Source organism: Monodon monoceros, unplaced genomic scaffold (assembly GCF_005190385.1).
Source record: "Monodon monoceros isolate NGI ecotype Baffin Bay Population unplaced genomic scaffold, NGI_Narwhal_1 Super_Scaffold_11, whole genome shotgun sequence".
Classification (NCBI taxonomy): Eukaryota; Metazoa; Chordata; class Mammalia; order Artiodactyla; family Monodontidae; genus Monodon; species Monodon monoceros.
The window spans coordinates 125,300,899-125,589,256 of NW_021703767.1; the positions used below are offsets into that span (position 1 = coordinate 125,300,899).

General features: G+C 41.1%; 4 protein-coding genes and 1 non-coding gene across 9 annotated transcripts in view; 2 read left to right on the top strand and 3 right to left on the bottom strand.

Moving 5' to 3' along the window:
* The first annotated feature begins 33,683 nt into the window (after positions 1 to 33,683).
* On the top strand, positions 33,684 to 33,790 carry LOC114891406. Its single transcript, XR_003792512.1, has one exon. It is a non-coding gene; the product is annotated as a U6 spliceosomal RNA (small nuclear RNA).
* A 15,134-nt stretch (positions 33,791 to 48,924) lies between these two features.
* Positions 48,925 to 79,524, bottom strand: IL20RB (interleukin 20 receptor subunit beta). Of its 2 annotated transcripts, none has more exons than XM_029213634.1 (7): positions 79,441 to 79,524; positions 67,176 to 67,302; positions 65,409 to 65,599; positions 61,197 to 61,321; positions 58,990 to 59,140; positions 55,336 to 55,478; positions 48,925 to 49,840 (listed from the first exon to the last, which is right to left on the bottom strand). In XM_029213634.1, the coding sequence occupies exons 1-7, from the start codon at positions 79,511 to 79,513 to the stop codon at positions 49,733 to 49,735; spliced, it is 918 nt and encodes a 305-aa protein (XP_029069467.1). In that variant the 5' UTR covers positions 79,514 to 79,524; the 3' UTR covers positions 48,925 to 49,732. The 2 variants fall into 2 exon arrangements, with proteins under 2 accessions (XP_029069467.1, XP_029069468.1); XM_029213635.1 differs by lacking the exon at positions 79,441 to 79,524 and adding an exon at positions 76,941 to 76,979.
* A 9,862-nt stretch (positions 79,525 to 89,386) lies between these two features.
* Positions 89,387 to 172,661, bottom strand: NCK1 (NCK adaptor protein 1). 4 transcript variants are annotated; one of them, XM_029215516.1, is made up of 4 exons: positions 172,149 to 172,516; positions 110,397 to 110,640; positions 92,288 to 93,000; positions 89,387 to 90,257 (listed from the first exon to the last, which is right to left on the bottom strand). In XM_029215516.1, the coding sequence occupies exons 2-4, from the start codon at positions 110,620 to 110,622 to the stop codon at positions 90,063 to 90,065; spliced, it is 1,134 nt and encodes a 377-aa protein (XP_029071349.1). In that variant the 5' UTR covers positions 110,623 to 110,640; positions 172,149 to 172,516; the 3' UTR covers positions 89,387 to 90,062. The 4 variants fall into 4 exon arrangements, with proteins under 4 accessions (XP_029071349.1, XP_029071350.1, XP_029071347.1 ...); XM_029215517.1 differs by lacking the exon at positions 172,149 to 172,516 and adding an exon at positions 171,907 to 172,116; XM_029215514.1 differs by lacking the exon at positions 172,149 to 172,516 and adding an exon at positions 172,560 to 172,661 and having other exon boundaries at positions 89,562 to 90,257.
* A 5,525-nt stretch (positions 172,662 to 178,186) lies between these two features.
* SLC35G2 (solute carrier family 35 member G2) lies at positions 178,187 to 210,242 on the bottom strand. Its single transcript, XM_029214774.1, has 2 exons — positions 210,059 to 210,242; positions 178,187 to 179,613 (listed from the first exon to the last, which is right to left on the bottom strand). Exon 2 carries the CDS (start codon positions 179,593 to 179,595, stop codon positions 178,357 to 178,359), a length of 1,239 nt encoding a protein of 412 aa, XP_029070607.1. The 5' UTR covers positions 179,596 to 179,613; positions 210,059 to 210,242; the 3' UTR covers positions 178,187 to 178,356.
* Positions 210,243 to 285,894: 75,652 nt separating this feature from the next.
* STAG1 (stromal antigen 1) overlaps positions 285,895 to 288,358 on the top strand; it is a 434,108-nt gene continuing 431,644 nt past the window's right edge. The window contains exon 1 of the mRNA XM_029214246.1: positions 285,895 to 286,061. The gene's annotated coding sequence lies outside the window, so the exon portion shown is untranslated. The remainder of the gene's footprint in view (positions 286,062 to 288,358) is intronic.

Below are 288,358 nucleotides of genomic sequence, written 5' to 3' on the forward strand. Positions count from 1 at the left end.
TTGAGGGCACTATGCTAAGTGAAATAAGTCAGAGAGAGAATGACAAATACCACATGATATCACTTATATGTGAAATCTAAAAATGCCAAACTCACAGAAACAGGATAGAATGGTGGTTGCCAGGGACTGGAGGATGGGGGAAATGGTGAGATTGGTCAATGGCACAAATTTCCAGTTGTAAGATAAATAAGTTCTGGGGATCTAGTGTACAGCATGGTGGCTATAGTTAACAGTACTGTATTACATACTTGAAATTTGCTAAGAGAGTAGATCTGAAATATTCTCACCACAAAAAAGAAATAGTGGGCTTCCCTGGTGGCGCAGTGGTTGAGAGTCTGCCTGCCGATGCAGGGGACACGGGTTCGTGCCCCGGTCCGGGAAGATCCCACATGCCGCGGAGCGGCTGGGCCCATGAGCCACGGCCGCTGAGCCTGCGCGTCCGGAGCCTGTGCTCCGCAACGGGAGAGGCCACAACAGTGAGAGGCCCGCGTACCAGTAAAAAAAAAAAGAAAAAAAAAAAGAAATAGTAATTATGGAGGTAGTGGAGGTATTAACTAACACTACTGTGGTAATCATTTCACAGTACACACGCTTATCAAATCATCATGTCATACACCTTAAACTTACACAATGTTATATGTCAACTATACCTCAGTAAAGCTGGAAAAAATTACCTTATTTCTATAAACTTATTTCTTCTTTCTGCTAGTCTTGTGTATGTGCAGAGATATTCTGGAATGGATTTGTATTTAGAATGACTATGTTAGGATTGAGTGTTTGAAGGTGTATCTTAGCCTAAGTTCCCAGAGACAAGGGTTGGTACCATCAGCCTCTAGTAGCTAAAAGCCAGAGATCTGGGAGTCAGTCCTGAAATGCCTCTTGCTCCCTCCCACATCTAACCTATAACCAAGTCCTCTGCGTCAGTCTACAAAATACATCTCAATCTGTCCGTTTCTCTCTACCTCCATGGCCGTCATCTGGCTCAAGCCACTGTAGCTATTGACAGGAACCATATCAACAGCCTGATGACTAGGCTTGGTTCTGATCAGTCACCTCCAGCACTGAAAATGGACTCTGGTGGAAACTTGTAATCGCCTAAAACTAGCTCAACAGGGTAGGGGTGGGCAAGAGGTGAGGGTCACGACTCCTGAACCGTCTGGTGCCAACAGCTGAGTGGGCCTCCAGCTTCTGCAGGAGGCCTATTCTCATCTATTTAGGCTTATTCTGACACTCAGTATTGACCTCACAGTACAGACTTCAGATCCAGGGCCCTCAAGGCCAGGGAACGCATCAGTTCTTCCTCGCCCATCTCCCCACCTGGCTGTCCGCTACTGTCCTACTCCTGCTCAGACCCTCAGCACCTGAAGGTGTCCAACACCCCTGCTGCCAGCCCTTCAGTTCTCCCTCTACCCCCAGATTTTTCCCAGGGCTTCTGGGCCTGAGCTTCATCCCTCGGGCTGCCCCTCAGGCTCAGCCCCTCCATCCATGAAAGTTATGCCCTTATTCTGACAGTTTCCCAACACCTACAGGACAAGGGCAAGTCCCCTTCTTGGCAACATGGTACACAACTGCCCAGGCCCTGCTTACCTCTCCAGCCCTGTTTTGTATATTCCCCCTCCTCTCTTGAACACTCTAGCAATCTACTTGTCTCCCAGATAGGCCTCTCGGTTTCACACTTCCACATTTTGTTCATGCTGTTCCCTCTGCCTCAAAGGCTTTTCCCTCACTTTTACTACTGACTACTCCTGTTCATTCTTTGAGACTCAGATGAGATGACCAGCTCCCCCCATAGTCCATCCCTCGTCCTTCCACACCTACCAGTTCTAGATGCCCCTTCTTCCTGCTCCTGAATTTCCTTCTCACTCTGCACTTTACCTATTACATGTTAATTATTTGTTTATCTTTCCATCTCTATCACTGAACTATGAGCTCTTTGAAGCCATAGACCACCTCTTATTGACCTCTGTCCCCTAGGCCTTGCATAATCGCTCACACACAGTAGGTGTCAAATAAGTGCTTGTTGAGTTAGGCTGGCCTGACTCCCAGACCCCCTGCGCCCTGTGTCCCATGTGCCAGCCCCCAGCAGGGTGACACGCTTCTCCCTCTCCACAGCAGGGACTCTGACTGCTGCCTTTCCTGAACTGAGTCACATGGCGGCCGCTCTAAATGAAGTGCACAGGTAGTGAGGCCTGGATGGCTTTTTAAAGTTTCTCAAGGAAAAGGAAATTGTGAAATGCCCCACTGGGGCTGCAAAGCAATCTCTCCTAGTCCAGTCTTGCACCCAAAGCCAGCTGCTTGGGCCGGGGAGATAACGGGACCCCACGCTGAGCTGCCACCAGCAGACTCAGAAAAGTAACAAATTGACAACATTCAGGAAGAAGATTCCTCATTTCCAATAGTATCATCTATACCCTGTGGCATAAAGCACCTCCTGCCTTATTAGCGTCTTTTACATTTTTTAGTGCTGAATCCAAGGTGAAAGGGAGGAGGGGGAGAGGGTATGTCTGTACCAGAGTCCTTTAGGAACCAGGAAAATACCGTGGCAGAGATGAATTGTAGACCCAGAAATAGCATTTGGGGGATGAAATGTATAATGTTCACTCTTTTTCAAAAAAAAATGTTTAATACAGCCCAAATGACATCATATCAGGTCAGACAGAGCAGAAGGAAGGAAGGAAAATATTGAGCATTAAAAGAAATTAATCCAGACAGGCGCTTTCTAAAATGGATTCCACACTGCACACACTGAAGACCAGGGAGAAAAATCTTCATCAAAAAACGTGTCTCCCCTCACTTGCCACGGTTAAATAACAGCTGGACTTACTTAGGTTTTAAACTATCCACTGCGCTTCAAAGACCAACACCAAAACTTGAAGGAAAATAATATTTAGGTAGTCTAGTCGGGCTCTCTCCGAGGTATGCCTGTGAAGTAGGGGAGTTCCTTATCATATTCACTAAGCCCAGTAAATTTCACTCACACAGAACCCCTGCCAGCCCCCGCCCTGGCTTCCCCACTGCCCAGGACCCACGTCCCCATGCTCCCCAACCTTGAAAACATAAGCTGTCCTGTGTATCACTGAATTATAGAGTTCTAGAAATTAACATGTCGCCACTAGTATTCTCGTGGTGGCAGGTCACTGAAGCCCACTCAATCTAGTTTCAACAAAGAAAGGGGGAGAATTTTGTTTAAGATCACCAAGCTGTCTTACAGAAACCAAGAGGAAGAATGCAGCCTTTCTCAGGAAAGAGCTAGAACTCGGAATCGTTATGATATCAAGTCCCTCTCTCATTTCTGATTCTCTGCACATGTGCTTCACTACCCTGGCTCTGCAGGCTGGCATTTCCTGATCCTCAGCTCACGGGACGGATTGCATAACCCACAGCCCCTGAGAAACCCATGGCTCCTTCCATTCCACAAAGAAGCAAAATAACTGGCTGTCTGTCCAGTTCAAGTCCAAATCCCTGGAGAAGGGAATCTGATTGGGTAAAGTATCGTCTCTGACCCAATCAGCCCTGACAAAGTGGATACATCCTATAGTGCATATGGTTGCCTTGGGCTCACCCAGAGCATCTGGGAGCAGTTCCCAAGGAAGATGTGTTTGTGTTCTCTCCAGGGTCCAGAACCAGCACTGGACAGTGGGCCGCTGTGTCTCTCCTGACCCTAGCACAGGCTGAGTCCTGTCCAATATCTCTCAGGAAACCTGGACCAAGTCAGGAAAGAAAGCTTTTGGAGAAAGGGATTAGAGAGAGAGATACTAATTATAGGCATCAAGAGAAGCCAAGGGATGAACAAGCAGTACAAGTGTTTTGCCATGGTTTTCAAATAATCATTTATCAAGAAAGAAACCAGGGAGATGCAACACTGTCATGAAAACACAATTCATACACAGAAATGAAGAATACTAGAAGGGCAGAGATGATATAATTGAAGAGTTATCTCATCCACTGAGTTATACCAAAGTGCTCATAATTTGTTTTCCTTTTTCTATCTTGAAAAATTCTTTTTATAATGCTATAGAACTAATAAATCTTGATACGTATAGCACTGTTTTAATGATTCTTTCACACTTATGTTATAATTTAATTTTTACTAAGTATGACCAGGTGAAACTGCCATTTTCATAGGTCAAAAATGACAAACATCATCAATTTCAAAATAATATATATGCATCCTTTTAAATAGAACTACAGACTTAAATGAAAACATCGGCCCTTGGGATGACTCCCACTATGTCCCTGATTCCTGCTGCCCAGAGGCAACCATTTTTAGCTTTTTAGACTATTTTTTCTGATTGTTTATTTCTAAATAATATATTCTTATCTCTTTCTTATCTTTATATTTTATACTTTATATGTCAACTTCCTCCTGTGGAAGATATGCACCATCTCAATGCCATCAAACCTATCGGGTAACTTACAAGCTCCAGGGGATTTCTTGAGAACATTCCTCCTGAGGACTTCCATCCTTCTCCTCAAATCTCAGCTGGTGCTCTCTGGACCTACAGACTAGCTACAATACTGGAACTTTTCCCATCATTCTGGGAATTCCCTTTGCCTTTGCCACTCGCCTGTGTTGCTTTTCCCCACATTAATTTGATGTTCTCCTCTTTCTTGGTTTGCAGTCTCATTCTGTGGAGCACACACCCAGTAGCTTTCTGAACATCTGAACAAAGGAGATACATTTGTAAGAACTTACATGTCTGCAAATATCATTCTGCCTTCAATCTTGATTGATGGTTTGGCAGAATATGGAATTCTAGATTGAAACGTATATCTTTCCTAGAATATAGAAAGCATGACTCATTATCTTCCATCTTCCAGAGTTTCCATGATAAATCCTATGCCATTCTGAATCCTGATATGTAGGCATAGCCTGCTTATTCTCCTTAGAAGATTTTAGACCTGTGTCTATGTCCCAGGTATTCTGAAATTACATGAAGATGTATTTTGTAGTCAAACTCTGTTCATTCATTTTGATGGGCCTTTAAATCCAGAAGTTCTTGTCCTGGAAATCATCTTGTACTATTTCTATAAATTTCTCCCGCATCATTTCTTGGATAGTTTCCTCTCCTCCACTTTCTCTCTTCTCTCTTTGGGGCTCCTTTTCATCAAATATTGACAACTTGACCTGATTCTCCAGCTTTATCTTTTCTTTCCTATTTTCCAGCTCTTTTATTTTGTTATTCTATTTCTGAGGGATTATCTTTCACACTATCTTACTCAATGTTATCTTCCAACTTATTTATTAAATATATCACTTTTATCACATTTTAAATTCCCATGAGCTCTTCCATATTACATCATCTCATTTCTCTAAGGACACCTCATATAATATTACCTCTTATCTCTCTGAGGATATTCAATTATAGGGAGCTTTTTTAAAGATTTTTCTTCCTTTCTTATTTGTGGTTCTTCAGAGTTACTTTTTCCTGTTTGCTTGTTTTAGTCACTATCTTTTCTACACGAGACTTGTCACAAATGTCTGATGATCTTTGGTTGCCCGTCTATAAGTGAAGTCCTGGGACTTCCCTGGCAGTCCAGTGGTTGGGACGCCACCTTCCAGTGCAGGGGTGGTGCCAGCTCGATCCCTGGTCAGGGAGCTGGGATCCCACATGTCTAGCGACCAAAAAACCAAAACATAAAACAGAAGCAATATTGTAACAAATTCAATAAAAACGTTTAAAATGGCCCACATCAAAAAAAAAATCTTTAAAAACAAGAAAAGTGAAAGTGAAGTCCTAAAAAAGCTGACCAGAAGCTCTTTGTGCTTGGGTGCAACAGGAGATCAGGTGGTGACCCAGCCATTTGTGTGGGGATTTCCAAATATTAATGTCTGGAGATTTGTTCTCTCTTGTATTCTTTGTTCTTGTGGGTTTATTCCCTTTTTATTCCTTCTGTCTTTTCAGTGAGATTTGAGCAGGGAAAAGAAGTGATTGTATGGATTCAACCCACCACCTTGAGTTGAGAGTGCTCTATTACATTTCTGACAATTAACGTTTCTTTCTGGGGAACTGGGAGTTCACATGTCTCCGGTGTGTCCCCAACACTGTGTTTCTGTCTGCTGGTGAATCAGCCCTCAGAAGTCAAGAATGTGCCCTTATCTTTTGCTCCTTTGTTTCTGCGGTCCTCTCACAGGATAGAACCCACTCGGGGGTTCTCATTGGTTCCTCTGATCCCTTGAATGCAGAGAACAGTCAGCATACTTGGGGATATACTTACCCCCTCTTCCTTTTTCCTGCTTTAGCTGAAGCAACAGTTTGCTAGAATCTGCCTATTGCTTGTGCACTTAACGTGGTTCTTACCACCCCACCTAACACAGCCCATCTTCCAGTGATGACTCTTATCTCTGTTGTACCTTAAGACCAACAATTCCATCTTTGTAAGGCCTTTCTTTGCACCCACTCAGAAACTGGCAAAGAACATGGGCTTCCTCTGGGAAGTAATATGATTGGCACAGTGCGGGGGAGCATCTGCTTTAAGACAACTCTGGGTTTTGTACCAGCTTGGTCAAATACTGAACCTCTTTGAGACAACTTCCTCATTGTGAAATGGAGATAACATTAGTATAGTGAAATAACTTTTCAAATAATTAGTTATGATACTGTATAGCCACTGTCCCACTCACACTCTGCAATTAAAGGGAAGGAAGGACATCCACTGAGGTAGCAACAGTTACTTTTGGGAACAAATGTGCTGCATTCTTTATCTTTTATGGTCAAAGGACACTTTTTGGGTATGAAACATGAAGGTTTTTAAATGGGGATGCGAATAGAGAAAGCAGATTTGTCCTGTACTCCACAGCAAATGGAAGAGCTCCAAGATGGAGGAGAAGGAAGAGAGTTCTGAGAGAAAGAAGAAGGAGACACCTTGTAGGAACCCAGCTCCATGCCTCTCATGCCCGGGGCAGGCTCAGGCTGGGCAGAGAGCATCTGAGAGTGGAGAGGGCTGTACCCTGCCCACCAGAGAGCTCTGAGAGTCAGCCAGCAAGCAGCCTTGCAGAGCTGACGTTGGGAGGTGATGGGCCGGCTGCAGAAGCCCCAGGAGTGTCCGTGGGCATGAATGGAAAGCAGAAGTTCACTGAGAATGAACACTGTGAGCCGGCCTGGAAGTAAGCACAGCACAAGGCAAGTGGACCCCGTCGCTGAGTCTGGGGAGGACAGCCCAGACAGATCAGAGGAATCTCTCTGCAACTGAGCTCAGGGTGACAGCAGCAACGCAAGGGCAGAAGTGGGGACAAATCAGCAGAGGGAGATACCCCTGCTCCTGGCCTAAGCACAAACTGAGGTGGACAAAGAGACAAAGAGGGGCACCTGCAGCAGATACCTCATCAGTGAGGCAAGCACAGGCCATCAGCCCACCAACCCAATGCCACTGGGTCCTGAAGCCTCCCTTGAACAAGATATGTGAGTATGGGGGTGCGGGGCAGGGGAGAGCCACAGACCTTGAAACGGTTACATTTTAAACAGAAGGGACAAAGAAATTAGTACCTTGTGTCGAAAGGGCTTGAAACATTGCTAGGTTACATATCTTCTAGCAGTAGGAATAGGAATTTGCCTCTGAGTTCAATATTAGAGAAATTTTTGAAGTTTCATTTCTTCTCATCTGAGTCTTTGAGGCTATTGTGACTATAAAAGCCATGGTCATTATACTTACTTCATAGAATTTTTACTGTGATTAAATAAAGCTCTATCCATAAAGTCTCTAACACTCAAAAATGCTAACAACAGCCATCTGCCTGTGGGCCTAGAAAAGTAACACAGGGAGCAAACACTCATTGCCTTGGAGCAGTGCTTAACCCTGCTCGCTGTATCCCCCAGGCAGGGGATGTCTCCCCGACACTGGTTCCCCATCCCTGTATCTCTTTTCTGCAGAGCAGGTTAAGCTGGGCTTCTGGCTCTGAGCCCGATGGACTAATGCTTTCCCTTTGCCAATCACACTCTGAGTTCTCACTTTGCCCAAAATACCACGATTTAGGATCACTGAATCATCCTCTCCTTTTCCCCATGTCAACGTGAAGCTGGAGGTACACTCACAGTCACCCTGCTAAGAATGTTAGACAAATAATGCAGTTTGCCCAGACACTGCATGTTCAATTCAGCTGGCTTCAAAGACAGAGATGTGGAAAGCCCCAACCAGGAGATAGAGATCTTTACATCAACTACAGAAGGACAAATTTAAAACATCCGTGGACTGAATGAGACAGTCCCGTGGGGAAGATCCTTCCACCATCAGGAGGGTCCAAATTTCATACCCAGGTAACAGGTTGCTTTTCTCATTTTATAGACCTCCTGCTGGACCTGCAATTTGATGTATCAATTTCTTTCTTCTAGTAAAAGATGAGCTATGAGGCAGCAGAAGATGAGATGTTCAGGAGAAAGTTAGAGGAATTTTATAGCCTATGTTGTCCATACCATCCAATGGCAGTCGGCCTCTGTAGATACTTATTAAAATTAATATTGTTTGAGCAAGTCCAGAAATAAGAAAGCACTTCTGCAAGCCTCTGCATGACATAACTCTCCCTCACAGAGCCTGGGACCCTAGCGACTGCATGACACGGTAGGTCATAACGCCGTTGTGATGGAAAGAACATTGTGCAGGGAATGAATAAACTCTGCCCGAACGGCATTTTGGAATCACACTCCCAGCTGAGGAATAGCACTGTTGATTCACTCCACCTCTGTCATTTACCAGGAGCATCCACACACCTAATACTACCCTCTGGTTGTGGTGACACTGATTAGGTGAAACCTCAAGACAAAGCAGGCCTTGCCCAAGCAAGTCACAGCTACGAGCCTGCGGTCAACATCTGCTCTTACACATCCGGCCTACATTAAAGGCTACGGCCCTGTCTCCAGAACGACAAAGAAGCCATGTCAAAATTGAGCATTGCCTACAATCAGAGTGGCCTCTTGTGCACTTGAGCAACGATAATGGGAATGTACACGTATATGGTACTTTATAGTTTACAGAGGAGTTTTTACCAACTTTATTCCAATTAACCCTCAGAACATGATAAGAATAGGTATCATTCTCATTTTATAGGGGAGGAAACTGAGGTTCATAGAAAATAAGTGACTCGCCCAAGGCCACAAATCGAGTAAGCAGTAGAGCCAGGGTTTGCATCCAGGTCGCTGACATTGTGTTGCTTTCATTCCTGCAACTCGTGCATATGGTAGCAGGGCACAGGGATGGGATTCCCCACCATTCACTCTTGCCCATCATTTTTCTGCACTTTTGGGGCAGCAGTTAGGGTATTTTGGGTTTATTACATCGAAAAGGAAAGGCATAAAAAGCAAAGAACAAAGAAGTGAGTTTTCAGCTTTTGAGTTTAAAATAGAATGTTGGAACTTCTGACGGCAAACTGCTTGAGATCTCAAAACCCTGGGTTCTGAGTACACAAAGGCGACATTCTGTAAAAGTAGAATTCCGAAGACACACCTGAGTTGGGTCAGCTCCCCCACCCAAGTCTCCACAGGGCAGAAAGAGACAGAGAGGTAGAAGGGGAGTCAGAGATTAATTCAGGAGTAGGGGGTCCTGCACCCCCCAGGTGGGTGTTCTAGACCCAAGAGCTGGACCCTGCAGGGGGCAGACTCTGAGCTGGGCCCCATGATCCATCTATCTCTACCTCTTGGTACTCATGCCCTTGCAAATCCCCTCCCCTTGAGTGTGGGCAGAACCTGTGACTTGCTTCCGACCAACAGATATGGCAAAGGTGACAGGATGTCCGCAATCATGGGTACGTGATTACACTACATACAGTTTTATTGCCTGCCTTGCAAGGAGACACCCTCCCTTGCTGACTGTGAGAAGCCAGCTGCCGTGCTGGGGCCATCCCCGTGGCAAGGACCACATGCCAAGGAGCTGAGAGCATCCCCCAACCAACAGCAGCGAGAAACTGAGGCCCTCAGCCCATGGCTGAGGAATGAATGCTGCCAACCGCCATGCAAGCCTGGAACACATCTTTCTCCACCTGGGCTTCAGGGAAGAACTCAGCCCTGGCAGCACCTTGACTGTGGCCTTGCAAGGAACGCAGCTAAGCCATGGCCAGACTCCCAACCCACAGAAACCATGAGATAATACACGTGTCTTATTTTAAGTCTCTACACGTGTGGTAATACTATTTTGCAGCAACAGAAAACTAGTACAGATAAGTTCAGGGATCTGTGGGAGAAGGGATGCGTGTCACTCCCAGGCAAGGCCCAGCAGGGTAAGTGAGGTCCTTGAGAGTTTCACAGCCCCAGTACGGTAAAGACACAACATGGTAACAGGGAACTCTACCCAATATTCTGTAATAACCTAAATGGGAAAAGAATTTGAAAAAGAATAGATGTATGTGTATGTATAACTGAATCACTGTACTGACACCTGAAACTAATACAACATTGTAAATCAACTATACTCCAATATAAAATTAAAATTAAAAAAAAAAGAAGACACAATGGGGTAAAATGCTGGCAAGGCACATCTGAGCAAATAGGACCTGGCAGAGCCTCTCCTGAGTATTCCTTATATTGTAGAAGCTCAGGAGTTTCATCCAAAGGGCTCAAGGATATGGCTGAGGAGGGACAGCAGACAAGGAGGGACCTTGTGGGCAAGACCAGGAAGACACAGACCAATGACACAGACACCTCAGGAGGTGTCAGTGGCTCAGGATGCCAAAAACCAAACCAGAGAGGTAAGTGACACATCCCAGATGCCAGCTTGGCCTCTTGCCACGACCAGAGACCAGGAGCTGTCCATGATGCTGAGGCGTCTCCAGCTCCCTGGACTGGGTATCACTCCAGGCAGAGGGTGGGAGCTGGGGCAGGAATCCTGGACAATTGTGTTCAAAGTAGAAATGACCGAGTTTACCTGGAAATGATTAAGGATCCATGTTCTGCCATCAGTGTAGGAGGGCGGCAAGTAAACATCCTGATTCTACAGGCTGATGAGTGCTGGGGTAGCAGGAAAGGCAGAGATCTTGGGGCTGTGGGAAAAGTATCACTCAGTAAAGGGTTCCTGGAGGAGGTGAGAGCTGAGCTGAGTTTTAGAGGATGAACTAAAATGAGATTCTATGAATATAAGATTCCAAACTTTCATGGTTCCATGCATTTAAGTTTCCAAGGTTCTAAGATGCTTTTTTTCCCAAGTCTACAGATCAAAGTCTCCCCACTGGCACTGTTATCTGTTGGGGCCCTGCTTGGGAATGGGGAGGACACAAACTATCTGAAATGTATCTGAATCAGACTCCTATTTCTCATCATCTTCCACATCTCTGTCATCTCTGCCTGTAGGGATTTACTCCTTTTTTAATTTACTCTTTTATTTTTAAGAAAAGTTTCACATGCACACAGTTTCAAGAATCAAATCATTGTGCAAGACTTGTATGAAAAAATAGCAATTGCACACACTGCCCCATTCCACCCCCATTTCTCGTCACGCAGAGGAAATACATTCAACTTTTAGAGGATTGTTCTAGATGTTTTCCTCCCTATCTCTAAGTAACTTGCTGATCCTGCTACTTCTTGATTTTTCAGTTGCACTATCCACTGGCTTCCCAGTATGGAAGATGAGACTTTTTTGCCACTGTCTCTAACCCTACCACACACACCTTCTTCTTGTCCCCATTCTCCCAATGGAGTTGATTTATAATTCTAGTTAAATTCAATATTCAGTGTTTATATTATTAGGATCATGTAAATGCTATTCACAGCTAAGTCATGAGGCTTATGAACTATTAATTTCTAATAGATTTTGTTTTCCCTGGATTTTATGATTGTTTTGGTATTCCATTTGCTAAATTTTCTATATTCTTATCATTAATCTAGGTGTGAACTCTTCCTCATATATGTAAATGTCTTCTCAATATGTTGACTCATTAAGCATTTTATCACTTGTATCTTTTTGAACAGCTCTCTCCCAGGCTTCGGATCCACTCCAGCAATCTGAATGGCTTACATGTCTGCCATCCTGGGATTTCCCTTGACCATTATCCTGGAGATTCCTTTGTTTCTCTGCTAAGTTGGAGTCTGTGTTTCTCATGTCCCTGTTTCACCATTTCACCATTTTTCACGTACAAACACACACACACATGCTTCCTGGCTTCAGTGTGTGTGTGTTTCCAACAGCTAGTGCTTGCAGCTCTTCTTAGGAGGACAGTCCTTGGGCAACTGAAGGCTATTTGCCTGAAGCTGAAGATCCAAGGGCCTTGGAATTTTCATCCCCCACCTGCCACCCCCCCAGAGCAACTCTTAACTAATGGACTAGTGTGGGAGCATGCAAGCCAGCTCCTTTGTCTCAGCTTGGGACAACTCTAAAGTATCTTACCCTCCAGCATTTTCCTGGAGGATCAGACTGAACTCTGTCTGGAATCACCCCTTGTTTGGCTTTCTCTATTTCCTTGTCCTGCTTCCTCTACTCCTTAGAGTTCTCCTTAATAAATCACTTGCACAAGAATCCGTGTCTCAGAGTCTTCAAGGGAGCCCGACATAAGACACATGTCTTCCTTTTGCTTGGTTTAATCCCTTGGTTTGTTGGAGCACATCCTTCAGTAGCTTCCTGAGAAAGAATGTATGGAATAACTTTTATAACTTTAAAAAGGCGACTGGAAGTCCCAAGTGTGTGGGAGAGTTCATGAACCATCATCTTCACAACCGAGTGATCTGGCTGAGCTGTTTGGGGACCCTGGTGTCAGTGTCTTCAAGTCTTTCCTCTTAGCCTGCCAAGCTTACGTTCTGAGATTTGTGTGTCCCTAACACACGCTGTTTTGTGGATACCTTATTTGAGACAGCCCTAATTGAATGCAGAGTGTTGGGATTAATGACCTGTGATGCTCTCTCCTTCATATGTCTCTGTAGGGATGTGTTATCCAATCAATGGCAAATCCCGAAGAGGTGACAATGGACGTAGAGGTTCATCCCATCTTTTAAGTCATACCACATGGCAGCATGAGCCTAGAGAAAGGGAAGATAGAACCTCCAAGGCAGCTGTGATGAGGACTCAAGCCTGATCTGAGCTCTCGTTCACGCAAGTTCCCCTCCAGAGGCAGAGTGGTGTAGTGGAGAAAATATGGGCTTTGGCCCCACAGACCAAAGATGATTCCTATTTCTAACGCTTCCCGGGTATGTTAGGAAGCTAGGAGAAATTACTTAGCTTCTACAAGCATTAACTTTTCCTTTGGAAATCCAGATCAGGAGTCAATCCAATTGTCCCCCAGGACCCTAGATTTCCTCCACCATTAACCTAACCCAGACTATGACTGTCTGCTTGCTTGCCTCTCATCTCCTGCCAACCGTCAGCTCCTGGATGAGAGGGGTTGGGTCGTTTATCACTGAGCTACATAGGAAACCTGGGGACCTGGAATTCAGTGAATGTTGGATCAATATTCATTCTCTTTCTCCTCATTTCCCCTATGAACTAGGGACCAGAATCTTTTTGGCAGAATGGCTATTTTCAGTTTGCTTATAGATACAGAAGGTCCACAGAGCACAGGGAGAGAAACAAGAAGAAAGAGGGAGAGTTGGTGGTGGATTGAGAGGAAGAAGCAACCAACTGAAAGAAACTTGAGAAGAGAGGGAAAAAAATTATAGAACATATCCAAAACAGGATTATTTTGTAATGAAGGAGGATTGGGGGAAAGGAAGGCCAGAGGATACAGGTAAATTTGGATTCTGGAGAAGAAAAATAGAACTTAATAGTAGAACCATGTGATTAAAAGGCTATAATATCTTAGCCTGGGTGAGAATGAAGCTCCCTTTTATGCTTACTGTTGTATTGGTTTTGACCAAAACCCTCCCCTTCAAGTAACTGCTGCTACCACCCCACCTTCATCTGTGCATTTTCCTCAGTTGTCACCACTTTCTTCCATGAATCTTCCTTCCAATCCCTGCCACAGCTGACTGAGCTAGTGGTGGGCATCCAATACTGTCTGGACCAATCAGAGACATTCTTCAGAACTTTCTTCATTTGTGTAGACTTAAAGGAAAAAACACAGATGCTCTCAGAAGCTGTTTCTCACCATGTGGAGAAAGTTCATCTGCAGAGAGCAGCAGACAAGGAGCACTGACCATGCTCAAGACCATGGATCAGATTGCTGCTGAAGCCCCGCTGTCACCCCTCCCTTTTCACAGCATGATAGTTCATTCTTCATTGATGTCCATTAACCAGTAATTTCCTTCCTTTGCCCAAGTCTGCTCAAGATAAGTTCCTGTCACTTGCAACCAAAATGGTCCTAGCTAATATGATATATGTGAAGAAAGTCTGTGATAAAAGAATATACTGTTCACATGCTTAGAAACATTTATATATGTGCACATTATCTTTAATCTTGCCAAATCATTAAAGCAGGCCTAGGAAGAGGATCTTACCTGCATTTGTTACCAGTGGCTCTTTAGACATTTAACATAGCAAAATCCTTTCTCTAAAAGTCCATGGCTCCAATTTTAGACCACCCTTCCTTCCCATGAATTCCCTCTTTGGTCTCCTGTACTATTAATGCAAATTTTAGAGAGATATTGTTTCTTGCCTCTTCTTTGACATCATGTCCAAAATATCATCATCACTTCTACACTCTATAAACTTTGAAAGACTCTTCCTTCTCATAAACTGGTAACTTCCAAATATTGGAAATTGAAAAAAGATAAATTTCCAATTGCAGTCAAGATAGAGTAAGCACCCTCCAACTTCTCTCTCCCATTGAACACAATTTAAAATCCTGGACAGAATGCATGGAGCAATCCTCTGAGGACTCTGAAAAGTAAATGTTGACAAGTAGATTGGGAAAGGAAACCAGAATTCAAAGAACCACCAAAAGAAATGGTGAGTTTCCAGGTTTTATTCTTCAGTATCTCTGAGCCTAGATTCGAAGGCAGTCTGAAGCCTGGAATTGTGCACCAAATGAGGACAGAAAGAACTCCAAGAAAAACCATCTATCTCTGATCTGAGGCATTGGAAAGAAAGTCCTTACAGGTCTGAGAGACTGAAAGAATTCCTCTGGGTGGCTTGGTTGGTTGCTTTTCCCATTCTCTCACTGTCCCCAGGCAAGTTCTTGGCAATTCCTGCAGTACCTGGGTAGACTCCTAAAACTCCAAGAGAGGGGAACCCTTCTCTGACCAGAGAAACTGAGGTTTCCATAACGTGGAGATCATCCACGTTGCTATATTTTCTCTACATACTCAATCAACCCATCATGGCTCTGAATGCAGACACAGTTGAAGAAAGTGGATGGCAGAGTGGAGAAACTAAAGACCCAGCTTCCTAGCCAGAAGACCAGGAGGGGAGGACCTTGGAAGCCAGGAAGTGTCAGAGGAAATGAAACCCAATCCCCAGCTAAAGGGACAAGTCCTGCTAGGTCTAACCTTAGCAGATCATTGTGGTTTCATTCCTCTTGACAGCAACTGGTTTAAGCATGACATGGAATGCAATTCTGGCCAACGAGAAATGAAAGAAGTGCTGGAGGTGAGAGGGGTAGGGGCAGGGGGCAGATTTTGGTAAAGGTTTCAGAGAGAAAAAGACAGTGCTGATATTAGGTGTTATATTTGTGGACTAGGGCCACTGCAACTGTGCTGGAACCACAAGCAGAGGTGGCAGAGGACAAAGCTGACATTCTGCAACTGGCAAAATGGAAAGATCCTGGAGCTGGGCAATTAACCAGTATGGAGCTGCCCTACCCCTGGGCTTCTTGTTATAAGGGATATTTTTTTTCATGTTTTTTGAGTGAACTGAGGCAGGATTTTCTAGAATTTGCAGTCAAGTTACCTAAGAGTCATACCTGATAAGGTACATACAATGCAAAGAGATTGCTAGACCATGGACGAAGGGTCAGATCCTCACCCACCCAATGCTGCTCTCACTCTATGCTTTAGGTCCTTTCCTTGAACCCTGGAGCAGAGCATTACTTAAACCTTCCTCAAGGTTCAGAGAATGTATTAGCTTCAGGGAAAAGTAAGAAGACTGTATCTGGAACAGGGAGGGAAGAGGGACTCCCCTTCCTCCAGGCCGTCCACAGAGACTTGCAGCATCCTCGTAATGGCTTCCTGGGCAGGCAGCAGGCCCCAGGTGATCACCCAACCACAGCAATAGTCATTGTACAGAAATAGAGGTCAGCTCTCCAAAGGAAGCTAGAAACACCCTACATGTTAGAAAAGAACTGACTGCATGGATTACCCGTATAATGAAGTTTTAACTACCATCTCATTGTTTTGTCAAATAGTAGATGTTTGACAAATATTTAAATAAATAATTTTATAGGAAAAATACCCCAGGAATTGAAAACTTCCAGCTATTTACATCTACCTACATTTTTTTCGCAGACTCACCAGAACATAGACACCATTTATGTGAAGCTATAAGAGTGGTTATTCTATTTTGCATTCTGCTTTGCTTGCACTTAGCTTTGTGATGTGTGCACATTTCCACAGCTCACATACTTTTCAGTTTCAGTGGTCACAGGGAATTCTGATACACCATGGTTCTCTTAACCATTCCCACTCACTGGGCATTTGGGTCACTTTCTATTTTCCCCTATTACGAACATGCTGTCATAAATACCTTTGTAAAAATGGCTTTTTTCCATTTGGATTATTACCTTAGGGTATTTTCCCAAAAGTGGGATTACCAAGTCAAAGGATATAAATGCTTCATAGTTCTTATTATAAACTGCCAACTTGCACTTGAGAAAAATAGGAACAAATTACAGAGTAGCCAACTGTATGTGGGTTTTCCATGCAGAACCTAACTTAACAGGTTTTCTCGATCTTATTTATTTTTATTACTTTAATGTTGGCATTCTTTAGCTGTTCACATCTGTATTTCTTTAGTTATTACTCAGGCTGAACATTTTTTCATGTCAGTTTGCTATCTGTAAGAAACAAAAACAAGACATTTTTGTTAGAGAAAATCTATTCCTTATGATGATGTGGCAACATTATAAATTGTAAGGGTGATATTAATTAAAGATGTTACCTGTCATTCTTTATATGTAAACAATATCTTCATATCTTTTGATAAATCCTCAAGTAGAGTGCAGGTCTTAGCCATACATTTGCATAATTCTGTATCTATTTTGGCCCTTAAGACTTATTCATGATAATTAAAATAATTTTCTAATTTTTTCATTTCATTTAGTATTTTTTCTCTACGAAAAAGTTGAAATTATTTTATAATTGATTCGATTCACCTTGTTTCTGATGATATCTTCTATTGCTTTAAATATCACAAATATTTTTCTCTTCCATTGTAGAAATAAATATTCTATTTCATCCTCTTTTGATTTTTTTATGGTTTGTTTCATGGTCATTTGCAAGGTGCACACCTGAGGTAAATTTCATTACTGCCTGGACTTCTGACATACGTGGCTAAATTCTTCCCTTATAACACTAACAGAGGATAAGAACACACAGTCTTTTAGTTCTGTGTGTGGTGGGTTGGTACAGGCCAACTCAGAGTTCAGGATGCTACTCTACCATACGCCTCACCCTCCTGCAGGATTCCTTACTAACCAGACAGAGCAAGTAGAAGGGTGTTCATAAGCATCACGAGCGGAAGAAAATGCACACACACACAAACACAATTTTTTTTTTTTTTTTTTTTGCAGTACGCGGGCCTCTCACTGTTGTGGCCCCTCCCATTGCAGAGCACAGGCTCCGGACCCGCAGGCTCAGCGGCCATGGCTCACGGGCCCAGCCACTCCGCGGCATGTGGGATCTTCCTGGACCGGGGCACAAACCCGTATCCCCTGCATCAGCAGGCGGACTCTCAACCACTGAGCCACCAGGGAAGCCCGCACAAACACAAATTTTAATGCATGTCTCTGTATTATTTCTTACACCTTCATGTGCATCTATAATATCTTAAAATAAAAAGTCTAATTATAAAAAAACTTTTAAAATGCATGGAAATTTAATAAGATATTTTCTTTGAAGTATTCACACCCTGACTCTCAGCAGAAGTCCAAAAGCTTAGCACATGGTATCCTTCATCGTCAACTCTGGTACTCAGGGCAGGGGCCGCCGAGAGGTAGAGTCTTCATCCTCAATCTCCCATTATTTGAGGAATCAGCTTTCAAACACTGCCATATTAAGGCCAAAGGCAGGTTTAGAAGTCCTGGTTTTTAACCAGATTGCCAAATATTTATTAAGGGCCATAAGCAATCTTGCTTGAAAGTGGGGCACCAGCTGTCAAGTAAACAACTTGTAGTGGAGAAAATATTTTAAAGCTGCCAACAGCCTCTTCCCATTGCTACAGGTGAGGTTTAATTTTTGAAGCTGGAAGACTGTCATTTTGGTACCTGATTGAATTTTGCATCCTAGAATCTAAGCGGGAATTGGTCCTCAGGCCGGCCTTCCTTTTCCTTTGGAAGGGCCTCTAAGGGGACCCTTTTAGTCATGCAGACAGAGATAAACCAATTTCTTACCCCTTTTTCTTCAGACAGCCCGCAACCAGTCAGGGCTCTGGATGTTAAGTATTCTATTCACTAATGAAAATTTGGTTTGTATTTTAGCAGGACTGCACCTTTGCAAATAAATTATTTTAAAATGTGAATTTAAACTGTTCAGTCCCTGAAAAATATTTCTTGTTTATGAGAGATATTTCTATTTTCTCTACCTCCAGTGTTTATTCCCAGGAGATTGCCAGACCAGCTCACGCCAGGAGCAACATCAGGCCTGGTGATCTCCTTTTATACAAGGGACTTGAGCATTCAGCAGATTTTGGTACCTGTGGGGGGGTCCTGGACACAGAACAATGTACCACAGTTTGGGTAGTTTAAACAACAGAAACCTATCTTAGAGTTCTGGAGGCTGGAAGTCTGAAATCAAGGTGTTGGTAAGGCTGGTTCCTTCTGCGGCTTCTCTCCTTGCTTGTAGATGGTCATCTTCTCCCTGTGTGTTCCCTGTATGTGTATCTGTGCGTCCAAAATTTCCCTTTTCATCAAGACACCAGTCATACTGGATTAGTGCCCACCCTACTGACCTCAATTAACTTGATTATCTCCATAAAGACCCTATCTCCTAATAAGGGCACATTCTGAGGTATTGGGATAGAATTGAAGACACAATCCAACCCCTAACACCTTATAGGGTTGTCATGAGGATTAAAACGAGTTAGGTTTTGTAAAGTGCTTAGATCAGTGCCTCACAGACAAGAAGCCCTATACACAGTTTGCAATGATGATGATGAAGAAGAAGAAGAAAAATCATATCAACTTGAGAACTTTTGTACTGTGTAATAGTAAGATGTAAAAGTGGTTGCAAAATGATTTAACACAAAATATAATATGTTTTATAACACACAAAATGGAAGGAAAAGACAAAACCTGTCCAAAAGTGTTTACTCCCTGGTTGCTGTAAGATCAATTTCTAGCAGCATGTGGAGTGTTTGAGCCTAGCTTGTGTGCCACAAAACTGAGCCCACCAGGTGGGCAAAATGAACCCACTGTTACACAACTCTTAGTTACACTTTCCCACTGCCGCTCACGATAAACAAGCAAAACTCACCTCAGACTGAAAATCAACAGTAAAGGGACAGAAAAAGAGGCCTTGCCTCAAGGAAACTTCTTTTTCTTTTTTTCATTAACTCACCACCCTGAGATCACAGAACCCAGGAAAAAGGTGAGCAAATCTTGGAGTCCATTGTTGAGTTCCAGGCTCAGGGTAGCTTCCAGAATAAATACTATAAATGTACATTTATATTGAGTGGGCCAATCAGGAAGCCCTGCGTCTTTGCTTGCCCTAAGAAATGGAAATTACTTCCTCCAGGACCCCTGGCAAGTGCGCAGAGGCTGAGCTCGTTGAATGAACCACACAATAGTGGCGACTGGTGGGAGACCCTGGAACTGAATCCCAGTGTTCTTCACCCACAGCTCTGCTTCCATCACTGACTGGCACCTCCAATTTGCCCCTGCGGGCCTGGAGAGGAAACTGCACCCACAGGCCAGGCCTGGAGGTCACTGTGGCCTCAACCAGGCAGCTATTGCTTCAAAGGTCTCATTGAATATAAATGCAGTTATTGCATTTAATGTAATGCAATTATTAACATAGATTATTTTGAATTGGATGAATATTACATCAGATGTATTCAGCTATGAGTAACAGAAAATCTAACAGATTCAAACAAATACAGGCATTCATTACTTGCTAACAAGAAAATGAGAAAAGGGTGATCCTAGGGTTGGTTTGACAGCATAATGTGGCCATCGAGGAACCAAGAATGTCTATCTTTCCATGCTCCCATCTTTGGCTTGTTGGCTTTTGCTGCCCTGGTACCACTACCTTCTTGCTTCATCTCTCCCATGCAGGGAGGGAGCAGCCCCCTGCTACTGCTGATTTCTGGGTTGTTTTATCCATCCACTGTTTGTCTTCTCAGCAACTCTACCACCTGCTTAAACAATTTCCTACATTAAAATCCATCTGTCACAATAACTAAAATGACTTTGTTTTCTCAATTAAAACCTGACTGGCCACACAGCTAACACAGTAACAACTCAAATCCTCAGGGAGCAACACTTTAAGAGTGCATACAGGGCTTCCCTGGTGGCGCGGTGGTTGAGAGTCCGCCTGCCGATGCAGGGGTTCGTGCCCCTGTCCGATGTATATGTATTTGCTTGCAGAGCCAAGCAAAAGTGTAGGGCTGAGTCAAAGATGGTTTGACCCTCTAACCCTTGTGCATTCACCTGTTAAGTCAGCCTTGGGGGAAGACATGGCTGGAAAAGATAACCCAATGGGACCCTACTGTATCAGTTCAGGAGACAAAGGAAGGGTTTGAGAACCCTTGCTGATGTCTGCTCAGTGACACAACTGAATTTTTCTAATGAAAAATGAGAAAGCAAAAATTTTTCTAAGAGGGACTCAACTATTTCTTTTTTAAAAATATAATGTTTTGCTTGAATATGTTTTTACAGTCTTTTTAAAAGCCTCATACACATTTTCAGAAGTCCTGTTAGATATAAGACCCCCAAACAGTAAGGAGAACCATAAATACTGTAAATAGGAGTTTAAAAATTCACTCACCAAACTCGATAAACTCAAGTTTTGTATTCAGATAGGAGGAGCTAGACAGATGAAGATTCCTCCTTTCAAGTTGGGAAAGGTTCATCCTAAGGATTTCTGGGCTTGACATACAGGAATTCTTCCCTTTTGTGCCAGGAAAGACAGACTCAGGCCTACAGAGCATAAAGGCGGGGAACCAGTCTCTTAGGGGAAGCTAACTGCTGGCTGAGAGCGTGAAACTTCCCTAGTTGTCTAAATGCATGTCCCAGACAAGACAAGCAAGAGTCAATATCATCTATTCCAATCTGGGAGGAGGAACCAGGGATGGGTAAACAGAAGCTGATTCTTCCTATGTTTTTATATTTCTTTAAGTCTTACCCCAAACATAGTAGTCTATCTAACAAACATATATTGTATTAATAAGAGTTAACTCTGTAGGGTTTTTGGTTTTTATAGAGCTTTAGAAAGGAAGAAAATGGTCTTTCAGTCTCCCAGGGCTATGGGAAGCCCAGATATGGACCCTGATGACCCATAGCAGGTACCTGGACTGAAATCACCCTGCTTAGGAGGATGCCTAGAATCACCCAGCTAAGCCAAGAGGTAACAACAAATAGCACAACTCCTACCTAATCGAGGCATGGGGTGAGGGTCCAGAAAACAGCTATCTAATCACACCAGTAACTTAGACAAAGCAAAGGGGAAATAGATAAGAGCACACGTTTTCCTGTTGATGTCCCACAGCTGCTTCCACCCACACCTTTGGATTAAGAAGGATGGACAGGAAAACTACCTTCTGCCAATTAATTCCAGAGTGTAATTTGTAGCCTGGGCCCATCCTGGAAGATCCTGGGCTGCTAACAAACCATGACACTGCTTTAATTTCTCCTTTGCCCCCGCACTTTATTAAAACCTGGAGTGGGTTCCATCAAATATCCCTTCAAGGGAAAAACAGAGAGAGGGAGAGAAATGGAGCAACATTTGTCTCAATGCAATATGAAAGATTAGAGTTTGCTGGATAAAGAGGGAGAGGGGAGGGGGTAGAAATTCTTGTGAAACACACGCACGAACAGGGACACACACACAGACAAAATTTCTCTTTTGCAATGACCTCCTTATGCCCCATCCATCAGCCTGGGGTTGGCTTATTCTAACTAGCAGATTCCTTTATTCAGTATAACAGGCCCATCAGACACAATCTGCATGCCAATTACTGGCACAGACCCCTTGATACCAAAAAATGTAAATTAGCTGTCAAGGAAAAGCTTCAGCTGGCCAGGTCTCTTTCTTGCTCTCCATTTCCAGCTCATATACACACTCACTCTGCTCAGCACCTAGCTCTCACCAGTGAGTCCCCAGTGGAAAAAGTCATCTAAGAAATACAAACATATTTTATTATTATTAGTATTAGTTGCTGACTTTCTCAGTACAATGTGAAATACACCAGTGGGCAAAAGCTGCTTAGGGCAGAAATGGGTGAGAGAGGTTGATTTCTGATAATTGCATTTCTCTGGGAGCAGATCAAGGCGTCCCATGAAAGGACATTCAAAGAAATGTGAGGATAAGGGCAAAGAAAACAGACAAGGAATGGGATTCTGTAACCAAGATAACAATGAGAACTTTCACACTTAGGAATGGGCCTAGGCAGAGTTGAGGGGACAGAGGTGAGACACGCTCCAGGAAAAAGCCTGCAAGACTGCTTTGCATTCTAATCAGCTATCACAAAGCCAGGCTGCAGCCAACCTAGAGGGCTTCTTATGGACACAGAAACACTCCAGTGTGTTTTCAACCCAACCTAAGCATGCTACCCACAAGGTTTCTGTCCTGCCGCTCCCAGAATCTCCAAAAGAGCACATTTGATTATACAGTTCCTCTTTTCTTTTTCCCAAAATGAGTCACAGAGGTAGGAGTTTATTTTCTACTGCCAAGGGTCCATGTTGAATTCCATTTGATGGGACAAAGGACGCCACGTGGATCACTGTGACTACAGAGTGATACACTGGGAGATTTAGGGCATCCCCTTCACTCAGGGGCATGTCCAGCCCAATGTCGGGGAGGCCCTTATCCTTAAAATTTTCAGTGAGGAGTATCTCTGTATTAACAATTTTAGTTGCATGGATCAATCCATGCAAACAACAAATTTTTTTTCATTAAATATTTTCAATATCACACAATTCAATACTTACTCAAAATCTGGATTCCTTCCATGGCAAGTGGAAAATATCTTTACTTCTAAACAAACTGTGTTTTCTTCCCATGCATTCTGGCAGCTAAAATTGTCAGCTAGGAAAGTCTGGAGTTTTTTAGATGCTCAATTTTCAGAACATGATGTAAAAAGAGCTTAATTTGTCCAACTGAATGCCTACTATGTTCCTGAGCCCTAAATGTGTGATAAAGATTGTAGCAAGAATGAACGAATGCCAGGAGCTAAGCCAGGTACTGCAAATAGGTTGGTGAACAAGACACGTGCCTTGACCTTGAGGAGCTCAAGGTCAGATCTAGTTGAAATCCTCATCACTCACTTCTTGTCCCTGTATATATTTTGCAGCTGGCATTAATAAACAACTTGCCCATTTCACGCTTAGGAACTCTTGTATGCATTGCTGGGAAGAAGGCCACGGCATGCAGTACCCTATGAGCAAGTGAAACTAGACTAAGCACAAAGGAAAAAAGTGCCAGGCATGTGTGCTGTCTATTGATTAATTTTAAAAGATAAAAGTGAATACACACGTCTTGAGTTGAGTGTCCTGTGAGGAGGTTCAGCGCACATCCCGAGCTGAGGTGTCAGCTCAGCCATTTCACGAGGAACTCTGGTCTGAAGGGCCGGGGGCAAGGCCTCTGCACAGGGGCTGGTATGAGCAAGTGAAACAGACTAAGTACAAAAGGAAAAAAGGTGGATGAGCTAGGCCTGAAGTGAAATTGCCAGATTTAGGTCCTTTCCAGATGAAATGTTGATCCTCTAACAACAGGAGTAATGGAAGATTTCCCTAAATCTGCCCTCAAGCATTTCCTTGATTGATCTGTGAGTATGGAACACTTCAAAACTGAATAGTGTGAAGAGAGAGCACCTTCAAGATGGCAGAGGAATAAGACGTGATCACCTTCCTCCCCAAAAATACATCAAAAATACATCTACATGCGGAACAACTCCTACACAACAACTGCTGAACACTGGCAGAAGACCTCAGATTTCCAAAAAGCCATGTGGCTGACAGGGTCTTGGTGCTCCAGCCGGCTGTCAGGCCTGAGCCTCTCAGGTGGGAGAGCCGAGTTCAGGACATTGGTCCACCAGAGACCTCTTGGCCCCATGTACTATCAATCAGCAAGAGCTCTGCCAGAGATCTCCATCTCAACGCTAAGACCCAGCTCCACTCAACGACCAGCAAGCTCCAGGGCTGGACACCCCATACCAAAAAACTAGCAAGACAAGAATACAACCCGACCCATTAACAGAGAGGCTGCCTAAAATCATACTAAGTTCACAGACACCCCAAAACACAGTAACAGATGTGGTACTGTCCACCAGAAAGACAAGATCCAGCCTCATCCACCAGAACACAGGCACCAGTCCCCTGCACTAGGAAGCCTACACAACCCACTGAAAAATCCTTACCCACTGGGGGCAGACACCAAGAAAAACAGGAACTATGAACCTGCAGCCTGCGAAAAGGAGACCCGAAAAACAGTAAGTTAAGCAAAATGGGAAGACAGAGAAATACGCAGCAGATAAAGGAACAAGGTAAAAACCCACCAGACCAAACAAATGAAGAGGAAATAGGCAATCTACCTGACAAAGAATTCAGAGTAATGATAGTAAAGATGATCCAAAATCTTGGAAATAGAATGGAGAAAATACAAGAAAGGATTAATAAGGACCTAGAATAACTAAAGAGCAAACAAACAATGAATAACACAGTAAATGAAATTAAAACTTCTCTAGAAGGAATCAATAGAAGAATGACTGAGGCAGAAGAATGGATAAGTTACCTGGAAGATAAAAGAATGGAAATAACTACTGCATAGCAGAATAAAGAAAAAAGAATGAAGAGAATTGAGATAGTCTCACAGACCTCTGGGGCAACAGTAAATGCACCAAAATTCAAATTATGTGGGTCTCAGAAGAAGAAGAGAAAAAGAAAGGGACTAAGAAAATGTTTGAAGAGACTATAGTTGAGAACTTCCCTAATATGGGAAAGGAAATAGTCAATCAAGTCTAGGAAGGGCAGAGAGTCCCATACAGGATAAAGCCAAAGAGAAACACAGCAAGACACATATTAATCAAACTATCAAAAATTAAATACAAAGAAAAAATATTGAAAGCAACAATGGAAAAGCAAAAAATAACATACAAGGGAATCCCTGTAAGGTTAACAGCTGATCTTTCAGCAGAAACTCTGCAAGCCAGAAGGGTGTGGCAGGACATATTTAAAGTGATGAAAGGGAAACACCTACAACGAAGATTACTCTACCCAGCAAGGATCTCATTCACATTTGATGGAGAAATTAAAACCTTTCCAGACAAGCAAAAGGTAAGAGAATTCAGCACCACCAGACCAGCTTTACAACAAATGTTAAAGGAACTTTTCTAGGCAGGAAACACAAGAGAAGGAAAAGACCTACAATTACAAACCCAAAACAATTAATAAAATGGTAATAGGAACATACATATCAATAATTACCTTAAGTGTAAATGGATTAAATGCTCCAACCAAAAGACACAGACTGGCTGAATGGATACAAAAACAAGACCCGTATATATGCTGTTTATAAGAGACCCACTTCAGACCTAGGGACACATACAGACTGAAAGTGAGAGGATGGAAAAAGATATTCCATGCAAATGGAAATCAAAAGAAAGCCGGAGCAGCAATTCTCATATCAGACAAAATGGACTTTAAAATAAAGACAATTACAAGAGACAAAGAAGGACACTACATAATGATCAAGGGATCAATCCAAGAAGGATATATAACAATTGTAAATATATATGCACCCAGCATAAGAACACCTCAATACATAAGGCAAATGCTAACAGTCATAAAAGGGGAAATTGACAGTAACACAATAATAGTAGGGGATTTTAACACCCCACTTTCACCAATGGACAGATCATCCAAAATGAAAATAAATACGTAAACACAAGCTTTAAATGACACATTAAAAAAGATGGATTTAATTGATATTTATAGGATATTCCATCCAAAAACAACAGAATACTCTTTCTTCTCAAGTGCTCATGGAACATTCTCCAGGATACATCAAATCTTGGGTCACAAACCAAGCCTTGGTAAATTTAAGAAAATTGAAATCATATCAAGTATCTTTTCCAACAGCAACGCTATGAGAATAGATATCAATTACAGGGAAAAAAACTGTAAAACATACAAAGACATAGAGGCTAAACAATATGTTACTACATAACCAAGAGATCACTGAGGAAATCAAAGAGGAAATCAAAAATGACCTACAAACAAATGACAATGAAAACACAAGAACCCAAAACCTATGGGATGCAGCAAAAGCAGATCTAAGAGGGAAGCCTATAGTAATACAATCCTACCTCCAGAAACAAGAAACATCTCAAATAAACAACCTAACCTTATACCTAAAACAATTACAGAAAGAAGAACAAAATAACCCTAAAGTTAGCAGAGGAAAGAAATCATAAAAATCAGATCAAAAATAAATGAAAAAGAAATGAAGGAAATGATAACAAAGATCAATAAAACTAAGATCTGGTTCTTTGAGAAGATAAACAAAATTGATAAACCATTAGACAGACTCATCAAGAAAAAAAGAGAGAAGACTCAAATCAACAGAATTAGAAATGAAAAAGGAGAAGTAACAACTGACACTGCAGAAATATAAAGGATCATGAGAGATTACTACAAGCAACTATATGCCAATAAAATGGACAACCTGGAAGAAATAGACAAATTCTTAGAAAAGGACAACCTTCTGGGACTGAACCAAGAAGAAATAGAAAATATGAACAGACCAATCCAAGCACTGAAACTGAGACTGTGATTAAAAACCTTCCAACAAACAAAAGCCCAGGACCAAATGGCTTCACAGGCAAATTCTATCAAACATTTACAGAAGAGCTAACACTTACCCTTCTCAAATTCTTCCAAAATATAGCAGAGGGAGGAACACTCCCAAACTCATTCTACGAGGCCACCATCACCCTGATACCAAAACCAGACAAAGATGGCACGATAAAAGAAAACTACACACCAATATCACTGATGAACAGAGATGAAAAATCCTCAACCAAATACTAGTAAACATACTCCAACAGCACATTAAAAGGATCATACACCATGATCAAGTGGGGTTTATCTCAGGAATGCAAGGATTCTTCAATATACGCAAATCAATCAATGTGATACACCATATTAACAAACTGAAGAATAAAAACCATATGATCGTCTCAATAGATGCAGAAAAATCTTTTGACAAAATTCAACACCGATTTATGATAAAAACTCTGCAGAAAGTAGGCATAGACTGAAGTGTCCTCAACATAATAAAGGTCATATATGACAAACCGACAGCCAACATCGTCCTCAATAGTCAAAAACTGAAAGCATTTCCACTAAGATCTGGAACAAGACAAGGTTGCCCACTCTCACCATCATTATTCAACATTGTTTTGGAAGTTTTAGCCACAACAATCAGAGACGAAAAAGAAATAAAAGGAATCCAAATCAGAAAAGAAAAAGTAAAACTGTCACTGTTTGCAGATGACATGATACTATACATAGAGAATCCTAAAGGTGCTACCAGAAAACTACTAGAGCTAATCAATGGATTTGGTAAAGTAGCAGGATACAAAATTAATGCACAGAAATTTCTTGCATTCCTATACACTAATGATGAAAAATCTGAAAGTGAAATTAAGGAAACACTCCCATTTACCACTGCAACAAAAAGAATAAAATACCAAGGAATAAACCTACCTCTGGAGACAAAAGACCTGTATGCAGAAAACTATAAGACACTGATGAAAGAAATTAAAGATGATAACAACAGATGGAGAGATAAACCATGTTCTTGGATTGGAAGAGTTAACATTGTGAAAATGACTATACTACCCAAAGCAATCTACAGATTCAGTGCAATCCCTGTCAAACTACCACCAGCGTTTTTCACAGAACTAGAACAAAAAATTTCACAATTTGTATGGAAACACAAAAGACCCCGAATAGCAAAAACAATCTTGAGAAAGAAAAATGAAGCTGGAGGAATCAGGTTCCCTGGCTTCAGACTATACTACAAAGCTATAGTAATCAAGACAGTATGGTACTGGCACAAAAACAGAAATATAGATCAATGGAACAGGATTGAAAGCCCAGAGATAAACCCACGCACATATGGTCACCTTATCTTTGACGAAGGAGGCAAGAATATACAATGCAGAAAAGACAGCTTCTTCAATAACTCATGCTGGGAAAACTGGACAGCTACATGTAAAAGAATGAATTAGAACACTCCCTAACATCATACACAAAAATAAACTCAAAATGGATTAAAGACCTAAATGTAAGGCCAGACACTATAAAACTCTTAAAGGGAGCTTCCCTGGTGGCGCAGTGGTTGAGAGTCCACCTGCTGATGCAGGGGACACAGGTTTGTGCCCCAGTCTGGGAAGATACCACATGTCGCGGAGCAGCCAGGCCTGTGAGCCGTGGCCGCTGAGGCTGCGCATCCGGAGCCGGTGCTCTGCAATGGGAGAGACCACAACAGTGAGAGGCCAGTGTACCGCAAAAAAAAAAAAAAAAAACTCTTAGAGGAAAACAAGTCAGAACACTCTATGACATAAATCACAACAAGATCCTTTTTGACCCACCTCCTAGAGAAATGGAAATAAAACCAAAAATAAACAAATGGGACCAAATGCACAGCAAAGGAAACCAGAAACAAGGGGAAAAGGCAACCCTCAGAATGGGAGAAAATATTTGCAAATGAAGCAACTGACAAAGGATTAATCTCCAAACTTTACAAGCAGGTCATGCAGCTCAATATCAAAAAAACAAACAACCCAATCCAAAAATGGGCAGAAGGCCTAAATAGACATTTCTCCAGAGAAGATATACAGATTGTCAACAAACACATGAAAGAATGCTCAACATCATTAATCATTAGAGAAATGCAAATCAAAACTACAATGAGATATCACCTCACACCAGTCAGAATGGACTTCATCAAAAAATCTACAAACAGGAAAAGCTGGAGAGGGTGTGGAAAAAAGGGAACCCTCTTGCACTGTTGGTGAGAATGTAAATTGATACAGCCACTATGGAGAACAGTATGGAAGTTCCTTAAAAGACTAAAAATAGAACTATCATATGACCCAGCAATCCCACTACGGGGCATATACCCTGAGAAAACCATAACTCAGAAATAGACATGTACCACAATGTTCATTGCAGCTCTATTTACAATAGCCAGGACATGGAAGCAACCTAAGTGTCCATCAGCAGATGAATGGATAAAGAAGATGTGGTACATATATACAATGGAATATTACTCAGCTGTAAAAAGAAATGAAACTGAGTTATTTGTAGTGAGGTGGATGGACCTAGAGTCTGTTATATAGAGTGAAGTAAGTCAGAAAGAGCAAAAACAAACACTGTATGCTAACACATATATATGGAATCTTTAAAAAAAAATGGTTATGAAGAACCTAGGGGCCGGACAGGAATAAAGACGCAGACATAGAGAATGGACTTGAGGACACTGGGAGGGGGAATGGTAAGCTGGGACGAAGTGAGAGAGTGGCATGGACATATATACACTACCAAACGTAAAATAGATATCTAGTGGGAAGCAGCCGCATAGCACAGGAAGATCAGCTCGGTGCTTTGTGACCACCTAGAGGGGTGGGATAGGGAGGGTGGGAGGGTGACTCAAGAGGGAAGGGATATGGGGATATATGTATACATGTAGCTGATTCACTTTGCTATACAGCAGCAACGAACACAACAATGTAAAGCAATTATACTCCAATAAAGATGTTAAAAATGATAACAATAAAAAATAAAATTTAAAAATAAATAAACGACTTGTCTTGGCTTCCACTGGAGGATGGCTTATGTGTTCCCTCACCCAAATGTTCTTCCCCCAAATCCCAGTTTTAAGATACTGTATTTCAAAAAAGTTGTTTACTTTTTATCACCCATCAAAACAAAAACAAGTTGATTTAGGATCTGATGACATTTAGTGCTTGTAACCACTCCCTCCGTTCACTTCTGGATGTTTCAGGAGGCATTCCTAGTTTTCCTTCCATTTCTCTGACTGTTCCTTCTCCTCCTCCATTGAAGATTCTTCTTTCACTCCTTAAATGTTGGTATTTCTCAGGGTCTGTCCCAGGTCCTCCTCCTTTTCATATATTCAGGCTCCAGGACAACAAAGAAGACAAGGAGAGTCCAAGGTGACCCCCAGGTTTCCTGACTTGAGCAACTGGACAATCATAGATCATTCTAATCAGAGAATCTTTTATTGTAAGGAACAGAAATCCAAACTAGCTCAAGTCAAAAAGGAGTCCTAGGACTTCCCTGGTGGTGCAGTGGTTAAGAATCCACCTGCCAATGCAGGGGACACGGGTTTGAGCCCTCATCCGGGAAGATCCCACATTCCACGGAGCAGCTAAGACCACACACCACAACTACTGAGCCTGCGTGCCACAACTACTGAAGCCCGCATGCCACGAAGTCTGCTCGCCTTGAGACCGAGCTCCAAAGAAAAAGAAGCCACCACGATTAGAAGACGGCGCACCATAACGAAGAGTAAACCCCCGCTCGCCACGACTAGAGACAGCCCGCGTGCAGCAACGAAGACCCAATGCAGCCAAAAATAAATAAATAAATAAATTTACTTTAAAAACTGGAAAAAGATGTATTAAAGCTACTTGAATGTACTCTTCCAAAAAAAAAAAAAGAATCCTGTGAGGACACAAAGTGTCTCAGAGAAACACGAAAAACTCCCAGGCCATTGGAAAGGCAAAACCAAAGCCACTTCAAGACAGAGACACTCTCTCCTCCCCATGGAGTGGCTCCTCAGCTTCCCTGACTACCTCCACCCCCTTCCCATCCTCCAATCAGCCACCTCTGAGTCTCCTCCCTTCCTAAACTTCATCTAGCCCTTTATTGCCACCCCAGACGCAAATCAGCCAGTCTTTGCGCTCTAGTCCCTACCGTTAACTGAAACTTGGTATCGCTTAGATTCCCCAGAGAGGGCATCTGATCAGCCCATCTCTCCTTTTCGGCATCAGGTCAGCTGGCCAGTGAGCTCCCCTTAGATGAGGTATGCACTCCTATGCCAATCAGCTATAACTGGGGGGTGGTCGGGGGCCTGCTGTCCACCCAGCAGGGGCTGTGGGTGGAGGAGGATTCTCTAAGAAGGGAGGTATCCCCAGATGCGCCGAATACAGTGGTATTGTTAAACACACTAATTCTACAAATATTCATTGTGAAAATGCTAAATGCACAGCAAGAGAAAAGGACTGAGGCTTAAAACGCTCCCATTTTGGAGAAAACAGGTTGAAAAGCACCAGCAGAAGAAGCAGAAGTTTCCATCACTTTAGATGTGACAATCTAGGGAGAAGAGAATTTTGAGAAGTGTATTCATTTCTTATTGCTGCTGTAACAAATTATCACAAACTGAGTGGCTTAAAGCAATACAAATTTATTCTCTTAAAGTCCTAGAGGGAAGGAAAATGAAATGGGCTTTATGAGGCTAAAATTAAGTATTGGCGGAGCTGTGTTACTTTTGAAGGCTCTAAGGGATAATCCATTCCTTGTCTTTTCTAGCTACTAGAGGCTGCCAGCATTCCTTGGCTCGTGGCCTGGCATCACTCTGCTTCCATCATTACAGCTCCTCCTGGAATTAGACTCTCCTGTCTCCTCCCTCTTTTCCTTATAAAGACCCTTGTGATGACATTGGGTCCACCCAGATAATCCAGAATAATCTCCCCATCTCAAGATCCTTAACTTGGTCACATCTACAAAGTCCTTTTTGCCATGTAAGGTAACATATTCACAGGTTCCAGGAGTTAGAACATGGATAGCCTTGGAGGGTCATTATTCTGTCTCCCACAAGAAGGATATGTTGGTCGCACGAGACAAACCCCGCCACTAGCCTAAGGAGCAGCCACTGAATCTCACGCAGCCTCATCTGAGTCCTTCAAAAATATCATTTTCACAAAATGGAAGAAATAGAAACCAAATGTCAAAAGATTAGAGGCATGCAGGTGGTGAAAATGAGGAGGGAGAAATGCTGATCATTCCTTGGAAAAGTCCAGCAAAGGAAGACGAGAACTATAACCTGAGAGCAAAAGAAGCAACAGAGTCATTGAGGTATGAAAGTTGGCGGGGCGGGGGTGGGAAGACCCCTCGAGACATGGGGAGGCAGAAATAGATCAAGCCTTGAGGGTCCAGGCTTGAAGGCACCTTTGGGGAAATGCCATGGAGGGGCTCCAAGAGGAAGAGAAGTTCAGCACAACTCAGAGTCTCCACCTGAGGTTGGATGTTGACTCCACCTCCGTGACTTTCCCGAGCAGCCCCAAGGCCTGGATAAAGAACAAAAGGCAAACAGAGGAGACAGTTGGATTGGATGGTTTCATGGAGGCTCTGAGAAGTGAGCGATGCTGTGCTGATGGAGAGAGCAACAGTAGAACAGCTGAGAAGGCAGAGAAGCCAGGGAAGGCTGGGGAGTGGAGAACTGAAGTGGGAGGGAGAGCCAGACAGCAGCCTAGGGAAGGGCTCCATCAGTACCTGCAGAGTGACAGCACACACGGAAGAATAAACAGCCAATCCCTAGCCACGGTGCTGCTGGTCAGGGGGTGTGATGTAGGATCTGGGGCCGCAGAGGAGGGGTTGCGACTGGATGGGGGGCGGGGCTGCAGATGAACAGCATCACATCCCTAACCAGGCCACACCCAAGGCTCACAGAGCTACACAGGTGAGGGTGCCCGGCTTTCCTCCAGTATCCATTTGGTCACCACAGTCGAAGGAGCCCCTGGCCGCCCAGAAGGAAGGAATCAAGGTTACCTCACCAGCTTCCACCAAGTGGTCTATCATTATTTAGCCCTATATCTTTTTTGCTGGGGTCGGGCTGGGGGGACAGTTTTATACACTGTCTCCACCTGCCATGAAAATGTTTATCCAGGTTTGTCAGATGGACACTGGCAGAAAGCACATTTCTCCTCCCAGGGAAAAGAAAGATGTCACTGAAATTATCTTGGGTTCCATAGGTGACATTAGTACAGCCAGACTGCAAAACATCAAGTGACAATTTTCATGTTAGTTTCTGTTGCGCTAAATGGAAATCCTACCCTTGTGTCGATTATATTGGTGAGAAAATTCCCCCAGCCGCTGGCCCGGCGCGGGGCTGCACCTGGGCCCAGGGGCCACTTATCTGCCGTGCAGGTGAATTCTACGCAGCTTGGCTCTAGAGGAAAATGCATCTTACATAATGTTCTGCTCCACAGATAAGTCTGTTGTTAATATGCCTCAGACTGCCTTGGCTTTGGCTATTATCACAGATACATGCAACGTACATCATTTTTATCAGTGTGCATTGTACTTGGGGTTGACAAAAAATAAAAAAGGAAGAGAGACCACAGGATATCATTTGTTATTTTATAAAAAAGAAAAAAAAATGTTTGCTACAGATTCCACCCATACCACATATTATTCCCAATGAATAAATTGGAACATCGTGCTCGCTTCGGCAGCACATATACCAAAACTGGAGCGACACAGAGAAGATTAGCATGCCCCCTGTGCAAGAATGACATGCAAATTCATGAAGCATTCCATATCTTTTTAAAAAAAACTGGAGCATCAAACATGCATTAGTCAAATGTGTGGGTTTTTCAGAGTGGACTTTTCCATAGTTCAGTGTGATTGAGTAGTACGTGTAGGGCATCATGCCTGAGCAGCATGCTGCCTGCCACGACTCTGCCCCATCTTTTAAATGTATGGGGTATTTTTTCCCAAAAATGAGAGAAGAGGATTTGGTAATGAATTCTTTTAGCTGAGGGAACGGAGGAAAAGTGGGGGCCTAGTGTGAACCTGGGCCATTTCTGCTTTCATATCCAGGAATTGATCAATCTGGGGAAACTGAGGTAGCTCAATCAGATGTTTGTTCCAACAGAAGCCAGCTTTGCTGCACAGTGAGTCCCAGCTGCACTGTTGGCAGAACTCCTGTCCCTCCTTGGAAGACCCTCCCCTGCGTGGGGCATTCAAACAGTGTGACGCTGTTTGGGGGTGTTTGGGCAGTGACCGGACAGTGATATATTTCCTCGTTTCCTGGACCCAGGAAGGCAGAGACTTGAATGATGACCAGTGATGAAACCACCAGCACAGCCAGGCCAGGCCCAGGAGCCCATAGGCTGAAGAAGCCCCAGTGAGTTGATTGCATCCATGTCTCTAGGTCTCATGTTCCCTTGTGTGAGACGCCCTGGGGGGACTAAATGACCAGTGACGATCTCCGCATCAACCATGTGCACAATGCCTAATGGACGGATTTCACCCTCACTCTAGTCTGGCCTCTCCAAATGTTTCTGGGCTTCCTGCTCGTCAGGGGGCAGCTGAGGTGCTGGCTGAGGATCCCACCTGAGCTCTGGCTGAACCCCATCCCCAAGAAAAGCCCAGATCCCAGACTAGAGTTGGTACTGAGAGGAAGGGATCCCAAAAATGTGGATCTGAGCACATGGATGGAGACTGGAGAGTCCATCTCCCACAAGGAACGAGAATCTTCTGACAAGGCTGACCAAGAGCTTTGCGCATCACCTGCCCCAAGAGGGCGCGATGACAGATCCAATCGCAAACAACGTGCACAAGGGCTGATGGGGGACATGTGGAAGGGACCCTCTCAATGCTCCATCCAGATCCTCTTGGGTCCCTTCCACCGTTCCTGTGCATCTCCCTCCCGGCTTCACTATGCTTTTCCCTAATGACCACCATCCCACTTCTGGGATTCAGACCCTTCAAACAGAGATTAGTTTATGAGTCCTGGACAGGACTGAATGCTAGGCCAGAGTCTTAGATGTTTTCCAGAGTTGATCCAGACCACCAGAATTCTCTCCAGCCCGTCACTCATGTATTCCCAGCACGCTCTAATCTCCCTCACCTCTTTGCTCATCCCATGTCCCGACTGCCTGCCTGCCAACCACTGAACCATATTTATGGTTGTCTTCTACGTGACTCAGAGCATAACATGGTTAAATCAGGAACCCCAGTACTCCTCTGTCTTACCCTCAGCTGCAGGAGCCTGGAGGCATGTTTAACAGTCACACAGAAAGTGCTATGGTGCCTGTGCTTTGTCCCAAATCCAAGAGGAAGGCTCTTCTGTCCAATGTGGTTTAAAACGCCCCTCCCACTGTAGATCGTAGCAGCGAAGAATGCTGAGCAGGGCAGAAAACACAACATCCAGGCCCCAGAAACAGGCTGAATGCCCAGGTTTGGGGAGGAGAGAGCAAGAGAGTGTGAGAGCCGCCCAGCACTCACAGCGCCCCCACATCCCCATCCTGGCAGTCTGGCAACAAGTCACTCCTCACAGGCCTGAAGCCAGAGCCCAGCGCTTACTCATTCGATAATAGACAGTAATTGCATATGTGCCTGTCCATAGAAATCAGCGAATAAAGAGTCAGTATTTACAGATTTACTTTTCACATCTGTTGGTACAAAGATGAAGAGCTTTCTGTCAACAGTAAAAGTAACTCAGTCCAAAGTGAGTCCAGAACTTAACAAATTACAACCTCTGCCTCTTAGTCCATTGGGTAAGGATAGCAAGTCACCGAGGGGCCGTTGGGGGTGCCTTCTTAGCTATGCACATTAAGGCCTTACCTATATTCGGGGAGAGGATGCTAAGGCCCCATGGGGATGTAGGTATATAACTCCCTATTGCTGATGCCCTGGAGGAGTGTAACAGGATTATATGTGCTGTGAAGCCACACCCCTGCCTGACATCCCACGATCTGCAGGGCTCAGGAGAAAGGTGGACAGTCTGTAGTAGGATCTGGGATCTTCTGGGAATAAAGCGTCTAAGATCCAGACTTGCGGCTAAGAAAGCTGTCGGGGTGGACAGGTTATGGGAAATCTGGAACGGGGACCCAGGCCCTAACCAGAGGCCTGAGGCCTGGGTTCAGGGCTTGTGAGGCGAAACTAGAGCTGGCAGGGCACCTGGCTGGGGCCTGTGCTGGGCCCTGAGGGTAACAGCTGAGCAGGTGAGCAAAACCTGAGTAAATAACTTGGAGGCCAAGGTGAGAGTTCACTCTGCAGAAGACAAACATCCATCCATCTAGGACCAGACTTTGGCAGGGATGCCCTGTGGCAGTGACCACAGTTCAGATCCAGGGGTTAAACCATCAGGGGTTCTGGAACAGCATGGAGGTGAGATATGGAGGCCTTGAGAGGTGGTTCTCATCACCCCTAGTTAGAGCCTGTGGGGACTCCCCAGGGTAGGTAGAAACAGTAAAGCAAGAGGATAGAATTTTTGTTTCGAGCTGGTGATGTGGCTCAAACATAAAAATCTTAAAACAGAACAAAACACACACAACACTCCAGTCTAAACAGGTGGGCCGTGGAAGAGGCTTGCACAAGCTGGAGGAAGAGAACAGAGACTCTTTTACTGGCAACCCTGTCTAGGGGTCTACCAGCCCTGCTGCCATTCTCACTGGAGGTCAGCTGGGGAAGGACCTCTACTGAGACCTCATTCCAGAGTGCCAGCTCACTCCTCCTTTTACTCCTGTCACCTTCATAAAGGCCTGGATTGAAGAGCTCCCCTGCATAAATTTAATATTGATTGGGTCAACATTCTAGAGTCCAGAGTGGCAACCACTTGGTAGCCTCTCTGGCCATCTCCCCAAGGCAATGCTCTCTGCCTTCCACCAATGGCCCGGGGAGAGATGCTCACCACATCTGGCCTCCCTCGCACCCCGGGGAAGAGGCCCAGTCTGTTGCAGCTGAGAAAAAACTGAGAGAGTAGTGCCTGGCCCTCCACGGCAGTCCCCATTGCACCCCTCTCCTCCCACCCTGTGAAGCGACCATCTCGGCTGCGCCAGGCCTCACAATTCACAAAGGGGTCCACATGCACAGCCCACCGAACAGCATCACTTGGCCTGCATTACCTCTCCATAATAATCTCATACATCAAAGCGGGGAGAGACCTGGCTCTGCCTGTAAGCGACTCCGTTAGACATTGAATATCATTATCAGAAGCCCCTCGCTCCCTCGGCTTCGTATGCAAACTCCTGAGCTCCCTGGAGTCCTTCCTGAAGAAAGTGCCCTGCACGACGGATATTTGTTATTTTGCAGGAGAGGACGCTGAGGCTCCACGGGGACCTAACCAAATTAACTGCAGCCAAGAATTGGTGCCAATCAAGACCTACATTGACACCTAGTGGCATCTCTCGGAACTGCAGCTGGCTCCGGCGGGTTCCTCTGGAAGCCACTCTCAGAAAAGCAAGAAACAAAGCCACTGATCCAAATATTTACAAATATCCGAGAAGAAGACAGAGTGGGAAACAAATTCACTTTTCAGCACCTCTTTGGTGATAGACAAACCCACACTTCATGTTTAAATATCTTAACTTGGCATGAGAGGGAGAAATTGAAACCATTACTCTTTCATCTCATCTCAGGATAAAATTCATTGAGAAAGAAAGGGAGGAATAGAGTCAAAAGCCTAAGTGGAATCCAACTTTACATTGCACATCCCTCTGATCTACGAATCCGACCTACATACAGTCACACAAGTGTGCAAAGATAGTCACTGCAGCAGTGCTGGGAATTTTTTTTAAGTGGAAATAACCTAAAAAGACCAACTATTATATATAATATTATACATTATTGTATATAATACATTATATATAAATATGTTATATTTATATATAATATATATTAAAATATAGATATCTAATAAAAGTCATATATAGTGATATATAGATAGATCACCTGGTGTACGTGTCATGACTTTTGTTATTGTTACATAATGCGATTTTACCTTTATTTGGAGTCTCCTTTCCTCCTGATCCAGAAAAAGCAACCATGGTGAATCCTGGATAAAGTCAGGCATTTTATTTTATTTTTTTAACATCTTTATTGGAGTATAATTGCTTTACAATGGTGTGTTAGTTTCTGCTTTATAACAAAGTGAATCAGTTGTACATATACATATGTTCCCATATCTCCTCCCTCTTGCGTCTCCCTCCCACCCTCCCTATCCCACCACTCTAGGTGGTCACAAAGCACCGAGCTGACCTCCCTTTGCTATGCGGCTGCTTCCCACTAGCTATCTATTTTATGTTTGGTAGTGTATATATGTCCATGCCACTCTCTCACTTTGTCACAGCTTACCCTTCCCCCTTCCCATATCCTCGAGTCCATTCTCTACTAGGTCTGTGTCTTTATTCCCGTCTTACCCCTAGGTTCTTCATGATGAAGGCATTTTATATTTAAACTTAGTCAATGCAGAAGTTTTCTTTCCTTACCTTGGCCTATAGATTTAGGGGCTTACTTCATATCACATCTTCAGAGGGGGAGTGTCTGCTCCCCAAAGCTCCAAATGGAGGTTTATCACTGACCCCTCAGCTCCTGAGTCCCCAAACTCTATCCTGAGCGTTCTATAACACCCTCATATGTTATGTCTAACCCCCAGGGGAGGGCACAGGAGACGCCCTTTTGACATCCTGACTGTTTTTTCTTACTTCCTCATCTTCCCTCTCCCTCAGCCACAGCTTGATCTAGCCTGAGTTTGGGAAGAGGGGGAAAAACTGCCAAAACATAACCTTTTCTGCTCAACTTTTTCTACTTCATAGTTGGGTTGAACATTTTAGCCTAAAATCCAAGAACTGGCATATTTCATCTCTGATTCCACTGTGACAGCTTCCTTGAAGAGATGAGTATCTCCCACCTACCTTCCCAAATCGGGAGTGGAGGAGGGCTCCAGAGAAGAGGGAGTGTGGGATGGGAGAACCAGATCTGCTGACACTTCACATATTATCCCATCTCTGAGAGAGAAGGATCTGGAAGGAGGCACAGCAAACAGTCACAGAGCTCACACCTAGGATGAAGGAGAAAGGAAGGAAAGGAGGGGCTTTTTGATTTACGTCCTTCTATGTTGCTCGAACTTTTTACAGTAAGCAGGTATTCCTTTTGGAGATAAATTTAGTTGGCCTAAAGATTAAAAATCAAGAGGCTAGCCAGATCTTAAGTTTGTTCCCTTCCTCTTCTTTCCATCCTTTGAAAGCAGCGCCTGTGACAGCTCTACAGTAGGACAGCAATTAGAATATGTCACAGGAGACAGGCGCTGCTGTTTCCTCCCTTGCCCGTGCTGTCCCCATCACTGAACCAGCCAGGCCCCAATCACAGAGCCGAGTGTCAACACTGAGGAAAACCCCTGGAATAAGCTCCTACTGTGTGTGTGGTACTCTGTGTCTGAGCCCTAAACAACGAGTGCCTTGAGCTCCTCATAAACTACATGTGGACCAGAAGTAACAGAAAAGTCTTTTTTTTTTTTTTTTTAATGGAAAAAAAAAGCCTGTTAGTCTATGGAGAGAGAAGGGAGTAGTAGAAAGTTGTGGAGACGACAGTCGCACGCCCCCTGTTCTCCCTCCCTGGGCAAAAGAAGGCAGGACACACTTTTGGCCCAGATGTTTCCTGTGATGGAAATGTGATCGCACTGATGCCGGCTCTCCTTGCTCTGTTCCCAGTGAGGCATGCCGGTGGTGGTGCTCGGGAGGGATTGTTTGGGTTTTTTAATTACTTTGCCCTCACCATAATCAGTGCACTATTCTGAACTGGAATTTTTTTCAATTACGGAAATTTTTCAGCCATTCCCTCTCCTGTGATCTCACCAGTTTTCTCACTCAGAACGCCTCTCGGATTAGAATTTCTCAGTCTATCTTCCATGACTCTCAACTTCATAGTTTTCATTTCTCCATCTTTTGGTTCTGTATTATATGTAATTTCTTTCTCTCTTTTGATTGACTCATCTCTCATCAGCTATTCTAGCCTCTTATTTATCCTACTTATTGGAGTCTTTTTATTTCCAAGAGCAATATTTTTCATAACCGCCTGTTCACATTTAATCATCTCCTGGTCTCCTTGCAAAGATGCCATTCCCTCCTTACCTCTTCAATATGTAACATGATATTAAACTTTAAGGGAATATCCAAATACTGTACCTAACACCCATAGAGAGGACATAAAAAGGATTGAGTTTTTGGACATTTCAAAGGATTTGTGAAGAGGATGTCTTTGGAGAGAGTGTTGGAGTGCTCTGAGTTTCACTGACCCCAGGCTAAGGATGGAATGAGGGGCAGTTTATCTCTTAAGCCCAACCTTAGGGTTCCATGCAGAGAGCCTGATGTGTGTTCCCTGCTGTTAGGGAAAAAGGAGCCTGGGTGCCTGGCTCAGTTGGAGGAGGCCAAAAGGCCTATGAATACAGAGCAGGTGGTAGTGTCTGAGGAAACCAGAGGAAAGCTGCAGCTGTGGACTAGTCTGTGTTCTCCAGGGAAACCCTAAGGGCCTGACTTGTGATTCACTGACAAGGGCTGCCAAAGGCTGCAAGCAGCATCCTTACCTCCCATGAGAGTCTGAGCCCCATTGGATCTGCTGGATCCTGTGGCCCGAATGGCAGAGCAGCTTGCACCGCAGCCTGGACCGATGCAGAGCCTTCTCTTGTTCTGGGCCCCACTCAAAACTAGCGTCTTGGGGCTTCCCTGGTGGTGCAGTGGTTGAGAGTCCGCCTGCCAATGCAGGGGACATGGGTTCGTGCCCCGGTCCGGGAAGATCCCACATGCCGCGGAGTGGCTGGGCCCGTGAGCCACGGCCGCTGAGCCTGCGCATCCGGAGCCGGTGCTCCACAACGGGAGAGGCCACAACAGTGAGAGGCCCGCGTACCGCAAAATAAATAAATAAATAAATAATAAATTTTTAAAAACCCACCACCTGGCTAAGCTTATAATATTCCATGATGCAGTGTCATTCTCCAGGATCCATCCTTCTTCTGCAGAGGTCAAATAGGTGAGATGAATGGGGGTGGGGTAGGAGTCACCACCCCTGCATCTTTCAAGTCCTTGATGGTGGCACTAATCTCTGCAATCCCCCCAGGAATGTAGTATCGCCTTTGAGTTACTAGTTTCCTAGGTGGAGGCAGCTTTAGTGGCTTCCACCTGGCCTTTCCCACCTCACTCCACAGGTCAGAGAAGCAGTGTGGGAATTCTGCCAGCTAATGAGTATATCTATTCCAATTATGCATTCCAGAACCAGGGAAATAGACACAGGGTGTGTTCAGGGACCCACTGGGCCCACTCTGACATGGACCTGAATTAAACCCCGTTGATCACCTGACTTCTGTAAGTCACTGCTCTGACTGGTGGACCACAGTGACATGTGGGGTCTCCCAAAATCACTGTCAGTTCAGAATCAGTGTCCAGTAGTCCCCAAAAGGCCTGATTATTTCCTTTCCCCCAATGCAGTTACCCTGATAAAAGGCTATAAGTCCCTTTGGGGAAACCTGGGAGGAAGAATAACAGTACAAATGTTTGGTAATGTTCCAGGGTCCTTCCTAAAGGGCATTAGCACCCCCTTCATTCAAGGGCCTCTGGGTCTATAAACTGGCTCAGGTCTGGGAATTGATTGAGAGGCCACAGTCCTCTGTTTTTTTAAAAAATTTTATTGGCGTATAGCTGATTTACAATGTTGTGTTAGTTTCAGGTGTATAACATAGTGATTCAGTTATACATATAAATATATTCATTCTTTTTCAGATTATTTTCCCATATAGGTTACTACAGAATATTGAGTAGAGCTTCCTGTGCTACACAGTAGGTCCTTGCTGGTTATCTATTTTATATGATTCAGGTTAGACTTTTGTTCCCTTGACCTAGACCTTTTCTGTTCCTACAGATCAAGTAGGAATGTAGTAGGCTTCCTATCAATTTCACTTCTAGGAACACCATGATGAAGTAGCCAACGCCCTAAGCCTGTATGAGTCGGACTTTCCCAATGGCTGCCTTGACTTTGCTGTCTATTACACTAACCATGTCCACCTTGCTTTTGGCGGTTGATTGCCACCACTTGGCTCCTGCCACCCCGGATCTAATTACTCCCATTGCATTTAGGCCTCGATGACTGCAGCTGCCACTGTGAGATCTGACCTGCAGAGAAAGGTGATCAGAGCTCTCCAAGGATGTCAGGGCTCCCCTCACAAACTTATTTCTCACAGTGATGGTGAAAGGTCTTCTGCAGAGAAAGACAAATACTGCATGTTTTCACTTGTATGTGAAATCTACAAACTAAAACAAACAAATGAATATAACAAAACAGAAGCAGACTCACAGATACAGAGAACAAACTAGTGGTTCCCAGTGGGGAGAGGGGTGGGAGGAGGGGCAAGACAGGACAGAGGAAGGAGGTTAAGAGGCACAAACTAGTAGGTATAAAATAAATAACATACAAGGATGCAATGTGCAGCACAGGGAATATAGCTAATATTTTATAACAACTTTAAATGGAGTATATATAACCTATAAAAATATTGAATTACCATGTTGTACACCTAAAACTAATATATTATAAATCAACTATAATTCAACTTTTAGAATAAAATAAGATAAAAAGAAAGGTATGTCTTCTGGACCCTCCCAGTGGGGGAGAGAGAGAGAGAGAGATTTATTATAAGGAATTGGCTCATGTGATTTGGGGGCTGACAAGTCCCAAGATCTGCAGTTGGCAAACTAGAGACCCAGGGGAGCCAATGGTATAGTTGCTGTCTGAGTCTGAAGGCCTGAGAACAAAGAAAGCCAATGGTGTAAATTCCAGTCCAAGCTTGAGTCTGAAGACAGAAGTCTGATGTCCCAGCTTGAAAACAGTTGGGCAGAGAGAGAGAATTCTCTCTCACTCAGCCTTGTTATTCTACTCAGGCCTTCAAGTGACTTGATGAGACCCAGCCACCACGAGCAGGGCACTCTGCTTTACCCAATCCACCATTTCAAATGTTACTCTTCTCCGGAAACACCCTCACAGACACACCCAGAATCGTGTTCATCCAAATATCTGGGCACCCCATGGCCCAGCCCAGTTGACACATAAAGTTAACCATCACAAGCTGGAAAAACAAAATTCATTACCTACATGGGAGTTACAGTCTGAGAGTTTCAGCAGGAAAGATTACGAAGAACCCACAAAAGTATTCATAGGAGAAAGAAGCAGCTTTAAACCTCAGTGGGTCCCAGGAAGCCCAAACCCAGCTTTCCACTGTTCCAATCAAGTAAGACCTTTCCTGATCCCCCTTTTCCCTCTTCCCTTGAACTCCAATCTCAGAGGGGTCCACAATGGCTGCAGGTGAAGGAGGAGGATGTAAAAAAAGAGAGGTAGAAGCTGACCACACCCTTCCCTGAAGTCAGGAAGCCACCTGCTAAAGACAAAAGAAACTTTATATCTCATGAGAGTTCAAAGTTTTTATTACTATCTGGGAATAGGCAATTTTAATTATAAATGCAAACTCGTAGTGAAAGTGGCTCTAGAGCTTTCTATTACCCAGAAGTATCCAAAATACTCTCAATTGGCAGGGAAAAAAAGCTGCCGCCACTACATTTTAAGGAAGAGTGGGAGACATTCCATGAGTTTTTAGATTTTCAAATTACCTATTATTTCCATCTCTTCTGTTATGAATTCTTCTGTCTGTTGAGTCTGTAAAATGAGCCTCAAGATGAATTTCGTAATGTCCTTTGTCATTTTTGTTCCAAAGCTCATTCTGCCTGGGAGTGTTTTCCATGAACAAGTCCTTGCATGGTAAGAACTTTTGCAGCTGACTTAGCCCATTCTTCCTGGTTTGCACACCCAAGGTGGACTCTTAAATTATGGACTTTCAGGTGCTGGCTCTCAAGCAACAAAATTCCTGGCGCTGCACCCCTGGTGCAGGACCAGCCCAGTTCCCATCTTTAGCAAAGATGCCCCTTTTCCTTCCTGCACCATGGGCAAGCAGCACGTTTCTGGAGTGTTTTCAGCCCCCATTTGCTGGATAGGCAAGACAACCAGCCCCAACCCCAGCTTCATGCAGCAAGCACGGGTCCACTCTCCTGCCAAGCACAGGGTACACTCATCTCCATTCCCACATGAGCTTTGAAGCTCAATCTATGTATACCCATTTCCTTCTACCCTTGGGCTACATTTCACCAGCCTACTCTGTAGGTTTATTCTTCATTATTGGTCCACAAAGATCGATTTATTTTTTGATTCATTCATTGGCTCGTGTGTGTGTGTGTGTGTGTGTGTATGCACATTTCATCAATCACTCCTCTGTGGCTGGAGGAGGTTACAGAGGGGACTTGATGTGTGCTCACTCCACCATCTTGATCAATGTCTTCCAGGCATGTCTCAGACACTACTGAGCTAGACAAGCAAGAAGCATGTCCAGACCTGGTCATCTCAGTCTTCACAGAGTGGACAGGCCCATTTCCAAAGTGGCAACACTCTCCCTTGGTGATGGGAGGAGTTTGCTTATTAGTAGCTAAAGAAGAACTCCTTTCCTCTCCTGTCCTATCCTACCCAGAAGAGTGGTCATGAGAGCTGACACAGGGCAGGCTGGTTGAATATCCTGGAGAGGCACAATTCCAGAGGTTCAGTGATACCAAGTTTCAGTTCACGGTAGGCACTGGAGCGCAAAGACTGGCTGATTTGTGTCTGGGGTGGCAACAAAGGGCTAGATGAAGTTTAGGAAGGGAGGAGACTCAGGGGTGGCTGATTGGAGGTTGGGAAGGGGGTGGAGGTAGTCCACCGCCTTGGCTCAGGCCCAAGCTTCTTATCAGCTCTTCAGCCTGAGGCCTGTCTTTGCCAATGCCAGGTTAAATTTCTCCTTCAGAGTTTAAAACTTTGTTAGAAAAGAAAAGAAAGATAAAAGGAAGGAAGGAAGGGGGAGGGAGGGAGGGAGGGAGGAAGCCCTTCAGAGCAGTTAATGTAGGCGGGATGGCATCAGAGGGCCCTAGTTCTGGGGTGTGATCTCCTAACCCAAAATAACATCTGTAGGCTGACACCAAGGCAGTTTGATAGAAGACTTCCTGGCATCTCCAGGAAATTTGGAGATGTGTGGCCACCTCGTAGATGAGTCATTTTAAAGCACAGGAGCAAACGTAGAAGTTACTGAGGTTTACACAGGCACTTATTTTTCCAACAGCCAGGTTTTTTAAACTCGTTTTTTTAAAATTTCCCCAGTGGGGTGCAGTAGAGGGACCAGGGACATGTACCTCCTCCCACAGGAGAGTTTGCGCTTTTGCACTGGGGGCTTTTTGCAGGTACCTGAGAAGGCTCGTCAGATTTTCCTCCAAGGTCCTTAATGGGGTTTTACAACCTCTCCTGGGCTGGCAGCCCGCTCCAGTCAAGGAGGCAGAAAGGGCTGTGTCTTCCCTTTGTGAACCTCCTGCTCCCACCTGTGTGGGTTTTCCAGGCTTTTTTGTTAGATGCTTGAGGACCTGAGAATCCCTTGAGCCAGAAAGAGAAAACTGTAATTTGGGGTCAACTCTTGTGTGCCACTTCCAAACGTCACAGTCTGGGCGCCAAAATGGTTTAACATGACTCTCCCGTCGTGGGAACAAGAAAGTCAGTCAAATCCAGGGATAGGCTAGAAACAGAACACATGGGGGGAAATACCAAAAACTCCTTTTTTAAGACATAGGGAAGGGCAGCACAGAGGAAAGACCGACAGACAGGGGAGGAGGGAGACCCACGTGGGCACAGAGTGGAGCCCTCAATCATGAGCTGGGGACAGACTGAACACGAGCGAGGAGATGGTGGCCTTTGCTAAACTCTAAATCTACTGACGGCAGTGGAGGTTTGCTAGGGACCAAGCCCGTGGAAGTTTGCTGTTGAGTTCTCATTCTAGGAAACTTGCCTGAGTTTTCCTTTTCTCTATCCCGGAAGCCCAGGGCGCTTCGAGGCGAGTGGGAACAAAAGAAGGAATTTCCCGTACTCAACACTAGGTGGCGCCAGACAGCTGTGGACGTAACGAGGTTTCCCCCTCCAGGTGGGCTCAGAAGCTGCCGGAAGTTCCCTGAAGGGACCGAGTCAGGCCAGATTACAAGGAAACTGAGAATCCTAAACACCCACAGGAAGTTAGCCAAAGCATAAAATGGGCACACAGAAAAATAAGTAGAAAAAACAAATCTAAGGGTTGGGGAAATGTAGCACAGAAGCTAGACAGAGTCTACAGTCTGTAAAAGGAACTTAAAAGAACTTTGCCGCGGAAGCCTTGGCAGGAAAGATGTGCAAGTGCAAAAAGATTGGAAGGGGAGGCTTCGCAGGCGTTCATGATGGGGAGGGTCATGGCCTGGACCAGGTAATGCTGGTGGTGACCACCTTCTGACTGCTGTACCTACATTTACTAGTCTACATTTACTAGTATGATTCTTTGATACAGCAAGTCAATAAGCCCAACAGGATTCAATAACAAGAATCAGTAGAAATACATTCTATTCATCTTCTCTGAGCATTTGATTTTTGTGTGTACAGTTATGGACCCATGACTTTTCAAATTTATTGTGTCCATTGATGTAAGCCAGAACTCTCTTTTTGATGCTCACATTGTCCCAACTTTGGCTTGGGCAAATTTACCCCTTTTAGATTGATTCTTGCATAATTTTGAATGACCCAACTATTGAAAGCTTTGCTTCTGGCCTAACAAAGTGTAGGTATCCTGGGATTGCCTTGCACCCTTCCACCCCAGACCAGGCATGGAATCAGACATTGTTCCAAGATACCATGGCTCCTTTGGGGAGAAAAATAGCATTAGAAACCAAAATCTGGGGTACATTGCAACTGGGCCATTTCAGTGGCAAAAAGCCATAAAGGAAATATATTTTTCATTTAATGTTTTATAAAGACATGACTTCATATTGCTATATTCAGTTCAGTTCCAGCAGTACACTGCTCCTCCTCAAATGTTTGAGTCTACCATTGGTCTTCCCTTCCACTAATCTTGAAATCTAGGTTCCTGTCAAAATAAACACAATTATTGGTCTTCTCTGGTGGTGCAGTGGTTGAGAGTCCGCCTGCCGATGCAGGGGACGCGGGTTCGTGCCCCGGTCTGGGAGGATCCCACGTGCTGCGGAGCGGCTGGGCCGGTGTGCCATGGCCCCTGAGCCTGCACATCCAGAGCCTGTGTTCCGCAACGGGAGAGGCCACAGCAGTGAGAGGCCCGCGTACTGCAAAAAAATAAATAAATAAAAATAAACACAATTATTTACTTGCTCTGACAACTTAAGGGAATAGCTTTAAAAAAATACACTGTCAATACAAACAGTATAAATACTAAATATAGTTTTTGTTTTAGACCGCACACTCCTGAGGCTTTGTTGCCAAACCATTTTGTTCTAGAGTCATGCTTAATCTCCCACACTGTGTGACTTATTTGACAGTTGTGGTTCTGCTGTTTCCATTTATTTTCCTTCAGAGGAGGATGCAACCTGCCCTTACCCCACCCCTCCATTTTCTGCTCCACCTTGTCATTTTCCCATAGGACTTACAAACTCCCAATATACTAGATAATTCACTTAATAATGATCATTGCTAGTATTATTTTATTATTATTTCTCCTTTCCCCCCCACATTCGAATGTAAGCGTCATGGAGCAGGGGTTTTATTCCTTGGACTCTGGCAGCATCTGAAGGCAGGACTAAGAAAGTTGGGCTTGATTCTGGGGTCACGGGTGTCAACTCAGTTGAGCAGCATGAAGGACTGTGAGAGATGGTCAGTCTCCCTGCCATCCTGTTGTAGTTATTAATCATACCCATTTTCATTCATTAAAGTGTCCCAGCTGAAAGGGCCGGGTGATTGGAGAGGAGGAGGGGAGGCTGGGGAGTTAGAACACAAGTACTCCGGGCCAGAGGGAATGGCCAGCTACAGGGGAGGCAGCCCCCCTACTTTCAGGAACTAGCTCAATGTCCGGTGCATGGCTGGGCTTCGATAAGTGATTCTGGGGACATGGGACGACACTAGAATAACTGAGAGAAATTCCTGTATACCTGTAAATGCCTGCAAGGTGGATGGGCAGTGAGACTATCTGTGAGAGGGACGCAAGCAGAGGGAAGTCAGGGGTCATTTCTGGGTTCTGGGCCTAGACAGGTGACAGGCGAGAGGGAGGAGGGGGTTGGCGACTGGTGAACTAGTATCGTCTTTATTTCTGCAAACTAAAAATATGTTTCCAGGTTAGGCCAAAGGTAAAACGAACACATACTCTTCGCACAAGAGTCAGACAACACAGAGGCATACAAAATGGTACAGATGAAATGATCTTCAGTGATCTCATCTTAAAGAGAGCCCATCCTCTGGCTCCTCGAAACCCCACCAGATGGAGAGAGGGCTGTGGGCCTCTATCCTGTAGGGGAAACACCTGGCTGAAGCAGTTAGACTGTCTCCACCTCTGGGCTGGCTGGAAGGGGCCCAGGAAGTGGGGGTGGAGACAAACCAGTTCAGAGGCTCCAGAACTGGGAGGGCTGGGGTCTAAAAGGGAGGCACAGGCCTTGCCCAGCAATCGTTTCAGCCTTCAAGAAACTTCCCCCTCCATCCCTTCTCTGACCCTGACTCCTCCTCACCTGGTGGGGGAGAGGGTCGGGAAGAGGCTTCAGTCGCGTGCCCCAGATGAACATGCTAGGAGAGTTAAGGACACCCGAGGAGCTGTCTTAAGGAAAAGAGGTCCCCAAGGGATTTCCTGTATCACAAGGCCTCCAGGAAGACGCAGGAACATCCTGGCCGGATGAAGCTTTGGCCAGCTGCTTCAGTCACGTTTCCCATGCAGCCAGACGCTGCCCCTCGCTGGTTCCCTGCCCCATCCCCTACCTGGGGCTACTCCCACATCTCCTGACCAAAGGTGGTCTTCAGGTGACCTGCACTCAAGGTTGATGATATAACTGGAACCCTAAAGACAACTTTTTTGGAAGAAACCACAATGATTACCCAAGGTGACACCTTTTTATTTTTCATTCAGTGCTATAACAACAGTACAGGAAAAAGGAACACAGCAAACATCGCACTTATGATCAACATCCTTCTGCGGTCTCATCTTATCATGCACATGCATTTTAGCTGCTGTCCTCAGTGTGCACACACTATCTACCCTGTACAGCATTTCACATGTCTGCGGCATCTGTGCGCAGCCCATTTTCAGGGGGCTGTGGCCTCCCTCCGGGTCATGGTTTGGAGAGCTGGCTGAGCCATTCAGTCACCTCTGAGCAGGCATTTGGCTTGAAGTGAAATCAACCCCATTGCACCCACCCTTCCTTTCCCCTTCAAGGTTCCTCTAGCAAAGCAGGATCTCCAAGCCAGCAGGTGTATAGAGCCTGGGATTATTCCTGTTACACGTGTATCTACTGCTCTTCAGAAAAGCAGAACCAATCCCAATGCACAGTGTTGCCAATTTCCCTACAGCTCTGCAAGTGGTGGAGAGATGATATGGATATATATACATATGGTTTAATGGTTGGGTACTTAATCCCCTCCTTGTATAGTTGAGAAAACTGAGAGACGAAGCACCTTCCACAGGGTCATCCCCCTAGAGGACAGCAGAGAGATCCAGTGCTGGAGGTCGCATCCCCTGACCCCCTCTCAGTGCTCTGTCAGCCACACCACTCTACCTCTGACAGTTGCTTCTCACACAGACACAGCAGGCTCTTCTTCTCTTGTCCTTTGTCCTTGGAGGAAAGCCGAAGCACGGCCCTTCCCCTCACTGTCCCATGTCCGGCAGACCAGGTTTCTAGGCTTCATCTGCTAGATCCAGGCCCTGAGGAGCGCCTCAGAAGACAGCCCGGCCGCCACACAGGCTTCTACCTCTTCCCTTCTGCAGCTGATCAGCTTCTGGGGTGAACTGGTTATTTTCTGAAAAGCAATTTTCATTCATCTTCATTAGGTGACTAGTCATAGTAATAGTAATCGTGGAGAATATCACCAAAAACCTCAACTGTCTGATTCATTAACTTTCCAGCAGCAGAAAAGCCCAAAGACAATTCTAACCCCTGGAACAAGGGCTTCCCACCTTCACTGAGATCGTCTCCCAGGTCACCAACCAGCAGATGTCTTGGGGTCCTGCCTCCTCGGCACTCCTCCCTAGGGGACCCTGCCCCACAGAAGCCCAGAATGTAGTTCTGGTCCAAAAAATCTAACCTTCTTCTGCCAGAGAGCTCTGAAAAGAGTGACCTGGTCTGAGGTGCTCCACGTACAGCACTAGCAGGGTGTCTGGTCCAGGGATGGTGCTCCATAAACAGGAGTCCCTTCCTACTCATACTTCACATTCCTGCTATCTTCTCCCAGCAACCCCAATACATCATCATAACTGGTTGTAAAAATGCAGGTATCAACCTTTCAGGGCGACTTTCCCCAGTGTCACCCCTAGACCACTCGCCTCCAACAAACTCACTTGGGTCTTGCACAGCTTCTCCCACAGCCCTTCCCATCATCACTTTTCTTTTTTCTTTTTTTTTTGGCTACACCATAGGGCATGTGGTATCTTAGTTCCCCGACCAGGGATCAAACCCGTGTCCTCTGCAGTGGAAGCGCAGAGTCTTAACCACTGGACCACCAGGGAAGTCCCTCCCTGTCATCACTTTAAAGAGTGGCATGTGGGCACAGACAGGTGGGCACAATGGTTTCCTCCACCCCCATCCCCAGAGACATTAGCTTCATCTAGTCGGTTGCCCTTGATCTTGTTTGTAAAGAGGTGGCTACAGGGCTCACTCCTGGTGTCCACAGGCAAATAATGGGAAAGCAAGGCTCACTGAATGGGATGTCAGTGTGGAGCCCACCACCAATTCCCTGATGCTGGTCTGGTCAGATTCCCAGGACACTGGCTACCTACATCTGCAGTGCTTATACCTGATTGCTTTTTAAACTCTAGAGGAGCGCCTTGCAATGGAAATGTAATGTGAGCTACATAAGCCATTAAAAATTCTCCAGTAGCACATTTTATAAAGTAAAAAGAAATAGGTAAAGTTAATTTTAAAAATATATTTTATTTTAAAAATAAATATTATTTCAACATCTAATCCGCATAAAAATATTAATAAACTATTTTATACTCTTCTTGTACCGTCTTCAAAATCTGTCATGTATTTCATAGTTACAGCACATCTCAATTTGGACTAGTCACATTTCAAGTGCTTAATCATCACATATGGCTAGCAGCTACCATACTGGATGGCGTCGTTCTAGAACATTAAAGTGAAACAGCGTAATCTCAGAATTTCAGAAGGTACAAAACTGTTGTCCCATAGTTTAGAACAAACTTCCAAGCAAGGTTCAGCTGATATATTTTTTTTTAATTTGAATTTGTTCTTAACATTTGAAAATCAGGAGATTTATTATAAAGTCTGGATTTCTGGATTCTCATTTCAAATTTAGGAAGCACTGGCTCACATCCCCTCTTGGCAGCAAACTGCATGAACTGAGAAGAAGCTGGTTTCTTTAGCTGGGCCATGTTTGCCATGGTCCTCCTAACTATCTCTCCCTATTAAATCACATTTATTGCACTGTACACTCTTTTTTTTTTTTTTTTTTTTTTTTTTAATCTATCTGGGCCCCAGAGGCATCTGGGCTCACAAACTCCACTTTCTATGAAGCACACAAAGTCAGACTTGGGATGGCCCATTGGAGCACATCTCAATTTAGAGATGACTAACTTGAGGCCATCTTGATGTTTGCTACCCACATTACAGTGGAATGTGACAGCAAGAAGAGAAAGAATAAAGTGAGTCACAGAAAGGAAACAAAGAACCTTTAGCACCAAAGCCTCCATCCCCATGAAGCAATTATGGATAAAAGACAAGGAAAATACATTATATTTTAAAATAGGGAACACACACTGAGCAGTCTTAGTATAATTTTCCTTGCATATATATTTTTGCCATAGACTGTTACTTGGTGATAAAAACTTGAATGGAAAGACATTCTTAATGGTATATTTCAGAGTGCAACCATCACCAACTGTAAAATTATAGATGAAGACGTGAAATGTTTAATCCAAGCAGACAAATTAAACATTTACAAACTCAATAGGACTTTTTGAAGCCTTGTCGAGGATTTCCACTTGGTAATTTTCCATGGTTTAATTGGAAAGATGCATGGTCTTTGCAAGGTTGGCTGGAAGTTGCTTTTTAATAGTTTGGAGGATTATCTATGACCAGTACAAATGTTGAAGTGCAGCTAGGCTGTGCTAAAGTAAAGGCTGAGAGGGGGGAGATGATGGTGGTGATGTGCAGCTCCAGAACTTATTTGGGATTTGATGGACACTAGCTATCTATTTCTCACAAAAGACAGTGGGAAATGCATACACTCAGAGAAACTGTCCATGTTAAAATCTGGAGAGAAACAGAATACAAATTAAAAGCCTTATGGAAAAGAATGCATGTAGGAACAGACACTAGAACAAAGTAGGAAGGATGGTAAGGGGAACAGAGAAGCAAAAGGTGGTCAAGGGTCATGGCATTTACCTTCCACGGACAAAAGTGGTCATTCTCTCATAGAATCTCCTTGTCTCGGGACTTCCCTGGTGGTCCAGTGGGTAAGACTCTGTACTCCCAATGCAGGGGGCCCAGGTTTGATCCCTGATCAGGGAACTAGATCCTGCATGCATGCCGCAGCTAAGAGTCCCATGCCACAACTAAGAAGCCCACATGCTGCAACAAAGATCCTGCATGCCACAACTAAGACCTAGTGCAGCCTAAATAAATGAATAAAAAAAAAAAAAAAAAAGAATGTCCTTGTCTCTGGTCTCATCTCAGTTGCGTGGTTTTCTCCAAAAGCTATTTTTAGGATATGGCTCATAATGCATTAGGATTCCTAGGAGCTCTTGCCATTGGAGGGCTTTCCTTGTGCACCTGAAATTCTACAGGGAACGGACCCTTTACATTGTTCTTTCCCTGGCCCTTTACTCTGTGGCTCCCTAACAACACACTGGGTCCTGGGAGGGAACTCTGCTAGGTCATTGAATGTAGGACCAGAAGAGGGAAATTGAAGGAGGGTATTAGGAATGCAAGAGCTCGTGAGTAGAGGGTAAGCATGGAAACAGAGTTGAGAGGAAAGCCGTAAAGGGTAACTACTCAGTGGAGTCCAGCCGAGGAGGCTGAGCTTTTTACGTGTGTGGAAAAGAAGAGCTAGTGACCTGCTGAATCAGGAATGCTCCCCTCCCATCATCATCGTTTTGGGTTCATTCAGGGGTTATTCCTTTACTGCAGGGCTCCGCTTCTACTAACGGCAGAGGAGCACCAATCAGACCGATCTTCCTGCAGATAGCAACTTCAAAAACGGATCAAAATATGAAACCAACTTCCTTAAGTCACAGGAGAGCAACCAAAAGTTGACACTTGGAAGAAGGGAATGTCTCTGGGTGAGTTTCCCATTTTTTACAGTTCCCTGAGGAGCTGAGGGCAGGTCTCTCTTGGTGCCATGAACAGAAGAACCAGAAAACAGATATGGGTGCAAACAGAAAAGTTAGGAAGTGAGAGGACTAGAATTAAGTGTTAATGGATTAAACATTGCAATTAAATGGCAGAGATTGTTGGAACAGATTCACTTAAAAAACAAAACAAAACAAAGCAAAAAACCTCTGTGCTGCTTCAAGAGACACCATTTAAATTTGAGAACACGCATAAGTTTAAGATAAAAATATGGAAGAAGATACACCCTACAAACAGTAAACAAAAAAGGGCTATATTGATATCAGGATAAGAATACTGCCAGAGATAAAGAGGGACATTTCATGATGATAAAAGACTCAATTATTCAGGTAGACCTATCAATCATAAATATGTATGCACCTAAAACAGGTTCAAAACACATGAAGGAAAAATTGACATGAAAGGAGAAACAGACACATCTACACTCATAGTTAGAGATTTTGTTGTCTCTCTCTCAATAACTAATAGAACTATTCCAACAAAATCAGTGAGGACAAAGATGATCTGAACAGTATTAAACATTTTGGTCCAATTGATATTTATAAAACACCACCCAACAACAGCAGAATACACATCCTTTTGTGCTTCAGGGAACTCTGAGCCCCTCAAGTTCTTGCTGAAGGGGATGCAGGCCAGCCCTGTTCCCTATGTTTGATACATCCCACTGCCTTTATGTTTAGCAGTAAACCCTTTAGTCATCCAGAGGGGCTGGAGGGGGAACCGATGTAAAGAACACTGGTTGGTAAACATTATGAAAAGGGGCAAATGAAATGAGCAAATATCCATAAAGCCTTAGAACGGTGCCTGGTGCTTAATTCTGGACCAGTGTCCCCTGGAGTCATGACTCCCTAAACTCCTGGAAAGAAAGAGAGCTGACACTAGGATCATATGGTGGGGCGTGCAGGGTGTCCTGAGGACTGTACTGCAGGGAGGGTTAGTCCTCCTGTGAAGGGGGAGCATGGCCTGTGCTCTCAGGGCCCTGTGATGTCACAAGAGGGACCCTTACGGGGTAACTCCTGGCTGACAAGGAACTGTAGGAATGTATAGCTTGCAGGCAGTTCTGGCTCTAGCTGCTTCTGAGAAGCTGACCGCTAACCCCATCCTCCCAGGACAGAAGGGTGAGATATCCCTGAGGGGACAGGGATGGGTTTGCTTTTGTTTGTTATTATTTTGTTGTGTTCTGTTGCACTGCTCGGTGGGTTGAGGTCTGGGGCGGAGGTGGGGGGCTAGGGTACACAGGAAGCAGACAGATGCAACGTGTGGGGATCTCTGGAGACCTGCTTTTGCTTTTCCCCGACCCTGGCACAGCACACAGGGCCTGTCCCCACTGGAGACACTCAGATCTATGGCCCAGTGACCTCAGGAGTAAGATAAGAACCCTGGCTTGTGAGGAGTTGGGATCCCTCACCTTCGGTAGTCACAGGTCCAGCTAGTCCCCCTGCCCCCAGCCAAAGGCAAAGCAGACTCCACGCGCCCTAATTTCACACACGTGCACTTCACCGTGAGGACCCATGAGGCTCTTGGCGTATGAACTGACTATGTTGTGTTGGAACATATTTCTGGATGCAGCTGCTGTTACAATGATGGGAGGGAGGTAAGAAGGCTCGGTAGGCCGGTCCTCAGGGTAAGACTATGCATGACGCCTGGAATGCAGAGCCTCCTGGGCTGGGCTACACACCTGCTGCCTTGGCCGTGCCAGGACCTGGGGGCAAGGAGCAGAGGCCTGATGGGAGCCTGGGGAAGGCCACCACCCCCTGGTGATGGGACGTCTCCCAGCCCCTCTGACTAGGAGGGAATTCCTATAAGTACTCTTCTCCCCTCTTTGTGCAAATGCTTGTAAACCCACGATATGTGTGTCCCTGCCCCACTAAGGCCCAGACTACATCGGGTCAGCATCATGCTGAAAGGAAAAAGAACAGTTACCAAGGTGTCGGGGAGCATCACCACGGGGCAACAGGAGTGCTGGAGCAGCCGGCCCATTTTCCAGATGGAGAGCGGCACAACCACGAGGATCAGCATGAAGCCCACAAATGAGAACAGAGCCAGTGCCAGCGGCAGGGTCTCTCCTGGAAACAGAAAGACAGGAACCGGCTTAGGAGACAATCCTGGGCCTCCCTCGCTTTCCTGGATCTGGCTCTGCACACTGGCCAAGAGAGCAGATGCCAACACCCTGATGTGTGCCCTAGTGACCGAAATGACCACCATTAAAACCATTTTTCTAGAATCCAGATTGGTTTCCAGAAAGCCAAGGAAGATTACGATCTTTTTCTTGGGAAGGGAAAGGGAGGAGCATCATCTGTTAAGCCACTAGCTGTATTTGCACGTACCTCTGAGCCACTGCCAGGAAGAAGGCAGAGGGCCAGGCCCCGGGCAGGATGAGGGGGAAGCACCAAAAGAGAACAGCCCAGAAGGGAGCTGGGCAGTAACTGAAAACAAAGTGTGTTTCACAATTTACTCTTGGCATTGATTCGTGTGATGGAGGAAAATGCTGAATTCAGAACACAGTCACATAATAACTCATATATCAAGCCCCTGCGAGGGTTAAGTGACTTACCCCAGGTCACACAGGTAGGGCTGGCTCCAAATTCTACTAAGTGATGTATCAGAAAGTGCCAAGTCTGAACATCTGGAGATGCGGAAGGGGGGGACAGGTTACTTTCCCATCTCTCTGTCCTATTCGTTTAGCCCCTCTGGGCTGGACTGCTCACCCAGGATGTGAAGGGTGCCACAGCCAATGCAGCTGCAGAGAAGCTGGTGGGCTCTTCCAGATGGCTGGGGTCCCCAGAGTTTGTATCAATGATTTTGGAAAATATGTTGGCAGTACACATCAAGAGATACACAGATGTTCATACTCTTTCATCCACTCCTGTGAGTGGATTCCAAAGAATAATTCCAAGGAGGGAAACATATGCAGAAAGCAGTTCACAGCAACATCTTTATTAGAGCAACAGCCTCGCATAACCAGCCCCCCTCTCTGCCCAAAGCAGCACCCCTGCACCTTCCGCCACCCCAGCACACTCTGGTGTGCTTTCTCATAGCACGTACCACCAAGGGACACCATCTCATTTGTTTACTGCCTTGTAGCCTGTCTCCCCAACTAGAAGGTAAGCTCGGTGAGGGCAGGGACTTCCCTGCTGTATCCCAGTGACGGGGCCAGCAGGTGGCACATAGTCAGTGCTCAATAATTATTCACTGAATGAATGAATGAATCAGTGAATGAACATCATCTTCAAAAGCAGATGGCAATGATCTAAATACCCCCAATGGAGGATGATTTAATACATCATGGGATATCATCATGGCAGGTCAGGAGTTCAGCTATTAAAATGAGAATTAGGATATATACAGACTTGTTCGCTGCATCACGGGTTGTAGTGCAAAAGACTGGAAAGCACAGAACATACCTGTTTATGGGGGATGGTTACATATACTTTGGCACACCCATATACTGGCTTGTTATGCATGTTCTTAAACAGTGAGGTAGATCTATATGTACTGACATTAACAGGTGCTCACAATAGCAATGCCCAGTGAAGGTGAGCGAGGTACAAAGCAGTAAGCACAGTCCAGTCCCAGTTGTGCCTCTGAGTACTGACATCACATGATGACCGGAGGATTAAATGCCAGACTTGCCAAAGGAAACCTCCTGAGTGGTGTGGGGAGAATGGAGAACGTGTACTTCTTACTTTATATACTTCTGTGTTGTTCGAATTTTTTTAACAAGCTTGACTTACATGGTTTTAAAAAGTAGTATAAAATGAGGGTCTGGGGGAGGGATAAATTAGGAGTTTGGGATTAACATATACACACTACTATATATAAAACAGAGAGCTTCCCTGATGGCGCAGCGGTTGAGAGTCCGCCTGCCGATGCAGGGGACACGGGTTCGTGCCCCAGTCCGGGAAGATCCCACATGCCGCGGAGCGGCTGGGCCCGTGAGCCATGGCCGCTGAGCCTGCGCGTTTGGAGCCTGTGCCCCGCAACGGGAGAGGCCACAGCAGTGAGAGGCCCGCGTACCGCAAAAAAAAGAAAACAGATAACCAACAAGGACCTACTGTATAGCACAGGGAACTATATTCAGTATCTTGTAATAACCTATAATGGAAAAGAATCTGAAAAAGAATAGATTTATATACATATATATATATGTATAACTGAATCACTTTGCTGAACACCTGAAACTAACACAACATTGAAAAGCAACTATACTTCAATTAAAAGATAAATAAAGACCCAAAAAAAGTAGTATAAAATGGTAACCAGAAAATCTACATGGAAAATGTTATGGATGTGATATTTGTGAAAAAGCAGACTCAAAGTGTATATATAATTCAACAACAACATGTGTCTACACAAAGGCTAACAGCCCTTTGACCCAGCAACTCTACTTCCAGGGATTTATACTTCAAATATACCAGCAAATGATCTATGCCCAAGGTAATTAATGAAAGCATTGGCTGTAATAGGAAAATACTGGGAGAAAAAAACTAAATACCCATCAATAGGGAGTTAGTTGAATTAGTTATATATACATACAGTGGAATACTATGTAGCTACAAAGAAGGATGAAAAAGTTCTTTTCAGATATGGAAAAATCTACAAGATATGTAAAGTGAAAAAGACAAGATCCAGAACAGTGCATGGAGTGTGCTAACATTTGTGATAAAAGGAGGGGAAATATATAAAAATATATTCCCATTTACTTGTAAATGTATTGAGAAGTCTTTAGAAGGATATACAAAAAGCTAATACCTCTGGGGGAGGGGTGGGAATTACATGGATGAGGAAGGCGGTTCCACACGTACCTTATCACTTTTTTTTTTTTTTTTTTTTTTTTTTTTGCGGTCCGCGGGCCTCTCACTGCTGTGGCCTCTCCCGTTGCGGAGCACAGGCTCCGGACGCGCAGGCTCAGCGGCCATGGCTCACGGGCACAGCCGCTCCGCGGCATGTGGGATCTTCCCGGACCGGGGCACGAACCCGTGTCCCCTGCATCGGCAGGCAGACTCTCAGCCACTGCGCCACCAGGGAAGCCCTCAAAATGATAATTTTTAAAAAACTAAAAAGTTATACACAAATGTCACTCGTGGTGTTTGTGTGGCAAAATCATGGGATATGGGGTTTTGTTTTATTTCTTTTCACTGCAGGCTTTTAAACCATAAAAAATTCAAGGGAAAAAATTAAGTCAAACAAGAGGATTCTACAAACTTTCTATAAGGCCCCTCCCAGCTGAGTGCAGCCGTGCTACACAGTGGGCTACGTCCACACGAGGTCCGACGCTCAGGCCCCGGCTGCCTCACTAGCACCCCCCTCTGATACCCAGGCAGCTGCCACCGGGTCAACCAGCCTTGCAACATCTGGCCTCAGGCCTCGGGAGCTTTCAGGGAAAAGTGTTCTAGACAGCTGCCAAGTGACCCCTGCCCAGCCCCAGGGTGGACTCTCTTCGGGGGGGATTGGAACGCAGAACAATTTCACCACAGGATCTACCCAGCCTGGGGGAGCAGGTCAGGGAAACCGAGGGGATACTCGGAAGCAGCAAGCAACGAGCATCGCCCAGGAGGAGCAGACAGGCGGTCTTACCTTGCACCTTGACACATTCTGTCTGGCTGAAGGCACTGTGCCTCCCAATGGCCTTCACGAACGTCCGGACCTTCACACAGTGTGCAGCCCCTGGCTCCATGGTTTCCAGGTGCACCGGAATGCCCCCGCGCCTCACCATCTTGACGTGTTCCTTTAGGAAAACAGAAAACAGTTACACTCTGGGGGAAGCAGGACACAAAAGAGGGAGAAGGAGGGAAGGGAAGCTGTAAATATTTCCTTTCCAAGATGCATACAGAATGTTCCTCTCATTCATTCATTGATTCATTCTTAACTATTTATTTATTTATTTAGCACCTACGGTGTGCCAGGCACTGGTGTAAGCACTGAACAAAACAAAGTTCCTGCTCTCGTGGAGCTTATGTGGGGTAAGACAGACCATATATAACACACATCAGGTGGTGATGAGGGTTATGAAGAAAAATGAAGCAGGGCAAAAAGGTAGAGAGTGATGAGGAGGCACCAGAATAGGGATTAGGGAAGACCTCTCTGATAGGGTAATCTTTGGACAGAGACCTGAAGGTCAGAAATCTGACTGGGGGCTTGGCCGGGCCACTGCTGCCAGGGGGATCAGTGCACAGGAACACTGGAGCCTGTGGGCAGTGCCTCCTCACACTTGCATCCATCCACTGTCTGTCCATCCATCTGCACGCCCCTCCACCCCCACTCACCCCCTGAGGGCTGTGCTCTGCGTCTGAACCTGTGGAGACTCGTCTGGGCCAGGCCCAGGTGGCTCAGGACACGGGCTCCTCTCCCAGCACCGGCTCTGCACCTCCCGAAGAATCCTACGGATCTGCATGCTCTCAGCCAGCCCAGCCCCTGATCAGTCCCACACTCGACTCCCTCCGCCTGGCAATGCCACCTCCTACCCCTGGGACCTGACCCAGCAGGAATAAATGCTGGAAACCATGGCTGTTGCCTGTTCCACCTACACATACCACCTTCCAGGGGAAGCTACCCAGCCCACGGTCCCCATTGAGTGGGTGGTAGGGCACATGACCTGTCCCTCAGACACTGGCATTAGGTCAGGGGTACCTTTGGCCTGGAAAGGGTCTATCAGAGGCCAGCCAGCAACCGGCGACCCCTAAGCTTGGCCTGATAAGACAAGCAGTAGCAGTCAGATTTCCTCTGCTAGGAACTGATCTTGGGGAACTGATACCTGCAGCTAGAAGCAGGGACCAAGGGGAGAGGACATGGCGAGGAGGAGTCAGGCCTGGTAAGGCACAGCCATAGGCATGTGCAGGAAGGAGTGGTGAGGGATCAGGGCCTGCGAGCGAGCTGGGGAGAGGGCCACAGAAAGAGTGCAATAGAGAGGACCCACTGGAGGGAATCAGAGACTCCACAGACGGGGGCCCCTGGGCAAGTGAGGCTGTGCTGCAGCCTGGCTCTGGGCCTGCTCTGATCATGGAGTCTGTGAGAGCCCCTTATAGCACCATATTAATCCCTGTGACAGAGCCTATTTTTCCTTGTGCTGACTCGAGTGGGCCTTGTCACCATTTCAGCTTGGACAGGCATCCACAGGCCTGCCCAAGCTCCATCCTTTCTGCTGCTGTGGCTGCAGGATGCTTGGCCACTCCCTCTGGGAGAGCTGACCTCCCACCCAGCCTAGCCCGCAGCATCCATCCCACAGGGTAGGGCAGCGCCCCATCTAGGCATTCCGGGTGGCCCATTGGCTCAGAATTAGTGCTGTTTATCAGCCAGCTCCTGACTCTCTGCCCCGACTTCTGCACCCTGCCCAGATACACACCCTCAAGAGCCTTGTGCCAGCCTCATATGCTTTTGAAATCATCCAGTTGATCTGGAACACCCTGGTCTGCCGCCTGTAAACAGCAGGGAGAATGGCTGAGAAGACATGCTGATGAGGGAGAAGAAATGCATTGAAAAGGTATCATGGATCCAACTATGGCAGAGTTTAGGGCAAGGAGGCAGCCCTCATACTTTAGCAAACGTGGCCTGAGACAGCTCCCAGCCACAGTCTGGGTTGGACCAAGGCAGTCCTCTGAGGAAGAGGCTGCCGGGATTGTCAACCTACGCCTATCTCTCCTTTCCCACACTTCACCCAGGCCCGCTCATCCTCAGGCCACCCCAGACAGCAAGCACTGCAGGGGCTGGCTTTCCTCATCCAGCTCTCGGAGGTCTGTGACTGCTTCTCCAAAGTCTAACTCAAAGGCCAAGGGTGGAAGTCTCACCTTGGCACCAGGCTCTCTCTTCCAGTAGGCCACGAAGAACTCAAACTGTGGCCCCAGGTCTTCCAGCTTAATAACCAGGTGGAAGCCATCCTTGGTGATCTCCATCCCAGGTGGGGTGAGGATGGCTGTTGGCAAGACAAGGAGAGAATCAAAGCCAGCCCCAGACAAGACTGAGTTTTGTCCAGGGAGACCATGACCAAGCCATCAGTAGAAACATGTCAGGCTCATGGGAGGGGAGGGGTTTGGATATGGCTTCACGGTGTGCAGAGGCGTGTACACTGATCTTCTCCTGTACTCAGCAGGTGCTCAGTAGACACTTTTTGAATGATGAGCAAATGAAGAAAACAAATGACAACCACTTACTACAATTCGCATAGATCAGTTATATATACTGGCTGCTGCTAACTCTCAAACATCAGCAAATCAGCAGCCTGTGGATGGGTTGGCCTCTCTATTCTCAGTCCAAGGATTCTTCAATCTCATATCCTTAATGGAAGATGTTGGAAAATCAGAGGGTTTTACAAATTCCAATAATCAGCTCTAGAAATTTACAGCATAAGCACAAGCACCATCCTTCATATTACTGGATCCCAAACAGAGAGGCCAGCAGCCCCCATGGATACTTTCCTATCAGGAGACCAAGAACAGAAGGGCCCACACAGACAGTCTTTAGTCCCTGGTTACTGATGATGGATCCAGACTTGCCTCTCAGATCCAGATGCTGCAGGACCAGAGGGGCCACCGCAATTGCTGACCTTGGCTTGGCAAGTTTAGCAGAGTGTGTTCTGGGCTACATCCTCCTGCACTGGGGTCAGTGGACACTCAAAAGAAAGGCAGTTCCTGCAGGGAGTTTTCAGAGAACAAAGTATTTCCTGGCATTTGAAGAGCTGCCTGGAAAAGGAACATGAGGACTTGGAAAGTCAGGGACCAGCTGTACAAAACATACCCAGTTCAGAGGCTTCATATGAGCACACAGCACCACAAGAACTGCGTCTGAAACACCTCCAGTAGGGAGAGAGATGTTTTGACTCCTCCAGTTTTAAGTCAAACATGATTAGAATTGGATCCCCTGATCTCCATCTATGCTGAGATTAGAATTAGACAAAATGACCTAATGTCATTTCAGTTCAGAGAATTTTTTGACAAAGTTGGGACAAGAACTTCTGTCCTATGTACTGTACAAACTTATCTCATTTAATCCATCCAGCAAGCTTAAGAAGGTAAATACTGTTCTTATCGTACAGATAATGTAACAGCCTCAGAGAGGTTGAGTGACTTTCCCAGAATCACACAGTTAATGGCCAGAATTTGAGTCCATGTCTTTCCACGTTTCTAGACTCTGCTGTGGGGTGTTTTTTAACTCCCGATGAACAGGATGCACATAGATCGCTTAAATCAGACTCTAGGCTTGGGCCCTGGAGACAAGTGGTTCTAAAGCTCCCCTGTGACATGAATTCCTATAATTGAGGTTAAGAACCTCTGCTCTCAACAGGCTTCCCTTTAAGAGTAGGAGATCCTTTTCAAGAGAGCCTTAAAATAAGATTTTTCATATGTCTTGGGAGAAGTCAGCATGACCTTTTTCAAAGGCCAAAGAACAGACGTAATGCCCTTGAGAGTCTCGATTCCATCCCAACTCTGCAGCTAACTTCACCTGCACAGGGACCACACAGGAGCAGCTTCTGGGCCAGGTACAGAGACTCCCTTCCCCAGCTCCTCCCGCAGTGGCCCTTTTCCTGTTTATATTGGCCTTCTCAAGCACAAGTTGCTACTGCACACACCCGCCCCCATAGCTTTGTAGGCACTCCCTCAATCTCCAAATGCCCCGTGCCTTCCTTTCCAACAGCTGCCAGCCCCCAGCAATGACCTTGGCTGGAGCCCGTGCTTCTAGGAGCCAAAGGGAGGTGGTGCTGGGTGCTGCCCAGGCACGGCAGGAAGAGGCAAAGCTGCACTACCCTCCAGCGCCTCTCAGGCTTCCCCAGGGCCTGCAGTGGGATCCCACTGCCTCCACCATATCCTCCCAGTGCCTAGAGAAAGAGACTGGGAAGAGGAGCCCACATTCGGCACCAAAATTTCTATTGGTATCCATTCCAATTGTCCCACTGCTGCCCCCAGCTCTTCCCTCCTTCCTCTGCTCTCTGGCTCTCAACTCTGGGCATCCCTTGGGTAATTAATATTAATATTTACTAATAGCTGAGTGCTATGATAAGACAGCACCGCCCTGAGCCTTTGCACTTTTCATCTTGTCCGCAACTACCCAGTGAGGCAAACTGTTGCCCTTCTTACAGATGAGGACTCAAGGGGCTGAGCTGGGATTTCAACCCCACCTGCCTGACTCTAGAGGGCCAACTTCCCCTTCAAATTCACCTTCCTCAGCCCCTTCTAGCGTGGACTCCCTCACCTTCTAACCGTCCTAATTTCTACCCAATCTCATATAGTCCTCAGTAACCTTTGATTCATTCCATTACTGCCCCAAACCTTCCTTTGTCCTCACTCCCAGCAGAGGGTCACCTGCCACACCAAGAAATCAGGTCACCGCAGGCCTTTCCCTCGCCTTTCCTGCATGTCCCAACTGGTCATGTTATCATCCACACCTGCCCTGCCCCTTCTGCCTCCATTCAACCCTCCAGCTGGCAGCCTGTCCACCATCACCACGGCTCCATGAAGCCACTTTCTCAAGGACCCATTTAGGGGCCTCCTTCAGGCCCAGCAGCAGCTCATCCGCTCTCCCCTCCATGACCCTCTCCCCGCCCAGCACCTACTAGTGCCTTTCCCTCTACCCTGTTTTTAAACCTAAGGTTTCCCAGGAGCCTATCCTGGGTTCTCTTTGTCCTTATGTCTTGTCCCTGGACATCTCACCTGCTCTCAAGCCACTAGCTATTAATTTTGTGTTGTGTGTCTAACCTTGACCTGTCTGAGCCCGAGGGCCTGATTTCCAACTGCCAATCAGACATCCGTGGCATGATATCCTATAGGCATCTCAATCTCAAAGAGCCCAAAGCCAGCAGCAACTCTTATCCCTCAGACCAGTCGCTCCTCCTGGGTTCTCTTCCTTGGGTGACACTCCCACTAACCCCATCTGGAAGATGGACGCCATCATTATCTCTCCCCACTCTGTCTCCCAATAACTGGTCCCCAAGCACTGTCCTTTCTAACTCAGCAATGTCTCTAGAATTTGTCCTCTTCTTCCCATCCCTTCCCCACTTCTGGGATCAGGACCCACCTTGGCTCAGCTGGAGTGTTACAACCCCGTCCTCACCGTTCACCTGCCCTGAAGGCTTGTCCTACTCCAGTTCACTTTTCACACCACAGCCAGAGTGATTGTTCTGTAAGACAGACCTGGCCTAGACCTTCTCTTCTTCTGTGGCCCTCCTCTTCCGACTTGATCAAGCTTTATGTCAAAGCCCTTCACCATGTGACAAGCTGCTTCCTCGCCCCCGGCATCCAGACCCTGCTACTGCGGTCCCCCACACACACCCTTCTACACACTGGCCATTATTTGCACTCTGCCATATTTGGTCACCAATCTGGATTCTTCCCTTACTTCTTTTTTTTTTTTGCGGTACACGGGCCTGTCACTGTTGTCGCATCTCCTGTTGCAGAGCACAGGCTCCAGATGCGCAGGCTCAGCAGCCATGGCTCACGGGCCCAGCCGCTCCGCGGCATGCGGGATCTTCCTGGACCAGGGCACGAACCCACGTCTCCTGCATCAGCAGGCGGGCTCTCAACCACTGCGCCACCAGGGAAGCCCTCTTCCCTTACTTCTTTCTCAATTATTTTCCAGGTTCTATTGCTATAGAAAAGTTACTTATTTCCAAAGGACTGTTCCTAATCATGTATAGACCCTATTGCACGAAGAAGATGCTCACACAGCAACAAAGATGGAGTTAGTAAGGCCCCAGATGGGAGGCAGTGTAAGATTTATGAGGCACTACTAGGGTAGGGAGAGGCCGTCCTAGCCCCATCTCCCCAGTTCCAGAGCAGTTTTCCTTCCAGAGACAGGACTGACTTCCAAAGTCTCTTTCAAAATGAGAGGGAAGGCCTGTGGGAAGCAGCTGACTTTTTAAAATGGAGCAGTTAGGGCTGTTGATGTTCACAGTACTCTGGCTTTGCAAGACTAATTTGATGCTGAAAAGAATCCCAACAGTCTCAGTGAGCATGGTTCCTGAAGGGGAGGCTGCTGGCGGCGGGGGAGTGAGGAGAGAAGAGCCTTACTTGAGTTTCGATTAAAGGGGTGCTTCAGGGTGCTCCATGCTGAGGTCAGTGAACCCAGGGTGGCCCTGACCCGGAGGCTGTATGGTACAGTGGCGGTGATGTCATCAGTGATGTCACACTCGGGCCCTTGGGTGGGTGAGCACCAGCTGCTGGGGATCCAGATGTGGCTCATGTACAGGCTCTCATACTCTCTGGCCAAAGAGAGGAGGGGACAGCGTCACACCAGCCCCTTCTACCCAGGCTCAATGATGGTTTCAAGTAACTGTCGCATCCACTGACTTTTTATGGGTCAGGAAAACAAGCATTTGCTCCATACGCATTTCTCCCCTCTCCTCCCTCACCGACCACCCTTTCTTCCTTACTCCTTCTCACCAGACAAGGGAGACCCAAGCATAAACCCCACTCTGTCCCAGTCTCTCCATCTGCATGCTCACAACCCCAGTCTCAGCCACTGTCATCCCTTTCCTTGCTGTGTGTCTCCTGACTGATTTTCCTGCTTCCTTTCCTGCCAGTCTTCAAACCATGCATCACTCAGCAGAGCATCATATTTGTCTCCTTAGTGGCTTCCAAAGAGTCTAGAATGGAGTCCAAACTCTCTCCCATGGCCTACAAGACTCTCTGGCCTTCTCATTACACCCCTAAACGTGATGCTCCCTCCACACAGGCCTCCTTGCTCTCCCTCCGACAGGCTGTCATGTTCGCTGTGTCTCAAATGCTCTGCCCCTGCATTCCCATTGGCTGCCTGCTCCTGTCCTTCAGATATTGGCTTAAATATCACATCCTCAGACAGACCTTCCCCGACCATCTGATAAAAAGCTACCACAGAAGAAACTCTCTGTTGCATCAGCCTTTTAGCTTCCTCCTAGAGCTGATTTCTATCTGAACTTACCTACAGCAATGCTGCCTGATAGAACTTTCTGTGTTGGTGGAAATGTTCTGTATCCCTGTTGTTCTATATGGTAGCTACTAGCCGCATGTGGCTATTAAGAACTTGAAATGTGGCTCGTACGACTGGGAAACAGACATTTTAATTTAATTTAATTTAACTTTGATTAATTTAAATTTAAATAGCTGTCTGTGTCTAGTGGCTACCACACTGGACAGTGCAGGCCTCGTGTACTTATTTCTTTACCTTTTTACTGTCTCCTCTAAATGTAAGCTCCCTCTGTCCAGAAGCTTTGTCGACTGTACCCGTGAGCCTAAGAGAATGTCTGCACGTGTAGTTGTTCAGTTTGTATAAACTGTTAATGAAATATATTGAGCATCTTCTGTGTCCCTGTCACTCCTTGACAGCTCCGAGGGCCTGGACACCTGGAGAAGGGCCAGCTGACCTATAGGATCACAATTTGTTTTGGCTTCTAGGGGCAAGCACACAGTCAGGAAAAACTGAGGTCTCCCCCACCCCCAAAGGATCTGAGTCCCCAGTGATTTCTCCACCTCAAGTCAGAGACAAACTTGTTTCTTCTTAAAATTTTCTTCAGCATTAGACAATTGACTCACTGTTGGAAAGAAGCTTCACCAAAAAGTCTTTATACATGTTTGTGCTTCCAGGGAGTTCACTGTCAAATCCATGGGACAACTTCCCTTGTTGCTTCAACTCTCTCAGTGCCCATGCAGACAGAGGATGCAGATCATGGGAAATAACCTCTCCCTGGGCTCACAAAGCCTCCTTGAGCTCTGGAATGAAGGTTGTGATTCCTGGAGAGGAATCAACTAATGTCTAAAAGAGAAAAACTAAAAAAAAAACACACAAAAAGCAAAACTCACCCTTGGTACTCGACAGAATAGTGTATTATTTCTTCAGGCACAATCACTGGGCTCCATGTCAAGACATGCTTCATGTTGGTTGATTGTACAGAGAGGTTCTGAGGGGCAGGCAGAACAGCCACTCCATCTGAGACCAAGGCAGATAGACAGGCTGACAGGTGAGATCAGGGGGCTGGCATCGGGGGAAATGCCACAGCTTCAAGTTAGTTTCTAATGAAAAGCCAAACATGCTTAGGAACTAGAAACAACTCTAAAGTCACCATACTTGTGTTCATGCTAAATTTTTGCTATCATCATTGTAATTCTGCCTTTGGTGATTGAATGGCATGTTAATATTAATAATAATAATGGCTAATATTATTGAGCACTTACCGTGTTCTATCTAGGCCGTGTGCTAGGTTGTCACATGATTATCTCATTTAATCCTCATGACCATACTGGGAGGTAAGGACCATTAGTTTCTCTGTTGTACAAATGAGGAAACTGAAGCACATTATGTACAACCCTTATGTCACGTTGATCTAGATGCAGGCCTTGACTCTGCCACTTACTATGTGACCTAAAGCAAGTTGCGTAAACCTGAGCCCCCCACCCCTACATGGTAAACCCATACTGACTCCTGCCAGCTTCTCATCACCACCTTCTCCTGCTACTGCCATCCTCAGGTAGCAAAGCAATTTGTTTGTGTCCCCAAGAAGGCCAAACAGGGCGCAGCTGCCATCTGAGAAGTGCAGGCTCAGGTCTGCCGTGGAAGGAGTCCAGTGCAGAAAGGCACCAAGCCAGCTCGGAGACTCCGCCCCAGGCAGCCTGCAGCCCTCTGAGCCAGCCGGGATTCAAGCACCTGCTCACACAGCTGTGTGCTCAGAGTGTGCACACAGTGGGTCTACAGTTTGCACACAGAATCAAAGAGGCCTGTGAAGCTGAACCTGCCCTCGTAAGGACCTTGCAGCCTCAGGGTTCATCCTTGCGTGTAACCCAGGGTGCAGTCTGGATCTTCCGATATGGTCTTCCCCTCCGACTTTCACACGCTCTTCTTTTAATGCCCAACACCTGCCTCCCTTTGCTGTTACAGTTGCAGTGATAATATCGACAGCATGGTGTGTATGAGGCTGGGACCCTTGCCTGGGACTTTTCATCTGTGTGCCTGTCTCCAGATTGGCACCTGCTGTTCGTTATCCAGCGCTGTAACCGCGAGAGGATGGGTGCTGCTGGGGACACCCCACCTGGTGCCCTTGCTTCTTCCCTAATGTAGGACCCTTGTGATGCATCCTGATCTCACCCTCAGCATCCACGGCCTGCCCTGTGAGGAAACACCTAGGGTACCCACAAGGGAGGCTTCCTGCCCTCCCCACCTTTAAACCTGTAATCACCCAAGGGATGAACAGGAAAAGAGCCAGCTGCAGTGAGGCCACCCGGGAGGGTGGAGCGTGGTCCTCTCTGACATCCTTCCTCTGGTAAAGTAGACAAAGCATTTCCCTAGTCAGATATGCGAAGATTATAAAGCTATGTAAATATAAAGCTCTAATTCATAATTCTAAAACTCTCAAAAATGAAATCTCCTGGCCCAGATGGTTACACTGGAGAATACTATGAAATAGTTAAAGAGAAATTAACACCAATTTTATACAATCTCTTCAAAAAAATAGAAGAGGAAAAAGCACTTTCCAACTAATTTATGAGGCCAGTATTACCCTGATACCAAAATCAGGTAAAGGTAGTGTGTATTTAAAAACACAAAAGCCTACACATCAATATATCTTATGCACTTAAATGCCAAAATCTTCAACAAAATACTAGCAATCCAAATTCAATAATGTATAAAAAGGATTATGCACCATGATCAAGTGGAATTTATTCCAGGTATACAAGCCTGGTTCAATATTTGAAAATCAATTAATGTAATCCACTGCATCAACAAATTAAGAAGAAAAATCATACAATCATATCAGTTGACACTGAAAAAGCATTTACGAAATTCAACATCCATTCATGATTTAAAAACAGAAAACAACAAAAAACCTCTCTTCAAGTCAAGAACATTAGGGAGTTATCTCAATTTGATAATGACCATCTATAAAAAACCTACAGTTAACATCTTATTCAATGGTGAAAGACTGAATTCTTTCCCCCTAAAATCAAGAACAAGGCAAGGGTGCTCACCCTCATCAGTTTTACTCGACATTGTACTAGAAGTTCTAGCAGCTGTAATAAGGCAAACAAAGGAAGTAAAAGGCATTACAGATTGGAAAAGAAGTAATTGATCTCCCCCTATTTGCACGCTACGTAGAAAATCCCACAGAATCTACAAAAAAACCTCCTAAAACTAATAGTGAGTTCAGCAAGTTCATAGGATACGAGGTAAACATTAAAAATTAGTTGTACTTTTAAATACTAGCAATGAACACTTATACACAGAAATTTAAAATATTTACAATCATTCCCTCCCCCAAAAGAAAAGCTCAGGTGTAAATCTAATGAAACATATCTAGGATTTGTATGGGGAAAACTCCACAATGCTGGTGAAAGATTTCAAAGAAAATATAAATAGATGGAGAGACGTACTGTGCTCATGAATCGAACAATTTGACATAGTTAAAATGGTAATTCTCCCCAAATTGATATACAGGTTTAACGTGATTCCTATCAAAATCCCAGCAAGGTTTTTTGTAGATATATACCAGCTTTTTCTAAAATTTATAAGCAAAGGCAAAGGAAGGAGAATAACTGAAACAACTCTGAAAAAGAATAAAGTGAGAGAAATCAATCTGCCCAATTTTAAGACTTACAGTAATGAAGATTGTGTGGTATTGACAAAGAAATAGACATATAGATTGATGAAACTGTATAGACATCCCAGAAATAGACCCACACAAATATGCTCGACTGACTTTTGGCAAAGGTACAAAAGCAATTCAATGAAGGAAGGATAGCCTTTTCAACAAATAATATTAGAGCAACTGGATATTTGCAGGCAAATAAAAAACCTCAACCTAAATCTCACACCGTATGCAAAAAGTAACTCAAAGTGGACCACAGACTTAATGCAAAATATGAAACTCTAAACTTTTAGGAAAAAACATAGAAAATCTTCAGACCTAGACAAAGATTTCTTAGACTTGACACCAAAAGCAAGATCCATAAAAGGAAACATAAATGGGCATCATCAAACTTAAAATATCTTGCTCTGCAAAAGACCCTGTTAAGAGGATGAAAATACAAGATACAGACTGGGAGAAAGTACTTGCAAACTATATCGCACAAAGGATTCATATCTAGAATATATATACAAAGAATACTCAAAACCCTACAGTAGAAAAGCAAACAATTCAATTAGAAAATGGGCAAAAGACATGAAGAGTCATTTCACCAAAAAGTACATACAGATGGCAAATGAGCACATGAAAAGATGTTCAACATCATTAGCTATTAGGGAAATGCAAATTAAAATGTCCCTGAGATAGCACCACACAGCCATCAGAATGACTAAAAATTTTTAAAGTAACAATACCAGACCCTGGTGAAGGTGCAGGTAAAGTCACTCATACATCGCTGGTGGGAATATAAAGTGGTACAGCCACTCTGGAAGATAGTTCAGCAGTTTCTTGTGAAACTAAACTTGTAATTACTATACAACCCACCAATTGCACTCTTGGGCATTTATCCCAAAGTAGTAAAAATTTATGTCACACAAGATCTGCACAACAATGTCTATAAACAAACTGGAATCAGCCCAGATGCCCACAGGTGAATGATTAAACAAATTATGGTATATCCAATAAAAAGGAACAAACTGGGGCTTCCCTGGTGGCGCAGTGGCCGATGCAGGGGACACGGGTTCGTGCCCCGGTCCGGGAAGATCCCACATGCCGTGGAGTGGCTGGGCCCGTGAGCCATGGCCGCTGAGCCTGTGCGTCCGGAGCCTGTGCTCCGCAACGGGAGAGGCCACAACAGTGAGAAGCCCGCGTACCGCAAAAAAAAAAGGAACAAACTATCACTACGTAAAACAATCTGGATGAATCTCTAGGAAATTATGCCAAGTGAAAAAACCCAACCCCCCAAAAGTTACATACTGTATGATTCTCTTTTTATAACATTTTGAAATGGCAAAATTTTAGAAATGGAGAACAGATTAATGGCTGCCAGGGGTTAGGAACAGTGGGGAAAGGCACAGTAGGGGGAGGTTCTAAAAAGGCAACAGGAGTATCGTTGTGGTACTGGAACTGTTCAGTATCTTGACTGTGGTGATAAATACACAAACCTATTACACACACACACACAAGCACACGCTCGAACGAGTGCAAGTAAAGCTGGGGAAGTCTGAATAAGACAGGTGGATTGTATCAATGATGTCAATATCCTGGTTGTGATATTATGCTATTGTTTTGCGAAATACCATTGGGGAAACTGGGCTTTCTGTATTATTTCTTATAACTGCATATAAATCTAGAATTACCTCAACAAAATTTCAGTTAAAAAATACAAACATAGTGTCATCACACCTAAAAATTTAGCATTAATTCTGATTATCTGCATGACAGGATACATTTTAAAAGACCATGAAAGGATAAATTCAAACAGGATGAAATGCACCTAGGAGAAAAGTAAAGTTGTAGAATTAGGTGCAGTCAATTAAATCAGTGAGGGACACCTGTTTAGGGTGGGAGACCTAACAATTAGGTGTCCTAATGACCAGGGCACTCATCAAGGATTTAAGCAACTACTCTGAGGTTGAGTTTCTGGGTATATCTTTCTTCATGAGGGGCACACAGGCAGGACAACAGCAAGAGATGTCCCAAAATTTAGGTGGCTCCATTATGTTATGCAGCAGTTTGCACTTATGTAACTGTCTTCTCCTACCTGTGAGGTTCCAAATCTAACTCCACTATGGGCAAAATACTCAGTCTCATTCCTGTCTTAAAATGAAAACTACTGCTTCTTTCTGAGCCCTGTAGGCAACATCTTCAATATCTTTATGCCATTTGTACCGTATATTCCAAATTCCATCTTTGTTTCGCTGTTGTTTATGTAGCACACATACACATTGGGAATGAGATGGAAAATCAGTAATGCCCATGAACTACTGATGCCAGGGGATGTTTAATTGGGTTACATAGAAAGCATGGTGGCCCTACATGAGGAAAAATCCATTTTATGCTAGGACACTAAATAGGGAAGTCTATTTTCAGCTCAGACTCCAAGCTGAGAGTGACTCCTTTCACCTATGAAGGGTTTCATAGGTGAATCCCCTCCAGTTGTTAGACAAGGCTCACTGTGGTCCTGAGAACACAATTCAGTGGAGAAAAAGAAAACTTTGGGGCTTCCCTGGTGGCGCAGTGGTTGAGAGTCCACCTGCTGATGCAGGGGACACGGGTTTGTGTCCCGGTCCGGAAGATCCCACATGCCGCGGAGCGGCTGGGCCCATGAGCCACGGCCGCTGAGCCTGCGCGTCCAGAGCCTGTGCTCCGCAACGGGAGAGGCCACAACAGTGAGAGGCCCGCGTACCGCAAAAATAAATAAATAAATAAATAAAAGAAAAAGAAAACTTTGTTATCCACCCACCATTCTCATTAACAAGAAATGTCATCTACCAGCCAGGAGTAATGTGTATTGAAGTCAAGTCTCTGAAGAAACCAGTTAATAGAGACTCTTCCTGATGTGAATGAGTAAATGCAAAAACAAAGAATACACTCAAGGCAGGAGGGGAGAGTACGCTTACAGTGTGAACGGGAAAGACTACTGGCCACAGAGAGAAGGGTGCAAAATTGGGAATAATTATTTCCTCAGCCACACTGGATGAGAATTCTCAACAGAGCTAGACCAAGATATTGGAATATCTTCTGTATAATCGTTTGGTTCCTTGTGAATAGTTATGCTCCTGTCACTGTAGAGAATTGTTCTTGTTCTAGCAGTCTGACTCAGTATCTCAAGAAGGCCCACTGGGTGGAGCCTCTTGGGTGTTTCCAATAGAGGCTTGAGCCAGGTGACTGTGACTATTTAAGATTCTGGTGCTCAGTGTGGCAGAAAGTAGCTAAGCAACACTTTTTGCATAGAGCTGCATTCACAAAGCTGATTCCTCTTTCTTGCGGCCTATTAGTATTCTATTGTTGCTGTAACAAATTCCCGCAAATGTAGTATCTGAAAACAACACAGATTTATTATTTTCCAGTTCCATAGATCAGAAATCTTACACAGGTCTAACTGGGCCAAAATCAAGGTGTTGGCAGGACTGCAGGCTCCAGGGGAGACTGTTTTCTTGCCATTCCCAGCTGCTGGTGGCCACCCACCTTCTTGCGCATGGCTCCTCCTTCCTGCATTTTTAAAGCCAACAATGGCTGGTTGAGTCTCTTTCATGCTTCAAATTTCTCCTGCCTCTTTTTCTGTCCTCCCATCTCTCTCTCACTGCATCCAGGAAAGGTTCTCAGCTTTGAAGGACTCATGTGATTAGACTGGGCCCACCCTGATAATCCAGGATAATCTCCTAATCTCAAAATCCCATAACATTAATCACATCTTTAAAATACCTTTTTCCATAGGAGGTAATGTATCCACAGGTTCCAGGAATTAGAACGTGGATGTCTTTGGCGGACCATCATTCTGACTACCTCATGGGGCTTGCACTTCAGGGGATATTGATACCATGAACTGACACGATACCCTAAAATGTCTCCCTCGAATACAGTAAATTGTTTCAAGAGAATCCCCTTGTATGTGACCAGAAGAAGAAAAGAGCAAGGCTGAGCTAGGACATGGCTGCTAAGCAGGTTGCCGGCATCACTCGCTGCCTAAGTAACTAGTGCCCCACCCCAGCTTCAAAAGGTATGCAAACCAATTCATGCCTCAGGAAAGTGATCTACTGCTTCAGGATCTCAAGGTATGGTCTTTGGATCAGCAGCATCACAATACCCAGGAGCTTATTAGAAATGCAGACTCTCAGGCTGCAAGCTGTGCCCTACACAACCAGAATGTGCATTTTAACAAGATCCCCCAGGTAATTCATAAGCATATTAAAGTTTGAGAAGCACTGGTATATAGAGTTCTAAATGGTTCTCAACCTTGGTTGCCCATGAGAATTACTGGGGAGGTGGCTTTTTGTGGGTGTTTTTTTTAAGTTTTATTTTGAAATAATTTCAGACTTACAGAAGAGCTGCAAAAATAGTACAGAGAGCTCCCATATACCCTTCATTCAGCCTTCCAGGTGCACATGACCATAGTACAAATATGAAAAGGAAGATATTAACATTGGTCCAATATCAATAATGAAGCCTCAGTATTTATTCGAATTTCACCGATTTTTTCCCCTAAAGTCTTCCTTCCTTCCTGCCTGACTTCCTTCCTTCTTTCCTTCCTTTTTTTCAGGAACCAATCCAGAATCCCACATTTAGTTGTCATATCTATACTTAGTCTTCTTCAATCTGTCCTCAATCTTTCCTTGACATTTTTGACGGGTACTGGTCAGTTGTTTTCTAGACTATTTCTCAGTTTGGGTTTGTCTGATGTTTTTTCATGATTTGATTAAGGTTGTGCATTTTTGGCACATACTCACAGGGAATACATGATGTTACTATGTCTTATTACTGGTGGTGTTTACCTTGACTACTTGGTTAAGGTGATGTCTTCACTATAAAATGACCATTTTCCCCTTTATAATTAATAAATAACTTAGGGGAGATACTGTGATACTATGCAAATATTCTTTCTCCCCCAACTTCCATCCAGTAAATTTTGTGTTTATTGGTGGATATTACTTGCAACAATCATTGCTGCGATGTTTTGTGATTTTCTATGTGTTAACTGGAATTCTGTAAGAAATAGCTCTTCCTTCTCCACCATTTGTAATAGAAATTTATTTTATTCTATCGGTTTTTTTTTGTTTTTTGTTTTTTTTTTCAGTACACGGGCCTCTCACTGTTGTGGCCTCTCCCGTTGCAGAGCACAGGCTCCGGACGCGCAAGCTCAGCGGCCATGGCTCACGGGCCCAGCCGCTCCGCGGCATGAGGGATCTTCCCGGACCGGGGCACGAACCCGTGTCCCCTGAATCGGCAGGCGGACTCTCAACCACTGCGCCACCAGGGAAGCCCTATCGTTATTTATTTTGTTACTCAAATCGTTCCAGCTTTGGCCATTGGGAGCTTTTTTGGGTTTTGTGTCCTTTTGACTTACTCCCATCTCTCACTCTCTTTTTTCATGTTATTTTTATTAATAGACTTTTAATTTTTAGAATAATTTTAGATTTATAGGGAAAAAACGCAGACAGTAAGTACACAGAGTTCCTGTACACCCTTCACTCAGCTTCCCCTAATGCTAACATCTTATATAGTCACAATATATTTGTCAAAACTAAGAAACTAACATTGTACATTACTATTAACTAAACTCCAAACTTTATTTGGATTTTGCCAAATCTTCCACTAATGTCCTTTTCTCATTCCAGGATCTAATCCAGGATCCTTGTTGCATTTTCCCCATCCTTTTTTGAGCACTTCCTTCCTTACCACAAGATGCTCCAAACTTCTATTTTCTCTTCCCAGTTATGGAATAAACCACTTCTCTAAGGAGCCCCACCCAGGAAGTTTTGAAAAATCCCAAAGACCAGGCAGCACCCTAGATTAGTTAAATCAGACCTCTGGCTGTGAAATCCTGGCATTTGTATTTTTAAAAGCTCTCCAGTTAATTCCAATGTGCACTTGAGGTTGAGAACCACTGATCTAGACCTTACTTCAGGTACCTGAAAGATAGTTAAAACTATGAACGATATACGATATCACTTATATGTGGAATCTAAAATATGATACAAATGAACCAATCTATGAAACAGAAATGGAAATCATGCTCATAGAGAACAGACTGATGGTTGCCAAGGGGGAGGGGGTTGGGAGAAGGGATGGAGTGGGAGGCTGGGGTTAGCAGATGTAAGCTTTTATATATAGAATGGATAAACAGGTCCTACTGTGTAGCACAGAGAACTATATTCAATATCCTGGGATAAACCATAATGGAAAAGAATATAAAAAAGAATGTATATATATATATATGTATAACTGAATCACTCTGCCATACAGCAGTAATTAACACATTATAAATCAACTATACCTCAATAATAATAATAAAAAAAACTATGAATGATAAACCCCTAAAGACTTAGGTGTATTTCCCAGCAGGTTCTTATGTTCCCTGCAGACAGAAAACACTGTTTTGTTCATATCTAACCACCCAGAACGTGGCACACAGCAGGCGCTCAGAAATACAGAATGAATGAAAACGAAACAGGTGAACCAAGTCTTGGCTCCTTAGTGAAATTAGCCTCAGCCTGATTTTTCCCCCCAAATTCCTATCTCACATTAGACCTTTGTGTCATTCTGAGGTTTATGCCCACCACAAAGCCCCTGGGCACATTTCCCAGGCAGAACCCCTTGCATCTCCTCCCTGGAATCGCCATGCTGGCTTCCCCTCACTGTGTCTGCTGTCAGCTCCCCCGTTGGCTCTGTTCTGCCACCTTTACCTCCAACAGCCCTTATGGCAAATGTGTCAGAAAACACAGCAACATCTCCTTTATTCCTTTTGCTTTGTCCTTCCAAACTTTTTCTGGCCTGCTTCAACGTCTCAGCTTCTTCTGCAGAGAAGTACAAAGGGCACAGGCTCTGTAGCCAGCAGAACCAGAGTCAAATCCCAGTTCTCCCACTTAATAGATGTATACGCTTGGGCAAATAGCTGAACCTCTCTGAGCCTCTCTTTCCTAGTGTATAAAATGGGGGTTATATCACCTACCTTGCAGGATTGATGTGAGATGTCAAGAGAACATTTTTGCTAATCCAGAGCACAGTGTGCGGTCATAAATGGCAGTTGCGATGGTTACTGTCGCTGTTATTACTGCTGTTATTATTACTATTATTATTATTATTGGTAGTGGGAATCAGTTTCCTGAATTACACACTATTATTTGAAAGGGACAGGGCAAGGCAAATAAATTCTGTAAAAGAGAGCAAGACCTCTACCCATCTGTCCCAAGGATCTAGAGTAAGTAGTAGAAGTTCATTTAGACATTGCAGAAATCATTGCAGGCTCCTACACAGTCCAGAGTAAATGGTCAAAATTGCATAAAAGGCAACCTCAGCTAAAGCAAATAACTGCTGACACCACCATCGGTTTGCATAACCAACAGATGAAAAGTAACATCTTCAGAGTGCCTTTGTTTGCATAATCTCGTTTGACACCTCCCAACCGAAAGGTAGCTGTTTTGACCAATTTGCAGATGAGGAAACTGAAGTGATAAGAGATATATTCACTGAACGAGCAAGTGATAAAAGTCAAAACACACACAGGTCTTTCTCACTCTGACATCCTTGTGGCTTCTACCACTGGTGGGTTTTTTTTGGTTGTTTTTTTTTTTTTTTGGGTGGGTGGTGGAGGGGGACAGGGATGGTTGTTGTAGTTTTTTGTTTGTTGTTTTTATTTCTGTGTAAGTTTACAGGTGGCAGAAGAGTACTCACCTCCAGGTCTACTTGAAATAGGAGTCTTCAGGAAAAGGCTTAAAAGACTGGACTACCTCATTGAAGAAAATGTCAAATTAAAAAATGGGTGAAGGGGATCAAAAAATGTAAATTTCCAGTTATAAAATAAATAAATCATGGGGATGTAATATATAGCATGGTGACTATAGTTACTATACTGCATATTTGAAAATTGCTAAGAAAGTGGGTCTTAAAAGTCTTCATCACAAGAAGAAAAAATCTGTATGGTGACAGCTGTTAACTAGACTTATTACAGTGACCACTTCACAATACATACAAATATCAAATCATTATGTTGTACATCTGAAACTAATATAATGTCATAGGTCAGTTATACCTCAATTTAAAAAAAAATCAGGAAAAATATGCTGGCCTTTCCCCTTCTCATTTGGCCACCCCGTCTTCTCCCTTTAGCTTAGTGGAGGAGTGTTTTCCTAGCAACTTGTTTGTGCCACCAACTAATCAATGAATCAAGTAACTAACCGATCAGCTAACATGCTGAGCCTATGCTAGGGGCTGTGGGGACGCCAGGAAAGATGCCTAGGCCCTGCCTTCAGGCCAGTGTAGGAAACAGAAATAACCCACTGAAACAGAGTACATGGGGTCAAGGATCAAAGGAGAGAGGTCTGGGAAGGGTCTGCAGGAGCAGGGATCCATCTGGAATGATGATGGGAGGACGGGTTTGGGATGGGGTAAGGACTGGAGAGGGAGCTTCTGAGGGAAAGAACTACAATAAAGACCAGGAGGAGGAAATGGGGGGGTGATGCGCCAGCTGTGAAGACAGCAGCCGCCTGTGGCCCATACTTGTTTTCAAGGAGTAGTGAGAAATAGGATTGGGGCCTAAATATGGTGTGTCATGAAACAAACAGCAAATTTGCTCATCATGTGCTGAGACATAGAGTTGTGAAGGGTTTTGAGCTACACAGGCATATATTTGATGTTTAAGTCAGCTCTAAACATTTGCTAATCACCTCGGCACTGATTTGTTACCTGATTTAAACTAACCAGAATAATTAGTTCTCAGTGTTAAAAAAAAGAAAGTACTCAAGACACCCACAGACATTGCAAAGTGCCTAGGACCTTGGTGTATTCAAATTAGAAATTTCTTTTAAATGTTAGTTGACAGGAAGAAACATCAAAAGTGAAAGCTGCGATTTCAGAACAATAACATGTAGGTGCAAGCAGCCAGAATGGAGCAGAGAAAATTATGTAATCTTACTGGCAGGCAAAATGCCCCAAACCAAATACTTTTTAAAATGGTATGGAGTACCTGACTGCTACCTTTTCTGAAGTGACCAGGAGAGAATTCCAATTTTCATAAATCTTGTACCCAATATTAAGGTTGCAAATTATGTCTTTCTATTCACGTGTATTTTGTTAGAATCTTTACTTAAACCTGTCCTTACAGTGAACATCTCTGAGGCACACACAAAAAGACTGAGATAATAACTATGTTGTGGCTTTTAAAACTAAATAATAAGATAAATAACAAAATGCATGGATCTCTGCTAACCTTTAAACTATTTTTCTGATGCTTTATCTTCCTAGATTGTTCTGTGGACATTGAGAGATTTCTAAACAGAATGCAGGCCTTTTCTCTGTGGGGATGGAGGATTAGGAGGTGAGAAACCTTTTCAAAAACAGACATAAGATGTTGTATGCATATATTGCAACCCCAAACCCTGGGAAAGTATTTTTCACCTTCCTAACCTACATTTGAGTCCCAGACTGTAAGCGGTATTCTGATTCATACTTACCCACGAGCAAACAAGGAATCAAGGCGTAGGAAAACCACATGATAAGACTTGTCTCGATTTCTTCTAGAACCATTGTGAGGGTCTCTGTTTGGCAGGCTCAGTTTGACCTGGAACATTGTTTCCTTCCAGAATGAAGCACTCTTTCCGTATCAGCCATCCTTGCTTCGGAACGCAGAAGTTGGAGCTGAGTCTGAGTCGCTGTAAAGCCTGAATTGTTCTGGAAAGAGGAGCCAGCCCAGATACCTCAGAAGAGGCGGGCTGGGCAGCACCCTCCTTTCTGCCCAAACCCAGATGTTGCATCAGGGGGTGTGGCCTAGGAGAGTTCCAGAGAAAAGATAACTGGGAAGCTTAAGAATCTGCATGGGGGAGATACCTGGATCATAGGCTCTGCTCTGGGGGACCCTGGTGGTCTCCAGAGGCACCCCTGGCAGTAGCAGGCAACATTATCTGAACTTCTTATCAAATAGCTGTTCTCTTCCAAGTCTCTCTCCTGTGAGTTCGTGCAAGCTAGGTACTGATTAGCTGTTTATCTACATCTCTACTTCAAAAAAAGTAGAGAAGTTTAAAAATTTTTTTCTAAATATCTTTTATAGAGTCAGGAGGTGAAGAATATATAGCTTCATATGTGCTTGCAGCTGCAAAAACACCTGGAAGGAGATAGAGAAAACTACCAAGATTGTTTACCTTGGGGCAAAGGGAGTGGGAATTGGGAAGACAGAGGAGAAAAATGGGAACGAGACTCTTTCCACCACCTTTTGTTTGTTTGGGGATTTTAAAAAATTGTTTTTATTGTGGTAAAATACACATAACATAAATTTACCATCTTAACCATTTTTAAGTATACAGTTCAGTGGTATCAAATACATCCAAATTGTTGTACAACCATTACCACCATCGGTCCATGTAACTCTTCATTTTGTAAAACTGAAACTCTATATCCATTAAACAATAACTCCGCCTTCTCCCCTCTCCTGGAAACCACCATTATACTTCTGTCTTTATGATTTTGACTACTCTAAGTACCTCATATAAGTGGAATCATGCAGTACTTGTCTTTCTGTGACTTGCTTATTTTCACTTAGCATAATGTCCTCAAGTTTTGCCCATTTTGTAGTATATGGCAGAATTCCCTTCCTTTTTAAGGCTGAAAAATAGTCCATATACATTTTGCTTATCCATTCATCCATTGATGGACACTTGATTTGCTTCCACGTTTTAGCTATTGTGAATATAATGCTGCACTGAACACAGATGTACTAATATCTCAAGACCCTGCTTTCAATTATTGTGGGTGCTGTTATATTTTTATATTGTTTGATTACTGAACCATGTGAATGTATTATTGAAAACTTTATTTAAATTTTTTAAATTGGAAGGAAAATCTTATGATAGGGTTTGGCCCCTTAAAATGTCAGTTTTTTAAAGACTCTAAACACTCCACATGTGCAAACACCTCAGTGGAAAGAACATGAATTTTAGAGTGCAACACATTTTGGTTCCAGTGTCAGAATTTATTTGCAATATAACCTTGGGAAAGTTACTTATTTATTCATTCAACAGACATTCACTAAGGGCTTTTATTATGTACTAGATCCTGGGAATTCGATAGTTCCTGTCCTCAACCAAAACCTAGTAGAGAAAATGGACATGAGAATAGTCACAAATCAATACTGAAAATGAAGTGACAGAAATATTCACAAGGGAATAAAGGAGCATTAAAGAGAAACACCTAACCCAGCCTGGGGGATCAGAGAAGACTTCTTGGAGGTGACTTTGGGCTGAGTATTAAATGCTGAAAAAAATCAGCCAGCCATAGCGTGTTTGGGAAACCACGAGAAGTTTGATGCTACTGGAGAGCAAGGTTGGAGTGGCAAGAAATGGGGCTCGAAGGTAGACAAAAACAGGATTCAAGAGAGAGCTTTGAATGCCTTGTTGAGGAGCTCAGAGTTTATCCTGAGGCAATGAGGGTTAAAAGCTCAAATCTAATCTGTCATTCCCTGTATTTGAGCTTTAAAAAATTTATGACTAGGGTAGAGAAAATCGTGGAAGCGGCCAGAGTGGAGGCAGGTGGGCCAGGAGGGAGGGATGTGGGTCAGCCAGTTGAGAGATGTTGGCTTCCACTAGGTTTTCCCATGTCTGTAGAGAGAAGTGACTAAATTCAAATGATGGAGGTAGAATTGACAGCTCCTAGATGTTGAGTGGATTGGCGGAGGAGGAGGCAAACATGATTTTCACATTCTAGGTTTGAATAACTAGGTGGATGACAGCATCTCAACCTAAATAATGTTAAGGAGGGTGGGATGGGAGCAGGGCAGGCGGGGTTGGGGATGGTACAGAAAAAGGCTGCATGTGTTCAGTTTGATACACTCGACTTTGAGGTGCTCATATGGGCAGGGGCAGTCTCCAATATTCAAATGATCTTTGTCTCAGTTTATGAGTGTCAGGGTATGGCACCACTTCCCCTACATTCAGCATTTCATTGGTAGCTGAGACCAGGAAGTGGGTGAGAACATTCAGGGAGAGTATGTAGATTACAGAGACGTGTGGATACGCTCCAGGAGAAGACCTGCATTTAAAGGACCAGTACAAGCAAAATGACATAGGAAGATATAGGAGCAATAAATAGGTCAGAGAGGTGGTCCTGGAACAAACTATGGTCCTGGAAATGATGAGGGATGGAGTGATCACCAAGGGGGGTGCAGAAGAGAGTCACTGAGTAAATTATCAAAAAATGTCTCCTGGATTTACGTCACCTAGAAGGTCATTTGTAATCTCAGTAAGAGGAGTTTCAGCAGAGAACTTGGATCAGAAGCTAGATAGTTGCAGGCTGAGGATTGGATGGGAAAAGTAGTGCTCTTTTGATGTGAAGGGGAAGAAAGCAACTCTATGAGCGTCATTTTTATAAAACAATGTCTTGCATAATATTTGTGGGAATTAAAGAATGTAGACAAAGCACATTAGCACAGTGCCAGGGACACAGTAGGTCTTCACAAATGCTGTATTAACCATTTGTTATATTAATAATATTAACAATAAATACATTAGGGTTTATTTGCTCTGACTGGCTGGCCCTTTGTGGGCTGCCCATCTTTCACTTTGGCCCCTGGATCAGCAAAAAAAGCTTCCAGTTGGTGCCCCTGGATCAGCAAAAAAAGCTTCCAGTTGGTGACACCTATTAGAGGGTGGTCATTAAAAGCATGGGCTCTGGAGCCAGACTGTCTGGGTTGGTATTGGTACTCTGCCACTTACTAGCTGTGTTTTTTTCGCCAAGTCTTTTAAACAATGTTTTAATGTCCTCCTCTGTAAATTGGAGACAACTGTAATAGTACCTAATTCGTAGGGCTGTTTTGAGGATTATATGACATGGTACACTTAGAACAGAATCTGGCAAAGTAAATATACAATAAGTATTCGCTGTATATCTTTTAACTACATCAAGGTCAAAGACACTTGCTGCATCCTCTCCTTGATCCCTGCACTCTATACACATTTCCATATATTATACGACAGACTTGCAAGGTATTGATAAAATTTGATTCCCAACTTTTCAGATGAGCACACATCTGAAGTTTATTTACTGTAGATCCCAGAGCCAGTCAGGGATGGAGACAGGAATTCCAACAGAGATCTGCCTAACTCCAAGTTCTTTCCACTCACCTTACTACCTCCCAATTAGTATCAAAGGAGGGCTCACAATGTGTCTGAGGGACGTAAAAGAGTTAGTGATCTAGGAGATCAGCAAAGGCTTTAGAGAACAGGCAATCCTCAATATGGAATTCCAAGGATGTACCCGTTTAGATTTGGATAGGAAAGATGTGCTTGCAGTTAAGCATTCCAACTGGGAGAATGGCATGGGAAGGCCCAAGGATGGAAAAGTTGAGGGGAAAACAGACTGAGGATGAAAAGAAAAAGGAAAAGGAAAGTAAACAGAAAATGGGAGAAAGAACAAGACTCATTTAGTTATGCGATGGGGGAGGAAGAAGAGTTGTTCACCAAACCTTGAGGTGTTAAGATAGCTCAACCTGGGCATGGGTCCCTGTCAAGATGCCCCTGCCCAGCACTGCCATGTTGACAAGGCAGTACTGCCTGCCAATCCTTCACAAGCCACTGCAGAAAGTCTCTGACCTGGGCTCAGCACACCTCTAGGGGCACTGAGGGGTAATGCTACCTGCCTGCCACAAGCTTTTGAATGGCAGATCCTCTCAGGACTGGTCCATGAATCAACAAGGAACTCAGAAGATCCACCTCTGCATGGGCCATGCCACTGGGTGAGAACCTCTGGAGGGCCGTGCCTCACTTGCTAGCCCCTACCCTTGCCTGGATCCCCAACTCTGATCTTGCCTTTCTCTTCCGGCTTTGAGGAACTTCTCTTTCTACACTTTCTCATCAGCTGGTTGTGATAATTTTGTCAATGCAACATGCCAAAACCAAACTATCCTCTAACCTGTTGCTGCACTTCTCAGATTAATTTCCACGGCCTTCCAGAGTTGAAGATGATCAGTCGCCTATGCCTGAAGATGAACCGCTGGAAGAACAAAGCTATTTCCTATCATAAACAAGTACAGTCTAGAAATAGGAATTTTTTTTCCTATTACACTATTTGAATATTTAATTACAGAAAGAAAAGCAAGGATTTAAAGGTTTTTGTGGAAAAGTAAAGAGTGGGGAAGGAAAAGGAGATTGATGGTCAAGGAAGAGAATCCTAAGCCCTCTGAGCCCCATAGGACTGGGACTAGAATGAAGCAAGGGAGGCACCAAGGGTGCAAAATTTCAGGCACTCACTCTTAGGGTTGTGCAAATGCAGGGTAGGTCCTGGTGCCCTGGCACAGACCACATGGTCAGTTAATTGCAATAACCCTTCCTTGCTCTACTTAACACAAAATAGTTCTCTTCCCTTTACCAAGATTCCTAAATATCTGTCCTGTGTTTTAGCACATCTGACATTTAATTGTAACCCACCGTCTAAATTATTACTATTATTTTTCTGGAAGTAACACAGTGTATTTAAACAGTGGAATTCTCCTTGTCATAGATTTTTCTAACTCCCGCTTCCACTGAGTCTGCTCCAGATGTAACTTTCACACACTTTCAAGCTCTGGTTTTCAGGGTTCTTACAGCCCTTTTTCAACCTCCTCTGAATATTATTTTCTTCAATTTCCTGCCTCGTTTATTGTCTGGCACCAGTGCAGAACATCAGGAATTTAACCTCCCTTAACCTCAATTCTTTCCTTAGGGGGTGATGAATCAAAACCCTTAAGTCTGTCAAACTGCCCTCCTTCCTGTAGTTATAGCTGATTCTTTTCTATGTGACATTTCCCAACAACTCCTCTTAAGATGTAGAATCAGGCCTTATTCAGAATAGTCCTTTGTACTTAAAAGTTCCGTGTTTAAATAAAACAAATACCATTTTATCCAATTCTAAAATTTGAAAACCAAAAACAATGCTCTGTAATAGCGAAGATCTTAATAATTTTCAAATGATTTTGATTGCTGTATTTTGCTGTATTTTCAGCCATTCACTGGTTTAATCCTAGTCATCAGTGATTCTATTAAGTGAAGCACACAATATGCTCAAAGTCTGTTTTATGAGGCCTCCAACCATCCTATATAAATTAACACCCCACTCTCACTCTCCGACCTCCTCATCTTGCTCTGTTTTTTCTTCATAGCACTTCTCCATTAGGCATTACATCACTAGAAATGAAAGTTTTAGGACAGCTTTTGGACAAATTTGTCCATTTTCTTCACTATCATTTTGCTAGGTTAGAACAGTCTGGCACCTACGCAATCAAACATTTGACATGAGGTGGTTGGATGGTTGGTTGAAGGATAAGTATCTCCAAAAGCAAAACAAAGACACAAAACCATACACATAGATATAACCGTTCAAAAAGTATTTTTCTCATCTTGACGCCAAGTGATTAGCATATGCGCTGATGAAATCAGTACTTGTTTTCTTCTACAACATCCCCCTTATCTATAGTCTAGAAACCATATCAAAACAACTAAATGTTTGGCATTACTTGTTCCAAGAAAAGACATGCTTATTCTGGGATCACTAATTTCTTCTACAAATGCTCAAAAAAAAACAAATTTAATAACCATTCCGGTATTTAACCTAAAACAGACAACACTTTAGTCTCATTCTGGACTCCACCTGTCTCCATAATTTCCTGAAAGCTATCTCCAAATGTTCTACATAGTTTCTGAGCCTAGAGATTTAAAGCAACTAAATACCTTAACTACCTTAGATGTCTATTCTTAATTGTCTATTTATGCTTGTCTTCCTGTTCGAGAGTCATTATCATTCCACGAGGTACAAGAAAACATGGAGAGGAAATTGAGTACTCTTTGTCTTCTTTGTAGTTATAACTACAAATAAAATTTGCAACATTATTTCAAAATACTGAGACCAGCTTTCCCTGGAGCTTTAAAAACAGCTTAAAAAAGTAATCTGAGTGGAAACATTTAGAAAATCAGCCAGTCCAATCGGTAAATTAAAAGTTTGTGTGAATCCTTTGTAGGCATCAGGCCAATTCTGAAGTATTTGAGATAATGAAAGTGCTCCAGCCAACAAACATACCCTCAAAAAGACACTGTGGTTTAAAACATTTACCTTCGTGAACACCGCCAATAATAACAAAAACTCCTCCTCCTGCTCTTCAAAACCTCACCAAGCCCAGTTTATGTTCTACTCATTAAACAAACAAGTCTCAGCAAACTGTATACTTTCAAATCACAAGAACCCCTCATTAGTAAACAAGAAAAATATATTCTTTGGTCATTTGGTTTTAGGTCAACAGCAAAAAACTAGGGTGTGGAGTATGCACAGCATGCTGGTCTGTAAGAGTTTAGAAGATGACAGAGTTGAGTCATATAAACTTGCTAAACCAATAGAACCAGTTTATCAGAAGAGAGGAGCTTCCTACCTTGCCTCGCAATAGAATAAAATACAGGTTTTCCCCAGAAGCAGTAATATGGCATTTTCAAAAAGTTCACTGGATGCTGTTCAAAACATAAAATGAGGATGTCATCTATCCTGTATCAAATGTACTTTAAGTTAGAAGCAACCTCAGTTGTGAAGCCATTCGAAAACAGTTAAAGGATGTATATAAATACAGGATTACAAAGGATTTCCTTTTCTTCTAGCAAAATATTAAAGTGGAAAAGTTAAAGCATGCTGAAATGCTACATTCCTTATTGATTTGGACATTGCACCTGAAGCATTTCTGCAAAATGGTAAGTTTCCAGATAACTCCAAGTTACAGGAAAAACAGGGAGTAACAGTAACTGCATTTGGAGACTTGAACTAAGGGGGAATAAAGGCTGGGAAAGAGCCTTTTTTACACTTTTAATTTTGTTTTTAACCATATGCATTGGTAAAAATAAGGGAAGCATCCATACCATCTGATGCCTTCTGGGAATTCAAATTTAGTATTATCAGCTTCTCATTTTTCAGGGGAAAACAGAACTCTGGATTTTATGTGAAATCCCCCAATTTTAAAATGTTAACAATTACTTTTTTAAGCATTGTGGGTTGAACTGTATTGGTTGTATCCTGAACAGGGCACCTTGCAAGATGGGAGAAGGGTAGTGGTGGTGAGTTTCGGACTCCTCAACAGCAAAAAAAGTGGCCAGGCTTGCCCAGAGAAGAGGTGCCTTTTCCTAATTCTCACAAGGTACCTACACAGACAGTAGTGGTCCTGCTTCTCGCAATCTCTGGATTAGATGATAGAATTAAAGCATTAACGCTGGAGATAACTTATGTGCCACTGATCTATCCACATATCTATGAGGATAACATCATTCTAACAATCCAAGTTGCTCATCTGCTAGGCTTTTTATCTTCCAGCAATGGCAGTTGATTGCACTTAGGCCTTCTGATTTTAAGTGATATGTCTGTGACACACCATCTTTAATAGTGCCAGGTGCCTGTGTTACTGTGTACAAAGACGTGTAATATATGTTTGTGAATATGTATTCAGCTGAACTTAAGGACTTATGACCAAATAACAGATACAGCAGCAATAGCTTTTTGTTACTGAGTTTATATAAAGTTCTGAAAAACCTTCTTCCAAGATTTTGGAGAAGTTATTTGTAGAAGTGGGTTGGGCAGGGTTATGTGTGTTATGAATATTTAAATTGATAGCTAAGCATCTCCTCACAGGTGGAAGAAAACTACTGTAATACTGCTCTTCCCAGGACTTTCCTCCTTGTCTAAAAACAAGCGCAGAGAAGCCAATGTGTCACAATATAGAGTGTATCAGGCTGGGAATAAGGAAACCTGGTTTCTAATACAAGTCCTGCTACTAGCTAGTTATGTAGATGTTTTCTAAGATGGTTCTAGTTCTTAAGAAAATTAATTCATGCTTTTAAAAAACAGTCATTGATGTAAAGATTGGTTTTAAGACTCTTAAAAAATTGATAAAATGTTGAAGTAGAAAATTAAGTAGTTCCCAGTGAGGTTTCATCACATAATAGGAGGAGCACACAATAGCTATCATTGGCACACATGGACTATCTAGGAATTCCCTAGTTATTATAAATCTAATTATGGCACAGAAATATGCATTCTGCTTCCAGTGCTACTCCATTCCTAGCTACTTTCTCAAAATCCTTAACATCAGCTCTGCAGGGTTTGCTATAAATAGCTCATGTCTGTGATACAAAGTAGTAATTGAGTTGCTCCTCTCCTTTTTTTTTAAACAAATATCCATTTTTTAAATAAGGAAGACTGGGGGGTGGGGACCACAAAGAGGTGGAAAATAAAAAGAAAGCATCATCAAATGTTTGTTTAAAATTAAAAAGATGTTTGCTACCTAGTCATTTTACAACTACTATAAAACTATTTTCCTCAATTTATATTCAAGTGATTTTACAGCAAAAAAGGTAAGAATACATGACTTTTGTTTCCATTAAACTTGCCTACTAATAATCATCTTAATAAACAAAGGGGGCTGAGGAAGATAATGAAATATGAACTAAAAGGCTTTAAAAGCAGATGCAATGAAGATAGAAAATTGTACAATGTCTGTATTTGTTAACTCCTATTGCTTAGTGGGAGAAGTCAGGGCTGCCACCCAGTGGCAATGTAAGTCTTTAAATGATTTGAAGATTTAGAGAATTAAAAAAACATTTAAAATAAAATTTAAAAAAACCAAAATCAAAAACCTCATGAATTAGACAACTTCAATTTTAGAATCAGTAATTCTGGTGTCTTAAATGTCTGTTCATAACATATTAAAGAATGGAAACATTCATTTGCGTAGGCAGCATTGGGGAAATTTTTTAAAATCTCATGACTTTCTACTATTTACTAAGTTATGTGGTTTTAGTAAGTATTTTCTATTAAAATATTGAAAGTACTTTGCTTAAATTAAATCTCCAGAATTTACAGTGGGGGGAAAAGCTGTGACCATAAAGTATAACTGGTTTTCTTCTGTGATGTATAGAAATAGATTAAATACACTACAGTAGCCTCTCATCCATACACCCAAACTTCTGCTTGATAAACAAAAACTTAATAGAAGCATCTGCAAATATAAGATTCTAAAAATAATTTTCCCTTACCATTAGCACATCACATCTTTTCCTCAGGTATACATCAATTTTAGTGTCCCAGTCAATAAAATTCAAAGCTGAAAGAAGAAAATGAGAATAGAAATACTATGCCTGATAATTACTGATTTTTTTTTGGTGGGGTTGGGGAGAACCAAGTATCTCGTTGACTCTTACTTCTTCAAACTTTGGCCGTAGCTTTTTTCACATTGACACAGATATAACATATTCAAAAACAAGATGCTTTGGTAAAATAACACTAGGGGAAAAAAATAACACTAGAGCATCCATTTACAGTTTGAAAAGCTAAATATCTCAGAGACTGTTTTGTTCTCTTGAATAACCAGATGAGAGAGAAGCACCAAAAAAAAAGAAAAAAAAACTTAGGAATTTACAGATTTTTGTTTCCAACAGTTGTAAATTTAAATTGTACAAGATATGTTTTCTAACCTATGTCCCGTATGTTTTGCTTTACACTGAAAACAAACAAATTTTGAAAAATAATGACAGACACAACATACTTGATATTTACAATGGCTTGTGACAAATATAATACCTGAAAATAATTTCTAATTTTCCATTTATTATTGCTATTTAGTCACAGAAAAGATTAACAACTCTCCAAGAAATTTATTTTAGCATATGCCATATATTGATATAATTGATATAATAATTTTATATGAAGAGAACCATTGCAGAAGTAACTAAGGTGGTCCCCTTACAAGGAAATAAAGGAAAGGCAATAAAGAAATTCTTCCGTATAAAGACTTTCGATTTGCATCATTTTTTCAAAATATAAAACCTTAATATTAGAAGCGAAGAGAAAAAGAGCAAAAAAACCAATGAAACAGAAGACCAAGGATAAGGAATTGCTCTATGCAGATGTCTGGCATATGTAGTATATATGTATGAACTGAGTTATAATAAAAATACTTATGTATTATAGTCAATTTTCATATAGAGTTAGAAACAGCAATTTCCAATCAAGCATGACTGGAATGATATTTTCTCAGTCTTCACATGACGAATTACAACTGTATAGCAGTCACTTCTGGTCAGCAGTATCATGATAAATGCTTGATAAGATACAATTTTTCTCCTTGTTCACTTGTAAAAATTGGTGCCTTTTTGTAATGTTCTACAAGTTCTTCCATGGTGCTGAATTTACGCTGCCCAATGCAGTAGACAGTCTCTTTTAGTTGGACTTTAAAATGCTTGTTTTTCCCTTGTGCTTTTAGTGATACTGAAAAATCATTTGGCTAAAAGAGAAAAAAATTTTGAAAGACATCTATTAGCATTTTTATATTAAACTAATAACAGCTAAAATGTGAGCACTTTAAGTACTAGGCACAATACTAAATTATTTATATGAATTATCTCCTTTACGCCTCAAAACAAACCCATTTTACAGATGAAAAAAAAATCAAGGCTGAAGAGAAGCTAAGTTGCCTAAGATCATCCACCTAGTTAACAAAAGAGCCAGGATTCAAATAGAAGCAGCCAGACTCTTAAGTCTCTTAACTATTACGCTCTACCTAACACCAGGGCAAATCCTTTAGTTTAACATCTGAAGCATAAAAACTATCTTCTCTCCATTCAAACTACTGGAGAAACATAGGAGAAAATCCAAGACATCCACCCCTTTTCAATTAGTAGCTAACAGTAGCTGTCTTACAGAGTAAATACTCTGAAATCTCAAAGATGAAGGACACAAAAATGAGAACTAATTTAAACTCTAATAAGAGATCATAAACTCAAATGCCTATAAGGGGCAAAAAAGAAATGTAAACAATGGCCAGGGTGGCTATATAGGGGGAAACAACAGTACATGGCCAATCTAAAGGAGGTGGCCACTTAACTGCAATTGTTGCCTTGTAGGAATACGGCTCAACATTGACAGGCCTTCCAATTTTAAAAGGGAAATCTGATGTCCAAATTCTTATACTAAATCTCCCAATATTTAAAATCTGACAATGAATTCAAATGTTTAAAAACACTGTACAGGTCAAATGAAATATGACTATTTGAGACCTCTACTTCAAAAATTCTACTACTAAAAGTAATGGTATATTTTGGATAATATCTATGCTTAATTACCCACAAGAAAATACACAGTATTTTGCAATCAAGTTTTAGGTTTTTTTTTTTTTTAACCTTACACTCTTCTGAATAGTCTATATCAACCTCTTATACAGTTACTGCCAAAGTTTCAAACAGTGGGTTTCTTGGAAACATCTTATGGTTATTTACCACCCACTCCAGGGTCACTCCCTTCTAATCCTTCTGCCCACTGCTTGTCCTAGAAAGTAGGGCCAGGTCAGGCAACTAACAGAAAACAAATCCCACCACTCTTCCCTATCATCAATCACCTTCTCTTTCTGAGGGGTTATGTACAGGCCCCCATTTCCTGAACTTCACATCAGGCAGTTCAATTAATTTCAATCTCGCCCTCTCATCTTTCCCACCCCTCACCCCTTAAACACACACACACACCACTCAAACAGATAGGTTTTCTTTCTTTCTTTCAACCTTCTGTACAATCATACATTAACTTTTGTACAAATACATATACACAAAAAAAGCCAATACTACTCATGGAAAAGTAGTGATATCCTTTATCAAGGAAAAATAAAGGCCATTTTTAAGGGAAATGAGTATTGTCAAATTCTAAAATCCTAGATAGTACCCAAAAGAGCCCACAAAACTATTTTCTTATTCAATTTTTATGGTTTTACAGTTTTATTGTTTTACTAGTATTGGAACAGAATTTATCTTTTATTGCAAATGCACTTCAAATACAGAGTGCATGTTCAAATGGGTTTCTGAGGTATGTAATAGTGTATTCCAACTTCCAAACAAGCAATTTATAAAAAAAGCAAATATCAATTTTTTAAATTCAGGGATTTCCTTTATTGTAAGGATGACAGTGTATCCATTATGCAATTTAAGAAATGTTTTTCCCAGTTTAGTCTACTGCATTGTTCTACTCTCAGTGAAGAAACCAATGTTCAATTTTCTCCATTTTTCAGTTTAATGCAAAAGAAAATATTTCAGGAAGGCAAAACCAACAGAACTAGGACAAGGCTTTTAAATAATCCAGGGTAGGGCTATATATTACTAAAAATAAATACACTTGGAAAGAACACTGACTTTCACTAAGAAACTTTACATATTTTAGCAAATATACTACCTGGTTAATTTTAGGGAAGCCACTTAACTTCTCTAATCTTCTATTTATTTTTTTAATACTCAGAGTTCCATTTCCATTTACCTTTGAAAACCAACTTACCGAAGATTCACTATCACGAATGAGGAAATCACCTTCATGCCCTCTTTCATTTAATGCCATTTCTGCTTGGTGCCTGGTGACTTTCCCATAATACCATGGATTGCCAGCAAACTTTCCAGTGAGTGAAGGCCTAATGTAATCACACTGTGGAGGCGATGGTTCCAAACCTGAGGTTAATGGATTATTCTGCATAATGGTAACATAGTTTTTTGGCACCAGACCAACCATTCCATTGATCTTCCTGCATTTCCACCACTCAGGGTCATTTTCAGGTTTTTCAATAACATCCATTACATCGCCTTTCTCAAAATTAAGTTCTTCATCATTGGACGAGCTGAATGGGTAAAGAGCCTGTACCACATGTAACACTTGCCCAGTATTTAGGTTACTGACGACTGCTGCTAATTTCTCTGACAAAGAACCCACATGGTCACCCAAAGGACTGTCGCCTTCCTCAGTCACATAGTTTGAAGGGAACCATCCAACATGTCCATTGTAGCTACCCCGCCACCACCCATCACTGCATTTCTCCATGACGATCACCTTTGTCCCTTTTATCAATGACAATTCATCCTCTCTCTCTGCCATGTAGTTAAATTTTACATAAGCAGGCATGTTGAGGTCATACAGACGTTCCCCTGGGTCAACAAAGCTATCATCAGCAGGAGATGCAGAATCTGGCACACTAGGTTTTCTTTTCACTTTTCCAATGCCTGTTTAAATAAAAAAGGGTAATGAGAATATAAAATAATGATAATCAAAAACACCAATTGATTCATTATTAACAAAGTATCTTCAATTCTGTAATTCTTTCAAGCCTTTTAACTAAGATAACAAATTCCGTCCTTCCTTCCTTTTTCCCTCCCTCTTTCTCTTTCTTTCTTTACATCCTCACGACTTATAAAGGCTCCAGCAAACCCGTATTCTTCTTGTCTTACTTTATTAACTGAGATTCTATTAACTTGCTGTATAGAAGTAAAATAGTAACTTAAATCACAATTTTATATGCAATATAAAATTGTAGTTAAGTCTAGGTAATCCTCCCATTTGCTTTCTTAGTTCCCAAGACCCAGGTTGCTCTATTTATTTTACCTCATGTTTATTTTAAAATAATATATCCACAACAGCAGAGACTTTTGCTGACTTTGTTCATGGATATAATCCCAAGGATCTCATACAGTGCTTAGTACACAGGAGATGCTTAATATATATTTGTTAAAAGAATGAAAAAAATAACCAAATGGTACTATCATCACAAATGTATGCTACAGCAACTTTAGTCAGGCATTTTCACCGCTGCTCACTTGAAAACTAAGGCATTTCTAGGTAAAATTTCTCAAATACTTTCTCACTATCTCAAAATTCTTTCTCATTACCCTTACTCTTTTTCTTCTCCCAAGTTCCCAACCTCTGATCCTTCTGGGTTCTTAATACCTACCACCTTTCCTGCCTCTTTTTGGGACTCTTGGCCATCCTTGTTCCCCTCCCACTCACTCCCTTCTATTGTCTAAAAACACATTTAGATCGCTTTTATTCCAAAATAAAGTTACTTCAACTCTGCTATTGTTCTTTAACTACATCATTCTTTATAAAACTGTCTTCCCTTTTTCCTTCAACTTTTTCACCACTCACTCACTCCTAACGCCTTATAATCTGGTTCTCTATCTCCACCAAAACTACTCAATTAAAACTGTCATCTCTTCACTGCCAAATTAGTCCCTTTTAGAGCCCTCGATCTTTTCAAACTCTCTATACAGCAACCAAGATCACAGATAACTTTGTACAACATTTTCTCCTTCTTTAATTTCCCCGAGAGTCTCCTGTTTTCCCTACTGACCTGTTTAAATATTCTTGTGTTCCTCTGTCTGGGCCTCCTCTGTCTAAACCTTGTTATAAAATTGCATTGTACTTGCTTACTTGTCCATCTAATAAGAGTGAGTTTCCTGGGGGCAGTAAGCTGGATCTTATTACCTTGTATCTCCAGCACTTAGCAGTAACTATAGTAGTAGCAGGAACAAAGTGAATGTTTGCTGAAAGAACAAGTGAATGATTCCTTTGTTTAAAGTGTTTCCCAAGATGCCATGCTTGGACTTAGCCTCTGCTTCAAGGAAATCATACACTTTCACTTTCTATAACTTCTCTATAGAAGGTTCCAAGGTCTCTTTGTAGCTCTAAGCTGGAATTCAAGCATTACAATTCCAAATGTCACTAGACATCTACAGAATGAATGTACCATCAGCACCTCAAATACAACTTCCATGTCCAAATAAAAATAACCTCTCCAAGATCCATAAATCAACTAACTCCCTCCCTCCCAATTTCCTTCCTTCTGGTTAATGATGTATCATCATCATGAAAAATTCATACATCAGGGATTTCTGGCACAGCAGGGAACTCTAGGGTTCCATCCCTCCAAGAGAGTAATTAATGAGCTGGCGAATACTGTCAAAATCAACTTTTGCGGAACTCCAGAATCTAGTAAAAAACTTATAAAAACTAGCTAAGCTTAGGGAATAAAGAAGCTGCTGCTTTGTAGTAAGAGAGCACTGTAGCATTTTAAGCTGCCTGCCTAATATCTCTTAAATCCCAAATCAGTGGTGGCTGTGAGGATAGCAAACTGAACTCCTAATGCCAGACAGAACAATACAGACCTTATTCACAAAGAATTGTAATTGTGCGTTTCAACCTATCTGGAAGCTACCTGAAGGACCGGCACAATGACTTGCCGTGGTTTCACCTGACTTGGAGCATTCCCAGGGCTAGGATGTTTTCTGCTGAAATCATTTAATTGATGCAGCAGACTGGTAGAAGAAACAACAACTAGGATAAGAAACAGATAAAAAATCCTAGGAAGGAAAAGTTTGAGTAAGGACACAAATGGGGTAATAAGGGCTTTGAAAAGCCCCTGTGTATACCAGAAAATCAAGAAAGCCACATACATAGCCAGAACCGGCACTTGTTCAGCAAAGGCCTGAGTAGACCCTGAGCTTTCACCTATTGCTGACCTTCAAGCTCTGAAGAAGCAGTAAGTAAAGGCTAAGGAAGAGTTGCAAATGGCCTGGCTAAGTGTTGAAAGAGGTTTTTTTTCTTTTTCTTTTGGTTTCACGTGTTTAAGAAAACTCTTTCAAAACACTGGCTAACAACTAAGCAAAAGAACACAGATGTATGTGGTCGCACATTGTGTGGTCACACAATGACACAGACTTTATAAAAATAGTTTAGAAAAGTCACTAAACAAGCAAACAAAACCACCACAATAAGGAGCAACAACAAACCCTAAGGACAAGGTAGAATCTGATGCTGAAAGAAAAAAGTATCAATCAAGAATTCCATGTCCATATATACACTATCAAACGTAAAATAGACAGCTAGTGGGAAGCAGCCACATAGCAGAGGGAGATCAGTTCGGTGCTTTGTGACCACCTAGAGGGGTGGGATAGGGAGGGTGGGAGGGATGGAGACGCAAGAGGGACGAGATATGGGGACATATGTATATGTATAACTGATTCACTTTGTTATAAAGCAGAAACCAACACACCACTATAAAGCAATTATACTCTAATAAAGTTAAAAAAAAAAAAAAAAAAGAATTCCATGTCCAGCAAAAGTGTCCTTTAAAACTGAAGAAGTTAAGATACTCCCAAGGTAAACAAAAACTGAAGGAGTTTGTCACACTACACCTGTGCTACAAAAAACGCTAAAGAGTCCTCCAGGCTGAGATGAAAGGTCACTAAAGTCATATGAAGAACAGTGGTAAAGGTAGCTACACTGTAAATATAAAAACCAGTTACATTTTTAGCTTGTAAGTCCTCTTTTATTCTTATATGATTTAAGATGCAAATATATAAAACGGTAATTTCAAATCTAGGTTAATGGGCACACAATGTATAAAGACAAAACTATAAAAGAGCAGACTTTTGTATACTATTGAAGCTAAATTTGCATTACTTCAAACTTGATTGTTAAAAAGTTAAGATGCTAATTGTAATCCACAGGGTAATCACTAAGAAAAAAACTAAACACACTGAAAAAGAAATGAGAACAAAACAAAATGTGCATCATAAAAAAATCAATTATATGCAAACGAAGCAACTGAGAAAGGATTAATCTCCAAAATATACAAGCAGCTCATGCAGCTCAATATCAAAAAAACAACCCAATCCAAAAATGGGCAGAAGACCTAAATGGACATTTCTCCAAAGACGACATACAGATGGCCAACAAACACACAAAAAGATGCTCAACATCACTAATCACTAGAGAAATGCAAATCAAAACCACAATGAGGTATCACCTCACACCGGTCAGAACGGCCATCATCAAAAAAATCTGCAAACAATAAATGCTGAAGAGGGTGTGGAGAAAATCCTCCTGCACTGTTGGTAGGAGTGTAAATTGATACAGCCACTATGGAAAACAGTATGGAGGTTCCTTAAAAAACTAAAAATAGAACTACCATATGACCCAGCCAGACCACTACTGGGCATATACCCTGAGAAAACCATAACTCAAAAAGATACATGCACCACAATGTTCATTGCAGCACTATTTACCATAGCTAGGACATGGAAGCAACCTAAATGTCCATCAACAGATGAATGGATAAAGATGATATCACTCATATATAAAATGGAATATTACTCAGCCATAAAAAGTAACGAAATTGAGTTACTTGTAATGAGGTGGATGGACTCTGTCATACAGAGTGAAGTAAGTCAGAAAGAGAAAAACAAATACCATATGCTAACACACTTACATGGAATCTAAAAAAAGTAGTACTGATGAACCTAGTGGCAGGCAGGGCAGGAATAAAGACGCAGATGTAGAGAATGGACTTGAGGACACAGCAGGGGAACTGGAAGCTGGGATAAAGTGAGAAAGTAGCACTGACATATATACATGACCAAATGTAAAATGGATGGCTAGTGGGAAGCTGCTGCGTAGCAGAGGGAGATCAGCTTGATGCTTTGTGATGACCTAAGGGGTGGGATAGGGAGGGTGGGAGGGAGGCTCAAGACAGAGGGGATATGAGGATATATGTATACATACAGCTGATTCACTTTGTTGTACAGTAGAAATTAACACAACATTGTAAAGCAGTTATACTTCAATTAAGATATGAAAAAAATCAATTATAAAAGGTAGTAATAAAAGAATTGAGGGGAAAAAAGGTATAAGACATATAGAAAAAACAAACAGCAAAGTATCAGAGGGCCTTTCCTACCAGTAATTTCTTGAAATGTTGGACTAAAAGGTAAAGATTGGCAGAATGGATTAAAAAAATATGATCCAACACTATGCTATCTATAAGACACTAACTTCAGATCCAAAGATGCAAACAGGTTTGAAAGTGAAAGGATGCAAAAAGACATTCCATGAAAATGGTAACAAAAGACTTTAAGACAAAAATTGTTACAGGAGACAAAGGACATTATATGTTGATAACAAGTCAATCCATGAAGAAGATTTACCAATTATAGATATATACACACCTAACAACAGAGCAGCAAGACATATAATAAAGCAAAAACTAACAGAATTAAAGGGATAAATTGACAGTTCTACGATATAGTTGGAGATTTCAATACCTCACTTTCAATAATGGATAGAACAAAAGACCACGAAACTGAAATCATATAAAATATCTTCTCTGACCACAGTGGAATGAAATTCAGAATCAATAACAGAAAGGAAAACGGGAAAATTTACAAATATGTGGAAATTAATCAACACACCCAAACGACTAGTAGGTCAAAGAAAAAATTACAGGTGAGATTAGAAAATACATTGAGATAAATGAAAACGAAAACACAACATACTAAAACCTACAGGCTATGGCAAAAGCAGTACTCACAGGGAAATTTATAGCTCTACCAGATTACATTAAAAAAGAAAATCAATCTCAAATCAATAACCTAACTTTACTCCTTAAAGAACTAAAAAAAAAACCTACAGGCTATGGCAAAAGCAGTTCTCACAGGGAAATTTATAGCTCTACCAGATTACATTAAAAAAGAAAATCAATCTCAAATCAATAACCTAACTTTACTCCTTAAAGAACTAAAAAAAGATCAAGCAGAAGCTAGCAGAAGGAAGGAAATAATAAAGATTTAGAGCAGAAGTAAATACAAAGAGTACAGAAAAACAACAAAGAAGCAATGAAACCTTTGAAAATATCAAAACTGCCAAATCTTTAGCGAGACTGACCAAGAAAAAAAAGAGAAAAGACTTAAATTACTAAAATCAGAACTGAAGTGGGGACATTACTAGAAACCTTACAGAAATAAAAGAATACTACAAACTATATGCCAATAAATTAGAAAACCTACATGAAAAGAAAAAATTGCTATAAACACACAAACTACCAAAAATGACTCAAGAAGAAACAGAAAATGTGGATAGACTGAAGTAAAAGACTGAATCAGTAATCAACACTTCTCAACAAGGAAAAGCCCAGAACCAGATAACTTGACTTCTGAATTCTACCAAACATTTGTCTCTCAGACTTCTACCAAAAGAGAAGGAAACATTTCATAACTCATTCCATGAGGCCAGCATTACCTAGATACCAAAGACATAAAGATATCACAAGAAAACTACTGACCAATATCCTTTCCTGTATGAATATAGATATAAATATACTCAACAGTCAATTTTTGTTATTCATGGTGGTTCTGTTCTATAAGGTGACCATGAATACTTAATTAGCATACTGAACCACTGCTTTAGGGGATACTCTGTTCACAACATTTTTGTTATGTGTGTTTCTCTTTAAAGACACTTTATTTAATATAAATTGTTGACTCACTGACACTGAACTCATGGCCAACAACGCTATAAACTCATGCCTGAATGAAGCTTACCTAGCACACATATTTTTTCCATAAAGCAAATCAAAGCTTTCTTACACTTAGGAACACTAGACAATACTTTAGCACTATGCTTGGGCACCATTTTAAACAGTAAAATCACACACACACACACACACACACGGCATTAAACTGCAAAAAGGACACTGATTTTCAGTATGAGAGCTGAAATGAGAGGTCACCTTGTTTGACCTCTGCTAGCAACTCAAATTTTTTGCCCTTGGCAAATGTGCACAAAAGTACTGCAAGTAGCAATTTGGGATTTTCATGATAAAAGTGATAAAACACCCTTTCATGATAAAAATGGTCAGCAAACTAGGAACAGAAGGGAATTTCCTCAACAAAATAAAGGGCGTTTATGAAAAAACCATGGTTACCATCACACTCAGTAGTGAAAGACGGAAAGCTTTTCTCCTAAGATCAAGAACAAGACATAAATGCCCTCTTTCACCACGTCTATTCAACACTGTACGAGAAGTGCTAGCCAGAGCAATTAGGCAAGATAAAGAAATAAGAGATAGCCAAACTGGAAAGGAAGAAGTAAAATAATCTTTATTCACAGATGACATGATCTTATATAGAAAATCCTAAAGAATTCACACACAAAAAAGCTAGAACCAATAACTTAGCAAAGTTGAAAGATACAAAAACACAAAAAAAATCAGTGTATTTCTATATACTAGCAATGAATAATCTGAAAAGGAAATTTTTTTTTCCTGTGCTCTTAACCCCCCAAACCTTATTGGGCTCCTTCCTCCCTTCCTTCCTTCCATTCATTCATTCATTCAGGCTGGCTGCGTTGGGTCTTCATTGCTGCGCACAGGCTTTCTCTAGTTGTGGCAAGCGGGGCTACTCTTCATTGTGCATGGGCTTCTCATTGCAGTGGCTTCTCTTTGTTGCAGAACACAGGCTCTAGGCACACAGGCTTCAGTAGTCGTGGCACGCAGGCTCAGGAGTTGTGGCTCGCAGGCTCTTGAGCGTAGGCTCAGTAGCCATGACACACAGGCTTAGTTGCTCCGCAGCATGCGGGATCTTCCCAGACCAGGGCTCGAACCCGTGTCCCCTGCACTGGCAGGTGGATTCTTAACCACTGTGCCACCAGGGAAGTCCCAGGAAATTTTTAAAATTCAATTTTTAATAGCATTAAGAATAAAATACACAGAAATAAATTTAATCAAGGAGGTACAAGACTTGTACACTAAACACTACAAAATATTGTTGACCTACAAAATATTGTTGAAAGAAATTAAAGAAGACCTAAATAAATGGAAAGACATTGTGGTTTTTTTTTGTTTTTGTTTTTTTTTGGGGTACGCGGGCCTCTCACTGCTGTGGTCTCTCCCATTGCAGAGCACAGGCTCTGGACGTGCAGGCTCAACGGCCATGGCTCACGGGCCCAGCCGCTCCACGGCATGTGGGATCCCTCCCAGACCGGGGCACGAACCCGTGTTCCCTGCATCGGCAGGCGGACTCTCAACCACTGCACCACCAGGGAAGCCCTCTGTGTTTTGTGTTTTTTTTGTGGTACACGGGCCTCTCACTGTTGTGGCCTCTCCCGTTGCAGAGCACAGGCTCCGGACACGCAGGCTCAGCGGCCATGGCTCATGGGCCCAGCCGCTCCATGGCATGTGGGATCTTCCCGGACTGGGGCATGAACCCGTGTCCCCTGCATCGGCAGGCAGATCTCAACCACTGCGCCACCAGGGAAGCCCCCATTCTGTGTTTATGCATTTGAAAACTTAGTATTTTTAGATGGCAATACAGTTGGCCCTCAGTATCCATGGGTTCCGTATCTGTGGATTCAAACAACCTCAGATCAAAAATATTTGGGGAAAAAAAAACTCCAGAAAATTCCCAAAAGGAAAATGTGAATGTGCCATGCACCAGAAACTATTTACATAGAATTTACATTGTATTAGTATTACAAGTAATTGAGAGATGATTTAAAGTATACAGGAGGATGTGTGTAGGTTAATGCAAATACTATGCCATTTTATACAAGAAACTTGAGCATCCTTGAGTTTTGGTTATTCGCAGGGGGTACTGGAACCAAACCCCTGCAGATACCAAGGGATGCCTATACTATCCAAAGTGATCCACAGATTCAATGTAATCCTTATCAAAGTACCAACACCCTATTTTTTGCAGAAATGGAAAAAGCTGATCCTAAAATTCATACGGAATCACAAGTTATCCCAAATAGCCAAAACAAACTTGAAAATGGAAAACAAAGTTGACGGACTCACACTTCCCAATTTCAAAACTTACTACAAAGCCACAGTACTCAAAACAGTGTAGTACTGGCATAAAAGGAATGAGGAATAGACCAATGGAAAAGAATTGAGAGTTCTGAAATAACTCTCAATTCTATTCCAGTTGCTCCATATATTTTGACTTTGACCTTGAGGAGGGTGCCAAAACCATTTAATGGAAGAAAGAATAGTCTCTTCAACAAATGATGCTGGGACAACTGCATATCCACAGGCAAAAGAATGAAGTTGGATTCCAACTTCATACCACATACAAATATTAACTCAAAATGGATAGATGACCCAAATATAAGAGTTAAAACTTTAAAACACTCAGAAGATAACATAGGGAAAAGTCTCATGACCTTGGATATAGCAACAGATTCTTAGATTTGACACCAAAAAAAAAAAAGATAAACTGTACTTCATTAAAATAAAAAACACTTGTGCAAAGGACACTACCAAGAAAGTGAAAAGACAACCTACAGAATTAGAAAAGAATATTTGCAAATCATAATGCTGATAAGGGTCTCTATCCAGAACATATATAAAGATCTCTTAGAACCTAAGAACGAAACGAAAAAAAACCTATCTCAAAAATGGACAAAGGACTTGAATAAATAATTCTTCAAGGAAGATGTACAAATACCCAAAAGCACATGAAAAGATGCTCAACATCATGAGTCATCAGGGAAATGCAAGTCAAAACCATATGAACTTTTTTTTTTTTTTAAAAGAATCAATTTTATTTATTTTTGGTTGCACTGGGTCTTCGTTGCTGCGTGAGGGCTTTCTATAGTTGCGGCAAGCAGGGGCTACTCTTCATTGCGGTGCGTAGGCTTCTCATGCTGTGGCTTCTCTTGTTGTGGAGCACGGGCTCTAGGTGCGCGGGCTTCAGTAGTTGTGGCACAAAGGCTCAGTTGCTCCATGGCATGTGGGATCTTCCCGGACCAGAGCTCGAACCCATGTCCCCTGCATTGGCAGGGAGATTCTTAACCACTGCGGCACCAGGGAACTCCGACAGTGAAATACTGATACCACTTCACATCCTACTAGGATGGCTATAATAAAACCAAATTAAACCAAACGAAAAAAAAAGGAAAATAAGTGTTGATGAGGAGAACCCCTCTGGTCAAAATGTAAAATGGTGCTACTGCTGTGGGAAACAGCTGATGGTTCCTCAAAATGTTGAACACAGAACTACCATAATTCCATCCCTAGGTATATACCCAAAAGAACTGAAAACAGGTATTCAAATAAATACTTGTAAACAAGTGTTCATAGCTTCACTATTCACAATAACCAAAAGATGTAAATGACCCAAATGTCCATCAACAGATGAATGGATAAACAAAATGTGGTATACCCATATAATTCAATATTATTCAGCCATAAAAGGGATGAAGTGGTGATACATGCTACAACATGAATGAACCTCAAAAACAGTATGCTGAGTGAAAGAAACTAGACATAAAAGGTTACATATTGTATGATTCCATTTATATGACATAGCCAGAATAGGTAAATCCATATAGACAGAAAGCAGATTAGTGGTTGCCAGGAACTAAAGGGAAGGAGTAATGGGAACAACTGTTTAATGGGAATGGGGTTTCCTTTTGGGTGATGAAAATAGTTTGGAATTAGACAGATGTGGTGGTTGCACAACATTGTTAATGTACTAAATACCACTGAACTGTACACTTTAAAACAGTTAACTTCATGAATTTTATATCATAAAAATTATTTTCTTAAAAGATTCACACATCAAATCCTTAAAGTCACCATATGTCCTTTATGCCAACACTTTCCATTTCCACTATTCATGTGCTAGTTCAGGCTTATGTTGTTGTGCTTGAGCCTTCACTACCCATTAACTAGTTGTTTTTTTTTTACTAATCCAATCTATCCCACTTCAACCCATCATCCACATCATCCAGTCTAATCTTATATTACAGCTACAATCACATGACCCTATTGCTCAAAAGCCAACAGTGGCTCTCCTGCCTAACAAATTAAGAGAAATGCTCTGCCTGGAATCTACAGCTCTCTCTAGAATGTCCTCAAGCCTTCCTTTCCAGGCTTATGGTATAGACCAGAGGCCCCCAACCTTTTTGGCACCAGGGACCAGTTTCGTGGAAGACAATTTTATTTTTCCAAGGATGGGGCGGGGGTGTGGATGGGATGATGATGGTTCAGGCAACGGGGAGCAGCAGATGAAGCTTCGCTCACTGGCCTGCCACTCATCTCCTGCTGTGCTGCCTGGTTCCTAACAGGCCACGGGACAGGTATCAGTCCGCATCCCAGGGGTTGGGCACCCCTGGTATAGACTATAGAAAACAGTGTAGACCTTGAAACAGCCTTTGGGTTCAAATCCCAGGTAAGCTTCTTACTAACTGTGGAAACTTGAGCAAGCTATTTCACTTTTCTGAGCTCAGAAATGGAGGAAACAGCACTTACCATGAGTGTTGTGAGAACTGAATAAAATAAAGTAATAGTACAGTACACAGAGTAAATGTTAAACAAAAGCATCTTTCTATAACGCCCTGCACTAAAACTACCCTAAATTTTAGTAAGAACGGGCCACTTAAATCCCCTGAATTAGATGTTTCTACCTTCATGACTTAGTTTACCTTGTTAGTTTCTTAGCAAAACCTCATTAAAACTTCTGCCTTTCAAAAATGTACCCATTCAAGAAGTGTCATTTCAAATAACAACTTTATTATTTTATTTATCTTTCTGCTTCATGTTTTTCAACATCCTTCATTCCCCATCGTCACCCTCAATGATATTATAAGCTCTCCTTTTTGAAGTACCCCAGCACCTTGTACTTCTGAGGTACTTGTATGCTAGCATTTCCTGTGTTTGTCTTTTAAGTCCATCTACTAGAGCATAAGCTTCCAGAGAAGCATTTTTAATGTCTCACTGATCTTTTGCACTTCCTATACTACTTAGAACTGTATACATACAGCAGGTGATCAATGTGTTTATTAAACTGATTAAACTGAATACTGACATAAGCAAATATAAAATTCTAAACCTGAAAATAAAGGCTAGTTCAAAAATATTTTTCTTTTGATTCTGAAAAAGATAATGTCTAAGACTAATTAACCTTGTCCAAAAAAACTGTGAAGAATTTTTGGACAGACCCAACAATTAAAGCCCTAAGTGGGAAAACACCAAAACAACCTATTTTAATCTTAGAGGCCAGAAATAGTTCAGAGAAAGAATATAAGCTTAGAATATTTGTTTTCTGTACAAAACAAAGTCCTGTTTATCATGTGAATGACAAATGCATGCGTAATCAATAGCCTGCTTTTTCCCCTGCTTACAAATCTTCCAGAAGGGCCTGTTTATTGCCCTTTGTTTCTGCTTAAAAATAGTCCTTCCAATCTCATGCTATCAATGAGAGAGTAGATGCAAAAGTACTTTACAAAATTATAAAAATGTAAAGTATCAGTATCTCTTAATTTCTCAAGTACGTTATAATCAGCAACAATTAGATCATTCCACAACAAGCAGGCTCCCTCAGATCAATGTATTATCTTTTCTAAATTTTTCCCAGCTTCACAGTTAGTTCACCACAATCCTCCTAATTTTAATCAGTCCCTTTTGCATCAAATCTTTTCAATCCATTACTTATCTGACTCTAATCTTTTCTCTACTCTATAATGTGTGCACTAGGGAAACTCTTAACAAAAGAGACCCTGAATTTAAACTTTAGTGCTGTTACTTACTGGTTAATCTGATCTTGGTCAAGTTATTTAATCTTCTTTAAACTCCAGTTTCCTTGTTTGTGAAATGGTGGTGTGTAGTAAGTACCTATCTCAGAAAAGTTTTGTAAAGAATTTTTTAAAGTTTATATGCAAAGCACTCAGCACAGTGCATAGCACCTAGCAGGCACTCAATCAACGGTGGTTATTACTTTCCTACCTCCTAGTGCTTCTGGCATTTACTTTTTCAGAGTTGGGAGGGAAATAATACTCAGGTATATGCACTGAGGATGTGCATAACTCTGAGGCAGTCATTTTTATCATTAGCTTTGTTTAAAAAACCAAAAGCATTAGTATAGTTTTCCCCACACTCCAATCCACTAGTCTTACTTCTTTCTTCCTATAGCACTGTTTCTTGACCAAAACAATGTACTATTAACTCCTCAAAAGTTTTTAAGAATCTGGTTAAGCACTGTAAATATTCCATCTTCACACAATAGTTGTCCTCTCCCTAAGGCAAATCTTTGTACCCATAACTATTCTTTATGTAACCTGGTTTCCAAATCCTTTGATATACTTGATGCTAGTATTTGGAAGCATCTGAGTTTCTCAATATCACTGTTAAAGTATATTTATCCAAAGTGAATAGACGATGTCATGTTTTATTTGGCCAGCACACACACTAGGGAACTACTGCATCCCTTCACCTGAGTGCCTCGTAGATTTGAAACAATGCCATCATACAGAGTGTTGAGATATTTTTTTTAGCACCTACATTATCACAGCAGCTCCTACTAAGTCTTTCACTCATGTAAATTGCAGCCAAGGCAAATTCTCAGCAACTTTTTCAATTCCTTTTAAAAACTTAATGTAGAATTTTACATTTATGTCTGTTTCTATTCATCTTGTTTATTTCTCAGTTTTTAGCTTTCAAATAAATTTCTGAACTCAATGTACTAGTTATACTTCCATCATTAGGTCTTTACCTTAAGCATGTCATTTCCCTTCCACCTAAATCAGAGTAAACAAGTGTTCAATAGAATAAGGCCTAAGAAAGTATTACGGATTCTTGCGAATTCTTTAGGGAACTATAATTCTGTTATGTTCCTCCTTCTTCAAAACCAGTTTCTCCCTTATGGACTTTCCCCTGATTTCTATACCACATGTAAGACTGATCAGTTGTTTACCAGGACTAAAGACTTTCAGAGTCAGAAGGGACTTTCCAGGATCATCTGGTCTTGCCCAACTCTCGCCTTTACAAATAAGGAACAGAAGATTAGGAAAGTTATATACCGTTGGCCACATGGCCTATAAGTGATATATCTGGGAGCAGAACAAAGGAATTCTAAATACATATAAATGATGTTCTTTCCAGTACAGGTTTTTATTTGATTTTTTTGTATTTTTATCTGTTCACTTGATTTATATGAAGATAAATTACTGCTTTTTATTATTCTCTGCTTTCTCTAAAACAATGTGCCCTTTTTGTTCTCAAGGGTATTCTGGCTACCACACAAGGAGCACATGTATTGTTTCCTCTTACTTTTCAAGGCCATTCAGGGAAAAGGTTGGTGAACAGCTACAGAGCTAAATAAATATAAATTCTGGCTTACTGCAGGCAGTGAGGAAAGGAATATTTTGATTATAAATCTCAAATCCTCTCAGTCTACACATGTATTTAAAAATAACTATCAGCTTTCTAAGACTCTATAAATTTTATACTGTATTGATGGTATATATTAAATCACTGTATCAATGACATAATATATTCTTTTTATACCACTTCTAGTTGATTTATGGTCAACATCACTTAGATATCAAACTCAGATATGAAGTATTAATAATAAATAACAACCACCAGCTACCTCCTCACCAGAATGTAAGTTCTGTGACAGTTAGTTTAACAACCACCACCTACCTCCTCACCAGAATGTAACTTCTGTGACAGTTAGTGTTAGTTTTTCATTCTATAATTTTTGTGTGGCTTGCAGTGGGTAGGCTCTCAATAAAAATGTTGATAAACAAATGAATGAATAAATAAGCTCTTTAAAAGGAAAACTAACCCCCCAAAATGGGTCTAAAATTTTAACAACTCCCCAAAAAGTAAACGAAAGAGATATATTCTAAAAGGATTTACTTGGCCACCAAAGTTAATTAAAGAAATGAATCAGTCTTAATATTACAACTTTTTTTTCAACAAAGTGCTTTTACTCCCTTTCCATTTTGCCCTTTGCCCCGAAATCTTTTGACAGGTTACTTTTTGTTTCCTTAGACTCCTTACACATAAGAGACTTCTACAACAATCCCTCTGTTCATTTTCCTAGAACCACTGAGCAATTGTTCAAAGAGACCAAATCAAGTTCACTATCATAAGAGTATAAAAAGGCTATCAGCAGATACACAGATGAGGTTCTTGTTAGTATTAGAATTACTTTATGACCTGAACTCAAAAACAATCTAAGAATTCACTATTTTCTATCAATGTTTTCATATTCTTTGTATGCAGCTGCTCTCACAATTCATTTCAAAATATCAAGTCTCACATTAACCAAAATAGCAATTTCTAGCAATCCGACATTAAGTCAAAACATTCTCTTTACTGATGCTTTTATTAAACATTATCTTCTACATCGGTCCTCTGAAATCTAAGCAAAAAGCACCAGAACAATATCATGTTACTTCAAATGTTGAGGATGAAGGAACTTGCTCACTTAAAGCCTTTTTCTCCTCCTGTTTTTAATATGTTTACAATTTATTTAATTCACTTCAAATGTCTATGATAAGTTCAAAGAACTAACTGCATCAAACTCAAATCATTTACATCCTTTTCCTGTCTGTTATTTAAACATTGATATTAAAATTTTTTAATTACTTATCAAGTCAAAGCTATTGATATTTGATGTATCACCAATCACTTAGCTTATGTTTCATAAACAATAAAGCACCAGCCTATATAAACCTACCATGTTCTATCCATAGTTTTCCTTTAAATTCACAAAGTGAAAACTCTATTTCAAAAACTACAAGAAAACTACAGATTTAATAAACAAATTAACTTACTGAAAAAATCTTTAAAGACCTTTAACCAATCCATTCTGAAAAAAAATCCCGTGTTCTCTTTCGTCAGTTTGTTAACACAGCTCAGGATAATTCTCGGTGAACTTCCTGGTTCTGCAACATTGAAACTCCCCACACCCAATCCATGTGACTTGGCCCACACCCAGGCAATAGAAAGGTTTGCTGAGGCTTCTCTCTTTCCAAAACACTTTTCCCCTGAACTCCAACAGAACCTATAAAACAAGTATATCGTGATGGCCACAAATATGACCTTATATTCATATTTATTTTGGAAGAAGCTTTAAAGCGTGTATTTTTTTTTAAAAGTTGAAAATATATTCATGTATTCATTCTTTCCTTTGTTTTCTCCTTTTCTTTCTTAACCTTCAAACAGTGTCTCCATCAGCACAATCATTGTGAAAAAAATCCATTAGTTATATGGGACATTTAAGTTACCTACCAAAAAGGGATTCAGAAATTCTGAGAAAGGAAAGAAGGCTGTCCGATGCAAAAGCTGGATTTACATCATTATACAGTCTCACTATAGACCACTAGTCCTCTGGAATAGACAGCAATAACTGTAATATACTAATAAAATTAACAGCGATAGCCTAGAACTTAAATAGATATAGTCTTGCTAAAACTGTCTCAATAATATCAGAAAATAATATGGAAGGTTTCCCAGGAGTATTAATAATAAAAACTGTATCTAATAAGGCTTTTAAAATTCATATGCAGTCATATCTAAAACTGGAGTGTTTTTCCTCTTTGCTCTATATTAGTTTTTTCACTATCTTTTGTTAATTACTGTCACATCTGCTATACCTCTCAGGATACCACTATCCTTTTTAAAAGGAACATAAAAGTTTATCTAGGTGTGGCCCTAGTCCTTTCTGTGCCTTCATCACTATGAGGCATACTTTCTTGATAGAAGTTACCTTAACTTTCCCTAATACACCTAATCAACATGCTTTAAATAAATGTCCAGTATTTACAAAATCACAAGTATTCCTGGTTCTAACTTTGGTCTCTTCAGCTATTCAAGGACAATCTCTTTCCAACTGTCTTTCATTCATATGTGAATTGTCTTCTATTTAAAAACTACTGTTAAAAACTAATAATAATGGCCTTATTTGCAAAACCTTAAAATCTCAAAAAAAGGCAAACCTAGTTAAAGCAGTTAAGTATCATGGTGAAAATTCAGATTAGTAACTCCATTTATTAAATGACCTTTAGAATAGAATAATAGAATAACAATAATGCTGAATAAGAAATAAAAACTAATATAAAGCAGTTAGTCAATAATATTCCATATTCATCAATCATGCCACATTACTCTCAAACTATCTTTTTTCAAGGAGAAATTTTACTTCTTCTCCTACATATATACCAAAAACTATTAAGTAACAGCATGCTTGCCTGAATACCTGAGGGAAATTCTGTCCTTCCCAATTCCTTCCTGTCAGCCAAGGAGAATTAAGAGAGAGAGAGAGAGAGACAGCCTAGGCCTCATTTGCACGTATTTCCTTCCTATCACAGCTTGGCCAAGCCCAATGTGAAGTAGGTTCCCCTATCCCTGGCCCTAACGGAAGGCCAGTAAAAACAAACAAAATTTACAGTTAGGGGAAGAAAGAAGAGGAAAAAAGAGAAACAAAATAAGAAAGAGATAAGCTTTGTAGATGCTAAATACAGTAATGCACAATTTAAAACTCTTTTATCAAATATAAGAATAAAATGATAGTTTGTTTTTAAAAGCACAGTTCAAAATATAAGCCATTAGATGTAAAATGAAGCAATGAAGCAATCCTGTAAAATATGTTGCCTTCATGACAAGGAGGATATTCTGCATCTCACTCATTTTATCCCTATCTCAATTAGATGTAGAATCTGTCTAAATTCCAACAGGCACTCATGGTTCAAGGAGCCCCTGATAGAAGATCAGAGTTAAGTTCCACTGTCAGCATCACTCTGGCTTGACTCTTGAACTCTGGCCAGGTCCACCAGCTAGATTTACAGAAACTGACCTTCACTGGTCTCCTTGAACACACCTGACTTGAATACCCCTGCTATGAGCCAAATTTACCTTGCCTAGCTGAAATCCCAGCCCTGGGATGTTCTAGTTGATTCTGCCCACTGCTGCCAAAATTCAGTACAAAGAACCAAGCTCCAGCATTCATTTAATAGAAAGTACTGTCATTCTTGTTTTAATACAAAAATAACTTACCTAACGTATCCTTTAGGTTTTTTACAATCGATGCTTTCCGAGCACTGTTTTTCCTTTCCACGTAGTTAGAAGGCACAAAACCCGTTTTATTCATGGAATTTCGAACTCGCCACCAGGACTTAGAATCATCCAGAAGCCACAATCTCTCATTCTTCTTGATGTCCAGCTCTTGTTCTTGTTGGGCCACATAATCAAATTTGGCTACTACCACCACTTCTTCTGCCATTTTTCAGCAGCTTCTGCACTGTAACCACACAGAAAATATTTTACATAAGGCTTAACTAGTAGTAGTCTACATGCTTTTCCAAAGAAACACACCTAAGAACCAAAGAGCGCTGAATGATTGAAAATAAAAATATGAAAAAAATTAAAATACCAGGCATATGCTAATCAATACAAAACTGGTGTAGCTGTATTAATAACTTAAGGCAAAACTATTACTAGTGATAAGGAAATTAACTGCATCATGATAAAAGGGTTTTTTTTTTTTTTTTTGCTGTACATGGCCCTCTCACTGTTGTGGCCTCTCCCGTTGCGGAGCGCAGGCTCAGCGGCCATGGCTCACGGGCCTAGCCACTCCGTGGCATGTGGGATCTTCCAGGACCAGGGCACGAACCTGTGTCCCCTGCATCAGCAGGCGGACTCTCAACCACTGCGCCACCAGGGAAGCCCATGATAAAAGGTTTTATTCAATATATATAACAGCTAAACTTGGTACTTATTAATATAGCCCCAAAATAGAACCACAGGGAAAAATTGACAAAATCATCATCATAGAGGACAACTTTTAATATGTTTATCTCAGTAATAAATTAAGGAGACAAAAAATTAGTAAGGCTAAAGAAGAACTGACATCATAACCGCTAAGTCTGATGTAATAAACATATACAAATATAACTTCCAAACAGAAGAATATAAACAGAACATATACAAAAATCAATCAAATGCTAGGCCATAAAAAAGTCTCTACATTTTTCATGTACTTGGCACCCTACAACCATATTCTGACAATTATAATAAAAAGACAGCTTTTCAAAAACCTTATATATTAATATTTAGAAACTTCTAAAAACTCATGAGTCAATGAAGAAATCATAATAGAATTTGGAAAATACTTAAAAGTAAAATTAAAGACTATATAGCTAACTTTGTGGGATGCAGCAAAAAGAGTATATAAAAAGGAGATCTGTAGTTGTAAATAGTTACATCAGAAAAATAAAAGTTAAAAATAAATTAATGAACTGATCATCTGTCTTCAGTTAGAAAAGAAGAACATAAAGAAAAGTAGATAAAAGGAAATAATACAAATAAAAGCAGAATTTAATGAAACAGAAAACAAAGATATAGAAGAAAGGCTCAGCAAAACAAAAGGTAGTTCTTTGTCACGACTAAAAAATGGACAGAGTCTGGCAAGACTAATCAATGAAAAAAGGAAAAGAGAGCCCATAAATAAACCCACATACCTATGGTCAATTAATCTTCAACAAAAGAGGCAAGAAAATACAATGGAGAAAAGACTGTCTCTTCAGCAAGTGGTGTTGGGAAAGCTGGACAGCCACATGTAAATCAATGAAGTTAGAACACACCCGCACACCATACACAAAAATAAACTTAAAATGGCTTAAAGACTTAAATATAAGACATGACACCATAAAACTCTGAGAAGAGAATATACGCAAGACATTCACTGACATAAATCGTACCAAGGCAACAGAAATAAAAGCAAATAAAAACAAATAGGACCTAAACAAACTTAAAAGCTTTTGTACAGCAAAGGAAACCACAAACAAAACGAAAAGACAAACTATGGACTGGGAGAAAATATTTGCAAATGATGTGACCAACAAGGGCTTAATTTCCAAAATATACAACCAGCTCAAACAACTCAGTAACAAAAAAACAAACAACCCAATCAAAAAATGGGCAGAAGACCTAAATAGACATTTCTCCGAAGAAGACATATAGATGGCCAACAGGCACATGAAAAAATGCTCAACACTGCTAACTATTAAAGATATGCAAATCAAAGCTACAATGAGGTACCACCTCACACTGGTCAGAATGGCAATCATTAAAAAGTCTACAAATAACAAATGCTGGAAAGAATGTGGGGAAAAGGAAACCCTCTTATACTGTTGGTGGGGATGTAAACTGGTGCAGCCACTATGAAAACCAGTATGGAGGTCCCTCAAAAAACTAAAAATAGAGTTGCCATATGATCCTGCAATTCCACTCCTGGGCATATATCCAGACAAAACTATAACTTGAAAAGATACATGTACCCCCACTCTTCATTGAAGCACTATTTACAATTGCCAAGACATGGAACAATCTAAATGTCCATCAACAGAGGAATGGATAAAGAAGATGTGGTATATATATACAATGGAGTACTACTCAGCCATAAAAAAATGAAATAATGCCATTTGCAGCAACATGGATGGACCTAGAGATTATCATAGTAAGTGAAGTAAGTCAGAAAGAGAAAGACAAATACAATATATATGACACAAATGAACTTATCTACAAAACAAACTCACAGACACAGAGAACAGACTTTTGGTTGCCAAGGGCAGGGGGTGTGGGAGGGATGGACTGGAGTTTGGGATTAGCAGATGCAAACTATTATATATAGCATGGATAAACAAGGTCTTACTGTATAGCACAGGGAACTGTATTCAATATCCTGTGATAAACCATAATGGACAAGAATATGAAAAAGAACATATATATATATGTGTAACTGAATTACTTTGCTGTACAGTAGAAATTAACACATTGTAAATCAACTATACTTCAATAAATTTTTTTAAAAATGAAAAAAAGCACACCAAATTACCAGGAATAAAAAAGGAGTCATAATTATAGATGCTACAGACATTCAAAAGACATGGCAATATTAAAAACTTCATCAATAAATCTGAGAAAAAGTAAAATGTACAAATTTATAGAAAAATTAAAATAACAAAAGTAATAAAATTGAATTAGTCATTAAGAAATCTTCCCATAATGAAAACACCAGGTCCAGATGGTTTCACAGGCAAGTTCTATTAAAATTCAAAGAACAAATAAATCCAACTTATGCAAACTCTTTTAGAACAAAGAAAGGAAATGTTACAAACCTAAGTCACTTCTGAACCTAGAATAGCTCTCTGCTTTCTTCAGAGAGACTATTTTACATAAAGAGCCATCCCGGTTTAGCAAGCAAAAAAAATCAGCTTCTGATTTTGGATATTGACTATCCAAAATACTGATTCTGTTTTCTCAGTGATGAAGCAAGTTCTTCAGTGTACTCAGGGAAATGCATTTTAATCTAGAATTCAACAAGCCCTCGCATTCAAGTGTAGATACTTTTACATCTACAAGGTAGATACTTTTGGGGGGTTATTGCAAGGTCTCAAAACCTACCATACAGTCTTCTAAAATAATGACTCAAGTATATACAGAAGCAAAATTAATAATGTTAAAAAAAAAAGAGGACGATGTGGTATTCAAGAAATGACGAACAGGGAGAAACCAGAAAAATTAATTTGTATTCTTGCAATTTTTCTGTTTGAAATTACTTGCAAATAAAAACTTACAACCAGGACTTCCCTGGTGGTCCAGTGGCTAAGACTCTGCACTCCCAATGCAGGGGGCCCAGGTTCCATGCCTGGTCAGGGAACTAGATTCCACATGCCTCAACTAAAAGTTCACATGCCACAACTAAAGATCACGCATGCCGCAACAAAAAACCTGCGTGCTACATTCAACTAAGACCAGGCGCAGCCAAATTGAAAAAAAAAACCGGTACAACCAAGTCTAAATAATAACTGGTGCATGATGTAAAAAATCACAAGTGATAGACTTTTTGAGACACTGAAAAGCAGAGAGATTTTGTCAGGGATACTTGGGCACCAACTGTGATTCCTTCCTGTGGGAACCTGTCTTCCCACCCCCTTATTAATCTAAAAAATTAATCTACAAAATTAATCTTAAAAAAAGAGTATAATGATAAGAGTTGGTTAAAAAAAAAAAACAACAATAAGAGTTGGTATAATAGTTGGTAGGTTGTATATCCAGCATTCATTTTCTCTTTTCCTAACAATATCCCAATTATCCTTATAGTTGCCACCTCATTATTATTATTTTAGCCATGCAGCTTGGGGGAATGACTCTAGCTTCAAAGGTGTATTTGGGTTAATGAAAGCTTTCCCTCCATTTAGAATCACCTATGGAGCTTTTTAAAAAATACAGGAGCTCGGGGCCCCTACTTCAGAGATTCTAATCAGTGTGGATTGTCACTCAGGCATTACTATTTTTAAAAGCCATCCAAGTGATTCTAATGTACATGCAGGACTGAGAACTCATCTAAGCCAATCATGACAATCTCTTCCTTGCTAGTTTTGTCCATATTAACCCACTTAAGGCCAATGGGATGCAAGGAAAACTATGCTAGCAACTTCAGGGTAATGATGACTGGCTCTTGAGAAACGTAGTAAAAGACTGTCTTTGTATTTTGTCATGGACAGATGTGAGGCCTGCAGCCATCTTGTCACCAGCTGGAGAATGAAGCTGACAAACAAATGAAAGGAGGGCTTCTGGGAAATAGAGCCAGAGCTGCTAAAATAAGTACTAAAAACTGCCCCCTAAACCTCCAGTTCCTTGAACTAATGTGTTTCTTTACTACGTTAAGACAGTTTTAGTTGGGTTTTGTTCTTTTCAGCTGAAATTCCCACTATAAGCAAACATACCCTATCAGATATCAAAATGCACTAAAATATTAAGGCAATTTAAAAGAATATGATATTGGTATAGAATATCAAATAGACCAGTAGAATATAGATTAAGGTCCAGAAACAGATACACCTACATACAGGCGGCTTTAGAAGCCCTCTTCTCTAATATACTAGCTATGAGTTCTTCTAATTTAGGTCTTTTTGAAATAGATGGAGTACTTCAAACCACTTAACACAAAATGAATTTTTGTATATATTTTCCCCCTAAACATTTACAGTGGTCTCACCCAGGCCTAATTCACAAGCAAGTAATTTTTTTAAGTGACTTCTTTGTAAGTCTTTCCAAAGCAATCAACTTCGTTTTCACAAAAGCAATTTTCTTTCAGCACTATTTTTGTTAATTTATATAATATACAAGATTATAGTAAGAAGCACACCTGAAAGATACAACACCTCTAATTCTTGGTAAGCAGATTCAACTCAATTGGTGAGAGGAGAAATATGTCAAGGGTATCAGGTTATATGTTTCATAATGGAAATAAAGGGGTTTAGTCAGTTAATTAGGCAAGTCAGCGAACTTCTACTATGTGTCTTTAAATATGCAAAAATATGAGAATTTCATATCTAGCAGGGGTGACATTTCAAATCACTGGAGAAGAATGAGTTATTCAATAACTGATACTAGGACTACTAACTATCTATTTGGGAAAAAACAGTGCCCTACCTCACACTATATACAAAAGTAAATTAGACAGACGACCTTGACTTCCAGGAAGACAGAGTAGTTGTACTTTTCTCTATTTCTCCAGCTAAGTAGAACTAAAAACCCTGGATATTACATATGAATCAAACAAAAGAAAACTCTGAAAGGTAAAGAGAAGGAAAATCAGCTGGGAAACTCAGGACCCAAGTAACAACACAGTGGTGAATCCCCTAGGTTTTCTTTTTGCCTGGTATATCCTAGACTTGAAGATTGGCAAGCTAAACACACCAACAGGCAGAGAAAAAACAACAAAAACAACAAAACCCAGTGCTCTCCAGACAATGGATCAAAAAAGGGACAGCTTAGCAATACAGAAAACTTTTTAGACGATAAAAACTCTACTCCAGTCAAACAGTGCAGAAAAAACGGGCCCCACCCATGCCAGCAAAGACCAAGAAGGAAACCTAGATTTTCTACCCTTGAGAGGCTATAATGGGGCACCGCAACATCTGTGCCTGCTGGTGTAAGTAAAGACCAACTAAGGTGCCAGGGCTTTTATTACCCATCAGCCAGACAATCGGCAAAGATGTAAAAGAAATCAAGGGCTTCCCTGGTGGCATAGTGGTTGAGAGTCCGCCTGCCGATGCAGGGGACACGGGTTCATGCCCTGGTCCAGGAAGATCCCACATGCCGCGGAGCGTCTGGGCCCGTGAGCCATGGCCGCTGAGCCTGCGCGTCCGGAGCCTGTGCTCCGCAACGGGAGAGGCCACAACAGTGAGAGGCCCGCGTACCGCAAAAAAAAAAAAGAAAAAAAAAAATCAATAACACATTCAACCAACAGGATCTAACCAACATTTATATAATATTCCAATGAGAGACAGCAAAATATACATGCTTTTCAAGTGCCCCTGAACAAATAACAAGATAGACCATATCCTGGGCCATAAAATAAACCTCAACAAATTTAAAATAACTGAAATTATAAAGTGTATTCTCTGACTACAACAGGATCAAACTAGAAATCAACAATAGAAAGATAACAGAAAAACCTCCAAATATTTGGAACATACTTCTAGATAATCCATGGGTCAAAGAAGTCTCAAGGAAAGTTCATTTACACTGAAGTGAAAATGAAAATAAAATCTATCCAAATTTGTGACACAAGATCAACCTGCAAAAAGCAACTGTATTTCTATATACTAGAAATGAACACATGGACACCAAAATTAAAAGTAATACCATTTATAATAAAAGGAAAAAAATGAAAGACGTGCTAATCTAACAAAACATCAAGAGGACTATATGTTGAAAACTACAAATGCAGATGAAAGAAATCAAAGAAGATCTAAATAATAGTGTTTATGGAATGGAAGATTCAACACAGTAAAGGTGTCAATTTTTTCCAAACTGATATACAGGTGATGTAATTCTTATTAAAATCCCAGCAAAAACTTTTATATATATAGAATTATTATTCTATAATTTTTATGGAAAGGCAAAATAACTAGAATAGCAAAAACAATTTTTAAAAGTTAGAATAAAGTGGGGAAATACTTACTATGTAGCTACAGTAAGCCAAGACTTACTGTATTTGCAAAGGGATACACACATATATCAATGGAACAGAACAGAAAACCCAGAAATAGAGCCACACAAATATGCCCAACTGAATTTTGACAAAGGTGCAAAAAATAATTCAATGGAGGAAAACAGCTTTCTCAACAAATGTTGCAAGAGCTAATGGAGACCAAAATTGGCAAACAAAAAAAATATACATTAACCTAAACTCACACCTTATGCAAACACTAACTCAAACTGGATGACAATCTTAAATATAAAACTTGAAACTTTTAGAATAATATACGGAATAAAACCTTCAGACTACAGAGCTAGGCAAAGAGTTCTTAAACTTGACACTGAAAGTAAGATCCATAAAAGGAAAAACTCAACAGTAGAAAAACAACTCCAATTAGAAAACAAGCAAAAGACATAAAGAGACATTAACTGAAGAAGATGTATAGATGGCAAACATGCACATGAAAAGATGCTCATCATCATTAGCTACTGAGAAAATGCAAATTAAAACCACACTGAGACATCACTACACACCTATCACAATGGCTAAAACAGAAGAGTAACAATACCAAATATTGACAAGGATATGTGGAAACTGAATCACCCGTACTTTGCTGATGAGAATTTTAAATGGTACAGACCCCTGGAAAACAGTTTGGCAGTTTCTTGTAAAACTAAACATGCAACCACCATACAAGTGAGCAGTTGTATTCTTGGGCTTTTATCCCAGAGACATGAAGATTTATATTCATGCAAAAACTTTTACATGAATGTTTACAGCAACTTCATTTGTGAAGTCAAAAAATGTAAACCACCCAGATGTCCTTCAACAGGCAAATGGTTAAACAAACTGTGGTATACCCATACCATGGAACACTACTTATCAATAAAAAGAAAAATATTATCGATACATGCAATAACCTGGATGTATCTCCAGGGAATTATGCTGAATTGGGGGGCGGGGGGAGCCAATCCCAAAGGTTACACACTATATAATTCCATTTATCTGACATTCTTGAAATGATAAAATTATAGAAATGGTGAGCAGATTAATGCCTTCCTGGGGTAATGGACAGGGTGGGAGTGGGAAGGAAATGCGTGGTTATAAAAGGGCAGCAAGAGGGATTCTTGTGGTAATGGAAATGTTCTGTATCTTGACTATCAATATTAATACCCTGTTTGTTATACTGTACTACACTTCTGCCCTATGTTACCATAGTACTTCATCATTATACAAGTATCACACTTTCCTCAACTATACCTTACTGATGGACAGTGGGTTGTTTCCTGTCTTCTGGTATTAAATAGTGCTGCAATAGTGCTCATATACATGTCACTTTGTTTTCCTGTTTTCTGTGCCTCTGGGCTCAAGTCATAGAAGAATGCTGAGATAAAGCTTAAGGTTTATATAATTTTGTGAATACTGCCAAATTTCCTATCTATTGGCTCTTTATCTTTTTGTATTCTCAACAATATATGAGAGTGATTATTTCCTCACAGCCTTGCCAAGAAACTGTGTTGTCAATATTTTGGATTTTTGCCAATTAGATAGATAAGAAATGCTACTTCAGAGCAGTTTTTATTTGTGTTTCTCTATTACAGTGAGATTGAGCACCTTTCCCAAAATTTAAAGGACATTTGCATTTGTTTTTCTGTGTGGACTACTTGTTCCTATCTTTTGACCATTTTCCTATGGTGTGGCTTCTTTCAGTTTTTAGAAGCTCTCTGTATAGTAGGAATATATGCCCTTTGTCTTTGGTATAAATTTTTCCATTTTGTCATTATCTTTTTAATTTGGTTATCGTACTTTTTGAGAAGAAAATTTTTGAAGAACAGCTCAAAATTGTAAATGCACATTTCTTTGAACCAGCAATCTACATACTATGGGCAAAAATGATTCAAGTACCCGAAGTCATTTATGTAAAAATGTTTGCTGCAGCACTGCTTATGTGAAAAATCAGGAGTGAAATGTACACCAAGAGTGCCTAAATTATAAATACTGGTATGGTAAAATGTCCAAGAAATATTAAGCAAAAAATGCAAATTCAAAACAATATGCTCATTATGATTGTATTTTGAAAACATCCTACTACATATGCTTGTATATGCATTAAAAAGTTCAGGGAGGATACACATCAAATTGCACAGTGGTAGCCTCACTGAGTGGTAAGACTGGTTAAGACTTTCATTCCCTACTCTATAGATATGTGTGGTTTGAATATTTTTCAATAGGTACGTATTACTTGATTTTTTTAAATGTACTATAAAAAGAGAAAAACAACTGAAAGCTAGCTAGTAGGAACTGGCATCCAGAACACAAAGTATGGGTGAGGACACATGGGGCATGTAAGAGAAAAAAAGAAATGTAAGAGTAGTAAGTTGTCATAGAACTAAATCTGCTTTACAGTAGAATTACACAGAATTTAAACAACTGGAATCTAAAACGAAAACAAAAAACAAAAAAAACCCCACTATAATTCAGCTTTCCTTTGATGACCATTTCCTCAGTTAAGTACCAGATAAAAGAGCTAACCTTAGAGTTCAGATAGTAGGGAAAACTATGCATCTTTAAAAACAAGTAACAAAGTAAAATAACATGTTAACACTACAAGAGGGACAACAATTGAGGCCAACTGAGAAAACAAAGTAAATGCTTCCCATCTCATGCTTACCCTGGAACAGATGCTCAGAGTAGAATTACGGGTAGTAACATTTGCACTATTGTAATAGCCATTTCTCTTGCTCTCTTTTGGTTAGAGACTAAAAGTTTAGTTCAAAAAACAGAAATTAAATATGAAGTGACTCCACTGCACTTTGATTCAGCCCAGAGGCCTGGCTGTAAAGGTTGTCAATTAATATTCCATATTCTCCTACAAAAGCTTCAGCTCCATGTTTGCAACTACACTAACAATATTTGCACTGCGATGATCTTGGCCCCACTCTTCTTCCAGGAATTGGATTCCTATCCTTTGGTCTCTCTGTCCTTGTACCTAGCACCTGAACCCAGGAGCCTCATCAACCAGTGTCCATTTCCTCCCTGACATCAAGTGTTGGATTTCCTTTATAAAATCTGAACTACCTATTTTGATCCTCACTGACTAACTGCCCTCCTCTGATACTATGAACATCATGAACCTCGGATTTGACATCAGTCCCACTTTATAGTACTCACATCCTGCTTGCCTTTTTCTCCTGGGCTTATTTCCTGATCTCAGTTTGTTTTTCAAATTCACTTCCAATCTCATTCCCAAACTGGACCTAGACACAATCGCTGATCATACTTCTGGCCTTTTCTGATCTGGTTACCACAAGAACAGAACCAAGTTGGAATTAAAGAACTCAATCATTTCAACATGTCACTAAAGACAGACAACATGAAATTTACTGTTCTTGGGATCTTCATAAATTACACCATTCTTTCTTATTGGAAAGGGATCAACAGACTAAGTTGGAGGACACCTACTGGCCTAAGATGAGAGGTTTTTACACCGTCACAAAGGCTGAGAGTTGCTAAAAATATGTAACTCTATACCAAGGAACATTTACTAAATGTCTGTAATTCAGGCATATCCTAGCATTTCCCTCACAACAATCATTTAAAGTATTATCCTCACTTTACAAGTATAATACAGATACTAAGAAGTTAAATGGCTCTTCAACCTTGGAAAATAAGTGGTTGAAACTGGGAGTCAAATGCATGTTCTTTTCACTCCCCCCCAGAGTTCATGTATTTTTGATTACTGTTGACTATTAAGGAACAGAAGAGGAATACACAAGTTATAAATACATGGAAACCAATTACCTAGTAAATCAGCAATTCTCAAACTATTTGGTTTCAAAACCCCTTTACATACTTAAAAACTGAAGAGCTTTTTTGTTTAGGTTGGGTCTATCTATCAATATTTACCATATTAGGAATTAAAAGTGAGAAAATGTTAGGATATTTTCAATTCAATTAAATATAATCACATTTAATCCAATACATTTTAACATATTTTTATGAAAATTATATTTTCTAAAACAAAACATTAATGAAAAGAATAGAATTATTTTACATTTTTGCAAATCTTTTTAATGTCTGACTTAATAGAAGACAGGTGGATTCGCATATCTGTTTCTGCATTTAATGTATTACAACATCATTTTGGCTGAAAAGAAAACCTGGTCTCACACAAATGTATGGTTGGAAAAGGGGAAGAGTATTTTAAGAGTCTTTTCAGATAACTGTGGATTCTTTTTTGGTACTACACCAAAACTTGACAAGCAGTAGAGTTTCTTAAATACTAGTTTCTAATGTGGAATCTAAAACTTTATCAATGAACTTTTCCATACTGTTTTAAATATTAAAACTCACTGGCCTAAGTATTTTATTTTTTTTGTTTATCCACTCACCTTTTGTTTTTATTTTTTATAAATTTATTTATTTACTTATTTATTTCTGGCTACGTTGGGTCTTCGTTGTTGCATGCAGGCTTTCTCTAGTTGCAGTGCACGGGCTCCTCATTGCAGTGGCCTCTCGTTGCAGAGCACAGGCTCTAGGCAAGCAGGCTTCAGTAGTTGTGGCACGCGGGCTCAGCAGTTGTGGCTCGTGGGCTCTAGAGCGCAGGCTCAGTAATTGTGGCGCACAGGCTAAGTTGCTCCATGGCATGTGGGACCTTCCCAGACCAAGGCTCAAACCCGTGTCCCCTGCATTGGCAGGTGGATTCTTAACCACTGCACCACCAGGGAAGTCCTGGCCTAAGTATTTTAAATTCCAGGAATGATGAGTGTAAGCCTGCTGCAAACTTTCTCTCCAACTGATTACAACTAAAATCTCCAGGAAAAAAATGCAAAGCATCAGCTACCTAAGGACCCTGAAAAGTATACAATAGGTAGATTGGAGAGGGAAATCAGCTTGAAAACAGACGAATACATAAATATCCTGTTGAATACACAAATTTCCTTTGAAATTTGACCAAACAATAAATTTCCTTTTGGTCACCCTACCACACACACACTTTATTTCCTAGCTATGACCCAAAGCCAAGAAGAATGGGAAATTGTGCGGAAGGTGCAGTAAGGAAGAACCTCATTTGGAAGAGAAGTTCATTTGGCCAAAAAACAGGGGGAAAAGCCTCTTGAAAGCCAGAGTGGGTGGGTTAAGTCCCTGAGGTTTTTTCCTTCTTTTCCCCCTCTCCCAGCCCGGTCCCAAGGCCAGCCTCAGTGCAGATCTGCACTGCTGACACAATGATGGAGACAGCATATACGTTAAGACCCCAAGAGGGGACTTCCCTGATGGTCCAAGGGTTAAGACTCCATGCTTCCAATGCAGGGGACACGGGTTTGATCCCTGGATGGGGAACTAGGATCCCACATGCCCCGCGGTGCAGCCAAAAAATTTTTTTAAATAATTTTAAAAAAAGACCCCAAGAGGACACCTATGCTTTCTCTATAGCCTCTTCACCCTGAACTCGGGCACAGTCAGGCACAGTCCGGCCCAGAACTGAGCAACAACATGCGAGACTGAAACTCTAATAAGAAAACCCAATTTTTCTGGCCAAAGGAAGCAAGGGGTCACTGGGAGCTGGAGAATATTGGAAAACTCCCATGAAAGAAGAGCAGAAGAACGTAATCTATGACAAAGACTCTCTCTTTGACCAAACTCTAGCCAGGTTCCTCTGAACCCTCTTCTTAACTAGGCCTCAATCCTGACCTATAAAAACTGCAGACTCGGGGCTTCCCTGGTGGTGCAGTGGTTGAGAGTCCGCCTGCTGATGAAGGGGACACAGGTTCGTGCCCCGGTCCAGGAAGATCCCACATGCCGCAGAGCAGCTGGGCCCGTGAGCCATGGCCCCTGAGCCTGTGCGTCCGGAGTCTGTGCTCCGCAACGGGAGAGGCCACAGGCCACAACAGTGAGAGGCCCGCGTACCGCAAAAACAAACAAACAACAACAAAAAAACTGCAGACTCTCAGCATAAATGACTTGTCATAAATGATTACTCACACTAACAGACTTGAACAAACACTAGGATAGTTTCTAATAGCTTAAGGCTCTATCCCTAAGATGACCCCTCCAGCCCCCTTAAGTTCCTGCCTGAGAAAGCTCAATGCTGCCAGAATTTACTGTTTGTTCCAGCTAAATCTTGGTGATAGACAGGCCCCTGAACTCCCTCTTAGAGCAGTTACTTTAGAAAGCTTGCAATTATAAATACTTCCTCTGCTCCCTTGAGATATAAATTGTCTACCACCTAAAACTGTCTTCTCAAGGACCCAAGAGCCATCTGTTTAAAATGCAAACATTCAAGGAGATAACTCTCACTCTTGTTCCCAGACCCTGTAGGAAGATAAGGGCCCAACTTTGGTGGGTGCCTTGCTCTAACTTGCACCACCGCCTCTGTTATAAAGAGAAGTTTATTTCTCCTCTGGATAAGTACCAATTACAAACCCTGCTGCCCTAGCCATACGGATCAATCCCCTTCAACACTGCTCTGTGCCTTTCCCTTAGCACATTCCAACTTCTTAAAAGTCTGCTGCCTTTTGTTTTGGCAAAGTTGAATTCGGTTCATGCTGGACTCTCTTCCCTGTCGTAGTATTTATTGAATAAAATCTATCCTTACCACTTCAATTAGTATCGAGCTTGTGAATCTTTTATATCTATAATTCTAGTTATGAACCAACTTAAGTACTAAACTCCCCTCCCCCAAGTTGGACATGCATGGAATTTCCAAAGAAGCATGACAAAGGCACTGAGAATGGAAATACAAAATAAACACCGCCCAAGCCCAGACCATCCCTGACTGGTACACATAGCAAACAGACTCAAATAGTACAGCAAAGGTTTAGAAAATGAAACTGATATTGGAACTACTGCCCATAAAACCAAGTAAAAACTGGTTTGAATCTAATCAGATTGATGCCTACTAAAACAACAGCAAATTCTCCGAAGGATTTTAACAGGATCCCAATTCTCACAACTTAATACTAGAAATGTCCAGTATATAACTCAAACTTACCCAACATATCAAGAAGTAGGAAAATTTGGGCAAGAATTGGAAGAAAAAACAACCAACAGATAGATGTGAACCAAAAATAACCCAGATATTGGAATTATCAAAAATCTTAAAGTGGCTAATATAACCATGCTCCATGAGGTAAAGGTGAACACTCAAACAAATGGAAAGATAAATCTCATCTGAGAAGAAGCTATTAAATAGGACCAAATGGAAATTTTAGAGCTGAAAATCGTAATATTTGAAATAAAAACTTCACTGGAGAGGCTGAATAGCAGAATCAAGACGGCAGATGTATTAATTTTCTATGGCTGCTATAACAAATTACCACAAACTGGGTGGTTTAAAATAACAGAAATTTATTGTCAGAGATCTGAAGGTCTCAATCAAGGATACAATCAAGAAGTCTGAAATCAAGGTGTTGACAGGGCTGTACTACCTCTGAAGGCTCTAGGGAACAACCTGTACACTTTACCCCTTCCAGCTTTTGGTAGCTGTCAGCATTCCTTGTGACTGCATCACTCTAACTCTGCCCCTGTGTTTACACTGCCTCCCCCTCTTCTGTCTAGCAAATCTCCCTCTGCCTCACTCTTATAAGGATACTTGGCATTGGAATTAGAGCTTACCAGATAATCTAGGAATTTATCCTCCTCTCAAAATCCTCAAATTAATTAATCACACCTTTTGTCACATAAGGTAATATTCACAAATTGCAGGGATTAGGAAATGGACATATGTTTTTAAAGTGTGCCATTCAACAAACTACAACAGAGGAAACACTGTGTAAACCTGAAGACAGATCAATAAAAATTATCCAACCTGAAGAACAGAGAGGGGAAAATATTTTTGAAAAAGAAAGAACAGGGCTTCAGGGACCAGTGGGACAATACCATAAGAGCTACTATTCATGTCTTCGGAATCCCTAAAGAAAAGATACCGGTACAAAAAAATGCTTAGAAGAAACAGTGGTTGAAACTTTCCGAAAGTTTGCAAAAGGCATAAATTTACAGATTCAAGAAACTAAGCAAACCCCAAATAGGATAAATTCAAATCATGTCCAAGCACATCATAATCTAACTGCTAAAAACCATAAGTAAAAGAAAAATCTTGAAAGCAGCCAGAGAAAAACAACATATTACATACAGGCCAGTGGTTCTCAACTGGGGGTTATTTCACATCCACGGGTATATGTGACAATGTCTGGAGTCATTTTTTATTGTCACTGCTGGGGAGGAGGGAGGTGCTAATGGGGATACTGCTAAACATCCTATAATGAATAGGATAGGCCTCCACAACAAAAAATTATCCAGTCCAAAGTGCTAAGGTTGAAAAATCCTGATATAGGGGGCAATCTGAACTACAGGACTTTTCATCAGAAACCATGAACCATATCTTTAAAATGTTGGAAGAAAACAACCGACAACCCAGAATTCTATATTCAGTGAAAATATCCTTCAGGAATGAAATGAAATAAAGATATTCTCAGATGAATCAAAACTAAGTCACTTTGCTGCCAACAGGCTGGCTCTAATAGAAATGTAAAGGAAGCTTTAAGGCTAAACGAAAAATGGTATCAGAGGGAAACTTGAAACTTCAGGAATGAAGGAGGAGCAACAAAAATGGGAAATATCTAGGTAAGTATAAGATTAATTTTCATCTCTTAAGTTCTTTAAAACATAGCTCTTGAAACGGAATATTATAATATTTTCATGGGGGGCTTTCAACCCGTATGTATAATTCATATGACAATTATCATATAAGTGGGGAGGGCAATGGGACCTATATACAGTTGTTAGGCTTTATGTTCTATTTGAGGTGGTAAAATATAAACTCTAGATATACTAGGAAAATTAAGTATATATAGTATATAGTATATTATAATCTTTAGAGCAATTACTAAAAAGAAGGACAAAGAGATAACAGCCATGAAAACCAATATATACATTAAAATGGATACTAAAAACACACTCAATTGAAAAGAAGGAAAAGGGAAAACAGGAACAAAACCCAAAAGAAACAAAGAGTGGGCTTCTCTGGTGGCGCAGTGGTTGAGAGTCCGCCTGCCGATGCAGGGGACACAGGTTCGTGCCCCAGTCCAGGAAGATGCCACAGAGCAGCTAGGCCTGTGAGCCACGGCCGCGGAGCCTGTGCTCCGCAACAGGAGAGGCCACAACAGTGAGAGGCCCGCGTACCAAAAAAAAAAAAAAGAAACAAAGAGTAACAAATAATAAAACTCAAACATATCAATAATTACACAAAATAAATGACCTAAACATACTAATTAAAAGATATACTATCAAGGGACTTCCCTGGCAGTGCAATGGTTAAGAATCCGCCTGCCAGTGCAGGGGACACGGGTTTGGGCCCTGGTCTGAGAAGTTCCCACATGGCGTGGAGCAACTAAGCCTGTGCACCGCAACTACTGAGCCTGCGCTCTAGAGCCCACAAGCCACAACTACTGAGCCCACATGCCGACTACTGAAGCCCGCGCCTAGAGCCCATGCTCCGCAAGAAGAGAAGCCACCACAATGAGAACCCAACGCACAGCAACAAAAAGTAGCCTCTGCTCACCACTAGAGAAAGCGCACGTGCAGTGAAGACCCAACACAGCCTAAAATAAACGAATAAATAATTTTTTAAAAGATAAGACTATCAGATTAAATTAACAAATAAGACCCAACTGTTATCAAAAACCCATTTTAAGGGCTTCCCTGGTGGCACAGTGGTCAGGAGTCCGCCTGCCAATGCAGGGGACATGGGTTCACGCCCCGGTCCGGGAAGATCCCACATGCCGTGGAGCGGCTGGGCCCGTGAGCCATGGCCACTGAGCCTGCGCGTCCGGAGCCTGTGCTCCACAACAGGAGAGGCCACAACAGTGAGAGGCCCGCGTACCGGGGGAAAAAAAAAAAACCCTTTTAAATATAATGCTATATAGATTAAAAGTAAAAGGATCATGCACACAGTGGTCAAAAGAAAGTTGGAGTGGCTATATTAGTATCTGAGAAAGTATATTTCAGAACAAGGAAAATTATCAGGTATAAAGACCTGAGTTAATGAGAAAAAGGTAAATTCATCAAGACAACCCAACAATCCTAAATATGTATATAATTAACAATTAAGGTTCCAAAATACATGAAGCAAAAACTACTAGAACTGAAAGAAGTAAAGAAATCCACAATTATTCTGAACTGTAACCACTCTCAGTAATACATAGAACAAGTAGACAGAAAAGCAGGAAAGATACAGAAGATCTAAACATCAGCCAACTGAATCTAACTGAACATTATACTCAACAACAGTAACAAATGTACACATCTTTGCTAGTACACACAGAATATTCACCAAGATAGACCATATTCTGGACCATAAAACCAACCTTAATAAATGTAAAAGAACTGAAATTACACAGCATATGTTCTCTGACCATGAAGAATTAAACTAGATGCCAATAACAGAAAAAAAACTGGAAAATCTCTAAATATTTGGAAATTAAGTAACACACTTCTAAATAATTCATGTGCCAAAGAGTCTTCTCAAGGGAAATTTGAAAATATTTTGAACTGAATGAAAACACAACATATGAAAATTTGCTGGATGAAGCTAAAGCACTGCTTAGAAGGAAATCTGTAGCATTAAAATGCTACTAACAAAATGTTAGAAAAGAAAAAAGATCTCAAATCAATAATGTAAGCATCCACCTTAAGAAACTAGAAAAGGAAGAGCACATTAAACCCAAAGGAAACAGAAGGACTTAATAAAGATCAGAAATCAATGAGATTGAAAAAGAACATAAAAGAAAAATTACTGAAACCAAAAGGATTTTTTTCCCTAAATATACATATATTTAATATTTATTTACTTATTGGGCTGTGCGGGGCTTAGTTGCAGCATGCCAGATCTTTTAGTTGTGACATGCAGAAACTTCAGCTGCAGCGTGCAAACTCTTAGTTGCAGCATGTGGGATCTAGTATCCTGACCAGGGATTGAACCCAGGCCCCCCTGCATTGGGAGCATGGAGCCTTAGCCACTGGACCACCAGGGAAGTCCCCAAAAGGATGTTCTTTGAAAAGATCAAGAAAATTGATAACTCTCTAGTAAGAATGACCAAGAAGACAAATTGTTCCTGTCTTAGTGTTCAGTGAAAGGTAAAACTTTTGAGGATGAAATTGGACTATTTGCTTCAAGCTATTTCTAAACAAAGTGCAGAAGGTGAAGTTTAGATTCTCTTGAATGCTTATACTAAAACACAAGTAGAGAAATAAAGATGGAATTGTTAATCAAGAGGGAAGCAGAATTTAAATATTAAGTTGGAAAATTCTCTGCCTACCCATATTTTTAAAAATGAGAGGAGCTTTAAGATGGCAGAAGAGTAAGACGTGGAGATCACCTTCCTCCCCACAAATACATAAGAAATACATCTACATGTTGAACAACTCCTACAGAACACCTACTGAATGCTGGGAGAAGACCTCAGACCTCCCAAAAGGCAAGAAACTCCCCACGTACCTGGGTAGGGTAAAAGAAAAAAAAAAAAAACAGACAAAGAGTAGGGACGGGACCTGCACCAGTGGGAGGGAGCTGTGAAGGAGGAAAGGTTTCCACACACTAGGAAGCCCCTTCGTGGGCGGAGACTGCGGGGGGCAGAGGTGGGGTAGATTCGGAGCCACAGAGGAGAGCACAGCAACAGGGCAAAGCGTAGAGATTCCCGCACAGAGGATCGGTGCCGACCAGCCCTCACCAGCCCGAGAGGCTTGCCTGCTCACCCGCCAGGACAGGCGGGGGCTGGGAGCTGAAGTTCGGGTTTCGGTCGGATCCCAGACAGAAGACTGGGGTTGGCTACGAGAACACAGCCTGAAGGGGCCAGTGCGCCACCGCTAGCCAGGAGGGAGTCCAAGAAAAAGTCTGGAGCTGCTGAAGAGGCAAGAGACTTTTTCTTGCCTCTTTGTTGCCTGGTGCACGAGGAGAGGGGATTAAGAGTTCCGCTTAAAGGAGCTCCAGAGACAGGCGCAAGCCGCGGCTATCAGCGTGGACCCCAGGGACGGGCATGAGACGCTAAGGCTGCTGCTGCCACCACCAATAAGCCTGTGTGCAAGCACAGGTCACTATCCACACACCCCTTCCGGGGAGCCTGTGCAGCCCGCCACTGCCAGGGTCCCGGGATCCAGGGACAACTTCCCCGGGAGAACGCACGTAGCGCCTCAGGCTGGTGCAACGTCCCGCCGGCCTCTGCCTCCCAGCCTTGCCCCGCATCCGTACCCCTCCCTCCCCCCTCCCCCCGGCCTGAGTGAGCCAGAGCCCCCGAATCAGCGGCTCCTTTAACCCCGTCCTGTCTGAGCGAAAAACAGACGCCCTCAGTCGACCTACACGCAGAGGTGGGTCCAAATCCAAAGCTGAACCCCGGGAGCTGTGCGAACAAAGAAGAGAAAGGGAAATCTCTCCCAGCAGCCTCAGGAGCAGTGGATTAAATCTCCGCAATCAACTTGATGTACCCTACATCTGTGGAATACCTGAAGAGACAACGAATCATCCCAAATTGAGGAGGTGGACTTTGGGAGCAATGATATATATTTTTTTCTCCCTTTTTCTCTTTGTGAGTGTGTATGTGTATGCTTCATGTGCGATATTGTCTGTATAGCTTTGCTTTTACCATTTGTCCTAGGGTTCCGTCTGTCCATTTTTTTAAATTACTTAAAAAAACTTTTTTCTTAATAATTATATTTTATTTTAATAACTTTATTTTACTTTATTTATTTAATCTTCTTTCTTTCTTTTTTTTCTCCCTTTTATTCTGAGCCGTGTGGAGGACAGGTTCTTAGTGCTCCAGCCAGGCGTCAGGGCTGTGCCACTGAGGTGGGACAGCCAAGTGCAGGACACTGGTCCACAAGAGACCTCCCAGCTCCACGTAATATCAAACAGTGAACATCTCCCAGACATCTCTGTCTCAACGCCAAGACCCAGCTCCACTCAATGACCAGCAAGCTGGAGTGCAGGACACCCTATGCCAAACAACTACCAAGACAGGAACACAACCCCACCCATTAGCAGACAGGCTGCCTAAAATCAAAATAAGGCCACAGACACCCCAAAACACACCACCAGACGTGGACCTGCCCACCAGAAAGACAGGATCCAGCCTCATCCACCAGAACACAGGCATTAGTCCCCTCCACCAGGAAGCCTACATAAGCCACTGAACCAACCTAAGCCACTGGGGACAGACACCAAAAACAACAGAAACTACAAACCTGCAGCCTGCGAAAAGGAGACCCCAAACACAGTAAGCAAAATGAGAAGACAGAAAAACACACAGCACATGTCGAAGCAAGGGAAAAACCCACCAGACCTAACAAATGGAGAGGAAATAGGCAGTCTATCTGAAAAAGAATTCAGAATAATGACAGTAAAGATGATCTAAAATCTTGGAAATAGAATGGAGAAAATACAAGAACGTTTTAACAAGGACCTAGAAGAACTAAAGAGCAAACAAACAGAGATGAACACAATAAATGAAATTTAAAATTCTCTAGAAGGGATCAATAGCAGAATAACTGAGGCAGAAGAATGGATAAGTGACCTGGAAGATAAAATAGTGGAAATAACTACTGCAGAGCAGAATAAAGAAAACAGAATGAAAAGAATTGAGGATAGTCTCAGAGACCTCTGGGACAACATTAAATGCACCAACATTCGAATTATAGGGGTCCCAGAAGAAGAAGAGAAAAAGAAAGGGATTGAGAAAATATCTGAAAAGATTGTAGTTGAAAACTTCCCGAATATGGGAAAGGAAACAGTTAATCAAGTCCAGGAAGCACACGGACTCCCATACAGGATAAATCCAAGGAGAAACACACCAAGACACATATTAATCAAACTATCAAAAATTAAATCCAAAGAAGAAATATTAAAAGCAGCAAGGGAAAAGCAACAAGTATCACATAAGGGAATCCACATAAGGTTAACAGCTGATCTTTAAGCAGAAACTCTGCAAGCCAGAAGGGAGTGATGGGACATATTTAAAGTGATGAAAGAGAAAAACCTACAACCAAGATTACTCTACCCAGCAAGGATCTCATTCAGACGTGACGGAGAAATTAGAAGCTTTACAGACAAGCAAAAGGTAAGAGAATTCAGCACCACCAAACCAGGTTTACAACAAATGCTAAAAGAACTTCTCTAGGCAGGAAACACAAGAGAAGAGAAAGACCTACAATAATAAACCCAAAACAATTAAGAAAACGATAATAGTAACATACATATTGATAATTACCTTAAATGGATTAAATGCTCCCACCAAAAGACATAGGTTGGCTGAATGGATACAAAAACAAGACCCATACATATGCTGTCTACAAGACACCCACTTCAGACCTAGGGACACACACAGACTGAAAGTGAGGGGATGGAAAAAGATATTCTATGCAAATGGAAATCAAAAGGAAGCTGGAGTAGCAAAATAGACTTTAAAACAAACACTATTACAAGAGACAAAGAAGGACACTACATAATGATCAAGGGATCAATCCAAGAAGAAGATGTAACAATTGTAAATATTTATGGACCCAACATAGGAGCACCTCAATACATAAGGCAAATACTAACAGCCATAAAAGGGGAAATCGACAGTAACACAATCATAGTAGGGGACTTTAACACCCCACGTTCACCAATGGACAGATCATCCAAAATGAAAATAAATAAGGAAACACAAGCTTTAAATGACCCATTAAACAAGATGGACTAAATTGATATTTATAGGACTTTCCATGCAAAAACAACAGAATACACTTTCTTCTCAAGTGCTCATGGAACATTCTCCAGAATAGATCATATCTTGGGTCACAAATCAAGCCTTGGTAAATTTAAGAAAACTGAAATCGGATCAAGTATTGTTTCTGACCACAACGCTATGAGGCTAGATATCAATTACAGGAAAAAATCTGTAAGAAATACAAATACATGGAGGCTAAACAACACACTACTTAATAACCAAGAGATCACTGAAGAAATTAAAGAGGAAATCAAAAAATACCTAGAAACAAATAAGAATGAAAACACAACAACCCAAAACCTATGGGATGCAGCAAAAGCAGTTCTAAGAGGGAAGTTTATAGCTATACAATCCTACCTTAAAAAACAAGAAACATCTCAAATAAACAACCTAACCTTACACCCTAAAGCAATTAGAAAAAGAAGAACAAAGAAACCCCAAAGTTAGCAGAAGGAAACAAATCATAAAGATCAGATCAGAAATAAATGAAAAATTAATGAAGGAAACGTAGCAAAGATCAATAAAACTAAAAGCTGGTTCTTTGAGAAGATAAACAAAAATTGATAAACCATTAGCCAGACTTAACAAGAAAAAAAGAGAGAAGACTCAAATCAATAGAACGAGAAATGAAAAAGGAGAAGTAACAACTGACACTGCAGAAATACAAAGGATCATGAGAGATTACTACAAGCAACTCTATGCCAATAAAATGGACAACCTGTAAGAAATGGACAAATTCTTAGAAATGCACAACCTTCCAAGATTGAACCAGGAAAAATAGAAAATATGAACAGACCAATCACAAGCACTGAAATGGAAACTGTGATTAAAAATCTTCCAACAGGGCTTCCCTGGTGGCGCAGTGGTTGACAGTCCACCTGCCGATGCAGGAGACACGGGTTCGAGACACGGGTTCGTGCCCCAGTCCGGGAAGATCCCACATGCCGCAGAGCGGCTGGGCCCGTGAGCCGTGGCTGCTGAGCCTGTGTGTCCGGAGCCTGTGCTCCGCAACGGGAGAGGCCACAACAGTGAGAGGCCCACGTAACGCAAAAAAAAAAAAAAATCTTCCAACAAACAAAAACCCAGGACCAGATGGATTCGCAGCCAAATTCTATCAAACATTTAGGGAAGAGGTAACACCTAACCTTCTCAAACTTTTCCAAAATATAGCAGAGGGAGGAACATTCCCAAACTCATTCTACGAGACCACCATCACCCTTGACACCAAAACCAGACTAACATGTCACAAAGAAAGAAAACTACAGGCCAATATCACTGATGCACATAGATGCAAAAGTCCTGAACAAAATACTAGCAAACAGAATCCAACAGCACATCAAAAGGATCATACACTATGATCAAGTGGGGTTTATCCCAGGAATGCAAGGATTCTTCAATATACGCAGATCAATCAACGTGATACACCATATTAACAAACTGAAGGAGAAAAACCATATGATCATCTCAACAGATGCAGAGAAAGCTTTCGACAAAATTCAACACCCATTTATGATAAAAATCCTGCAGAAAGTAGGCACAGAGAAAACTTTCCTCAACATAATAACGGCCATATATGACAAACCCATAGCCAGCATCGTCCTCAATGGTGAAAAACTGAAAGCATTTCCACTAAGATTAGGAACAAGACAGGGTTGCCCACTCTCACCACTATTATTCAACATAGTTTTGGAAGTTTTAGCCACAGCAGAGAAGAAAGAAATGAAAGGAATCCAAATCGGAAAAGAAGAAGTAAAGCTGTCACTGTTTGCAGATGACATGATACTATACATAGAGAACCCTATATATGCTACCAGAAAACTACTAGAGCTAATCAATGAATTTGGTAAAATAGCAGGATACAAAATTAATGCACAGAAATCTCTTGCATTCCTATACACTAATGATGAAAAATCTGAAAGTGAAATTAAGAAAACACTCCCATTTACCACTGAAACCAAAAGAATAAAATATCTACGAATAAACCTACCTAAGGAGATAAGAGATCTATATGCAGAAAATTATAAGACACTGATGAAAGAAATTAAAGATGATACAAATAGATGGAGAGATATACCATGTTCTTGGATTGGAAGAATCAACATTGTGAAAATGACTACTACCCAAAGCAATCTACAGATTCAATGCAATCCCTATGAAACTACCACTAGCATTTTTCACAGAACTAGAACAAAAAATTTCACAATTTGTATGGAAACACAAAAGACACTGATTAGCCAAAGCAATCTTGATAAAGAAAAACAGAGCTGGAGGAATCAGGCTCCTGGACTTCAGACTATACTACAAAGCTACAGTAATCAAGACAGTATGGTACTGGCACAAAAACAGAAATATAGATCAATGGAACAGGATAGAAAGCCCAGATAAACCCACGCATATATGGTCACCTTATCTTTTATAAAGGAGGTAAGAATATACAATGGAGAAACGACAGCCTCTTCAATAAGTGGTGCTGGGAAACTGGACAGCTACATGTAAAAGAATGAAATTAGAACACTGCCTAACACCATACACAAAAATAAACTCAAAATGGATTAAAGACCTAAATGTAAGGCCAGACACTATAAAACTCTTAGAGGAAAGCATAGGCAGAACACTCTATGATATAAATCACAGCAAGCTCCTCTTTGACCCACTCCTATAGAAAGGGAAATAAAAACAAAAATAAACAATGGGACCTAATGAAACTTAAAAGCTTTGGCACAGCCAAGGAAACCATAAACAAGGCGAAAAGACAACCCTCTGAATGCGAGAAAATATTTGCAAGTGAAGCAACTGACAAAGGATTAATCTCCAAAACATACAAGCAACTCATGCAGCTCAATATCAAAAAAACAAACAACCCAAACCAAAAATGGGCAGAAGACCTAAATAGACATTTCTCCAAAGAAGATACACAGATTGCCAACAAACACATGAAAGGATGCTCAACATCATTAATCATTAGAGAAATGCAAATCAATACTACAATGAGATATCATCTCACACCCGTCAGAATGGCCATCATCAAAAAATCTGCAAACAATAATTGCTGGAGAGGGTGTGGAGAAAAGGGAACCCTCTTGCACTGTTTGTGGGAATGTAAATTGATACAGCCACTATGGAGAACAGTGTGGAGGTTCCTTAAAAACTACAAATAGAACTACCATACGACCCAGCAATCCCACTACTGGGCATATATCCTGAGAACACCACAATTCAAAGAGTCATGTACCAAAATGTTCATTGCAGCTGTATTTACAATAGCCAGGACATGGAAGCAACCTAAGTGTCCATCGACAGATGAATGGATAAAGAAGATGTGGCACATATATACAATGGAATATTACTCAGCCATAAAAAGGAACAAAACTGAGTTATTTGTAGTGAGGTGGATGGACCTAGAGACTGTCATACAGAGTGAAGTCAGAGAAAGAAAAACAAATATCATATGCTAACACATATATATGGAATATAAAAACAAAAAAAATAGAAAGAAAAAAATGATCAGAAGAAACTAGGGGCAAGACGGGAATAAAGAAAAAGACCTACTAGAGAATGGACTTAAGGATACAGGGAGGGGGAAGGGTAAGCTGGGACAAAGTGAGAGAGTGGCATGGACATTTATACACTACCAAACAGAAAATAGATAGCTAGTGGGAAGCAGCCGCATAGTACAGGGAGATCAGCTCAGTGCTTTGTGACCACCTAGAGGGGTGGGATAGGGAGGGTGGGAGGGAGGGAGATGCAAGAGGGAAGAGATACGGGGGCGTATGTTTACGTATAGCTGATTCACTTTGTTATAAAGCAGAAACTAACACACCATTGTAAAGCAATTATACTCCAATAAAGATGTTAAAAAAAAAAAGAGAAAGCACTATGTTCAGAACAGAACACTAAGGTTGTGGCCAAGGACCCCTTGATAAAGAGATTAGTATGGGTGTGAACATCAGACTTTATCAGCCACTCCAGCAGGAAACAGCCAATCAGAACTGGAAGGAGACAGGACAGAATGAAGGAAGATTGTCAGCCTTCTTAGGTTTTACAGGATGGGACCACAAAGCTATTCAGTTGGAAACTCGGGATATTCTTCATGACAAGAAAAGAAGGACCCCAAAGACTCTTCTGAAATCATGAAGGCTGCCTCCCCAGTGTCCAAAGAGGAGGCTATCACCTGGGTTTCAACAGGCCAAAGACTCCCAGTCCAAAGTCATGGGGGTCAGGCCAGTAGAGCCACTACTATGTGAGATTCCACACACTAAATTATTATTTAATAATAAATAATAATTTATTATTAATAAATTATTTAATTAAATATTAAAATATTTAATATTTTTAAGTGGACAAAATGTTGGAACAGATACTTCACCAAAGAAGATATATGGATGGCATATAAGCATATGAAAAGACCTTCAATATCCTTAGTCATTACAGAAATGCAAATTAAAACCACAAAATGTTATCACTACACAGCTATTAAATGGATTAAAAAGAGAAGGGAGGTGAAGAAAGAAAGGGAAGGGAGGGGGTAAAGAAAGCAACAAGTGAGTGAGTGAAACAGGAAGAGAGAAAGAAGGAAACACACAAACAAACTGACAATATTAGGTGTGAATGAGGCTGCAGAGCAGCTGGAATCCATACACTACTTGTTGGAATGCAAAACAGCACAGCCACTATGGAAAACAGTCTGGCAGCTTCTTATAAACATAACTTACCATGCGACCCAGCAATCTCACTGAGCCAGATTCAAAAGGCTACATATGACATTCTGGAAAAGGCAAAATTATAGGGAAAGAGAATAGATCAGTGGTTTTCACAGGTTAATGGTGGGAAGAGAGTGACTACAAAGCAAGAGGAAATTTTTTTTTGAGAGCAAGGTGAAGGAACTGTTCTGTACTTATATTGTGGTAGTGATTACATAACTCCAAGAATGTGTCAAATCCCATTCATACTCCAAAAAGTGTGAATCCTGTTGTATGTAAACTAAAATAAATATATAGCAGAAAACATTCATTGTTCGGCCTTAAATGGAACTATTTTTACTCATATATGGTTTTGTATCATCACCCAATATACAGTCACTGAGTTTCTGCATATCTTCCATATGCTGACATCTTTATATCATTGTGTTTTATGCAGTATCTGGAAACACCAGAGTAGAAATGAAAACTGAACATCCCAGTCAATGAAAACAGTTTGGGTCTTATAAACTCCCTAAAAGGTCCACTTTAGGAACCTTCAGAGAATTACTAATCTAAATATGGGAATAACATCAGGCCAAACAACTAAAAACATGTTCTTCCCAACCTACTTTTAAAAATTCATTTGGTGTATCCATATATTAATGACGCTAAGTTACTTTATCAATCATCTTATCAAATCATTTTACCATATTGTGTATGATACGTAAACAATGAGGAAGGGCATTGTTTACTAGGTAAATATATAGATCATGATAAATATGACCATTTTGGGGAAGCCAGTTATTATATTCCAAGGAAAAAGTAAAGAACCAGCCAGTGATAGAAAATAATTCTAAAGAGAAATCTCCCATGCTAATACAAATGCAATTTTAGAATCTGCTGTACTTTAACACATAACTTGACAACTTCCTGTTTCTGATAAAAATCAGCAGAGTGTCAATACCCAAGTGAGGAGCTCCGGAAGTCTGGCTGGGCTACAGATCTCTCAGTAAACAATGAAGGGGTGAAAATCCCCCAATAACTAACTTCAATATGCTGTAATGCAAAAAGACAAGGCAATTCATAAGATTATTTTATTCTATTCAATGTTTTAAAATCTACTATCTCATCAAGTAATTTTAACTGCTAGACACTCGTACTAATAAAACAACATGGATAAGAATCCCACCATGAGGAAAACAAAAAGTTACAGGCTAGTCTGAAATAAAGACTACTTACCCGTTTTTTTTAAAAGGACAGGTCAAATAAATTGCCATCTTATCCTATCCACTTTTGAAAATATCACTTTGAAAACATCCCCAATATGAGAAAGCACAAGATAATGACAAGAGCTAAAGTCCTGTGCATATCAAAATTTATTCACTTATTCATTCAACAAACGTTTATAGAGTAGTTATTAGAGTAGGAGCACACTGAGCTAAAGCCTGAGAGTAAAGAAAGGCACATGAAGCAAAAATCCTGCTCTCAAAAAATAGACTATAACTCTATCTCTTCAACAACTTGTTTAATTAATGCCTTTTATATACAAGGCATTACTCCCTATATGATTATTTTGTCAGGTATAACAAAATTTTACTTATTACTCTCTGAATTACAATAAGCTGTACCAAGATCACAATAAGAATGTATTGCCATTTTATAATCTGAAGAATACTGCATTTTATATAAATCAAAGAAGTCATTACATGTTACTGCTAAAGTAAAAGCAATATGATAATCTTGCTAAGATTGCTAAATTATGAGCAATTATGGTATAAACCACCATCTATAACAAAAGTGTAACATAATGAAGAATTTAATGTCATAATACAACAAATGTAAACACATTAACTGATCTAATCCTTATTGTGCTTCACAACTAAACATAAATGGGTAAAAAACTGACTGTAATCATATTTTTATATGTATTTTTAAAGTTGTGGTAAAATACATTGTTTCGGGCTGAACTCTCACCCCTCCTCCAAATTCAGATGCTGAAGTCCTAACCTCTAGTACCTCAGAATGTAACTACATTTGGAGATAGGGTCTTTAACAAAGTAATTAAGGTAAAATGAGGTCATTAGGGTGGGCTCTAATCCAGTATGATTAGTGTCATTTTAAGAGCTGATTAGTACACAAACACACTCAGTGGGAAAACTATATGAAGACAGTGGGAGAAGACAACCATCAACCAAGCCAGAAACCAACCCTGCTGACAACTGATGTCAGATCAGATTCTACCTCCGGAATTTTGAGACAATAAATTTCTGTTGTTTAAGTCACCCAGTTTGTGATACTTTGTATTGGCAGCCCTAGCAAACTAATACAATACACATAAAATTTATCATCTGAACCATTTCTAAGTCTACAGTTCCATGGCATTAAGTATTCACAGTGTTATGCAATCATTACCACCATCCATCTCCAGAACAATTTTCATCTTGCAAAACTGAAACTCTATACCCATTAAATGATGACTCTCCTATATACAGCCAAACTACCAATTAAGTATGAGAGAAGAATAAAATAATTTTCAGACATGCATTCTCAAAATATTTAATTCCAATGTACCCTTATTCAGGAAACAACTGGAAAACACGCTACAGCAAAACAAAGGAATAAAGCAAGATAAAAGAAGACACTAGACCTAGGAAACAGGGGGACCAATGAAGAAAGGCAAAGAGACTTCCAGAATGCCAAGAAAAGCAAATTAAGCTCTGTAACAGGTCTACAATAAATAGTCCAAATTGGAGTAGGATTACAGGAAAAAGAGAAAAAAAACCTGATAGATTATCTGACAGGTATGACTATGTGAAAAATTAACCAAGTATGAATTTTACAGAACTGTTGTAGGGTGTGGGAAGGTTTAGCTACAAATTCAAAGAAAACAAAGAAAATTTTAAATGAGAATCTTACAAATTTCAAGAAAAAAATATGAAGTTACACAAGAAAAGAAATTTAAACATAGGAGGTGGGTCAGCTGTAAGCAATACATACATGGTTTATGTGGTCACGATAATGAAAACACTGAATCTGATTATATTTTATCAAGACAATGGGGCCAAGAAAGATAGGTTAAGAAAATGAATATCCTCATTTATCTTAACAGAAAATCAGTAGATGTCTAAATTTAATGAATAAGAGATAATACAGGCATTATATAGTTTTTACTTATCAAAGTAATATATGAACATGGCTTAAAACGTTATATAGTGCTAAGGCACCTATAACAAAAGTAACAGTAGTTTGCTCTCCTGCTCCTTTTTCCTCCCCCTTGCCTCAAGAGGTAATCACTTTCAACTTTTTTAGCTGTTTCTTCTTGCTTCATCTGGTATCATTAGAAACAGCTAGGAGAGTTGAAAGTGATTACTTCTTGAGTAAAAGGGGTGGGAAAAGTAAAGGGAGAGCAAAGGACTGCTATTTTTGTTACAGGCCTCTTAGCACTATTTGACATTTTAAACTATGTTCATATACTTTTTTTTTTTTAATCTATTTTTGGCTGCATTGGGTCTTCATTGCTGCGCACTGGCTTTCTCTAGTTGCGGCGAGCGGGGGCTACTCTTCATTGCAGTGCGTGGGCTTCTCATTGTGGTGGCTTCTCTTGTCGCAGAGCACGGGCTTTAAGCGCGTGGGAATCAGTAGTTGTGGCTCGTGCGCTCAGTGGCTCGCAGACTCTGGAGCACAGGCTCAGTAGTTGTGGCACACGAGCTTAGTTGCTCTGTGGAATGCAGGATCTTCCCAGACCAGGGCTTGAACCCGTGTCCCCTGCACTGGCAGGCAGATTCTTAACCACTGCGCCACCAAGGAAGCCCTCATATACTATTTTGATAATTAAAAAATTTAGAAAGCCTCACTGATCCCTTAAAAATCAAAAATTAAGTCAATCATAATATTGAATAGCTAACTTTTAAGCTGTACCAGCATCTAATCTCTCTTCTTTTTGTGATACTATCTCAACTTCTGAGAAACTACCCTCTCCATCCCCACCCCCACCCCCCAATTCTATTTCACCATTTTTTAGGTGGAGTTCCATCAACTGTGATATAGTATCTGCAATTCTTGCACGGCCAAATCAGAATATTAAATTCCCTTAATTCTTGTGACTAGTTGGAGAATGGGCCTAAAACTCAAGTTGTTCATTCAGAAAGACTCCTGGGATATCTATGGGGGTTACTGGGATGACACCCTTTTCCCAACAGACTTAAACCTAAGAACATGTACACTCAGAGTAAACATCACTATGTAGAACCTGGCAATGAAGCTGAGAGGCAAATAACGATTAGATTTCATTTTTTGAGCCCTTAAACCTAATCATTCCTCAATCTAGAACCTACCTCTGAATTTTTCATTTCAGAGATAGCAAAAAATTACCTTTCTGTTAAAAATAAACTAATAGGGCCAACATGTGTGTACGATGATAACAGGGAACCAAACTGACTGAAAAAAAAGAGTATGAAATTTAAAGGAGAAAAGAACAGTCTAAGAAAGAAGACTTCAGATGGAAGAAAAATGAACAAAAACAAGAATATAAAAAGCTAGATGGGGATTAAGGAAACTCTAATACCAGCAAGTACAGATACTTCCAAATTTAATAACTGTGTGTGTGTGCGTGTACATGTACACTTTGGAAAGGGTTTAATGAAAGCTAACACTGAACACTATTGTGGGTCTTATAAACAACCAAATCACTGATTTTACCAAGCTTTCCCTTGTAAACATTTACCAGGTTTTTTTTTGAGGTCCTTCTATGTTCTAGGCACAGTGTGAGTGAACCAGCTTACAAAGCTAAAGCTGTCCTGGAAGAGCTTACAGGTTAGTGGGAAAAGTTCTATTTCTTGTTAATATTATTTTACCTGTAATTCTGACTTATTTTAAACATATTTTGCTCCCAATTAGCATTACAAACTATGCCAGCTGCATCTGTAAATTAGGTCCAGTGTGTTGCTGTTTATACATTTAGCTACCTCTGACTGGACCAATAAAATTACTTGTCTTTCCACTTTATAAACTCTTAGCTGCCAGAACACACCTATTTTAAAATGTAATATAAAAACATATGGCCTGCCTTGAATACCAAAGGCCTAAAGAACAAAAAATATAATGGTCCTAAGAAGGCAAGCTTGGTATCAGGTTAAAACAGGACAGATCCAGAGGAGCAGCATAACAAGTTTATACTCACTAGTTCTAAGACAGAGGCTGTACATTCTGGTTTCATTCTCCTCACAAAGGGTAATGCCAAAAAGGAAACTACTAATAGTTGGAGAAGAGCTTTTCTACTCCATGTGTCATCCACCCTGGAGTTTCTGGGAAATACAAATTATCTTCCTAAGACATGGAAGGAGCGATTTTATTCAGCCTAGACTGCCTCTAACCCCTAAGCACTGGGGAAAAGGACTCTCATAAAGAAGCATGTCCTTTTCCTAAGGAGAATGGAACTAAACTAGGTGACCCCACCCTCAAAAACAAAACAGGAGTCAGAAACTAGAGACCAGTTTTACTGGACTATGACAGTAAAACACCTGGATTATCTCATGCCTTTATTACTGTTATCTCTACATTGCCTCCATATTTGGGTATGTGGCCTGTTAAGGTAGAGGAAATGAGAGGACTGTCTAGATTCTCTATCTTTTCAGCCAAGCTTGAGAGAACCCCCAGGTGGTTGTGTAGGTGAACACAGCTTTAAAAGCACAAAGGAGGGACTTCCCTGGTGGCACAGTGGTTAAGAATCCACCTGTCAATGAATGGGACACGGGTGCAGCAACAAAGACCCAATGCAGCCAAACATAAACAAATAAATAAAATTTAAAAAAAAAAAGGCACAAAGGAAAATCTACATTCTCTGAAATCTAATTCAAGGGAAAAAGGAGAATAGGAACCAGTCCAGGCCTGAAGACAATACACCCTACATTGTTCTCACATAAAGTGAAGCAATGCCCCACAGGTGTTTGCAAACTGTTAGAGAGCACACAGAGGGCTAGGTCTTAGGGGATAATTCTCTTCTACCATCACCCCATCTAGCTTCCTCAGGCTATCCCTAATCTGTAGGGCTAGGAGGTATCTCTTACCCTATTTGACATTTAAACTATGTTCATATATTATGCTGATAAATAAGGATCTTGCAAGTGCAGGATCTGCACCTAAGAGTGAGTACCTCCTTCAATTCTGTACCCTAGGCAACTTAGATGCTTGTCTCACCCTAGTCCCAGCCCTGCTTCATTGCCCCTGTGAATAAAATATGCTTATGATGCATTCAATTTCCTTTTTAACCACATCCTTGGGTTCTAGACACTGCTCTGTCATTTGCTATGACTCAGAGAACATATCAACCTCCCTGAAACTCCATTTTCTTATAAGGGAACTGAATAAGAGAATATCGAAAAATCTTTTTTTTGCGCACCAAAACTATAATCTAAGTTTCCCCTTAAATTTTCTGGGCTAAACAAGGCCAGATTTGTATTGTGTTTTTTTGTTTGTTTATTTTTTAGAAATTTATTTATTTTATTTTTTTTTTTTGGCTGCTTTGGGTCTTTGTTGCTGCGTGTGGGCTTTCTCTAGTTGCAGCAAGTGGGACTATTCTTCATTGCAGTGCGCGGGCTTCTTATTGCAGTGGCTTCTCTTGTTGCGGAGCACAGGCTCTAGGCACACGGGCTTCAGTAGTTGTAGCATGCAGGCTCAGTAGTTGTGGCTCAAGGGCTCTAGAGTGCAGGCTCAGTAGTTGTGGCACATGGGCTTAGTTGCTCCGCAGCATGTGGGATTTTCCTGGACCAGGGCTCAAACCAATGTCCCCTGCACTGGCAGGTGGATTCCTAACCACTGAGCCACCAGGGAAGTCCCTGTATTGTGTTTTTAAATTTTTTCATTATATTAAGTGCTCACTATTCCACTCCTTACTCTTTAGTACACTCTAATTACTGTATGCCCTAAAAGTGTCACTCCAAGTTGTACATATTTCCAAACGAGTAAACACAGCACCGGGGACAGCGGAACTATCATTTTCCCCATGATGTACAGTATAAATAAGGTTTAGGTTGCATCATCACTTTTTACGAACCATATTTTCCTGACATACACCAAACTTGTGGTCACCTGAAATCCAAGACTTATTTAACATGCAATTATTCATAACATTTGAGCATCTTTCATGTTAACTGCTGCACTTAATTCTACTTCTCTCTCATGCCCTCCATGTGTAATTTTTATTCAAACATAGATTCAGGACTTTACTCAGAAATCACCTCACAGCTATCAGAATGGCTATTATCAAAAAGACAACAAATAAGTATTGGTGAGGATGTGGGGAAAAGGGAACCTTCATGTACTGTTGGGAGAAATGTAAATTGGTGCAGCCACTATGGAAAACAGTATGGAGGTTCCTCAAAAACCTACAAATAGAACTACTACGACATAGCATTTCGACTTCTGGGTATTTATCCAAAGAAAATCAAAACACTAATTCAAAAAGACATATGGACCCCTATGTTCACTGTAGCATTATTTATTTACAAGAGCCAAGATATGGAAGCAAACTAAGTGACCACCCACAGGTGAATGGACAAAGAAGATGTGGTATATATAAATGTACACACACACACACACACACACAGGAATACTACTCAGCCATATAAAAGATAAAATCTTGCATTTGCAACAATGTGGATGGACCTAGAGGGTACTATGCTAAGTGAAATAAGTCAGACAGAGAAAAAGAAATACTGTATGATTTCACTTATATGTGGAATCTAAGAAACAAATGAACAAACATAACTAAACAGAAACAGAGTCATAGATACAGAGGGCAAACAGGTGGTTACCAGAGGGGAGGGGTGGGGGGAAGAGAAGTAGGTGAGGGAAATTAAGAGGTACAAACTCTCAGTGACAAAATAAATGAGTCACAGGTATGAAATATGCAGTGTGGGGTATATGTCAATAATTATGTAATATCTTTGTATGGTGACAGATGACCAGACTTATCATGATCATTTTGAAATGTATAGAAATATGAATCACTATGCTATATACCAAGAACATAGTGTTATAGGTCAATTATACTTCAAAAACAAACAACAAACAAACTCAGAAAAAAAGAGATCAGATTTGTAGCTACCAGAGGGGTCAGGGGAGGGGGAATTGGATAAAGGTAGTCAAAAGGTACAAACTTCCAGTTATAAGATAAGTACTAGGGTTGTAATGTACAACATGATAAATATTATTAACACTGCTGTATGTTATATATGAATGTTGTTAAGAGAGAAAATCTAAGAATTCTCATCACAAGGAAAAAAATTTTTTTTTCTATTTCTTTAATGTTGTACCCATATGAGATGATGGGTGTCCACTAAACCTACTGTGCTAATCATTTCACGATGTATGTAAGTCAAATCATTATGTTGTATAAGCCTTAAACTTATACAGTGCTGGATGTCAATTATATCTCAATAAAACTGAGGGAACAGTTTAGGATGGTAAATTTTGTATTATATGTATTTTACCACAATTTTAAAAATCAGGGGGAAAAGTTATATACATTTAAACTTTCTAGGTCTAATGTTTCCCTTTTTATCATTTTCTGTTTAATTATTAAATTCTAAACAACCTAGTCTCCACACTACAGCCAGAGTAATCTGAGCTTTTAACTCCCCTACTCAAAATCCCTCAATGGTTCCTACTAGCCCTCAGGATAAAAACACCTTCATACAGCCATATCTTTCCATATTCTCCACCTATCCTCTACCCATAAAGATCCATGTTCTGCTCCCTAAATTTGGCATCCTTTAAGGATGTTTACCTCAGTATTGCTCCTTCTTTGGAACCTAAATTCAAGAGTCATTTCTCTTATCATCAGATAAGGCTGACTTAGGTGCCTCTCCACTGTGCTCTTATACAACCTTTTATTTATTTTATTAAGGCACTCAATGTCCTGTCACTGAAACAGGCTGCTTAAATAATGTCTCCCTACACAGCAAGTTCTTAGATTAACTAGACAAAGTCTCATTTCATTTTGTATCCTTGGCACCTTAATACATGCATGTGATAATTAAATTTACAGAATCAACATCATAACTTTCAGCTCCCTTCACATGGTGTTCCAGTCCTCAATATAGCATGCCCTTCCTCACTCAGCAAACTCCGGAATATCCTTTATGATCTCATTCATGTTTGTTATTTTTTTCATGTTTGTTTTCTTTGCATCACTTCCCCAGACATCTCTGAGCAGAGTTAGTCAATCCCTTCTCTATGCATCTACCTCTTGTACAGTTCTTATAATTTCCGTACCTCCATATGGCAGAATCCGTTAGTTGTCTACCTCTTTATTTGTCCTCTTCTTCCTAAGTAACAGAACTCCCCAACTGGGCTCACCACATGGCAACCACAATAAAAAATTATATTTTAAGCCTCCTTTGGAGTTAAGATGTGACCATGTAAGTCTTATTCTCAAGTAGTAGTCAGTTGCAGCTTGCCTCCAATAACAAGTAAGGCAACCCACCCCTACATCTGTTTTTTACCCAGTGTCCTTAACTCTGGTCTCCAGTATCACGTGTGACTCTGTCAGCCTCTATGATCTTACAAGACATGAATTAAAGATCACCTCAACTATTTCCATATCTAAACCTGGCATAGCCAAGGCTTCAACCCCACTTTGCAAGCTGTGCTCCTAGTCCACTACTTCCACAGATAAATTTATCTCATTTTTTAACAAGGCTTTCTTTTTTTAAAATTCTTTCTATTTTATCTTATCATTGCTTTTATACAACAGGCATATATTACCCATTCTAATATTTTTAAAAATTAGTTTAAAAATTTGTTAATTCAACTAATTATTAAAATTATATGGGTCTCTGAAGATATTGGTGAAGAAAGGTTAATACGACAAAGCCAAAAGATTGTACAGGATATATATGTACCTATTTTGCTATTAAAAAGAAACACATGCTTTTTTTCCCCCTGAAAATCATACTTATCATCTCATCAACTTTTTTCTTTTCTTTTCCCTTCCTTCCTTCCTTCCTTTCTTCCTCCCTCCCTCCCCCTCCCTCTCTCTCTCTCCCTCCCTCCCTTCCTTTCTTTCATACTTTTGCAGTGTAAAAGTTTCCAAATCTACTTTCAGAATACCATCACTACCACTAAGATAGAAACAATATTTATCACTGTATCACCAGTTCCTAGCATATTAGGCACACAAGGATCTAGTGACTGAGGCTGATGCCACATAAGGATATGTCACCTGTGGCAATGAGGTCAATAGGTAAGATTCTACATTCCCACTTTGTTACAAACTGAGTTATGAGCAGTACTCAATTATCAATTCATCAAAAGACAGAAAGTTAAAAAAAAAAAGTGGTAAACAAAACAAGGAAAAATAAATCTACTTATAAACTAGATGTAAATGAGTTTAGTTCATTTATAAGAGATTATAATAAGAGGTTATCAGATTTGATATAAAAATAAAATACAAAATCCAACTAAAGCTGCTTATAGGAGAGAAAGGCTGAAAATAAATGAAAAAATATTTTGGCAAACACCAACACAAAAAAGATGATGTAGCGATCTTAATATCAGACAAAACAATATTATGGCAACATTAATAGGTATGGAGAGGTATTTCAAGTACACATGGAACATTTTAAAAAAACAATCGTGGAGTCACAAAGAAAGACAAAAATTTCAAAGAACTTATATCTAAGACCACCTTCTCTGACCACAATATAATGTTTAAAACATCTTTGAAATGTTTGGAAACTTAAAAATGGACTCCTAGGCAAAAAATTTTAAAGAAAATCATAATAGAAATGATAAAATAAGAACCAAGCAACAATACAAGTATTATGCTATCAAAATGTGGATCTCGGTTTATAGCTTTAATGTATTTTTAACAAAAATATAGATGAAATATGCTTAACTAATATTTTTTCAATCAAAAACTGAAAAAAGATGCGAGTAAACATAAAGAAAGCATAAGTGTATTAATCATGTTTTTAAATTTTCTATATTTTGTAATGCTCTGACATGGCAGGGCCTTTCAGACCCAGAGGACTGTCCCTCCCAGGATTACCTAATCCCTAGAGATAGCAAACAGTAAGCCCAAGAGCACATCTTTGATGTACAACCAATGAATCCAGAGCCCATATCCCCAACCATCTCCATCAAAAAACCTCTCACATACCAAGCCAATATTCTCCCTGCCCTAAATCATGCCAGGGCCACTACTAGAAACAACTAAAGACCACCCCTATCACCCAGAGCTATAAATCATTCAAACTATCCAACCCCAGGCTTGCTCAAGGGTGCCTACCCTGACTCATCCTTCTCACAGAAACCACAATAAAGGCTCCATACTTTCCCCTTGACTCCTTTTGCCTCCTTGGTGTGGCGTGGCTTCTGTTTCTAAGGAACTGTGAGTAAAAACTTCTTTCATGACAGTCATTTCCATGTCTGTGTCTTACTCTACCAGATTAAATCAAATCGTGTGTACATTTCAAGACATTAAAGGAAATAAAGAGAAATTAAGAAAATGGAAAATCAGAAAAAAATATCCCAGAGAAGGGAAGTTTCTCAAACTTAATCAAAAAGCATAATCCATAAAGGAAAATAAATATGGAAAAGATTGACGAGTGAGTACATTAAATCCTCTGCTTTCCTTAAAATCAGTTGTGAGATAGAATTCACATACAAAATTCACTGATTTTAAGTGTAGAGTTTAATGAGTCTTGACAAATGTATAAAATTGTGAAACCCACACCACAATCAAGATCTAAAACATTTTCATCACCACTTTCTGGTTCCCTTGTGCCCCTTTACAGTCAATCCTCTCCCCTTTAGCAACTACTAATACTCTGTCACTATAGTTTGCCTTTTCTTAAATTCCTCATAAATGAATCATACAGTTGATTACATAAAACTTAGAAGTTCTGGCTTCCCTGGTGGCGCAGTGGTTGGGAGTCCGCCTGCCGATGCAGGGGACACGGGTACGTGCCCCAGTCCGGGAAGATCCCACATGTCGCGGAGCGGCTGGGCCCCGTGAGCCATGGCCGCTGAGCCTGTGCGTCTGGAGCCTGTGCGTCTGGAGCCTGTGCTCTGCAACGGGAGAGGCCACAACAGTGAGAGGCCCGCGTACCGTGCAAAAAAAAAAAAAAAAAAAAAAAAAACTTAGAAGTTCTGTTCATCAGATTCCCTATTATAAAAAAAATCATTAACATACTTTTAGAAAATGTTATAAAAAAGCCTTACTAAAAAAGACAAAATTCTAGCAAGATTAGGATCAACGCAGAATGCAAACAGCAACTTATCAGACATAGAGCTAAACAGGTGGTATAATGGGGTTGGGACCCTTGCATTCTGGAAGGGAGCAGAACTGACACTTACTCTAGAAATGGAATTGCCTTCCCTGCCCAAAGTGTCCCTCAACATTTACAGTATAATACCTCTGCCTAGCACCACCATCCAATGGTTTCAAAATGTTTGCTTTACCAAAATGAGACCCATCTTAACCTCACCTCAAACCAAAGGACCTGTCTAATGGGGAAGGAGAAATAATAATAAGCATATGACTATGGCATACTCTGGTCCTACCACATATCACATCACCAGGAAACTGCCAGACTAACAAAATAATGGAATGGCATATTAAAGGCTCAGCTGAACAGTCGCCCTGCTGGTCTTCCAGGATGACCCAACAACTATGGTGTTATAACCCTATTATCTAGAATGCACGAGTCCAGAAACCAAGACTAACTAACTCTTTTCACCATCAATCCAAGTAACTCATTTGTGGAATCTGGATTTCCCACATACCCACAATTTAAAAGCTCTCCCGTATTAGAGGTCCTGAGGGTAACGCTTCTACCAGAAGATACAATAAGGGTTCTACTAAAAGCTACAACCATGGAAGTTTACGGAAGAAAGGGTTCCAGAGGAGGAGGGCATCAAGCACCTCCTTGATGCAAGATGTGTTCTTTGCTGGAATGTTCTTCCCCACTTCTTTATCTGCTTAATTTCAACTCATCCATCCAGTCTCTAAGTAAGTAGAATTCCCTCAGAGAAACCTTTCCCAATCCCTGAATGCTAGGCCTAGGCTAGTCTCTCTCTCCTTTTACATTTTCTCATGGTCCTGAAAGTTTCCTACATGATGGTTATCACAAATGTGTTGGTTGAAAGGTAACTAATGCAAACCTAATTGTACTAACTGAAATGTAATTAAATGAATGGGCACTAAAAAAAGCTACAACCACTACCTGGGCACTTTGGCCTCCTCATGCTGATAGACCAGCAGGCAAAGAAATAAATATACTAGGAATGATTACTGACTCTCATTATCATTAGGAGTTGTTGTACACAATGTAGGTAGGAAGCAGTCTGTCTCAGACTCAGGTTGTTTTCCAAGCTTGGTACTAATAAAGGAAACAGGAAATTGTAGCAACAACGGCCCAAAAAGTGCAAGACAACTAAGGGCTCAAGTCCCTCCGGTTTGGAAGTCTAGAGGTCACAAGCAACCTAGAGCTGCTGAACTGCCGGCCCAGCATAAGGGAAATCTAGAATGGGTGGTGAAAGAGGAAAATGATGAATATTAATCCCTCCTTCAAGACCAGTTGCAGCAGCAGGTAGCACCAGCTTGCAGCAACAACCCTTTTTAAATTTCGGTTGAGGCTGCAGTGACTCGGCAAAGGATTAGAATCAATGCAGGGTCCAAACAGATCTGAGCAGAGCAAGAGGTACATTTGTGGTAACTTGTTACAAAGCAAAAACCTAAAACAGCTAGAATCAAAGGAGAGGCTGGCAGCAAGGCACAGATTCTATCAGAAAAATCTTCATCTTCACGCAATCCAACTCTCCTTTGATTCTAGCTGTATTAGTTTCCTAATGCTATGTAACAAACTGTCATAAATTTAGTGACTTAAAACAATACAAATTTGTTAACTTAAAGTTCTGGAAATAAGTTCAAAACAGGTTATACAGAGCTAAAATCAAAGCCTGCATTCCTTCAGGAGGCTCTAGGGGAAAATCCAGTCCAGCTTTTAGAAGCTGCCCACATTCCCTGGCTCCTAGCCAGGTCATTATGACCTCTGCCTTCCACTGTCACATCTCTTTCTTCCTTTCTTTTCTTAAATGAAACAGAGCCAATTTTATTCAAATTCTCCAAAATTTATACTCAACGTATTGTTTCTAAAATGTTTCACCTTTATATAATAGTTTTATTATTTCACCTTTCTTTTATATTTTATAGTTTTTCCATTTTTTCTCTTTCTAAAACTGACCCTCCTGCCTTCCTCTTATAAGGCTCCTTGTGATTACACTGGGCGCACCCAGATAATTCAGAAAAATCAACCTATCTCCAGAGTTCCTTCTGTTATGCAAGGTAACACAGTCACAGGTTTAGAAGATTAGGATGTATGTATCTTTGGGAGACCATTATTCTGCCTACCACACTAGTCATAAGCCAAGGCTAATAGTTACAGGTAGGTTCTGACTTACTTGCCCCATAGTGTTCACTGTGATTCATTTTCTTTCTGCCCTAAAGCTTCTTTAAAGCCATGAAGTGAGACACCACTTGGCAGGCTCTCGTGTGCAGCCCTAAAATGGGGGAGGGAAGGAGAAAGAATTTACCCTGCACTGAGGCAACCGTCAACTGATGGAGAACAAGAACAGATGATACAGTTTACTCCTGTCCATCCCTGAACAGACAAACTGAGAAGCATCTAGAGCCTCAAAAGTTCCCACTGGGTTTGAGTCCTGATTGTCATAGCACTGAATAACTCAATAACACACTCTTGTATTGGCTTTTCTTCTTTTATTTCATTCACGCTGACCCCTTGCTTTGTTCCCTAGGATCATCTGCCAAATAAATTACCTGCACGCAACTCCTTGCTTTTAGATTGTTCTTTAGGGGACAGGATGAGGAGGAGACCTGGTTAAGACAGTCAGGTAAAGAGTTTTAGACACAGAAAAAGGAAACATGATTTAATAAAATGAAAGCTATGCACATAGGAGGTTGTCTAGTGTTGACACTATCACTGTATAACTTTGAGTCAAATCTCTTAACTTCTATGTTTCAGCACCTGCAAATGAATGGTTTGACTTCCATGATTCTCTATAGTTCCTTTCAGCTCTAAACTTTTACGATACAACCAACAGCATTATGGATTGGTGAAAGGGGACAGCAGAAAGGCAGAGTTGTGATATTATCACCAAAGAGGTCAGCCAAGGAAACTTGAAATCAGCCAGTCAGAAGGTAATACAGTGTGGAGAAATTAAAACCAAAAAGTCATGGAGAAATTAGAACCCTCATACACTGCTGGTGGAAATGTAAAATGGTATAGCCACTTTGGAAAATAGTTTGGCAGTTCCTCAAAAGGCCAAACATAGTTACCATATAACACAGGAATTCCATTCCTAGCTATACACCCAAAAGAAATATATATATTCACATAGAAATTTATAAAATGAAGCTGAACCCTTACCTTACACCCTATACTGAAAGAACTCAAAATGGATCAAAGACATAAATGGAAGAACTAAAACCATAAAATCCTTAGAAGAAAACACGGCAAAAGCTTCACAACATTAGAGTTGGCAATAATTTCTTAGATCTAACACCAAAAGTACAGGCAACAAAAGAAAAAATAAACTGGACTTCATCAAAATTAAACTCTTTCGTGCATCAAAGGATACTATCACAGAATGGGAGATAATATTTGCAAGTCACATATCTGATAAGGAATTGATATCCAGAATATATAAAGAACTCTTACAACTCAACAAAAATCAACCCAATTAAAAAATGGGCAAAGAATTTGAATAGACATTTCTCCAAAGAAGATATACAAATGCCCAACAAGCACAAGATGCTCAACATCACTAATCATTAGGAAAATGCAAATCAAAGCCATAATGAAATACCACCTCACACTCATTAGGATGGCTAATCCTATCAAAAAACAGAAAATAACAAGTATTGGTGAAGACATGGATAAATTAGAACCCTTGTATATTACTGGTAGGAATGTGACATGGTACAGCCACTGTGGAAAAGTTTGGGGTTCCTCAAAAATTAAAAATATAATCAAGCAATTCGACTTCTGGGTATATACCCAAAAGAAATGAAAGCAGAGTCTTGAATAGATATTTGCACACCCATATTCACTGCAGTATTATTCACAATAACCAAAAAGCGGAAGCAACCAGTGTCCATCAACAGATGAATGGGTAAATAAAATGATATATACAATCAATGGAATATTACCAGCCTTAAAAAGGACGTGCTACAATGTGAAGACATTATGCTAAGTGAAATAAGCCAATCACAAAAGGACAAATCTTGTATGATTCTACTTAAATAAGGTTCCTCGAGAGGTCAACTACATAGAGACTGAAAGTATGGTGGTTACCAGGGGCAGAGGGGATGGGAGAATGAGAATTTAGTATTTTATTGATACAGAGTTTCAGTTGAGGAAGATGAAAAAGTTCTGGAAATAGGTGGTGGTGATGGTTACACAACAATGGGAATACACTTAAAAGCCACAGAACTATACACTTAAAAACAGTTAAAATGGTACATTCTGTTATGTATATTTTACCACAATAAAAAAATTTATACATGAATGTTTGTAACGGTATTATTCATAATAGTCAAAAGGGAGAAACAACCCAAATGTCCATCAACTGATGAAAGGATAAATTTGGTATGTCCATACAACAGAATATTATTCAGCAATAATAATAAAGTACTAATGAGTCATAAAGTACTAATACGTGCAATAATAAGGTACTAATACATGCTATAACATGGATGAACCTTAAAAACATTATGCTAAGTGGAAGAAGCCAGCCACAAAGGACCACATATTATATGATTCCATTTATATGAAGTGCCCAGAATGAACAAATCTAGAGACAGGAAGTCGATTAATGGTTGTCTAGAAGGACTAGGGGTAAGGGAGGTCAGAGGGTGACGACTAACAGGAGTGGGGTTTCTTTTGAGGGGTGGTGTAAATGTTCTATGTGGTGATGATTGCAAAACTCTGCAAGTACTAAAAGCTACTGAATTGTATACTTTATTTCAAGGAATTTTTAAATTTCCTCTTTGATTTCATTGTTGACCCACTGGTTTTTTAGTCTCCACGTAATCCTTGTTTTCTCGTTTCTCTTTCTGTGGTTGATTTCAGAATTGTATACTTCAAATGGGTGAACTGTATGTATGTGAATTATATCTCAATAAAGCTTTTTTTTTTTTTAAAGCCAACAGGACCCAGTGACTGAATGGAACTGTTAATGAAGCAAAGAGATGAATAAAAGATTAACTACAAAAAAAACAAAAAAAAGATTAACTACAAGAAAACAGAAACATCATACTTTGAATTCTTGCTGACATTTATTATGTGTGTGACCTTGAGCAAGTTACTTAACCTCTCTGTGCTTTGATCACATCTTACAGGGTTGTTGTGAAGATTAAACAAAGTCATACATAAAACACTTAGTACAGTGCCTGCTACATAATCCTCTTTCCCTGCCTTATCCTCCCACCTAACGCTAAAAATTCTACGACCAACTGTAAGAAAGTATAAACTTAGTTATATCTGAATTTTAAGAAATTATGTCTGTTCCAGGTAGCAAATAACCCTTAAAGTCACCAATTATATGCTACTGGCAAAGCAATTTTCAACTGCTAATTCACAGCAAGTTGAAACCCCAAGGCAAACAGAAAGATAAACTTTAGAAGCTCTATTCACCAATTATCTCTCAGCTACTTTTTCCCTTGCCCTCCTTCATTTTTAAATACTTCTTTCCTTGCCTAACAGCCTTTTTACCTTACCCTTTATTCCAAACTACTACTCTTACTTATAGACTGCTATTGATCATGAAAAGGCAACAATAAGTTACTTTTTTCCATAATAATACATGTTAAGATGGGAGAAAGAAAAAAAAAGACTGGTCATGCAAGCTATGGAACCACCAAACTGCCCAGCTAACCTGTCAAAGTTCCCTAAACAAAAAGATAATGAAAAGCAATGCAGGAAAGCTCCCACTTCCCCTTGTGTAAATGGCTCTCTTATTTGATTATCTGGAGACAGAATCCTGTGGCAACTGCAAAAAGGAACTGAAATTTCTCCACACTACCTATGACCAAGTTCCACTACCAAAAGTCAAATACTCTAAGCAGTAGGTACAATTTGACATATAAAACTATATTTCCATTTTAAATATACCTTCATTTCATTTCAATGTTAAATAAGAATTTAGTCTCAACCCATTTTAAAGGACAATGCCTTTCAAAGGAGCACCTGCATTATAAATGCTTCCGGAATAACTTCAGTAAAAGGATGTGGTTAAGAAGCATAAACAGATGAACCGCCATTGTACTGCTATGATTCTGTATATTTTCAGATCAGAAAATTCCTACTAAAAACTTTTCAAAATAAATTCATAAATGTTATCTCTATATAGGCTTTTAGTACAATTCTAACTTACTGGAACATTTAAAAAGAATATATCTCTAAGGAAAAGATGCTACAGCAAGCTCAGAAGCCTTTTCTTCCTCTACAAACTCCTTAATGCCTTCTTGATGCTTAACGGTATTGTCTTGTATTGTATTTCACTTCAAAACGTTTAATGGACACGTACTAAAAAGAGCAACTACATTAACTGCTTTTAGCATAGTATGTTAATAATCCTCACAGCGACCTTATGAAGCAGATATTAATATCACCATTTTATAACCTTCAGGAAAGGTAACATTTCAGAAGCTTCAAATGCATATCACAAAGAATACCCACACTAGCAGCAGTCAAGCTAAACTTTCTTCTTTCTGAAACTTCCTGGTTTCCTTAGCCCTGTATTAAATTCGTTCTCCTCCCTCTCTACCTACTCCTGGTTTCCATATCAGGCTTCTCTTTTTTTTCCCCTTGCTCTTATCAATATATACCCTCTCCCTCAGTAGATCATCCATTTTTATGGCTTCATCTTATCACCTGGGCCCAACTGATACCCAAATCTATAATTTCAATTGTGTGCTCTAATCCAAGCTACTGTTCCTCAATATTTCTACATGAAAGTCTTGCTATCACCACAAACTCAACACACATCAATCCCAACTCATCATTATCTCCAAAACACCAACTCTTCTATCCTCTTTACTCATCTGTTAATTACAAACCACTATCATCCCCTTCACCCAGACTCCCCACTTTAGTCACACAGCAATTTGTGTTGGTTTTTCCTTTGATTCCTCTTCATCCTTTTCTGTTCCATTGACACTGCCACCACTAAAATCCAAGCCCTCAGCAATTCACCTAAATTACCATTAGAAGTCTTGGTTATAATTCCCTCCAGTCTCTCCAGTTCAGTCTGTTCTGTATAAGTCATTCATTCATACAACACATTTACTAGAGTGTGCTAAGCATTGGCTGGGTGCTGCAGGGATACAACAGTGAGAAAGACATCTCTTTCTAGCAGAGGACACAAGTAAAGCAAACAAAATTTTTTTTCAAATAAAATAGTTATACATTGTGATAAATGCTGTGATAGATGTAAACACAGTGCTATCAAAAAGGACAGAGAATAGGAGAGCTATTTTTGTTTGGGATTTTAGTTAGAGATGGATTTTAAGCTGATACTGAAGATGAGAAGGAGGGAGTCATCTAAATATTTAGAGTGCTCCAAGCAAAGGAAACTACAAAACACACAGGTTCCAGGAGGAAAAAATGTTTGGCATGTTATAGGAAATGACCTAGTCTAACGTAAGTTGAGAATAATAAGGGGGAAATGGTACAAAATAAGGTTGGAACAGACATAGGCTAATTTTAGTCTATGGGTAACAAGAAGTCATTAAAGGGTTTTAAGCAAGGGAGTTCTAATCTAACATACACTGTGACAGAGACTGCTAGTGCTCATTAATATCTGTGTTCTCTCTTTCATTAGTACACTGCTACACTACATTTCCCAGCCGCCTCTGTAGTTAGGTGGAGTCATGGGACTCAGTTCTGACCAATGGAATGTGGGTGAAAGTGATATACGCCACTTTTTAGTGGGCCCTAAAATCTTCCTCCATACTTGCTTCCCTTTTCAAGACAGCCTCAAAAGCCATATTGTGATGATAGTGATAATTTAAAAAGATAGAATAGCCTGTGCCCCTGAATTACTGCAAGGAGCAGAGGTATCCCCACTCCTACTCCATCACACATATACACTAGACTGACATGAAAAAGTAATTTAAACTTCCACTGTGTTAAGCCACTAAGATTTGTGCTTATTAAATAAAGCTGTTAGCATATCACGATTAATACAGAAATCTTAACCTTTCTTTGACTGCCATGTAAAGAATTAGTTAAAAGGAAAAAAACCAGTAGAAATACAAAGACTAGTTAAGACTCAACAACAATAACAACAAAAGTTTTAAATACAGGACTTCAATAGACATTTCTCTAAAGATATACAAATGACCAACAAGCATATGAAAGGATAGCTACTATCAAGAAAGGAGGGAAGGAAGGAAGGAAGGAGGGAGGGAGGGAGGGAGGGAGGGAGGGAGGGATGGTAGTTCCTCAAAAGAAAGTATTGCAGTTCCTCAAAAAATTAAATAGAGAATTACCATATGGTCCAGCAATTTCTGAAGAGACTTGAACAGATATTTGTACATTCATGTTCATAGCAGCATTATTCATAATAGCTGAAAGTGGAAGCAACCTAAATATCCATCAATAGATGAATGGATAAACAAAATGTGGTATATATATTCGATGGAATATTACCAGCCTTAAAAAGGAAGGAAATTTTGCACATGTGACAACATGGATGAACCTTGAAGACATTATGCTAAGTGAAATAAAGCAGTCAAAAAAAGACAAATGCCAATGATTCCACTTAAATGAGATAACTAGAGCAAACAAACTCATAGAAACAGAAAGTAGAATGGTGGTTGCCAGGGATTGGGGGAATGGGTAGTTGTTTAATGAATGCAAAGTTTCATTTTTGCAAGATGAAAAAGTTCTGGAGATTGGTTGCACAACAATGTGAATATACTTAATACTGAACTACATACACTTAAAAATGATTAGAACTGTAAATTTTATGTTATGTGGATTTTACCACAAGTTTTTAGAAGAGCAGTGAATACAAATGTGAATCATTACACTGTATGCCTGAAACTAATAAAACGTCAATTATATCTGAAATAAATAACAACAGGAGTCCAAGTAAAAAGATGATGGTACCTTGGTAGCCTGGACTTGAGTGGTATGGTGACTATGTAGACAGAGAACAGAAGAATTCAAGATGTATTTGGAGTTCGAAGAGACAAGATGGATTAGAAGTATGGGAAGTAAGGGAATCAGGTATGACACCTGGGTTTTAGCTACTAGGTGAGCGGCAATACCATTGAATGAAATGAGAAAGATTGAGGAATGAACTAATGGAGGCAGCAGGGAAAGCGTACAGTTTAAGAGTAAGGAAATCAAGAATTTGTTTTGATTGAAGTTCAAAATACCTATGGGATATATATAGAAGTGGCAAAATCAAGGAAACAGCTTGATGTATCTGGCATATTGTATTTTCCAAAGATGGCTGAGACAATATCTTCAATGCTTCTCTTACTATGTAATTTAGACACCACCTCTTAATGGGGGGGAAAACTTCCCTCCCCTTGAATATTGGTAGGCTTATTACTAAGCAGAAGTGAAGCTATGCAACTTCCAAGGCTGTCATAAAAGTGTTACAGCTTCTACTGGATACCCTCAAGATGCTTGTTCTTGGAGCCCAGCCATCATGCTATGATGAAGCCCAAGCAGCCTACGTAGAGATCTACATGGACAGGAACCAAGGCCCCTAACCCAGGGGTCACCAACCCCGGGCCACGGACCAGTACCAGTCCATAGCCTGCTAGGAACCAGGCCACACAGCAGGAGGTGAGTGGCAAGCAAGCAAAGCTTCATCTGCTGCTCTCCATCACTCGCATTACCGCCTGAACCATCCCCGCCACCCCCACCCCGGTCCGTGGAAAAACTGTCTTACACGAAACCAGTCCCTGGTGCCAAAAAGGTTGGGGACCGCTGCCCTAGCCCATAGCCAGCCAAGGAGTTCACAGTCAACTGTTAACAACAATTTGTCAGCAGTATGAGCAAGCAACCCTAGATGATACCACTTGGAACAGAGACAAGCCATCTCCATCCAAGTGCTGCCTAAATGTAGATCTATGAGCAGAAGAAAAATGATTATTGTTTTAAACCACTCAGTTTTGGAGTGGTTTTTACACAGTAGTAGGTAATGGATACAATAAATGACTCTGGAGCTTAGAGCAGAGGTCTTGCCTGAGCAAGAGGTCAGCCACATATCAATACTATTTAAAATCATAGGCTTAAACGAGATCACCTAAGGGAGAGTACAAGAGAGAAGAAATTCCAGAATGAAGCTCTAAACTCCAATATAAAAAGCTAAGCAAACAAAAGATATCACTAATTCAACTTCAAACTCTTTGCCAATTGCCTAATTAAGAGATACAGACATAAGGTATTTTATTAGCTTCATTGTCATAAAACTACCAGGGCCTTCTCACCTGTTCAAATCCAGACTTACTGCTCTTTCATCTGATAATCAGTTAGCGTTAAGGGAATTCTCTTTATCACCTTAGGAATTCCCTTTGTCCCTCTAGAATTTGATTTCCTGTCTCCTATAATGCTCACCTTCCTCTTTCACTGAAGTTTACACCTTCCTTTTGTTGGGTGGAGCAAATCACACAATAGCTTTCTGAGAAGGAAGTGAGGAAGAGAAATTTTTGGAGACCTTACACGTCTTAAAATGCCTACATTCTATACTTGTACTTAATAATTTGGCTGGGTAAAGAAATCTAGCTTGGAAATCATTTTCCCTCAGAATTTGAGGGCCTTGCTCACTGTCTTCTGGCTTGTGAGGTTGCAGTTGAGAATACTCAATCTCTGAAGTTGAGGGACCCATTTCTCCCCCTCCAGAAGCTTATAGATCTTTCTACCCCTCCGGAAGCTTACAGTCCCATGTATTCCAAAATTTCACAATGAAATATCTCAGTGTCTGTGTGTACTGGTTATTAAGCTATTGTCCTAGACTTCAAACCTACTCTTCTCTACTCTGCTTTGTAATGCTGAGGGGCTGGAACCCTGCAAATCACAGTTCTTTGCTAGCTGGCTTCCTGTTAGACTCTGCCTAAAAGGGACACTAGAAAGACACTAGAAGGTTGAAGGAGGGAACAGGGAGATACTCCTTCAGCTCAGTATCAACTGTCAACCTTCAATGTGGAAACAGCAATTGTTCCAGTATCAGCAATTGGTTTCAGTTAGCAACTTTTTGCTTTTGTGTTTTTCCTGCCATTCCCAGACCAGCCTTATCAAGTCTCTTAAAATACTTACACTTCCTGAGCAGGCAGCAACTCCTCAGAAGTTTGAGTTCCAGTTCCTCAGGGACACTCTTCAAGCTTCTGAATTCCAATAATTCCAATCTCTTCTCTTTGTTCTCCCAACCCTAGTGGCTAATTACTTCCTACAGTTAATTATCTTTGTGATACCTGAGAGTTCCCTTATTGCCTTTTCAGTTCTCCAATTACCTAGTCTATTATAGTTTCTGAGGGCTGCTATAACAAAGTAACACAAACTGGGTTGGCTTAGAACAGAAATCCATCTCACAGTTCTAGAGGCCACAACACAAGTCTGAAATCAAAGTATTGGCCATGCTCTGTCTGAAGGTATTAGTTAGGATCTGTTCCAGGCCTCTCTCCTAGCTTCTGGTAGTCTCAGGCATTCCTTGGCTTGTAGATGGCCATCTTCCCTCTGTGCATGCCTGTGTACAAATTTATGTCTAAATTTCCCCACTGTTTTTAAAGAACACCAGTCACAATGGCTTAAAGGACACTCTAATGACCTTACTTTAACTTGATTACCTCTGAAAAGACTCTATTTCCAAACAAGGTCACATTCTGAGGTACCGCAGGTTAGGGTTTCAACATATCTTTTTTGCAGGGACACAACTCAACCCATAACATCTGGCTAAACAATTCTTTATATTATACAATTCTGTTATAAGTAGTATAGTCTCCATTTTCCTGACTAGACCCTAATTCAAAGTACATTTATCTGTTTTCATCCATTTTCCTTGAGAACCCAGAAGGCTTCTCAATATGCAAAATGATATTCCTCAACTTCGGGTATTTTTCTTGAATATTTCACCGTTATTTCTTTTCCACTCTGCTCTGTTCTCTCTTACCAACACTTCTGTTGCTTACAAGTTGATCTCCTGGACTGACCTTTGAATTACATATATTTTTTAACCTGTTTTCCATCTTTTCCTCTACTTTATGCAAGGTCTCCTCTACTTTAACTTCCATTCTTTTATTTTCTTCTTACTGTTACCCTCTAATTTTCAAGAGCTCTTTTTTTAGTTCTTATTGCTCCAAATTCTTCTTTTCTATTTGTTTTGGTCTCTTACATTAAAAGCTTTCCTCATGGGCTTCCCTGGTGGCGCAGTGGTTGAGAGTCCACCTGCCGATGCAGGGGACACGGGTTCATGCCCCGGTCCGGGAAGATCCCACATGCCACGGAGCGGCTAGGCCCGTTAGCCATGGCCGCTGAGCCTGCGCTTCCGGAGCCTGTGCTCCGCAACGGGAGAGGCCACAACAGTGAGAGGCCCGTGTAACGCAAAAAAAAAAAAGATTTCCTCATGAATCTGGTGATCCTTGACTGTCTTGTTCATATTTAAAACTAGGGCCCTAAAAACTGATTGTGAATAACTTCAGAGTTTTTCTCCTTGGTTCTACTAAGAGAATCATCCTCTAAGTTCCTACTTGATTGTCAGGATTCTGGGACCCCAAGAGGAGAAGGGACCTCAATAAGGGTTCTAACATTGAGCACATTCACTTAATCCATGTTCAGTGTAGGATAACTGGTCTTCAATTACATTAGTATCTACCCCTCTCTTAGAGACACTGTATTTTATCCACTGCAGAGGATAAATCTTCATTCAGTCTTCTGCTGCCGCAGTAAAGAGGGCAGTCACTTAGCTATACAAATTGACAAAGAGATCTAGGCTCATGCTGCCTTTTTGTTGTTGTTTTTTTGTAATAGCTTACTGAGATATAACTCAAATTCTACACAAGTGATCAATTTAAAGCATACAATTCAATGATTTTTAGTATATTCAGTCGTGCAACCATCATCACAATCAATTTTAGAACATTTTCATCACACCAAAAAAGAAACCCGTACCCTTGAGCAGTCACTTCCCATTTCCCTCTAATCTCCCCTATTCCCAGACCTAGGCAACCACTAATTTACTCCCTATCTCTATAGATTTGTATTTTTTAGACATTTCATACAAATAAAATCATACAATATGTGGTCTTTTGTGACTGGCTTCTTTCACATAAGCATACTGTGAAGGTTCATTCACGTTATAAAATGTATGAGTACTTCATTGCTGTTTATCGCAATATGCATTTTTTTTACCCATTATTAGTTGATGGACATCTGGGCTGTTTCTACTTTTTGGCTATTATGATTAACTGAGCTGGCTTCTTAAACAGACTTTCAAGCAATCCTTCTATTTTTAGCACCACTCTCAGCCCATCTTCCACAAGAATACCTGATGCTGCCAATTCCTGAGCCTGAGGATTCTTTTCTATTTTTCCTACTGCCAGTTTAGGATTGAACTTTTTTTTTTTTTTTTTTTTTTTTGTGGTACGCAGGCTTCTCACTGCTGTGGCCTCTCCCATTGCAGAACACAGGCTCCGGACGCACAGGCTCAGCGGCCATGGCTCACGGGCCCAGCCGCTCCGCGGCATGTGGGATCTTCCCGGACTGGGCCACGAACCCGTGTCCCCTGCATCGGCAGGCGGACTCTCAACCACTGCGCCACCAGGGAAGCCCCGAACATTTTTAAATCTACTAAAATGTTTCTATCAGGCTGTTGCTTTCCAGCTTCCAAATTTCATTGCTTCTTCCATTCTCTTTACCTATGTAGTTCCAACCTTTAAAAAATATTCTATACGATCAATCATCTTGGTAGGCTTTGGAGGGGAGTAAAAGTAAATGCATATTTCACTCATCCATCTCTACACAGTAATCTTTTCAATTATTTTTAGCCTTTATTCTAACATATGCATTATAAGGCTATAAATGTTCCTTTAAGCATGGATTACCTGTATCCCTTAAGTTATGTCATATTTTCATCATTCAGTTCAGAAGAGTTCAATGTCATTTCTTCTTTAATCCCTGGGTTACTTAGGAGTATACTCTTTAATTTCCAAACAGTTGACATGTCATTTTCTAGTTATTTTTTGTAATTGATTTCTAGCTTAATTCCAACATGTCAGAGCACATATTCTAGAACTGATTATTTCCATCTTTTTTATGGTCCAGCATATGTAAATTTGGGGGAAAATTTCCATAGGCACTAGAAAAAAATCTGTATTCTTCAGGTGCTGGGTAAAATGTTCTATGCATGTAATTAGACTCATTTGTTAATTATGTTGTTCAAATCTTTTGACTTTTTTGTCTTATTGTTGTTCTACTAATTACTCAGAGTTATACTAAAATATCCCAAATTATATTTATGAATTTGTCTAATTCTCCTTTTAGTTCTGCCAGTTTTTTACCTACCAAGTTGTCAAAAATTAGAATAATTATGCAAAGTAAAGGAACACTATTTGTTGGTAAAGATATAAATTCGTATGTTTTTTCTGAATAGTAGTTTGGCAACAGTTACCAACATTTACAACACCTATACTTTTGAACCCTGTTATTTTACATCTAAAACTGATTCTAAAGCTCTTAATGTACACCAATCACTGCTTAGCAGTTAAGTGGATACATGAATTCTCACGTAAACCTTATAATAATCCTTTGATTAAGTATAATCCCCATATTACAGATAAGAAGAATGAGGCTTGTAGACGCCTAAGCCCAAACAGTGATGAAGGCTATACTGGAATTCAAGTTGTCTGTCTCTAGAATCTTTAAACTTATATATACTGACTCGAAAGAATGTTTATAAAAGCCAAATTAGAAAACAAAATGTAGCATGTGATCCTATTTTAAGTGAGCATGAGTTTGTATACTCAAAGAAACAAGTCTGGAATATACATATTAAAAAATAACAGAGAGGACTTCCCTGGTGGTGCAATGGTTAAGAATCCGCCTGCCAATGCAGGGGACATGGGTTCGAGCCCTGGTCCAGAAAGATCCCACATGCCGCAGACAACTACTGTGGGTGACAACTACTGAGCCTGCGCTCTAGAGCCCGGGAGCCACAACTACTGAAGCCCGTGTGCCTAGAGGCCGTGCTCCGCAACAGGAGAAGCCCCCACTTGCCGCAACTAGAGAAAGCCCGTGCGCAGCAACGAAGACCCAATGCAGCCAAAAATAATTAATTAATTAAATAAATTTGTAAATGATAATAACAGAGATAGGGGCTTCTCTGGTGGTCCAGTGGTTAAGAGTCTGCACTCCCAATGCAGGGGGCACGGGTTAGATCCCTGGTCAGGGAACTACGATCCCGCATGCCACATGCAGCAAAAAAAAAAAACCAAAAAAAGGGAGATAAATACTAAAGATAAGACACCATTTAAAGGAAAGAAAGTATTATACAAGAAACCTGTGATGAGACTGCTCACACAATTAAGACTAAACGTAACAGTTTTTCAGCAGCTAGCACTTAAAGGAAAAGACATTTTACTTTATTTCCTATAACAATGCAATTCCTGTTTCTCCCACCCTGCCACGTGCTTACATTAATTCTCTCTCTCGTTTCTGATATCAGGTGGACAAATACAACCACACACACACATATATACGCACACTTACACATATATATGTATATGTATATTACTGCCTGGAACAGCTTCTTGTCTGGAGCCAATTTATTCTGCCAGTTATGATTTACCAACTACAGAGAGAGTTGATGAAAATTGCTCATTTAAAACATGACTTGGGCCTGTTCTCAATGCCTCTTTCCCCATTCTTCAAAGTATACACATTTATGTTCTGCACTTAGATGACAAGAAAAAGAACAATGCACATGTACACTCATTATGCGTTGTGATTTATTTCTTCAGTATTTTGCTTTTCCTACTTCTTGACATTTTACATTAAAAAATCTCATATCTCTGATAATAGAGTATATCCTACCAATTCTTAGTCATAACTTCCATGATATGCACCAAACTAAATTAAAACAAATAGCTTCAGGAAGTCCCAAGATTGTAAACTGAAGCCTGAGTGGGAGTAAAAGTAGTAGTCTAGAAGCTTTATTAAAGGAAATCAGAACCATTACACCCAGAACAAAGCAGGCAAACCTTTTCTGTAAAGGGCCAGATAGTAAATGTTTTAGTCTTTACGGGCCACACAGTCTCTGCCACATACTATTTTTTTACAACCCTTTAAAAATGTAAAATCATTCTGATTGGTTGGTTACTCCACTCTGAACTAGGGCTCACCAGATATAATTAAAGATCTGCATACCCTACCAAAAGTAGGGGAATGAGAAATCCAATCCCTCAAACCAAAAAAATTGGTGGCCAAACTTTCAGACCTCAAGCAGATTTGAGTTTTCCTTCATGTACCCGACCCAAGAGGAAAACACCTCCTGCACATCAATCAGGGTTTTCTCAAAAAATGGCTCACTTGGGCCACCATGAAATGAAATTCAAAGTCTTCAAGTCCCCATCAATTCAGACTTTCACTCACTAGATAACATCCAAGGATTGATTACTGACACCTGAAGTAAGCCTCCAACATAAAAGCTAGAGGCCAATTTAGAAGGAACAGAGGCTGCAAAAAAATAAAAAAGTTAAAAAAAAAGCTATTTATAGCCTCAGAAATTAGAGAAGACAATGCATCCATGACAGAAGCACAAAATGCTCTCTATAAAAGAGAATCTTTAAGAGAACAAAAAGAACTCTTGGGAAATCAAAATCTTCACAGCAAAAAATGAAAAATTCAACAGAAGGCTTAGGAAATAAAGTGAAGAAAGCCTCCCTTATAAAACAGGGCCAAAAGACTAGGAGGTGAAAAGAGAAAAAGGGAGTATCAGAGGACTAGTCTAAGAGATTCAAACAAAGAACAGAAGTTTCACAGAGAGAGATACAAAAGGGAGGAGACTAAACCACTGTAATGGACTGAACTGTGTCCCCTCAAAATTTATATGTTGAAGCCCTAGCCCCCAGTGTGACGGTATTTGGAGATACAGCCTTCAGGAGGTAGTTATGGTTAAATGAGGTCATAAGGGTGGGGCCCTAATCCAACAGGATTGGTATCCTCAAAACAAGAGGAGGAAAGATACAGTTCTCTCCATGGAAGGCCTTGTAAGGACACACTGAGAAGGCAGCTGTCTACAAGCCAAGAAGAGAACTCATCCGAAACCAACCCGGACAGTACCTTGATCTTGGACTTCTAGCCTCCAGAACTGTGAGAAAATTAGTATCTGTTCTTTAAACCACACAGTCTACGGTATTTTGTTATGGCAGCCCTAGCAGATTAATCCAACCATCAATGAAAAAAATTCAAGAAAATTTCCCAGAACTGATGAACATAATTTGGCAGATTTGGAAGGCACAACGAATAATATCTAAGGAAACACACAAAAATAGATGTATGCCAAGTCACACCCTCATGAAATTCACAAAATTCCAGAAAGGCAAAAAACAGGATCAGGAATCAGAATGTCTTCAGAATTCTTAAATGGGCCACAAGCTAGAAAACAATGGAGAGATGCCTTCAGAATTCAGAAGGGAAATTATTTCCAACCTACAACTCCTTACCCAACCAACCAAATCAGTGGGAAGACCAAAAATAAATAAATAAATAAAGGGGGTTTTTATTAACGCAGATCTCAACTTTTCACAGTAATCTACTGTGCGATATACCCCATCAAAAGAAGGGGTCAAAACAATAAAAAAATAAAAAAGAATTACATGATTCACAGGAAACAAGAGAGTTAAGGCAAAGGGAATCACTAGCTTTATGGTAAAGGGAGAAATCCCAGGAAACTACTATGGACCAGCCAGAGAACTAGTTCAATCAGGTTCAAAAACTGGTAGAAAGGGACTTCCCTGGTAGTGCAGTGGTTAAGAATCCGCCTGCCAATGCAGGGGACACGGGTTCGAGCCCTGGTCCGGGAAGATCCCATATGCCGCAGAGCAACTAAGCCCGTGCACCACAACTACTGAGCCTGCGCTCTACAGCCCGCGTGCCACAACTACTGAGTCCACATGCTGCAACTACTGAAGCCCACATACCTAGAGCCAGCGCTCCGCAAAGAGAAGCCACCACAATGAGAAGCCGCGCACCACAATGAAGAGTAGCTTGCTACAACTAGAGAAAGCATGCACACAGCAATGAAGACCCAATGCAGCCAAAAAGTTGAAAAAATTAAAAAAAAAAAAAAACTGGTAGACAAAAACAGAGCAATTCTACTCCCATGTATATATACTCAAAAGAAATGAGGGTGTATGTCCACTAAAAGACTTGTAAGTAAATGTTCATAGCTGCTTTATTCACAACAGCTAAAAAAAATGAAGTATATCAAACATCCATTAATGGTGAATTTTTTTTTAATGTATATATTCATCCAACAAGATACTGCCATCAGTGAAAAAGACCAACTACTGCTGTACCCAACATCATGGGTGAGTCTCACAAACACAATGTTAAGTAAAAGCAGCCATTCACAAAAGTATATACTGTATGGTTCCACTTATATTAAGTTCAAGAACAGGCAAAAGTAACCTATGGTGATATAGGTCAAAATGGTGATTACTTTGCGGGGGTGGGGGGCGGGGGAGATACAGATTTGGGAGGACCCATGAGAGACCCTTCTGGAGCACTAGGAATGTTCTATACCTTGATCTGGGTAATGGGCCTATGTCTACAACTGGAAAAATTCATTAGGGATACACTGAAATTTGGCCACTTTGCAATTTTAAAAAACATAATGATACTTTCTCTAAACAAGTTTTTAAAGAAATTAATGGAACATTCAACTGGATCCCACAACAGGAATTAATCAAAAGGGAAATTTTCTAAGGTCTTATACACAAAGATCTTTATTTCAAAGTTATTTACAATAGGAAAACAACTGGAAATAACAATAAATGAGTGTCATGTAAATTCTGGATTTCTCTGCTGTGGAACAGAAATTATTATTCGGTGTCTTTCTGTTACTAGCAGCCAAACTTAATACTTATTAACCCAAAAAAGCCATCTGCCAGAGGGAAGAGCATGTTCATAGGCTCCAAGGCAAAAAAGAGCTTGGCTATTCAAGGCCCAAAGAGTAGCCTAAAGGAAAAAGATAATGCCAAGAAATGCAGCTAGAAGCTGGCAAAAGCCAAATCATGGAAGGCTTTATAGGGCTTTCTAAGAATATGTAAAAAAAAATGTAAAAAAACATACAAAAACTAATGTATTTGGGTTGGCCACAAAGTTCATTCGGGTTTTTCCAAACTTTTTGGCCAACCCAAAATCTGACTTCCTAGGGCAGCAAAAATTCGGGGTTGGGGGGGGGGGTGGGGGGGGAGGTTTTACAGGAAGTATTCTAAATGTTTCTAAAAATAAAAATGTTGCTTAAAAACATACAGTATCTGGAAGTGATCAAGTATTTCCAAAAACCTTTCCAGTGCCTTGTTTAATTAATAAAATGTTTCTACAATATAGCTGGAATACTCAAAAAATACAATGAACATTAAATTCTTTGTTATATTTATTATTTGAATTGATCTAAATGCAACATGATTTTGAAGCATGCATGTACTGAAAGTTTGGGAAGGTTAATTATTAAAAAAAAAAAAAAAAAAAAAAAAAAAACCTTTTCAATGCACCCGTTTTTTAAAAGATCTCTCCAAGCCATACTCTCACTGCTTTATTCAACTGGTCTGTTTGAACAAAAGCAGAAATTATTCATACCATACTTACCCAATTCAGCACTCCTCAGGTACAATTTCAGGAAAAAAGAACAAGAGAAACAGTGTTTCCACAGTTTATTTTAGCAGATAATTATTTAAACAAATAAGAATAAGCCATTATAAACAACCAAACAATAAAAGAAAAATAGCTTCTAATTTTTCTAATTTGTTTCAGGCCAAAAAAGTAAAGCATACCCTCCAGAGATATTTCACCTGATAGTTTTCTGTGCTGTCTTATACCATTCAACTCTTGATACATCAATGTAACAAAAATACCAAGGAAACCCTATGCTGCTGGTATTAACAGAAACTTTAAAGTTAAGAGGGAAAAAAACGTGAAGAACAAATATATAAAAGCTCTCTAACTCCCCAAATGGAACAAATGGTTTACAGAATGTTTTGCTCAATAAGCAGATTGCTCAATAATCTGGTTCTTGACAGATGAACAAAATGAAAAAATAGCAAAATGTAAAAGTGTTACTGTTCTATCAAAAAGAGAAAAAGGGGCTTCCCTGGTGGCACAGTGGTTGAGAGTCCGCCTGCCGATGCAGGGGACACGGGTTCGTGCCCCGGTCCGGGAAGATCCCACATGCGGCAGAGCGGCTGGGCCCGTGAGCCATGGCCGCTGAGCCTGCGCGTTCGAAGCCTGTGCTCCGCAGCGGGAGAGGCCGAGGCCATGGCAGTGAGAGGCCCGCGTACCTCAAAAAAAAAAAAAAAAAAAAAAAGAGAAAAAGAACATTTAGTTAGGTCAATAAACTTAGTCACCTAATAAGTCATTGTTCACATCTACTTTCAAGGCTCCCAAAGATTCAAGTCTCTTTTATCAAGAGAATCAAACAAACTAAAATCCAACAGTGAAACTTCTAAGAGATTCATTTTTAGTGAGTCAGGACTCAACAGTGGACATGACAGTATTATTTTTGTTAAAGCTGTTAATACATCCAACAAGCTAGAAGTCTCTATGTAGACTTTAAATCACTGTTTCAATGATTCAAACAATGCAAGTCATGAAGGTTCCCCTGCCCTCATACAGAAGTTTTGAATCTGTATCAGAAGGCATTAATACACAAAATGCAAAGTAATGTGAAGCAAACAATACAAAATGACATTGCAAGAGATGAAAAGAAGTATAGTTTCATATAGAATACACATTTTTTTTTTTTTAATATACACAGCTTGAGTTAGGAAGTCAAGCAGGAAATCAAGGTTTGAGTCTCAGCTCTGCCACCATCACTAGGTGAATTTTAGTGCAGTTAGTCTGTATGGATTACGTTTTCCCTATCTATAAAACAGATGGTTGGATTCCAACGTTCCTACAATATTGTTCCATAGTATTATGATACAAGTCCACATAAGATTAAAAACCAAAGGAATGATAAAACAGTAAGGGCAGTGCGTTCAAAGGAAAGCAACAACACAGAGAACAGAAAGATCTGGAAGGTTGCACTAAAGGACCAAAAATGAAACTTCAACAAAATTTGCCTTCATTTGCCACTTAATTTAAGGAGGAAAATTCCTTTTAAAGAACGCAGGCTATAAGTAGGCAAAGTCTCAACAGATACCAAGGTAGAAAAATACAAAGTCTAAATGAGAACAAGAGATTGGGTTGGTTAGGGTGGACAGCTCCTATAGAGAATTAGTGCCATCATTAGAAAAAACAGGTTTTGAGCAGATTGTTAGAAGGCTGGGAATTCTGAACTATACTCTGTAAATAACAGGGAACTATTGCTGGTTTAACAGTGAGGGCGTTGGAAGCATTATTTTAAGAACAGGCAGAAGGCAGAACATACTGAGTAGGGAGAAAAGACAGGCAGAAAACCCAGTTAAAAGCTAGTGGGAAGGAACAGATACCTGAAAGAAATTTCAGAAAATGGTTAACAAAAATTGGTCAGTGTTAAGTTATGTGGATAGAGGAAGTCAAAGATAAAACCAAGGTTTATGTCTGGGTAATTTAAGGCATGATAAAATCACCAAAACACAGTCAGCATATGGAATCAGTTTTGAAGGGAAGACTATAAATTCTATCTTTCAAATAAAGTGAGCATCCAAATAGAATTGTTGCCTTATTAAATAATCTTTAAATGTCATTTGTGGCCCTGTCAGCTGTCTTCCTAAAACAGCACAGCAAAGTATTCACGGAGAATTTGTTAAATGCTTAGTAATTTCAAGAGTTTCCTCTAATTCTACTTATTGACCAAATAACTAAATAATCATTTAGTCTTCTGGTGTAGGTAGACAACATTTGGTATTTTTCCATATTATAAAGGTGAGTAAATTGTAAAAATTATTAATTAAACTATAAGAGGGAAAAAATGGACTGCAACTGTATTTATCAATTCTTCCTGACATGTGATTTATAACAATAATCACATCAAATCTACCTTGAGTTTTGGCAGGAAAGTTCTCAAAGGTTCAAAAGAAAAATGAACCCAGTGGCATAAAGCATCATTCAATATCTAACAAAATGTTCGAAGCTTTATTTACATGGACCTGAAAGCACTGGTAACATCTGGACTAAAGATAATACTTAGAAAAGTAGAGCAAACAATTTAAAATTTAATACATGAACAAGCACAGCTGAGAAATCTTGAACATTCTGCAAACTGTTCACAGATGACAATTTTCCAAAGAAGAAAATCCCAAAGTTTGTGATCAAGATGAAATAAAACTAATATTAATCAACCAATGCATAGTTCTTGAGTTTCTATCAAACTTTGAATGGGATGCCTGTTTAAGAGCCGACCCCATTGACTCTGTGAACTCGCTGAAGGTTGAGACTTTAGGCACAGTGCTTTCCAAGTGCTTAATAAATTGTATAGTTGGTCTTTCATAAATCTACCAAAGTAAGATTTTTAACAATGAATACCTCTTGCAACACTTACCCGTTCTGACCGGACACTGAGTGAGCTTCTTTGCTCACCACCCAAGATGGGGTTAGAAATTTCTCCTTAACCTTATTCTTTCATAACTCCCATGGTTTATCACCAAATCTAACGGGGTAGAATTATTTTTAGGTGACTAGTTCATTCGTTCGACACTAATTAGGCGTCTATAATGTCAGAGTTCTCAGTCCCGAACAAAATCCAGCTTCCCGAGCCTCTTACGGCAAATTTAACTTTCATGGACACACATAAGAAAGGTTACAAAACAACTATCGAGATACATTTTCTTTTCTTACCGGATATATTACAACTCAAGTCAAAAGCTCACAGCCCAAGCAACTCGCGTACGAATCTACAGCAGGTCCATAAGATTAAAATAACCCAGCTTTCCCGAGGAGGAGGGAAACGGCTGGGGGTGGGAGGAGGGGAGGGAGGCGCATCCCGAAGACGTCCACCCTCCTCAAGGGGAACGGCTCCCTCCCCCTCCTCGCGGGCTGGAGGTGAGCGCGCCCCTTTCCCTCCACTACCACGTCCCTACCTTCGCGGCCTCCGACTGCGCCACAACAGCCAACAGGACTTTTGGGGAGAAAAAGAAACGGGGAAGGGCGCGCGCCTCACACTCGATCTCCCAGCCTCGCTCACCCCGACCCGACGTTCCGGGGATGGACCGGGAGGCCGCGGGGCCGCGCCGCCCGGGGCAGTGGCCGGAGGGTCGCGCGGAGCTCCGAGGTAAACGCCCAGGCCCGGCCGAGCGGCCTCCCCGCCCCCTCCGGCTCAGCTCCGGGCCGGCAGACGGCGCCCCGGGGGCTAACTTCGCCGGGGAAGAGGAAGCACCGTGGCAAGTAACAGGCTCTGTGGATTCCCGGAGCAAGGAAAGGCTGTTCTGTGCGTCTGCCTGCCGGTACAACCGTCTCACCTCCCTTCTGCCGAGCCCGGGTGGCCAGCTCACCTGAGGAGGGAACCGGGACGCCGCCGCGGCCGCCGCGATGGCCGTTACGGCACGAGGCCTCCGCTCAGCCGCCGCGTAGCTCTGAGGAGAGGGGCGGGGCGCGCGTGTCGAGAGGGCGGGGCTGCAGCGCCGAATGGTTGCGAGGCCGTGGGCGGATCCGCGCGGGCAGGAAACCCCCTCCCTGCCCAATCCGATAGGCTCAGTCTCCCCTTCCACTGACGCGACAGCCGTCTGCGCCGCGCTGGGATTGGGCGAGCCCCCTTGTCAATCAAGCGCTGTGCTGGGTGTGGAGCGAGCTGAGGCGGCTCCGCGGAGAGGGAGTGAGAACGCAAGAAGCTCCCTGCTTGACTCTGAGTCTTGTTGCTTTTGTCTCCCCGGCTGTTCTGGCTTATTACTCTGGGCCTTCCTCCTCAGCGCCACAGGAGATTCTACGGCAGAAATGACTGCTTCCCGAGTTCAACCCCGACTGCTCTGGGAGCTTCTTTCTGGTTTCTGCACCAGAAGGTCTTGCCAGCGGAAGGTTCTTAGGGGCGGGGAGCGAAAAAGAAAAAACAAACAAAAAGGCCTGGAAATGGGGACCTGAGAGAAAAATGTAAGACATATGCTTAATTTGAGCCGCAAACCGAAATAAGCTGAGTCTGAGGGCCTTCAAAGTACCCTGGTTTTTGGGTAGCTTCCCGTCTTGGCTGCGGTAGCCTTGCTGTGAGGGGGACAGTGACCTTGGGTGCCGGGTCTGCCCATTCTTAGCGGCCCAGCCCCAGCCGTCAATAAGTTGGTTCTCTTGAGACCCCCGCTGCAACCCCCAATCACCTGCCTCGTTTCTTCCCAGACATCTCTGGGGCTCTGCTTAGGCGATGCCCCCTTAGGGAAGCCTGCTGGGGTGCACAGGTATTTTCCCCATCCTGCTGTTGAAAGGGCCTGTCCATACCCCTACCTGATTGTAAACTCAATTAAGTCAGGAACCATGTCAGTATTCAGTTTTCCCCAGTGCCTAGCACGTGGTAGATCGTCAGTAAATATTGTTTAAAGCATGAATACATCTTCCATTCCCATTTTAAATCCTGGTCCTGACTGTAAATTCCAAAAGTTTATGCTTTTCTGTATTTAACTTCAAAATTATTCGTTTGGGTCCTGATAGAGGAATGTGGTTCTCTTGCCATATATAGGATCACAAGGTCAAGCACAAATCACCCATGGTCCCTTCCTGGCCTCAAGTTGACTGGGGCAAATGGATCACGAAATTCTGGGCAAGTACTCTGTCTATATCCCATAATTAGCATCTAAAGTCAATAATATTAAGTGAATTTTGGATTTATTCTGAGGGTCTAAATACCTGTGTATATTTTATCATGGCTGATGTGGACTGAATTGTGTTCCTTCTCAAAATTCATATGTTGAAGCCCTAACCCCCCAGTGTGACTGTATTTGGAGATAGGGCCTTTGAAAGGTAGTTAAGGTTAACTGAGGTGATAAGAGTGGGGCCCTAATCCTGTAGGATTAGTGTCTTTATAAGAAGAGGCAGTAGGAAGAGACAGCAGAGAGATTGCTTTCTGTCTTCACAACAAGAAGACACAGTGAGAAGACAGCCATGTGCAAACAAGGAAGAGAGCTCTCACAAGAAACTAACCATACTGGCACCCAGATGTCGGACTTCTACTAGTCTCCAAAACTGTGAGAAATTAAATTGTTGTTTAAGCCACAGTCTGTGGCATTTTGTTATAGCAGCCCAAGCTGTCTAATACAATAGTTTTATTTGTTGATACATTTTATAAAGTTTATGGATTGAGATATTATTACATTCATTTTTGAAACTATATAAACCATTGTCCAGAGGTTGAAACTATTTCTCCAAAATCACGTGGCAAACTGTTAGCTACACCTGGCTCAATTCAATTCTAGTTACATGTGATGGGATTAGGGAGTGTGAATACAAATATAACAGGTAAAATATTCCTTGCCATCAGGTAGCTTATATCACTGCCTTAAGTGGAGAAATTAAACCCAGAAAAAATATGCTGAAGTCATAAGTTTAGATTTTATTTTTTATGGGAATATGTATTTTGAATGGGCCAATTATCTGAACAGACCCTTTGTGAGATTTTGATCCAGATCTATTGACTACTGTGTGCCATCTATTTAAGCAGTAGAAGAAGTAAGGGAGAGAGCTTTTTCATAAAAGGATTTTAGTTCCCTGTAAATATGTGTTTTTCTTTTAATCTTCCTTTAAAATTCCCTCATCACCCTTTCTTACCAGGAACTCTTAAAAAAAAAAAAAAAAGAAAGAAAGAAAGAGAAACTAAAAAGATATAAGAAAAAGAGAAGGAATTGAAGAAGAAAAATAAGGAAACAGCAATGAGAGAGGAAAGCATTGGGTGGAAGGGTAGATAGACAGAAAGTCATATATTGCAGTATGGTGTACTTAGAAGAATGGAGTCCATGTTCGTAAGGGGTGGGAGTTGTCCCAGAGACCTCCTTTCACACAGTCTGTCTCCCCAACTTCCAAATGTAAACATGCGCTTGGCTTCTTCTTTCTCTCTTTTAAAAGCAGAACTCAAACCAAAAATAGGAATCAACCCTGCTTATCCGTTATGAGTGGACTAGGAACTAGCCAGGATCAGGCAACAACATTTAGGTCAAAACTTATGACCTAAGGACTAGAAATGGGGCCTCAGATACGGGTAGCTAATCTGTCTAGGATAAAAACATGTAGACAGTTCACTTCATTCATTCCAAAGGAAAGAATCTGGGAAGAAAAGGAAAGGAAAAATGAGCCTCCATGTCTTAAGACCTTTCCCAGGAAACTATGGAGGGCTTATTGTTGGAAATGCTTAGAACTTCCCTGGTGGCACAGTGATTAAGAATCTGCCTGCCAATGCAGGGGACACAGGTTCGAGCCCAGGTCCAGGAAGATCCCACGTGCCGCGGAGCAACTAAGCCCACGCACCACAACTACTGAGCTTGCGCTCTAGAGCCCGCGAGCCACAACTACTGAAGCCCGCACGCCTAGAGCCTGTGCTCCGCAACAGGAGAAGCCACCGCAATGAGAAGCCCACACACCGCAAGGAAGAGTAGCCCGCACTCGCGGCAACTAGAGAAAGCCTGTGCGCAGCAACGAAGGCCCAACGCATCCAAAAATAAAATTTTAAAAAGAGAGAGAATGATCTGGTTTAGCATCACTGTAAGGACTATTTAGGACAAAAAAAAACCTATCTACTAATCAGTAAGAAGAAAGTAATCACAGGCTTGACTGTGAAGTATAGAAATTAGTGGACCCTGGTAACTAAATTCAATTTCTATACTGAGTAATGTTAGTCTTCTATGGTAATTAATTCAACAAAAATTGATTGAGTCCACTCTGTGGTAAGCAGTACAATAGATACCAGAGACCTAAAAATCAGTCCTCAACTTAAAGGAGCTCCATTCAATGTCAGAGAATTAGATTTAAACAGGTACTTATTTGTATAGTAAATACAGCAATAGATATGTACAGGGGGACATTAGTCCACAGGGGGAGGGGTGTGTGTGGTCAAGCTAGTCAGGCAAGTAAGTAGGCAAAGAAGACAGGGTCCTTCCACATAGAGGGGCCTGCGTTTAAAAAAAAAGGTATTACACAATAGTAGAATATTGCTAGAGCAGAAGATGACTAAAAGTGTAAACAAGAGTGGGTTATGCAAGTGAAGGGCCTTAGACTTTATCCTATAGGCAATGAGAAGCCATCAAAGGGTTTTCTTACAGCACTTTAAACTCATTCTGTTGTTTTCTGGTCTCTACTCTTTCTGATAAGAAGCCAGCTGTAATTCTTATCATTGTTTTCCTGTGTGCCATATATCTTTTCCTCTGGCTGCTTTTAAGATTTTGTTTATCAGTAGTTACACTATGTTTCCAGGTGTGATTTTCTTTGTATTTATGATGCTGGGGGTTCACTTATTTCCCTGGATCTGCAAATTGCTGGTTGTATCTTTTTACCCAATTTGGAAGACTTTTGGCCAGTATTTCTTCAAATCTTTTTTTATGCCCCATTCTCTCTCTTCTTCTGTGACTACACTTACACTTATACTAGACTTCTTACTCCTTAGTACAGGTCATTCCAGGCTCTGTTCATTTTTTTTTCAAATCTTTTTGTTTCTGTGCTTCAGTTTGGGTACTTTCTATTGAGAGCCAGTAATTCCTGAAAAATCTGAATGTTAACATTTTCCAAAAGTACAAACACCCTACAAATGACTTTGGGTTCCTTTTGGGGTATCTTTGAAGGCATATTAGGAGAACAGAAATCACAAGATATTACAACAGAGAACATAGTATTGGGTGTTGATGGACTGGAAAAGCAAAAAGGAAACACTGAAGCAGCCCAGATATGATAACTACAGAGAGCAGCTAGAACCCCTAGGAGTAGTGAAAAAGAGGAATCAAGGTTGGATCATCAGGTCTCAGGAGCTCAGAGGAATGACTTGCTGACCTGTAGCTTATACCCCTGGGAGGATGCTGTGCAACTGGTCCTGCTGCTACTGAGAGGGAGATGATGAGGCTGGGTAGCGGGTGGAGGAGTGCCAAAAGAAGCTTAAGGCTGAGATCAATTGCTGCTTCTGGACCAAAGGGCTCTTGCTTATTGCGGGGGTAAAAATGACAGAAACTGCAAGCAAACAGAAAGGAGGAAGTCCTTTATCCTCTCTGTTTTACAGTCTCCCTCTAATGCCCTTTTTTGGTGGAACCTAGTGAGACCAGCTGGCATAGGAAAAATGTAGTTTGCAGGGTCTGAGTCATAGCATCACAGAGGAGAGTTATAGATGGGTGTATTTGAAGTTAAGATAGCTCAATAACGATAGCTTAATAAGCAATACCATATCAACATTTGTTTGTGCTAAATTAGTAAAAAATTCCCAAATCTATGTGGTTTTACAGACTTTTAAGCTCTTCTGAAAAGAATCTCAGGACACAAAGTTTTCAGTTTTCTGCTGTACTATGATTACTGTTAGTGTCTTTTTCAGGGGTAAGGAGTACCTTTACTGCAGCTCACACATATACTTACTACATAAACAAGGGCAGGTTTGGAAGAGATCTGCATAACTGAGGATGAGTAGACCCTCCCCCAACATTCTATCTCCCACCATAAGGCACAAAATGGCATAGACTAAGTAGAGCTGGCAGGAATCCAAGCTTTTCCCTCCCTCCATTTACTCTGCATTGCCTAATGTGGCCTCAGCAAGGGGAAGACCAATTTCTTCTAAGGTAGGACAACCACCACTGCCAGTGAAAAACCAGCTCCTTTCCTTCGTTCCCTCTTTCTTGCCTCAACTCACTCAAGCTACTCTACCAAGCCCAATCACCTCTAGTTTTCTAATGCAAATAGGTGACAAAACAGGGCTTGGTATTCAGCATTTCACCTTATAGATTTTTGAATATCGAAGGATTTTTGTTGAACATTTATAGAACATTGGGCATGAACATTTTACTAATTTTTGAACTTCAGGACCACAGAATTTCCATCTGAAAGGAGTCATTTCTTCAAGTCTTATGTTCTTTAGTGATAAAAGTTAACATTCTCTACCCTTTTATTATTTATAATAAATAATCATTTTTATAATAAAAATTGCCTGTTATTATTAACAGCAAAGAGACCAGATTCATGATATTCCACATAATTTAGTATATGTTTTTAATTTATTAGACTAGAATAAATTTTTCCCCGTCTGCATATATTAATTATATAGCACTCTGTCAGTTATACAACACATTTCTAGATGAACATTAAAATGTCTGTGTACCTATTAATAACTGAACATTAACAATAATCAGGTATTCACTTAATGGGAGAGTCTAGTATTTCCTGATAATCCTGCCTTCTTAAATTCCTCCAGTAAAGTTTATAGCCAGCAAGGACAAAAACACTAATCATAATGATTACCCCTCCAAAGACATCATAGACACTAGGAAATATATGTAACACTAGGAGCTGCAACACCATGGCTACCACAATCTCCAGATGTTGCACGGTGCTGACCAAAGCTGGATGGAATTTGTCCAAGGCATAATAAACTCCTAAGAAGGCTGCAGTAGAACAAATGCATATAGCAATGAGATAACTCCAGGTTTCTCCATCTAATGGGATGATGGGTTCTTGAAGAACGAACATAGTAGATACTCCCCAGACTGTCCCAGTCCAACCAAAGGTAAACAGTGCAGTCCACATGCTGATCTTCTCCTTAATGGATCTGTATACTATCATGGAAAGAGCAGTGGTCAGTCCAGCCATCACGGTCATAGTGTACCCAAAGGCTTCTTTCCAGGCGTTTAACAAAGAATTATCTTCATCAACAATGTTGGGGATCATGACAAGACAAACACCTAAGATGCTGCAAACAACTGTAGCCGTGTCAACATAAGCCATTTTCTCATCTACAAGTAAAAAAGCCAAAATGGCACTGAAGACTGTGGTTGTGGCTCTCCACATAGTGGTCCCATTGCTGGGAGGAACTATTGAAAATGATGTATAAGCACAGGTGATAGAGATGACATTGCATACACCATAAAAGAAGAGTCGCAATCTGTATCCACTGGGTCCAAAGGGGGCTTCCTGGTAGTAACACACAACTAACACAGATAAGACCTGCAAAACAGAACGGATAAAAATCAGTTCTAGAGATGGAACTTTGGAACGATCAGAAACAAGCCTAGTGATAAGAGCTACACATCCATGAGCCAAAGCAGATCCAAACAGCACTATCCACATTTTTCTGGATTGAAAAATATTTTTTTCTGCAAAACTTTGGAATTGTCCAATCTCATTGGTCATTGGGTCTTCTGTTGGTGGATGTTGAGTATCCATGGTTCCAAAGAAAGTTCTTCCTTTTCTTTTCATTTCACTCAGCAGGCCTTTCTTTGGATTTTCTTCCATAAAATTTCCATAGTCTTCATTGATTTCTTCATATCCATCATCCCCAGGCTGAGGATAATGAGAAGTATATTTCACCATCACCGTGTTTGGGTGTATTTTCACCCGTTTTTTAACTGGATATTTTTTGGAGGGAGAAGTATCCATTTCTTCAGGCAATCAATTCTATTTAAGAGGGAAAAAAAAAGACAAATGTACATATTCATCACTTGAAATATAGTTTTAATTTCTATTATAATCATATGTACCAATTCAGTAACAGATAGTAGAGGTTGTAACAGGAGGTTTTTTTTAAAAAGTAATAGGAAGAGATGATCTGGCAATATGCCTTATCAGATGTATGAAGCCCAATGAAATTGTCTACCCTTTTTTCACTCTCATCTTAAGTCTGCCCCTATGTCTCATTCTGATTTTTCTTTGTCTCATTAAGCTGTATTTTCTTTACATCACAAACAACTGATATTTTTCCATTTGTTCATTCCTCCCTCTCTACGCATCCAATAAGATAAACACAGAAAAATAAACGACAACATAGATCAAACCTTTCCTTCTCATTGTGTCCATTTGTCTGTATTATAAATTATAATGATTAAGTCCAAATTCTTTTGTATAATCACTTCTGTATGATACCCAAACTAGTCTTATATTACAAATTATAGTGATTTTTTAAAATGTTTATTCTGGCTTCCCATACACTTTCAGATATATGGGATGCACTGAAATTAGAAAATAAATAAAATGGATTTCGTGACATTCATGCATTTTTGCTATATACAGCTTTTCTGATGAGCAACTGGGCAATATGTTTAAGATTTTAACTAAAACTACCCTTTAATTCAGCAATATCACATCTAAGATTTTACCCTAAAGAGATGATCACAAGATGCATTTTACCTTATGTTTTTTTTTAAAAAAAAGGAAAAAATAAGAGTACATATTTATATTTGTTTATATAATATAAAAAGTATAACAAATGAATTATGGAAAGAGACAAAGGAAGCTAATAATCATTGGGGTGGGACAGGAAACAAGAATAGAAGGAAACATTTTTACTGTATACTTTTTACTATATTTTTTGAATCATGATAATTGTTTAAAATTAAATTACAAACTAAAAGAAAAGTTCATCTGTTACTGAGAAAAAGAGAGCATACAAAAAGGTGGGGAAAATGTATGAATAGGAGAGTTCATTGTAGCTTACCAGAATGACCCTGGATACTATGCTATGCAGCCATTAAAAATGACAATGCGGATCTTTACTGACATAGAAGGATGTCCATGACATATAAAGGATTTGCCATAGTGCTGGCATATAGTAAACTCTCAATGAATATTAATAAATGCAGCTTCCTTTCACCTATAATTAACTCTTTTGAAACACTGGGTGTCTTCTACAATGTTATTCTTTCTTTGAGACCTGTATTTGTTCACTTAGTTCTCTTTAGTTCTTTCCCCTCTCCCCAAGAACAATTTCCTATTTCCTTCCCAATGATTTCGCCCCTCCCCTCTAAAACATAAAAATTTTTAAAAAGGAAACCTTTTTATTTTTTGTCTTCATGACATATTCCCTGTTGCTTGCCAAAAACTCACCAGTTCTAGGATCTTAAACCATGGTCCAGAAATCAAATCCTATTTTGTTCTTTAACACCATCTGGGTAAACCAACTGTTCCTATTTACTCCTTTCTCTTCTAAATGACACCACCTTCAGTTGGAAGAGTCATTTTAAAAAACACCACCTGTGCCTCCAAGCCCTTCAGTTCCTAGCATGGACCCCCCCCAACCTGCAGTCCTTCATGCATATTGCTATCAGGCTAATCTGGATGTTCTCTTTTTTCAACTTTTATTAGGATATTTCCACTTCAAATCATGACTTTAGCTTCAATCACAAACTGAATTAACAGTCTTGGTCTCCCAAATAGATTTTCCTTCCCTAAATTCCTCACTTATGTTTGAAATACCACCATCTTTCTAGTTCCCCAAGCTAGAAACCAAGGAATACTCAATTATCCTTTCTGCCATCACACTCCATTTGGTCATCAATCTTATTGTTTTTGTCTTTGAAATATTTCTCAGATTTTTCCTTTCTCCTCCAATTCCATTTTACCTTTGTGATTCTGGATCAGGTTTTTATGAATTCCCATCTAGAATATTGCAACAGTATCCTGACTAGCCCTCTTGGATCCCAGTCCTTCTCCCCTAAAATCCAACTATACTATACCACTGTCACATTAATGCCTTTAACAGATTCAAAACAAAACAAAAAACTTCCCTCAGGCTTTCCATTCAAGAACCTACAAGCTTTCTTACCAACTACGTCATTGGTCTCTACTCCTCTGCCTAACTCTCAAGACCCTGCCTAGTCTAGCCCCTATCGATACTTAGCTCCTTAACAAACATACTTTGCTCTGATCAGTCCAGTGTTCTCCCTGTCCTGACTCCCCACATGTGCATGTTTCTCTAAGCTTTTATTCTCACTAGCTTCCCCTCTGCTCCCACTTTCTAAATACTGCTCATCTTTTAAGGAGGCCCAGTCCAAATCTTGCCTTTTAGAAACAAGCCTTCCCTGACCACTCTAGCCACTTATTTTTTTCTTCTTTGTTTAACATCTGCAGTAGTTCTTATAATTTTTGTAATCTCATCATTTTGTTATTTAGTTGTCTCCATCAGTGGAATTTTGTCTCCAGTCATTGTACCCAAATTTGCTGTTAAATCTCTTTTCCTTGCTAGTCAGCAAATATCTTAATGATACCTCAGTTAGATCCCATAACTTCCCACTTGCTTAAAATTGTTAAAGTTGTGTCTTATATCCTTTCAAAGCTTTCCCCTTCCCACTGCAGGCCAGATTTGTAGCCCCAGGGGCACAAATAGGGGAAGGACATATTCTGTTGGTTTACTCCTTCTCCCTTTCCCTCCTTTTGGAGTCCTTGGGAGGGCAGTATGGTCTACCTCTGGGACACCTCCTCTATCTCTCTAGGCTCCAGCTCCCCTGGTGTATTGGCACAGGGAGGAAGGAAAAGGAAAGGACACATATCTCATACACTGGCTGCTGTTGTGTGATGGCTTTTTGATATATAAACTTGGCTAGGCTGAACTACATTCTCTAGTTATTTAATCAAACACTAATATAAGTGCTGCTATGAAGGTTTTTGCAGATGTGATAGAAGTCCCTAATCAGTTGACTTTAAGTTAATAAAAGAAAGACTATCCTGGGTGGGCCTGACCTAATCAAGTAAGCCCTTCCAAAAACGGATTAGGCTTTCCGTGATTTCACAGATTCCAAACAATTCATGCCATTGGGGTTCTAGCCTGCTCATGACCTTCCTTTCCTTACTACCTGTGGACAAGAAGCTTTGGCCTTTGCTCATGGGTTCCAACATGCTCCTGATCTTTTCTTTCTGACTGCCTGCCCTACAGACTACAAACTTCCTTATCCAGCCACCACAGTTACATTAGCCAATTCCTTGTAATAAATCTCCTGTTGGTTCTGTGTCTCAGGTTGAACCCTGACTCTAATACATGGTGAAATTCTCTCTTTGATTATTGTCTTTGTTTCTGTGCTAACTCTGATAGGCCATTGATACTCTGTAGGTTGCAGGCATCCAAATGCAGGCTATCTTACATAAGTTCTGTAGAGCCTCCCCAGTGCACAAATTCCTGATGTGGGGGAGTCTCCTGCCCTGGGGATATGGCCCACAGGTTTTTGTTTTGTTTTTTTTAATTTTTATTTATTTATTTATTTATTTATTTTTGGCTGTGTTGGGTCTTTGTTTCTGTGCGAGGGCTTTCTCTAGTTGTGGCAAGCAGGGGCCACTCTTCATCGCGGTGCATGGGCCTCTCACTGTCGCGGCAGCCTCTCTTGTTGCGGAGCACAAGCTCCAGACGCGCAGGCTCAGTAGTTGTGGCTCACGGGCCTAGTTGCTCCACAGCATGTGGGATCTTCCCAGACCAGGGCTCGAACCCGTGTCCCTTGCATTGGTAGGCAGATTCTCAACCACTGTGCCACCAGGGAAGCCCAGCCCACAGGTTTTTGCTGTTTGGGTCCTCTTGCCGGGTGGGCAGTTCTCTTGGTTAGGCACCAAAAGTATTCACTTGACCCCAGGAAAGTCACATATCCTTACCACTCCAGTGAGTATATAGGCCACTCACCACTGCCCCCTTCTCTCCAATTTTCTCTTTCCTCGAGCAAGCAAAGAGCAAATTAAAATGTGCTTTCTAAGCAGACTTCCAATTGGAGAACGAGAAAGCACACCCAATCATTGTAAATAATGATCTGGTAACTTTCACCCTCACTTGGCTCTAAGGAGGAACATCCCTCTGCCCTCCCCATTAGGAAAAAGCACAACATTCTTCTTAGACCAAGGACCCACAATAGATAATATGATCCCTTTGACAGACTGCATTTTCCAAAGAGAGTCACTAGTCTAGTATCTCCCATACTACATGTCTGGTTTTGTAAAATGTGAGTTTGACATTATTAAATAGAGAGGTAGGGTCTATATTCCCTCCCATTAAAAGTAGCCCTGCTTTTGTGACTGTTTCAACGAATAGAGTATGGTAAAAGTGACCTATTATGACTTCTGAGGCTAGGACATAAAAGGAAATATAGCTATTCCTTCCTAGCTGCAATACTTGTGCTTGGAGCTCTGAGCCACCAAGTAAGCAGTCTGACTGCTCTGAAGTCACCATGCTGTAAGGAAGCTCAAACTAGCCCATGTAGAGAAACCACATGGAGAGGTCCTGAGACCACCTGAAGAGAGAGAAATTCCTGGTAAGCCCCCAGCTGCTCCAGCCCCCTGCTGTTCGAACTCCAGCCACCCATCTGTCTTCAAGTATATAAGAGACCCTGAGTCAGGATTGCCCTGCCAAGTCCTTTCCAAATTCCTGATCTATAGAAACCATGACAGATAATAAAATGATTGTTGTCGTTTTAAGCCACTAAGCTTTGGAGTGATTTGTTACCTGCAATAGATAACTGGAACACCCTATTTCCCTCCCTAGTATTTTAAGGAATCGGAAGGAGGAGTGGTCTTAGTGACAGTTAAAGTAAAAGGCCTCTTATATTTGGACCAAAATGATTGGCTTTTGAAACTGGGATATTTTGTCCCCCATTGTGAGATCCTGGATTCTAATTCTGAGGTAAGAGGAAACTTTTTTTTTTCATTAAAGTACAGTTGATTTAGAATGTTCTGTTAGTTTCTGGTGTACAGCAAAGTGGTTCTGTTATATGTATGTGTGTACATATACATACACACACATATATATAACTGAATCACTTTGATTGTTATATATACGTGTGTGTGGTGATGTGTATACATATATATATATATAAAATGAAGAGGAAAGTTTTAGTCAACATCCTGTTAGGTATAAATTAATGTATTTAATCCTAGTCCAACTGTATACTTTAAACTGTTATTTGAACTGTGTCATCTTTGTTCATTTCTCTCAGTGGATTAGTCTATAACAGATATATTCCAGGTATTTCTCAACACCATTAATATTATATTGTATAGGGATTCCCTGGCGGCGCAGTGGTTGAGTCTGCCTGCCCATGCAGGGGACACAGGTTCAAGCCCTGGTCCGGGAAGATCCCACATGCCATGGGGCAACTAAGCCCATATGCCACAAGTGCTGAGCCTGTGCTCTAGAGCCTGCAGGCTGCAACTACTGAGCCCACGTGCCACATCTATTGAAGCCCGCGCACCTAGAGCCCGTGCTCGGCAACAAGAGAGGCCACTGCAATGAGGAGCCCGCGCACTGCAACGAAGAGTAGTCCCCGCTCACTGCAACTAGAGAAAGCCCATGCACAACAACAAAGACCCAACACAGCCAAAAATAAAAATAAAAATATATATATATTTTTAAAAATATTATATTGTATCCCACTGATGCAAAAGCCATCTTATACTAAAGGGAGACATAAAGATTTTTTTTTTTTTTGGCCACACCATGTGGCATGTGGGATCTTCCCGTGCCCCCTGCATTGGGAGCGTGGAGTCTTAACCACTGGCCCCCAGGGAAGTCCCAGGATCTTATTCATTCTCCCTAGTTTTCATTTAATTTCAGCCTTTGAAATATAATTATTGAAGAGAATCTGGAATCCTGACTAGTAATTACATTTTTGCACATTTAAGTCTTTCAACCTGTGAACATTTCAATAAATACTAACTGAGGTACCATGTGCCCAGCACCATTCTAGGCTCTATAAATATGAAGATAAATAAAACAGGCATGGCCCCAACACTCACAGAGCTTATAGACTAGTGGAAGAGACAACAAGTAATTCAAATTTAATATTTTAATAAGTTAATAATGCAAGTAACTACATGAAGTACAAGAAACTGTTGGAGCACATACAAAGGCCATGTAACCCAAATATGGGGGATCTTTGCAGGTTTCCAGGTGGAAAGGATGCCTGAATTGGGACTCTAAACATATGTAACATATAGACAAGTAAAGAGGAGAAGGAGAAAAACAAAACTTTTTTCCAGAGATTAAAAATTTGAGTCAGAAATGTTGGTTTTGAGTTCTAGCCCTGCCACCAACTAGAGCAATAACTATGTCTATTTTAAGAGAAAGTTTTAGATGATAATTGTTGGGGTCTTTTAACTCACCTCTCAGTTTGTCTGTTTAATGATTTCACACTTCTAGTGTTTTGATATCTCTCCCATGTGAGACCACCATGCAATTCAGTGATCACAAATTTCTACCACCTGCTCAAAGTTGTTCTGACCAATATGCCAACTCAGTTCCTCCTCCTTCCTTACAGAGAGGAAGAATCTGAACTAATTTCATGGCTCCAGTTCCTCTGACATTTATGTGGGGCTGTCCCCTCCCAGGCAGAGGTGTCCATTTCAGCTGCATAGAGCAACTCAGCTGAGAAGAGGGAATGTCAAACAATAGGACCAGAAGACTAGCCTATCCAGCTACAAATGTATCAACCTGAAATGTTGGACAAATGGACTAAAAGGATACATAGTTTGGTGTCTGCTTGAACAATGGGCACAATTCAGTATTGCAAGCCTGAAAAAGCAGTATTTGTATCTAAAAGAGGTACTGTTTCCTAAGCTACATCCCACAACCTAAGGCCCAAGATCACCTCTCACCTAAGGCTGAGAAAACGAACAGTGCCATCCCTACTGTCTTGGTGGGAATCCTTAGAAAATCTCCTTATGGTGCCTACAGCAAATGCCACTTGGTAATCAGAGCTTCTTTCTTTAGTTACCAGACTGATCCCTAAAATGGTAAACAGTCTTAAATATAAAGCTGGCTAGTACAACTTGATTATAATACAGTGGTTTAAATGTGGGCATTGATGTGGTATTTGACACTCATGAATCAGACTGGCTTTGAACTAAATATTTATCACAAACTGATAGGTTACTACATTATACCTGAGCAGCCCAGTCCTGAGATACCTTATTCCCCCAGTGTGCTTGGACAGTCTTGCCCCTGAATGAAAATGAAAAGACCACACCTAACTGGTCACCTGAAAGGGAAGACCCAACAACCACCTTTCCAGGGTATTGTGAGACATCAGGACATGCATAGGATCTGTGCTGTTAAACATATCTCCCGAGAACTATTGAGAGAAGCCATTCATCCCTCCAAACTGATGAAAAGGGGCCCATATTCTGAGGCCTCAAGGCTGTGAGCATGAGTCTACCAATCCTTATGATGAACCCAGCTTAGCATAACCTTTAACACCCCTCTCTGAATAGGGATTCACTCTCTTCCCCACTGCAACTCATGAGGATCAGGAGAACTAGAGGCAGCATTTAAGTCTGCTTATACTTTATTAATACTCTTTGGGACTGTATCTTTGTGTAAAGGCCCACTGCTTTAGAGAGGAAAGAACCTCCTTCTAAGCTCCAACCTCTGGAATTAGAAAATCAGTTCTTAAATAAACTAATAAAGTAGAACTTGAAAGACAAGAATAATGATAATAAGTGAGAAATAACAGAGTAGAAGATAAAGAGCATGCCTTTCTTAAATCAGTCACATTCAGAAAGTGAGGGATTTATCATGAAGAAGTAGATGTTTGCCCTTCTTAGAAGGTTGATAATATTCACATTGTGTGTTAAGTGGCAAATGATCAAAATGAAATAAGTCAAATCATGAAATGGAACAGTTTTATGAAGATGTAAAAGAGGGGCTGCAAGAAAATTTAATTGTATAATATTTCAAATACTCAGATTAAAAAGGAACTACCATAAGCAAATTCAACCAAAGGGGGAAAAAAAGAGGAGACATACAATCTAGTAGTCTTCTATGGTAAACCAACTGAATCTCTATAAAAATATAAAAGGAAATTTCAGAGCAACCAGGACAGAATCATTCTTACTCAGATGTATTACTTAGGATAGATATACCATATATAATGGCAGAAATTGCAATTAGAATAGCATTCATATTGCATCAGATTATTGCCTGACAAACAACAGTCCATCTATGTCTCTCTTAGAAAAGCAAAAAATAAGGCACATTATCAATTTCTCCTTTGTAACACTTAGATTAAAGCATCCTTGCAATAGCTCTCAGAAAAAGACTAAGAAGACAAGATCTTGATTTAGCCAGAGATCATGAAAACATTTTCAGCTCTAATGGAAACAATCAGAATTAGCATAAAAGCAAGAATGGGAAAACAAACAATAAAGAAAGGCACAACTGATGGCTCTAAAATCCAGTGAAAACAGAAGGAAATATGGAAGAAGTCAATAATAACAATACTATCAATAGCCAGATGTATTGATATTTACATTTGTACAGACAACGTGCTAAATTCTAAACATGGGTTAACTCAGCTTTGAGAAGAAGTGAAATCTTAGGAGGTTTTGGAGTTGGGAGAGCATCGTGGAAGGGTGGAAAACAAAATATTTGGAGAAAACTAATGGCCTACCTCACTTTGAACTGCAATAACTTAAAAGGAAGTAAAGGTAAGTACTCACTTTAGGAAACTAACTCGGTACATATTATTGAACACACTCTATGTGAAGGGCACCAGGTAGGCCACGAGGAGCAGGTCAGTAGGTCTTATTGTTGAAGACAATTTGTCCCAAAGTTTTGTCTAGAACTGTGTCACCTAGTGCCCCAAATTAGTCTCTCCTCCCTGCTCTTCTCTCACTCTTTCCTCTCCCCAATCCCCTCCCTCTTTCTCCATCTTACCTTCTCAACGTTACTCCTGTCTCCCACAGACACAGCCCTGTCTGACATCCTAGCCCAGAAGTAACTGCCACTTATTCATGCAAATGATTTCAGGGAAAATGATATTTATTTTATTCCCTTAAAGGACAAAGTATTATCACTGTCAGAGTCACATTCCACTTTCATAACAGAATAAACTATTTTCATTTTCCTGAAATAATTTCTCTGACAGGAAGCAAGAGTGATGATGACAAAACATCTGTGCAGAAAGTAGGAGAAAAGCCTCAATCATGTGAGCACCCCTGCCACTAGAACTCCACCCTAAGAACTAGCCTCCTGTCATCCAAACCAAAATGTATACATGTCACTCCTCTGGGCCTTTTACCAGTGTCATCTGGTACTTAGCCCCTGCCTCCTTTTGTCATTTTTTTTTTGGCTGTGTTGGGTCTTCGTTTGCTGTGCATTGGCTTTCTCCAGTTGAGGCGAGTGGGAGTTACTCTTCCTTGCGGTGCCCAAGCTTCTCGCTGCAGTGGCTTCTCTTGTTGTGGAGCATGGGCTCTAGGCACGCAGGCTTCAGTAGTTGTGGCACGCGGGCTCAGTAGTTGTAGCTCACAGGCTCTAGAGCGCAGGCTCAGTAGTTGTGGCACACGGGCTTAGTTGCTCCACGGCATATGGGATCTTCTCAGACCAGGGCTTGAACCCGTGTCCCCTGCATTGGCAGGCAGATTCTTAATCACTGCACCACCAGGGAAGCCCTCCTTCTGTCATTTTATTCTCCTTGTGTATGACATTGTTAAGTTTTAAAAAGCAATGGTTCCTCAGTTTTAAAAAGCAATGGTTCCTCAGTATGTGTTTTTAGAAAGAGGGACAACCTAGTGCCCCAACCGATGAGTGGATAAAGAAAATATGGTATATCCATACAATTGAATATTACTCATCCATAAAAAGGAATGAAGTTCCAATACACGCTACAACATGGATGAACCTTGAAGACATTATGCTAACTGAAATAAGCCAGACACAAAAGGACAAATACTGTATGATTCCACTTATATGTGGCATTTAGAATAGGCAAATTCATAAAAAGAGAAAATAGATTAGAGATTACCAGGGGCTGGGAGAAAAGGGAATGGGGAGTTACAGCTACAAGGTTTCTGTTTGGGGTAATGAAGAAGTTTTGGAAATAGATAGTGGTGGTTGCACAATATTGTGAATGTAATTAATGCTATTGAATTGAACATTTAAAAAAATTGTTAAGGGACTTCCCTTGTCTCCAGTGGTAAAGAATCACGTTCCAATGTAGGGGACGCAGATTCGATCCCTGGTCGGGGAACTAAGATCCCACATGCTGTGGGGCAGCTAAGCCCGAGCGCCGCAAACTACAATGCCCATGCTCTCTGGAGCCCGCACGCCACAACTACAGAGCCCATGCACTCTGAAGCCCGCATGCCACAGCTAGAGAGAGAAAATCCACATGTCACAACTAGAGAGAAGCCCTCGCACTGCAAGGAAAGATCCCACGTGCTACAACTAAGACTTGACGCAGCCAAAACTAAAAATAAATATTTTTAAAATGTGTTAAAATGGCAAGTTTTGCATTATTTATATTTTACCACAATTTTATTTAAATAGGAAAAAAAAGAAAAGAGGGGCTTCCCTGGTGGTGCAGTGGTTGAGAGTCCGCCTGCAGATGCAGGGGACACGTGTTCGTGCCCCGGTCCGGGAAGATCCCACATGCTGCCGAGCGGCTGGGCCCGTGAGCCATGGCCGCTGAGCCTGCGCGTCCGGAGCCTGTGCTCCGCAACGGGAGAGGCCACAACACTGAGAGGCCCGCATATCGCCAAAAAAAAAAAAAAGAAAAGAAATAAAACGGGGAAAATGTAGTGCTTCCTCCAGTGTGGGGCAGGGGAGAAAGGAAGGCATTGGTATTTTCAAAAACCTCCCCAATAATCCTAATGTATAATTTTCTTGTGGGAGAACCACTCAACTAGATTATCTAAGGACCTTCTGGATTTAAGATTTAATGAATCTGTATAGGTATACATATAGCTGATTCACTTCATTGTACAGCAGAAACTAACACAACATTGTAAAGCAATTATACTCCAATTTAAAAAAAAAGATTTAATGACTCTGTGGCTGCTACATGATTAAGGAAGACAGAGAGTGGCACAGGGATGGAAATTTAAAAAAAAGGGGGGGCGGGTGGATACTGAAGCCAGACTGTCTGGATTTGAATCTTAGCTACAGAACTTATTAAATATGTGACCTTGGGCAACTTACTGAACATCTTTACCTATTTCCTCTTCTGTAAAATTTCGATAATAATAGGGTAGAATAAAAATATTAAATCAGTTAATACATACAAAACACTAAGTATCTTGCACTTAGCAAGTGTTCAATAACTTTTAAATCTTTTTTCACATGATTCTGTCTGCCTGGAATGACGTGGGCCTCCCCCTTTCTGCCCTTGTCTACCTGTACAGCTCACATTTGTGCTTCAGTGATTTGCTCAAGTGTTACTTCCTCCTTTGCAAAGCCTTCCCTGTTCTCTCCAATTTTTGTGCCCCATTGCCCCTGCATTCATTTGTTTATATCCTGTCTTTCTCACCAGACCATACACTTCGTGATAGCAGACTTTCTCACCATTATATCCTCAGCCCCAACACAGTGTCTGGCACATACTGGCACTCGATAAATGTTTGTTGGATGGAATGGAATGGATTTGAAAACCAAGAAGAGGAAGACATGGAAAAGAATGGGGAATGATGTTGACTACTGACATCTCTATAGGATCTTACAGGCCCACATACCCACTTCTGGTGTCTTAGCATCACTGCTCAATCAATGGTAGGCAGCTGAAAACCTGCAGTTTCCTGTGATCATCAAACTGCAGAACTGTTCAGAAGAACTCTCCCTGTCCTCTGCCTTTACCCTCTTTACTAGTCAGAGTTCTCCAGAGAAACAAAATTAATAGGATGTGTATATATACACCTATATAGAGAGAATAATTTTAAGGAATTGGCTCACGCAATTATGCAGGCTGGCAAGTCTAAAAGCTTCAGAGTATGCCAGCAGGCTGTAGACCCAGGGAACAGTTGCAGTTCAAGCCCAAAGGCAGTCTGCTGGCAGAATTCCTTTCTCCTTGGAGGATGTCAGGTTTTTTTCTTCAGACCTTCAACTGATTAGATGAGGCCCACCCTCCATTATGGAGAGCAATCTGCTTTACTCAAATCCACTGATTTAAATGTAAATCTCATCCAAAAACACCTTCACAGAAACATGAGCATAATCTTTGACCAGCCAAGTTGACACATAAAATTAACCATCACAGCCTCATCCTTTGCTTGTCCTCCATAAGCACAAAAGTTCTGGCTATTCCAAACTGCAGGAAATTCTCTATGTCATGCTCTTTCATGGCTCTGGGTTTTTACATAAGCTGTTCCTTCTTTATGGAATACTCTTTTCCTGTTTTTTCGCCTGGTAAATTACTGCTCATTTTTCAAGACCCAGATTAAATGTTACCATCTCTGGAAAACTTCCCTAGGCCCATTTCCCACCCCAGTCTGAGTTAGATGCCCACCTCAGTTCTTCAATCATAGAATTTATTGAATGCATTGAATTACAACTGTGTTTTTGTCTTTCTCTTATGCTAGCTCTGTGAGGGTTTTAACCCCACAGGTATTAAAATTAGATATTATTAATTTTTATATTTGCAGCATCTAGCTCAATGCTTGGCATGAGATAAGTGCTTAATAACTGTTTGTTGAATGAATGGGCTACTTTTTAATGAAGCAAATTTTGTTAAGAACAAAATATAAGTAATATAAATAAATGGATTTAAATGGCTAGTAACCCAAATAGGGAGCCTTATCCATTAAAATACTTTAAAGTCCTTAATAGCATTTCAAGAATAATAAAACATTAGGGTGAGCAGTTTAGCTATTAAGAGAATGTATGTGTTTAGCTTCTCTGCCTCTGGCTCTATTTATGCTGCTAGGTCGCCCATATTTTCTTTAATATTAAATTCCTCAGGCATAACTGGAGCTGTTCTTTAAATAAAGTTTATCTACTTTTCTTAATTAAACTATTATCAACCAGTTAAGAAGGGTGTGGAAATACATGTCTTTCAGCATCACCAGGCTGAACTTCAGTTGCTATTTCCCTGCTTCCCAGAGCATGTCTCATAGCTTGGCCCAGTCAAGTGAGTCCCACCAACAAGACCACAGCAGTTCCTCATCAGGATTCCCTGGGCTTGCTCAGGACAAGCTTGACTGAGAAGCTATTTACCACCATCAGCCCTTTAGAAAAAAACACATTTTGTTTGTTCCTATTACAAAAGCAATATATGTTTATTGTAGAAAACTGAGAAATGTGAGAAAGCAAAGAAAATAAAAACTCATAATCCTACCACCCAGAGATAACTAATGACCCTTCCAGGTCTTTTTCTATTTGCGAACATTGTTTTCCCCAAACATGGTATCAACCACTATATCCTATTTTATAACTTCCCCTTTACTTATCAGTGCATTGTACACATTTTTCCATGTCATTAAATATTCTACAACATCATTTTTAATGGCTAGTTAATATGGATCCAATATTGGGTTCTGAACACAACAGGTCAATCATTAACTTCAGCTTTCTGAGAGTTTAAAGGTAAATGGGATGACCAGCTGCCACCGATCCTTTACACAGGGGTAGATCCATAACCATCACAGGAAAAGTCACATATGTGAAAAGGTACAAATAACAATGTTGACGTTTTCCCTGAATTTAAATGAGGAAACAGTTTTTGATGGCCAGGGGAAGATTGTGAAAGAATAAATAAGAGATAAGTCAAGAGGATTCATGTTTCCTCTTTGCTCTCTGTTCAGACGTCATCTACAGAGAGAAACTAGCTGAGACCAATAGTGAGATAAAGTATGTCTTCATTCATTTTTTGTGTTTATTTAGGATCAATACACTGTTTGGTTTTGAAAGGATTTGAGGCAACCATTCAACTAGAGTTAAAGGAAAAATGAAACCACAGGAAATATCAAGCACAGATGCCTCGAAGTACCTGGGAAGTACTCTTTTGGATTGTTTCGTCCTGAATATGGCTCTAGATTCTCTAATTATAAGGATAGCTATGATTATTTAGCCTCTATTCTGTGACAGGCATATATTAAGAACTTTATTTTATCATTTAAAGGTCAAAACAACTCTATGAAGTAGGTATTATAATCTCCATTTTAGATATGAGGAAATAGGTTCTGAGAGGTTGGGTAACTTGCCAGTTAGTGGGTGACATAACTAATTAATGGTAGAGACAAGATTCAGGTCCAGGTCTGCCTTCCCAAGCCCTTTCTTCCATACTATTCTGCAAAGTAACCATCCATGGTAGGCAGAATAATGCCCCTCAAGCCCCACCAAGATGTCCACATCCTAATTCCCAGAACTTTGCCTTATATGACAAAGGGGAATTAAGATTGCAGATGGAGTTAAGGCTGTTAATCAACTGACCTTAAAATAGGGAGACCATCCTGGATTATCTGGTTGGGCCCAATGTAATCACAAGGACCCTTAAAAGTGGAAAACAGAGACAGAGAAGATGTGACAACAGAAGCAAAGTCAGAGTGATGCAATGTGAGGACTCAGCCTGCTGTTGCTGGCATTGAAGATAGAAGGGAATCATGAGTCGAGGGATGTGGGCAGCCTCTAGACGCTGGAAAAGGCAAGGAAGTGGATCCTTCCCTAGAATGTCCAGAAAGGAATACACCCTGCCAACACCTTGGTTTTAGCTCACTGATAACCCGAACTGGACCTCTGACTTACAGAACTGCAAGATAATAAATTCATGTTGTTTTAAGCCACCAAGTTTGTGGTAATTTGTTACAGCAGCAAACAGAAAACTCAGACACCATCATTTTGTGAATGTCTAAAGATCAGATTTGTATTCTTAGAGAAAAGATCCAAACACTTAGTACTGGTGTGGAAAAGAACTGCCTGCATGTAATCCATGATTTTCCCCAGAAAAGAATTGTTGATCTTCTTAAGATGTAGAAAAGTGTTGGATGAAACTACAAAGTTCTGGGTCAAGTGACATGGACAAGATTATTTTAGCCTGACATAGAAAATATTTGCTGGCTGCTTACCCCTGTGATACTGTTTGAGACATCTGCTTTTAACAACCACATCCTCATGGATCATCTAGAAATAAAGTGAATTATAAAACACCTCTCAAGGGCTGAGTAAACTGCCCTGTTGGATGTAGTCATTAAATACTGAATCAGAACTTTGGTTGGATACCACCAGATAGGACTTTGGATTAATAACCAATGGTGGGGGACTTCCCTGGTGGCACAGTGATTAAGAACCCACCTGCCAACGCAGGGGACATGGGTTCAATCCCTGGTCTGGGAAGATCCCACATGCCGCAGGGCAACTAAGCCCACGTGTCACAACTACTGAGCCTGCGCTCTAGAGCCTGCGAGCCACAACTACTGAGCCCGTGTGCCACAACTACTGAATCCCACGTACCTAGAGCCCGTGCTCCGCAACAAAAGAAGCCCGCGCACTGCAATGAAGAGTAGCCCCCACTCGCCGCGACTAGCGAAAGCCCATGCACAGCAACGAAGACCCAACACAGCCAAAAATTAAATAAATAAATAAATTTATATATATAAAAAAATAACCAATGCTGGACAACAGGTCTAACCAATTCTTGAGGCAGCAGATTTGAGCTTGAATTCTACCTCTATCACTTTCTGCCTGTGCATGTATCGTGTAACCTTTCTAAACTTCAGTTTCTTCATTTGTGAGATGGACTGATATTACTAACTTGGAAAGGTTATTACTAAGGACTTAATGAAAAGATGGATCAAAAGCATCTAGAATCATACCTGGCACATAGCAGGTGCTCAATAACTACTAGCTTGCTTCCTTCATGTTAGTCAAAGTACTGTGAAGATTTTGTTACTAGTATAGAAGAAATGCTTATTTTCCTCTCTGATCTGTTTCTATAGCAAGAAGGCTTACTTATAGTTTATAAATTGCTAAATTTGTAACTTTTTTAAAGGATAAAACAATGCACTCTAGGAAATGTGCCTGGAGGCCCAGATTAAAATCTGCTCCTCCAGCCCTTCCAATGACTTGAGAGACTTCTGATTCCTTGTATTATATCTCTTCCTGACTGAAAGAGCCAGAGTGATCTTTGTTATCTGTAACTAAACCTTGCCAGATACACAGATGCACTGTGTATTACACCATGTGATATGTAAAATTGAATCCCACCAGTCAAGGAACCTCTCCTGCTTATTCTGCTTTTAACAATATTATTTTAATACAGATGCCAATAAAGCATTAATATTTTGAAATTTATGGAAGAGTATTCATTCACACATAATGCCAGTCTAATGAACCAAAGACTGAAGATAATCCCTTCCAATAGTCTTAAATTGCTATTAATTCTTTTCTTGATGAGACAAGGTGGTGAACAACAGTAATTCATAGTAGACAGTTTGCTTACATTTTGTTCCTCATGTGGTTATTGTTTCAGAAAAATAGCCTAAAATTTATCAAGAAAGTTAGAATAGATTTTTGAAAGCATCAACCAGGATTGGTTGGTAGTCTGGAGTAAGAATAACATCAGATTTTCATAAAGATGGGTAGACAGCACTTTGAGCTCATACTGAAGAAATACATGTCAATTGTAAATAACTTAGGACTGCTAATTAAGACAGAATCCGAATAATTCCTTCAAGCCATCTTCTACTAGAAACCTTTTAAATTTTATGTGATTACTTAGATAGTTCTCTGGAAATACAACTATCAAGGCAAGTTTATTATAACTTCCTTACACATTCTGTCTACTCAAATCTTCATCTAGGCCCAGCTAGCAAACCAGGCCAAGAGACAAGTTTTAGAAGTCCCTCAGACCTCTGATTTTTTTAAAGTGCTGTTTCTGAGAAGACTCAGAGCCACAGAGAAGTCAGGAGCCATCACAGTATGACTCCATCTCCTCCCACATCCATGCTGGGCAGGACTTTTCAGCACATCTCAAGTTTTCTGGGTTTTGCAACAGCCCAGGGTAGCTCCTTAAATCTGCCATGCCTACTCTCTCAACAGATCTAGGCACCACCTAAAGGGAGTTTGCCAAGTCACAATCTCCTTTGTGGTCTGTGAGTTCCACGAAGGCAAGAGAGTTCTCATTCATATTTGTATTCTTAGCACACAGAGCACACTTAACAAATATTGAACAAAAATAAAGACTCATTCCTGAACTGCATTCTACAACTGCTCCTTGAACTCTGTCCCATCCTGCTATCAGTTATCACAAGCTCTGCTGTTCATTCTCCCATTTCTGTCCTGGTTTCACCTCTGAGATTGTCCTCACACTGTTATCTTTGCTGCTTGGCTGCAATTCTGAGTCTCTGTGCTAGAGATACTGGTTCCAGAACCCTGAGGAAGCCTTCTCCTGGTTTGGCCTGCCACTGGACTCTATGCTGGCCCCGTGCTGGCCCAGGATTGTCACAGCAGCCCAGCCAAGATATATCTGGGAGAGGGGTCAGCATCCCTGCAAACTTCTTGGATCGAGACAACTTTCATCTGAGCTACATTATTGAAGAATTTTCAATCTAAAAATAGGAAAGCCCTTCAACCCCATTCCTCATGCCTCCTTGTCTTGCGAAAGAGATCCTGAACCACCCACCAAGAAAGAAATAAGGAAATGGCAATGAAATCAGACTGAATGAACAGAGGGAGTAAGGGTATTCACTGAAAGGTTGGCATTGAGCATTTGGAATTTAAAAGACCAAAAAAAGTCTTGGTTTTACCTTTTTTTTTTTCCATTTTCAAAATGTTTCGGTGGCTAAAATAAGTTATACTTTGAATTCACTTAAGAGCAATGAATGTTAATATATTAGAAGTTACTTCATGAAATAAGGACAATGTCTTTACTTCAAAATACTTCAAAGTAGTCATCTGAATATTTGACAGAAATATTATATTTTATTAATCCTGTGTTGAAATGATTGCTTAATTACTTAGTATTTTCATTTACACTAGCCAGAAGTGATTACTTTCCACATTTTAGATTTTCCAGAGTAAAAATGATACAGTCTTAGACTGGACTTTAAATTGGCTATAAACTGGGTTTTTTCACACATAATTTGTGAATATAACTGATGGTAGCTACTCTTAGGTGTTTGTCCCCAAAATGTTACATTGGGGGTCCTTGGGGATGAATTCTGATCTTTATATTCACATTGTTGGCCAGTAATAAACTGACATTTGGCCTAAAAATTAGTAGGATATGTAATCTTTCACTCTATCCATGCACTTCTTGCTCTTGAGAAAAAATAATTTACTCTGGGAGTCTGACGGATAGCTAGCTTCTTGCATCGTGGAATTTGATTTTGGTGCTCTGACCCTGATAGTCCAGCTCTTCACTAGGGCTCACTTTTGTATTACTGTAGCAACAGCTAGCTTTTGTCTCCATAGTCGATGACTGCATCTCCTGACCCTGCCAACTGTCTCTCAAATTCACCTTCTTTTTTGTTTGTTTGTTTTTTGGTTTTTGGGTTTTTTTGTGGTACGCGGGCCTCTCACTGTTGCGGCCTCTCCCGCTGCGGAGCACACGCTCCGGATGTGCAGGCTCAGCGGCCACGGCTCACGGGCCCAGCCGCTCCGTGGCATGTGGGATCTTCCCGGACCGGGGCACGAACCCGTGTCCCCCGCATCGGCAGGTGGACTCTCAACCACTGCGCCACCAGGGAAGCCCTCAAATTCACCTTCTTACTTAGAAGAAACAGGGAAGGAATGTGGATGAACCACTCTAAATCCATCATCGTTGCTCTGTTTTGCTGGTGACAGGTCTGTGGTTACATCCTGTGTGAGGATCACTCCCTGTGCTAACAGATGCACAACAGCACCAGAACGGTATGACAGCTCACTCACTCCAGGTGAGAAGAGGTTTGGGGCACACTAGGCTGAATGATAAACTCCTCAGCACGCTAGCTAACATCGCTTAGAAGAGGGATACTTAGGTGAGAAAGAATCCTTATTCTGGGCTGAATAGCAGAAGCTGCCCAAGTGGATGTGGGTCAAGGCTCCTTAGATGGAGCTGAGATAGGCTGAAGTTGGGGTCGTGGCTGGCTGAGCTGGGGATGAAGGCTGCTTAGCTGAACTAAGAAGGGCAATAGATACTGGATTCCAGAGTAGGCCAGGCCGGGAGGAACAAGGTAGAATGTGGTCTAAGTGAGCTAAGAAGAATTGCGCTATGCTGGGCTATGGGAGAATGAGAGCAAGGCCTCAGGATGTTGCTGGGCTGTGTCAGTCTGGGTTATAGGAGAGGAGAGAATTACAGCTAAAGGACTTGGAGATGAGGTGAGGTAAGGAGAGAGATCGGATGGGATGGGTATGGGGTCGGGGAGAGGCAGGAAGGAGTAGTGGAGAGATGCACCAAACAGGAGGCTTAGCGCAAGTTTGAGCTGGAGACTCAGCTGACAGTTCTAGGGCAGGAGGTTAGGAAAGGGATAGCCAGGGACTATCAGCTGTGCAGGAGCTGCTAGGAGTCAACAGCTGGCTCTGGGAAGGACAAAGAATGAGAAAAAAGAAATCATTAAATTTGTAGGAGCAGAAGGTGGGTGGGAAAGGGAGGTGGGGATGAGAGTTATCATTCTGGTTAGAGCTGGCCTAAATATTCTATGTTACCATCACGTTGGAAGTTCTGGGCATGTTAGTTGCTGTGTAGGCAAAACTGGAGAAGCCCGTCTCCTCTGTACTCAATCGTGGCTAATGACTTTAGTAGACTCTAATGAACCGTGCATACCAGGAAAGGAAAAGGTTAACTGAGATTGGAAAAAAGCCTTATGTGGCAGTTTTCAGATAAGCAGGTTGACTTGGCTTGTGTGAGGGTGATGATGCCTGATTTGGAAAAGAGCAATTTATGTTGTACCGTTTTAAAATCCATTCTGGCACACTGTGATGAATGTGTTGGCTGGCAGCTAAGAACTTGCTGAAATGCAAGAGTCTTTCACCGATTATAATCGACACTTCCCCTTCCAGGAAAGAGCCTTTCTCATCTCTGAAGCAGTGGACTTATCAATTTGCATAAAATATGCCATTCTCATTGAATATATATTTATCATCTACCACTTACTTTCCTACTGTCTTTTTTTTTTTTTTTTTTTTTTTTTTTTGCAGTACGCAGGCCTCTCACTGCTGTGGCCTCTCCCGTTGTGGAGCACAGGCTCCGGATGTGCAGGCTCAGCGGCCGTGGCTCACGGGCCCAGCCGCTCCGCGGCACGTGGGATCCTCCTGGACCGGGCCACGAACCCGCATCCCCTGCATTGGCAGGTGGACTCTCAACCACTGCGCCACCAGGGAAGCCCCCTACTGTCTTTTTTTTTAAAAAAAAGCAGAATTAGTTTACAGTGAATCAGCATCTTTAAATTCAGCTGTGCTGGGTGACTCTGTCAAGAGTGGCAGGAAGTCATCGCTAGAAGGGGGAGGGGAAGGAATAAAATGATCCTTTTCTGTTTCCATGATCTTTTCTGTATGTATCTAAGTGGTTAAATCACCAATTAGGTTAGATGCTAATTAAATATAAGACAGATTACAGCGCTGTTCTGATATCTTGTTAAAGTTGTACTTATTGGTTGTTTATTCTTTACCTAATTCTCACTAGAGAGGATCAAATAGCCCAGCTGAGTTCAAAGAAGGCTGCCAACCCCCCAGGTCTTACACCAGTCCCTGAACAAAAAAGGAACACCCAGGATCAACAGCCTACTCTCAAATCCCTCAAATACTACATATACCACCTGCTCACATTTGCCCTGTTCTGGCTGCTGTTTATCCATGAAAAAGCCAAGCCTGAATTTTCTCGAGGCCAAGATTTATGAAAATGCCAGATGAATCAGTTCAAAATTGTACACATTTGGTTTCATTTGATCATAACTGATTCTTCACACTGTAGACACCACTCACATCTCAAATTTTATTAAACTCAAATAACGTAAAGCAATTGAAAAATGGTGAACAGATGGCATCTTGTTTCAGACCAAACCGTAAGTCAGATTTTGAATGAAACTTGACAACATCTGGTTGCTTAAGTGGCATACCTAGATTTATTAAAGTCGTTCCACTCCTTTAATGCTATTTAGAGAACACACACAAATATATAATGCTACTGCAAAGCTGAAAAGAGACTTCATAAAGTCCCATCACTGGCAGGGACATTGTATAGGAAGGAAAAGCACAGTATAATCCATCCCATCAGGAGTTAATTTTACCAGCAACATGTACCAAAATTTAAAATGTGTGAACTCTTTGACCCAGCAATGCCATTTCCAGGAATATATCCTAAGGAGATCACTAGTAAAGTACATAAAGATGGCAAGCAATGATATTCATCATGGCTTTCTTTACACAATGAAAAACTGGAAATAACCTAATTGTCCTTTAATGAGGGACCTGTTAAATAAAAACATCAATGCAATATTATGCAGTCATCAAAAAAGATACTATATATGTATATATATTGACATTAAAAAACCTTCATGTCACATTGCTAAGAAAAAGAAGGGTATAAAAGAGTATTCATGGTATGACTTTATATAAAACAATTTATATCTATACTTACAGATGGTGAAATTTCAATTATTCAGCACTTTCTTCTTTTTACTTTTTAGGTTAATTTTCCACATAAGCATGCATTTACTTTAAAATCCAGGAAAAAAATCAAGCTATTTTCATTAGAGGAAAAAAAGTCATTACTCGGTATTTCAGTTAGAAAAAATGTCACCCAGGAAGCCAAATGTAGCTCTTATATTTCTGTGCCTTCTGTTGCAAAGAAAATTGTGGATAAACAGACCATATTACAGAGAGAAACTGGATGGATGGTGTGTAGAACCCAAACCAAAACAGAGGTGAAATACTACATAAACTAAGGAGGGTGCCTTTATTATACAGTGTTTGAAAGAATTAATTCATTGCTCATGTGTGCGTGCATTACTATATTTTCAGGACTAACAAAAAAAATAGTATGGATTCTAAATGGCAGCAAATAATATAATCATCATTGGTTTTTCTTACATAAGTTACCACTCTATAAATCTCTGTGTTAATGTGGAAAAATCTGACCTCAACAGATGGACCTCATGCTGTTTTCTAAAACATGAACAGATTTCTGATCTTCTGGACCAGGAAATGGAGTCAGCACTAAAACAGCGGACACCATCATCCACCTCCTAGAATTTCAATTTAAGGAGCTGCTAATAAAAGCAATATTTCCTCTTTAAAAATAATAGCACAGTGACATGTTTCTGTCCTAACGGAATGTGCTCTCGATATAGTAAAAACATAGTGGAGATTTGTTGCAGTGGAGGTGCTGGCTGACTGATTACTGAACTGAACCAATTTTGGAGAATCCCCTCACTGTCGTTCTTGGCAGGTAGCATCATTTGGCAGCTTCCATCCTTCACTCTCCAAGTTTCTCATGGAAGGCACAGTCCTGAGGGCTGCCACTCTGCCTGGTTAAATCTTCATCCCATTAGCCCAAGGGCCCCCTTTCCTTGAGCATCTTCACAGGAGCAGTTTCACAATAGATACCCTTGGGCTTGAAGTCCCAGTAAAGGGCTCTCAGTCAAGTAATTAGCAACTTTGCATTCTTTTCCCCCCCAGCTCCATCACTTTCTAGCTGTGTAACTTAAGGCTGTGAGGAGGCCGGTGGAGGCAGCAAGACTGGGTCTGAGGAGGAAATGGGGCCAAGGGGATGGCCCACGAGGTCAGGATATTGGTTATATAAAGGGAGAATGAGGAAATAGTTCAATACCCTGAAGATAATGGGAACCAGATTTCTCACCATCAGAGAAGGAAGATACAAACAGAAAAAGGGTGAAGACTAGAATGAGCACTGTGGTGTTGGAGTGCAGTTGAAGATATTAGAATAAACACATTTTAATATAAATAGATGAATAGATATAGAAATAAATATAGATGTGCTTAAGAGTTTCCCAGTTCTGTCTGCTAAGATGGCCCTAAAGTAACAATACTCCAGTAGCAATGACCACACCTAGCACCCAGATCTTGCATTCTCTACTAAAAGGAAGCTGGGCTCTTTGGAAAAATAGCTTTTGAAATGACTGAAATGGTTGGGGCAGGAAAAGTACAAGACGAGCCTGGAACATCTTACACTAGAAAGTACTCTGATAATAGAGATGTCAAAACAACACAAGAAGCAGCTTGAATGGGATTCGAATGGCCAAATCTGTAACAATTTCAGCATCAAAGTCAATAATCATTAATCATAGTAATTGGTTATAATCCACCTAATAGAATAGAAATCCACAAGTCCAAACTAATGTAAATAAATGAATAAACAAACAAATAAATAAAGGAAGAGAAAACTCTCCCTTACAACAGAATACCAACTAGTAAAGGTCAAATGAATGTTGGAATTGGAAAAATTGCCATTTGGCAATCATCATAGTAATAATTTATTTGAACAAGAACCATCATAAAATAAGTGACCGAAAGTTTGTTGAAGAATAGGATGTTTACACAGTCTCAAAGTGTCTCCCCACAAAATGCTTATAATTACAAAGGGAAAAATAACAACTTTACAGTGGAGAAGTTATCACCTTAACCAAGTCATCAAAGTTAACATCACCAGCAAAAAGATAAATCAATATTGTATCCCTTAATAAGATCCACTGAAAAAAACACAGTATTGCTTCTATCATTTTCCTGACAAAAATGTGTAACTATGCCAAAAATGCATAACGTGCATCAGACAAACCTAAATGAGGAACATTCTACAAAATTAATGGCCTGAACTTTCAAAAATGTCAAGGTCACTAAAGACAAGGAAGAAATAAGGAACTGTCACAAATTAAAGATTAAAGAGACAGGACAACTAAATGCAATTCATAACTCTGGATTTAACTCCAGACAAGAAATAAAAAACATTTTTCTGAAGAGGAAATTATTGGGGGAAATGGCATATATTGAATGAGGTCTGTGGATTCAGTGGCAGAATTATATCAATCTTAAGTTCCTCATTTTGGTGATAATTCTGTGGTTATGCAGGAGGGTGTCTTGTCTTTAAGGAAAACTACTTAAGTGTAGTCTTCCTACTTAAGTACTTAGGGGTAATTAGGCATCACATCTGCAGCTTATTATCAACTGGTTCAGAAAAAAAGAGAAAGTATATGAATGAATGACAAAGCAAGCATTGTAAAATGTTTATAATTGGAGAACTTGGGATGAAGTATATATAAGAATTACCCTTCACCCCAAGAGTTCATTGGACTATGCATGCAAGTTTTCTGTAATTTTGAAATTATTTCTAAATAAAACATGAAAAAATATACTGGGGATAACAGAATCTACCTAGATTTTTTGGGAGAAGTACATGAGTTAATATGTGTGAGGTGCTTAAAGCAGAGCTAGGTATACAGTAAATGCTAAATAAATGTTAGCGATGATGGTGATAGTGGTAATGAAGTCCTGAACTTTACATCACAACTCATCTGAATCAGGACAAGTTGACTCTGGTTCACTTACTTGTTTTCTCTTTTTAGATTCAATTTAGAAATTGAAAAAAATATTTATTTACATTTGAGATGCTAACAACATTATTAAACTTGTTTACTGTAGTTTAAGCACACAGTGTTCATGTAGAACAATATTTTATAAACTGTTGTCCTCAAGAAAAAAGGATGCTAGTAGTATGTTTTAAATAATCAAGATCAAGTTTTTGAAATTTTCATCCTTCATTAATTTAGGCAATATGATAATAATGAGATTATATGATAAGTACATACATATATATATATATTTCTTTATCCAAATACAGTATATACATTAACATGTATATATTTACTATAGGGTAACTATATACAAATTATAATAATATGCATAGAATTAAAGACCATGAGAGTTGAAAAAGGCTGTGGAGCTCATCTACTCCAATTTCTTTGAAAGTAACTCTAGCCTCTACAGCAACCCCAACAAATAGTACAGTTTCCATTTGAACTTACAGTCACAGAAAACTTATTCCTTCTCAAGGCAGCCACCTGGGAGTCATTCTGATTGTTAGAAAATTCTTTTTTAACATTGAGTCAAAAATCTCTCTATATGTAATCTCCAGTGTCTGTTCCTACATATTTGCTCTGGGATCACTAATTAATTCCCTCTTCCACATGACATTTCAGTATCAGGAGCTACTATTTCCTACCCTCCCCGTCCCAGGTCTCCTATCATGAGTTCTCTCTTCTACAAACTGAAAATCTTCTCTTTCTCAATTATTCCACGTATAATCGTGGTTTTCATCTTACCACCTTAACCATTCTTCTCTGAACATATACCAGTTTCTATGATCTCTCCTAGTCAGGAGATCCTGTTTCTATGAGGGCAGCCTGAGATCACACCAGCTATTCTGGCAGCCTCATGCATTTATGTTTATTCCTTCATTTGGTCAATATTTACTAGGTGCCTATGAGGTGGAAGGCACTGTGCTAAGATAGTATGAGAGATAAAATTAAGAAAACAGGGACTACCCTGGTGGCGCAGTGGTTAAGAATCCGCCTGCCAATGCAGGGGACACGGGTTCCAGCCCTGGTCCGGGAAGATCCCACATGCCGCGGAGCAGCTAAGCCCTTGCGCCACAACTACTGAGCCTGTGCTCTAGAGACCGTGAGTCACAACTGCTGAGCCCGCGTGCCACAACTACTGAAGCCCGTGCTCCGCAACAAGAGAAGCCACCACAATGAGAAGCCCGCACACTGCAGTGAAAAGTAGCCCCTGATCACCGCAACTAGAGAAAGCCCATGTGCAGCAATGAAGACCCAATGCAGCCAAAAATAATTAATTTTTAAATTTTTTAAAAAACAGACAATGGTAATAAAAGATAACTTTAAAAAAAATCTAGAAAACATACGCTTTCTCTTAAAGAACTTACATGTTCATTTTGGAGAAAAGAAATATGCTAACAAGTACCACAAAACAGACACAACAAGTGCTATGCACATTAAAGGAAGTTATACAATTAAATATGTATTTGCTTTAACATCAGAGTACTAGAGAACAAAGCAAAAGTAATGACAATTTCAGACTAGCATGAGAACCAGTAAAAAGCAGCAGCTTGGGATTTAAGCAACATTAAGAGAGAAATTTCCAGATTAGGAGAATTATTCACAGATTCAGAAGACACAAACGGTTCATAGTTTTACCCTTAAGAGCTCTGACAATGGGATCAATAATCACTTGTCCAGAGTGATTTACATGCAACTTTATAGAAAGGCAAGAAAATAAATAGACTAGACTACTATGCACCAGGCTTATACCAAGGGCTCGGTGTGTATTATTTTACTTAATCCCACAACAACCCCAACAAGGCAGGCACTAATATCAGTCCCTCTTTAAAAAGAAAAAAAATTAGTGAAGATCAGCAAGCTTCAGTAACTTGCCCAATCTTACAAGGAGCTTACTATGGCAGTCAGCCTTCAAATCCAGACTGTCAGCTTCCAGTCCAACTTGAGGCCATCAACTACTTACTACCCAACAAAGCAATATCTGGCAAATTCCCACCCACGTCCCCACAAACTTCCAGGCGAACTACTTGGAGAAGGCTCTCACTAAACAATCTGTTCCTCCTCTGGACTCAAGAACAGTTTCTACAGGACTCTGTTACAGTCCTTGATACAAGGTATCAATGTGAATTGTGTATGTAACACAAACCCCTGATAAAGTGTTCCTGCTCCAAGAACAGAGATTGTGTCCTTATCTTCTTCTTGGAATCCCCAGGCCCTAGGGCATTGCCAGACTCAACAAATGCTAGGAGAATGGCATAGCTGGTCCCCTTTGAAGAAAGTCACCCTTTTAACCAGAGACCTCTAATTCTGGGTCTAATTAGTTGTGGTGCAGAGCTTTGGTTGCCACAATGCTGCAACCTAACTCTATCTTCTATCTCTTAACTCTAACTAAACTAAGGGAATCTGGGAGTTCCCTGGCAGTCCAGTGGTTAGGACTCCACGTTTCTACTGCAGCGGGCACGGGTTTGATCCCTGGTCAGGGAACTAAGATAATGCAAGCCTCATGGTGCAGCCAATAAAATGATTTTTTTTAATTTTTTTAAAAAAGGGAAGGGGAAAGATATATTTGACTACATAAAAACTGAAATTTTCCATACAGCAGAAAATATCATAAAGTTTAAAAATAAAAAAATCAAGAAAAACTTGCAACATGTAACAGAGTCTTCAGTATACAAAGAGTTTTTACAAATAAGAAAAAGAACATAAGAAAAATAGAAAAATAAGGATATGAGCTGGAAACTCACAAAAGTAAGTATGACCAATAAATATATAAAAAGATGCTCTTTACTGCCTATCCAATTGGAAGAAAACCCTGATTTTGGTGATAGTGTGGGGATACTGACATTCTAATTCAGTGTTTATGTTGGTATATATTGGTACATCTTTTCTGTAGAACAATCTAGAAATAGTGTTCTTCCAACAAATATTTCTTGAATACACATATATTTGACACTGTGTAGATACTGAGAACATAGTAAAGAATAAAGCACACAAGGGAGGAGACAGGAAATAATTGAACAAATAAATAAACAAATCAATGTATCAAAACATAAAATGTACATATCCATTGAATGATCAATTTCACTTCTAGGATTTTTTTTCTAAGAAAATAAATGAGTGCACAAATGTTTGTTCAAAGATATTATTTGCAGAACTGTCTAATAACAGCAAAAATTGGAAATAAATAAATGTTCATTATTATAAGATTGCTTAAACAAATTATCTTCTGCCCACATAGTGCAATATTATACAACACTTAATGATGATGACCTAGTTTTATATGTATTGGTTTGAAAGATATTAATGATAAATTACATAGTGAAAATGCAACCAACAGAAGATTGGTCCATTTAAAATGCATGTGTGTCCATCTAAGAGAAAATCTGTTAAAGTATGGAAGTTCCATAAAAAACTAAAAATAGAGTTACCATATGATCCAGCAATCCCACTCCTGGGCATATATCCAGAAAAAATGAAAGCTCTAATTCAAAAAGATACATGCACCCCAGTGTTCACAGAGGCACTATTTACAATAGGCAAGACACGGAAGCAACCAAACTGTCCATCAACAAATGAATGGATAAAGAAGATGTGAGATATAGAGATACAGGTATAGATATAGATAGATAGATACACAAGGGAATATTACTCAGCCATAAAAAAGAATGAAACAATGTAATCTGTAGCAATATGGATGGACCTAGAGATTATCATACTAAGTGAAGTAAGTCAGACAAAGACAAATATTATATGATACCATTTACATGTGCAATCTAAAAAAATAATACAAATGAACTTATAAAACAGACGCACAGACCTAGAAAACAAACTTATGGTTACCAAAGGGGAAGGGGGGATAAATTGGAGTATGGGATTAACAAATGCACACTACCATATATAAAATAGATAAATAACAAGGATTTACTGTAGAGCACAGGGAACTATATTCAATATCTTGTAATAAACTATAATGGAAAAGAATCAGAAAAAAGAATATAATGCATATATGTATAACTGAATCACTCTGCTGCACTCCTGAAACTAACACAATATGGTAAATCAACTATGCTTCAATTTTTTAAAAATCTATTTCCAATGGTTTTCTCTGGTTTTATGTATTTCTCTGTCACCTAAATTTCTTACAGTGAGCATACACTTTATGAGAGAAAAACCACAGATATTCAATGTTTTGAAAAGTATATATGTAATCTTTACAGAGTTCACAAACCATATCCCACCAGTATATTTGAAATTGTCAGCATTATGATACATCTTAGTCATATTTTCTTCAGATTATAACTTTCCATAAGATCGTTAGCTAGCTATTGTTCTGTATTAAATTTTTCATTAATTCTTTTTGTTTAAACTTCCTTTAGCAACATCTTTTTTGTATCAATATCAATTTTACATCTTTCTAGACTATCTTTGTTCTGGAATTAAAATATGTGTAAATACTTCGTTGCTCAGCAAAATACCAAACACTTTAATTCACCTGTTCCCAAGGTTCTGTGACTTGGGAACAGATAACTATGGAAGTTAATGGTTCTGCGGAGTTCAGAAACACTAAACGTGTCAAAAAATAAAGATGGATTACACAAGAAGCTCTGGGAAAAATGTGTGCCTTGTAGTGTGTGATGGCACTGAAAACCAATGAGTGTATTTACATGTGCGTAATGTTTGTGTGCATATACACATACATGCATCCTACATATGCTATGCATATGCATACGTGAGAGTTCATGTTTATGCTCACCCTGTGTCCTCCCATGTAGGTAAATCAAACCTGTTATGCATATGCTTTATCTGCACCCCAGGGCGAGCCACATTTGCCTTCATGTCATGTGCGGGAAACCAGCATCAACCCATCCGCAAAGGGTTTCAGTGTCGAGCCAGGGAGCCGGCGCCACTCTGGCCACCTGCCTTGGAGAGCGGCTACTCAACGGTGCGGAGTAGAACCGCAAGGCAGGCCGCCGCCCGGGAAGTAAGCCGACGAAGGAGCTTGAAGCACTTCAGCACCACGGACACGGGCAACCCCAATCGAGTCCTTTCGAGCCGTAAAGCTGGCGGAGACCGCCCCTTCCCCAGGCGCCCCCAGCCCTTTTCGCCTAGTGCGTCACTATCTCCGGGCCCTCAATCGTCACTGAGACGCCAGCTTTCCATCCCGCTCCTCGCCAAGCCCGGCAAAAGCCTGGCCGGAGATGCGGGTCCGCGCAGCGCTCCCACTCGCCCTTCCTGCTGACCCGCGGCACCCTGCCATCCTCTTCTCTCTAAAGAGGCCAAACGGGCGCACGAGGCGTAGAAATTCTACAGCCCGGAGCCGGGTCAGGGAGGGTCCTGTTTTCCTCCCCGGAGGTGGGGAAGGCTGAGCGGACTTGCTCTGAGCCTCCACCCGCTACATTCGGCCGCGGCCTGGCCCTTCCTCCTTGCCCTCGCCTTTCGTTGGGGAAAGATTTCTCCAAACCGTTTAATCTCCGCGAAAATCTCAACCCACATAGACTGGCGTCCAAGAGGCAGAGACAGACAACAGAGTAAAGGCAAATACTCATTCTCGGCCCTATTTCTAAAACCATCCAGCATTCTTAAAAGTTTGTATTTGAAATTGATCCCATGGCGCCATAGGGACTCTCCCTTGTTTGGGTGGGTTCCTGGGCGAAAGGAAAGCAGTAGCTCCTGGCCTTTATCAGAGAGGCTGGGGAAGGACCCATACATGCGACGGTGGCAGGAAACGGGGGCGCACAGCTGATACTGACCCTACCGAACCCGCGTCCAGGTTTTCCAAGAGAGCAGTGCCGGGAAGTGGCGGCCCCGCAGCCGTTCAGGCGTCGAGCAGAGCCTCCGCAAAGGCTTGTAAACGGGGCGGGGCGCTTCGCCCAGGGCCCGGCCTAACCCCAAAAGAGGGACTCGGCCTCTTAAGTGCCTCGGCTAAAAGCGAGCGTGTGGGGTTCGGGGTACGCTCCCACTCCTTACGGGTGGGGCGGCCCGGCAGGCAGGGTCAAGGTCCCAGTCCACTGCTGCCGACCGGCTGCCGGGGCCCGGTTACCTGTGCGTCGCGGCGAGGAAGGAGCGCCCGGTGCTCCGGCCGGGGCTGCCCGCTGCCGCGCGCCTAGTCCAGGCTCTGAGCCCACTGAGGCCACCGCGCGCTTCGCCAGGAAAACCGCGGCAGGGACGGCTGAGGCCGCCTGGCTGGGCAGGGAGAGCGGCGCCGCAGGCACGAACCCTGCGCCTGCGCTCTCCGCTGCTCCCCCTCGCTTCCCACCGGCAGGTGCCCAAGTGGAAGACCAAAGGGGAGCGCCGGGGATTTGTGCCCCTTACTCGCACGGTGGGAGGGCCCAGGCGCCGCGAAAGTGCCTTCCGGGATCGCTTTAGCCTATGCCCTTCGAGAGACCCGGTCTGCCGGAGTGACATGGTTTTGAAGCAATCGCCGGTCTGCCGGAGTGACATGGTTTTCTGCAAGGGGGCAGGGAGGCAGCCTCAATCCATTTCCACCTGTCCCTTTGCGTTTAAAAGTCGCAAGTCGATTCCTTGATATTTAAAATATGTCTAGCATCAGTAAATCGTGGTCCGGGAAGGTCTTCGGGCATCCCCCGGCTCCACCTGGTGTTTTACCGATGAGGTCTCTGGGGCAAGGGTCTTGACGCTGCAGATCTGGTTCCTGGACGGAGGTCTATATACCCCAATCCCGTGCTGAATGAATACAGCTTCTTGGAAACAGGGTCACGAGGACAGGCAGGAAGGCCATCAGCATAGGCCAGGCAAGAAAGGGTGAGGCCTGAACCAAGGTGCTAGCTGTAGGAAAAAGATAGGAAATGACTGCTGGTTTTTCCTCTGTCCTTCCAGATCCACTCACCACCCTGTTCTGTGACTCAGGACTGACTTTTATGGACGACATCAACTGTCCTCTGGCTTTTGTCTGGTTTTGGCCAATGGGAGGCATGTGCAGGAGGTCCATCACAGGGCAGAGTGTTCATCACAGGGCAGGATGTTACTCAGGACCTCTCCCCCACATTCTCAGAGGGCCATTCTATTAGCAGTGGCTGCATTCTTTATCCGAACGCCATTACTCCAATCCTGTGGCCCTCTCCTACAGTTCATTCTTAGTCCTGTTTACCACTTGCTACCCTTGCCCCTGCAGGACTGGCTCCCAGATGTTTCCTTTAAACCTGCCCACACCTTTTTAAATAGTCTCTTCCTTAAATTCTCAACTATCCCCTGGATGTGCCATGCCATCTTTATCCTACCACATTTTTCCTACCATTCCAGGACACTATAATACTTCACTGCAGTTGGGAAGATTCATAAGAAAAAAAAATGTGTCAAAGAAAGATGAGACTTTTGGGACTTCCCTGGTGGTCCAGTGGTTAAGACTCCATGCTCCCAGTGCAGGGTGCCCTGGTCAGGGAACTAGATCCCGCATGCTGCAACTAAGAGCCTGCATGGCGCAATTAAAATATCCTGCATGCTGCAACTAAAGATCCCGCATGCCCCAACTAAAGATCCTGCATGCTGCTACAAAGATTCCACATGCCAAAACTAAGACCTGGTGGAGCCAAATAAATAAATAAATAAATGTTGGAAGGAAGGAAGAAAGAAAGAAAGAAGGGACTTTTAAAAGGTGAGATGTCTCCCAGAGTCATCTTGATAGCTCCCAGGCTCCAGGCAGCCATCATGCTAGGTGATCTCCCCACCAAGTCCCCCAGCCTGAGGGTATCAAAGACAGTTTGAATAGACCCAAGAATGGGATTCAGACTACTCAGAATCAATGTGTTCCACAAAAGGGCTGGGGGTCATCTAAGTGTCCAGCACAATAGAACTTTTGGGTGCCTCTTGATGGGAAGAGACAATCTAGATCTTTATGGAGCAAGTGCTGGTGCTCTCCCAACTGCAGCTGGCCTGCTTTTGAATGAGTTGATATCCTTAGGACACTTAAAAGAGTCTTGGGCACAGTGTCTGAAAAATGTGTTTATGAAGGAGCTGCTGAGCGACGCGGTTGTTGATGAGAGTCTCCAGCTGTTTCAGTAGAAAACCCAAAGAATGTTCCCAAAGAGGGAGGAAATAAAAGGCAATAGAGTGAGTAACGATTGCCCCTAGCACTCCATGTCAGCTGGGTCTGAATCCAAGGCCTGACCATCTCTCTGGCTTGTAAAAACATTCAAACTGGTTTAACTAGTTTAATTCTTTCCCCATCCCACCCCTTCAAAAAGCACACAGACAAAAACAAAACAAAACATCGAGGCATTATCTTGGTAAGGCTTACCCAAAGGTAACCCCAGGAGTAGCTGCTTGCAAACAGAATTAATATCTCCCCTATTTGTACTGAATACAAATGAGACCAGAACAAAATTAACAAGTATCTTTGGCCTTTCTTCATTTTGAAGAGGAAGGATCCTTTGTTGTTCAGAAAGCAACCTGGGCATTAACTGTGCTGATCTAGGTAAGGAGTAGAGGAACAGAAGCAAAAGGAGCCTCAGAAGGCTAGACTCATCCACAAAGCTCAGCTAGATTTTATGTTTCTCTTGGAGGAAGTGGGGGAGGAAGAGAGCCAGAAAAGTTTTGAGGATGCGAGTGAGAAAAATGAAGATGTAGAGTGATCTGAGTTTGAGAGGTTTGAGACTAGGAATTTAGCACAGCTGCCGTTCTGAATGATACTGAGAGACACTGAGAAACAGGAAGAAGGATTTTTAGATGTTTTGTTATGTGTAATAAGTGGAATTCTTCTTTTGTGCTATAATATTGAGGACTTTTTCGGACAATTGTCAAAAACGCAAACTGATTTAACTGAAAAAATCTATAAATAGATAGCTTCAGGTATGGCTGGATCCAGGGTGCAAACAATGTCATCAGGATATGGTCACTCCTTCTCTCTCTGTGGACTTCAAAGAGTTTATTCTCATGTAGTGATTTTCCCCCACCTCCCCACCTTTCCCCAGTGTTGAAACTATATCATCCTTATAGCTAATCATTCCAGTAGAAACAAAGCACATATTTCCAAGTAGTTCCAATAAAATCTTATTACGTCTTGTTAGCAAATTCTGGATCATATACCCAACCGTATGCTTTAGTCTGGGGACAAAGAATGGGGGAGGAGTCATTCTCCAAAGAAAACTCAAGGTTCTATTATCAGAAAAAAACCCATAAAGTGATGGGCAAATTTGGGTGTCACAAACTGTGATAACAATATGAAACAATTTCTAAGAATATACTGTTAAGATAGGAAATACACAAACAAACAACAACAAAAAAAACAAGTACAGACCAGTGTGGAATGTAAGTTGCTGTTTGTGTAAAAGAGGGGGACTAGGGCTTCCCTGGTGGCGCAGTGGTTGAGAGTCCGCCTGCCGACGCAGGGGACACGGGTTCATGCCCCGGTCCGGGAGGATCCTACATGCCGCGGAGCGGCTGGGCCCGTGAGCCATGGCTGCTGAGCCTGCGCGTCCGGAACCTGTGCTCCGCAACGGGAGAGGCCATGACAGTGAGAGGCCCGCACACCACAAAAAAAAAAAAAAAAAAAAAAAAAAAGAGGGGGACTAGAGAGTGAGAAATGGACAAACAGACAGGCCAATAGGCAGGTAGAAACATAGAAATGTATAGGGACATACAAATATACATGCCTAGACAGAATATCTCCAAAAGGATACACAAGAAAAAAAAAAAAGTGATGGGCAGATGAAAAAAGAACATGTCCATTATAGGTACCTCTCAAAGAAACTTCAGTTAAGATTTATACTGCTTTTCAATTTTTTGATACTAGACTAGTGTTTCTTTTGAAAATGACATCATGTTGACATGGAGAGCAAGGCAGCTGAAATTCTTTCAACCTAAAAAATAAAGGGAAATATTTTGCTGTTCCTACAGAAAGAGATGTCAGAAAAGATTTTTTAAATATATTTTGTTTTGTTTCCATATACATACAGCCTTTATTCAAGAGGCCTGTTTTCTGATCCCAAAAATTGATTCAAATTCCTCAAAGCCTGAAGAAGTTACTAGAGTTCCTGATTACCATTGTGAAAATACGTATTTCCCCCATCAGCACCACCACCACTTCACTCTTGCAGTTAGACACAAAGCTCAGTTCTTGTAGCACTCTGGGCCAAGCAACTAAAAATTGGTTTGTATATCCACACAGGGAGGCACACAGTAACACCCCATTTTAGGAACATTCAGACTTTTATCAACCTCAAGTACCTGGCACACCACAAATCTTGAAGTAAGTGAGGCAACTTGCTGTCTCAAAATTCAAGCACTTGCCTTAGTCTTCAAATTGTGTACAAAACAAAGGGCACCAACAATAAGCACAGTTATCTATTTTCCCCCAATCAATTCTTTCTTCATTATCATTTACTACTCTATTACCACATTTGCTCACTTCACCAATTACTAGTTCTGAGCTTCAGATTCCTCATCAGAAAAGGGGACAATAATAACCTACTATACAGGGCTGTTATGAGGATTAAATTAACTAATACATGTAAAGGGCTTAGGACAGTGTTGGGCACCCAGCAAGCACTAAATTAATGTTTACTATTAAGATTACAGGGGCCCAAAAGTAAATCCCTCTAGATAAGTAAAACAAGTAAAAAGTCTGTATGGAGATCATGTCTGAAGAGAATGCTGTATAAGGAGAGTAGCTGTTCGTTCAGCTTCAGAGACCATAAGGAAATGTGAATCCAGTGTTGAAAGATCTTCTATTTTTTAAATATGGGATAGAAACCTTGATTTTTTTTTAAAATTCTTTCTGGGATAGATTTTTTTTTTAATATATTTATTTATTTATTTTTGGCTGCATTGGGTCCTTGTTGCTGTGCAGGCTTTCTTTAGTTTCGGCGAGTCGGGGCTACTCTTCGTTGCGGTGTGCAGGCTTTTCATTGCGGTGGCTTCTCTTGTTGTGGAGCACGGGCTCTAGGCACACGGGCTTCAGTAGTTGTGGCACACAGGCTCAGTAGTTGTGGCTCACGGACTCTAGAGCACAGGCTCAATAGCTGTGGCGCACGGGCTTAGTTGCTCCACAGCATGTGGGATCTTCCCGGACCAGGGCTCAAACCCATGTCCCCTGCATTGGCAGGCAGATTCTTTTTTTTTTTTTTTTTTTTTTTGCGGTACGCGGGCCTCTCACTGTTGTGGCCTCTCCCTTTGTGGAACACAGGCTCCGGACGTGCGGGCTCAGTGGTCATGGCTCACGGGCCCAGCCGCTCCGCGGCATGTGGGACCTTCCCGGACCGGGGCACGAACCCGTGTCCCCTGCATCGGCAGGCGGACTCTCAACCACTGCGCCACCAGAGAAGCCTGGCAGGCAGATTCTTAATCACTGCACCACCAGGGAAACCCTGGCTTGTGGGATCTTAGTTCCCGGACCAAGGATCTAACCTGGGCCCACAGCACTGAAAGCGCCGAGTCCTACCACTGGACCGCCAGGGAATTCCCAGAAATCTTGATTTTTAAATGAAATTTTCTGGTTATTAAAAATGCAAATGCATTCACGATTTTTAAAAACTCAACAAACTAAAAATAGAAGAAACTAACTTACCATAATAAAGGCTATATGTGAAAAACCCACAGTCAACATTACACGCAATGGTAAGAGACTAAAAGCTTTTCCTCAGGAATGAGACAAGGATGCCCACTCTCACCACTTCTATTCAACATAGTACTACAGGTTCTAGCCAGAGCAAATAGGCAAGAAAAAGAAATAAATGACATTGAAATAGGAAAGGAATGATTTCTGTTCACAGATGACATGAGTTTATATGTAGAAAACCCTAAATACTCAAAAAAAGACTGTTAATAAATTAATTCAGCAAATTGAAGGATACAAAACCAATGCTCAAAAATCAGTTGTATTTCTATACACTAACAATGAACACTCTTAAAAGGGAATTAAGAAAAAAATCCATTTACAATAGCATCCAAAAGAATAAAATACTTAGGAATAAACTTAACCAAGGGGATGAAAGACTTGTACAATGAAAACTAAAAAACTTGGCTGAAAGAAATTAAGACAAAAACAAACAGAAAGATACCTTGTGTTCATGGACTGTATGACTTTAAATTACTAAGATGTCAGTACAGCCCAAAGTGATCTACAGATTCAATGTAATCCCTGTCCAACCTCCAATGCTGTTTTTTGCAGAAATGGAATCCATCCCAAAACTCATACAGAAACTTAAAGCCAAAAAATATTGAAAACAAAGAACAAGTTTGAGGTCTCACACTTCCTGGTTTCAAAACTTACAGTAAAGCTACAGTAATCAAAATAGTGTGGTATTAGCACAAAGACGGCCACATAGACCAAAAGAATAGAACAGAGAGCCCAGAAACGAACACATATATGGTCAAATGATTTTTGACAAGGGTGCCAAGACCATGCAGTAGGTAAAGGACAGTCTTTTCAACATTTAATGTTGGGAAAACAGAATATCCACATGCAAAAGAATGAAGTTGGATTCTGCCCTTACACCATATACAAAAATTAACTCAAAATTGATCAAAGACATAAATGTAAGAGATAAAGCTATAAAACTCTTAGAAGAAAACATATGGCAAAACTCCATGACATTGGATCTGGCAATAATTTTTTGGATGTAACACCAGAGGAACAAGCAAAAAGCGAAAAGATAGCTAAGTTGGACTTTATCAAAATTAAGTGTCTTTTGTATGTCAAAAGACACTATCAACTGAGTAAAAGGCAACCCATAGAATGGGAGAAAATATTTGCAAATCATATATCTGATAAGGGATTGATAACCAGAATATATAAAGAATGCCTACAACTCAACAACAACAACAAAAGCAACTGATTAAAAAGTTATCAAGGACTTCCCCGGCAGTCCAGTGGTTAAGACTCCCCACTTCCACTGCAGGGGGCGTGAGTTCGAACCCTAGTCAGGGAACTAAGATCCCACATGTTGTGCAGTGCGGCCAAAAACAAAAAGTTATCAAAAGCCTTGAATAGACATTTCTCCAAGGAAAATATACAAATGGCCAATAAGCACATGAAAAGATGTTCAGTATCACTAACCATTAAGGTAATGCTAATCAAAACCACAATGAGATACCACTTCACACCTATTAGGGAGATTATTATCAAAAACAAAAACAGAAAATAATAAATGTTGGTAAGGATGTGGAGAAACTGGAACACTTGTGCATTCCTGGTAGGAACGTAAAATGGAATACTCACTACAGAAAACAGTATGGCAATTCCTCAAAAAACTAAAAATAGAATTACCATATGATCTAGCAATTCTACTTCAGGGTATTAAATGTAGTGAAAGCAGGGACTTGAACATTTATAAACTCATGTTTGTAGCAGCCTTATTCACAATAGCCAAAAGGTGGAAGCAATGCAAGTGTTGTCAGATGAATAAACAAAATATAGAATGTACATAAAATGGAATATTATTCAGCCTTTAAAAAGAAGGAAATTCTGTCATATGATACAGCATGGATGAACTCTAAGGACATTAGGCTAAGAGAAGTAAGCCAGTAACAAAACAATTAATGTCGTATGATTTATATGAGGTACCTAGAGTAGTCAAATTCATAGAGACTGAAAGTAGAATAGTTGTACCTGGGACTGGGGGTGGGTGGGGGCTGAGGAACAGAGGATGGGGACTTAGTGTTTAATAGGTACAGAGTTTCAGTTGGAGAAGATGAAAAAATTCTGGAAATGGATGGTAGTGATGGTTGCACAGCAATGTGAATACACTTTAGAACTGTATACTTTAAAATAGTTAAAATGGTAAATGTATGCTATGTATATTTGCCATAATTTTTAAAAAGTTAACTTAAAAAATGCAAATACATAAACACTGTCAAGCACATCCACAAGTCATAGTACTCACAGAGGAAACTATGGGCTTACAAAAAAAAAATTAAAAATCACATGAGGAATCACCAATAGAGAGAGTCAAGGAGACGCAGCAAGGAAGATTAACTCTGGTCCTGGTTGCTTCTTACTGGCACTATGGATCCCCCGATGTCTGGCTGTGACACCCAGAGGATTCCCAGCCCAAGTAATTTGCAAGCGTCTTTTGGCTGCGAAGTCACTTTGCTGCCACCATGGTGACAGACCAACTAGCACCATCAGCTACTTTCTATATCCCTCACAGTGCAGGCAGGAGCCTCTGGATCACTTCCATACTACACAAGAGTATGAGTAGAATGAGGAGAGTCACCTCGATGACTCCTTGTCTATGCCACACTGCACTTTTCCTCTGCTTTAGTCATCCTGTGTTGGTGCAGAGGCACCTTGGGGGGCTTCCTCCTCCCACATTCCCGACAGGGAGTAGAACAGAAGCCCCTTCTACTCTCAGCTTCCTCCACAGTCTATTCAATAGCCTTGGAATTTCTGCCTGGAAAGTTAAAGTCACAATACAAGGGTCTACCTCTTTACTCCCAATCTCTCTCACTTTCTTCTCCTTTCTGCACTCAAATAGCAAAATGAACTTTGACTCTTTTTTTTCTCATTAAACTCCTTTTTTAGGAGTCCTAATCCTCCCCACCCTCATGGTTAGTAGGTACCTTTGGCTGACTAGAGAGAAAGTCATATACATGGAAATGCAAAAGAGATGAACATGTCGTGTATTATTTTAAATTAAGTAAAATGGACAATGGCAATAAAGGGTTATAATTGCTCGTATAACTGAACAGTCCAGAGTCTTAGGCCAGGCTTTAAGCAAATGCTGAAATGATGGGATTAGGACTCAGTTTCTCTCTGTTTCTCAAATCCACTTCTTCATTGTTGGCTCCATTCTTTGCAGGCTTCTCCCCTCGTGGTTTCAAAATGACTATCAGAGGCTCCAGGACCCACATGTTTTCTTGTTCACATAAAAGGAAGAAGAGCACTTTCCCTCTTCCACTTTTTGAACCAAAGTCCTGAGCTTAGCCTGGCTGGATTTGTCCTTCCCTTATCCAATCATTGTGGTGATTGAGATGATGCCTGTTAGCTTATGTTAAACACCACATCCCATCTGACATATTCCATTCCTAAAGCAGAAGAGGGGTATCAAGTTCCACTGAAGCCCATGGATCTTGAGAATAAACATTAGATACCATTACCAGGAAAAAGGCGAATGTGTGTTGGGTGACCAAAGATAGCGATGTCTACCACCTCCAATGTCTACCAGATGTGATTTGACTTACTGCTCAACAAGACTTTATTAAACTAAACACTGAAAAACAAATGCAAAACAGAATCAAGTTAATCTTAGCAGCTCTTCCCCACAGTACACGCCCTTTCTGACTCCTGATTCCTGTTCTGGGAAATTTCTTTTAAAATATTATCCTAGTGTCTGCACTTGACACACCAAAATTTGCCTATCTCCTGGGTGTCCTGGACCACTTCTCTCATCAGTGTCTGTCCTTGCCCTAGGACATGGTTTGAACCCTAGGGGCTTTACAAGGAACAGGAGCCAGCCCATGTGGGCAGGCTGCCAGTCTATGTGTCCACACCTCCTTAAAGATCATTAAAGTGGTTAATAAACCACCTAACAGCCGAAGTAGAGTTTGCTCTAATTTTTGTCACATTCATTACTATTATTTATTTTTATATTAATAATATATGTAATATATGGATCTTTCTGCTTCAATTTGACTGTGAAAATACTCACAAAGTAAAAGAAGGGGGTCTGCTGGGAGGTAGGGGTTCACCAGAACCAGGTCCAACAGAAGTACTAGGGGTAGAGGGGGCTCATCCCGGCTTCCTACCTTTGCGCCTCTGCCATTTCATTTTTTCTCCCCTCTTCACCCTCTCTAAACATGTGAAGAACAATAACCAGCCTGCCACCAAATTTTCTATATGCAAAATAAGCTCTCTCTTCTCGCTCCATTAATCCTCAAAGACTTTTCCACTTTAGAACTTGAGATGTGATTGCTCACACTGGGTATTTAATATCATTTGTAATAATCAGTGTGATAAAAATTAGAGCAAACTCTGCTTCAGCTGTGAGGTGGTTTATGAACCACTTTAGTGATCTTTAAGGAGACATGGTCGCGCAGATGGGCAGCCTGCTCGCGCGGCAGATGGCGTTGGGCACAGGCTCCTGACTGCGGGGTGGGGGGGAGGCCTGAGTGGGGAGGCCTGAGCTCTATTGTTAGCTCTGCTGCTCTGCAACTGTGTGACCTTGAGCAAATCAATTAACCCCTCTGGACCTACCAGTTCCTCAGCTCTAAATAGCAGGATTAAACTTGATGTTCTCTAAGCTCTTTTCACCTGCAGCGTTCTAAAATGTTCAGAGAAATTGATTTTGTTTTGTTTTGGGCTGTGTTGGGTCTTCGTTGCTGTGCGTGGGCTTTCTCTAGTTGCTCCGAGCGAGGGCTACTCTTCATTGCGGTGCGCGGGCTTCCCCTTGCGGTGGCTTCTCTTGTTACGGAGCAGGCCTATAGGTACACAGGCTTCAGTAGTTGTGGCATGCGGGCTCAGTAGTTGTAGCTCGCGGGCTCTATAGAGTGCAGGCTCAGTTGTTGCAGCACACGGGCTTAGTTGCTCTACGGCATGTGGGATTTTCCCAGACCAGGGCTCGAACCCATGTTCTCTGCACTGGCAGGCGGGTTCTTAGCCACTGTGCTGCCAAGGAAGTCCCTGATTTTGTTTTTAACGGTTCACAAATGAGAAGTTACCAGTAAAGAGTTCTTATCTTTTCTAGAACCGGAAAGATTGCCAAGAGACACTCATTCAGGCTGAAAGGAGTTAAGGAAGAGGTGGAGTGTAAACAGTGAACTGAGGGGTGATCAGATGGTGGAGGACAAGGTCCTGTGTGGCTCCTGACCCTCCTCTGAGTCTCCAGTGAGCCTCAGAGAGCACCCGCACAACCTCGGTGGCTGTGTGCACTTAACCGCAAGAATCCCCGTGCTCTTTGGCCTGGAGAGAGGTTGAATATTCTAGATTCATAGGATTCCCTTCTTCTGAAGCTCCTCCAGGGACCCAGTCCTCTCTCCCACTACCTCTGTTTCCCAGAGGAGGGCCCTAGCTAGGGGGAACATCCAAGGTGTGGTCCCATGACACCTAAATTAGGATGACAATTGGAAAGTTTGAAGTAACCTCTGCTCTCGCTCAAATATCTCACTAAAACAACTAGAAGGGGATTTTTAAAAAAGACATATATCTACAAGGACCAAGAGAAAAGGAGACAACAACAACGGAATTTTGGAGGTTAGAAAATGCTTGAACAAGCAGTAACTGGCTTAGCAGACTCTAGTAAATGGAATCCACAGTCAGTGATGGTGGAAGGTAAGAAACAGCCCAATTTACACTGCAAAACCCAAAAGATCATGAATTGGCAGCACCAGATACCACCGGAAGTGAGGTTGAAGTAAGGGATAGAGATAAAAGGGATGGATTGAAGGTTCTTTTAAGAAGCTGTCAGTTCCCCAGATGTCCCTCCCAATCCACACAGCAAGGAAATGACCTCACCCCCACTCTCGAAGGAGACTGGAGGCCTTCCCTCTGAGAGCAAAGAGGACTGCTCTCTGGAGAAGGAAAATCTGAGGGTCTCTGCACTGGGGGACATCAGGCCCAACTGGGGATAGGGAGATCCACATGGAAAACAGGAGAGTGTGAATGTTCACATACTGAATGTTAAAACCACTAGTTCTCTTCTACCTCTTACCTCCCAGAATAATGGCAGCCAGGCATGTACTCGCCAAGAGCCTGGAGGATCCTTCTCTGAGTATTCTAACAAGCTCAAGAGAGAGACTTCAAAATTCTGACATAGGGATTCGCTAACCACTGGCCCTGCTAGACCACTGTACAGTGAAATCCACAACTGACAAGCCCCAACCCATGCTCTCAGAGCTCCCAATCAGCTTTTTATGCCTTATCTTTAAATATTAGCAGAGGCCAAAAATCACCACACATCTGAGGAAAGCCTCAGAGAGACCAAAACAAACAAAGATAATTTTGAGGAAACAGAGCCTAACCTGGGAGAAAAAAATTTTTTTTGTAATAACCAAAATTCTCAGAGAGAGTGATATTACATCAGTGAAAGAGGAAAAGTGTATATTTATAAAAAGGAATATTCAGAGAACACAAAGGGAGACTTGAAAATTTAAAACATGATAGTAGAAAGTTTTTTAGAGTCAGTAAAAAGATGGAAAGGGACAGTTTCCCATGATGTGAAACAAAAGGACAAAAAGATGGAACACTGGACAGAAAAAGTAAGACAATTAGAACACCTACTCAGGAAATCCAAATAAAGAGTCCAGAAAGATAGAACAGAGAAAACAGAAGGGAGGAAATAATCCTTGAAATAATTCAGGACAATATCTTAGAGTTTGCAGATCAAAAGGGCCTATAACCCCACATGGTTCTCAAAAACAGGCTCACTTCAAGGCATATCTTAGTGAAATTTCAGAATCCTAGGGACAAGCAGAACATCTTCAAGCTTCTAGAAAGAAAATAAACAAAAACAAAAAAAATCTTAATAGGACATATAAAAAATTAAAGACAACACAAACAGATGGAAAGACACACTGTATTCTTGGACTGGAAGGATTAATATTGTTAAAATGACCATAGTACCCAAGGCAATCTACAGATTCAATGCAACCCCTATCAAAATATGAATGACATTTTTCACAAAAGTAGAACAAACAATTTTAATATTTGTATGGAAACATGAAAGACCCTGAATAGCCAAAGCAATCTTGAGAAAGAAAAACAGAGCTGGAGGAATCAGGCTCCCTGACTTCAGACTATACTGCAAAGCTACAGTAATCAAAACAGTATGGTACTGGTACAAAAACAGAGACAGATCAATAGAACAGAATAGAGAGCCCAGAAATAAACCCATACACTTATGGTCACCTAGTCTATGACAGAGGAGGCAAGAATATACAATAGATACAAGACAGTCTCTTTAATAAGTGGTGCTGGGAAAACTGGACAGCCATATGTAAAAGAATGAAATTAGAACACTAACACCACAGACAAAAAGAAACTCAAAGTGGATTAAAGACCTAAATGTAAGACCAGAAGCCATGTTTCCTAGACGAAAACATAGGCAGGACACTTGTTGACATAAATCATAGCAATATTTTTTGGATCCATCTCCTAAAGCAAAGGAAATAAAAATATATAAAGGGGACCTAATTAAACTTAAAAGCTTTTGCACAGCAAAGGAAACCATTAACAAAACGAAAAGACAACCTACTGAATGGGAGAAACTATTTGCAACTGATATGGCCAGTAGGGGTTAATATCCAACATATATAAATAGCTTATACAATGCAACATCAAAAAAACAACCTGATTTTAAAAATAGGTAGAAGAACTGAATAGACATTTTTCCAAAGAGGAAATGCAGATGGCCAACAGGCACATGAAAAGATGCTCAAGATCACTAAACATCAGGGAAATGCAAATCAAACCCACAATGAGATGTCACACCTGTCAGAATGGCTATCATCAAAAAGAACACAAATAACAAATGTTGGCAAGGATGTGGAGAAAAGGGAGCACTATTGTACACTCTTTGTGGGAATGTAAATTGGTGCAGCCACTGTGAAAAACCATACCGTTTTTCACAGTGGCTGCACCTATTTACATTCCCACCAATAGAACTACCGTATGACTCAGCAATTCCACTCCTGGGTATATATCTGAAAAAAACAAAAACACTAATTTGAAAAGATACATGCACCCCAGTGTTCAGAGCAGCATTATTTACAATTGCCAATATATGGAAGAAACCCAAGTGTCATCAACAGATGAATGGATAAAGAAGATATTGTACACACACACACACACACACACACACACACACACACACGTATACAATGGAATACTACTCAGCCATAAACAAGAATGAAATTTTGACATTTGCAGCAACATGGGTGGACTTGGAGGGAATTATGCTAAGTGAAATAAGTCAGATAGAGAAAGACAAATGTATGATATCACTTATGTGTGGAATCTAAAAACTACAGCAAACTAGTGAATAAAAAAAGAAGCAGACTCACAGGTATAGAGAACAAACTAGTGGTTACCAGTGGGGAGAGGGAAGGCGGGAGGGGCAATATAGGGGCAGGGGAGTAAGAGGTTCAAACTATTATGTATAAAATAAGCTACACGGATATATTGTACAACATGGGGAATATAAGCCAATATTTTATAATAACTATAAATGGAGTGCAACCTTTAAAAATTGTGAATCACTCTTTTGTACACCTGTAACTTATGTAATATTGCACATGAACTATACTTTAATAATCAATCCATCAGTCAGGAATTAGAATTCTTAGGGCTTCTTGACAAAGCCCCTGCCATGTGCTCCAGGCAAATTTTCAGGGCTCTACTTGTCTCTCTCTCTCTTTTTCTTTTTTCTTTTTTTTTTCTGGCCATGCTGCACAGCTTGCAGGATCTCAGTTCCCTGACCAGGGACTGAACTCAGACCATGGTTGTGAAAGCCCAGAATCCTAACCATTAGGCAACCAGGGAACTCCCTTCATTGCTCTACTCTTAAATATGAGTCAAAGACAGAGGCCAAAGGAAAATTATAAATGATGGTAGTAGAAGACTAAGACTTAGAAAACTAAGTACTGTTTAAAAGTTTAAAACTCCCTCCCCTCTCCACTACTCCCTGAGCAGCCGGTGGGATGGATAGAGCCAGAGCCAAGGACCTGCCTGCAAGCCATCTGTTTACTTTTCCCTCAGACTTCACCTCTGTCACCCAACCCTTCACTATTCACTGCCTCCACCTCTCTCTCTCTCTCTCTCTCTCACTCTCTCTCACACGCACACACACACATGCATGCGTGCTGGCTTGATTTGAGAACATGCATCATGCTGCTTTTCTTGATAGCAAACATTGTTAATTATGGCTCTGCCTAGGAAATAGGCAAAGATCCCAAGAGCTCAGGCCTTGACAGTAGGGAGCTACACTTCTTTCTGGACAAAGAGTCAGACTAGATTTAGTGACAAATTCTAAATTGCTATGAGAATTTCCCATTTCCTTGAAGCATAATGCTCCATCGATTGATTGCAAGCTGAGTCATATACTGAGTCTGCTTCTCACACTGTCAGCGGGAAGTGTAATTCCTGAATGACTCCCAGCAGACATTTATAGATTTTTCAGTCTGTTGAGTTATAAAAGATACCCAAAGCCTTTTTTTTATGAAGACCTTTAAATAAATCTTGATCTTAACAGCTAAGTCATTGAACATAATTACATTCAACACACTGGAAGTAATCTGCATAGAAGCAAGAGTTAAGTTAATGAGGATAGAAAAACAATTAAGTAAGTGTGTAAAGAAACAAAGAACAGAGGACTGAAGACTGGAGTTCTGCCTTGCAGTTTGCTCTTGTTTAAGAGGTAGAAGAAAGAAAAATAACTATTTAAGGAGATAGGGCAAAGAAAGGAATAGGGACTTGGTTAGGGTACCAGGACAGAAATCAGAGAAAAAGAATACTTCAAGAAAGTGCTGGGGAATTAGTGCTTCCCCATCCTCACTACAATGCAACAGCCCTTAATCAATGACTAACTGAAGTTGGTGTATAAATATCCTGGATCCCACACTCCTTAGGATAACTCTGAGCCCATGTTCTACACTGACTCCCAGAGTTCCCCAGAAGCATTAAGTTCTAGTCACTCACATTGGTAATTGACTTGATAGGGTACCATTTATTGACTTTCTTCCTTTTTCTTTCTCACTTTCCTACACCCCTACTGTTGCTTCCTGGCATCATCTCCAAAAGACTGGGATGAGAAAAGGCCACTGATAAGATTCTTGATAAGATTCTTGAGAGATCAAGATCTGTAGAATGGAAAAGGCAGAAGCCATACTGCTGGATTCTAAGGGGAGAGTTGGAGATGAGGAATAAGAGACAGGAATGGAAAACTGTTTCCAGAAGTTTAGCATTTAGAGGAAGTAAAGAAATGAGGGGGGGATATTAATGGGGCAATGGGACTGGGCAAAATTTTTTTGTTTACATCTATCTATGAGAGATCCAATGCACATTTTTAGACATTTGGCCCTAGGACCATTTGTGTCTTTCTGGAAGCTCCCCTCCCTCTTTAGTTTCACCTTCTACCTCTCTCCTGTTTTTATCACCTCTTTGGCTAGCTTCTCTTCTTTGCCCAGATTTGAGTGTTTGTTTTTCTGAGGATTCTGCACTTGGCCCTCTCCTCATCTTTTTCTATACCCTCTTTCTGGGTAATCTAACCCTCTCTCATGACTTGAACTTCCACCTATACACTACTGATTTCTAAATTTGTATGTTCAACTAAGACTCCTTTCCTGGACTCTACACCCAACTGCCTACTTTATCTATCCAGCAAGCAGCTCAAAATAATCATGCAAAAATTGAACTTCCCATCTTCTCAAATTCATTTTTTCTTTGTATTTGATTGGTGAATGGTACTAACATTCATCCAGTTACCCATATTGGAAAAGTGGAACTCATCCTGAACCCCACCCTCTCTTTCATCACCTTCATTCAGTCAGTAATTAAGTTGAATAAGTCCTTTCCTTTTCTTTAACATTTCCCAAGTCCACCCATTCCTTCCATCTCCACTGTTCCTGCCTGAGTTCAGGCCATTAGCATCTCTTCCATGATACCATAAAGGTCTCTTAAGTGGTCTCACTGCTTTTAGTCTTAACCCATTCATATATTCTTCACACTCCTGCCAGATAGATTGTCTGCTGTTTAAAACATCTCCAGTCTTTTTCACATGCATGTGTTGGGTGGGTGGGGTGGGGCAGGGGGCATTGTATGAGAGAGAGAGAGAGAAAGACACTACAAGAATATTCATGGTCAGAGTTGGAGAAAATTGTGTCAAGGACCCCAGAATTCTGGGTCCGTTCCCATCTCCCTTTCTGTAGGTTCAAACCAAGATAACAACTCTACCAAAGGTAATTATTCCATTGGAATCTTTTTCTGGGTTTAGCCCCTGTGAAACAGGATAAAGATAGGAAAGACATCCCTGGTATTTTTTATCTATGGATGATAGCCACCAGTGGAGGGCCCAAGGTTAAGAAGCAGAGCTGAAGGAAGGTCATGATACAGAGACAGAAAGCTCAAGGTACAGGAGCCCTCCTAACACAAGCATCTTCAAGGCAAAGGCCAACATGGCAAGACACAAGAAGGGGATTTCCTTTTTCTTACAAAACTCTTATTTAGAAAGTTGATTGTGGACTGGGGAGGTAGACATTCCCATCCTAGATCCCACATGGATCAGCAACAACATCTCCTAAGACAGTGATCTTCAACCTGAAGCCCGTGCAGCGCTAGAGGCACATGAAGACTTTATTTCTTTTTTTCTAAATGATTGACGTGGGTTTGTATCCTGCAGGTTCTCCTATCCTACCCACTATTTTACAGTTATCCTTCTCTCTCTTTACAAAAGAAAGTCAGACCTGAATCTTACTGTGGTGCACCAAACAAGGGTGTGCATGTATTGGGGTAAAGGGGGTACATGTTTGGGTGTTGGTGCTGAGAAAGTAAATCACTGGATAACAAAACTTTTTGTAAGCCAGGTATTTCCTATTCTTTCTTCAATAAAACTGTAGGAGGAGCTAAGCAAGCTATCAGCTGACAGCTCAAAGAAAATAAATTTTTATAATATATCATTCTGTTATTTTGTGGTGTATAACTTAAGAGGAGTTTGAAGCACTGAATGCATTTGTTTATAACAAAATGCCTTCCATTTCCATCATCTTATTTATATAAATAAGATTTTCAGGGCTCACACATATATAAACAAACAAAAAAGGAATATGATTGATACTGGATACTGTCTCATTCCAGCAATAAATAATTTTCATCTATGCATTCATGAACCAATTTTTAAAATAGCCCTCTACCTCATTAATAAACGTACTTCAATAAATTTTAGTTTTGATATTTAGTATTACTTATCAAAGTTTGTGATATATTTATATTGTTTTAATCAAATATGTACTTATATTAATTGTAATGATAACTCAATCCAGAAGAAATATTTAAATAAAGTGTAATGGTCATAGCAAATGTTATAAAATTCCATTTCAATTTATATACATAATTTTGGCACAAAGAAGTATGATACTGTGATCAATAAAAGATTTTCAAGCATAAAAATATAATTTTGTGAAGGAAGTGCAATGGAAGTATAAGTTCAAGAAGAAAAAATAGATGCAATGCAATTTTGCAATGCAAAATTTTCTACTGAAAAAGAGGTTGCTCGTGTATGTTTTAAATGAACATTGGTTGGAGGATGGTATTGCATTGCTTGGATATTTAGATTCCACAGGATTCATTTAAAAGAGTGATATAACAGTTTACTTACTTATTTATTTATTTATTTTTGGCTGCGTTGGGTCTTCGTTGCTGCACGTGGGCTTCTCATTGCGTTGGCTTCTCTTGTTGCAGAGCACAGGCTCTAGGCATGCAGGCTTCAGTAGTTGTGGCACGTGGGCTCAGTAGTTGTGGCTCACAGGCTCTAGAGCACAGGCTCAGTAGTTGTGGCGCACAGGCTTAGTTGCTCCACGGCATGTGGGATCTTCCCGGACCAGAGCTGGAACCCGTGTCCCCTGCACTGGCAGGCAGATTCTTAACCACTGCACCACCAGGGAAGCCCATAACAGTTTTTTTTTTTTTTTTTTTTTTTTGCCGTACGCGGGCCTCTCACTGTTGTGGCCTCTCTCGTTGCGGAGCACAGGCTCCGGACGCGCAGGCTCAGCGGCCATGGCTCATTGGCCCAGCCACTCCGCGGCATGTGGGATCCTCCTGGACTGGGGCACGAACCCGCGTCCCCTGCATCAGCAGGTGGACTCTCAACCACTGCACCACCAGGGAAGCCCAACAGTTTATTTTTAAATGCCAATATTTATAAAGTGCCAGAAATTATATCCTTTGCCATGATTAAACTTATGATAAACATGTTAAAGGTCAACTTAAAAATATGCAAAATATGCACAGTATATACAGTTTTCAAATAATTTTAGGGAATTTAAGAGTAAAACTGTTTGAAGCCCACTGAGTTAAGATTCTGTTTTGTTTTAAGTTAACCAAGACCAAAAAGACCACCATCACCATAAAAGTGTTCCCCGTCCTGATAATGCTCCTTACCACTGGGGATAAACTTCTTAGCATTGAGCCAGGATCATAAAGTTCTGGCCATTTCAGATTCCATCAGCTTCCTATTTGGCTAGCCACCTCTCTTCGCCTCATTTTCCACTCAGCATCCCCTGTCAACTCCAGAGTAGAGCCACATGAGATCCTTACAACTCCCCCCCAGAACACCATCACATTCCATACCTCAGGCCTTTGCTCAAACTGCTCCTTCTGCCTGGGATGCCCCTCACCTCTCTCCTCAGTTCCCCTTCTCCATCCAACAGGGAATTTCTCCCTCAAATTGTCATTCATAACTGGCCCTTAATTTAGCATGACCAACCATGCCAGTTTTCCCAGGACTGAAAGGTTTCCTTGGGGGACTTCCCTGGAAGTCCAGTAGTTAAGACTTCGCCTTCCAGTGCAGGGGGTGTGGGTTCGATCCCTGTTTGGGGAGCTAAGATCTCACATGCCTCGCGGCCAAAAAACCAAAACATAAAACAGAAGCAATATTGTAACAAATTCAATAAAGACTTTAAAAATGGTCCACATCAAAAAAAATCTTAAAAAAAAAAGAAAGATTTCCTTGGGATGAGGGACTTGCAGTGCTAAAACCAAAATAGTCCCAGGCCAACCAGGATGGCTGGTCACCTCACTGTTCTACGTCCAAGGGACCGACAATTTGGCTTGGGAAAAGTGACCCCAACTTTAGGGTGTTAACTTCTGTCTTCTTCCTACTGACCACCTTTCACCTGTGGAAGACAATCATTCTTCCATGCTCTGAGAGCACATTCTTAGGATAATACAATTCAAATGCTTTAAGCATTTAAGTCGCTGTATTCCCAATTACCAGCTCACACTTCAAAGAGCAGTTACTCCGTGATCTTAAAAGAAACACTCTCTTCTAATTAATTAAACTCGTTAAGCTTGCATATTCAACTCCTGCCAGTGCATGCCTTAGATTACCACTCCAAAATAATTTATCTACAAAGATTGGGGCTCTTAATCTCCTAAAACTAATTTTGGGAGAGGCATTATAAATTTCCTGCGACTGTATGAATCTGTGTTTGGGGACGTGGAAGATGGAAGGTTGATTCTAAACCACTGAAGAGTTTCCAGAATTTCCCAAGTTAGAATGTAGTCAGAAGGGAAGAAGCCATAGAGACATGTTACCTGATTGAACCTCAGTATCCAATCCAATAAGCCTAATAACACCTATTTTATTAAATTATTGAAAGGATGAAAAGAGGCAGTGTAGCAACTTAGTTAGGAGCACAGATTCTGGAGTCAGGCAGCCTGGGTTTGAATGTTGTCTCTATAGCTTACTAGCTATGTGACCTTGGGCAAGTCACTTAACATTTCTGTACCTCAATTTCATCATCTGTAAAGTGCGAATAACAATAGAAGATGCCTCGTAAGCTTGTTATGAGAATTAAATGAATTAATATGTGCAAAGTGCTTAGAGCAGTGCGAGGCACATAGTAAGTGATACATGCGTTTGTCAACTAAGTGCATGGAAAGTGCCTGCAACATTAATAGGAGCCCAGGAAATGGAAGCTATTATTGTTTTTATAGACATTCTTTCTTAGTGGCATCTCTAAACTTTTAGAGAATAACTGGATTCAACAGAAGTTCAACAAATTACTGAACCGTGAGAATAGATTTTCTAACTCTGCACTGAGAGTCCTTTGTTCATATTATTTAGGGCTCACTGAGAAAAGACTTTGAGAGAAGAGGTTTTTTTGCATTGATAAGAAAGTCTGACAGTTGACAACATAATTATTTTAAATAAATTGTTTTATATTAGCAAGGGTATTGCTGAGGTTTTCATTCCAAGTATTTTATATCCATCATTGTTCTGCCTGTCTGGGAAGAGAAGCCAGCATTTGCAGCATGGTTCAGAGTCCAGGTCAGCAGGCAGCCTTCCTCAGCAGGGCTCCCCTTGGTACACAGGACTGTGAAACCAATTTTGGGTTACCATGGTGACTAAGGGAGCTTCCGGAAATTTTTCCAAATGAAACATTCATTCAGGACATCAACAGTCATGGCCTGGAGGGAGGAACAAAAATGCGCTGTCCCTGACCCCACCAAGTTCACAAGTCTATTGGAGAGCAAGAGTATTTTCTCAAAAATCATTATCTTAAAAAGATGATTTTAAAACATTTTAAAGCTTCTGAAATCAGATGTGTCAATGGATGAGTTCTTTTAACGTTATGGGTTCCCGTGACCCAGATATCTATTGTTAAGTTAATAGATTAAAAGATGTCTTACTATCTGTAACTTTTGGGAACTGAAGAAATTTGGTATACTAGTGTGCCCTTTGCTATGACTGAAGCACATACAAAGGACAGAAGGGACCAAGCATTAGAGGGAGGGAGAAGCAGCATGAGTGTAGTTGAGCTCCCCAGGAAGCTTTCTGCAAACTTCTGCCTTGGTTCTTTTTTTTTTTTTTAATAAATTTATTTATTTTTGGCTGCCTTGGGTCTTCATTGCACAGGCTTTCTCTAGTTGCAGCGAGCGGGGGCTACTCTTCACTGCGGTGTGCGGGCTTCTCACTGCAGTGGCTTCTCTTGTTGTGGAGCACGGGCTCTAGGTGCACGGGTTTCAGTAGTTGTGGCACGCAGGCTCAGTAGTTGTGGCTCCCAGGCTCTAGAGCACAGGCTCAGTACTTGTGGTGCACAGGCTTAGTTGCTCCATGGCATGTGGGATCTTCCCGGACCAGGGCTCGAACCCGTGTCCCCTGCATTGGCAGGTGGAGTCTTAACCACTGTGCAACCAGGGAAGTCCTACTGCCTTGGTTCTGAATTATTTGGATACAGAGAAAGATACAAAACTCTATCAGCAGGATGCAAATCAAATTGCCATCTCTCTCTCTCTCCCTCTCTCTCTCTCCACATGGCATACCAGTCTTACCTTATGACAGAAAGATGAGAGGAACAGGACTTGGTGGTGGCATGGCTCGTGCCCACAGATGGCCAGCCTGTGAGCACTCATCCCTGGCTCTTGCAGCCCAGGCAGCAAGGAGCAGACCTCCTTGAGGAGAATCTGTAGCATCAGCTTTTAGCGTGCTGATCAGGGACACCTCCAATCACACTAATAAGGAGCTCTACAGTTAAGGCCCTACATATACCACAAAGTGTCAGCACTGTACTCCTTCTTGTGGACTGGAGGGATAGTACTGTCCAAAACCAAGAATAGCAAACACTTACATAGCCCTTCCTATGTAAACACTCTGACACTGTTCTAAGAGCCTTACATAGCTAATTCATCTAATCTACACAACAACTTTATAGGTAGATACTATTACTATCCCCATTTTACCAATGAGAAGATAAAGGCATAGAGGTGAAGTAACCTGTTGGCAGCCCCACATTCTACAGGGTGCTGAGATTTGAACTTGGTCTGACTTAAGAGTCCAAGTTCTCTACCTTCTGCTGCCTCTCAGCCTTGCTGTGAGTTAGACAAGCACACATGGGGAGTCCAGGACCACGCACAGACAACTCTTTACTTTGACTTTCATGGTGTATTCCCACCCTTAGAGAGTAGAGAGCAGGGAGAAGGAGTAAAGGTGGGAAAGGCTTCTATTGAACTTCAATGTTTAGTAACTCCCACAGGTGTGGGATGAGGTGGGGTGAGGGTCCCTGTCTCTCAGACCACCCCATGTGGCCAACTCCTCATAGCTGAAAAAGGAACTTCTCCCCTTTGCATCCTTTCCAGCCCTCCATCCACAGCCCTTTCATTTATTTACCCAGAGGCCTTCAGGGGCCAGGAATGTTAACATAAATAGAGAACTAAAGAACAAATTCTCAAATTTAAAAACATTAAAACCTATGCCTGACGAAGAAAACACTTCTGGAGATAGAATGTAGACTGGGGAAGTTGCCACGTTGCAATCGCTGGTCTATTTCTTTGTTTCCTACTCACAGCCAGAGCCTCACCCCTTTCTGGTGCTCAGCCTCCAAGGAACTGTCACCTAGTCATCCTGCCCCATCCTAATCCCTTGCAGGATAGGCCAGATGAGGCTTCGTTAATCTGGGTCTTAAAGGATGGGTAGGAGTTTGCCAGGGAGTAGTCTGAGAATGAAGAAATATGTAGAAAGAAATAGCAAGAGCAAAGGCTGAGAGGTAGAAAACTTAAGAGACTGCTTGAGGGTCTGTGGGTATTTTATGTGACTGGAGAGTGTGGGCATCACATGAGGCTGGAGAGGGAGGCAGCGCCAGGTGTCAGAAAGATTCCAGCATCTACTGAAGAAACTTAGCTTTTGCCCTGGTGTCGGTGAGAAGCCCTCAGAGATTTTAAGTTGGAAAGTAAGATGCTCTGATTTCCATTTAGAACCTTCACCCTGACAGCTGGGAGCTGCAAGCAGGCCAGGCTGTTTGAACCAAAGCAGAGGCTCTCCGGATAGACTGCAGAGGTGCCAGAGATATTTAGCTTGTAGGAATGATAGTGTTCAGTGATAGGGGAGGAGAAGGGGAGAGAAAATTGCAGTGCGGATAAGGTTAGAGCTGGCTCAGGAAAACAATCTAGAACATGATACTTGAATGTCTTCGTACAATCTGTACCATTTTGACTTGAACTTACCCTTGAATTGTCTCAACCTACTATGAGTAAATCCCTGTAGAACTGCTTAAAAAGCTCATTCTTTTCCAGTCCAGTTGTAATTGAGATGTCTAGTAGAGGAAACAAACACAGAACCGGTTTGTGAGGAAATGTGGAGGTAACACAGGCAGTAACATGGCAGCAGCCGATGGGCACGTAGCCTGTGTGACCTCCATGATTCCTGGTGGCTCCCATGCTCTCTTGGTTTCTCTCTCTCTCTTTCAGAGCTTCCAACTGGCACTGCCCCTCTTCAATCCTCCAGCCTTTAATCAACTGGATCCTCAGGGGCAGGCACCTCTGGACTATTTAGTCAATGCCCTGAAAGGGCAGAACAACACCTAGTCAGAGGGACTCCAATATCTCCAGATTCAGGACAATTATCAGAAGAGTGAAGGGCCAGAGGGTAACAGGGAAAACTGCTCTTTGAATCGAGGTCCCCCTGGGGAGATGAGCTGTGGGTGACTCAAGGCTCAAAGGTTTTGTTCAGAATGAACATTGGGAGGCATGACGGTCAGCTTTAAGCCACTTCACAAGGGACAGTGCCTGGGCACCAGAGAGATGAAATTCAGCAAATAAGAAAAGGCTGTGGCCTTTAGCTGCAGGGGTAGCAAATCCCACTGTCTACAGGGACCATGCAAGAGTGGGATGGGCTAGGGAAGACTGTGGCACCCTGCAGCAGGGGTGCTTCATGTAGAAGGGCCAGCTCCTACTCAGATCCAGCCAAGACCATGTGGGAAGGGAGAGCTGCCAACTTCTCAAGAGGAGGGAGAACTTCAGAGTTTTATGAGCCATCTCCTGATTTGGGGATGCTGGCAATTAATTCAAAGTTTAAAAACATTGAGCAGGCCAAACAAAGCTCACTTGTGGGACAGATTTGGCCCAGCAGCTACCAAGTTGCAACCTCTGCTCAGAAACTTGGACATTAAGCTCTGAATTCCAACAATCTGGAGCTAGAGCAGGAAAGACGGTGCAGGAAGTTGGAATAAGGCAAATGGTTCATCAGACCTTAGGAGTCATTAGACCAATTCCTAATTGCATAGATGGGGAAACTGAGGCTTGAGAAGACAAGTACTGAAGGGCACACGGTTTCAGGCAACCTATGGCATTTGCAGCAAGAACAAGGAGACTCAGATCAGGTTCCAGAAAAGCAGCACTGAGCCAGCCTGACTGGCATTTGCTCCTCTCCCCTCAGTCTCCTGTTTGCTTATTTGTTTCTGTTGCCTACTTTGCAGCTGTGACTGATACATACGTCCTCTCCTGAACTCTGCATTCTCCCCATCGGACTCCCGGAGACTGTCTTGAGCTTCATCTGGAGCCCTGCCAAGACCTCTCGGCCTGGAGCTGGTGCTATTTCTGAGTCTGTTGGCACTGTGGGCGCCACCCCCCCCCCAACTGTCCCTGGGCTCCTCCCTGGGCCTGTGTGAGCCCCACCTGTGCCGGCTGTGACACACAGCTAGTAAGGGGCAAAAATATGGCTTGATCTCAGTCTGCCTGAGTCCTATGTTCTGTCCACTCAGACACACTGCTTCCCAGGCTTACTATCTCCCTGCAGAATGGAAAGGCAGGTTTGAATATCATTTTTGTGTGTGAACTATAAAGTGAGTTTGAGTACATTTCAGTTTTGCTTTTCCTTGCCCATTTTGCCCTCTCATAGTCAGGGACAACTTCCCTGTTAGGCACGGCAAGCACAGTATCGAGGGTCCATGGTACTCTAAAGGGACCACAAAATGTTTTCATCTTCGTTTCTGTAAAACTCATAATAAAAATAAATACAATGAATATATAAAACCGAATCCAGTGTACTTAATGCCAGTGAACTATACACTTCAAACGGTAAATGTTCTGTTATGTGTATTTTAACACAATAAAAAAAAAAGCGAATGCAGCCTGGATTGTATTCATCTTTACACCAACACAGTCATAAAATACAATTTTTAATATTTTTTATGGAAAAAGGGTCCACAAATTCAAACTTCCAGGGCCCATGAAAGTCATAATTCAGCCCTTGCTAATAGTGAGTATTTGGCTAATTCATATCAAAGATAAGTTTCATACTTATGGACCAAACCATATGGACTGCCACTTGTCCATGGCCTTGAGAGCCTAAGGTTACATGTGTGAAGGTTACACACCATGATCCAGGCTCCTAGCACCTGTCACCTGGTGGCAGCTACAGAGATTGTTCAGGTGAGATGCTGAGGACAGTGGCTATGAGAACTTTGTTAGTTCCAGTCTCCACAGTACAGGTTCCCCTTTCACACAGTGAAGCCAGATCCTTGGAGGTGATCAATTTTATTCCAGAGGTTTTTTTTTTGTTTTTTTTTTGGCCGCACCATGCAGCATGTGGGATCTTAGTTCCCAGACCAGGGATCGAGCCCTTGCCCCCTTCAGTGGAAGTACAGAGTCCTAACCACTGGACCGCCAGGGAAGTCCCCCAAACTGCATTTTTGACGCTTTTTAAAATTAACAAATCTTTCTCTTGGTTTACCAAGACAGCCTTCTGGTGGCTCTCCCTGACTTGACTTTTGCTCCATTCCAACCCAGTATGACTTTTGTAAACTTTTATCTCCCTAAAATAAGATTATTCAGTGACTCCCAATATTGTCATTATTTCAAAAGCTTGATGGAACCCCACTTTTACTCATGGCAAGTAAAATGAACTAACTCGAAGTTGCTTGAGTTTGGGCTAGAATTGTACCAGCATACTTGGTATAATTAATAAATTTTGAGAAAACAAATGGATTTTTTTCTTTCACACATGGGCCCTTGGGGAAAAGTTCATGAACGGGTCCTGGGAAGTGCAAAGGCCTGGGGTTCCCTGGAAATGTCTCAGCAGAGCTGGCCTGACCCTTCTGGGAGGGCAGCTGCTACTCCAGCCACAGAGAAATTACTCACTAGCTGACTACAGGAGAGGGGGAGGGGACGATGAGGAAACATCACATTAAAATTCAATGCAAAGTGAAAGCTTGTCTTGAGCAAGAGTGAATGACTCAGCAAGAAACCTTTTTCCAGGATTTGGTTACTGCTCTCTGCAATTCCTATATTAAATAACAAGCACATACTTATTATTTGCTTGAAGTAATTTCATTACTCACCAGATGGCAAATAAGCAACAAACACATTTCCTGGAATGCTTTTTAAATCCTAAAGCGAAAGGACTGCGTAGGGTCACAGATACTTGGTGCATCTGGTCATTGAGGGGAACTTGGCCTTTGGCACGTGAAAGAGGTTTTGGTTTTTAAGTCTAGTTCTGCTTGTTTGTCTCTATAGTACATAGTTATCATCTCCCCCTCCCAATTTTGGGGGGAAATAATAAATACATACATACTCAGTTCACTCTTTTCTTTATTTAAGTAGTACTTACTAGATATCTTCATTGTGCTATTCTGGACCTAGGGGCTGCAGCAGTGAACAAAATCAAGGTCCTTGATGAAACAAATTCAGGAATTCAGGTTTATGCGGTATAGGTGGGCATGTGACCTTGGTTATTCCTTAGCATAATCTCTCTCCTTAACCATCATTCAGTAATGGACTCAGAAATGTGCATGTGTCTCAGATGAGGTTCCCTAGAAGCAGAGCCTGAGGCAAGGATTCAGATGTAAGGAAGACAGGTGTGCTCTTAGGAGAAACACGTAAGGGAGTGAGGGAAGCAAGATAGAGAAGAGGAAGGAGACGAGAAGAAAGCTGGTGTCAGGTAAAGTCCAGATTTGACCTGATTTTGTTTCTGGAAGGAGAAGCTTGCCTCTGGAACACAAATTGCACTACAGAGTTGTTTCTGCCTGGAGGCAAGGTGCTGCCCTTTTGTACCTCCTTGTCTGTCAGTCACTGTTCTAGAGATAGAGGCAGTGTAACTTTCCAGGCATCCTTGGGTTAGGAGGCTCTTATGAACCAAGGGCAACTCTCATAAGTCAAGGTCACAGGTTTAAGCTGCTAGCCACAGCCTCAAAACAGCTGTGGGTGGTGGGAAGAGGGATAAGGATGGGAAGAGTGTAACAGCTGATAGAGGGGATCTGGATGGAGCACCAAAAACATCTACTACTTTGTGTGTCTCAACCAGGCTAATCTTAGACTGTGAGATTCACTTCTGCGACTTCTGTGGGAACCACTGGGAAAATAACCACTCATTTTGCTCATTGTGAAATTAGTAGGATATATGCCTGCAGCTGCTTAAGCCCAGGAGGAGTCAACTGAAAGGAAATAAGTATAGAGAAATGTAGAGAGACAGAGTCCTGATGACACTGAGTCTCACAACCAGCTGTACAAACAGGCACGTGGCCTTGGCCATGAGTGATGTCCAGCTGGGCAGAGTGTAAAAGCTGAGTCCCAGGGGCACAAATATTTAAAGAGAGAACCAAAGAAGAAGCAGTCATGGAGGATACTGGGGTGTCGGAGAAATGGGAACCTAAACTGAAGAAGACGTTTTGAGCCTGTATCAGTAAGGTTTTGCATAAATTCCTTTAGGGAATTAGTTTAGTAGAATATTTCTGGGTGGCACATTCCCCCTTTTTCTAGATCTCCTGCAACTGCGAAATGAACATGTTCATTTTTGCCTCAACACCCCCTCTTGGAAATGATCCCTTGTGTAGCTCCTACTCAGCCTGGGATCCTGCCTCCTCTGGCCACATTTTATTAGAACCTATGGAAACCAATCCAAAGGCAACCAAATTCCCTGAATAAGCTAAGCTGAAAAGCCCAGTGATTGTCTCTGATGGATATTTTAATTAAAAAAACATACAGTGTGAGCCTAAATCAGCACAGGGACAAGCCAGCACCACAGCTAGTAGGAAGATAAAATAATGAGAGAAGAGTCACCTTGGGAAGAAAAAAGAAACCGGTCCTCACAAAGAAACAGATTAAATAAAGCAAATGCAAAAGAAGTGGAAACCAAGAGCCATGCAACTTTGTGAGAACTGGAGGGGTAGCATCACATCCTGACTTTCGGTTTTGAGTCCCATGTCACCAGCACAGTCTCATTTCCTGACCTCAGATGCTTAAGACACTGTCCATTGACGTCTTATAATAATGTACGCTCCACCTAAGGTAACTCAAGTGACCTTCTGTTCTGTGACAAGTCCTCTCTGAATTATGAGACAAAATGCCTATCACATCTATGTGGCCCACTAAACAGATGTGTATTACATTTAGACAGTATGGTGGATGGATTTATTGGCACCAGTCCTTCACCTTTGTCTGCATCCACACCCTTTGCCATGTGACTTTACAGTTCCTCTCTTTAGAGGCAGGATATATTTCTCCTTACTGTGTGCAAAGTTTTGTGATTCTCTTTGGTCAGAAGGATATTATCGGACACTGTGCAAGGGAAAACTTGAAATATGCTTGTACAGTTGGGCTTGCCCTCTTGCATCTCTGCTATCACCATGAGAAGAACTGTCCCCAGGTAGCTACTGCCCGATCAGCCTGAGCCTTAGAATGAACACATTTGGAACATATCTGAGCCGTACTCTTGATGAAGACCCAAACACAGCTTGAAGCAGAGCCATCCAACCAAATCCAGTCTAGATCAGCCAATTCTCAGATACACAAGCAAGAATAAATGAGTTTGGGATTATTGTTACACAGAATTATTGCAACTATAGCTCACTGACACATACACTAACAATTCCTGGAATATTACAGCCAAGCAATGCTATTACCACCTTTCTACACTTACTGAAATTTCCTTGGCCTTACCCTCAGTTCATAGGGGGATGGTGTGGTGGGCTCAGCTTTGTGCCTCAGGCCTCATAGTATCCCAGCTCTCATGAGGCTCCACTGGACACAAGAACTTTCATTCTTTTCAGGGTCCACACTAAAATCATCTTCTTCAAGCTCATGGCTCAATCCTAGCAAGGCTGGTGGATCTTACCTTTAGCAGGTTCTGGGTTTTGGAGCCTAACAGCAAAGCAGTGCCGACTGTCTTCTTTCTGCCACAACCAGACCATGAGATAGTTAAATAAGAAGGCCACCAGACACTGGTAGGTAATTTACATAAATTCTTTTGTTTAATCCTCATAGTAAATCTTGACGTATTATTATAAAATGTTATGTTATCTCCACTTTCCTTTGGAGATTGAGAGAGTTTGAGTGATGTGCCCAAGGTCACCAGCTGGTTAATGGTAGAGTGAATCAGGTCTCTGGTCTCCTAAATCCTAGTTGGTGTTTTTCCCTCTGCTTACCAAGGTGTCCTCCACCCCGATGTGTCCAGTTCCCTTCAGCTCACATCAGCTTAACCCAGCTGGGAGGGGACTCAGTAGTCATGGAGTCAAATTCTCTTACTTCAGAGGAGAGATTAAGTGAGATTAAGGTGGCAGAAGATTGGGGATTAGAATTCAACCTCGCGACTGAAATTGAGGGCATGTTCAGGGCACTAAGCTGTCCCAGTTCTTGGAAGGGACTAAAATTCTTTTGCCAAGGAAAGAGTATTTACTTTACAAGGTCAAACTGTAAGAGAAACACAGCACAAACTCTGCCTGGTGAGTGTCCAGTGTATTCCAGTTTATGGAGCATTTTCACATCTAAGATATCCCTTGAGACTCCCACCAGCCCTGGAGGTCACCAAGTCCTATGCCCTCTGCCATGTCTCCCTGGAAACTCAGAGTGATCGAGTGTTCCACTCAAAACAGAACTGCGACAGGATGAGGGCCAGCTTCTGTTCTGCCTCCTAGCTACATGCAAGCTGAGAGAGGCCCTTCCTGGAGGCTGCAGCTGCACACTGTGAATGCAGGCTGGCTGCACTCACCCTCAGCCTCTGTTGGCTCTGCATTTCTTGCATTGAAAAGTGCCGGCAGGCTTAGGGCCAGAAGAAGATCTCATTAAGGTGTGTGAAACATATGCTTCACTGCTCCTTTGTTGCTGTCAGACAAGAAGACTGAAGAATTAAGCATGGATGAATTTCTGGAAGTGAACAAGGATAGTGCCAGAATCAAGAGTACAAGAGAAAATACCAACTTTTTTTAAAATTACAAAATCCAAACTTGAAGAGACTGTAAGGTTTCAAGCTGCTGGCTAGTTGTCTACCTTGGAGCAATTCCTCTGCCCTTCTCCATACGCCAAAGCTATGTTATTTCTGAAAAATATCCTCCAAGGATTAGCAATGCTTTTGTGGGACTAGTTAGTGATGCATCAGAAATTAGAATAGAACTTTTAAAACTTGAAGTTAGGATTCTCCAACTGCATTTGTACTTTTCTGAAATACAATGTCAAAGGCTACCTCCTTCCATCTGGACAGCTGGGCCATTCAGCTCTGGTGAATTTCTCCTTGGTGAATGTCATGGACATGGTAATCTGCCACTCAGATCCCCTTCATTGCAGGATTGCTGCCCCAACTACTAGGAGTGCTGTTAGCAGACAACCTTTGGTCATCAGTTCCTTCAGGGGTTGTCTCATCTGTAGAGATTAACTTCACCTAAGGTTAGTCTTTCAGGGCTGGCCATTCACCCAAGGTCAGTCTCAGGACTGGCCATATCCAATGAAGAAAGATGCAGGAAATAAAGACCTAGCCACCTCAACCCAACTTGGGAAAACTTTGAAGGGCCACTCTCACTCTGAAACTCCATTTGAGGGAGCCAAGCCTACCGTTGGGCTTGCATCACAGTTTGATTTCTCGCTCTGTCAACTCCTGCTTCTGTCAACTCCTGCTTCTTTCCCCTTCATTCAGCAAGAGTCGATCCCGAGGGTACTTCCCCATGAATATCCAGCTCACTAAACTCCATCTCAGATCTGCTTCCTGGAGAACATAATTTGAGATAAGTTGTTTCAATATTTTTTTCAGCTTTTAGATGATTTTTAGAACAGGTTTAGGATCACAGCAAAACTGAGCAGAAGGTACAGAGATTTCTCATGTAACCCCTTGCCCACCACACACACAGCCTCCCCCAGTATCAAAATCCCACACCAGAGTGACTCATTTGTTACAATTGATAAACCTACTCTGACACATCATTATCACCCAAAGTTCATAGTTTATATTAGAGTTTTATAGGTTTTGACAAATGCATTATGATATGTGTCAACTATTATGGTGTCATACAGAGTAGTGTCATTGCTCTAAAAACCCTCTGTGCTCTGCCTGTTCACCTCTCCCTCCTTCCTTTACTCCTGGCAACTGGTGATCTTTTACTGCTTCCATAGTTTTGCCTTTTCTAGGCTGTCATATGATTGGAATCATACAGTAGGTAGCCTTTTCAGATTGGCTTCTCTCACTTAGTAATATGCATTTAAGCCTCTTCCATGTCTTTTCATAGCTTGATGGCTCATTTCTTTATAGTGAATAATAATTCATTGCCCAGATGGACCACAGTTTATTTACCCATTCACCTACTGAGGAACATGTTGGTTGCTCCCAAGTTTTGGCAATTATGAATAAAGCTGCTGTAAACATTCCCATGCAGGTCTTTCTGTGGACATAAGTTTTCAGCTCCTTTGGGTAAATACCAAGGAGTGTGATTGCTGGATTATACAGTAAGAGTATTTTTAGTTTTGTAAAACACTGCCAAATTGTCTTCCAAAGTGGCTGTACTCTTTTGCATTCCCACCAGCAATGTAAGAGAGTTCCTGTTGCTCCACGTCCTCATCAGCATTTGGTGTTGTCAGTGTTCCAGATTCTGGCCATCCTAATAGGTATATAGTGGTATCTCATTGTTGTTTTAATTTGCACTTCTCTGATGGCTTGTGCTGTAGAGCATCTTTTCATATGCATATTTGCCATTGTATATCTTCTTTGGTGAGATGTCTGTTAAGGTCTTTGGTCCATTTATTTGGGCTGTTTATTTTCTTATGGTTAAGTTTTAAAAGTTCTTTGTATATTTTGGATAACAGCCCATTTTCAGATGTGCCTTTTGCAAATATTTTCTCCCAGTCTGTGGCTTGCCCTCTGATTCTCTTGACATTGTCTTTTGCAGAGCAGAAGATTTTAATTTTACTGAAATCTGGCTTATCAATTATTTCTTTCATGGATTGTATCTTTGTTGTAGCTAAAAAGGTATCACCTTACCCAAGGGCATCTAGGTTTTCTCCTATATTATCACCTAGGAATTTCATAATAAGTTTTGCATTTTACATTTAGGTCTATGATCCATTTTGAGTTAATTTTTTTGTGAAGAATGTAAGATCTGTGTCTAGATTCTTTTTTTTTTCCTGCATGTGGATGTCCAGTTGTTCCAGCACCATTTGTTGAAAATATATTTTTTCCATTGTATCATCTTTGCTCCTTTGTCAAAGATTAGTTGATTATATTTATTAGGGTCTATTTCTGTGCTCTCAGTTCTGTGCCATTAATCTATTTGCTTATTCTTTTGCCAATATTGCACCATCTTGATTACTGTGGCTTTATAGTAAGTCTTGAATCTGAGTTATGTCAATCTTCTAACTTTGTTCTGCTCATTCAATATTATATTTATCACTCTGGATTTTTTGCCTTTCTATGTAAACTTTGTTTATTGTTTAAAGTTCTTAATTTTATTTTTTCCCAGCTTTATTGTGATATAATTGATATATAAGGTTGTGTAAGTGTAAGGTGTACAGTGACAATTTGATATATGTATATATTGTGAAATGTTTGCCACAATAAGGTTAGTTAACACATCCTTCACCTCACATAATTACCATCTTTGTTGTTCTTCTTCGTATGGTGAGAGCATTTAAGATCTACTCTCATAGCAACTTTCAAGTATACAATAAGGTATTGTTATCGATAGTCACCATGCTGTGCATTAGATCCCTGAAACTTATTCACATTGTAATTGAAAGTCTGTAACCTTTGGCCAACATTTTCCCTTTTTCCCTACCCCCTATTCCCTGGTAACCATCAATTTGCTCTCTATTTCTATGACGTTAATGTTTTTAGATTCCACATATAAGTGAGATCATACGCTATTAGTCTTTCTCTGTCTCATTTTCTTTACCCATTCGTCCATGATGGACACTTTGTTTTCTTGTCTTGGTTACTGTGAATAATGCTGCAATGAACACAGAAGTGAAGATATCTCTTCAAAATAGTGATATCAGTTCCATTGGATATATACCCAGAAGTGGGAATGATGCATCATATGTAGCTCTATTTTCAATTTTTTAAGGAACTTGCATACTGTTTTCCATAGTGGCTGCACCAATTTACATTCTCACCAACAGTGCACAAGGGTTCCCTTTTCTCCACATCCTTGCCAGACTTTGTTATTTATCTCTTTTCTTTTTGATAATAGCCTTTCTAACAGGTGTGAGGTGATATCACGTTGTGGTTTTGATTTTCATTTCCTTGATGGTTAGTGATTTTAAGCACCTTTTCATGGACTTGTTGACCATATGTATGTTTTCTTTGGGAAAATATGTATTCAGGTCCTTTACCCAAAACCAAATTAGGTTATTTGGTTTTTTGCTATTGAGTTTCTATGAATTCCTTATATATTTTGGATGTTAACCCTTTATTGGATATATGGTTTGTAAATATTTTCTCCCATTCCTAGGTTACCTTTTCATTTCATATTGTTGATTGATTCTTTGGATGTGTCTTTTTGCTTAATGTAGTCCAACTTACTTACTTTTGCTTTTTTTTTTTTCTTTTCTTTTCTCCTTTAACACCCTTATTGGAGTATAATTGCTTTACAATGTTGTGTTAGTTTCTGCTGTATAACAAAGTGAATCAGCTATATGCATATGCATATCCCCATATCCCCTCCCTCTTGCATCTCCCTCTCACCCTCCTTATCCCACCACTCTAGGTGGTCACAAAGCACAGAGCTGATCTCCCTGTGCTATGCAGCTGCTTCCCACTAGTTATCTATTTTACATTTGGTAGTGTATATATGTCAATGTCACTCTCTCAATTCGTCTCAGCTTACCCTTTCCCCTCCCTGTGTCCTTAAGTCCATTCTCTATGTCTGCATTTTTATTCCTGTCCTGCCCCTAGGTTCATCGGAACCATTTTTTTTAGATTCCATATATAAGTGTTAGCATATAGTATTTGTTTTTCTCTTTCTGACTTACTTCACTCTGTATGACAGACTCTAGGTCCATCCACCTCACTACAAAGAACTCAGTTTTGTTTCTTTTTATGGCTAAGTAATATTCCTTTGTATATATGTGCCACATCTTCTTTATCCATTCACCTGTCGATGGACACTTAGGTTGCTTCCATGTCCTGGCTATTGTAAATAGTGCTGCAATGAACATGTGGTACATGACTCTTTCTGAATTATGGTTTTCTCAGGGTGTATGCCCAGTAGTGGGATTGCTGGGTCATATGGTAGTTCTATTTTTAGTTTTTTAAGGAACCTCCATACTGTTCTCCATAGTGGCTGTATCAATTTACATTCCCACCAACAGTGCAAGAAGGTCCCTTTTCTCCCCACAGTCTCCAGCATTTATGGTTTGTAGATTTTTGATCATGGCCAATCTGACCTCTGCATACAGGTCTTTTGTCTCCTTAAGTAGGTTTATTCCTAGGTATTTTATTCTTTTTGTTGCAGTGGTAAATGGGAGTGTTTCCTTAATTTCTCTTTCAGATATTTCATCATTAGTGTATAGGAATGCAAGAGATTTCTGTGCATTAATTTTGTATCCTGCTACTCTACTAAATTCATTGATTAGCTCTAGTAGTTTTCTGGTAGCATCTTTAAGATTCTCCATGTATAGTATCATGTCATCTGCAACAGTGACACTTTTACTTCTTCTTTTCCGATTTGTATTCCTTTTATTTCTTTTTCTTCTCTGATTGCCGTGGCTAAAACTTCCAAAACTCTGTCGAATAATACTGGTGAGAGTGGGCAACCTTGTCTTGTTCCTGATCTTAGAGGAAATGGTTTTAGTTTTTCACCATTGAGAATGATGTTGGCTGTGGGTTTGTCATATATGGCCTTTATTATGTTAAGGTAAGTTCCCTCTATGCCTACTTTCTGGAGAGTTTTTATCATAAATGGGTGTTGAATTTTGTTGAAAGCTTTTTCTGCATCTATTGAGATTATCATATTGTTTTTATCCCTCATTTTGTTAATATGGTGTATGACATTGATTTGTGTATATTGAAGAATCCTTGCATTCCTGGGTAAACCCCACTTGATCATGGTGTATGATCCTTTTAATGTGCTGTTGGATTCTGTTTGCTGGTATTTTGTTGAGGGTTTTTGCATCTATGTTCATCAGTGATTTTGCCTGTAGTTTTCTTTTTTTGTGACATCTTTGTCTGGTTTTTGTATCAGGGTGATGGTGGCCTCGTAGAAAGAGTTTGGGAGTTTTCCTCCTTCTCTTATATTTTGGAAGAGTTTGAGAAGGATACATATTAGCTCTTCTCTAAATGTTTGATAGAATTTGCCTGTGAAGCCATCTTGTCCTGGGCTTTTGTTTCTTGGAAGATTTTTAATCACTGTTTCAATTTCAGTGCTTCTGATTTGTCTCTTTATATTTTCTATTTCTTCCTGGTTCAGTCCCAGAAGGTTGTGCTTTTCTAAGACTGTGTTCATTTCTTCCAGGTTGTCCATTTTATTGGCATATACTTGCTTGTAGTAATCTCTCATGATCCTTTGTATTTCTGCAGTGTCAGTTGTTACTTCACCTTTTTCATTTCTAATTCTGCTGTTTTGAGTCTTCTCCTTTTTTTTTTTTTTTTTTTTTGTTGTTGTCCGTGGGCCTCTCACTGTTGTGGCCTCTCCCATTACGGAGCACAGGCTCCAGACGCACAGGCTCAGCGGCCATGGCTCATGGGCCCAGCCGCTCCGCAGCATGTGGGATCTTCCCGGACCGTGACACAAACCCATGTCCCCTGCATTGGCAGGTGGACTCTCAACCACTGCGCCATCAGGGAAGCCCTCTTCTCTCTTTTTTTATTGATGAGTCTGGCTAATGGTTTATCAATTTTGTTTATCGTCTCATAGAACCAGCTTTTAGTTTTATTGATATTTGCTATTGTTTCCTTCATTTCTTTTTCATTTATTTCTGATCTGATCTTTATGATTTGTTTCCTTCTGCTAACTTTGGGGTTTTTTTGTTCTTCTTTCTCTAATTGCTTTAGGTGTAAGGTTAGGTTGTTTATTTGAGATTTTTCTTGTTTTGTGAGGTAGGATTTTATTACTATAAGCTTCCCTCTTAGAACTGCTTTTGCTGCATCCCATAGTTTTTGGTTTGTTATGTTTTCATTGTCATTTGTTTCTAGGTATGTTTTGATTTCCTCTTTGATTTCTTCAGTGATCTCTTGATTATTTAGTAGTGCATTGTTTAGCCTCCATGTGTTTGTATTTTTTACAGTTTTCTTCATGTAATTGATATCTAGTCTCATAGTGTGTGGTCAGAAAGGATACTTGATATGATTTCAATTTTCATAAATTTACCAGGGCTTGATTTGTAACCCAAAATATGGTCTATCCTGGAGAATGTTCCATGAGCACTTGAGACGAAAGTGTTTTCTGTTGTTTTTGGATGGAATGTCCTATAAGTATCAATTAAGTCCATCTTGTTTAATGTGTCATTTACAGCTTGTGTTTCCTTATTTATTTTGATTTTGGTTGATCTGTCCATTGGTGAAAGTGGGGTGTTTAAGTCCCTTACTATTATTGTGTTACTGTCAATTTCCCCTTTTATGGCTGTTAGCATTTGCTTTATGCATTGAGGTGCTTCTATATTGGGTGAATAAATATTTACAATTGTTATATCTTCTTCTTGGATTGATCCCTTGACCATTATGTAATGTCCTTCTTTGTGTCTTGTAATAGTCTTTATTTTAAAGTCTGTTTTGTCTGATATGAGGATTGTTACTCCAGCTTTCTTTTGATTTCTATTTACATGAAATATCTTTTTCCATCCCCTCACTTTCAGTCTGTATGTGTCCCTATGTTTGAAGTGGGTCTCTTGTAGGCAGCATATATATGGGTCTTGTTTTTGTATCCATTCAGCCAGCCTATATCTTTTGGTGGGAGCATTTATTCCATTTACATTTAGGGTAATTATCGATATGTATGTTCCTATTACCATTTTCTTAATTGTTTTGGGTTTGTTATTGTAGGTCTTTTCCTTCTCTTGTGTTTGCTGCCTAGAGAAGTTCCTTTAGCATTTGTTCTACAACTGGTTTTGTGGTGCTGAATTCTCTTAACTTTTGCTTATCTGAAAAGGTTTTAATTTCTCCATCAAATCTGAATGAGGTTCTTGCTGGGTAGAGTAATCTTTGTTGGAGGTGTTTCCCTTTCATCTCTTTAAATATGTCCTGCCACTCCCTTTTCGCTTGCAGAATTTCTGCTGAAAATCAGCTGTTCACCTTATGGCGATTCCTTTGTATGTTATTTGTTGCTTTTCCCTTGCTGCTTTTAATATTTTTTATCTGTATTTCCGAGTATAGAGGTAGGGCCCTGGGTGGAGTGTAGGGGCAAGACTTGGGTTCTTTGCGGCAGGAGGGAGGCTCCGAGGGCAGGAGGATTAGACTCAGGATCCCAACAGACTCCCCAGTGCCTAAATGGACAGGGAGAGCACTGGCCGCATTCCCTTCTATTCCTTCACGCCCCTCCCCCACCATCGCCCCCAGCGTCTCCCCCATCATCACTGGACCCCTAACCGTGGGTGGGTCCCTCTGGGTGTAAGAACTCCTCCCCTCCCCCAGCCACCCCTCAGAGATGCCGGTCCTGGTGGTCCAGCCTTTACTTTTGCACCCCCTTCCCTCCCTCCCACTCCCTCCGGACCCACGTGGCTCGAGGGGGCCTCCGTGGGCAGAGGATCAGGCCTGGGATCTCAGCAGGTTCCTGGGGGCCCAAGTGGGCAGGGGAAACCTGGCCATGCTCCCTTTTGATCCTCTGCCCTCCTAATGGTTCCCCAATTTCCCCCTTCTGGCATGGGATCCCTTCCCCTTCCCCAGTCACCTCTCAGGGGTGCCAGTCCTGTCCCGCCTCCACATCTCCTCCCCCTTCACTCCCCCCACACCCCACATCCTACCCAGTTGCTGGGGGTTCCTCCCGTTCCCTTAGGTGTCCGTGGTCCCCCACCGGTGCCTGGTAGGTGCCCTAGTTGTGAGAAGATGTGAATTCCATGTCCTCCTAGTATGCCATCTTGACTCCACCCCCACTTTTGCTTTTGTTGCTTGTGCTTTTAGTGTCATATCTAAAAAGTCATTGCCAAGACTGATGGTAAGGTGTTTTTTCCCTGTTTTCTTCTAGAAATTTTATAGTTTGGAGTCTTATTTTTAAGTGTTTAATCCATTGTAGCTTAGTTTTTGTGAATGGTGTAAGTTAAGGGTCTAAATTCATTCTTTTTAATGTGAATATCCTGTTTTCCAACACTATTTTTTGAAGAGAGTATATTATCCCCATTACGTATTAGTTGACCACATATGTGTGGGTTTATTTCTGTGATCTCAATTCTCTTCCATTGGTCTACGTGTATGTTTCTGTGGCAATACCATGTTGTTTTGATTACTATAGCTTTGTAATAAAAGTGTGAAATCAGGAAGCGTGATGCCTCAAGCTCTGTTCTTTCTCAGAATTGCTTTGGCTATTTGGGATCTTTTGGGGTGATTGCAAATGAATTTTAGGATTATGTTTTCTATTTCTGTGAAAAAATGATATTGGAATTTTAATAGGAACTGCTCTGAATCTATAGATGACTTTGAATAGTGTGGACACTTTAACAATATTAACTCTTCCAATCCATGAACATGAGAGATCTTTCCATTTTTTTCTTCCTCAATTTCTTTCACCAATATCTAAGAGTTTTACTTCCTTGGTTAAATTGATTCCTAAGTAGTTTATTGTTTTTGGTGTTATTCTAAGTAGAATTATTTTCTTTATTTCTTTTCCAGATAGTTCATTTTTCATGTAGTTCATCTATATTCATCAGGGATATTGGCTTGTAGTTTTCTTTTCGTGTAGTATCCTTATCTGGCTGTGGTAAAAAGGTAATGTTGGCCTTGTAAAATGAGTTTGAGAGTGTTCCTTCCTCTTCAATCTTTTGGAAAAGTTTAAGAAGGGATGGCATTAGTTCTTTAAAAGTTTTGTTGTATTCACCCATGAAGCCACCTGGACTTTTCCCTGTTAGGAGGATTTGATTACTGATCAATCTCCTTACTTGTTGTTTGTTTGATTTTCTACTTCTTCGTGATTCAGTCTTGGTAGGTCGAATGTTTCCAGGGACTTATCCATTTGTTCTAGGTTGTCCATTTTGTTGACATAATTGTTCACAGTAGTCTCTTATGATCCTTTGTATTTCTGTGATATCAGTTATAACATCTCCTCTTTCATTTATAATTTTATTCATTTGAGTTATGTCTTTTTTTCTTGGTAAATCTAGCTGAGTTTTGTCTATTGGTTATCTTTCAAAGCAAACTTTTAGCTTCATTGATCCTTTCTATTTTTTTTCTATTCTTTATTTCATTTACTTTTGCTCTGATTTTTCTTATCTCCTTCTTTCTGCTAACTTTGTGATTAGTTTGTTTTTTCTTTTTCTAGTTCCTTGAGGTGTAAAATTAGGTTGTTTGTTTGAGATATTTCTTTTTTTCTTAATGTAGATATTTATCACTCTACACTTTCCTCTTATCACAGCTTTTGCTGCGTACCATAAGTTTTGGTGTGTTGTGTTTCCATTTTCATTTGTCTCAAGATATTTTTGATTTCATCTTTGACCTATTAGTTGTTCAGGAGTGTGTTGTTTAATTTCCACATATTTCTGAATTTTCCAGTTTTCCTCCTGTTATTGATTTCTAGTTTCATAGCACTGTGGTCAGAAATGAGAGTTGGTATGATTTCAGTCATTTTAAACTCATTAAGATTTATTTTGTGACCTAACATATGACCTGTCCTGGAAAATGTCCCATGGGCTTTTGAGAAGAATATGTATTCTTCTGCTGTTGGATGGAATGTTCTCTTTATGTCTGTTAGCGCCATTTGGTCTAAAGTATAGTTCAAGTCCAATATTTTCTTTATTAATTTTCTGTCTGGAAGATCTTTCCATTGCTGAAAATGAGGTATTGAACTTTCTTACAACTGTTGTGTTGCTACCTATTTCTGTCTTCAGATCTGTTAGCATTTGCTTAATATATTTAGGTGCTCTGATGCTAGGTGCATATGTATTTATAATTGTTATATCCTCTTGGTTAATTGATCCCTTTCTTTGCCTCTTATAGTTTGTGACTTAAAGACTATTTTTTCTTTTGGTATTCAATTTGCATGGAGTATTTTTTTCTATTCCTCCACTTTGAGCCTACATATGACTTTGAAGCTAAAGTGGGTCTCTTGCAGCAGCATATAGTCTGTTTTTTAAAAAATTTGTTCATCCATTTGATGCCTTTTTATTGTAGAATTTAATCTATTTAAATTTAAAGTAATTGTTGATAGATAAGGACTTACTATTCCCACCTTGTTAATTGTTTTCTAGCTGTTTTGTACTTCCCTTGTTTTTAATTCCTCTCTTGCTGTCTTCCTTTGTGAACTGATGATTTTTCTTAGTGATGTACTTTGATTCCCTCATCTTTATTTTGTTTGTACCTACTATAGGTTTTTGTTTTCTGGTTACCCTCTGGCTTACTTGAAACATCTATAACAATATGTTTTAAGCTGATAACAACTTAATTTCAGTCACATACCTACCCTTTTACTCTACCCTTTTACTACTCCTCTCCTTCTTATGTTTTCAATGTCTCTATATTGTGTATCCATTAAGAAAGTATTGTAGCTATAGGTATTTTTAATACTTTTGTTCTTTTACCTTTATTCTAGGGTTAAGTGGTTAACACACCTCCGTATTACAGTATTAGAGGTTTTTTTTTTTTTTTTCTGGATGTGCCACATGGCTTGTGGGGTCTTAGTTCCCTGACCAGGGATTGAACCCAGGCCCACGGCAGTGAAAGCACCAGCTCCTAAACACTGAACCCCAGGGAATTCCTAGAGTATTCTTTTCTTTTTTTTTCTCTTTTATTTTATTTTTTTTTTTAAATAAATTTATTTTATTTATTTATTTTTGGCTGCGCTGGGTCTTCTTTGCTGAACGCAGGCTTTCTCTAGTTGCGGTGAGCAAGGGCTACTCTTCGTTGCAGTGCACAGGTTAATCATTGCGGTGGCTTCTCTTGTTGTGGAGCATGGCCTCTAGGCACACAGGCTCAGTAGTTGTGGTGCACGGACTTAGCTGCTCCGGAGCATGTGGAGTCTTCCCAGACCAGGGCTCAAACCGGTGTCCACTGCATTGAGCAGGTGGATTCTTAACTGCTGTGCCACCAGGGAAGCCCGTTAGAGTATTATTTTCTGATGTGTTGTATTTTCATATGTTTTCATGTTACTAATTAGCGTCTTTTTGTTTCAGTTTGAAGAATTCCTTTCATCATTTCTTGTAAGGCAGAACTAATGGTGATGAACTCTGAGTTTTTATTTGTTTGGAATAGGCTTTACCTTGCTTTCATTTCTGCCAGGTCAAGTATTCTTTTTTTTTTTTTTTTTTTTTTTTTGCCTTTCACTGTTGTGGCCTCTCCCATTGCGGAGCACAGGCTCCAGACGCGCAGGCTCAGCAGCCATGGCTCACGGGCCCAGCCGCTCCGCAGCATGTGGGATCTTCCCAAACCGGGGCAGGAAACTGTGTCCCCTGCATCGGCAGGCGGACTCTCAACCACTGCACCACCAGGGAAGCCCAGGTCAAGTATTCTTGATGGCAGTTTTTTACTTTCAGCACTTTGAATATGCCATGCCCCTTCTCCAGGCCTGCAAGATTTCTGTTGAAAAACTCACTGGTAGCAATGTGGGGGTTCTCTTGTATGAAAGAAAGTTTTTTCTCTTGCTGCTTTAAAAATTCTCTCTTTGTCTTTGATTTTAGACTGTTTTATTATAATTTGTCTAGGGGAAGATCATTTTGGATTGAAAGACGAAATTAGCTTCATGAACTTGGATTTCCAAATTTCTCCCCAGGTTTGGGAAGTTTTCAGCCGTTATTTCTTTAAATAAGCTCTCTACTTATTTCTCCCTCTCTTCTCCTTCTGGGACTCCAATGATGCATAGATTGTTTATCTTAATGGAGTCCCATATGTCCCACAGGCTTTCTTCTTTTCTTTTCATTCTTTCTGCTCCTCTAACTGAATATTTTCAAATGATCTGTCTTCATTCACATTCACTGATTCTTTCTTCTGCTTGGTCCAGTCTAGTGTGGAAGCTCTCTATTGTATTCTTCAGTTTAATTCTTTAATTTAATGCTTCAATTTAATTCTTCAACTCCAAAATTTCTGCTTGGTTCTTTTTTGTTATCTATCTCTTTGTTAAACTTCCCGTTTTGTTCTTATATTGTTTGCCTGATCTCATTAAATTGTTTATCTGTCTCCTCTTATAGCTGTTGGGCATCTTTAGACCAATTATTTTGAAAATTCATGTATTTCCACTTCTTTGTGGTCAGTTACTAGAAGTTTACTGTGTTCCTTTAGTGATGTTATGTTTCCCTGATTCTTTGTCATCTTTGTAGTCTTTCATAGGAGTCTACACATTTGAGAAAGAAGTCACCTCTTCCAGACTTTATGAACTGACTTTGGTAAAGAAAGACATTCACCTGTGAGTGGGGTACACAGGAGAATGCTCTGACCTGGGGTCTAGTGGTGTAAGGTGTAATATGCAGGGACATGTGGCAGCTCCAGGTCTATGGTGTGTGTGTTGACAATGGCTCAGGCTGATGGGGCCCACGACATTGACAAGTGTGTGGTCTTTTGTTGTGGGGAGTCTACAATGGTTGCAGTGGCTTTTGGGTCTAGCAGCTGGAGATCAGAGCAGGCACTGGTGGTGGCTGGAGCCAGTTGTGTGCACACACTTGGCTGTGGGAGCCAGCTGCAGGTGTCTGTTTAGTGGCAGGGGATGTTGCAGACACAATCATAGTGGTGTGTGGGAAAAGCTGCTGGGGTCCCCTGAAAATCTGGTCACTGGAAAATGCAGGGGCTCCCACCATATGGTTGATATTGCGAGCGCCTGTTCCTAGCTGTCTCTATATGTCTTTATGTCTCTATATCTCTATATGTCTACATAGCTCTATATGTCTCAGCTTTGCCAGTCTCTGGGTGGGGTAAAACTGAACCAGGTCCTTTGTGTATTGCCCCCAAAGGCTGGTTGTTCATCCTGCTCTCCCTTTACTGATGAGGAGAATTCTTTCTAGCTGGGGAATTCCCTCTTGGAGCTGAGCAGTGCTGACCTGGGGGATAGGATGATACAGGCAAAATGAAGCTGTTCTTTCTTCCCTTTTTGTGAGTTAGTCTCAGGTTAAAAAAAATTTTTTTTTTCCTACTGTGTTGCTGAAGTTTCTTAAGTGGAATCCTGAGGTCTCCCAAGCTGTTTTTATTTGTGGATACCCATCTAATTGTTGATTTTTGTGGAAGGACAGAGACTGGGGTCTCCTACACTGCCATCTTGGTGACATCACCCCATATACAATTTAGAATCAGTTTGTAAATATCCACAAAATAACTTGCTGGAATTTTATTGGGATTGTGTTGAACCCATAGATGAAGTTGGGAAGAACTGACATCTTGACAATATTGAGTTTTTATCATGAATGGGTGTGGATTTTGTCAAATGCTTTTCCTCCATCTAAAGCCATCTGCAAACCAAGTTGAGAGGCTTCAGAAGAAAAAAAACTTTGCTGACACCTTGATCTCAGACTCTTAGCCACCAGAACTGTGAGAAAATAAATTTCTGTTGTTTAAGCCACCCACTCTGTGGTACTTTGTTACTGCAATCTTAGCAAACTAACACAAGGACTAATTTTAAACACGTTTTGAACTCATAATGCTCACTCATTGGTATGTTGTTAATGTTCCAGTTGTAGTGGCACATTTTGAGTTTTATATTGTCTTTGTCCATATCAATATGTGGCATCAAATCAACCAGAAAGTTAAACACAGAAATCCTGACAAATTCTAGTTCATGGAAATCCCATCAAAAAAAGTTTAAGAATGTATTAAGTATTTATAGTTATAAATGTTTTGTCACTAAGTATATTCCCAAAGGCATGAATAAGAACAGAATTACCTGCTTATAATTGTTCATGTGTAATGATTGCTAAAATATTCCACAGATTAACATCTGGATCTGTATATTTCAAAGCATATTTCCACTCCTCATATACTTCCATTGCCAGGTTCTATGGACAACTTCGTAAGGCAATCCATCCTCTAACTTCGTACTTTCACGTCATGATCCCAGGTAAATCAGTGTATTGGACAATAGGAGTTCTCCTGGAAGGCATTTCTATCCCAGGACAGCAAGAAATAAATTCCTGTATATAGAATTGACTGATGAGTACATAAATACCCTTCACTAAATCCAAACTAAATGTTTCTCCTACTTGAGTTCCCCTTAATCAGATTCCCAAAATGTTCATGGCCATTCCAATGCTACACAACTCACGAGGTGTGACACAGGAGAATTATAAGTGGAAATCAATTTCTTATTTTTGCAAAGTTTACAAAAATATATCAGTATTAGAAAATTCTTCTAGTGTCCTCCCTGAAGCTCTGGAAGAGGTGTGTGCATGTCAGATCCCTGAAGCTTAAGTTCTAATGATTTCACTCTAAATCTGCCTCTGCCACTGTGAGACCCTTCACCCTAACACCAATCGGGAACTCCTACATGGTCCTCAGACCTTCCCACTCCTAGTGCTTACCTAATTTGCTGGCCTCATCCCTCTCAGATCAATGTAAAATTCTGCCATAACAATATCAAAGTCAATGGCTCCTTCAAGAATTTCTGCCCTATGTTCCTGTCCATAGCCCCATCCAGTTTAGGTTTATCATGGTCTTCTTCCTGAGTCTCTCTATTTTGTACTCTAATTGTCCCTCAGTATTGTCACAATAGAAAGTGACACCATTGCTTATCACCTCAGACACTTGAATAGACCCTGAAAGAGGGAGGATCAAGGAGGAGGCAGAGTATGGGTGAGCAAGGATGGGGAACCATGACCAGAAACACAAGGGCTTAAGTCAGGAGGAAGAGCTGTTCATTTTATTTTTAGATTAAACGTGTTCCTTGTGAAAAGTAAAAATAGCATAGACAAGTTTAACATGAAAAGTAAGAATTGCCCCCACTGTGAAACCCTAGTCCCTTACCCCATAGTTAATCAGTAACTGTGGTTAATGATTTCCTCTGGGTATGTATCTGAAGGATTAATTTTATGAGAGAGATGATAACTCTGGCTTGAGACATGTTAAGTTGAGGATTATGATGTTACATCTTGGTGGCAATGTTCCAAGAAACAGCTGGATATTTTAAATAGGCAGCTGGAGAAGTGAGAACTAATGAGGTAGATCTGGAATTTTTTTTTCCTTATTGTTAATGGTATGAGAGTGAAGGAACTATGAGGGAGAGAAATGAGAGGTAGAGGAAAAAAGAGCACAATTCCCAACCCTAGACAACATCCACATTTCAGAGGTAGCCAAGGAAAGCTAGCCCTTGAAGGAGACAAATGCAATAGTCAGTGAGGTAAGAAAAGTTGAGAAATGCTTCTGTATTTTAATGATATATAAACCCTGCTTCCCTGTGAAAAATGCAATATAAATATACCTGGCAGCCAATATTTCTACTGACAAGAAAACTTATAGCAAACATAAATACATTTTGTGCTATATTCCACTGCAGAATTTTCTGTTGCTTGCTCTTATTCACCAGTCTCCTACTCTGAGTTTCTGTATGCTGGAGTTTGGGCCTCAAGTCCAACATACACATGTGGGGACCACAAGCTTTCCCCGTGCCTCAGCTTTCTTTTCAGTTCTGCCCTCTAGCCATTGTGGAAAACTTCTCCTGTTTCACTGTGGTAAGCAGACTTCTAAGGTGGCCCCTAATGATCCCCCAACTCCTAGCATTCATGCCCTTGCATAATTCCCTCTCCTTGAGTGTGGGCTAGACCTAGTGAGTTGATTCTATGGAATAGGTGATGGGACATCATTTCCATGATTAAGTTATAAAATATTGTAACTTCTACGTTGCTAGCAGATATTCTCTGTTGCCTCTGGGTTTGAACATTTTGAGGAGGTAAGCAGTCATGTAGTAGAGGACCATGTGGCAAAGAACCAAGGGCAGCTTCTAGCTCATAGCCAGCAAGGAACTGAAGCCCTCTGTCCAACAGGCAATGAGTTGTTACCTTGGAAGCCGATTCTTCTCCAGTTGAACCTTCAGATGAGAACACAGACCCTGGGCTAAAATCATGATTCCAGCCTTGTGAGAGACTGTAGAGGACCCAGCTCAGCTGTGCCCCGATCCATGACCCACAGAAACTGTAACATGATATGTGTGTATGGTTTAAAGCCGCTAACTTTTGGAGAAATTTTTACACAACAATAGATAACTAATACACATACCAAACCCCTAATGCTGGTTGTCTCAGAGGGTCTAAAGTCTCAAGTGTTGGGCTCCAGACATGCAGAAGGGCCAATCCAGAAGAGTGATGCAGAAGCCTGAACTAGGACAGTGACAAGGGGAATAGAGAGGAGTAGTGCATAGGAAGAGTAGGAAGCAGGACCAGCTAGATTTTATCAACTGGATGGTGGGGGATTCAGAGGAGGAGGCGACCTGGGCTTCCAGGGGGACGATGGGGCTATTCACAAGGAGTGGTATACAAAGGATGAGGTGATGGGGAGACGGTTTTGCATATTATGATCTGTTCTCAAACTACAAAAAAAAAAGTTTACTTTCAGACTTCTTTGATCTGCTTAAAAGCAAATCTGTTGGGAAAATGTGTAGGGGTATATACACTGTATTTCTGAAGCTGGGTCATGGATATATGAAGGTATACTCTTCATTTTACAGTTTCCTCAAAATTTGTACATGTTTGAAATTTTCCAGAGTAAAAAAAATTTAATGGAAAAGGTTAATAGCTAGATGGATCACCTAAGTCTATCTAAAGGAAAAATGAAGAGAGGGAATGTATATTAAAGATAACAGGCAGAAGAAGAAAAATCAAATAAAAACAAGACAAGCAGCCTGACGGGAATTCCCTGGCAGTTCAGTGGTTAGGACTCCCCACTTTCACTGCTGAGGGAACGGGTTCAATTCCTGATCAGGAAACTAAGATCCCACAAGGTGCACGGCACAGCCAAATTTAAAAAGATAAAAAAATAAAGCAGCCTGAGAAGTTCACTCGGCTGAAGAGGACAGTAGCTAGAGCTCTTAAGGGGACCTTTTTTTTTTTTTTTTTTTGCTGTACGCAGGTCTCTCACTGTTGTGGCCTCTCCCATTGCGGAGCACAGGCTCCGGACGCACAGGCTCAGCAGCCATGGCTCACGGGCCCAGCTGCTCCACAGCATGTGGGATCTTCCGGACCGGGGCATGAACCCATGTCCCCTGCATTGGCAGACAGACTCTCAGCCACTGCTCCACCAGGGAAACCCTTAAGGGGACCTTATGACCTTGGCCACTGAAGGCCCTGAGTCAGCCTGACTCTGAGCTGCAAAAACAGTCCCACCCTTGGGCTTCCCTGGTGGTGCAGTGGTTATGAATCCGGTGCCAATGCAGGGGACATGGATTTGAGCCCCGATCCGGGAAGATCCCACATGCCGTGGAGCAACTAAGCCCATGCCCCACAACTACTGAGCCTGTGCTCTAGAGCCTGCAAGCCACAACTACTGAAGCCCGCGTGCCTAGAGCCCGTGCTCCGCAACAAGAGAAGCCACTGCAATGAGAAGCCTGTGCACCACAACGAAGAGTAGCCCCCACTCACCGCAACTAGAGAAAGCCCGCGGGCAGCTACAAAGACCCAACACAGCCAAAAGTAAATAAAATTTAAAAAGTTTTTAAAACGTATATAAAAAAAGGAATGTTTTAACAGTAAAAAATTAAAAATAACCTAAATGTCCACATGGTACATTGAAATGCTATTCAGCCATTAGAAAGAAAGTAGATGTATATAGATAAATAATCCCCAAACTCAGTTGTTAGAGAAAAAGGATGATGTAGGACAATGTTAATATTGATAGTATGCTCTCATCTGTGTAAAAAATGTAAAAAGGGCAATATGGACACAAAGTATTTCTTATGTCTGGATGCAGACATAAGAGATCTGTGAAAATGTTTCCTCTGGGATCTGGGGGATCTGGAATGTGAGGAAAGTTTAGTTTCCCTTGCATATACCTTTTTGCAATGTAATTTTCTATTTTAATAATCATGTGCATGTATATTACTTTTTTTTTTTTTTTGCAGTATGCGGGCCTCTCACTGTTGTGGCCTCTCCCATTGCAGAGCACAGGCTCCGGACGTGCAGGCTCAGCAGCCATGGCTCACGGGCCCAGCCGCTCTGCAGCATGTGGGATCTTCCCAGACCGGGGCACGAACTCGTGTCCCCTGCATCAGCAGGTGGACTCTCAACCACTGAGCCACCAGGGAAGCCCTATATTACTTTTTTTAATTAGAAAAGATGAAAGATTTTTAAAAGAACCAGAAATTTCAATATTCAGGAATATTTATTGTTAATATTTTGACATATTTTCTCCCAGTCTTTTCCTTTGTGAGAGCACATGTATGTGTATGTAGATACATATACATTCATGTGTATATATGCTGATAAGAAACAACCCCCAAGATAATGTCAAAACTATCAAACTGTACATATAATCTTATATATTAATTTCTACCATTTATTAGCATTATATTGCAATATTTTTCATGTCAATAAATATTCTCTGAAAATAAACACTATTTTGAATGGCTATAAAATTTATACACACAAACATATAACATGTACATGTGTGAATCATTTATGTTGTTTATTTTTTTTTAACATCTTTATTGGAGTATAATTGCCCTACAATGTTGTGTTAGTTTCTGCTGTATAACAAAGTGAATCAGCTGCATGTATACATATCTCCCCATATCCCCTCCCTCTTGCACCTCTCTCCCACCCTCCCTATGCCTCCCCTCTAGGTGGTTACAAAGCACCGAGCTGATCTCCCTGTCCAATGCAGCTGCTTCCCACTAGCTACCTATTTTACATTTGGTAGTGTATAGTTGTAAATGCTACTCTTTCACTTCATCCCAGTTTACCTTTCCCCTCCCCATGTCCTGAAGTCCGTTCTCTATGTCTGTGTCTTTATTCCTGTCCTGCTCCTAGGTTCTTCAGAACATTTTCTTTTTCTTTTATTGGATTCCATATATATGTGTTAGCATACGGTATTTTTCTCTTTCTGACTTACTTCACTCTGTGTGACAGTCTCTAGGTTCATGCACCTCACAACAAATAACTCAATTTCATTTCTTTTTATGGCTAATATTCCACTGTATATATGTGTCACATCTTCTTTATTCATTCATCTGTTGATGGACACTTTGGTTGCTTCCATGCCCTGGCTATTGTAAATAGAGCTGCAATGAACATTGTGGTACATGACTCTTTTTGAGTTATGGTTTTCACAGGGTATATGCCCAGTAGTGGGATTGCTGGGTCATATGGTAGTTCTATTTTTATTTTTTTAAGGAACCTCCATACTGTTCTCCATAGTGGCTGTAACAATTTACATTCCCACCAACAGTGTAAGAGGGTTCCCTTTTCTCCACACCCTCTCCAGCATTTATTATTTGTAGATTTTTTGATGATGGCCATTCTGACAGGCGTGAGGTGATACCTCATTGTGGTTTGAGTTGCATTGCTCTAATGATTAGTGATGCTGAGCATCCTTTCATGTGTTTCTTGGCCATCTGTATATCTTCTTTGGAGAATTGTCTATTTAGGTCTTCTGCCCATTTTTGGATGGGGTTGTTTGTTTTTTGGATATTGAGCTGCGTGAGCTGCTTATATATTTTGGAGATTAATCCTTTGTCATTTGCTTTGTTTGAAAATATTTTCTCCCATTTTGAGGGTTGTCTTTTCATCTTGTTTATGGTTTCCTTTGCTATTCAAAAGCTTTTAAGTTTCATTAGGTCCCATTTGTTTATTTTTGTTTTTACTTCCATTTCTCTAGGAAGTGGCTCAAAAAGGATTTTGCTGTGATTTATGTCCTAGAGTGTTCTACCTATGTTTTCCTCTAAGAGTTTTATAGTGTCTGGCCTTACATTTAGGTCTTTAATCCATTCTGAGTTTATTTTTCTGTATGGTGTGAGGGAGTGTTCTAATTTCATTCTTTTACATGTAGCTGTCCAGTTTTCTCAGCACCACTTATTGAAGAGGCTGTCTTTTCTCCATTGAACATTCTTGCCTCCTTTGCCAAAGATAAGGTGACCATACGTGCATAGGTTTATCTCTGGGCTTTCTATCCTGTTCCACTGATCTATATTTCTGTTTTTGTGCCAGTACCATACTGCCTTGACTACTGTAGCTTTGTAGTATAGTCTGAAGTCAGGGAGCCTGATTCCTCCAACTCCATTTTTTTCCTCAAGATTGTTTTGCCTATTCAGGGTCTTTTGTGTTTCCATACAAATTGTGAAATTTTTTGTTCTAGTTCTGTGAAGAATGCCATTGATAGGTTGATAGGGATTGCTTTGAATCTGTAGATTGCTCTGAGTAGTATAGACATTTTCACAATATTGATTCTTCCAATCCAGGGACATGGTATATCTTTCCACCTGTCTGTGTCATCTTTGATTTCTTTCATCAGTGTCTTATAGTTTTCTGAGTACAGGTTTTTTTTACCTCCTTAGGGAGGTTTATTCCTAGGTATTTGATTCTTTTTGTTGCAGTGGTAAATGGGAGTGTTTCCTTAATTTCTCTTTCAGATATTTCATCATTAGTGTATAGGAATGCAAGAGATTTCTGTGCATTAATTTTGTATCCTGCTACTTTACCAAATTCATTGATTAGCTCTAGTAGCTTTCTGGTAGCATCTTTAGGATTCTCCATGTATAGTATCATGCCATCTGCAAATAGTGAGAGTTTAATATCTTTTCTGATTTGGATTCCTTTTATTTCTTTTTCTTCTCTGATTGCCATGGCTAAAACTTCCAAAACTATGTTGAATAATAGTGGTGAGACTGGGCAACCTTGTCTTGCTCCTGATCTTAGAGGAAATGGTTTCAGTTTTTCACCATTGAGAATGATGTTGGCTGTGGGTTTGTCATATATGTCCTCTATTATGTCGAGGTAGGTTCCCTCTATGCCCACTTTCTGGAGAGTTTTTTTTTTTTATCATAAATGGGTATTGAATTTTGTCAAAAGCTTTTTCTGCATCAATTGAGATTATCATGTTTTTTATCCCTCAATTTGTTAATATGGTATATCACATTGATTGATTTGTGTATATTGAAGAATCCTTGCATTCCTGGGATAAACCTCACTTGATCATGGTATGTGATCTTTTAATGTGTTGTTGCATTCTATCTGCTAGTATTTTGTTGAGGATTTTTCTATCTATGTTCATCAGTTATTTTGCCTGTAGTTTTCTTTTTTTGTGACATCTTTGTCTGTTTTTTGTATCAGGGTGATGGTGGCCCTGTAGAATGAGTTTGGGAGTGTTCTTCCCTCTGCTACATTTTTGCAAGAGTTTGAGAAGGATACATATTAGCTCTTCTCTAAATGTTTGATAGAATTCACCTGTGAAGCCATCTTGTCCTGGGCTTTTGTTTGTTGGAAGATTTTTAATCACAGTTTCAATTTCAGTGCTTGTGATTGGCCTGTTCATATTTTGTATAACCTCCTGGTTCAGTCTTGGAAGGTTGTGATTTTCTAAGAATTTGTTCATTTCTTCCAGGTTGTCCATTTTATTGGAATATAGTTGATTATAGTAGTCTCTCATGATCCTTTGAATTTCCTTTTTTTAAAAAATAAATTTATTTATTTATTTTTGGCTGTGGTGGGTCTTTGTTGTTGTGCATGAGCTTTCTCAAGTTGCAGCAGGAAGGGGCTACTCTTTGTTGCGATGCATGAGCTTCTTATTGTGTTGTCTTCTCTTGTTGTGGAGCATGGGCTCTAGGTGCACAGTCTTCAGTAGTTGTGGCATGTGGGCTTAGTAGTTGTGGCTTGTGGGCTCTAGAGCACAGGCTCAGTAGTTGTGGTGCACAGGCTTAGTTGCTCTGCAGCATGTGAGATCTTCCCAGACCAGGGATTGAACCCATATCCCCTGTATTGGCAGGCGGATTCTTAACCACTGCACCACCGGGGAAGTCCCCAATCCTTTGTATTTCTGCAATGTCAGTTGTTATTTCTCCTTTTCCATTTCTCATTCTGTTGATTTGAGTCTTCTCCCTTTTTTCCTTGATGAGCCTGGCTAAAGGTTTATCAATTTTGTTTATCTTCTCAACGAATCAGCTTTTAGTTTTATTGATGTTTGCTACTGTGTCCTTCATTTCTTTTTCATTTATTTCTGATCTGATCTTTATGATTTCTTACCTTCTGCTAACTTTAGGTTTATTTGTTCTTCTTTCTCTAATTGCTTTAGGAGTAAGGTTAGGTTGTTTATTAGAGATTTTTCTTGTTTCTTGAGGTAGGATTTTATTGCGATAAACTTCCATCTTAGAACTGGTTTTGCTGCATCCCATGGACTTTGGGTCATCATTTTTTCATTGTCATTTGTTTCTAGCTATTTTTTGTTTCTTCTTTGACTTCTTCAGTGATCTCTTGCTTATTTAGTAGCATATTGTTTAGCCTTCCCGTGTTTGTATTTTTTACATTTTTTCCCTGTAATTGATTTCTAGTCTCATAGTGTTGTGGTTGGAAAAGACACTTGATACAATTTCAATTTTCTTAAATTTACCAAGGCTTGATTTGTGACCCAAGATATGATCTATCCTGGAGAATGTTCCATGAGCACTTGAGAAGAAAGTGTATTCTGTTGTTTTTGCATGGAATGTCCTATAAATATCAATTAAGTCCATCTGCTCTAATGTGTCATTTAAAGCTTGTGTTTCCTTATTTATTTTCATTTTGGATGATCTGTCCATTGGTGAACCTGGGGGTGTTAAAGCCCCCTACTATTATTGTGTTACTGACAATTTCCCCTTTTATAGCTGTTAACATTTGCCTTATGTATTGAGGTGCTCCTATGTTGGGTGCATAAATATTTACAATTGTTATATCTTCTTCTTGGATTGATCCCTTGATCATTATGTAGTGTCCTTCTTTGTCTCTTGTAATAGTCTTTATTTTAAAGTCTATTTTGTCTGATATGAGGATTGCTACTCCAGCTTTCTTTTGATTTCCATTTGCATGGAATATCTTTTTCCATCCCCTCACTTTCAGTCTGCATGTGTCCCTAGGACTGAAGGGAGTCTATTTTAGACAGCGTATATATGGGTCTTGTTTTTGTGTCCATTCAGCCAGTCTATGTCTTTTTATTGGAGCATTTAGTCCATTTACCCTTAAGGTAATTATTGATATGTATGCTCCTATTACCATTTTCTTAATTGTTTTGTGTTTGTTTTTGCAGGTCTTTTCCTTCTCTTGTGTTTCCTGCCTAGAGAAGTTCCTTTAGCATTTGTTGTTAAGCTGGTTTGGTGATGCTGAATTCTCTTAACCTTTGCTTGTCTGTAGAGGTTTTAATTTCTGTCAAATCTGAATGAGATCCTTGCTGGGTAAAGTAATCTTGGTTGTAGGTTTTTCCCTTTCATCACTTTAAACATGTCCTGCCAATCCCCTCTGACTTGCAGAGTTTCTGCTGAAAGATCAGCTGTTAAACTTATGGGGCTTCCCTTGTATGTTACTTGTTGCATTTCCCTTGCTGCTTTTAATATTTTTTTCTCTGTATTTACTTTTTGATACTTTCATTAATATGTGTCTTGGCATGTTTCTCCTTGAATTTATCCTGTATGGGACTCTCTGCACTTCCTGGACTTGATTGACTATTTCCTTTCCCCTGTTAGGGAAGTTTTCGATTATAATCTCTTCAAATATTTTCTCAGACATTTTCTTTTTCTCTTCTTCTTCTGGGACCCCGATAATGTGAATGTTGGTGCATTTAATGTTGTCCCAGCGGCCTCTGAGACTGTTCTCAATTCTTTTTCTTTATTCTATTCCCTGGCAGTTATTTCCACTATTTTATCTTCCAGGTCACTTAGCCATTCTTCTGCCTCAGTTATTCTGCTATTGATTCCTTCTAGTGTATTTTTAATTTCACTTATTGTGTTGCTCATCATTGTTTGTTTAGTTCTTCTAGGTCCTTGTTAAACGTTTCTTGTATTTTCTCCATCCTATTTCTGAGATTTTGGATCATCTTTACTATCATTACTTTTAATTCTTTTTCAGGTAGACTGCCTATTTCATCTTCATTTGTTTGGGTGTGGTGTGTTTTTTCCTTGTTCTTTCATCTGCTGCATATTTCTCTATCTTCTCATTTTGTTTAATTTACTGTGTTTGGGGTCTCCTTTTCACAGGCTGAAGGTTCGTAGTTCCCATTATATTTGTGTCTGCTCCCAGTGGGTGAAGTTTGTTCAGTGGCTTGTGCAGGCTTCATCGTGGAGGGGACTTGTGCCTGCATTCTGGTTGGTGGAGCTGGATCTTGTCTTTCTGGTTGGCAGGGCCACGTCTGGTGGTGTGTTTTGGGGTGTCTGTGAACTTAGTATGACTTGAGGCAGACTCTCTGCTAATGCGTGGCATTGTGTTCCTGTCTTGCTAGTTGTTTGGTATGGGGCATCCAGCACTGGAGCTTGCTGGCCATTGGGTGGAGCTGGGTCTTAGTGTTGAGACAGAGATCTCTGGGAGAGCTCTTGCCTATTGGTGTCACATGGGGCTGGGAGGCCTCTGGTGGTCCAATGTCCTGGACTTGGCTCTCCCACCTTGGAGGCTCAGGCCTGACGCCCATCTGGAGCACCAAGACTCTGCCAGCCACACAGCTTGGAAGAAAAGCAAGGAAAAAAGAAAAGAACATGAACAGATAGAACCCCAAATCAAATGGTAAAAGCAAAACCAAACAGACAAAATCACACAAAGAAACATACACACACACATTCATAAAAAGAAAACAAAAAAAAATAAGAAAAAGAAAACAAACAACAAACAAAAGAAAACAAAACAGGCAGACCAGTAGGACAAATGGTAAAAGCAAACTTAAACAGACAAAATAACACAAAGAAACATACACATACATACTCACAAAAAGAGAAAAAAGGAAAAGTATTTAAAAATTAAAATAAATAATAAAAAAATTAAAAAATGGAAGAGAGCAACCAAACCAATAAACAAATCCACCAGTTATAACAAGCACTAAAAACTAAACTAAGATAAACATAAAACCAGAAACAAATCAGATGCAGAAAGCAAACCCCAAGTCTACAGTTGCTCCCGAAGTCCACCGCCTCAATTTTGGGAACATTCGTTGTTTATTCAGGTATTCCACAGTTGCAGGGTTTATCAAGTTGATTGTGGGGATTTAATCTGCTGCTCCTGAAGCTGCACAGAGAAATTTCCCTTTGTCTTCTTTGCTTGCACAGCTTCTGGGAATCAGATTGGGTTTTGGCCTCCCCTCTGTGTGTACACCACCCTCAGGAGTCAGTTCCCCACCCAGACAGGAGGGGTATAAGCAACAGCTGATTAGGGCTCTCTTGCTCACTCAGCCCAGGGAGAGAGGGGTATGGTAGTCATAATTGGAATGTGGGGTGAGCCTGTGGTGGTAGAGGCCGGCTTGACATTGCCACAGCCTGACGCACACAGTGTGTTCTCTCAGGGAAGTTGTCCCTGGATCACGGGACCCTGGCAATGGTGGGCTGCTCAGGTTCCTGGTGGCGGTGGGGGTGTGGGTAGTGACCTGCGCTTGCACACAGGATTCTTGGTGGCAGCGGCTGCAGCATTAGCGGTTCATGCCCATATCTGGAGTGCGAGTGTATAGCCGCGGCTTGCACCAGTCTCTGGAGCTCGCTTAGGTAGTGCTCTGCCTTCTGTGGGTACACAGAGCAGGAATCCCCTCTCCTCGCATACCCCAGAACAATGGTCTCTTGCCTCTTAGGTAGGTCCAGACTTTTTCCCAGACTCCCTCCTGGCCAGCTGTGGCACACTAGACCCTTTCAGGCTGTGTTCATACAGCTAACCCCAGTCCTCTCCCTGTGATCTGACCTCTGAAGCCCGAGCCTCAGCTGCCAGGCCCCACTCACCCTGGCAGGTGAGCAGACAAGCCTCTCAGGTTGGTGAGTGCTGGTTGGCACTGATCCTCTGTGTGGCAATCTCTCCGCTTTGCCCTCTGCACCCTATTGCTGCACTCTCCTCTGTGGCTCCGAAGTGTACCCCCTGCCCACCCCGTCCCCCCCAGTGAAGAGGCTTCCTAGTGTGTGGAAACATTTCCTCCTTCACAGCTCCCTGCCAGAGGTGCAGGTCTCGTCCCTATTCTTTTCTCTCTGTTTTTTATTTTTTCTTTTGCCCTACCCAGGTATGTGGGGATTTTCTTGCCTTTTGGGAAGTCTGAGGTCTTCTGCCAGCATTCAGTAGGTGTTCTGTAGGAGCTGTTCCACATGTAGATGTATTTTTGGTATATTTGTGGGGAGGGAGGTGATCTCCATGTCTTACTCCTCTGCCATCTTGAAGGTCCCTCTCTATTTTTTTTTTGACTAATATAAGTAAAGCTGTAAGAAATATCTTTGTATATATTCAATTACATTAATTTATTTAATTCTATTTTAAATTAGTTTCTAAGAATAAATTCCTCAAAGTAGAATTACTGGGACTTAAGCGCCTTTATACATATGGTTAAATTAATTTCCAGAATGTTTACACCAGTTTACTGCCCCAGCTGTGGAAGAGATTGTCTATTTACGACAAAGTTGATTTTCCAAAATGAAAATAGCTTTGTTGCACTTTCTGATTATAAAATCAACACATAATAAATAGAGAAATTCAGAAAATACAGGAAAGTAATAAAAAGGAAAATAAAAACCACTATCCAGAGATACTCACCATTAATACTAAGGCATACATCCAGATTTTTTCCTACTATATATTAACTTGATTTTGTTTAACTTAATGTTTCTTTCCAAGCTAATTCATCATATGGAGGTACAGTATCTTTTTAATAGGTACACAGTAATCTATTAGGAGGATACACTATAAATGGCTGTGTCAGAATGTGTCCCCTGGGAAGCAGACTCTGAGGGGAATTTTAATAGGCTGGATATTTATTACGGAGTGCCCTTGGTATCAAAATCTGTGGAAGGAAGGGGAAAGAAGCAGAATTGAACAGAGGGAAAAGTTAAACTGGGATGCAAACCAATGAGAGCCTCAGCTGACCTCACAAGGAATTCTGGTGCAGAGTTATCCCAGATTAGACTGAGATGACCAGGACCCTGGCACTAACTAGTCATTGGATATGGGCCATCCTGGGAAGGGACATGCCTTTCCACAGTGGAGGCAATCCCCAAAGGAGCTAATAGAATTCCTGGAAGTCGGGGTAACAAATCCTTCACTGAACATAGATCTGGGCAGCATGTCACATTGCCCACTACAGTTGAAACCAAGCAGGACCCTGCAGGGCCTTACTGGAGATGGGGCCCCATATCCCCCACCTCTTATTCATAGAAAAGCTTTAGCCTCCTAGGCCTTCTCCAAATTCCAAAGAGCAAGTTTAATCAGAAAAGGAAGAAAATGCAGAAAGGAAGGAAAAGGTCAAGCAAGACAAAATAATAATAGTTTAGCCATAAAGCAAAGTTAAGGACCTTTGGTTCCTCCTCAGGGGCTATAGATATTATCCTGACCCATATCCTTGAGTTGTTTTGTTGATTGTGAGTATAAATTGGTACTATCCTTTTGAAGGGCAATTAAAATTAATGATACAATTTAAAATCCATATACCCATTGACCGAGCAATTCTACTTATCTTCCAGATGGAAGAAGTTAACTGCATAGTGACTGCTAGCACATAGACCCTAGACCAGTCGGAACCAAACCAGAAGGTTGGTGATTGAGATTCCCAAAATACCACCCGGTCACCTCACCAGCAACAATCAAAAGAATGTCCCCTGGCTGATCAGGTGTATGGGACTCTCTCCCTCACCTTGCCTTTAAAAAACTTTCCTCCAAAACCATCAGAGAGTTCGAGTCTTTTGAGCATGAGCTGCCCATTCTCCTTGCGTGGCCCCATGTTGAGCATCTTGCAATAAATGCTATACTTTCCCTCACTACAACCCAGTGTCCGTAGATTGGCTTTGCTGTGCATTGGGCAACTGAACCCGAGTTTGGTTAGGTAACACAATCTACCCGTTTTTCTATTCAGATATACTTATTCGTTTATGTTCTTGGAGCAGAAACACCATAATTAGGATGGGCCTCTTTTTCTGTGGGAAATACTAAAAAGGAAGGTTAATGGCACAAACTAAAACCCCTAACTGAAGCCAGTTAGTCTCTGGCTTCAACTGATACTCATTGTCTCCTTCTTTCTCCATCCATTCTGGGTTCCCCTTACCCTAAACTATCATACCTGCTGGGCTGGTGGCATGACCCAGACCCTCAACCTTGAACGGTATGAACCCTGTCACTATGTCCTTCTTGCTCTGAGATTGCTACACTAGTCCACTTATGGTCAAAATTGGACAAGAGTTCACCAAGAGATGTGCATTTGGATCACCTGAATGCCAAACATGTTCCTCTCTACCTCCATGTGTAACCTTCTGATGCCAGAATGGTGACTCCTCTTTTTGCCCAAAGGTCCCTGGAGTCAAAGAACACAAAGAAGTTGGGTTAGCAGCCATAGCTTGTAGCTCACTGGGAGTCTTGCTGTGTTCCCTGGTGAAACTGTGTTGCCTTTGGAGACCTATACCTCCAATTCTGCAGAATTGGGAGACAATTTTCCATGGATCTCTTGTGTTTCTGCTCATCTTACATGCAGACACCAACAGCTTTTGTTCTGAACTATTTTTTCAAGGATGTTTGTATAGGAACAACCTTATAAGATAGAGATAGTATCTCTCTTCAGAACAAAAGACAACTCTTTTTTTAAAAAATTTGAAATATAGCAGGAACTTCTGTAGCAGTCCAGTTGTTAAGACTCCACACTTCCACTGCAGAGGGTGCGGTTTCGATCCCTAGTCGGGGAACTAAGATCCTGCATACTGCACAGCACAGTGGAAAAAATAATTAAAAATAAAATTAAGTAAAAAATTGAAATATAGTTGATTTACAATATTGTTTCTAGTGTACAGCAAAATAATTCAGTTACATATATTTTATTTCAGATTATTTTCCATTATAGGTTATTACAAGATATTGAATATAGTTCCCTGTGCTATAAAGTAGATCCTTGTTGTTTATCATTTTTATATCTAGTAGTGTGTATCTGTGAATCCCAAATTCCTAATTTATCCCTCCCCCACTTTCCCCTTTGGTAACCATAAGTTTATTTTCTATGTCTATGAGTCTGATTTTATTTTGTAAATAAGTTCATTGGTGTCATTTTTCTGATTCCACTTATAAGTGATAGCTTATGATTTTGCAAAAGACAGCTTTGTTTGGTGTTTGATATAATAAAGATAATACCTCTGTCTGGGGAAAAGTTTGGGCAGGTTGTTTGATAAAAGCTTCTCTAAACTCAGAGTATCTCAGCCATGAAGCAAACCCACTGCATGTACAGCTCTATCTAGACCACCTCACATCTTCCTCATGGTTCCTGGGGAACAAGGGAAACTAGTGCAAATGTAAGCTTCACGCTGCTTGTTGTGCTGTGAACAATAAAGTCTACTGACTGACCCAGGAGTCTCATGTCTTCTGCCAGCATCTACAATAGTGGCAGGCTAACTTGTCAGCTTGCAAACTGGGTAAAATCTCAGACCCTTCACAGTTCTTGACAACTATGTTATTACTAAGGGTGGGAAAATTAACAGCCCTGGGGCAGAAATGTTATCCATTACATGTATATGAGAACTGTTTCTGATTCTCTTTTCTGAGATAGATGGAAAAGAACATACTTGTCAGTTTAATGGTTGCATACCATGTACCTGCGTCTATGTTATTCTGCTTTAGCAAAGAATTGTATCTTGTATTTTTCTCCAGAATCGGTCTGGTTTTTGCAGGGACCAGACTGGTGAATAAAATGGAGGTATGGGGAATTCCCTGGCAGGACTAACATGTGAATCTATAGGCCATTTGGGCTCACTGTGAGTTGGACCTTGGATAGGACTTCATTTTACCTAGTCCCTATGTGCACCTACTCTGAAAAGGAGACCATGATGATTCTCTGGATCTCTAAGTATCAGTGTCAATTCAGACTCTATGATCAACAGGCCTTGAAATGTTTATGTATTCTCATTTTCCCAGTGCACAGTTATCTGAGTAAATGGCCTTAGGTCCAAGGGTTCTGGAACAACATTTGGTGAAAAACTGAGGAAATCATTACTGAGTACATTTGCATGGTATTACAGGTTTCCTTCCTCCTGGGGACCTGATATCTTCTTAAGTTAGTGAGCTCCAGGTCTAAACACAGATTCATATTTGGACACTCGGCAAGGAATCATGATTTTAACTGGGGCGATTACCTCAGTCTCCTGACGATGCAGTTTTGAATTCAACTGATGATACAAACTGAGTGGTACCTTTATTGACTGCCCATTTATTTTTCCCCTAGGGACATCATATTCTATTAATTGTCTGCATAATTCTGTGTAGGTCACTTCCCACTGGCTGCTCCTTTGAATTTATATTACAATAATTGTCCAACTTGGCTTCTGACCATTAAACAACATAAACTGACCTCTATCATTTGGGGGTCCTATTATCCCTGTTGCTATCAATAAACCTAGTTCCTTAATGGCTTCCTTTACCATCAGCTCTGGCTTATAGAAAGTCACCATGGAGCTTCTTAATGAGACTGGTGCCCCTCACAACAGTACATTTCTTATGTCCTTACATATGGCGTAGCCTCCTGGCCTTCAGTAATTTGATCATCTGGTGGGTTTTCATCTTTACATAGTACATGGTCTGTAGCATGACCAATTGTCAGATTCTTTGAATTCTTTCTTCCACTGTTTTCATGGCAATTATGGTATTTTAACCCAACTTCCTATGAGCCATCACTTTTTCCATGCCTTCTAGAAATCATCCTAGTAGCAAATTCACACTGTCTCCTGGGTTTTTGTAAATATGTTTTTTATTCTTCAATTTGTTAATATGGTGTATCACACTGATTGATTTGCATATATTTAAGAGTCCTTGCATCCCTGGGATAAATCCCACTTGATCATGGTGTATGATCCTTTTAATGTGTTGTTGGATTCTGTTTGCTAGTATTTTGTTGAGGATTTTTGCATCTATATTCATCAGTGATATCAGTCTGTAATTTTCTTTTTCTGTAGTATCTTTGTCTGGTTTTGGTATCAGGGAGGTGGTGGCCTTGTAGAATGAGTTTGGGAGTATTCCTTCCTCTGCAATTTTTTGGAAGAGTTTGAGAAGTATGGGTGTTAGCTCTTCTCTAAATGGTAGAATTCACCTGTGAAGCCATCTGGTCCTGGACTTTTGTTTGTTGGAAGAGTTTTAATCACAGTTTCAATTTCATTACTTGTTATTTGTTTGTTCATATTTTCTATTTCTTCCTGGTTCAGTCTTGGAAGGTTATACCTTTCTGAGAATTTGTCCATTTCCTCCAGGTTGTCCATTTTATTGGCATAGAGTTGCTTATAGTAGTCTCTTATGATGTTTTGAATTTCTGCAGTGTCCATTGTAACTTCTCCTTTTTCATTTCTAATTTTATTGATTTGAGCCCTCTCCCTCTTTTTCTTGATGAGTCTGGCTAAAGGTTTATCAACTTTGCTTATCTTCTCAAAAAACCAGATTTTAGTTTTATTGATCTTTATTATTGTTTTCTTTGTTTCTATTTCATTTACTTCTGTTCTGATCTTTATGATTTCTTTCCTTTTACTAACTTTGGGTTTTGTTTGTCCTCCTTTCTCTAGTTCCTTTAGGTGTAAGGTTAGATCGTTTATTTGAGAATTTTCTTGTTTCTTGAGGTAGGATTGTATTGCTATAAACTTCCCTCTTAGAACTGCTTTTGCTGCATCCCATAGGTTTTGGATCATCATGTTTTCATTGTCATTTGTTTCTAAGTATTTTTTGAGTTCCCCTTTGATTTCTTTAGTGATCTCTTGGTTACGTAGCCATGTATTGTTTAGCCTCCATGTGTTTGTGTTTTTTATGTGTTTTTCCCTGTAATTGATTTCTAATCTCATAGCTTTGTGGTTGGAAAAGATGCTTGATATGATTAATTTTCTTAAATTTACTGAGGCTTGATTTGTGACCCAAGTTGTGATCTGTCCTGGAGAATGTTCTGTGTGCCCTTGAGAACAAAGTGTAATCTGCTATTTTCAGATGGAAAGTCCTATAAATAGCAATTAAATCTATCTGGTCTATTGTGCCATTTAAAGCTTGTGTTTCCCTATTAATTTTCTGTCTGGAGGATCTATCTGTCCATTGGTGTCAGTGAGGTGTTAAAGTCCCCCACTATTATTGTGTTACTGTTGATTTCCTCTTTATAGCTGTTAGCAGTTTCCTTAGTATTGAGGTGCTCCTATGTTGGGTGCATATATACTCATAATTGCTATATCTTCTTCTTGGATTGATCCCTTGATCATTATGTAGTGTCCTTCCTTGTCTCTTGTAACATTCTTTATTTTAAAATCTATTTTAGGGCTTCCCTGGTGGCGCAGTGGTTGAGAGTCCACCTGCCGATGCAGGGGACACGGGTTCGTGCCCTGGTCCGGGGGGATCCCACATGCCGCGGAGCGGCTGGGCCCGTGAGCCACGGCCACTGAGGCTGTGTGTCCAGAGCCTGTGCTCTGCAACGGGAGAGGCCACAACAGTGAGAGACCCATGTACCGCAAAAAAAAAAAAAAAAAATCTATTTTATGTGATATGAGTATTGCTGCTCCAGCTTACTTTTGATTTCCATTTGCATGGAATATCTTTTTCCATCCCCTCACTTTCAGTCTGTATGTGTCCCTAGGTCTGAAGTGGGTCTCTTGTAGACAGCATAGAGATGGGTCTTGTTTTTATATCCATTCAGCGAGCCTGTGTCTTTTGGTTGGAGCATTTAATCCATTCACACTTAAGGTAGTTATCGATATGTATGTTCCTATGACCATTTTCTTAATTGTTTTGGGTTTGTTTTTGTAGGTCCTTTTCTTCTCTTGTGTTTCCCACTTAGAGAAGTTCCTTTAGCATTTGTTGTAGAGCTGGTTTTGTGGTGCTGAGTTCTCTTAGCTTTGGCTTGTCTGTAAAACTTTTGATTCCTCTGCCAAATCTGAATGAGATCCTTGCCAGGTAGAGTAATCTTTGTTGTGGGTTCTTCCCTTTCATCACTTTAAATATATCATGCCACTCCCTTCTGGCTTGTAGAGTTTCTGCTGAGAAATCAGCTGTTAACCTTATGGGAGTTGCTTTTATGTTATTTGTCATTTTTCCCTTGTTGCTTTTAATAATTTGTCTTTAATTTTTGTCAGTTTAATTACTATGTGTCTCAGTGTGTTTCTCCTTGGGTTTATCCTGCCTGGGACTCTCTGCGCTTCCTGGTCTTTGGTGGCTGTTTCCTTCTCTATGTTAGGGAAATTTTCGACTATAATCTCTTCAAATATTTTCTCAGGTCATTCTCTCTCATCTCCTTCTGGGACCCCTATAATGCGAATGTTAGTGAGTTTAATGTTGCCCCAGAGGTCTCTGAGGCTGTCTTCATTTTTTTCCATTCTTTTTTCTTTATTCTGTTCCATGGCAGTGAATTCCACCATTCTGTCTTCCAGGTCACTTATCCGTTCTTCTGCCTCAGTCATTCTGCTACTGATTCCTTCTATTGTATTTTTCATTTCAGTTATTGTATTGTTCATCTCTGTTTGTTTGTTCTTTAATTCTTCTAGGTCTTTGTTAAACATTTCTTGCATCTTCTCGATCTTTGCCTCCATTCTTTTTCCGAGGTCCTGGATTATCTTCACTCTCATTATTCTGAATTCTTTTTCTGGAAGGTTACCTATCTCCCTTCATTTAGTTGTTTTTCTGGGGTTTTATCTTGTTCCTCCAGCTGGTACATAGTCCTCTGCCTTTTCATTTTGTCTATCTTTCTGTGAATGTGGTTTTCGTTCCAGAAGCTGCAGGATTGTAGTTCTTCTTGCTCTGCTGTCTGCCCTTTGGTGGATGAGGCTTTCTAAGAGGCTTGTGCAAGCTTTCTGATGGGAGGGACTCTTGGGTTTTTTTTATGTTGTTAAATCCTTAGTACTAGGAGAGTGCTCCCAATTTCTCCCTTATCCAACTTTATATTCCCTTTCTGTTCATCAAGCACCCTCAAAATTCAGTCCTACATATAGTCTCTCAATTTATGCTGACTGGATATTAAAGCTCCTTTCGGGTATAGTCCCTTTCTTACATTATTATATCCAGCACATTGAGGCTTATCATCAGTTAAGGCCTACAGGACAGGAGGCAACCTGAAAACAAATCTTGAGAGGGAGAGCAGTTGTTGTCTTGATGTGAAGAGGTCTTTTCACCATCTCTGAACAACGGAGGGAAGTGATAGGTCTTAGCAGAGGAGGGCAGGCCTCTTCTGGAAATATCCTCATCTACTGTGTCAAGCCCCATTCTTTTCCAACCAGGGCCCTGACCTTGGCTTAGTATATCTGTCTTGGCTAAAAGTTTAATCTTTGGAGCTTAGCCACCCTGAGTTTATTCTGGTCTCCCACTGCAGGAGATGAGAGCCACTTTATGCACTACAAAAGAGACCCTGTAGTCTTCATTTTAGCTTTCAATTGGTGGTTAATCACTCAGCTTTTCATTATCTTTTTACAGTGCATTAATCTGGCTAAGGAATAGTCACCTGTTTTAGTCAGCTTAGACTGCCATAGCAATATACCATAGACTGGGTGACTTAAACACCAGAAATTTATTTTTCAGATTTCTGGGAAGAGATCAAGGTGCCAGCCAATTCAGTTCCTAATAAATACTCCCCTCCTGGTGTGCAGACAGTAGCCTTCTGGCTATATCTTCACATGACCTTTCCTTCCCTGTGTGTGGTGGGGAGGGAGGGGAAGAGGAGGGGGAGAGGAGAGGAAAAGGAAGGAGAGAGGGAAGGAGAGAGAGAGAGAAAGAGAGGTGTCTTCCTCTTCTTATAAGACCACCAATCCTATCAGATCAGGATCCTACTCATAAGACTTCATTTAACCTTAATTACCTCCTAAAAGCCCTATCTTTAAATGCAATCTCGTAGGGGGTTAGGACTTCAACATATGAATTTGAGGGGAGGGGGACACAATTCAGTCTACAGGACCAGTTAGTTTCATTGTCCTTATAGTTACTATTTTCCCCGTATGTCTCAAGTACCTGATACATCATATCCATTAATACATAGCCTTCCACTAATGTACCAACCTGATTTACCATCCATGAAAGTTTTAACAATTGGACTGTAATCGTCTGATGGTGTCCTTATTGTCAGGTGGGCAGCTAATGATCAAACTCCAAGACCCCATCTTAGGGCCTACTTTCTCGGATCTCACTCCTGACACTAACCATCACAGGTTGGTTCCTGGGAGGCAGAGTATGAGATAGAGTTTAACAGCTAGGATATTTATTAAGGAGTACCCTTGGAACTAACACTTGTGAACCAGAGAAGAAGGAAGCAGGATTGGGCAGAGGGAGAACTGAGCTGTATGCAGGTCCTATAGTGAGGTCAGGAGATTAGAATTGACCCTCAGAGTTGACCCAAGTTGGCTAAGATGGTCAGGCTCTTATACCCCAACTTTGTTCAGTAATTGAATGTGGGGCAACCTGGGAAGGGGCCTAACGTTGAGCGATGTAGCTTTCTGCAAATGTAGCAATCCTGAAGGTTCCAAAGACTCTGCCAACAGCACCCAGTACCTGGGACAAGTCTTTATAGTAGGGGGATCTGGGCAGTGCATCAAAACGCCCACCACAGGGGTGAAGCATTTAAATTTCTCACTCCTTTTGTTCTCATAGAGGGAAGAAATTTTCTACTCCCCAGAAGGAAAAAGAATGAGAAGAATTCAGCATCTTTCTCTTCCCAGAGAAGTAGGAATGACTTCTCTGATAGATGAGATTAGAAGGAATCAAGCTTAAAAGACTAAACCTTTTCTGGGCTTCCTCTGTTTCTGATTCTGTCTAACTTCCTTTCTGTTTCTCTTTATCCCCTGGCTTGTCAGTAGGATTCAACAAATTCTTTGCTCCTCAATGTTATAAGCTTATGGGGAAGGCCTGAATCTCACGGGAAAGCCTGAGGTTGTCCAGTTTTGCTTATGACTGGGTGATGGGTGTATTCCGTTGCATGAGGGGACCATTAGCAAGCCCATTTGCCAACCCAAAGGTATTTCTCTAATTAGCTTTATCTAAGCTAATTTTTTTTTTTTTTTTTTGCGTTACGCGGGCCTCTCACTGCCGCGGCCTCTCCCGTTGCAGAGCACAGGCTCCGGACGCGCAGGCTCAGCCGCCATGGCTCACGGACCCAGCCGCTCCGCTGCATGTGGGATCCTCCCAGACCGGGAAACGAACCCGTGTCCCCTGCATCGGCAAGCGGACTCTCAACCACTGTGCCAACAGGGAAGCCCCCAAGCTAATTTTTATAAATTGTATTTATTATGAAAATTTCAAACATGAACAAAAAAGAGAGAATAATACAATGAATATATTCAGTATCTAATTGAACAAATAGCAGGATTTTTATTCAAGTCAATATTTTGATTCCCTCCTGTCTTGATTCCTGAATTTTATTTTTCATTTGTTTCCATACTTAAAAAAAAATTAAGAAACTTCACATATAATCTGGATTTGTGACTGCCCTTGGGGAAAAGAAAAAGAAAAAAGGAAACCCTGGCAACACTGGACAGCCTGGCAACAACCAGATGATTCTGAGAAGCTACCTGCTTTAAACTGGGTTCAAGCTCTCCCGTTTGTCATAATCTCCACCCATCCCAACATGGATACCAAGTGTCAGTTTGCCACTCACCATAAAGCTTAAACTGTTGTTTTTATTATGTCAAATTTTCCCCTCCTCCCTACTTATTTATATTTTCTGTCTGGCTCCTGTAGGCATTTGAATTTTTGGTCCTTGCTCTACAGACGGCCTTTTTAGTCTACCTACAAAAGATCAAATCCAGTAAAACATAATCACAGTGTTTGAGTGTTCATAACAGTTTTACTATAAGAAGAAAAAATTATGTACAAAATGTGCATCAGCATGTAAATGGACATATTGTAGTCTAATCATATGGTGGAATACCACAGCAGCACTAAAAAGGAATGAATGTTTGCTATACACAACCATATGGATGAATCTCAAAATAATTGTACTAAGTAAAGAAATAAAACAAAAAAGAAAGTATTATTCCATTTATGTAAAATTCTAGAAAATGCAGTTAACCTTTAGTGACAAAGCAGATCAGTGGTTGCCTGAATGGATGAATAAAGGCAGGGAGGGATGGATTGCAAAGGTCTATGAGGCAACTTTTGGAGTTGATGGATATATTTATTATATTGATTATGGTGATGGCTCCATAGGTTTATATAGGTCACAGATCATTAAATCATACACTTTAAATGTGTAGTTTATTTTATGTCAATCACACCTCAATACAACTGTAGCTAAATAAAACTAAGCCCTCAAAACAAAACAAACAAACAAAACACCAAGTATCTGCCATGTATACTAGTAAGTGCTCAATGCATGTCTCCCTAAATACCACTGACAGAAGATGCTTATATTCACTAATTGTTTACATGTATTCAGAAAAAAAATGCAGTTCTGGTCCTAGTAACTTGTTATTAAATTTTGATCCATAGAAATATCATAACACTAAGATTAAAGAGAAAGTCCAAAAGCTTCTGGAAATGGATAACAGTGGCTGCTTCTTGAGAGGAGAACTAAGAGGGTAAGGGAAAATGATAGGTAAGTAACTTTTTAAACTGGTCACATGCATGTAATATTTATATTTAAAAAGTTCTTTTTCTCGGGCTTCCCTGGTGGTGCAGTGGTTGGGAGTCCGCCTGCTGATGCAGGGGACACGGGCTCATGCCCCGGTCTGGGAGGATCCCACATGCCACGGAGCAGCTGGGCCCGTGAGCCATGACCGTTGGGCCTGTGTGTCCGGAGCCTGTGCTCTGCAGAGGGAGGGGCCGCAGCGGTGGGAGACCCCTGTACCGCCAAAAAAAAAGTTCTTTTTCTCAGTGTAATAACAAGGGTTCTTATAAGGGCACATCGGAGAGGAGAGAGGATGTGACCACAGAAGCAGAAGCTGGAGTGATCTGAAGAAGCAGCCATGAGCCAAGGAACGCGAGCAGCCTCTAGAAGCTGAAAAAGGCAAGGAAGTGGATTCTCACGTAGAGCCTCCAAAAGAACTCAGTCCTGTGGACACTATTTACAGCTTCTGACCTCCAGAACTGTAAGATAATAAACTTGTGTTGCTGTAAAGCCACTAAGTTTGTGACAGTGTGTTACAACAGCAATAGGAAACTAATATTAGACCCCAGTTCATCTCACAGTCCAGATATCACTTACGTAAGTCTGATTAAATTAGTATGAAACATGCAAAAAAAAGTTCTTTTTAAGAAATAATGATTTTCTTTAGGGCTTCCCTTGTGGCACAGTAGTTAAGAATCTGCCTGCCAATGCAGGGGACATGGGTTCGGGCCCTGGTCCGGGAAGATTCCACATGCCACAGAGCAGCTAAGCCCGAGTGCCACAACTACTTAAGCCCGCGCGCCTAGAGACCGTGCTCTGCAACGGCAATTTGAAACTCTACGAGAAATAAAGCCAAACAAAGCAGCTTACCGCCCAAGTGTGAAGCACAAATATTTGGGCAGGGGATAATAAGGAAAGAAAATCCATTTGATCCTGATACTCTGCACATTTTCCTTTGAGTGGCTTTCTAGTGGATGTGACAGATGTCTTGAAGAGAAGAAAATGTAATCCTGGCACTCTCCATAGCCTGGAAGCTGGCTGTTAATTTTGAGTCAACTAATAGACAAAACACAAAAGATATTGACTGTGTTTAAGGGAGGTGAGTAGAAGGTGGGAAGGAAGAATGGTGGTATTAATATCAGAGAGTCGAAATACTATCTAAGGTTGAAATATTGTCTAGAGTTTCACAGTGTACTACTAAAAGTTACAAAGATAACCAACAAAAGAGCTAAAATTAATGTAACTCTTAAATATCGGAAGACTGGATGTTAACATAATCCTTATCTTTTGTACCAGGGAGTTGTTAGATATTGTCTAAAGCTGATATAAGCATATTTAGAAATACTGAAGTAATCACAAACAAAAACATGCAAAAGAGGTTGTCCCTGGGAACTGGTCCTAGAGGTAGAAAGGATTAGCATGAGATTTGTTGCTTTTCATCATAAATTCTTTTGTGCTATCTGACTTGTTACAATTTAATTTGTTTCATTTTACTTGTTGTCATATGTGCATTTCTTTGACTGAAAAAAGAAATTAGAGGCTGGTTGCTCTGTTTATATGGAAACAATATTTCAGACATCTACCTTTATCAAGGTTGACTCCCTAAAATATGTCAGGCATTATTCTAGATCTTTTAAAATGAAATTCCAAGGATACCAAGACACTTGGACTAAGCAAATGGTTGTTCCAGTGATACTTTATTCTCTACCCTAAATGATATTTAAGAGCTCTTAACTCTACCTTCACGAGTTCCAGCCCTCTGCTTATGAGATTTCTCTTTTAAAGTGTCTGAGTAGTTCTGTTCCTCCATTTTGGGGGGATAGCATTTTGCCTGAACCCAGGTTACTGATTCTGAAAGGGGAGGTCTTCTGGCTCTTTCTTATTACCAATCTTGGGACAGAATTAATTGCTCATGTTTAGAAGGAATTGGAAACAAATGGTATGGAAAAATCATGATTTAATCGGATAGGTAGGACACTATGGCACATTACTGCCACCAGTTGGCAGCACACCTTAATTGCAAGAGTAGAAAAGAAGGGAAAACCATTTCTGATTTTTGCGAAAGTCTGGCTGATAAACAACAGTAAATATCCTGTAGCCAAGTGAAAAATGCAAAGGAAGAATACTTGATTTTGGGAGAGTAAAATGGGACAGTGGTCATGATCCCCAAAATACTATGTTTTAGATATTCATGTGGTATGTGGAAGTAGTCAAAGTGAAGTGTGAGAAAGCATAATCAGAAGACTTTTCTGTAGTCTAAATATCCAGTAGCTGTGTCTAGAACTCTGTAAAAGTCATGGAAAAGGGAACAATCATGAATCAAATGTTACATTGAAAAGTTTTTCTTACAAGATCTATATGAGGAAAACTACAAAACTCTGATGAATGCAAACAGAAAAGAGCTAAATAAATGAGGAGATGGATAGGAAGACTCAATATCATCGATGTCAGTTCTTCCTAACTTGATCAATAGATTCAATGCAACCCAAATCAAAATCCCAGCAAATTATTTTATGGATATCAACAAACTGATTCTTAAGTTTATATAGAGAGGCAAATGATCCAGAATAGCCCTATAATACTGAAGGAGAAGAACAAAGGCAGAGGACTAATGCTACCCGACTTCAAGACTTATTATTAAGCTACAGTAATCAAAACAGTTGTGATATTGGCAAAAGAATAGACAAATAGATCAATGGAAGAGAACAGAGAGCCCAGAAGTAGACCGTCATAAATATAATCAATAGATCTTGCAATACAGTGGAGTAAAGATAGTCTTTTCAATAAATGTTGCCGGAAGAACTGGACACACACATCCAAAAAAAAAAGAATCTAGACATAGATCTTACATCCTTCACAAAAATTAACTCAAAATGGATCATAGACCTAAATGTAAAGTGCAAAACTATGAAACTCCTAGATGATAACTTAGGAGAAAACCTAGATGACCTTGGGTAGGGTGATACTTTTTAGGTATCACCCAACACCAAAGACATAATCCATGAAAGAAATAATTGATAAGCTGGACTTCAGTAAAATTAAAAACTTCTGCTCAGCAAAAGACAATGTTAAGAGAATCAGAAGACGAGCCACAGACTGGGAGAAAATATTTGTAAAAGACACATCTGATAAAGGACTGTTATCCAAGATAGACAAAGAGCACTTAAAACTCAACCATAAGAAAAGAAACAACCCCATTTAAAAATGGGCCGAAGACATTAACAGACATCTCACCAAAGAAGATATACAATGGCAAATATGCATATAAAAAGATGCTCTACAGCACAAGCCATCAGAGAAGTGCAGATTAAAACAACAATGAGATACCACTATATACATATTAGAATGGCCAGAAACTGGAATACTTTCAACACCAAGGATGTGGAGCAACAGAAACTCTCTTAATTGTCAGTGGGAATGCAAAATGGTACAGCCACTTTGGAAGACAATTTGGCAGTGTCTTAGAAAACTAAAGATATTCTTACCATATGATCCAGCAATCACACTCCTTGATATTTACTCAAAGGGGTTGAAAACTTATGTCTGCACAAAAACATGTATAGGAATGTTTATAGCAGCTTTATTTATAATTGCCCAAACTTGGAAGCAACCAACATGTCCCTCAGTAGGTGAATGGGTAAATAAACTGTGGTACATCTGGACAATGCATTATTATTCACTATAAAGAAATGAGCCATCAAGCCATGAAAAGGCATGGAAGAGGCTTAAATGCATATTACTAAGTGAGAGAAGCCAGTCTGAAAAGCCTACCTACCATATGACAAGTAAAAAAATCAGTGGTTGCCAGGGATGAGGGAGGAGGAGGGAAGAATACACAGAGCACAGAGGATTTTTAGGGCAATGAAAAAACTATTATGATATTATAATGATGGATGTATGTCATTATACATTTGTTCAAACCCATAGAATGTACAATACTAAGAGTGAGCCCTAAGGAATCACCTATGGACTTTGGGTGATTATGATGTGTTAATATAGGTTCTTCCTCAGTAACAACTGTATCATTTTGGTGAGTGATGCTGATTACAGCGGAGGAGGCTATAATGGGTGTAGGTAGAGGGTATATGGGAAATCTTGGTTCCTTCCTCTCAATTTTGTTGTGAACCTAAAACTGCTCTAAAAAAATAAAGTCATTAAAAAAAAAAAAGGTTCTGTGAAAGGAATGCCATCATTATTGTCATGAAACAAGTTGGCTGATCATCTTATACTTTAAGCAGGACTCTAAGGTCAATGGAATAACTTTGAAATCTTCTTCATGCTAAAATTATCCAGAAGGGAAAAAGACATAAGTTCAGCCAAATTTTAAAAGGAGTTCTGCCATCTAAATAGTCACAAACTAGCTTTTTATGTTAGAAGGCAAAGATCTTCACGTTATTGGTTAATAAATGTTAGCCATTTAGTCTGTAAAGCATTTATATTACATTTACATTAATGTGTAATTCTGTAAATGCAATTTTAAGTTTATAATATTAAATTTAATATTATATTTTTGGACCAGGTTGGCTAAAAGATTGAGTTGAAATAAAAGCTTAATGGGCATGTGCTTTTTTTTTTTTTTTCTGGTACGCGGGCTTCCCACTGCTGTGGCCTCTCCCGTTGCGGAGCACAGGCTCCAGACGCGCAGGTCCAGCTGCCATGGCTTACGGGCTCAGCTGCTCCGCAGCCTGTAGGACCTTTCCGGATCAGCGGAACGAACCCATGTCCCCTGCATCGGCAGGCGGACTCTCAACCACTGCGCCACCAGGGAGGAAGCCCTCAGCATGTGCTTCTTTAGACATCTAACCTATCAACCTGAATCTTCAAAGTGGGCCCGGTCTCATTTCAGATAATTTGAAACGAACAATGAGGTAGAAATTCCAAAGGGCACTAAAAAACTTGGACTAAGCAAATGTTTGTTCTATTGATACTTTATTCTCTATCCCAAATAATACTTAAGAACCCTTAGCACCTACCTACACTAGTTCCAGGTATTCTTTCTGACATTTTGTTCATACCTCTGACTTGAAGCTGTTAATGAAAACTGTGGTGTTTGAAAATCTTTGCCAAGAACTTTGGAATCTTGATTAAGAATTTCATGAAAGCAGAGGCTCCTGGGAAATGTGTGATTCTGCAACAAAGTTAACTTGTTATAGGACCTATTACTTTATCTTACCAAATAGCTAAAGCTTGAATGTATCTGAAATTACAATGCTATTAAGAGAAATCAGGAAACTTGAATAAGAAAGATGCATTACCTTAAATGTTGAATTTTGGGCTGGAGCTGAATTTTGGGCAAGAAAGCTGAATATGAGGAATGTTAGTTAAGAGGCAATCAGGAACAGATAGTAATATAAAGAGACTTTTGAAGAGAAAGGATAGTAGAGGAGAACAGAGAGCTAGGAGTTGAACTATGGATTGGACAAAAGAGGAGGCACTAGCCAAGGAATCAGAAGACCAGGAAACCAGGTAGGTTGTAGATCCCAGGAATTGTCTTAAAAAAGGGGGAAATAGGGTTTCAAGGAGGGTGTAGGATTGGGTGTGCCAAGAAAAAGAGGATGAGAAAATGGTTGTGACCTGAAAGTGTAAATTCAGTTTGTTGTTATCGGTTAGATTGATAAAAGCTAAGGAATAAGGTGGTAATGAAGGTGGGAGACTGCTTCTTTTGAGAAATGTGACAGTGAAAAGAAGGTTGATAGTATTGTAACTGGAGGGAGTAGTAGTACTGAAATTTTAAAAATGACCATGGAAACTGCTGAAAAACAGAAGCCAATGGCAAGATGTTGAAGATATAACCACCTAGGAAAGTGGTGGAAGGTGGAAATGGGAAGGGACGGCATACGTAGTCCAGGAAGAAAGACTAGCTTTGGAGAGAAGGGGAGAATGGGTTAATTTGGTGAGAATTTGAGAGGTCATGAACAGGGTGTGATTACAAATATTTTAATACGGAGAGAATATCAAACCGGAATTGGAATTCCATAGCTTTTATCCCTGGAAACTAGATGATTTTATCTATTAGTATGGATTGGGACTGGCACCTTAACAAGGAAAGCTTCAATAGTCCTTGGGGAGAATACGATAGGAAGTCAACCAAAGATGAGCGAAAAAAATTGTAAGTGGGAGTGCAGTCACAAATTCATACCAAGCAGGTAGAATTGTGACTTCCTCCAGTGAAAACCCACACACCTGTGACCCTTGGGAGAGAAATCAGAAATACGGGTAATCTACTGGAGGCTGGCCGTTAAGACTATTAAAAAAGAGTTGAGCGATTCTAAGGCAAGACAGAAATAGAGCTGGGTATAGTAACAGAGATTTAGTCATAAATGGGGCTGATGACCTGGGAGACTAAGGATTCACTTTTGTATTGAAAGTTGTGAGTGGGTGAAATGTAGAAGCCACGGCCACAGAGAGGCGGGTGGAGAGTAGGGAAAGGCGACATTCAGCGGCATATTTTGGTCATGATCTCACGTTAATCAACTTTCCCTTTTGGCAGCTAAAAGGCTAGGATTTTCACGTCCATGTCACAGCTACTGACAGTAGTCCTAGGCTGTGGAGGGTGAAATCTGATTCCAAAGCAGAGGCTATATTTTCCCAGTCTACCTACATTCTTTACTCACTAACTGGCCAATGCTGCCGCCTTATGCAAAGCCGGCACCACGGAAAGGATCTGCTTTACAGAGGCAGGGACGACGCCAATCGGCCTGCGGCGAGCAGTGTTGGGTCTAGATCGGCGGCGAGGGAGGTCCCAAACAGTTCTCGAAACCTTTACACCGGCGCCGGGGGAAGCGGCTCGTCAACAGTCAACAATAAATCGCTAGTACAATGCTAAACTCTGAGGTCCTCATCAAACCCAAGAGAGGCGGGAGCAGAGTTTCGTGCCGCCACCCCCTCGCGTTTCCGCAGAGCTCGTTCCGGGCGGGGGATGGGGGTAGCAGGAGCCGGGCGGGGCTGCGGGGAAGCGCCAGTCCCGCGACCCGGGGAGGGGCCTCGGTGGAGGGGCCGGGGGCGGGTTTCCCTCCCAGGTCTCGGAAAAGCTCCAAAAATGGCGGGCAGCAGCTCAGCTAGCGGGGCGCGCAAGCGCCGCCGCGGCCATCCTTCCGCCCGCCTCGGGCGGCCACGAGCAGTCCACAGGGCCCTCACGGAGAGGTATCCGCCGCTCGCGATTGGCTGAGCTGGGCCAGCGCTCCGTGCGGGGGCCGGGCCGCCACGCAGCGGCCACGTTTCCCGCCCCGCTGGCGCGCGTGCGCGTAATCCCCACAGGAAAGCGTTTGCGCGCGTCCCCGCCGCGGCCGCCAGCTCGCGCCTCAGCTCCCTCCCCTTTCCGGGCAGGTCCGTCCCGTCAGCGAGGCAGTAAGCACGGCGGCCAGCAGAGGGCGGTCCGGACCCAAGTCTGCAGCGGCGCCATTGGCGTGTGGAAAATGCCACCAGATGGCGGGTTAGGATTGCAGCTCCGTTGAAGGCGCGGCCCCCGCTCCCGAACCCCCGGCGACCACCCCGTAACAACCCCCCCACATCGGGAATAACACACCGGAGACTTTTGGGGGGAAACTAGGTCGACGGCCGGCTGCGCCCGGATGGGCAGCTGAGGTGAGTGCGGGCGGCGGCGACGGCAGCGGGGGGCGGGAAAGAGGGGGAATGCGGCGGCAGCGGCGCGGGGGCTGGAAGCGCCGATCCAAGATGGAGGCCGGGAGAGAGCGAGAGAGCGCGAGCGGGGAGCGGGCGGGCCGGGCGCGGGCCCCGCGCGGGGGAGGGAGGCCGCGCGGGCCTGTGCGGGGCGCGGCGGTCGCCGGCCGTCCGGGAGCCGGGGGGAACGACTGTGGGTGCGGCGGGCGCCCCGGAGCCCTGGTCGCTCCGCACCCCTCTCGCGGGCCCCGAAAATTGTGCCCCCGCCCGTTCAGGCACTACGGCGACGGGCGCGGAAGCCTTTGTGGCGCGCTCGGGCCCGCCGCCAAGCCCGCCCTCCGCCCCCCCCCGCCCCCCCCCCCCCCCGCCGCGGCCGGCCCCCCCCCCCCCCCCCCCGCGGGCCCCCCCCCCCCCCCCCCCCCCCCCCGCCTGGACTCTCGGGACTCGCCCGCGCCCGGCGGGGCCGGGCCGAGGCGGGCTGGTGCGAATGCCGCCCGCCGCCCTGCGTTTCTGCGGTGTTTTAGCGGCGGTGGCGGCGTCACATGACAACAAGCTCGCCTCGGCGGAGGGGCCGGGGGGTCGCTCGGCGTGGCGGCCGGCCCAGGTCTCTTCTCGGTGGGGTGGAGCGGGGGGCTGGCGCTTGGGGCAGAGGGGACGTCGAAGCCGGGCTTTCCCGCTATCTGCCCTCCCCGCCCCCGACGGAGGCCTCCTTGTGAAACGTGTCCAGGCTGGAGCACTGCCCCGCTAGTTTGCTAGCCCCCCAGGAGACGAGGCCAATAAAAGTTGTTTTCCCTCCTTTCTCGGGGTGGTGGTGGTGGTGAAGAGCTGGGAAACTGGAGTGCCTGGAGTTGGACCTGGGCCTCGATTGGAGAGTCCAAACGGGGTGCTTCTTGTGTGCTGTAGGGACTAAGAAATTTTCAGGTTTTAGGATTGTCACGTCACCCCTTCCACCAACATTTGAAATGTTATCGATTTTCTTCACATTGCAGAGAATCGTGTCCCGGGCGTATAAATCATGGGATGGTTTTGGACGCTTATAGACTCAAAACGATGCTGTTTGTATGTGACGACAGCGAATTATTTGCTGTTAAAGTCGATGTTAAGATGATGAATATATAGTTTATTCCTTCTCGTGGTTGTGACTAGAAAGGACTTTATTTTGCATCTCTTAGCAAACATAGTGTTTATGAAAGTATTTGACTAGGCATGAAGAAAGTTGTGTGATTTGTAACTTACGTGGAATTTGACTACACCTTTTAGATTTTCCTGTATCTTATTAAGAAAATTACAAATTCTGATGGTGAAGCACTTAGGAAAATACATATAACAGTGAAAATAAAAACAACCTGTGTATTGTATGATATATTGTACCACGTTCTCATATTTGTAACGTACGAAATGTTCAGGCTAAACAAATTTGCCCAAGGGGGGAAATAGTGAAAGATTTGGAAAGGTTGTTTACTTGCTTTGGATTTTTGAGAATAGTTATAACACAATTTGTTTGCTATCTAAATAAAGTACTAGAAAACCGACAAGCGTTTTGCTAAAGTTTTTTCATTACATTTCAAAATGTACATTGTTTTTTCAAATGGTCTACCCATGGTCATTTTTACAACCAAACTACTTTTGATTGGAAAATTTTCAGTATCCACTTTAGTTTTGACATTCTGACAAAGCCAAGGGGTATTTAAATAGATTTGAAATACGGGAAATTGTTATGTTACTAGGAATGCTTCCCCTGAAGACAGTATGCAGGTACTGTTGATTTGAATGACTCTTTTAAAGCCTTAAGGGGGCTGTGGTAGGGGAGAAGAGAGCCCTGGACTGAAGTTACTTTAAACATATCCTAGGTTTGTGATCTTTGGGGTGTCACTCTTCCAGCCTTTCTTTCCTCATCACTAAAATGAAGGTAATAAATTATATGGTAGTTGTATAACAAGCTGTGTGTGGAAAAGCCCTTCTTAATTATTAAAACTGTAAAAATTTATGTAATTTTATAGTTTTAATCTTTTTCCTTGATTCTGGATCTGTATATCTTCATAATCAGTGCTGTGAGGAGGTACAGTGCACTCTGGAGAAAAAGATGTCTCTTCCCCCTTTTTATCCTTTTCTGCTTTGTCCTGTGTTGATGGAGTGTATTAGTTTTCTTTTTATGTATAGCGAAGTACCACAAATTTACTAGCTTAAACAACACCCATTTATTAGCTCACAGTTTCTGTAGGTGAGAAATCTGGGTACTTTGGGCTCTCTTTTCATCATCT

Bases quoted from the DNA above. Each gene is read 5' to 3' on its own strand.
- IL20RB (XM_029213634.1), bottom strand. From the start codon at position 79,513: ATGGTTCTAGAAGAAATCGAGACAAGTCTTATCATGTGGTTTTCCTAC. The intron at 59,141-61,196 runs GTGAGACTTCCA...GTTTTCCTAAAG, and splicing joins AGAGAGAGCCTGGTGCCAAG to GAACACGTCAAGATGGTGAG. The intron at 55,479-58,989 runs GTAAGACCGCCT...TTCTGTTTCCAG, and splicing joins AGAATGTGTCAAGGTGCAAG to GAGAGACCCTGCCGCTGGCA.
- NCK1 (XM_029215516.1), bottom strand. From the start codon at position 110,622: ATGGCAGAAGAAGTGGTGGTAGTAGCCAAATTTGATTATGTGGCCCAA. The intron at 93,001-110,396 runs GTAAGTTATTTT...TTATTTAAACAG, and splicing joins AAACCTAAAGGATACGTTAG to GCATTGGAAAAGTGAAAAGA. The intron at 90,258-92,287 runs GTAAGTTGGTTT...TTTCTCTTTTAG, and splicing joins TTCGTGATAGTGAATCTTCG to CCAAATGATTTTTCAGTATC.
- SLC35G2 (XM_029214774.1), bottom strand. From the start codon at position 179,595: ATGGATACTTCTCCCTCCAAAAAATATCCAGTTAAAAAACGGGTGAAA.